This window comes from Haemorhous mexicanus, chromosome 6 (assembly GCF_027477595.1).
Source record: "Haemorhous mexicanus isolate bHaeMex1 chromosome 6, bHaeMex1.pri, whole genome shotgun sequence".
In the NCBI taxonomy this organism is placed as follows: domain Eukaryota; kingdom Metazoa; phylum Chordata; class Aves; order Passeriformes; family Fringillidae; genus Haemorhous; species Haemorhous mexicanus.
In genome coordinates this window covers 49,454,101-49,690,389 of record NC_082346.1, presented here as the reverse complement: position 1 = coordinate 49,690,389, position 236,289 = coordinate 49,454,101, and the positions used below count along the sequence as shown (strand labels likewise).

Sequence of the window (236,289 nt, the reverse complement as noted above, 5' to 3'; positions counted from 1 at the left end):
TCAGCAACTTTCTGCACATGTTCTCCAACCAACATGTGAAATGCTACAAAGGTTAGTTTTTGACAGATATCTTCAAAGCATGGTGTTTCTTGGCTGCCCACACATAATGCAAACCCAATTCAAAAATTCAGGACCAGAGTCCCCCAGTCTTCATGAGAAATTCCTGGTTTTCAGAAACATTTTGGTCAGTAAACTTGCTTTGTAGATTATGTGAAATGCAAACAAAAAGGAAGAAGACCTGCCAAGATGACACAGATTTGTTATTAAAATCAATATTCCCCAAGAATACTGGAATATAATTCATCATTTAAAAATATTCCTTTGGACCCTGACATCTGATGCCATTCAAGCAGAGCAGGGGGACAGAAAAACTGACTGCTTCCAAATCAACAGCAGCTGCTCAACAGAGATTCCTGGGCTCCTACAGTGACCAGAAACACTTGCTGGCCCAAGTCTACATACCAGGTCAGTGAGGAACAAACAAAGCTCATAGAGACATAGAGCTGAAGGAGAGGTAATTTCACTGACTTCTGAATGATATCAAGTGCAGATTTACATCATAATGTCTATAAAATTTCTCACTGCATTTATACGTCTGTATAAATGCAAAAATTAAAATTACCAAAATTAAAAGGACCAAGCTGTTACCTACCACACACATAATACAGGCAGGAAGCTTTAATGTATCCCTCTGCCTTTCCTCAGGGTTGCGCTCGCTTGGAATTACCCAGCCTGATTTGGTGCAAGTTAACAGTGGTGTAAGTGACAGCATTTGGTTCACAGCAGTGTAGTCATACCCATGGATACAAGAGAATTACAGAGGGATACAATTACAATTGAACCAGAAAGTTAATAAAAAAGAGCTTGCTGATTAGTTAACCTTCAGTGCTTTGGTTATGATGTCACTGACATGGACAAAAAATATTCAACCAGAAACACAAAATATTAAAAAGGAGATTATCTCCTTAGAAACATAAGTACCCGTGCAGCCAGTAAATAGCTCTGAAATTAAGACATCCCAGACAACATCTGTAAAAGGAAGAATTCACTCCTTGACCTTGTCTCCCACAGCAGGACTAAGCATAGCTGATCCATATCAGGATACAGACACAATGGCTGTTTGATGGTGGAGCCAAGAATGAGGCAGGCATGACCAGAGGCAAGGGGGAGCCACACTAAGGTAATGTAAAAGCCCCAAAGAATGCTCTTGGTGTGCAGGATCTCTGAGACAGATCTCTCTTGCTGTATGAAGCATTTTGGGAAATACAAACAATCACTTCAATAAAAAGGGGTGGCAGGGCATGGGGGAGGATTGACAGCATTCATGTGTTTGAATGCAGAATCAGTTGACAAAAAAAATGATGTCCTGGCCAATCTGCCACCTAATAAGATGCACTGGATACCAGAAACCTCTAAGTACAATTTTAGGTGTAGCACATTTAGTATCACCTTATTCCAAGAGTTTATCCTGCAGCCAACAGAGATGGAAGGAGAAGGACTCACTGCCCAGCTCAAAGGATGCTCCTTAGTGTTGCTGCTAAAACAGTCTTTTCCCTAACTCTTACTGCAGCCTGTCTGGATTAATAAACATGTTATATTCTGAAGTCTTCTTTTATTTTTTTTAAGAATAATTTTGTACTGTAATTTTAAAAGGATAGTTTCAATGTCCCTCATCCTGTCCCTTTAGCCTAAAACCATTACTTCACTTCTAGCAGAAAATGAGCTTTTAAGGCTTGTATTGTTCTACACTCATGAGCAATTTGCATTGAATACAACAGTAGGGACTATTTTAAAGTTTTTTTTAAAAATAAATACGTTGTTAACAAAAATTATAATTGAATTCTAGTTTATTTTGATCATTAACTGGTTTAGTGGTGTTAATACAAGATCTCTGCAAGTATGCATGACAGAATTAAGTAGCCTGTTTGGAAAGCAAGGTGAATGAGGATCAGTGATACTCGCACACCTACTGGTCATAAACACTAGTAACATATGGGCAATAGCAGAGAAAACTTCAAAGAAAAATACAATTAATTTTCCAGAGGCTAATTTTCTTTCACAGTTTTTATGTTGTACAGTTGTCCATAATTGGAGGTACCTGTGTGTATTTCACCTTCATTTCCTGGTGGGTTTATGTGTGATAAGGCTCAAATTAACATTTTGTGTAATGCTACTTTATCTGTACTAGGAGCTTGACGTATCCGAGGCATTTCTTCCCCCTGCAATTTCACTGAAGGATGGAGAAGGTCGCTGCTTCTGAGGGTGGGGATGGCTCCCTTGCCCAGTTCCCCCTCAAGCACCAGCTATGCGTTATCCACCATGTTTGGAGGGTGTACAGGATGCATGCCTTGGAAGTATTCCCAGAGAATCCCAGGAGATGAGCTCTCCTCCCAGCCTGACATGGTGCCATACCCCTCTCCCAGTTGTTCTGGGTCTTTGGAGCCATTGAAGGCAGAGTTTTGTGAAGCTATGGCCAGAATTTGGCTTTCAATTGGCAGAACAAACTTGTCTCCATAACAAGTAGTGTTAATATAAGATAATTTAGACTGAACTGGTTTCCTCATATATAAATCATTAACCAGTGGCTAGTTCTTACTCCTGCCTGCTCTACGTTTCTTATGACTTCAGTACAACAAAGGCTTTTCCACCCACATGATACTCAACGACCCATGCCTAATGAGGTTTGAGTTTGTTGCCTGGGTTTGTGTTTTGCAGGTGGAATGTTCTTATTTCAGCAATTTGCAGGGACGGCCAAAACTGGCTCTGGTTTGCTTTGTGGAAAGTGAAGGAGCTTAGGTCAAACCGTTGCTCTCTCACATTCTCATCACTCAAATAACTCACTGCAAAGTGAGGTAGGTCATTGACTGGGCTTGTGATGATTTACAAGGCACTCTGCAAGCTGATCTGCACTCAAAGAGAGCACCGCCACTCATTTCCAGCATCACCAGAACGCGTCATTTCCCTTCACTACACTGCAAACACATTAATTCTGAATCACATGCTCCAGAGAAATTACACTGAAATGAGCACACATGCAAACTGAAAGAGGAGAGGCCCAGTGCAGGAATGCTGAACTACAAAATTTCTCTTCAAAAGAAGAAAACAACTCTCTAGAACCACTCAAAGAAAATGAGAAAGTAGGTGTGACCCTGGATCAAAGACTTACGGTTCTACAGTCCACTCTGGCTGAAGTGGCCTGATGAGTGAAGGTAACAAGGGGCTGGTTTTCCACTGAATGTGGTAGAGAATGGACACTTCACAAAACACAGCTGCTCTGACTTTGCTGTTGACATACAGCTTTTCAGGGGTGGAAAACAATAAAGGTTTTCCACCCCTGAGTCACTTTAGCTAGTTGTTTAGAATTTGCTTTTCAGGTTGTAATTACACATGCTACCATGTTTGTCTGACATGGGGTTGCACAGGGACTGAATAGTGTGATCCCCTCCCCTCTGTTGCATTTTCACCGTGCAAGACCAATCTGTTCTGTGTCCTCTCAGCTAGGGAGGTAGAGCTCTGTGGATAAGGAAATTGTCTCTCCAAAGCTGACTCACGAATGTGGACAAACCTGAAATAGGTTGTAATTAATCTTCTGTCAGCGTTATCCAGCCAGCTGGTAAAGGACACTGCACTGCTGGAGAGATGGGGTTTTGCTGGGCTATAAAACTGACACCCTGCAGGGCTTTAACCTCCTGCTGCACTTCCTTAAGGGTAAACTCTGAATTGTATTTCCTTGAGAAGTCCCATGGGCTGTATTCTGTGTACCAGAACTCCTGCTATCTCCTCCCTCTCTGTTTTTGGTGGCACCAGTTCCTCCTCAGGCCTGCAAGTGCTGCTGAATGTTGTTAACCTGTCCTTGGTGTCAGCCTGCACATAACCAAATCAGTGATGGAAAAAATGAGCTTACGTGCTTTTTTCCAGGAAGTCAGAGAGCAGCTCCCTGTCTCATACAGGTGAACACTTTCTCACGCCAGTTATTCATTAGGACAGCAAGTGTGATCTCAGCTCTTTCACAATGATGTTTATAGGCTCTGCCACTGTTTGTAAGGACTGTTCTGAATGGCAGCTGGCTGCTGATCTTTAACAGCACTTCTGCACTCCCATTTTTACTCTTTCTAGCCTGTTTTATTCCTCCTTTCTTGGGCTCTGTCAAGGTTCAGTCACCATACCCTCCCAAAATCATCATCAAGGCCTCCTAAAATCCAGTACTGAAACACGTCCTCCATCTGCCTGCGAATAAAAATCCTTGTCACTCGTGGGACCACCATGTCAGTTTAAGCAAAGGAACAGCCACAGCTTTGGCTGAGAAGTGTTAGGTCAGGTTTTCTAAGATCTTGAAGAACTAATTTAATAAATCCTTGCTTGCTTGTATGACTGCACCTTCCATGTTCTCCACGGAAAAAAAGCTCCACGCTTTTCATTCTGTCACTTGGATACAAATGCACATGGTTTTAATGTGAAGTTAAATAAATCCTTGAGCTGCAGTGAAATAATTAACCCTTCACCCTTGAATTCCTTGCTTCCATACAATCTAGTTTTTATAGAGCTAAGAGTTAAAGCAATAGTGACAACTGAAAATACTTGAGGCAAGTGGGTATTTGGTCACCATGGAAAGCCAGCCTTAGTCATATATATATAAACTTTTGGGCTTGGGGAGTACAGGTAAATAGCATAGCAAAGATACTGTATCCCACAAACAAATATTTGTACCCATAGTTATTGGTGCTGACTCAGGATTCTTGGAAATAATCTCTGAAGAAAATACTGCCAAGAATAAATAACCTGCAGTTTTCAGCTGTTAAACTTCCTGGTAAAACACTGGTTTGTGACACCTGCAGCCATCCCCTCAGATGCATCATTGAGTGGTACCAAGATGTAACCCATTTTAGTGTCTCTCAAGGGCTCTATGTTCTCTCCTCTCTGAATATTTTTGTGTGTAACCAAACAGGTCAAAAATGCAAATCCTCACCTTTGCAGTGACAGTTCATCCTCACTCCTGCCCTACAGCCCCCAGTAATATCAGCAAGGGCTGTGGCACATTTACCTCCCAGTGATTCTGGGTTCAAGGCTGAGGAGCAGCCAGTGCTGCAGCACAGGCAAGGCTGGGAACCTGGGCAGCAGGTTGGTTTTTATCTCCTGTACCTTAAGAGTACTGCATTCTGGTGTGTTTGCCTGGGAAAGGAGAAGAACAACCTGCAGCTGGGTTAAAGTGTTAAAATTAGAGTAGAGTGGGCTGGTAACTTCTGTTTCTAGTTATGTCATTTCTTTCATGGTTTTAAGTACCTTGCCTTTCCCAGAGGGATGTGCCCAAAGCTCCAGTTTGGAGGTCAGTGTGTGGTCTTCTTTTGAACCAAGCAATTTTTGATGGAAGAACAGCATTGCAGCTTCTGTGAGCAACCAGTCACTGGCCTCCATGGATCTTCTGAGCTCCCTCACTTCAATGGGGCCAGGAGGCATTAAATTGCAGTAATTTCTGTAATGGCTCTTTGTCATCACCCCCTCTCAGCAAGGCAGATGAGGTTTGCTTTCACCTGAAAATAGAAGACCAAAAAAAAGTTTTTTACAACTGGAAACAGTAAATTATTTTTGTGCTTTGGGGCCTTTTTCTTGACTCAGTCCCTTTCAGAAAAGATCTTTTGTGTGCTGCCCTTGTGTGCGCGGGTGACACCTGGCTGGCCTCTTCTTCCTGGGGATGGGAACATCTGCTCCTCCTCGGGCAGCCCTGGGGCTGCTTTTGGGAGACAGGCCAGCCCTGAGGTTCTCAGCAGGCTCTAGAGAGATGGTGGTGTGAAAATACAGGGCAGGGCAGCAGCACCTGGCCCCGAGGTCCCAAAAAGAGAGAGAGGTGAGGGCCCAGGCAGGTGTTTGCCCTTTGCTTGGACAGGCAGGGACCCCGGCCCTGAGCAGGCTGGGACAGGGCAAGCGCCTCCTATCCCCTCTTCCACACTGAAAGAGACTTTTCTGGGCAGCATCACAAGCAAGTGGGACTGTAACAGTGATTGGGAAGACATCCCAGAAGTACCCCACGAGGCGGCATGACCCCAGCCTAGTGGGAGAGCAGATTCTTGGGATTCACAAACAGCCCAGGGAGCAGTCCCCGGGCAGGGAAAGGGCTGTGCCTGGGAGATTCTCACAGGCATGGCTAAGACAGGGGGAAGAGGATAAAGTGTAGCAGTGACAGTCTCCAGCTCCCCAGAGCCCTGATGTGCCCCCAGCCCAAGGAAGGCATTGGATGCCTTGGGCTGGGGATGCTGCCCAGCTCACTGCCTGGGCTGCACAGGGGTGGCCTGGCTTCCCACTCAGCCCTCAGCTTCCCAGCCACTGAGGCTCTCTGCCAATCCCCTCCCCACTCCCTTCACAGAGCAGGGTGTAAGAAAACACAATCGTTTAAGCCATTGACTTCTCCCTTCAGTCCATTTCTAACTGCAGCATTTAAGCCCCACAGATTTCACTGCTAACTGGTCACAGCTATCATCCCTTGATGTGCTTTTACATCAGATATAACTGAAATAGTTCTGTAAGATCTCTTATGTCTCTGGCTTGTAAAATACAGTAATTTCTTACTAGGCTACACTAATATTTCGTAATTCATTCTTAATATTATTCTTCAATAAAGCTCTGCACAAACAATCCATCCCACAGGAGGAACTTCTGCCAGATCCCAGATGTCAAACACATTTTCTTCAAATACAGGAGTTCGTGACCTTTTATGTTTGTTAATGTGACGCCATGGAAATTATTTATAATAAATAAGCATATTTCAGAGTCAGGTGTTCCATGGGCCCTTTCTCAGTGATACAACAGCCTTTCCTGAAACAGGTCTTTCCTGTTTTGTTGTAGGGGTTTTTTTCCCATAACAACGAAGGTTTGGGAACAGCCTGAAACCCTGTTATTGAACCAAGTCCAACTACTGCACTGAAAGGTAGACAGGCACTTTTAAGATAATTCAAATTTCATATCTTTCCTGAAATCAGCAGCAGACAAGGTTCTAACTTTCTCTTTTATCCTGAACCCTGAAAAATCTAATTTTTAAACTGCAGACTATATAAATATATTGTCTTACAGCATTAAATCAAAGAGGAAACTACTAGAATTGTTTGGATCTAAATGATACATTTGATTTGCCAACTGATTTTTGATGTAGTAAGCTCATTTTAGAGCTGGGCTAGAACAACCTATCCACAATCTTCCAGGTATAAGACCTATAAAAAATATCTGAAGGTGTCAATACACTGATAACATTTAGTCTTATCTTTTTTCAGTAGATGTGACAATGTCCTCCCAAACCTGTGCCAGATTAAGAGCATCTGGCTCTTAATGAAGTCAGGCAAGAAAAGGATAAGATTAGAAAACACTGCAAAGAGCTTGCTTTGGCTCTGTTACATCCTTTTCTGAACTACACATAAAGGTTTATAATGCCTCCTGAGTTTATTGGATTCATCATCTTGGATCCCTAGACACTGGCAGCAGCAACAAATGTCTCCTGAGGAGGAAACAGAACCATTTGCTCCTGCATCCACAGTTACTCCTTTTCATCACTCTGGGCTGAAAACGATGGCCTGTCCAGAGCAGCACCCTTGTGCTTCAGTGATTATCCACCCTGGAGCCTCCCCTCACCTTTGGACAGTTTGGGGCTGGCAGCCACTGACACTGTTAAAGGCCACTGTGGAGCACAGAACACCTGCTGCAGCTCACACAGGTGTGGGACTGGCTGTGGAGAGACAGGACCAAAGTGTTCTGGTGCACAAAGGATGAGCCCTCCTTGGATTTATTATCAGAATGTGTTAACGATGTGTGCATGCAAAGAAAATCTGCCTTACAGCATAAGGCAAAACATAACAAGTCAGAAAATCTATTTTCAAATTCACAGTACAGCAAATCTGAATGAGATCAAGAGAGTGTCTAAGTTGAACAGCAGAGTATCTCTATGTAATTGCTTGTCTAGGCACTGTAGCAACGTTTTCAAATGGTACTGGACATTGTGCAATAAAGCTGTCCTTCTGCAGCTCTGTGGGAGAGGGCAAGTGGCTGCAGTCTCAGATGGTGGGCAGAATTACAACAGGTAATGTCAAGAAAATATGATGTTAAACATGCATTTGATAAAAGGAGAAAATAAAAAATAATAGTCACGGACTGAATTATAGCAGTTTTCTCTAATGAAGTGTGTGGACCACACCCAGCATCTGTGGCAGAGGAGGGAAGGTGTCAGCTAAACCCAAAGGTTATGATGGAAATGGAAAGAAACCAGGCTCCAGCTGAGAGCAGGACAAGGAGGATGAGGAAACAGTTTCATGTTGCTCCCAAAAAACCCTCAGGGGACAAAGATTACTGCTGCAAAAACTTTAATGGTAGTAAAATCCTCTGGCTGCAGAAGTTGTTTGTAAAAAAGGTGTATTTACTTCTTTGAGACTTCAGCTGAAAACCACTCTGCTATTTCACTGAAATCTAAGTTGCGAAATCCTTTTTTCCTCTCAAAAAGTCTCTGCCTCAGAAAACCCAATTTAGTGGTGACACAGGGGGTTTGGCTATTGGATGGTGTGGGCTGTGTGCTGGACTCGTCCTGATAACGCCCTGCTTTCAGGTCCTGACGGCTGAGCTCATCACTTGGCTACTGCAACACACACTGGAATTTAGCTCTGATCATAAGTACATCACTTGATGTTAGTTTCTGCAACTAAAATATTTCATAAGTAGTGGTGTTAAATGCTTGCTTGCTCTGAAGGATTCTCAGCTGGGAGAGAGCTGGGAAAACTATTTGGAATCACCAGCTGCCTAATTTCATGTAATTCTTCATAAACTAGGCAAGAACTTCTAAGCAATTATGTCTTCCACTTTTGTGCTTAAAAGATTTCAGTGTGCTCTGTGCAAACATTGATTCAACCTCTGAACTCCTTGATTTCCATAACATGGAAGTTGGCACGTCAGTAAGTGTGCACAGGTGGTGGGATCAGGTTTCTGATGCAAAGGATCACGTGGGAGAATTCAGTCTGAATTTATTCAAAGCTGCAGCCTCCATCAGCATTCCTGCTGAAAACTTTGTTCACTGGAGCATTTGCAGAGAGTGAAGAAAAAGGGTCTTAATCTGTTTGAAAGTGTTTGCAGATGTAAATAATTACTCAAACTTTGTGTCAGTATTTATACATGGGGTTTTTATTATTTCAGGTCCAGTTCCTAAAGGTTTGAGGCCCAGAGATGATAATATAGACTCCTGCTTGTAGCTACTTTCTATAGTCTTCTGGCTACTTCTCTTTCAACAACAAAAACACTGGGAAGTTGTAATCCAATAGCATAAACAGGCTCAGCAGCAAGTGAAAAAGTCTGTGGTGCAGAGGTTCAAAACAGATGAGACAGGCCTCACTGGGGAATATGAGAGGTGAAGCATAGCCCAGACTAATAAATTCTCTTCTTTTGGCCCTGCATGGGTCTGCTCAAGTATTTCAGCCCTGCATTTCTGGAGCTGAGAGCGCTGTGGTTTGGCAGAGCCAGCCAAAAGCAGCCCAGTTTATTAGCCTGCTCTCAGTACAGGGGGTGCCTGGAGCCGAGGCAGCATAAGGAGCAGGAGCAGCTGCAGAGAACCAGGAATGAGTGAGGATGGGTGGCTGCAATGACAGCCTGGAATGGTCACCAGAGGAGAGGGGAGCCAACAGCAGGAGCCAGTGAGGCAGGGGAACATCACCAGCTCTGTGAGGCAAGGTTTAGCTACAGAAAGATACAGCAGAGCATGGAGCACTCTGGGTGCTGCTAGGAGGCTGGCAGGGAAGCAAGATCATATTTGCAGCTGACAAGAAAACAGGTAAATTGGTTTCACTGCTGATCTTCAGACTAGGTTTGTTTGCAACAAAAACCTTTCAAGGAAGGAGGGAGGTTTGTCTCCCATCCCAGCTATAAAAACCACGGGACAGGAATGCTCTCCCCATGCACACAATATCAGGTTGTCCACATCCCTTACCATGCACAGCTGAATTTTGTGCTTATTGAAACAAACTTCCCAACTTTCAAGCAGCTGAAAAGACTGAAAGGTGTCCCAAACCATCAGAAGAGCCACAGAGATGTGTTAATAGGCTCTCTCAAATTACAGAGCACAGTCTTGCCTGGATGAAGAAGGAGGGTCATATTGCAAACTGTTTTTTTTCCTCTAACTGCCTTGTCAAAAATACTGGTTTTAAGGTCTTTTCCTTCATTAGAGAGGCAACCGGCAGTCCCAATGGATGGCTGCTGCTGCCCTGCAACTCCAGCAGCCAGAGAGCCGTTCAGGCAGGACTGGAAGTAGTTGAGAGCCCAAAAAGCCCTGGAGCACGACAATACTGAGGTAACTTGATAGCAGCAAGCTGCATACAGGGGCCTTATCAGTAGTTTAACACCACACTTCTGTGAACAGTGAAAATAAAGCTGTTTGGTCGTGCAAATTAATCCAGTGGGATGCCTTAAAATGCGTGATTAATGCGCACCTCAGGGGGACTCAGATAATTCTGGAAGCATACCAGGTTACTGGTACTTCTTCAAAACAGCGACCATGCATAACCTCACGAGTTCCATTAGCAGGAGGCAGAGCCTCTCTGCTATGTGATACCAGAGCTTGCAACTGGCTCTGAGCAGAGATGAACAGAGATGCTTTGTCAGCTCAAAATTTATAAGTCTGTGCTTTTGGCAGAGGGTCTCTCTCCCCTTACAGTGGCTCTGGAGCTTGAAGTAGCTGTGTTACACTGCATGATGACAGGCATGAAATTTTTAGTTAGCAGCAGATCTGTGGTGTTATTAAATTTAAAATGAAAAATATTGTAACAAGAAACAATACAGTCTCGGTGAATGGGGAAGCCACTAAAGACTGCAAATCAAGACCTATTAGGACAACTGTGCAACACTTCAATGACTGGAAATTTAAATGCTCTCAGAGTGTAAACAACATTTCTTTGGGGAAATATACACCTTGCCCTACTAATCCAGCCCCACCTTTTCCTCATATTTGCCTCTTGGGGTATTGTTCCAGTTACCAAAACTAGAATCAAGGAGAAACCACCTTGACACTTACAGAACTTTTTCTTCCTGCAAAGAAATTTCCAACCCAGAACTTCCTGCTGAAAATTCTAAACCAATCAGCTGTGTGCGATCCCTAAATTACCCTCCGAACTGTGCACTCTAGTGGCAGGGGCTTTCTCACGTGTCTTCGTGAAGCCTAACACGGATCCACATTCCGACTGGACGTGCCGTTTTCTAAGAACATTGTAAAACATGAAAAAATCGCTTTTTGTCCCTAAAACAGAAGCCTGGTTGTGCTTCTAGCAAAGCGAGGGGCAGCTCTGGACTGACTTTGCAGGTGTCGCGGTCCAGCAAGAGCCAAAGAAGCGCCACTGGCAGCCATTTGGAGGCAAGCTTGCCCCAGCGAGTAGCTCAGGTGAGGCGGGAGAGTCCCGAGGCGCCGGGGAAACTCCCCTCGGCGATAGCGATCGGTGAGTAAGCGCTGCGGGAGCGCACCGGGCCGGCCGGGCGGCACTGCCCGCCTGAGGGGCGCGGGCGGGGGCCGGGCGGCGCGGGGAGCGGCGGACCCAGCGCGGGGGGAGCGGCTCCGGCTCCGGATTCGGATTCGGCTCCGTCCCCGTCGTGCGGCAGCTCCGGCGGGCAGAGGGGCCGGCAGCGCCATCGCAGCAGGTACCGGGCCGGGCAGCGGGGCCAGGGCAGGATCCCCGTCCGGGGGCCGCCGGCAGGGCAGGGCACGGAGGTGCGGGGAGCCCGAGCTGCCCGGCGGAGGCGGCCAAGTGTCTGCGATTCCCATCGACTTTGGGAGATGTAGGCAGGTAGGAAAGTGGTAATTATTTTGAAGTACGGGGGAATTGAATCTTCATTCAAATTAGGTCCGAGGTTCAATTGTACTTAGAGCAGTTTCGACGTGCTATTGCTGGATGAAAATGGCCTTCTAAAATTCAAATGTTCTGTGTGAATTAGCAGCTAAGTGTTGTCACAGGCCAGCAGTAGCTAATTAGATCATCTTCATCATAGCTAATTAGATCATCTTCATCTACGCTTCAAGTAATTAGAGATGTGGTTTAGCCGCAACTCCAGAGGAAGTTGTGAATATAGCTAGACAGGTTCCCTCTTCGTGGGATGAAGTTAGCATCAGAAAACACATATTTACTGATGCTATGTCCTGCTGTATCCAAGAGCACTGCTAAAGCAGCAGGTATAATTGTAAGCTCTTTTAAGTTGTCCTGTTCACAGTTGATGAATCCATATCATGAAGCTGGATTCCTGGGTGTTTTGGATCACCCTGGTTGTTAAACAGCAATCTGAAATAAATACCATCATTAATTAAGCTGGTCTTGTAACTCTCCTTTGATGTGGATTTGATTTCTGTAGATAAGAACGAGAAGGTTGGTATTGTGACTGTTCCTACAATGCACACTTCCAGTCAGCCTGCTGTAATTGTGCAGGAAAATAACAAGGTCTCGGGATGTCCACGGGGCCACAGCTGTCCAGTGCCTTCCCATCTAAAAGATCCTGTGAGCGCCCATACCTTGGAGCTGGACCCTTGCAGTCCCAGCCCTCAGTCTCTCATCTGTGCAGGCTTGGTGATACTTGCTGAATGCATTGAGGTTTGCTGCTTTATGTGCCTTTAGTTTTTACAGTGGTGATTAGCTGGGTGTCCAAGCTGTCCAGGCATTCAGAAGCATTGATAAGTTCTTCTTGGAGAGTCCAAGTCCAAATCAGGGAATCAGGACTACTTAAAAACCACGCAAAGGAATACATTGCCATGCATTTTTCCCCCCCTTCCTGCTCTTTCTAGGTTGTTTCTATAGCTGTTAGACACATGTGAAGAATCAAGTTCTGATTTTGCATCTTTCATCTCTCAAGAGAGTGCTAGACCCATAAACCTTTGTGCTGTTCTGGGCTGGTGGTCTCTGGCTTCTTACTTATTAAACTGTTTCACCTTGCTTTCAGTACACAAATATTCATTAGGTGAGCTGTGATCTTACAACTCAGTGGCTAGGGCATAAATCCAGGCGTGGGGAAGTTTAATTTTTCATCCTTTTCCAACTGTATGCTAAATATTAAAATATATTTTTTCAGAAGACATGTGGTTAAGCAATGCTTAATTTCAAGAGAATACATTTATTACTGAAGTGTCCCTTGATTCTTGCCAATACTTATAAAAATGACACCTACTAAAAACGTTGCACCCAGAGGGTATGTTGGACTTCACAGATGTCACATGAATTCCAGTGCCCTCCCCTGCATTTAATTTAGATGATGGATCCCCAGGTGATTAATTCCTCTTTCTTCTTATGCTGTGGAAAGAATGAATGTGGGCGGGATTGTTCAGTCATGTGTGTGCAGGCTATTAATTTACAATGTTGGAAAAAAAGTTTAGGCACTGGTCTCTTTTTCTTTGTCCTAAACCTCAGGCTTAGTTGTTTTCCTTGTTTGTTCTGTCACTTGTTTAGTATCTGCTGGTTTGCTTTTCACTCATCCTGCTGGTGGGTGGTTCAGTTTCAGTTGTAAGTTACTCTAAGTGCACTCCCAGGGCTGTGGCTTGGCTGTGAAATGGGCAGTCCTGCTTTGGCCCCCCATTTTCCCCACTGCATTCTGACCCCACCTTGTGCAGTCATCCACGGGGAGAGTTGAAAAACTACTTATTTTTTAAAAGAATAATAAAAAAAAAGTTGTTTATTTTGGTCATTTGCTTTTGTATCTAATCAGTGAGCTGGGCCAGCTCACTGTGCAGCTGCATGTTTACTGGGTCCTGCAGGAGTGGCTGCTGGCAAGGCAGAGCTGAACAGCCCCCCAGTAGCAGCCAGCCCTTTCAGCAAGTCTGGGACAGGCAGATGCAGCCCCCATGTGTGGTGGGCAGAGCCAGGGGACCTGCCATGCCAGGACAGCCTCAACTAAGAGCCAGACTTTGGCTAGCTTAGGCCTCCTGTCTTCGTGTCTCTCCTGTCTGCTGTGGCTTATACCAGCAGCACACTTTGACTTTGGTGAAACATTTATTGAACTTTTTTCTTGATTAAGGTGCTATTTACTTCATTTAGTGAATTTTATGTGATGCATATCCTGATGTATTTCTCCTCTCTTTGGACTCTTGTTTAATTTTATAGAAGAATGGCTTTGTTTACTCTGAATTGCTATCTCCCCTGATACCTTAAATGTGGTAAATATTCTCTCTAATCTAAGTAGGACAACACCCAATGTCTGTCAGCAGAGAGCTTGAGATCTCATCTCTTTAAAGTGAAGGGCAGAGCAAGCTCTGAGTTGAAGTAGAACAGTCTGTGTTTGAGTTAAGCCATGTTGCTGTTCTAGTTAGTAATGCTGCTCAGGCTCCATCAGGAGGATTGCTTGTGCAGAGGGAAGTTAGGCTGGTGGCCTTTTGCAGCCAGGATGGATCTTCACATCTAAACTGAGAAGCCTCATGTGGGAAGAGGTTCAGAATCTGGGTTTGCTTGAGCTTCTTTGTGTTCCATTATATTTTTTTATGATCTTAATACAGCAAACCCTGCAGAATTGGTGAGGATACTTGTCTTAAGCTTAGTATGAGTATTTGTTTTGTGGGTCACTGCAGCTGAAGTTTGCACTAATTCAGTGCCAAAAATAAATTACGTCGTCAATCCGGTGCTTATCTTTCCTGTAAATTGTACCCTGGTGATTTTGTTTTGAATCTTTGTTTTTCAGTGATCTAATAGCAAGACTTAAACTGAAGAGAACAGATAATGAGGTCCCAAATGAAGGGTGTTGATGTTTGGGGGATCCTTGTGGTCACTGCCATGGCCTGAAGAGTGAGTTCTGGAGATACTCCTTTGGCAGCTAAACCGGCTTTGAAAAAAGCAGTCTAGAAGGGCCATGTCCCAATGACTTTGAAACCTCCATGGCACTCCACTAATTTAGCCCACAGAGTTCTCATGCCTCTGGGCAGAGGGAGCTGGAGGTGGCTTTGCCCACCCTGCTTGTTGAAGCTGGGTCAGGTGGTTCATGGGGGCAGAGATGGCCCAGGACTTGCCAGGGGCTGGAGAGGGCAGAGAAATGCAAGGCTGTGGTAGAATTCTCTTTATAAAGGTCAGGCCTGCAGTCAGTCCACTGTGTTTGTACATCTTCCAATAAGGAAGGCACCTGCTGTGCAGAGAGGAGGGTTGGTCAGGCTAAGGTTTAAAAGTCACTTGAGCAGTGCCTTTGTGGTCAGTGGTGAATTGATACAAAAGCAAGTTGTATCCTCTTTCTGAGAGAAATTCTGTTGTTTAGTGCTCCTAAGTGACAACAAAACATTCTCAAGACCAGTTTAATTTTGCAGTAGGGGGAAATCCTAAAACTTTTAATTCTGTGTTGGTTTTGTTGTGTTTTCTTTCTTCATGATTTACTTTTGCAAAAGGGAGTTGTTGGGCTCTAGATTGGGAACTTTCTCTGACTTTCCCATTCAGGTTCTCCATCTTCTCAGCAGTGACCAGAGTTGCAAAAAAATTTCTTCCATGAAACCTTAATAAAACACAGAACATCTACCTAAATTACTCTGGCTTACATTCTGTTCAGTGCTATATGTTCTTCCAGATCTAGTTTGACCAGGGTGTGAAATCATGGGTCCAAAATCTCTTAGGAAGTGTGTTGATTTAAACTCAATAGGATTTTTTTTTTAAACCCGTAGGATTTTTTTTTTAAAAATTTATGGGGTAGCAGTGGTTCACTCTGTTGTTCAACAGTTCTGTCCTAAGGGAAAACAGGGAATGGCAGCTTCATGCTGCCTACTTCTGCTCTCAGGCCTCTGTCTCCTCAGAGGGGAGCAGAGCCCCATCACCATGTTCCAGAGTTGTAGCAGCATTTGGCCAATATTGATTGGGATCTTTGATACTGCCATTAAATTGAGACAGTTTTGATTTCTGCTGTTTCTCCCCGTGTCTGTGCAAAGTCCTTGAAAAATGCCTCTGTTACACAATGCCTGGTTACCACTCATCTGGCTGGGCAGCTGCCAACAACTCCAGCCAGTACAGCTCTCTCAGAGGCATTGCTGGGGCTCTTATAGTGGTTCTGCGTTCCTGGTCTGGGTGGATTTCATGCAAAAAGTAACAAATATTGTACTTTATAAGGACAGTATCCTTCTGGACTTTTATTTCAGTGTGTGTTTAGGCAGCTTCCTGAGCTCAGTACACATGCCCTGCAGAGCCATACTCCCAGTCTGGTTTGGATTTGAATTATTTAAGATCAGTTCCCATTTCCTGTTCTTGATTCATTCATTTAACCTGTTTTCATATATGAAATGTACTTGAGTCACCTTTCCTTTCTTAATCTCAGACATAGTCTTTCAGCTTTCATCTCTACAGCCTACATGTTTGCTTCCTCTCAGCCCTGTGTAACTGGTTCTGCAATGACAGTATGGGACAGAAGTGCTGAACTGGGAATCCTCACCTGTTGGAAACTCCATCATTGACAGATTTTTTGTCTTCATCATGAAACGGGATAACAATTATGTGTAAAATAACTACTAAAAAACTGCTCCACCTAAAGCAAAGCAGTAGATGTGTGTGCCCACGTACATGTAAAGAAATTGTCCATCTTCGTTCTTGTTTTAGCGATAATGAAACTATTTTTCCATGCAAAACTGCTTGGGTTTCCTTCTTTCTTTTCTTTTATTTTTTTCCCCCAAATATACATAAGAGCTGTTTGCATTAGCTGTCTGGATGGTATATGTGTATCCATGTGTTTTCTGTATGGCACTGTGGTCATGGCAGCAGCTGAGGAATCCCAAATGCCATTGAGTTGGTTTCCAAGGGCCATCTTTTCAAAACTAGACACATTTAGCCATGTTAGGGAACTCCACAGGCAGATGCTCTTGCCTAAAATACCTTCTTCTTGGCTGTCTTGTTGAAAAATGAATCCAGATGTTTCCAGTTTTGTTTGGTATCAGAGCTATAGAAGGACTGCTGACAGTTCTATTTTCATGGCTTCTTGGCATTAATGGCAGAAAGAGAAAAAATTGGATTAAAACCTAACACAGAATACATAAAGAAAGTCTTAAGTTTTAAGTTAGATTATAAAGTAACAATTGGTGATTGTTGTGATTTGTTCCTAATCTGCTTAGAGCAAAGGACTTATCTTATGTTGAATTCTTTCCATGTTCTCATCAAAAGCCAAGTTCTTTTTTTATAGATATTTTAGTCTCTTCAGCTTTCTTTTCTGGTGTCCTGACTTCAACTCTTGCTTTGCCATTTTCCATCTGAATCCAGAAAGGTCTGCAGTCCAACATAATGGATTTATTCTTTTGTTTACTGCCCCAGTACATACAATATTGTACATTCTTGTCCAAGTCAGTGAATTTATCTTCGGTTCACAGAAACAGTGTTGTCAGATCAGTAATTGGATGAATTGGTTGCTTGCCTAATGCAACATTAGGAAGAAACATTATATCAATTTTTACAGCCCAGAGCAGAGGGGATTCAGCATATTAAAATCCGAAGTTTTAAGCTTTGTCATGGGATAGATTTATAATGTTTCCTTCTTAATTCAAATATAAATTTCACACAAGAAAAACTGGTTCAGATTTACGGAAATTTTTCTTTTGGCACTTGTAAATTATATTATTAATGTTTTGCATACTGGGGTAGGATTGGATTAAGTCTACATTTGAGGGCTGCAGGTGCAAGGCTGTAGTGCTAAACCAGAGGCAGGGTGTCCCTGGGGTCCCTGTCAGAAGGACAACTTTGGATCCTGTACTCCTGCCAGGGTTTGTTCCCTTTCTCCAAGGGGTGCCTGAAAAGCAGAAGCAGTTGTTCCTGTAGCACAATAGCTCAAGCACACACACCTGCTCAGCTTTATTTTTCTTAGGGGAAGTAGGCAGGAGCAGTTAGTTCTTCTTTGTGATGTACTCTGGTGCTCTGTGCCTGGGCTGTGTGTGCAGATGTGCTGAAAGCCATTTGGCCTCCTCCAGGCTGGAGCCCTGGGAAGAAGCAGCTGCTGAGCTGAATTGAGACCACAGCTAGATTGCACAAGTGATCTTTAGGGTTCAGCTCAGGGCCTGCATGGAGAGACACATACATTAGATCATCTTTGTCTGGGCAGAGAAGCTGGAAAGAGAAGGCAAAGCTGGAATGGGACATGGTATGTTCCCTCAAAAGTGCATTTGGGAAGATGTGGCTGCTCCAAGAGAAGTTTCTGCCCTGGCACAGTTAGAGCTAGACCTCCTTGGCAGGAGAAGATGCAGAGCAGCTCGTGGGCTCACAGTGAGCTCTGCTTTCACTGCTATGACAACGCCTAAGCCAAGAACTGATATCTGAGGTGGTTTTCTTTCCCTTGAGAGAAGCTTGCTGAAGTTAAATAATATTTCTGTACAGTTGTCACATCCTGGGTGATAGCAGTAACATATTAAGCACTCCTGCTGATTACAAGAGATTTAAATGTTGCCTGCAACTGTTACCTGTAGGAGAACCCAGCAAACAATATCTTACCTGAATGGCAGTCACCAAAGGGAGTGTGGAGATGCTGTCTGCAGGTTCCCACCTTCCGCATCTTTTTCACTTGCTCAAAGTACAGTCAGAAGGATGCAGAGCCAGTAGTGGACTGGTGGTTTGGAATGTCAGTACAGTGCTGTGAGAGCGAGAGCAGGCTTGTCTTTACAAGCGTTATTAAATGAAATATTTTCTCACCTTAGATTATCTTGTGATATTGTTGAGGCTGAGGTGGATAGCTGCTGGAGATAGTTAAAATATTAGTTGTGAAGGAAATTAATTATTGTAATATTTTCTGAAATAAAAAACATGTCTTTCTGCTGAAGTTGCTGAGTGTAGTGCAGGCATAACTTGTTGAAATCCACAGGTGTCAGAAGCTGAGGGGAGTGGGACATGGGCTTATAATGGGCCTTCTGGTCTTCAAAAGCAAAATTCTGTTTTAGCAAACTGTAAGTGAATGAGAGGAGGTTGCAGCACAGGACTGTGACAGCTCATACACATGATCTGTTCTGTTCAGTTTCCTGTTTTTGTGATCAGTGAGAGGAACATGTAAAACTTCCCCTGATGTGCAGCTTTGTCATCATTTACCAGTGTGGGAAGATGCTTCCTGAGCCTGGGCAGTTGGTGGTTTGTTTGCATCATGGAGTGTGACTTTACCATCTATTTCTGTTACCTGATTCAAATGCATAACTGCTCAAACAGTGGGAGCCTCTTTGCCCAAGGCAGGCTGTGCCTTTTATGTCTGTCATAAAATCTCCATCAGCTAAACTAGCTTGATGATGCATGTTCTTCTCTTCAGTTTTAAATATGCAATTACACTGTTTTATTCAATTGCTGGACTGGGAGAGTTTTGCATCTCTTCATTATGTTTCTGTTGAACTGTTTGTAACATGTCTCTCACAAGAAAGTCTTTCTGGTTGTGTCCTCATAACTTCTCTTTTTCTGTTGTGTTATTTCACCATCTTCTTTGTGATCTGCTGCTTTCAGGGTGAAATCCCTTTTTTTCCAGTCCCCAAAAAAAAAAGAAAGCCTTCCATTATCTTAATTTCCTTGGAAGGCAGAAGAAGTGGAATAATCACTGCATTCAAATTTCCAGAGCTTTCATGCTCTTGCAAGAGCTGTGGCTACAAGCAGAGAAGGGGGTGTATGTATGCACACACCCACCCACTGGTTACTGCATATATCACTGCAGTGGGCTTCTTCCAGAAATAGGTGTAGAAAGGAGCTTCTTAGCATGCACCTGGTAGGTGTGTGTTGGCATGACATTTTTGGTTTCCTTTTTTTGTAGTTCCTGCAGACATCCTGCTACTCCTGAAGTTTATAATGAATAGGAATGAAAGCTGTGTCCTCTCTTTTCACATGCTCAGGCCCATTTGAAGTACCTGTCTCTCCTATGTGGGCAGTACAAGTCAGACCTGCCTACAGTCCCCAAAAAACCCAGTATTTTTACTTTTTTTTTTTTTAAACTGTGGGCTCTATATTTTTGGTAGGTGTGTGTGGGTACATGTGCTGTCCTTGCTGCTGTGGTAGCAAAGTATCTGGAGGCAAATGTCTCAAAACCATTTAGGCTGTTTTACTAGGCTTGGCTGGTTTTGAGTCGTGGTGGCCATCAGCCACCCCTCCTCAGCTGAAGAGCTGTGCTGAGAGGGGTGCACAGCTCCCAGGCGCTCTCCCCCAGAAGCAAAACCACAAAACAGCTGGCTGTGCTAGTTAAGCCTTGAGCAGCATCTGCACCATCAAAAGATAATCCATCTGACCTACATCAGAAGCAGCTTTTGCTGTGCTGTGCTTCTGTAAAACATCTGGAGACCTGAGCTGGTGCTGTTATGCTCTCTGAAGGATTTATATGACTGGGACTGACTGCATCTTCTGGATCCAAAAGGCAGAAAGTCATAGAGCAGCATAAACAGGTGGCAGGAGAGGTATCAGAAACGAGGTGTTTGGCTGAGGTGTAACCTAGCAAGCTTGAGCTCACTTTCCCCAGAGGGCAGATCCTCCTATGTTGCCAAGTGTCCTGGCTCCTCTGGGGCTCCTGGAGCTGTAGACGATTTTGTCATTCAGAGATCTGTCCCAAATGCTTTATAAGAGCTGATAATCCCTTTTTTCTGGGTATTTTGTTTTACATATCCTGCTGTGTGAGAACTTACTGCTACTAGAATTTTGCTGTGGTATGTTTCTAAAATGCAGATCTGAGAATGCATTATATACATTTATGAGTGGCAATAAATCTCAAAATGTTTGAAACCACTGACTTAGCCAGCTTTCCCCGTTCAAGAGCAGCTGTTTCACCTTTGTTTCTATTGCGCAGTTATAAATGTGTTACCTGTTCAACTCCTATGGAGCAGAGCTGTGACTAAATGCAGTAAAATTCATTGGCAACCTGCAGTCTTGTTGCAAAACACCCTTTCCTCATAAGGCAGTAAAGACCTGACATTTCTTTTCAGACTGCTTTCAGCTTTTAATATTTAATATTGCTATCATCCGTTTTCTATCATGTTCTTTTTATTTAATGAGTTGTTGAAAATATTTACTTTCTTCTCCAAACATCTCTGTCTTGTAATCGTTCTGGAGGCATTTGGAACTAAAGTCTTTGATACTCTGTTTATCTGATTTTAGCTCAGTCAAAATTTCTATCAGAGGAATCTGGAAATCATTAAGATAATTTATGTTTTCCATCTAAACCCATTAAAATAATAGTTATTATAATTCTCTAGGCTCAGTGTATGTGTGTGGTTAGGTTTTAAACTGCTGTTTCCAGGATGCTCTAATAAGGTTGGCTCTGTTTTTGCCTTACTGTGGAAGTACTCTTGCTGAGTTTCATTTGCTTATCTGACTTTGGCTTGACACTGAGAAGAGAGACATAAAATGGCTTACTGAATTTGGTGAAAAACACCAAGAAAGAGAAAATTTGACACACGAGTGACAAGATGTGTGTTCAGTTCCCTCCTATGCAAACTGATTTCTCTGTGTTTATTTGTCTGAAATGAGGGCAAATTCTCTTTTCCCCCATCCTTTTGTCAGTCTAGAATCTCAAAAATTAGGGATGTCCTTGTTATGTGCATATTGCCAAACAAAAACTGACCCCAAAAAGTAGAGTAGAAAGTCAAGCAGTCTTCTTGTAAAAATGCTGGGAAGTCAGTAATTCTTTGGGATTTGGTGGTGCACCTAATGAATGTCTCTACTGTTTTGGTTTATTTCATAAATATATTCCCAGATAAATTCGTGCAAGTACAACCTTTTAACAACTGTTAAATTATATACTGAGGATTTTTGGGTAGTAAACACCAGCAAAAGGATCTGGCATATGGGATAAGTTTAACCTTTGATAGATATGTCAACTTCTGTCAAGATCATTAAATACTTGCTTAGTCTTCTCAGTGGTTTTGTTTATTTTCAGTTAATAAAATATACAACAGAACCTGCTAAATTTCTTTCCCACGTGGTTAAGAGAAAACTTTTGCATGCAGTGAAAGTTGTATAAATAACTGTAGGCATAACTTGGAAAATACAGATACAAGAAAATATATTAGGTGGGAGCCAAGCCATCTAATTTACTGCCAGGATTGCTCAGACAAAAAAAAAAAAAACCAACAATTTTATCATGGTGGTTTAATTAAGTGAATTAAAACTTTTTAAAGTAATTGAGACCATCCATGTTATTGATTCCTTAAAGTGCTCTATGCAGAATGAGGGAGTGCTGTGTCTAAATGGAATGTCCCTTAGCAAATGCAGTCTTTTTTTGGTTGTAATGTGGCTGTGGAGAGACCCAAGTGCAAGGTTTGTCACTGAAACCATTACATTTGTTAGCTTAAAGAAGTGTAAACAGTGTTCTAGTCTCTTAGTCACGGAACTTTCTTCTCTAACTCCTATAATTCAGCTAAAACTGAAATGGACCTTTAAGATGTGTGTCTATATACTTTGGCATTCACTTTTGATATTGCCTTGCCTGTTGCTAAAGAGCAATCTGTAATCCTAACTCTTCTTTACAGTAGGCAGTAATGAATTGCTTTATATTTGTCTTTAGATAGAAGAAAAATGTATGAACATTTGTATGTTGATAAATGGGGAGAAAATGTAATGGTTAAAGACTATCACAGCTGACTTGGCCTTACTGTGAAAAACATGGTCTTTTTTAATGATGGAAGAACAGGAGGTGTAGAAGTGCATTATGACTGTGAAATCCTCAATACCCATAGGAAGCCCTTTCTTTCTAGGTAAGGCACTCACCCCTGTGAAGGAAAGGCAGCTGCTTGTGACAGATGATTTCCATTTGTTTCTTTGCTCACATTAATTGGTCCAGCTAAACAATCCCCTACCATGAACTGAATTTTCTCTGATGCAGAAAAATGAATTTTTCTACTTTATGTAGCTAGAAAGTAGGGCAGTACTAACATTTTGGTTTCTTCACCAGCAGTAGCGAATAAATTCTATCTGGACGTTTTGAGATAAAAGTCTGTTTTGCCTCTGCAAACTGCCACTGAGGCTTAGATACCATTGTTGCAAAGCTTAGAGCAAACAGAGCAGCTGTTTCAGTCCAGTTTAAACATGGTGAACAAGAGTGAAGCATATTAACTCCAGCTGTACACTGATAACAGCTGGGAAGGAAAATCACTGCAAGGGAACCCAAAGTAAATTAGCGGCCTTGGCTATCATGAGTATGACTCCAAGGGAGGAGCAGCAGTGAAAGTCTGATCATTTGAACCATGGAGAATTTAATGAGAAATTCTCATGCTTCTCTAAAGATGCAGAGTAGGTTCTGGAGCTGGTGGCATTGCCTCTGAAGATTTTTGATGGAGATCTCTTGCTGTACTCACACTCACAGGCAATTTTAAGATGAAAGCAAGTACTGAGAGAGGGATTCTGTGCAAAGTAATGGTCTTTGATTTAGAGGAAGTGTCCTTAGCTTGCTGAGTCCACTTGACATCTACAGAATTTGAGGGGCTTTTAATGCAAGAAAAAATTGGGGGATATTAGAGTTATTTCCATAGACTTTGTGTGATTACAAAGAATATTATGGCACTGTTCAAGCTGCAGTGGGAATGATTTCTGTGTTGGTGCACAGATGCTTTTGAAATTTCTTGCAATGGAAATAACTGAGCAAACATGTCCATTTTTCATTTTTTGGTAAAACTGAATATTTTCTCCATGCTTTCCCCCTCTATCTTACTTGTTGTCTTCCTCATCCCTTCAACCTATGTTCATGTTCTGTTTAGTGTCTTCTAATCTTCATTGAGTTAGAATTGTGTCTTGGGTATGTTCTCCTAAGAACCTTTTGTACTTTAGGTGGATGTAAAAGGACTAGACTTAGACAGCTAAAGTTTTGGACATGAGGCAACACAGCTGTCTGTGTCTCTCTGAAAAGAGAACATAAGGATATGAATAAAGACATTTAAATGGAGCCAGTTAGCATTGTCATAAAGTTCTTATAATGTTAACCAGCTGTTAGAGACTTGTTCTCATTCTTTTGTAGATTACATGCCTCTTATTTTGCTGAAAATCAGTGTGCTTTATTTCTGTGTGCGCAGCAAACAATTATATAATACACCAGGTCTTCAGTTTCATGTGTATACAATTATGAGAAAGCAGTAGCTTCTCAAAGAAGGCAATTTTGGCATCAATCATGAAGCCTGTTTTCAAGTTAAAAGTATGGAGTATGTCGAGTGAAAAATGTAAACATGTATAGATGTATGTGAAAATAGTAGGGGAGTGAAAGAGGATAGGAGAAACATGAACAAGGGAAACAGAATTAAAAACACATCTTGCAAATGGCTTGACAATACTATGTCAAAACAGTTGTAAAGCTGAATAAACTCCAAAGCCCAGTGGCACACACAAATATGAGGAGAATTTTAGTGTTCCCAAAAGACTGGGACCTGTCTGGGTGGATCACTGAAAGTATTTGAATGCCGGATGTTAAAACTACCTCTTTCCTTGTGCTTTTATATAAAAGTGATTTTTCTCAGTGAGAGAAATCTGATGGCTCTGATCCTTTTATGACTGAAGTAACTTTCTGATTGATCCTGGGACTGTGTACAAAAAGCAGCTGCATATTGAATAGCTGATAATACTGCATTCTGATTTTCCTTACTCCCATCTACTATGGTTTGTTTTATTGTGTTTTTCAGGTCTGATACCCGCACTGGATCGCTGATTGAGGTCCCCTCTAAATTATAACACTGAAAACAATGGCCACAGAATGTATAAAAACCTGCTGTAAATTGTGTTTCTGCGTGGACAAGGAAAAAAATGATCGTGAGTTCTGGCTTAAGGAGGGTTTATTAAAAGTTTTGCTGCATTAGTGATGAGACTTCCCATTAATAGAATTACTGTGTTACGCCTGATAAACTTGATTTCTCTTACAACATCCAAAATTCTTTCCATACCTCCACTTGGAGGTATTTGGAGATTGAACCTATGCTTGTTAGTATTATGAATTGGAACTGAGAAATAACAGTTGTCTGAAGTCTGCTCTTTGCAGTCTAGAATACTGTCCAAAAAATCCAGCTTTTTTACCCAAGGCTGTGTTAAGGTCTTATATCTTTCAAACTCTGACAATTTGAATGCTTTTGTATTTTTTTAACTCTGGGTATTTTTAACTCTGTTAGGTTTTTGTTTGGTGTCTTACTTGTTTGAAGAACTCGTCTATGATACAAGTGTAGCTCTTGTGCAAATTCACTTAAGAAGAAGGTAGCTATAAATGTAGAAGCTTGGGCAACAAAGAGTTTGGATCAGTACAGGTGTCAGGAGGATGAATATCTTTTCCTGGTGCTAGTCCTGAATGCTGTAAAACTGAATACTCGCAGCTGTTAAGTAAAGTATCAGGCAGAGATACTATTAAATAAAAGAGCTCTGTTCATAGTATTGTTCAAAAATTAATGCACATGTGTACTGTCTGTCTTGCTCTTTATTTTTAGCAGTTTCCATGGTGCAGGAATCTGAAGCAGTAGCTGCAAGCAAGCCAACTATTGTAGAGCAGCCTCCATTGTCTTCTGTGTCAGTGAAGCGTCAAGTTGGCTGTTCTGAGGATTATTTGCTTTCTAAACTGCCCCTGGATGGTCACGAGGTACCATTTGTGGTCCCTCCATTCAGAATGGCTTATGTACAGCCAAAGAACCTTCCTAGTATCTCACATGCTGGAGGGATTAAAGGTAAAATACAGACAGTACTGCTGAAATTGTTGTTTAGCTTCTGCTGCACCTTGAATGTTAAGTATTCCTCCTGAAAACATGTTGGCAGAACTTTACCTGGTCTTGTTTCAAAGAATCATAGATTATGCTGAGTTGGAAGGGTCACACAAGGATCATCAAGTCCAACTCCAGGCCCTGCACAGGACACCCCATGAGTCACGCCTGGTGCCTGAGAGCATTGTCCAAACACTTGAGCTCTGTCAGGCTGCTGCTGTGACCACGTCCCTGGGGAGAATGGGGAGCTTGTTTCTTTTCTCTCTGGACACCCAGAGAGGTTTTGGGAAGTATGTCATCCAACTACGAATCTCTGTGATGTTGCATGAATAAAACTGAATGGGATGATTGCACATTAGTGTTCATATTCAAAAGTAATGGAAGATGCTTAAAAGAAATGGAGTCTTTAGAAAGAATTTATTGAATTTAGTGGAGACAAGGAAAGGCCTAACATATCCCCAGTATCCATATCTCTCAAGTAAAAGGAGGAGGGTGTTCTGGCTTTCATGGTTAATATTCTGGTATGTTTTAACATACTAACACATCTTCCTTTTCAAATTTTGCCAATAGATGGCAGGTGCTATTATCTGGCAGAATTTTTTGTCCCTATTATTTCCTGCTCCTTTTGCTGGTTTTGGGAGACCAGGGGGCACAGATCTCCTGTTATGAGGTTTCATATGATGATATTTCTTTTCTGCTTCACAGCAATCTTGTACTTCATCCTCTGTTACTCCCATACTCAAACTGCCAAAATGAGGTACATGCAATTTAGACACAGTGGCATTTAAAAAGAATAGGATTCTGTCCCACTAATGTGAGTTACAGAGCATATGCTACTGTTAGGCTTTTAGTCCTGCCAGGAGATGCACAGAATTAGGTAAGGGAAAATTTGGCACAGAGACATACCTGAACAGTTGTTTTCTCTAGGATTGTTTTGCCTCAAGGACATGATAAGCTGGTAGTGTGTTCTTAGTCCCATGTGACTTTATTTCCTTTCTGAAGGTGAAAATCCTAATAACTGAAAGAAGGCAATCATATGTTGCATAACAACTAATGCAGTACTACCTAACTATTTTGTGTTTGTGGGGTTTTATTCCCACCCTTCCCTCTTCTTCTCCCTAGGTCCCTGCTGTTGCTTCTTTCCTGCTCCTGCAGAGCTATTACCAAACTTCTTCCCCACCCACTGCTGCATGTACCACTGGCACCACAGCCAAGCTAAGCAGCCTAGCAGAGCTGTTCAGTACAGACTGGCCACTCTGTGCCCCACCTTCTAGTGGGCTTCATTTGGCATGTCAGCAGCCATTAACAGGCAGCTGAAGAGTTGGAGGTAGAACATGTGAGGCCCCCTTGTCTCTGAGCCTGATCTCCCCAGTTGCCTGCCATTTCAGTAGCTAGTTCTTGTAAGTCTGTGGTTGGATATGCTATGGAAAAGCAGGACATGCTCCTGATTATCCCCTTTCTTACTGGGTCTAGGTTTAGGCTCTGCCTTGCTTAGTCTAATCTCATCCTCAAAATACAGTACAGTGAAGGTCATCAAGGATTCTGAGGCATGTATGTTCTCCAGAGAGAAGGAAGATGTGTCTAACAGCCTTTAGATCAATGTTTTCCTTGTTCATGCTGTTCTTACACAATCTTAACTGTCATTGACTTGTCTATATTGAGAATTCTGCTTCCTGATAATTTCTGAGTGAACTGTACAGAGTGTCCTTTAGGCTACAAGCTGTTAGATCTTTCTGGCAGGATGACCTGACTCTTTATAATTGAGTCTTGAGCTAATATTTTAAATTTTTGAACAAATATTTGAAAAGTGACTCTTATGTCAAGTAGGCAACTTTCATTTCTCTTTCCAAATATAAATACTATTTTTTTTTAAAGTACAGCTTTAAGCTGCATAAAGCTGTGCTTAAAAATGCAGTGTTTACTTTTAAGGGAGATTTACTAAATAGAGTGAAGTGTGCTGTCATTCTTTTTTCACATTAGCCAAAGCACCAGCATACTCAAAAAATCTATTCAGAGTACTTTTTTCTTAGACCATTGTTAAATATCTGTAGAAGTCCAAGTGCTGCTCTCAGTTCCTCACCATTTTCTGTGCATGTCTGGCCATTTTCCTTTAGTGAAACAGAACATGCTCAGTGTTAGCTCTTGGCAACCCTTCTGAAAGCAATTGAGTTCTGGCAGCGTTTCTCTTCAGTGCTCACTGCAGTGTGTCTCATGCTCTCACAGAAGTAAGCTCACAGGAAGAAGTGCTCCTGGTCTGGAACACTGGATTTTCCATCATCTGCTGTGTAGCAGTTCTTTGTGGCCTGACTGTTAGTGTTCATCCTGATTTACCTCATGCCCAAGCCCATTTTGCTTGAGTTCTTGCTTTATCACTGCCCACGTTCCATCTCAGTGTTTAAGCTTTTTACTTTACTAACACATGCACGAGAGGACTCTTGAGCAGTGGTAGTTTGCCTCTTATGGAGCAAGACACCTGCAGAACTGGAGGCACTTTATTGTGGGGTAAAGAATTTTTTAAGAGATAGGTTGAAGCCCAGGGAGGTGAAATGAAGGAAACAAATATCAGAGTTTGGCAGAATCCAAGTCATCCCATTCTCTAATGTGCTGTTACATATGGCTTCTTTTCAGCCCAGACAGTAAAGAACACTACAGCAGTGTTCTTCACGGTTTTGCTGACCGAGACATGCATGTTTTTTCTGAAATTATGAGCTGAGTAAAGGGGTGGGATTCAAGCAGTCTCAGATATGTCTACTTATGCCTCAGCCCACAATTCAAGTAATTTTGGACCAGTGATTTTATCATGGACAGACTTGCATGGAAAGTAGATAAGGAGACTGCAGTCACAAGCTGCGTTATCTTTCTGTACAAGATCTTCCTGAAGGTCTGGGGGTCCATTAGTTCAGTAAGAATATGCTGGGGGTAGGTAACTAAATAATTTGGAGGTTTTCTATGCACAGAGTGCTACTTCTCCTGTTAACTTCTGTCTTGCTCTCTGTCTTTGGAACCCTCTGTATTTAACTACTTAGGTATTTACTACAAAACCCCAAGAGAAGGTATGCATAGTTTTTTATGGCCAATTTAATTCCAGTGTTTGCTCACACACTGTGGAAACCTGACATAATGTGAATGTGGGTTTTCTTTTTCTTTTTTTCTTCCCCTTTACCCAGAGTAGATAATACTGAAATATTTTGTCCTTTGCCCTGAAGGCACTCTGCCTGCCTTATGAAGCTGGGCAGCATGTGTTATGTCTGGAACTCTTGCATATGATGTTTGCTTGTGCTGCACAGAGTCAGCCAGAGCCTCGTTTGGCGAGCGGAAGGCAGAGCTGCACGGCGCGCACCAGTGGCCCGGCTGTGACGTGTACAACCCCTTCTACCTGGAGCATCGCGTCTCCCCGGATCTCATCAGGCGCTGCCAGGCAAAAGCAGATAGCAGGAAATTGTATGGATCAGGTGAGAAGGACCACACCCTTGCTTCTCTGGCTTCCTCCCCTTTTCAGGGTTTGTAGGTAAGAGGAATAAAAGCCATTAGTCTACAGAAGAACTGTTTGGTTATAGCAGTTCTCAAGCTGGTTGGTGTGCTACAGACACTCCTTGGTTGGTGAATCAATCTGCAGAGCCAGCCCTGCTTAGTTTTCAGCTGCACTTTTACTTTTTGTCTTTTAGGGGCTTAACAAGGCTTGTATGCATCACACGAAGGTAGAGAAATTGGCAAAGTGATATACTGTAGCTGCCTCTGATCTAGACCAGGGTGCAGTACCCGAGATTTCAGCTACCAGTAAGAGGAGTGAGAGAGATGGAGAAAGGAAGCCAGGCAGTATGTTGAGTAGGAGGAGTGCCTGAGGAGTACCTATATGGGGAGAGGAGCAAGCACCAAAAAGCATTCAGGAGCAGATGTGATAAGAACAGGTGCAAAATGGGGCATGATGCTATATGCTGACTTTCTGTCGTTTGCTTGTGAAGCTACAGCAATGTCCCCACTTCTCAGTGTGTAAGAATGAGGGAGGGCTGCGAGATAGTAAAAGTTTAGATAGAAAGTGTTTGACTGCCTAGGTAAAAATTGTCTTCTGTGCTGTTCATTGGTGTATGTGTCCTATAGTGAATGCTGTTCAGACTGAAGTAAATGGCTGTTGCTTGTGATTGCTAAGGCAAATGCATTCAGAAAACTCCAACACCCCAGGAGAGGTACACACTCTCCATGAAATCGGAAGCCAGCAACAGCTCACATTTTTAAAGATGTTTTATTTAGAATGGTATAGCATTCTTATTTTCAGCTGGGGGAAAATGTCTCAGTCTGTGTTCTGTTTTAAAAGAATTCTGAATCACCATAGAGACTACATGAAAAGACTATTCCATATATTTTTTTAAGAGAACAGAGCACATGTAGAATTTTAGCAGCCTTTAACACATATGGTTTTACCAGGCTTTGTGAGCACCTGTGGTGGGAGCCAAATGGATTTTATTAAACTGTCTTGAACATCTTCCCTTCAGTCCATCATCTCTTTTTCCATTTTTCCTCAAGCAAAGAGAACACTTTACTAGTTTTGTCTTAGTAAGTTTTAACACAAGAAAGGTTTTTCTAGAGTACAGTTCTAAAATTTTTCCTCCAGAGTTTTTTGACAGCTGTTTCAGAACTTAGTTCTTCATAAATCTATAAACTATTAAAACAAAACTCTAAACCTAGTCTGTCACAGCGAGTGCTGAGATGTTTTTCATGTGTGTGGGTTTAGAACTACAGAATGTATTTATTTGGAAGGTACAAAATTAAATTCTTGAATTTTAATGTGAAGCCCCTTCTCTTCATCTTAAAAAAAAAAAACTCCATACAAACAAACTGAAAAGTAAACTCATTAATGATTTTCTGAAATTCTACCTATTATTGGTAAACAACATATTTTTATTATTAAAATCTTTCAGCTTTTTTATATTTTACAGGCAGCTTTCTGTATAAAAATTGACATTTTCTTCATTAAAAATTTAATTTTTTGAAAAAGACACCATCTCTTCACCCCTGCCCCATCCCCATGTTCCTGAAAAACATTACTAGATAACAGCAGATCATACTGCAGTTTGTGAAAGTTATTCTTAGTGAGGTTTTTTTCCTAGAAATGGTGCTAACGTGATTTTTATTGTTCTTTTGTCTTATTAGTTAGTGATTTAAGACCCAGTGCTTTGCCTGGATCCCTCGATGTGAGCCGTTCCATGTTTGATCTCAGGAGCCCACCTCACCGCTTCATCAAGGTGAGCTCCCCTGGGAGCCAAGGTTACCCTGCAAACTCAGCTTCCTCAGGGTGTCTGTCCCCACTGCATTGTTTCCAAAGTACACACTGGAGGCATTGCACTGTACACTGGGACAACTGGGGGGGAAATTTCAACATCTTGACCAACTTCAAGAGGCTTTTTCCTGATATCTCTGACATTTGCTGTTCTGGCCCAGAGGGGCTGTTGAGAAACCCAAGTAGGCAGTTAGGACAGACAGCTTGTCATGGTTCATAATCTTGTGGTTTCTCCCATCAGTTGAACAATGGAACAGTGGAAGTTTCCACTGACACAAAACACTGTGTGTATTTTTTTCTTCTATAATAATCAAGTCTTACTTAGCAATGGAGTTGTGTATATATTCATGAGCAAAAAAAATGTCTGCTGGTCAAATGGGTCCTCAGTTAGCTGATTGCATCAAAATAGTAATTGCATGCTGCTGGATCAAGAAACTAGTAGGGAGTGAGGCAAATATTTGAAATGGAGTGTTTAGTTTTCATCATATCTTGTCTGATGGTATAATCTCTGGGTTTTGCATCTGTTGCTCTGAATTGATTCCTTTTTTTCTGTCCCCAGAGATATGATTCAGTCTCCAGTGTACCTAGCAGTTCTTCTTCCAGGAAGGATTCACAAGGCAGCAACAGGAGTCTGGGTAATGGTTTGTTTACCCTGTAATGAAATATTTCCCTTTGCATTTGAAACATTAAACTGTTTCTACTTTGTTGATGTTTTTGTTTGGATTGGGGTTTTTTTGAGATGAATCTGACTAGGAGATCAGCTGGAGATGACTTGGCAATTTGAAATTAAGAGTTTTGGACTTGCACGGTCCTGTTGTTTGGAGATTGAGCAGATGAGACTTTGAAAAATTCTCATGCTTTTGGGAAATTTATTCTTGGATTTACTACCCAAGTGAGCAATAAAATCACAGACACCTTGTTAGGATGGAATGCAGCATCAGGTCCCAGATCTAGTCCTTTTTCATGGATCAGTATTTTTCTGTGTGAGATGCCTGAAATTCAATATCCATATTACACTGGTAATTAGACAAGAATATTGTGTGCAAACCCAGTATCCTTATTCATGAAAGAATGTTTAAGAAGTGGAGATGCAGCAAAATAAACCCTGAAAAATTAATTAGGTCCTCACAAAAGTCACCCTGCTATAAGTCAAAGTTTGACCCAGTCTCCTTCTAAAAGAAGACTGAGGCAATGACCTGGTTCCAGTCATGACAGAGAAATGCTGGATATTAAATGACTCTTCTGACTTGGAGACAGCATAACAGTAAAATGTTTACTAGACTGGAATTGAAATTTGAGAAAGAAGAGACCAATTTACAAACTTAACAGTGAAAGAGATTAAGGGAAATGATAGGATATAAATGTGTTCTGGGTGTCTCAGGAACTTGCTTTTTTTTTCTTTCTTAAAGTTGTTTGAGTATAACACAAGTTATTAAACTCAGTAGAGATAACCCAGGCACATGGTGTGATTCTTGGTGTGGTCTCCTGTGCAGGGCCAAGAAGTTGGACTTCTGTGATCCTTAAAGGTCCCTTCCAACTCAGGATATTCTATGATTACATTATTCTGTTCCATGAAATGTGAAGGCCTTTAGCCATGCAGAAGGTCAGGTTACTGGGCTTGGTGGATATTTTGTCCTTGGAATGTAGGTGTTAAAATATTTCACACTTACTTTGAGAGAAGTTTGCAAAGATAAGCAGTTCACTGACTAATGAGTTCCCTTATTTCTGGAGTGAACTTTTAAGACACTGCATTACTTATAAAAATATTAATTGGCTTTCTTCCATAGATACTATTACATTATCAGGTGATGAACGAGACTTTGGAAGACTGAATGTGAAGTTGTGTTATGTTTCTTCTGTAGAACAGATTTGGATCACAGTTTTACATGTAAGCAAATATTAATAAGTCAGTTATTTATTCAAATAATGACTATTCAATAACCAGTGACTATTCTACTATACTTAGTGGTAATTGTCATAAAGTTTGTCTCTATGTTACTTCAATAAATACTTTTAGAAAAAAATTAAATTATTTATAAGTGTTAATATCAACAAAGTTCAGTCAAATGTAATACTAGGCTTCAAAGCATCTTCCTCCCCTTTAATTTTTTTTTCTGTTGCAATCTCTGTTCTGCTGCAGTCAATAAGAAGAAATAGTATCTATCTCCTTATGTTACTACACATATGTTAACATATGTTCAAATTGTGAAGTGAGGAACTACTCAGCACATATTAGAAAGCTGAGCTGGTCATAGGCTAGTCCTGCTATGGACATTTTCCTGTGAAAATTTGAAGGCAGTAAATGGGAGCAGCTGTGGAGGCACCATTTAAGTGACTTCTGTGATTCTATGACTTTAAATCTAACAGTTCCTTCAGGGCAGAACCCTAACAGAACTTTGAGGATACGTAGCTTCTTGAGGCTTTTTTGTCAGTAAATGTGATACTGTTATGGTGGTTGTGAATAACTGAACTGTGAATAATTTTCAGGCAAGGGAACTTTGAGTAGACAGAAACCCAAATGGTAAGTCTTGCATTGTCTCAACTGACTTTTTTCAATGTTGCAGTGCAAAGACCTGAGCTGGCCTTCTAGCTGTGGGGAAAATCCTCGTATCTGTGTCAAGGGAATTCTCACACTGCCCAAGCCAGTGCATTTCAAATCTTCTGCCAAGGAGGGCTCCAATGTAAGTAGAGGCACGCAAAATACTGAGAAATATTTTTCCCCACAAAAAATAAATGTGACAGATAAATAGATTTTTTAACATAGAGCAAACATCCACTCCTGTGCCGTGTTTGCTGTGGTAACTGCCCAGGTGTGTTTTACTTCTCCCAACTTCTCAAAATCCTATTAAAAGCCATTTTGCACTTCCTCCCCCTATATCCTGCCTTGCATTTTACTCTTGCCCTCTTCTCTCACAAGCTGGCAGGACAGATATGCTCATAGGGCACTGAGCCATGAGCTGCTGGCCATGGCCCCTCTGTGGTGGGGGACCAGAGGAAGACTGGGCATACCTGTAGGTGCACACTCATCCCAGGGAAAGTAGCTGAGGTACTGCCTCTCATTTGGCAGGAGACAATTTTCAGACTTTCTACAGAAAATAGTAAAAATTGGTCACGTGGGACAAGATTCCTGATAGTGGCAGTAAAGAAATATTAAGGGCGTGGAAAGTAAAGCAACATAAATCTCACATAATGTGAGCCAAAGGTGAAAGAAAATAAAATTAGCTGGAGAGACTGTAGCAAAAGGTTAGAGCATCTGTTATCACAATGCGTGTGTGCTGTTGTAAAGCTCCAGAAGAGATGGCCACAACTTGTTATGGTAGTGAAAAATAATCCAAAACTTCAGCCTGCCAGGGTGTGAAAACACAGGGGTGAGTGTGTGTGGACTTGGCACTCTAAAAGCACACTTTTCCATGGCAACCTAAAGTGGCAGTCCGGAGCAGGGGCTATAGAGCCAGGATGCCTTGGTTTCTAGGTTTTGGGCTCAGTGGGATTCTCTCAAAATGATAATGTTACTCATCTGTTTTTCTTTCTAGGACATTGAATTTATGGAAACTTTTGTTTTTGCCATTAAACTGCAAAGCCTGCAGGCTGTCAAATTGGTATTTAAAATCCAGACACAGACTCCCAGGAAAAAAACGATTGGAGAATGTTCCTTGGCACTGCGGGAGCTGAGCTCGCAGGAGTCCAGTCATTGGCTGGATATATCTCCTCCTTCCAAAGCACCTGTAAGTGCCAATACTGTGAAAGTATGTCCTTATCTCTTCTAGAAGGGGTTGTTGGATATGAAAGAAAAATAATTCAGTAGTAAAAACTAGAGGGGTTCTTTTTTTTTTCCCTTTACTCTACTTCCTTGGAGAAAGGCATTTTGATGTGGAAAAAATGCAGACTTTTGAACTCTGCACATAGCTTTTCTGGTCATAAACTGCAGATGTTTCTAGGAAAAGAGCTAGAGCAAGCTCTTCCACACCATGGCTCACAGCTTGAGGGAGGGACATTCTGGGGAAGTTTTCAGCAAAGAACACCGGGTAATTGTCTTTTCTGACCAAAAAAGCATCAGAAGATCTTTAGGACTCACAGCAAGAGCTCAGAGCAAATGGAATCTGCTTTTGTTATGGAAGAAAAGTGCTAAGACCTTCAGCGGCCTGAAACTGCAGAGACAGCCATATATTTAATGTTCAGATTGCATGCTGTGAAGTAATAATTCAGACAGTTCATTTCCATTAGTGTAATAAGAAGCAGGTGGTTTTCGCAGTGGGATTTCCTTTCCCCCTACCCCCACTTTGTTTGTTTCTTTTATAGATTGTGTCTAGACATTTGTATTTTCAACAAATTAAACTTGAATTAGCAATTCAAAAGCAAACTTTAAGTATGTCTGAGTAATATGAATGATACTCCTGATTTCTAACATAAGTTACACTTGACATTTTTAGTTCTAATGTGAATAACCACATTGCTTCAAAAGCAGTAAGATAAAGTGACAGAGGAAGCTGGTATCCAAGAGCCCTCCAGACACTCTGGGATTCATCCCTGTAGTAGCCTGTGAGGCAGCAAACCCTAACCTCTCTGCCAATAGAAAGCCAAAGCTCAGAGTCGACGAATAGGCTTTCTCACAGGGTTACACAGAAATTTTGTAGCTGAGCTACAAAGAGAATTTGTCTCTTTGATGAACTAGAGCTTGACTTTTCTTTATCTAACCTTTTGCTCTCTTGCTTAGTGCATTTTGGTTCATTGAAGTCCATTAAAACTTGAAGGCAACAAGGACTAGCAGAGTCCATTTAAATGAAGGCTGGGTCTCCATTGGCCTTTTCCTGCTGCTCTTACAGTGTTCTGAGGACATTACAGTGTGATAGGAGAGCAAAGAGGATGACTCAATGCAACTTTGCCACTGGCACAAATTCTAAAAAACCCCCCAAGAATCAGACTGGAGATCTTGATGCATACACTGTGTTTGGCAGTGGTGTATGTGTGTGGGTATGTAAAACACAAGTACTTCCACAGCACAGGAAACTACACAGTATGCAGTCACCCTAAGCACTCGTGACATTAAGTGACAGGGCCTTGGATCAATGGAAACCGTTGCTTATATAAAATTCAGAAGTGTGGAGGGCAACTCTGAAGGTTTTTGTGTCACTGGAGCTTTCGTACTCTCTCACTTCCACACCCAGATTTAGTGAAGTTCCAAAGGCATGTCTGGTTTCCCCTGTATGTGTCTGCTCTTACCACTGCAGAATCTGTACCAGGTAAAAACTGAGGACTCGGTGATTTGGCCAGTATCCCTGGCTGCAGCCCACGAGGGTCGTATGTGCACCACACATAAGCAGCTCATCAGTGGAGCACATGTACTGCAGCTATGACAAGTGCAAGATCCACTTACTGTGCATCTGCAGGTTCTGTATACAACACATGCTTATATTTCTGTCCAGGAAATCCCAGCTAGAAATGTGGGAGCCCAACATATGACAAAATTCCTGTGTTTCCTGAGTTTATAAGCAACTTAATCCAGATGTTATGGCAACATTCTTCTGCTTGTAGGTGTGCCGTGCAGAACTTCAAATAGGAACTTGTTTTCAAGCAATAAACAGGAGGATACAGTTACAGATTCTTGAAGCACAAAACCTTCCTGTTTCATCTACGCCACTGTCTTCAAGTAAGTTACATCAGCTGTTTCATGCCTCCTCTCTGAAAGCATTTGTAACAGGTAAATTGCTGCTCAAATGGGTTGGCAATTCATAACATTCTTTAAGAACCTCAGACTAACACATGGTGTGGTAGATTTCCATTGCCAAGGCTTGTTTCCCCAAATGTTTTACTTGATTACATTTTGTTTGGTTTGAAGATGTGTGTTTATGTATTTTGGACGATTTTTATCCCAGTATTAATCCTGACATACAAGAGCATTAGCTTGCACTTGCTGTTTGGATAATGTGTTAATCAGTCCAATATTACTGAACACATTCTGTTTATGTGACTGGTCAGGAAAGCTATTGTAGAGTTCTTTTGGCCAGACTTTTGAGAAATTGATGCAATTTGAAGCATACATATTGATCTTGTTGGCTCCTTTTTAGGTGTGTTGTGAGTAACCCTTTGTGTGCTATGCCTTTTTCCTTCCCTTTGTCCTAGATTTCTTTGTGAAAGTTGGAATGTTTAGTACAGAAGGGATCATCTATAAAAAGAAGACTCGCCTTCTGAAATCCACTAATGGCCAAGTGAAGTGGGGAGAAATGATGGTTTTTCCAGTTAGCCAAGCAGAACAAGGAATTAGCTTTCTCATCAAGCTCTACAGCAAAAGCTCAGTGAGAAGAAAACACTTCCTAGGACAGGTTGGTTTCTGCTGGACAGCCCGATACCCTTCACTTAAAATCCAGTTCCACAGGTTTCTTGGTATGAATTTTAAAATACTTTAAATGAGGTGACATAAAACAAAATAGTAAATTCTACTAAACTCTTCTGTACCTAATCCAAGCAAAAACGGTCTGGGCTCTTAAACTTGCACTTGCATGAGAATGGGAGTTAACACTTGATTTTTCTTTCAAAAAGAAATCCTAAAGTCAGTTTCGTGTGGAGTATTACTGTGTGACAGATTCCTTCCAAGAGATAGAGGATCTCCTGGTTGCCTTTAGCTTTCTAAAGAAAAACATATCACTCACAGGAGCTCCATAAGCTACAAGGTCCTGTACAGCAAGGGGGTGTTGGCTTATTGTACCAATACTCTCACACCAGGGGTCTGTAAAAGGAGCTATCAACAGCTACAATGAGACTCCTTTCCTGGGTAGAACAATGCTGAAATCAGTACACTAGTCTATGGATGATCAAGTAATAGTATAAGTGTCCAAGCCCAAAATATTTTTAGCTTGTTTTTTAGTTAACAGACATGATTTCAGTAGTATCTCCTTGAAAGCATTTTTGTGATCATATTTATTTAACCACCATAAAACTTAGCAGTCTGTTCTTATTATTCTCTCAATCCTCTTCCCCTGCTTGTTCTAATTTACCATCATCCTGTACTTTCTATCTCTCTCCTTCTTGACATAGTGAGCCATAGCTGTTCTTAACACTCTGTGCTTTTCTTGACCCAGTTAAATGCAGTAGCAGAATTTTAATAAATGCATAAATTAATAATGTGGACTTGATTTTGAGACCCCAACTGTAAAATCCCATGCCAGATGGAGGACTGTGCTGTTCTTAGGTACAAAAAATAGTACTGTCCTATTCTGGTGATATTTTTTGTGCCTGCTGAAGACATGCAGCTACAGGAGATGCTCATGTGCTATAAGATATAGAAATGATGTGCCAGCAAGAGTTATGTGAATTTCTTCCATTTTTTGTAGCCTCAGGTTGCACGTGTCCCATCTTCCTATTGGTGGAATTAGATTTGAAATAGGAAAAGAAAAAAATAGTTCTTCTTAGCTGTACTGCCTTGGGGTGGGGGGGAATAACTGAGTATGATTTTGCAGTCATCTAGCAATATGTGAGGTAATCTCAATCTGATGAGTTACATTTCATTGTGGATCTCATTTTTAGGAGGAGGAAAACTTGTGCTCTTCAGAGGTTTTTTGGAAAAGGTTGTTTCAGCTCATGAAGGCAGACATTGCCACATAACACATGAAGATGTAAAATATGGCTCAGGGAAAAATGTACTTTGAGCAATTGGCTGGGTAGCTGGAAAAAAATGAATATAGCTGGATCTATTCACTCTGTTCTTCAGAGAATGGTGTTTAATTGGATGCTGTTCTAAGCAGACAATACATAGATTAGGCTGCTTTCACAGGCATGTCTTTAATCACGAGCATGATGTACATTGAATCTCTGTGGATGAAACATCAGCTGTCTATGGTATTCTGGAAGACATTATTCTCACTTCTTGAGGACCCATGCCCCAGCAGTATAGGCTAAATGTACTTCATGGTCAAGGTTTCTCAGAAGTCTTAAAAGGACTCATTCTTGGAAGACTTGAGGAAATAGAGTCCTGTAAATAACGTTACCTACTTACATAAGCAGCATTCTTTTGGCAATGGAGACTGGTGATAATGTTAAGGGAGAAATTTTCCTACTTGTACTTCATTTCCTCATTTAATGGCCACTATCCACTAACTGAATACTGAGAAGAAAGGGACTCTTACTACGTGACTATGTGTGGTATGGGCATGTTAGTAACCTCTGTGGAATGCAGGTTTGGCCCTGGCTGTGGGAGTGTGCAGTTTGAAATGCTCATGAAAGTGCTGGACAGCTCGTGCCGGATGCTGCGTGGCCTGGAGCCAGCTGTGTCCGACACACAGAGCCGCCCCCAGCCTGGGGAGCCCCTGACCCCAGCATGTGCATTTGAATACAGCAAGGAATGCTGCACTTATAACATCTTATTAAGTACTGAAACATTATTATGTGCTGGGTTCTCTAAACTATGTTAGAGGCTAAATTTAAACACAGACTCCAGCTGAAAGCCAGACTGTTAGTACTAGCAGAACTGTATTTGTTGCTGTTATCCTTTGGTCACAGTCTCTACACTGTATCTTGTCCTACACTTCCATGGTATTTATTTGAAACTAGTAAATGCTAGTTTTGTTATATCAGGTAAACTAATTTTTTTTTTTTTTCCTTTAATGCAGATCTGGTTAAGTTCGGATAGCAGCAACAGTGAAGCAGTAGAGCAGTGGAAAGATACCATTGCAAATCCTGAAAAAGTTGTTGTTAAATGGTACAGCTTTGGCCCATCTTGAAGACTGGAGATGAAATTCAGAACTGATTTTTCTACAGAAATTCACAGGCTATCTAAAATAGTATAAATTCAAAATAAAGATATTGTCTATGCAAGTTCTTCAGAAGTTCTCCTCTGCATCATGCCTCTGTGGAAATGGAAAATTCAGTTTCACCAAGAGAAATACTGGCTAAATACTACTAAAAAGAAGACTTGGGAACTGGAAAAAGTGGTTATTTGATTTCACAAAATCCATCTTGAAAAAAAGATATTTGCCCCTTTTGGATTTCCTGAAAGCACAGAAATTCAATTTTGGAGAAAAGCAACTTAAATCAGCTCTGTTTCTAGCCACTGACATCATGCTCATCTGCATTGTTGTCTTGGGCAGACTCCAAAGTCCAGGGAATGGGTTGTGTCAGTGGCTTGATTTTGGGTACCTGTGAGCATCTGGGCTTGTTGGCACCATTTGATCAGGATAACATGTACCTGAGCAAGTGGGGAAGCTGTGGCAGCAGGAGAAGGCATAAAGGGAAGTACACATTAAGGCGGTACCCATAGGCTTTTCTGATCTCCATTTTGGATGAAGAGTTGCTCAGAAGGCTGTAGCTTGAGCTTGCCCCCTATCCTTTTCTCAAAACAGAGAGATGGAAAGATAAAAGTTCCTCTGCCTTAGTGATCTTTACAAGAGGGGCCCTCCAGACTTGCTGTGTTTGGGTAAATTCTGGCTGGAATCAATGGAATAGTACAAAGAGGCAATGACCCTGCCTAGGATCAGAGCCAGTATTTGTAGATTGCTTTCTTATATAGAATACTTATATGTAAACCACTTCCTATCTAGTCAACCCACTCTAGCATTTGCTTACATTGCCAAATGTAATGCCTACTGACTTAGGTGCTTTTTGATATTAATTAAAATACAGCACTGTAAGGGATTCAGACTTTTTTAAAGGATGGGCTGCTACTACAGAAGTATTTGTTACATGTCCAGGATGCTAAAAAATTATGTGTGGGAGTATATTTTTATTACTTGTTTCAGTGAGAAGAAATGAACATTTTTTATTGCAAATTGTATTTTTCCAACAAAATCCTAAGATTATATTTTTTATTAGTTGTCATATTTTCAGGTGTTTAGTCATAGTTATTTTTAAGGGGGGAAAATACCAAGTATGTAATTGATAATGCATAAATCTAAAAGCACAGACCTCTTAGCACTACTTCAACTAGCTGATTAAAAAATACATATTTAATTGACTCCACTGCTTACATATGTACTGTTGGCTGTCTTGTCTGTACAAATATGTATGTTGGTATAGATGTTGAATAAACCTACCTTTCTTCATAACTTGGATCTAATTCCACCATGTGACAGGAGTTAGAGTTGGCAGTGAGAGCAACTCACTGCTGGGAGGCAAAGGAACATGGGGAGCAGAGAAAATGCTGTAACAGGAAAGCACATCCTCTTCAAGCATACGGCTCAGAGCATCTTTACTTCAAGTTTTTTGTCTTTGAGTGTCAGGAAAAAATGGAATCACAATTTTTTTTTTCATCAGTTGATAATTGCAACGTTGGAAACTTCAACTATCCACTTTGCTGTTGTTGAAATTTAATATTTTCAAAACAGAAGGATTTTTACAGACTTGTACATAGTCTGCTTTTCAACCAGTCAGTATAAAAGAACTGAAAAAAGGTTTTGCATGTTACTTATAGAACAAACATTGGTTCTAGCTCTTACTCTTTGCAAAGCTCCTAGTGGGCCCAGAGGATCTTGACTGACACTGATAATTTCCAGTTAAAACAGCCGGGAGGAGCCTGGCCTGCAGGGAAAAATGAAAAAAGGAAGTGGGCTGAACTGATATTTTTGGAGTATCTCTACTTGAATACAGGGATCTTTTTTTTATTCATTGTGGCTGAACATTTTATTCATTGTGGCAATAAACAAAAGTGCAAACTAACGGTTTCCTGATGCAGAATGCTGTTCTGTTTAAAAGAGAGAACAGGGAATATCCCAGTGTTTTGTAGACTTCAATTATCACAGCAGTAGTTCTACAGAGTTTGCCAACTCAGTGCATGCTGTATAAAATGGCTTTCTGGGACTGTTTTAGGAGACAGCCTTCTAAAGGCCTAACTAGTCTTTTTTTTTTTTTTTTTTTGCTGTGCTAATATTTAATCTATATGTTTATAATAAAACCTATGAACATCAAATATTCCTTTTCCCCCAATTGTTTATACTAATGTTTAGCAGCATCTCGAAGTGAAGTTCAATTCCTACTTTTTTCTCTGAGAAAATGCCAGCTAACAAACACTGTTCTGTGTAGAGCTGTGTGTAGGAGAGTTAACTGCTGACACACAGAGGAGATCCATAAAGCTTCTCCATGCAAGATGCACCCTGCTACTGCAGCCCTCTGAAGAGCTGCTCTGAGGCACTGCCTCAACCTGTGCTCATTCCCAGGCTTTGGCATGTTCTGCATTTGAGTGCATTCACCTAAGGATTCAATGAGTTAACAGCTGACAAGCAAGAAGAAGGAAAAAGAGGTGTCCTGGGACACTCTTCTATTGGTCACAGCTGTATGTTGTCCCTCTAAAGCATCCTCAGCCAGTATTTTGATTGTTACATCCAAGTTTACTGTCATTGAAGATACTGTTAAAGCTATTTTGCCAGTTCACTTTATTTGTAGATAAAAGGCCCACATGGTTTATAGCTGGATTTGCTCTTGCTTCTAGTCAGTGACTCACCCAGTTTCCTAACCTAAAGCAATTCTAATTAAAGCAGCAGAAGTTCAGAGATGCAACAGTTTTATTTTGGTCAGCTCCCAAATGGATGTGGATGAACTGGAAGAACAATTATGATCTTATATTAAATATTACTCATAAAAGGATCTGTGCCTGCATAGTTAGAAACCAACCATAGACTAAACTTGATCAGATTTTCCAAAAAGTGTGTGTATAATTTCATTGGTTAGTCAAACAATCCTGTTTTATTTATTTATAAATAATAGCATTCTGTATGTAAACAAGGTTAACCAATTTATTTTTCAAGTTTTTATGGGTCAGTGACACACCATGGCATCCTTTTTAAGGAAAAATACGTGAGATTCTACCACAGAAGATGAGTGGGTGTAAAAGTTTGTAAACCACATTATCATACAACATTATGAGGAAAAAAAATTTGAGTATCTGATCTTATGTGATCACAACCTAAATACAGCCATGTTGTTAAATCTGTTTGGCATCTCTGGTTTTTCCTTTTGTTGGCAGAACATCTGTATAAAACAAAAGGTGATTTTGTAAGCATTCAGTTAAGTACATCTGCTGTTTGACTCCAAAATTGTTTGCCTGATGAAAGTTCCCTTTAGAGTTATAAGTTGATTTTCCAGCCAAAACATAAGCTTGTCTAGAAGTTTGGGGCAGAGTTGTCCCACATCTTATTTTCATCTTGCCAACATATATATGACATGGCTGCATAGCTGTGGAATATACCCTCCTTGTTTTTCCAGCTTCTGCTGCAAAATTACATCACCATGTAAATACAGCCCTGTACATGATCTCATGCTTGGTGCATGGAAAAAGCCACCACTAAAATCAGCACCATGTTTCATAAACACTGCTCCAGCACATGTACATTCTTTTCTCCAGCTTGCTCTGAGGAACAGGCCGTTGGCTCTCAGTCCATGGCAGAACTCCCAATGTGCTCAGCAGAAGCAACCAGTCTTCAAAGCTGGTTTACTGATGGTATGATTTATCTAACAAAAGGTTACACGCAGCTATTTTTTACATCTCTTTTTAAAATTGATGAAAATTTCTTCACACTGATGTTTCTGTAGAAAATTAATTTCATGAAAGCAGAGCTGTATCTCTTAATGAACAGCAATTCTTCCCATACATTTCAGAGTCTTTAAAATAAATCCTCTGTTCTTACTCTTCCCCCATATTTGAGTGTGCAGTTTTTTACTTCCTTTGATTGGACTGTAGGCTGCTCTTCTCCATCAGCATAAACAAGTCTGTAAACAAGTCTGCTTTTTGCAATTAACTTTCTACATTTCTAGTAATGTTTCCCCCTTCTTTACCTAGTACTGGGACCAACATTATACATGTGTAATTTGCTGTTTCAAGAACTAGCTATAAGCAGAAGGCTTTCATTCTAAGGCTTGGCTTCTGTCTGATGCTCTTCATATCTGAGCTACCTTTGTTCACAGCTTCAGTGTTACAGTTATTTTGGTGCTCCCCAGATTTCTGTGTTGTCTGCCTCCATTGAATACAACAATGGGACAAATTAGTTGTCATTTTTCATGTGTACCTGGATATCTTCATTTACCTTTTTCCTCCTCCAAAAATTACCCTAGGAAATAATTTTGTGTGATGGGAAGGAGTAAACTGTTTGTGCTTCTGACCTTTGAGGACAGTAGTGTTCTTTGACTGCGACTGCAGTGCTTTGAGACAGAGGAAGGCTCAAGGAAAGAGTCATAAAAACCTGCACCTCCAGGTGGAGGGAACACCCTTCATGCATGATCTGGGAAACCCTCTTTAGCCTGGGGACTGGGATCCCTTGTCAGATGCATATTGTATATTTTATCCTTGTCTTGCAAAATTTTCTGGAGCTATGTAAAACTTGCAAAACTTTCTGGAGCTATGGAATGGCTAAATAGAGACATTTTCCATAGGAGGAATGATAAGGTTTACATATTTCTGTGAAGCAGAAAACTGACTAAAAGATCTTGGAGGTCTTTTAAAAAAACACTCATAGGAATGTACTTAGTTTGAATATAGCCAAGCTTTGTCACTTGTCGTAGGAGAGGAGTGGATTCTTGCTTTGTGGAACACAGCAGAAGAAAAGGGCATGTACACCCCAAAACAGGGCTGGCTTTCCTCTGCATTGGTATCATCAGTCCTTTCAACACAGAGGTGGAACTGTAAGTGCTTAGCTGGCTTTTCCTGCAGTAAGAGCAAGTTGGGTTGGGAATTGTTGAAAGAGAGGTAGTGAAGGAGGTAAAATAAAAGCAGAGCTTTTGTTTTGAAAAACATTGATTTTCAAAGCAATGTAACATGCCTGTAACTATTGACAAAGCTTTTATTTGACATAGCTAAAGGTAGATGCTTACGCATTTAGGTATTTGCTTAGGTTCTACCAACACTTCCTGGCATGAGACTGGATTCATCCTCTCTATTTATATAAGGCTTCATTCTGCTGTTCATTGACCTTTGAGCTCTACACCTAATTATGCCTGATTTCCTATGAATTCATCCCTCGTGGCTGATTGACTTTGGTGTGCAAAAAGGGGTAGACTTCTGCCCTTTTTTTGCAGCACATCACATAATTACAGAGTTTCTGTCTCAGATGGATTCTCTTATTTCTAATAAGAGGTGAGCCTAAGGCAGTTATTCTTTCACCTGGGAAACTGGGAACTGGCTCTCCCTTTTCTACCTGAATGTTCTTGGGTTTTCTTAAATCCTTTGAAGACAGAATTATCTGTGACATCCCTGCTATCAGTCAAATTTGGCTGTAATAAATAATAGGCTCAAAAATTATTGTGGACCTTGGAAGAGAAATGAGTGAAAGCAAGCTCTGCTGCTTCAGGACCCTGGGGCTTAGCTGTGTTTTCCTCTGTTCTGCCACGGCCAGAGAAGCTTTTCAGATCAGTGCTGATCATGATTCCAGCAATACTAGTTCTCAAGGCAGCTCAAGCAGTCTCTCTAAAGATACAGTTCTTAAAGCATGGACATTTTCTTGAAACATGTCCCTCTGTATCAACAGATCAAAGCACCATTACGAGCACACGAGCCATGCCAACTGCATCAACACTCCAGCTGGAGTTTTGGCAGTACAAGCCATGAATCCAGTATTCAGATGTAATCCTCAGGTGGTGCAAGGTAAACTGGACTGTGCATTGGTAGATCTGAGCTAGCTCATCTTGTCTGGGGATCTGGACATGCAAGCCTCAGAAACTACAATCTTCCGTTGAAAAAGTAAGAAGATTGTGACTGTTCTGTTCATCTCTTCAGTAGGGTGGATCAAGGTTTCAGAAGTGTTCAGGGCTCGAAATACATTTTCAGCAGCTCACATGAAAATGGGAAAAAAGAACCCTCACCTATAGTCTGGACTGATGAAGAGTTACTCTAGAGAGTAATTGATTTACATTCTCAGTTTTAGTGCTTCCTGATTGAAATACAGCTTCATGATCAACAAGCCTTGTTCATTTGTATCTGTCTTACTAAACAGAATTTCTTGATATGGCAGGAAAGAAAAAGGTGGAGAACTCCTATAAGCTGCTTGAATATTTCTTTGGACTAGTTTTCTGAGCTGCAAGTGGGAAGCCACTTTAACAGAAAATATTAAGATACTGAACAAATAACCCCCTACAAAAACAACAAATTAATACTTTGGCACCAAATCTGTTTCTTCATGTGATGCAACAAAGACAATTCTTTCTTGCCTTACGGAAGAGACCTACATCAATAATTACAAAAAATGAAGTGCTTATTAATTAAAATATAGTAACATTAAATATCTTGCTTATTCATTAAAATATAGTATTATATATTAATATCTATATTACTAAATAACTCAGAGTTAAACCAGCAATGATTTTTTCAGACGTTTGCTTTTTCTTCATTTGAACTCCTGCATTTCTGACTTTGAGCAATGCAAATAAATTGGCTGTATTACCTCTAAGTGAGGCTGAACTTCTCTCATGCAGTACTCATTCAATAACTGTCTATCCGTAGAGAATATTTAATAATTTGTTTTAATGAATTGGATCTAAAATCTGAATTTTGGTTTAATTTTTACATTACATTACCTGTTTATCAGTATGCAGTATGTGAAATAAAAATTTTGTAAGCTGTTGGAAACAAGGATGGCAAAGCATCTACAGGAGGGGTAGGTCATGAGGGATGCAGAGCTGACTACTAACTTATAATTCCAACAAGTACAAATAAGACTCTAGCTGATTATCCCTGGAAGTAGTGTTTGAGGCTGTTCAACAGTCTGCAAAATAACGCAGTGCTTTCACTCCAAGGATATCTCCTCTCAGAAAGTGTCTGCAGCTGTTACAAAACAACAGGGAAGACCAGAAATGTTCCAGTGAAGTGCTTGTGCACAGATTTCTCATTTCTGTCACTCAGACTTTTACAGGGGAGCCAACACACATACTTGAGAATGCATCTGCTAAACCATTAGCCCAGCAGTCCTCACCCTAGGGTCTGAGTTCACAGTGCTCAGTCTTATAGGTAACTAATGTCTTACAGGCTATACCCAAGCAGAACTATGCAACAAATCTTAGTTCTAAGGATAAAATTAGAGAATTGTGGACATTAAAAAAAATTTCACTAACAAGAATCTGAAATGTTCTGAATCTGCAACACATAAAATCTCAGTAATTTCAAAGCATGCCTAGAGAAATAGGAAAGGGGGAAGCTTGGCATTTGAGTCTGGTCTCCTGACAATGTGGTGGTGAGGCTTTTATCATTTCTCAACAGACATCTATTTTCTAGTTAGTGAGATTAACTTAGACTATGTATGAAAGTGTCATAGAAATACACGGACTACATGACATGAAAACAGGAAAATTACTAAAACCACATTTTTAGAAAGACAGAGTGAAGTATGTTATAATCTTTGAATTTGGAGAAGTTCATTGAGGCCCCAGGAGGAGACCAGAACCCACCTGGAAACAGATAAAAGACTGCGACACTGGAAACCATAAAATAAACTTGTGATAATACCACTGGACTGTGCAAAGCAGCAACATTCAGCTCCTATAGGTTTACTATGGCTATGATTACACAGGCAAACCTAAGTAATAGAAGAACGTTAAAGAACAAAGGCAGAACAAAGGCAGGTAACACTAATGAAGAGGTCATAGGAGAAAATCCCACACTGCTTCTCCATGCTGCAGCAAATGGCACAACCTAAGACAATGTTCAGCATTTTGATAAAGATGCACAACCTGCAGTAGACTGGACAGCCACTCAGGAGATTGCTCATGCCAGTAACCTGGGCAGAGGTGAAACAGTGACACTGCTACACCAAAGGAGTTCTTTGTGGTGGAAGGATCTGTGTTGTGACAGGTAAAGCACACAGTTCTCATGAAAGCACACAAGCTACTGACTGCTATTAGACAGGGTCACAGAGTGAAAGCTAAGAAATTAATGGGACTGTGTTTATGTTGGAAACTGGCATCCAACTGCCTTGGTGTCAGTTAGAGCCAGAGATGACAAAGGAAAAAATCCTGATATTCTGGAGTTCTGGAACCTGTCAACACACACACACACACACATATGCATACACCCCCACACATATGCAGACACCCATAGACTGGGGGAAAAATGGTTTAGGCAGCAGCCTCCCAGGAGGTGGTCCTGCTGTTGAGTGAGTTTGTTACTCTGAATAGAAGTAAACCAGCCAAAAAAATAAATCCAACTTTCTTCAAATGCCACACCGCCAAAGAGCACATTTCGCTTAGGGAAAGAGAATTTCTATGATCCCCCCCAGGAAAGTTTGCATCTTTCTCTACAGTTATCAACCAGGCAGTCATTTAATCCCAGACATATAGTCCTCACCTGCCTATGCTGAGTATGTCCACAGGAAAAGGCTGTTTAGCACTTCAACAGCAGGCCTTTTTGGTAAGTGTAGGCAGAAGGTGCAAAACAATCTGAAGTGCAAAGGGAGCACAGTATTGCATTTGTATGCAGACACTACAGATTCAGCCAACTATCACACAGAAAGAAAGGCACATGTTGGTACCACACAGCCATTGGGGTATGATATGATCACACTGATTCTTTGTAGTCCATTCAATTTTGAGTGTGCAATCATGTCAGGGATAATATTCCAGTGTGCAGAGGTTAATTGCTTAATTTGTGTTTATCCAAGGTGATTGCAGACCTCCCAAATCACATACAACCTTAAAATATTGAAACATCTCCTGACAGCTGTAATAAATTAGCCTGCTGTTGTAATTTACAGGGAGGAGACAGTAAGGACAAAACTATGGCACAGTAATTTCTGGAGGTTGACACTGAAAGCACAAATGGGCACAGCACACACTTTCAGAGGGTGAAACTGGTACTTTGTGCTTCAGAATGAAGATTCTTGAACTGGCAATATAATATTAATGTTCATAAAAAAAAATTAAGTACCATCCTGAGACCACAGTTAAGAGTTTTGCACAGATGACACAGTTATGCATTGCTTCACTTTCTACTGGGAAAGCTCCTGATGCAGAACAGTGTTGAGCTGTAGTCATCATCTTTCAAGACAGATACAGAACAAAACAGAGCGAGTTTAAAGGAAATTATGATATCAAGAACAAGAAAACCTGACCTGTGAGTAAGGAGTAAGGTACTGAGTGGTTGAAGATGGAAAAGAGAAAGCATTGAGATAAAATTCTAATATTCTAATATGCACATGTTTGTGGAAAAGGAAGACAGAAGATTGACTGTTCTCCATGTCACTAGGGGTGAACTGAATACTCATGTCATCACAGATTACAAGGAAGTTTCAGCTAGAAAATATCTGCTTTGATTTTTTAAATGGCCCAGCAATATTTCAGCATCTCTGTAAAATACTGAAGCAATAAGAATGTTCTCAGTTACAACATGAGGATCTTAAAAGTTTGATTATTACTGAACATATGCGAAGGTGGTTTTCTTTACTTCTTTGTCTGCTGTCCTGCAGAAGAGTCTTTAAAAAACAGTTCTTTCCAGCAGCTCAAAAATTATATATGGGAAGTTTTAGTGGCATCAAAATTACATCTCTTTTTGGCTGGCTTTTTAATCCTTTTATGTCAGCTTGGCAGTATTCAGAAATAAGACCGACCAAAAGTTAATTTTGCAAAAGGAGTGTGGTGCATTCATGTCACCACTGATGAGGAAATAACCTTATGCAATTCACCCACTGGGTAGATATTTAGTTCTGATAGAGTAATGGTCCACATGGTAAATATAATGGTAGTATTACCATAAAGCACAACTTTCAGCAAACACAGCTTCTCCACTTTTGTTTAACCCACTAATTCCCTACTGTCTGTTCTGTCTCACAAATATTGCTCTGTAAAAGCTTTCCATTACATCAGGTATGAACAAAAAGCTAAAACAAATGTTCATTGACCTCCTCAGTCAGGGGCCTCAACACACCTTCCTTGAGCACCTTTCTTTGCAAGGGGTGTGTCAAGTACACACAGGGTTCCTTGTTGGGCCATCAGCCAGAAATATGAGTTTATAAAGTACTATTGAAAAAGTGTAGTAAGTGTTGTTTCCTGATCTCATTTTGGAAGCTCTTCTCATGATTTTCACTGCCCAAGTCCACTTTCATCATTGTAGTTATTAACAGTGACTTTAAATGAAACAAGATGAAGATGACTGCAATAAAATCATGGTGGTATATGACCAGCGTGGAATTTGTTCCAGTTACCTCTCCTGAAACAAATGGGACCATGCTGAACTCAGTAAAAATGCTTTAAATTTGAGGGTTTTTTTCTTTTTAAGTGTCATCCCCTGGTACCATCAGTTTCTTTTTCACTTAGAATCTGGAATCTGATATTTCTGTCTATGGGGATGGCAAGGATTTCATCAGAGAGAGCAGCTGTGCTAATAATTTGGAACAGAACACAGGCAGCAAGAAAATATAGTCTGTTCTTTGTTCTAAGCTGAATGTGCCTTAACTTGGTGAACTGTTGGCTGCATTGAACTTGAGTATATTTTGACTTGTTAACAAGTAAGAGGTAATTTAAAAACTCCCACATTCTGTATTAACGAGACACGTGCATAGGGAAAAGTTTAAGAAGGGAACTTTTGCTTACGTATTTGTACTGCATAGTTGGAAACCCCAGCAGCACCACCAGAGACTTTTACAATTAATTTATTTGCATTTCAGTCCCAACCTATCCACATTTATAGTATAGTCTGTATCATAATCCAGATTAAATTGAATAAACACATCCTGAATTTCAAAGCCCTTCTGTATCCAGTCATATTTGTTAAGAGTTTGACGCACAAGCAGCTTTGCTGATTCCTGAACAAGTTCAGGTATAACAGGACTGGGCCTACCATGTCTCATGTTGATTTTCTGATTATGATATTTTATTACACTTCATTTATGCATTGAAACCATTTCTTTTTTTTTCTACAGAGCTTCCTGTTGGCAACATGCCGCTATGTGAATGGCATATAGTCTTGACTCCTTTTGTAGTATTTTGTGGTCTAATGCCAACTTTTTGTTTAAAAAGGGTGTGCAAGGACTTGGTCTATGAGAAAATGATGCTAAGCATTAGCTGTGACATCATTTGAGTACCTGCCTCACACACAACCCCAGATACTCTCAGAGACACAAAGTAGAATAGAAATTTTTAAAAATCAATTTCAGCAAGAATTCTGCTATAAAATCCTTTCTGTCCTTAGTTTATAGCTTAAGTAAAAGTTTTGTTCTTGTTCATAAACAAATTTTAGCTGATACCAAATACCTAACTACTATAAATGTAAGCTCTGGACAAAGGCCAACTGTGATAACCGTACGTGGCCTTAGTAAGTGTCAAATTAATTTCCAAAGCTGTTTAATGTGGTTATCAATTTCACATTTCCATTTGTTATGCAGCATTGCTAGGTGCTCTTATAACACCTGTGATACAACCTCTGCTCAGCTGATTTTGTGAATTTTCCTCTGGGCACAGAAAGCTTTTAAAATGCATAGGTTGTATTACAGCAATAAAAACATCACAACAGAAATCATTATTAGATATTTTTACAGATGAAAATGAATATGCAGATGATCTAGCTTATTTTCTAATTACTTAGACTTTCTTTCTTGGAATGAGTATTAATTTAAATTAAAAAAACAAATGGCCATAAATGGTTCCAAGACTTCTATGCAAAGCTCTGCGTGAAAAATGGAACAGAATTAGGTGACTTAATCGAGTACTTATTGTCATGTTCTCTTCATAAGATGTTTTCTTGTGGAACAGACCAAACAAAATATTTAGCTCCACTGCTAATTTTTTGTAAAAAGTTTAGGTCTCAAGGTAAGGTCGTAGTCCCTTAGAAACCAATGGAGTTACTTTTGAAAAGTAATTTCTAATGCTGTTCTTTTCCTAAGGAGAATAGGTCTGTTAATAAGAAATGGCAGAATCATCATTAATTTTATTTATTTTCTTGATAGACTATTCATTGCCTCAGGTATATTCCACCAAGACAGAATAAGAAAGAAGCAGAAGACTTAAGAAGAAGCCATGCCCAAATGACTAAGGGGTAGTAGAAAAATGATGTGGGTTTCTCTGTGTGAGTTCATGCATCTGGTTTGTGTGTATCTACAGAGGAACCTGCAGAAGGAACTGTAGGAGAAACTGGAGGAAGGACTACAAGATAGTTGTGTGTAGATGAAGGCCCCCAGAAGAACAGCGAAGCCCAAAAGGTAGCAGGCAGCTGACACACAAGCAATAGAGCTGAGCTTGGCTAGACAGTTGTGCTACTCTGGCAATACCAACTATTTCTGAAGACTATTTAATTATTCAGTGTTCTCTGGCTGCTTTAAAATGCTCCAGAGTAAATCAAACCAAATAAGCCATTTTTTCATAGCCATCAAGTTAAAGCATGAGAAAGCAGAGATTGAAGTGATTTTCATGGTCTAATGCTTTATTTTTTGTATCTTTAATGTGCTACTTTTTCATTAACCTTAATTACAAGTTTTCTTGGTTTATCATTTTTAGTTTAGGAGTAATAACAACAACACTCTAAAGTCATCTGGAAAAAATTGTCTGGATTTTACTCTACATTATGAAATCCATTTTCAAGTAGTTTTGTCAGTGACTAATTCCAAGCATTGGTTGAAACAGCTTTTGCGGAAAATTAGATACACATTTTTAAACAAAAAGACTGATTTCTGGGGAAAATCTTGTTTTCTTTTAAATTAACTAATTAAATACTCAGAAATAGTCTCTTAGCCAAAAACAGAAAAGCCTCACTTTGGAAATACTCCCATATCTTCCTATGGGAGCTGTAGCTCAAATGATTCATTGCCCTCTGTTAGGAGCTGCTCTCTGTAAGAAGACTACAGCTCCAAGGAAGAACTGCAGGCAGTCAACATGACAGGAGACTGACAGACACAGTCACAAGCCAAACCTGAAACCTCGGGTACAGCTCCAAAGAACCAGCAGGGTGATGTTTTCTAGACTCTAGCTTTTGGAACTCTTAGGGAATAAATAGCTGGAAATGTGGCTTCCTCTTGCATTCCAAGATTCTACATCTTCTCCTGAAACATAAAATTTCCAAGAGCAATGGAATAAAAATTACTATCAACTTGTCTTTCTCCTTGCTCCTTTAAAACTGGCATTATTCACACACTGCAACATGGGAACAACACAAGGTTTTGATATTGTGGGAGTTTGGCACCAGTAGTACTGGTCCCACTATCTTCCAGAAGTGTCATCTGACAGCTAACTTAAAACATGTTATACCTGGTGTCTGCACATTTGTTTGCATATATCAATTAGAATTTTTATAACCCTAAACTATATTGTAAAGAAAGTACATCCATCAGCACAGCCTAATCTTACCTAACAGTCTTATCTTACCTTAGGCTTCCACTCTTTTCCATTCAACATATGGCTTCACTTTGAAAGAGCAGACTTACAACAAATGGTTTCATCAGTAGGCTGATAAATGCTGTAATTTGTAACACAGCCTCTGTTTGAGGAAGATTCCCATGCCTAGTCAATGATTAATTGCTTTCTAAAATAATAACTTTTGCTATATGTTGGGCACTGAGTAATGTATATAGGAAAAGAAATTATGGTTCTTGCCCATCTCTCCAACAATTTTAGTTTTTCATTTATTTTACATGTACATGCTGGTGTTTGGATACTTAACAGAGATGCTAACCTCAAGATCCTTTGTATTTAAGAGACAAATGGAATCTTTACCTCAATGGCCTAGGGTTTGCTGCTCTTGTAATGTGGCACATCAAAAGTTCTGAATAGTGGAATTTACATTTCACAGCACAAATGTAGTGGAATCACCAGGTCCTACACTGGGAGCTGCAAGGTGCCTGAAAACCTACTGGCCCAGGTGGAGACTTGGGCCTGCCTGTATGAAACATTTTGCTTGGAGGTCAGATGAGGTGCAGAGGTGACAGAGATCCTTGAGTTTTCTGAGGTTCCTTGTGATTTTCTTCTTTTTGTGACATCACCAGAATACATGCAGTTTCCACTTGAACCATCAGTGCCTTTTGCCTTGGCAGTGAAATAGGTCACTGCAGTGAGACTATTTCTCTGTGGTAATGATGGATGTATCTACACAGCTCCCAAAAGAGACAAAAACCACATATCTTCAAAATAAAAAGCCTAGAGCAAGTCTGTGCTCAGTTCTTTTTCTTACAGACATGAGTCTGCAAAGGAATGCTCCCAGGAAAGTGCTCAGGTAAGTAATATATAGAGTGGTATGAAGACTGAGCACATCACAGAGCTTGGAGTCTGCCTGGTGATGTACTGCCATGACCTGTAAACATGGAAAAGGATTAAGGTTCTATCAACACACTGACGTGGGAGGTTTATGACTAAGCCAATCATCCTGTTTAAAATGCAAACTTGCACTCATCAGAAAAACATACAAAGAGGCCACCAGTAGTGCCTGGAGCCAGAAATTTCCAGGTTCTGCTCACACAGAGCAGCTGGCAAAGGCAGATTCTGAAGATGAAACAGAGGCAAGGCAGGAGATTATGAGAAAAGCAGGCATCCCTTCCCCAGGTGGTACAGGGTTCTAAGTCTAGCAGAAATCATCAGCCCACCTCTGGTGTTGGATGCAAACCTATGTCTCAGGATAACAAGTCCTGGATCATTTGACAAATGAAAGAGCCAAACCCTAACCAAGCTTTTCATCAATCTTATCACTTTATTAAATATAATAAAACTAAGATAATATAATAAAATAAATATATACTAAATAGAATAAATATACTATAATAAATATAGTAAATATAATAACTATAAGATAATATAGTATAAAATGATACAATATATAATAAATACATAATTATTATAATAACACTAAGATACATTTTGTAACACCCTCAGGTGAATGAGGTCACAATGCCAATGCTGATTCTGAAGGGATATGCCAAAAAATTACATTTGGGGATGTCCAGCCTCTTGGGAAAGAAACAATTCCTCATGTATTTGTCATTCTTACACATTTTTTGGCATGGGACCATAAGAGCACTGAAAGGCTTTTTCTTCTGTGTCCCCAAATCAAAGTTTTACCAGCTAATACTGGAGACATTTGGACATGGTATGACGGAATGAACAGTTTCTCCTTCAACTTCTTTACAACAGTATACCAAGCGGGTATCACGCTTTAGGCTGACAAACTGCCACATAAACTTGGGAAGGCAGGGTACCTAGAAAAATCTAGATTCACTTCAAATTCTACACTTCAAATTCACTACAAATTCTTCAAAATCAGCCTGTAACTGAATAGACAAGTGGAAATTGGATACAGACTGATGTGTGGCATTAAGTGTTTCTCTGCTTTTCCCTTTGCAGTGCACAATGAAAACCAGTCTCAAAAGACTACCAATTTAAGAGGCCTATGTATAAAGATCACATGAATGAACAGCTCATTGTGAATTCAGTAAATTTGAATCACTTTAGGTTTTTTCCCTTATTCTAGGATCTTCTGTTTGTTCCATTTGGCCATTTCTGACATGGATTTTGCTTCCTCATTCCATGTACACTTCAATTTTAGCCAGGGTGTCCAAGAAGTAGGATCAGTCCTGTCATAGTAACTTCTTGCAGCAACAGTGTCTTCAATAGATCATCACTAAACTTTCTCACAGTCCTTTCCTGTTTAGTTGCAAACCTGTTTAGCCTGTGCAAAGGGTAAAGGTGTTGCTTGTAGAAGTGAGGGACTTAAGAGTCTTATGCACGCCAGCTCCATCAAAGTTTTTAGGAAACAGCCTCACTGAGAGGAATGCCCACGTTCATGGATGTACATTCTGCATGTTTTATAAAAGCCAGGCTATCTGCAAATTGCCTTTCAGAACTAATATAACAGATCTGGTAGTTCTCTGCCAGGAGAAATGGGAGACAAACATTTTGGCCACTGAAATGTTGCACTGGTTTGCAACACATAGTGCCTCTCCAAACAAGGTACAAGGCACAGATCCATTACAGAATTCCAAAACATTTCCCAGACAAGCAATTAAGGCATGAATAATTGTATTTGAATTCCTTAATTTTTTAATTTCCATGGGTTTAAATAAAAAACCAATTGCCTAAAATTTTGATCGCGTTTCTTGAAACTTTTGCAAATCCATATGGGTATTTTTGTGCTTTTGCTTTTTTGTAGTCTTGGATTTCAACATCAATTGTTCCCATGGTAATGTTCAACATCATTGTCTAAACACAGTCTGGTATCGCCTCAAGTGTGTTTTGGCACAATGACTTCTTTTAAGTGATGTAGGTTTGGGTTGTTTTGGTATGGTTTTCTCTTCAAGTATGTCAATACTTAAGCAAATGGCTGAGACTGTAGCTTATTACACACACTACGTCATAAACAATCATATTTCTCCTTTATTTTGTATTACCCAACTCTGTGTTTACATCTGTTGTCTGCAAGCACACTGAGCCGAAGTCATCTTTCCTCTATATGTGTGTCATTAATTCAAAGGGAGGCACTGACTCACTCCTGAAGCTTTTAGTATCTAATTCAAAATTAACATGAAAAAAGAAAGCATTTTTTACTTAACGCCTGGCCAGAACATATATATTGTGACTATAATACCTTTTAGCATTAATCTTAAATACTGAAGTGCAGCTATTTAAAACCCAGTCTGTCCTTCAGATGTCTTTCCTGCTGTTGTGTGGGGATAATGACATCCTAGCTTCTCACTTCAGTGGCCAAACTAAACAAATGGAAAATAGTTCTGGTTTGAGTAGAACGGAAAACATTTTAGTCAACCCAAAACAAAAGAGTTTATTTTTATTTCTTTTTATGCATCACCTGAAAAATCAACTTTTAAATGGAAATATTGCTTCACAACTGTAGTTTTGTCCCAGTTTTGCAGCAACAACATGCACAGTCCTTTTCCATATTGTTTTCAGGTATCCAGAAAGCATTTCTTATTAAGTGGCTCATAACTTTGTTAATAATTACTATGTACTGTGAGCATATTTTTAAGGAAATCTATTCTTTGCTACGAATACAGCTCCCAGTCTGCTGGGTTTTAAGGGGAAAGCCATTTAATTTTTCTCCCTGCGCCAAAGAGGAACTCCCTGGAGTTTTATTTATTATCTTCTGATGAGGGAATTAATTTTATATTCAGCCGTCCGGCGCATCCCGGCAGCTCCTGCTCAGTACCAGCTTCGCCCGGGCCCGCAGCCACGTCCAGCAGCCGCCACGGCGGAGCAGCCCCGGGCACGACTCTGCTCTGTGAGGAGCGGGCAGCGATGCCGGGGTCACCGCCCTGGGCAGTGCCAGCCTCTGCCTCTGCCCGTCCCCTACGAGCTGCCTGCTCCCGGGTCCTTTCGCCCGCTAGTGTTAACTAGCAGCAGCCAGCGGCAGACCCGGGCCCCGGGCCGTGCCTCTCTCCCCGCCGGTGCCGCTGCCCGGCCCGCGGGTCCCCACACGCCGCCCGCGGGGAGACAAGATGGCGCCCGTCCCACGCCGGCGGCCGCGCTCTGCGCTCCTGCCGGGCCGCCGCCACAGAATATAAACCATCCTCTTGATCTCTCCTGCCACGCAGTGGCTGCTGTGGAGAACTGTCGGGAAACCGTGTGTCAGGCCTCGGATAAATCGGAAGGTTTGAGGGCAGATTTAGTTCCCCCGCCCTGTTGTGGTTAGTTCGAAGTACAAACCCACCCCTCACCCCCCGCCACTTTCTCAGCTCCGGCTCCATCCAGGCTCGCACATCGACACAGTGCGGAGCTAGCTCACAGGTTGTTCCCAAGCTCCTCGGTTGTTCTTTTCTTTTAGGGGGGAAATAAGCACTAAGAGTGATGAGTTTGATTTATTCCAACACCGTTATTATCTGTTACAAACTGAGCATGGGGGCCAGGGCCGCTTTGGAAGCCAGGAGCGGCTGGTGCTGCTCTGAGGCGGCAGGAGCAGAGTGGCCCACAGAGCACTGCACGGCCAGGGCTGCCACGGCCATCTCCGCTCCGTCAAGGGCCGTGCGCCCCCGTGGCAGCGGTGCCGAGCAGCACGGGGCTCTGCGGCCTTAGTAAGTGCTTGTGAGCTCCAGTCTTAAATGGGGAATTGGTCTTGCATGGCACTGACACCACTCTAGGGACTGCCACAGTTCAAAGCAGAAACAACGGCTATCAGGGAGTCATCGACTAAGAAAAGCAATTCCTATAGGTAAGTAAATAGCCCTATATCCTCTTATAGATGATTCAAAGACAATTAGGCCTTCTCAAATTGGTTTGGCAATTTCAGCTTATGTTGCTGTCAGTCAGGTGAGAGAACCTGCTGCTTCCCTTGTTGCAGAGGGTCTGAATAAGGAGTCTCTTTTGATTTGTAATTCACAGAACTGGACTTATGGTGTCCACAGAGTCATCACGGTAAGGAGCCATCTGATGCATTTGTCTGATGAGCTGGAAACACCCAGACTTAATCACTATTTTGACCTACCTCAGAACACGCATCGATTGGGAAATAGTTCTCTTTACCAGCCCACCTTCTCTTACCTAAAGAAGATAAACAGAGAGACTACATTAAGCTAGTTCAAATTTACCCCATTGTCCAGGAAGGCTTTTAAGCCAGTGTCTTGCCTTCTATCCCATTTCTAATACTACTTGGCAGAATGAATTCCTGCTCTTCCTTGAAAAGGAATTCTCTCCATTTAAGGTCACAAAATGTACAGTCAGGATGGTATTAATTTTAATTTATATGTCTGAGAAAAGTACAGTTTAAAAATATGGCTTAGTAATGCCATTTCATTTGCTGAAAAAAAAGAGTTTCCATGCTACTTGAAAAGGAAGACTGATGGCCCTGTGCTTCCAACAATTCAAGTACACATGTGCAAAACAGATGGTTTCTGGGTTGACTTCTCTGTCTTTCTAGCATCCAGATTGACAAAAGAAACACTTTCAATCATTTTTATCCTTGAAATAAACTCTTAGAACCTGTTGAGATCCTGTTTCCAGGTATTACTCCCTAAGGACCATATTCTATATTACTGAGGAGTCTGATTTATTGCCCATTGAAGCCAATGGCAAATTTTCCCTTGACTGACCCAGTGGTCACAGATGAGGGCCAGGCAGGGAGCATCCTCTGTTCTGCCAATTTCAGCTAAAGACACACAATAAAGAGGCAATACCTCTCCCAGAGAACTGAGAATCTAAGATAAGAGGTAATAGTAATCTGCCGTTTCCTAATGTTACCAACAAACAGTTTGAGGGTTCATAAATTTCAAAGACTTCACTGCAAAAAAAATTTCTTCCATTTTAACATAGAATTATAGAATGGTTGGAACATTACTGGGCTGATGAAGTTCACCTAGGACATTCTCTCCCCTGTTTAGTGATGATTCCAGCATTAGCTGAGAAACACTTAGTAGCACTAGAATGAACTTTAAAAATACTCCTTTTTAAATGGATGCACTAAGCCAAGCACTTCCCGTGTTGCCTTTGCTAATTCTGGAGCTAAGTGTATTTGAAAAGAAATGTATCTCCTTAACCTTTGTTTTCTCATTTGGCTGAGCCTTACAGTGATCCTGTGTTCCATGTTTGCAAAATGAGCTTTGCTGCTAGTGTTTTACTGCAGGGTCAAGTATGATGCAAAAGTATGTAGAGAGAAAGCCAAATCCTTCTTAAAACACAGATGTCTTAAATTTTCTAGGTGTCATCCATGTTTAGCTGAATATGGATGCTGATGGATTGACCATGAGTGATCAGCCTTTCACTGTTAGACCAATGGCCCTAAAGAAGCACAGAACAGTGAGAATTACCAATTACAGGTTTGTATTTGATTCTATGAAATATGCTTGCTGGCCATGACCCATTTCACAGTGAACAAATCTGCACTTCTTAAAAAACTGCAGTAATGTAAGAACTCATTATCACAAATATCAACTTATGCAAACCCTTTTTTCTTTCAGCATCAGATCCTTTAGATTAGGTTTGGAAGAGAAGCATGTATTGCTCTGAAGCTGCACTTCTACTGCTGCTAAGCAGTTCAGGCCTCAGGAATGCAAAAAGAGCACCCAGTAATGGCAAGAAATTTAGAAAATAAGAAGTTAGCCAGAATTATTTTATGGAAACTTATGGAGATTACCTTTAGATTGTCCTTTAGATTTCTGTAATAGGGAAGGAGTGTGCTATTTACAGTAAGTATTTGGAAAGCTCTCTCAGCTTTGTTGAGACTGAGAAATTAATTGGTTTGGCAATATGGACTGCACTATGACCTTCTATATACTTTCCAGTGACTGCTGGGGTTTTTTCATTATTAACTTCCTGGTGAGCACTAAACTTAGAAGATTACTCTTATAATAATTAGTGATTTCTTTAATTTGAGTTAGAATTCTCTTTAATATAAAAGTTTCCTTCATTTCTGTTTTTCCTCTTCAAATATTCTTTTCTGCTGTTTTAAGCAGCAATTTTCCTTACTAAGTACAACTTTCCACTGCTTTTATTTGTCATGTTTTACTGGCTTATAATTGCTTTTGCAACACTATGTTTGGCAAGCATTGTTCTCCTCACTGATAGTATACCGGTATCATAATGACAACATGATCTTATTTTTGAAAGAGTGAGCCAACAGGCTCTGTAGTATATAAAAACCTTTTTACACACTACCATTGTGCTTTGCATCAGTGTTTGATATCAGAAATTGAAATTCTGAGATCAAAAGTCTTTTCCTGGCTATGTCAGAGACATTTTTGGTGAATTAGGGACAATAGTTTTCACTACATTATCTTATTTTCACCATCACACTGAGCCTGTCTGGTTCTCAGGCATGCTGGAAATCAGCTTATTGACATTTTTTAAATACTTTAACATATTTGCAAGTGTTACTTGCAATTACTATTAACTCTATGAGCTGAGCATTGTAATGTGAGAGATGTCAAGGTGTTCTAATGTATATGTTGTGAGAACTGTAGAAGACTTACTGCTGTTGTGACTTTGACAGTTCTGTTGACTTAAGAGGCTGTTCTGATGGTTTATAAACGTCTATTTTTTATGTATGTATACAAATACATTCATATGTACAGGGCATATATTGGCTATGCAGAGCAGTAATGTCACTACTGGTTTTACTCCTTCAGTTTCTGCTTCCACCTGTTGAAATTCCTCATTTTGTCCTTTGTTCCAGGATATTTGTCACAGATGACCAATTATTTCCTGGTTTTATTACCCTGTATTTGAAGCTCTTTCCTTTGCAAACCTGTGAATAAGGCTTTCCTGCGGGTTTGTGTTTGGCCAGCTGGTAGAACTGCAGTCGTGTCAGCAGTGTATTGCTGCACAGCTGCTTATGGTACAGGCACCTGCTTGTCCACATTTGGCTCCCTGTTCTGTAAGAAGGAGAAAATGCTAAGCATTCAGAGCTGACTGATGCTGTCATCTTTACTCACTGTCTACAGATATGGATACTTCTAAAAAAAAAAGCATCTTTAAAAAATAAGGGTGTTAGTTATTTTCTTTAGATTTTATTCTTTTCTACATCTGGCCTGGAATATACAAAACCTGCCATAAGTCCTTCAGAGGGAATAACCTCATACCAATTAACAGTATGAGCAGATGATTGCAAGCAGATGTGTGAGGGCTGCTTCAGATGCTGCTGACCCCTCCATTCAGCTGGCTGTGAGCACACATATTATTGTTTCCAAGGTGAAATGAGATGTGTTAACTCTCCAGGAGGAGAGATTGGCAGCAGGCAGCTCTGGTTGTCAACATTTTTAAACTGCTGCTGGTCTTCACAGGGTCAGAAGTGAAATGCAGGTGAATTTCAGCTCTGAAGTGATTGAAGCCATTGGGGCAAGACTGTTAGTCCAAGGGGTGACAGGAAACAGAGTCTATAGCCTTTACTCTCAGGGGGATCTAGGTATCAGGAAGGCATTACCAGTAGCTAATTTAAAGTGTAATGTATTTTTTTTCTGTGCTACTTAACCTTAATGTCCAGTAATGCACATTTGAGAGGAAGACTACTGTTTTGATTTTGGTGATGACCACATGTCATTTAAAAAGTAGCTTTTCTTAGGCATAGAATAATGGATTTTCTTTCATATGCTCATTCTTCACTGAAGTATTGTTAAATATCTGTTTAGTCTGTTGAGAGAAGTTATCACACAAACCAGTTTGTGGTATGTGATTTACAAAATTTTTGAACTGAAGCATGCAATTCAGTGAACTGAATGGAATTACTTAATTAAATGTGACTGGTAGTGAATGATCTGAAAATTTATGTTCACTCATATACTTGTCATAGTTTTTCTATGAAAAATATAACTGGAAACATTGCTGTTGGACTTGGCATCCCAGCATGGTCCTGGGCAATAAACTCAAGGTGGTCCTGCTTGGACAGAGGTGTTGGACCAAATGCCCTTCAGCAGTCTGTTCCAACTCCAGCCATTCTGTGATTCTGTTGTCAGAAGTCTTTGTGTGTATTTTGAGTGCAAATTCAGCCTGCCATGGCACTGACTACATCACAGTTTCTTTTCTGTACCAGCAGCAAGCTCAGCAGCTATCAGTCCTGCATTCTGATTTTGGTTATGAAACTTAAATTTCCACCTTGAAAATACATATTTGTCACCTTTGATTAAATGCAACCTATCTATGACTTTCAGTTTGGTCCTCAATATTCTCTACTCATAAATTTGTCTTTTTGCATTAAACACATAACTTGCATATGTTAACTTTAGACTGAAAGTAATGATGTATATGAGGTGGTTTTCAGTAAGATCATGGCCTCTCTGATCCCAGAATTGCTACAGCACGTCTGCTTTCAAGGAGAAGAAAAGGTATGTACCAAGAATTAAACCAATTCAATCAGTTACTCATCTATGAAGTCTGTGAAGTATTTGACCAGTTTAATTGCAAAGAAAGAATAGCAGAAGACATCTCACGGTAAAACGTTTTTTTTCCTAAGAAAACTAGCTATTATTTATATAGCAAAAATGAGGAGAATACTATGGAAATGAGAAAGAAGCTTTTACTGATGTTTAACTCTGGAGGGCTTGTTCCCAACAAAGAGATCGGGAGGAACAGCCCTTCTTGCATCTTCCATTTTAAAATGAAACAGGACAGGTGATGCCCAGTTTTTCCCAGTGCATGTGTGATTTGCATGAGTTAGGAATTAGCTTTAATGACAGTGCTGACACACTTGTTTCACTAATTCTTTGTGTTACCACAGGTCTTGTGGGACTATTTAGATACCCTACCTATCATTTATTCTTTGTCTGGTCTGCTAGGCCTCTTTGCAAGTCTCTCAAAATTAGAAACCATTACAAGAGAAATTACATATTTAAATATGCTTCATTCACTGTCATTCCTTCATTCTTGATACAGTATTTTGAAGTTCGGTGCTAAGAAACTTGATGAAACCTAATTGAAGGTGAGGTGAATAGTGGCAGGTGGCAGCTGTTTATTTCAAAGAGGTGAGTTGCAGAATAGAAAAAGTATGGAGTGGGAAGCTAAAAGCTGAAATTTCCAGACAAATGGATGTACTGAACATGAGTGGCCCAGAAAAGAATGAGTGCACATTTCAGGGTAGGCCAAACAACTTTGAATTGTAATCCTGGAGTTTAGTTGCAGCTCCTTGAATTTGACTGGGATGTTACCAGTGAATATTCTAAGAATGCAAAGGGATGTTTTTAAACAGAGTGAACAAAGCTTTGATCTTCTGTATAATCAGAATAATTAGATCTCCAGTGGGGGGTGGTGCTACTGCTGCTGTTTGTTTATGTTCAGACATTTCAGTTTCCTGACTAGGAGAATAATTCATGTGCTATTCCCTTGGAGGTCTTTCAGAATGCTGACTGGATTCCATCTTTTTTGCCTTTTTTAGTGATGTAGCTATACCCAAATACAATTAATTATTCGTTTTTCCTGTTATTTTATTTTCCTGAAAGTTAACTTGCATGATTTATAGATTTGTTTTTATGTCAAAGAGATTCAATCACTACTGATGCCTTTTTATTTTTCAGAGAATGATCGTTTGGCTGTGCAGCACCGCCTAGTGCGCAGAGCTGGCTGCTGCATCCAGGGACAGCTGCGACACTGGGCATGGCCGGGAGGGATGAGGAGCCTTTCCCGGGTAGCTCAAACAACGCAGATCTTGAGGAAAAGGAGCTTTTTTATTTCCAGCTTTCCTTCTCCAACACACGTGTAATATTTGCCTTTTCCTGACTTCAAATTCATTCCAAGCTTAAGTATAGTCTACTCTTACTTTCTTGGTAGTCTGTGTAATAACTACGGGGCCATTATACTACTACCTATTAATGCTTAATGTGGGGGTTTTTTTCAGCACAAATCCTTGTTGCTGTTTGCAATATAGGAGGCCACAAACTGGAAACCCACATTTCCAAGGTTTGTATTTCCAAACACCAGATTTTTTCCACATGGAATGCTTTTTCACATAATAATTTCCCTCTGCTTATGGAAATGAAGTATGTATACAAAGAAAGTAACTTTAAGTGTAACATAACCTTTTCTTTTTTTTGTCCCCCTTAAGTAGTAAAGATGCAAGTGGTCCAAATCTGCTGTTATAACTGTTTTGGTGAAGTTTCAGAGGAACTTACAGAGGAACCAAGCTCAAAATTATTAATTTCATGCATTTTCACTGTTTTGCAGGGTTTGTACTATTTCTATCAGTGGTCTCATTTAAATTGTGAAACTTTCTAAAATAATAGTTATTTATCATCAGTACCATCAGTGGAAATTAATCTTTAGTGTGGAAATCCTTCATTTTAGGTTTTTGTAGAGACTCCTGAAGAAGCTGTCTGTAAATCAGTTTTTATTACAAAGAAATATCAACAGGGAGAAGTTTCTTTATAAATGAGGTTCTGTGTTCAGGCAGTTTAGTTTATACACATTAGATTACAGACAATTATGAAAATAAATGGCACTTTTACACTTCATGAAGTAGACAGGTACTCTTTTCAGAAAATATTAATTAACTAAAAAGCAGTCTCTGCAGTGGCTCTGCCTCTAAATATATGTAATAATTCAGAGTTCTATTTATTTAATAGGTGTGGCTATCTAGTGATAGAGGCGATTGTTTTCAATTATTAAATCTTGAAGATGAAAAAATTGTAAAAGCAAATATGTGTGTACAGTCACCTTCATGAGCTGTAAGGGAAGCCTTTTTTTCCCTAAGGCAGGTGCAGAATTTAAACCTACTTTTGTCATGAAGTGTGGCATGACAGCTACACAAAAAAGCTCCTGCATTAGCCAGTCTTTACACATATTTTGTCAATACTGTTTTACCATAAACATGTTCTCTACATTAATTCTTCCTGTTAGTAAGTTCTGAGTGAAGTTCCAGGTTAGACTACTTGATAAAGAGATAAGATTTGTAGAAAGCAGTCGTAATGTTCTTAATTAGTTGTGTAGAATCAAGTGTTGGAAGAATCAAGCACAATCCTTCACCTAGTTGAAGAGCAGCAGGCTCCAGACAAAGTGTTACAGTGATATGATACCAACACACAAACAAGGAAAGTGTAGTCTGTGACTGTGCTAAGCACGAGCAGTCATGCTTCATTACTTGTTTTTGTTGAGGGGTCAACAAAAACATAGCAAGCTCATCAGTCATATACCATATATTCCTTGTTCATCTGCCACAGAATGCAGATGGCTGTAATTAAATAACTCGCATATTATCACTGTATGAATTGAATCTTGACAGAGTGACTGTCCTTTTTCCCCTTCCATTTGTTGTAGTCTGCTAAGTATAACATGTTAGCATAACATTGGCTTATATAGATGATATCAGGAAAGTATACATTTCATTTGGCTGCATTTTTAGTTAATCTATTCACTTGACAAAAAATAGCCTGTGTAAGACTTTAGAAGTCACTTTCTGTGACAGCACAGTGATTCAGCATTCCAAGAGCTGATTTTAATTCACTGTTTTGGTACTATATTTTGCCATGAAGGAGAATAAAATGTGTCATTATTTTGTGTGGTGAAAGTTCTGCAAGAATCAAAATCCATTTGGCTCACTGCTCCTCTGCTATACAAAGAAACCTATCAAGTTCAATGTACATACATAAATTTCACTGAGGGAGGTGTGTACTGATGCTTTAGGAAGACGGAAATTGTGTATAAAAGATTATTGAAATCAATGGGAATTTCATCATTATTTTTGCCATGCTTTGAGTTGAGCTCTGTGTTTTCCAACTTATAGATAGATAGGACATACAGATTTGTATACAGATACAAAGCCCTTAATTCTTGTAGAACCTTCTTGCATTTATTACATGTAAGTATCCACTCCAATGACCACTGCATGATAATGTACACGGTATCTTTTCAAGTATGTTAGGAAAAAAAATTCTATTTTCTTAACTTCTCTATTTGCTCTGAAAAGATTCTTTTCTTCCCCTTGCCAATTTGCTCTGAAAGTGTTTCTTTAGGTGTATGCCAAAGCAAGAGATGTGATTGAAGTACTGAACCTCAGTTCTACTGTCTAGTATCTTAAGCAGAACAACTTTTGCTTCTCTTCATATGATTGTTTATTTCTAATTTATTACTTGTATTTCAGTTTTATATGTTTGGAAATACTTCCCAGATCTGAGACTAACAGCAAATGTTGTCAATTTGTACTGTGATCATTTGGGAGCTTTCCATCTATTTTAAGTAAGAATCTGATAGGCTGGACATAAAGAAGCCAAATGTTTTAAAATTAGTGGAGGTCAGCTGTTAAAAAAATTCAAATAAATGTTGTAAAATAGCCTTTAAATCTGCAAGGAACAGTTTGCTTGTCATTGTACACAACTTCAAGAAGATTTGATTTCTTCAAGGAATTGATTCAAAAATATCCTTATTTTATGAAGAAATGCTGGGCCATTGCATATATACAGCAATGTGTGTACATTTTAAATGTATAAGCTGGGGTGTGTGACAACAGTAATGCAATCAGTAAAATTCAGGGAAGAGATTACTATGAATCCTTTAGTACCAGTCCCCATTCTACCACAAAGAGAATGATTTGACCTCTGTATTTAGAGCCCCTCTTCAGTCCCCTCCAAACCAAGTGTGCTTGAAAAGGCTTTTTCATCCAGCCTGTGTGGCCAGGTTACCCTCACCCTTGGAACACAGCTTGCTGTTGCTGCATAGGCAGACAGTACTGTATATGAAAAATTACATTTGGTATAGTTGGCATTACATGGCAGTTCAATTTAGCAGAGTGATACAGAAATCAGTTGAAATCACAGCACAAGCATAATATAGCAGTTGTGATACTCAGCTGTAGTTAAATCTCTGTTGTAGTGTGATTGTCCTTACCGGTCCCTCTATGCTCACTGTCATTACATTGGGCATCCCCAGGGACCTGGAAAGAATAACTGGATGAAAGCCAGCTTAAGCCTGTTGCTCTCTTCAAAATGTATAATTTGTCCAATTTTTATGCTTTATGTTGTGCCAAGCTACCTATGCACTACCACACCACCCCCATCCCCCAGTGTGGGTCTGGCTGGCTCACAAAGGCATTGCTCTTTATTATTAGTTTTAGAACCTGATGATTCACTGATGCAACTCTCTATAACTAAAAGCAAGGCTACCATACAGTTTGCCTGATACTGAAGTAAGTTCAGCTTCCATTATATTACATTATTCCCTGACCTCACTGGGGTTTGCCCTTCTTTGACCTCTCCTCCACTGTAGGCATGTCTGGGTTGGTTGCGCAGCTGAACTGCCAGAACCCCTACTGAGTCCAGCAGCTGGTGCACATTGGTATCATGTACGGCTTTGCTTCCTTGAGCAACAGTAATAGACTTACAGAAGTCCTTGCTGAATCATGTCACCACACAGCGCAGGATGCTACCAGCAGCCTGATCTTGTTGTGATTAGCAAAGGATATCAGAAGCTATTGCCCTGGGAGCAGCAGCTCCTGCCTCACATTTCTGCTGAGCTTGCAACTTAAGCTTTTAGCCTGAAGCTTGTAACCTAAGCTTTTTAACAATTTCAATTTAAATGCATAAACATTTCCCATTTATTTCAAACATGCATATAAATGTGGTTATAGCTGTCTATAAACAAATAGGCCCTAAATTGTTTTTTTTCTTCTTATTTGTGATATGCTTTTAATACTGTCATATAATCATTTGAGAAATCACTGTAGTAATTCGTGGTCACTATAGAGGCATCTGGGTGATAAGGTTTAGTGGTTTAGGGAGTACAATGATAGTGCTGGGTTTACAATTGAACTTCATTATCTTAAAGGTTTCTTCCAACCTTGACAATTCTATGATTCTATAGTATATTAACATGTTGTCAACTACAAGGGGATTATTAGCACTTCAAAATCTTTTATGAGTTCAAGTCACTTCAATACCTCATTTTCCTTAGTGTTTATTCTCCTAATTCTTGGCTAATTGCTCCTTTTTCTCTGAGTTTTTGCTTATTCCTTTTACTTCACTTTCCGTGAGGCAATACTCCCTTTAAGCCAATTTCTACTCTTCAGGCATAGCTTGTACTCCACTTTTCCCCACAACTTTGTTTGAGGCAGAGGCCCCTCAGATTTTGTCTCTTTCAGAAAGAAGCTGACTCTTTTTAGATTGCTCTTACTGACAGGTGTTTTCCATACCTACCAATACTACAAGTCTAGTAAATTTGTAACATTCTTATCTTCTGTCAACTCACAGTCCTGATGATGTTTAAAAGAACCTTGTAAACAAACTTTTCCAGCAAAGCAACAGTTCCTATTCCGTGTGGACACAGTTACTGCCCCTCATTTACTTACACAACTTCTTAAATAGCTGGTGCTCAGCAGATCGCTGAATAGGTCAAATTAATGGAATGGAAGCAAAGTAAATGTAAGTAACAGAGAAAGATACATAAATAGAATCTTACTCTATAAAAAAGCATATATGACACCATATATTGATATTTATTGTGTGGAAAAAAAAGTGGATTTTGGTGGGGTATGTCTTATAAAGAAAGTTATTTCTATTGGTAAAAATTTGCACCATAAATTGCTTGGGAAGAGATTGTCTTAGCTACTAAGATAAACATCTCTCACTCAGACTAGAGAAGGGTAATTTTGCAGTAATTGGTTTTAACTAGTTAAAGTTGGAGTTTACCCTGACTGACCATTTTTAAAAGACAAGCACATGGTATTAGCAGTGTTCACATCACTAGGGAAACTAGTGTCTAGATACTAGAACTTAACAATCTAAATCAGGAGGAAAAAATACTTCAAAGACATATTTCCTAAAGATTACAGCATTATGAATGCAGGTCCCTTTAGGAAATTGGCAAAATTTATGCACTTAGATCCCAAAGAACACCTTTGAAAATCCCAGGTCTCAGAGGAGACAAAATCCTGTCCCATGCATCTGATGTGATATGAGCTACACTTAACCCATTGGGGGAGGCAGGGAGGAATTCAAGGTGTTCTTGACACAGCAGTCCTTTATCCTATGCTGAGCAAGCACGCTGCTGATGATCACAGTAACACCAGGATTTATAGCTGATCATGATGGGAGTAGGTGACCTAGCAAGATATTTATATAGCATGCATACCCTTCAAGAATGCTAAAATCTTGATAGTCAGTTTATTAGTTTCAGGCTCAGTTATTAGCTTCAGTAATACCTGTCTGACCTTTCTGCTTCTTAAAGGAAAAACAAGCAACTGTGCTGCTGCCACTGATGCTTGTCTACTCCACAAATATACTGTTAGTCTTGCTTTGTTTGCTATGGCTGGAATTCTGGCTGAAATTGTTCCCTCCCATCGATAGAGGATGAGTCCATCCTCTATGCATGAGCCCTTCATTCTGGATTCTCACTCACTGCACAATGACTTTGCAGCCTAATCATTGAACTCTGGTCTTGAGACTATTATTATTAGGCACTGGAGTAGAAAATCAAAACCAGTTCCAGCCATCAGCCACGAACTTAGGACGCTTTTCCTGCTGCAGTGTTACAGGTTGAACCACCAAGCTTCCTCACACATGCTGTATTTCTGGCTTCATTTCCCTGTGTAAATGCCTATGAGGAAGTATTTTTGCACTAGGAGAAATGGAGACAGTAACATCCTCACTCAGCTTTATAAGCTAACAGTCATTAGGATTGTCTCTTGAGAAAAGGGTTTGGACTTAGTCTGTGAAGGAAGTTGAACACAGGCCTTGAATTCTCTGGATAAGTGCTCTGACTAGTAGAGTTGTGCTGCCAACAGCCAGCACACCCAGCAACAGCTGGTTTTGGAAAACTAAAATAGCTGCACACACATTTTAAAATGGAAGAGGGGCACCTAGGATTCTTTTTACCTAATTCGATGTGCCAACAGAACAGATCTCCTTAGGAAATTGATGTGCCACTCCACTTACATTAGGATCCTTATTCCTTGCACAGGCCACAGCAAGCTTGATAATGCTCAGACAAGGGTTGAAAAAACACAATGGCAAAGGCAATGGTCACAAAAGGAAGCACAGGAAATTCCATTTAAACGTTAGGAAAAACTACTTCACTGGGAGGATGCTTAAATACCACTTGGGGACTCTCCATCCTTGGAGATATTCAAAACCTAACTGGACAAGATCCAGAGCAGCCCTTTCTAGCAGATTCTATTTTGTGCAGGGAATTTAGACCAGGCAGTCTCCAAAAGTCCCTTCCAAATTCAATTATTCTGTGTTTCTGTGAACACAGAATTTGAAGGCCAAACAGAAAGGCAAACTCTGACCCCAGACTCAGATTTTTGTTCTTGAAACTCAGATAAATCCTATTTTTAGTACCCAAATCCTCACTGAGATCAAAGCAAAGAAAACCAGCTGTGAGAATTTCCTTTACACTTGCATGTATTTTCTTTCATGCATTAACATGGTTAAACTTAAAAAGAAATGTATGTGGTGTGGGGGTGTATGGGTGTGTGGGTAGATGGGTGTGGGTGTGTATGTGTGTGTTAAAAAAGAAACAACAAAAAGAGGGAGGGAGCTGCCTTGAAAGAAAGAATTAAACCCAAGGGCTGGAAAGCTCAGAGCAGTTCAAGTCAGAAAGGAAACTTTCAAATCTACACTTTGGACAGATTTTAAAGCGTGAAATAAGTGGAGATGGAAGGGCTATAGACGAAAAAAAAATGTTAAATATCCTTCCACAGTTACTTTCATTTCCTTGGCTACAGTACAATAAAGGACTAGTTAGCCAGTCAGCCAAACTGGCAAAGAAGCAATAACTGGTGTTGTGGAGGGAGAAGGCACAGTTATGATGAAGAAATTTTCCATATTCCATTCACATAGCTTTGAATAGAAGTGAGTTCTAAAGTTTGAATTCTTTTTTTTCCTTTCCTTGGGATTTGCTTAAACTACAGAGGACTAAATACATATCTTTGCTTTCTTGCTCAATTTCACAGCTTATTTAATGCTTCCTGTGTGTTTAAAAAACCTTGTTGTTGGCAATCAATCACCACTGGAAGTGAATACAAAAAAGGACTGGGATTAAATGGATAGCTACACACCAGAATTCTGTTTGCAGCAAAATCATTACATTTACAAAATGCATCCATTACAAGCCATTAAGGGAGAAAAAATTAATTCTGATCAATAGCTTTGATTTCACATTTTTTTATTCTGAATGGTTGTTCAAACACAAATTTTATTCTGAATAGTTTTGGGAAATGGGAGAGTTATGTTTAGACTGAGTCAAAAAAGTCATTATTTATTTTACATAGTGTAAAAGATAGTTATATAAAATTTTACTAAAATTCCCTCATCATCTTTTCTCAGTCCTTGGATAGTATATTAGTATATGTCAACAAAGCATTCTTCTGCATAATGAAAACTGTTCCAAAAATGTTATTCTTTATGAAACTTCAGGTAAAGGAAATGTCCCTCTTCTGGTTTTGGTTCAATCTTGTTAATTTATTAATATTTCTTATATTACTTCATATCATCCTCAAAATAGTCAGTTTCTTTCTGGTCTTTCTGTTTGATTCCTTAGAAATGTGCATTTAATTACAAATATCTCATGAGATAGTTCAGAAGAATTGAAGGAAATCAAACTGTAGGCATTGAGTGAGATCAATCTTTGTAAGAATATCTTTTGATGGAATGGAATGACTTTGATACAGAAGGGAAGTCTTAGATGGGTAGTAAGACATTTCAAGAACTGAAAAATAATCTGAGAACTCTCTGATTTGAACTCTCTGAGAACTCTCTCTCTCCTTATGCTGATTTGTCATAAGGAAAGGTTGTCAAATTAATCAGTTAAAGAAATAGTAATTACTGCCAGGGCATGGAAAGGTCATTCAAGAATTTTAAACATTAAATTCCTCACTTGAAAACTGTGGTGTTTAACCCAACATTTCAATCAACCAAGAGAACAGAAGATGACAGACATGTCACCAGTTTTTAAAAACTACTAATCTCAGGGGTTATCTGAGGAACAACAATACCCAAGTCTGACCTTCATGGGTGGCAAACTAATTGAAATTATTATAAAATAGAACAAGTAGAAATTTGAGTAAATTAAAATATGAAGGAATAATCAATATGGTGTTTGAGAATGGAATTTGCATAGCAAATGTTGTAATTATGAGGTTAAGCTGGTGATTTTTATGTATTTGGATTTGTAAAATGCTTCTTTGAGAAAGGCACCTCACTAAGAACTTTTAAAGAAATTAACTTCTCATGGAATGGGAGCAAAGATAATCCGTGGGCAAACAACTGCATGGGAGATCCAAAAAAATTATGATTTTCCTCAAATAACAAAGAAAATAGGGTTCCACTGGATCTATAGCTGTCCAGATCCTGCTGTACAACCTATTCACAAATGACAACATAAAGCTGAATACTGAAGCAGGGAAGATTGCAAAGATAACAAGTTGTCTCAAAGTCACAACTAAGGCAGACAGCAAGGAGTTGAAGAAAATTTTAACCAATACTGAGCAGCCAGACAGTAAAACCTCTCATACAATGTATGCTTATCAAATTCAAACACAGGCACTTGAAAGAAAAATACAAAACAAAGAGCTCTTAGGTGTAACTACTCATGAAAGGGATTTGGGAGTTATTTGAATAGGCAACACCATGCTCTGTGGCAAGACAAACTGAACATTACAATTATTTCCTTTTGAAAAAAATAGAGAACAAACCAGGAAAACATTATGGTGCTTTCGTACCAACCTTGATTCTCAAATATATGCACTTCTGGTTATTGATCTCCAAGACCAATGTAGTAACACTAGATAAGATACAGGTAAGTTAAGCAGTATGGATCAGAAATAATGAATAGGTTCTATTCAAGGGAAACCAAATAGCACATTTCTTCATGGAAAAGAGATGATTAAAGATGGAGGGAGCATAAAATCAGTCCTATAACTATGGTGATTCATTGTTTCTCCGAAGTACAAAAGCTGTAAAGTAATTTGAAACAAACAAAAGGAGACACTTTATTTTAAACATCACCTAGTTGTACAGAATGCTGAAACAGATGGACCTTTGATCTGACCAGTGTGGCAGGTCTTACAGTCCTGTGACTGACACTTCTTCCCTGTGTTCAGTGTCGTGTTGAGGCAACATCAGTTGAGCAATATGAGAAGCTCAGTATAAAAATAACATCCTTTTCAAAGTATTCTTTCCATTTGTATCTACCACCCCTCTCCACTGTGACAGGCATTGCCAATAGCTAAAAATATGCAAGCACATAAATAACATCAGCGCCTATCATGTGGCTGTGATCTGCTTGTACCATACTTGTCCACGTCATTTCTGTTACCACTTTTACCAATTCATAATTGGCAACTGCTCCTCCCAAGTACTCTGGTAAAAGCATGGCCTTGCCACATACACTGAAAACTAACAAAATCAGGCTTTTATTACATTAATTTTAGAACTATGAATTCTTCAAAGACAGAGGAATCAAATAAATGGTCTTGTGATCATTACTGTAAGAGTATTACAGAAGGAGAAAGCCAGTTGTGAAGTGAATGGTTCCAAGATAAATTCAAGCAAGTCTCTTTATACCTTTGCACTAGATTAATGGGCAGAGGAGCAAATTTTGCAATGCAGATGTATCTGTCAGTGCAAACATGGTATTTACTGCATTCTTTTAAATGGCTATCTTTGCTTTGGAAGTTACTAATTTATTTTAACAACACAGCTATCTATTGGGTAAATCTATAACAACTGTGATTATCCCAAAAACCTTGTGTATTTGGGATATGGTAGCCTATATTATAACACAGAAGAGTGGCAGCATATGTAGGAAGTCAATTGCATTGCAAATTCATTGCATTCCTGCAGTTCCACTAACTGCTGAACTGTGGCTACAGAAAGATACAAAAGATGAAAATGGTTTTCCTCTCCTCAAAGAAATGCTGTTAAGAAAGCTAAGACAGCATTAGGTGGTGCCTAGGGATTGATGTAGAAAGAGAAGAACTTCCTTGCACATTCATTTTTGCAAAAGAACCATAAGCCTGTCTATTATGCGCACGTTTATTCTGAAGAAATTGTCAACAACAGCCTACAAATTTCTTTAAGGAGAATGCACTGTGCAGAAATAAATCAACAACAAAATCAGACACTAGACTGAAAATGTGCATAAAATGACTCTAGTTTTAATATATGCTAAAATATGCCTTTTGCTGTTTAGGATGAATAAATTAAACTACTATTTTCCATGCAACCCTATGACCTCCTAGGGGGTTATTTTCAGTACAGTGTTTTGGAGGAAAAAAATCCCTCAGGATCTCTAAGTTCTTCTGCTATGAAAGATCTGAACTGAGATAGCTGGAGGCAAGAAACAGCACAGTTCTAATTCTGATATCATTCAGTGTACTACTATTAGAAAAGTGCCATTTAATTGCCATTCCAAAAACATCTCCTCTTTAAATGGCTGAAGTCTTGTTTTGCTAACAAGTTTTTGTTTCATTTTGTGAAATGTGTGGATTTGAGTTTAAACTTCTATAAAATTGTGTAATTTGTCCTGTGCTTAAAATGCAATTGATTAACAAAACTTGTATCTCTTATTAAACTCATTTTTCTGATTTTCCTCCATACTGCTACTTTTTCCCATGTCTGTGCCTTCATCATAGTTTGTGGCTACAGTGGATTCTCTATAAGTTATTTTGTAATATTGTCAGGGATCTTCTTTCCCCCTTGCCACTCTTCATGCCTATACTGAAATAAATGACAAGCTTGTGTGCTGGAATCACCAAAAAATCACTTCCTGGGAAAACTGAGAACAATATTTGCAATGTGAAGAAGAAAAGCATGGGATATGGGATAAACCAGAGGCCGATAGATGCCAATTGATAGGGGAAGGCTTTCAAGGCAAGTATATAAAACAGGAAAGAGAAGGATAGGAAAAAACCTCTGGAAACGTATTTGGTTTGAGGAAGAACCAAGTTGTGCAGGACCTTGCAAGCACAGAGAACATGTTCCTATAGCAGGGAACATGGTACAGCAGAGATTTCAAACAAGTGATAGCTATGAGCAGGATGGTAGCTGAGAACAGAAACTAAGCACAACTCATTTGGGTATGCTGAAAGGAATTGGGAGGAACATAGTGGGGATATAAAGAGGGCAGCTATATGAGTAAAGGAGGGAGATGAGCTTGACTGGATCCATGGTTTCCTCAGTGAGAAGGTCAGGGAAGGGATTTAGGGCTGGTCCATGTCATATATAAAAGGTAACAGGAAAGTATAAATCATAATCCCAATGATTTGGGATTATGAGAAGTGAGAAGCACAGAGGAAAGCAGGAAGAGATCAAGGTTTCAGCTTTACTGACTGGAATTAGTCTTGTTTTCCTTTATCTCTAGTTGCCCCAGAATACTCTCATGGCTGCAAAGCACTGTAAGATCTTCAGGTGATCAAGACTCTAGGGTGGCTGTTTCAGGGGACCTCAACAAATGCCTGCTGGCAATTCTGTTGTCCACATACAAGTACATTAAATTGAATGGCTATATTATACCACATATCTGAAATTATAGGGAATGTCTTGACATCAGGGAATGTCAAACACTATCTACCAGAGAATAGATGTTTACAAGATTTTTTTATGCAGCAGATTTCAGAAAATTTAAAGAATTCTCACCATATTCTTTTAGTCAGTATTAAACACAAATAAACACACAGAACTGTGATATATTCTTACAGATTATATGTTCTCTCATTATTATTTTCTCAGGTTCTATCACTAATGAAATCCATAAACATCACAAATAAATCCTGCATGTTAATTAGTTTAGACAATTGTTAGTGAATATTTAATATCTACAATTCTAATAATTTAACTAATTTCTATATGGTGACAAGCTGCAGTGATGATGGATGAAATGGTATGTGCCTACACTGTCTTTCATAGTAATGTCTAAGTGTGGTCCTAGTTGTATTTATTTAGGTAATTTATTTATGTATTTATGTATGTAATTTATTCATTCTCCCTGTGGATTTAGCCCCACTGTCTTGCACCAGCCAGTGCACAGCAGAGCCGTGTCACTGCCATCACCCCACACTTCAACAGCCTGGGGTGTAAAAGCTGCCAGACCCCCTTTGCACCTCAGCGCTCCAGCCCCTCCTGGCATACACATCATTCCCAACCTTCTTCCTCCAGCACATCCGCTGATAATCCCCACATGCCTCTAATGCCTTTGCCCATTAGTCACACAAGTGACTTGAGAGCTCTGCTTCGAAGCCACCCATGCTCTGCAAGAGACACTCCTAGGAAATTAGTACATTGAACTAATAAGTTTGACTTCAGCATGAATGTTTCCTTGCAGCAGAGCCTTCCATCACTTTCTTCAATGAGCTGGGAAGAAAGAGCAATTATTCTTGTTTTGACCATCCCACCTACTTGCTGGCCTTCTTGCTCCTCTGTTCTTGTATTGGAAGGGACATTAAAAAACTGACCCTTGTACTTTCTTCATGTTTTTCAAGATCCTACAGATAGCTGCCAAATCCTGTCTCAGGTGTGAGCCCAAATCCTATCTCTGGTGTCAACCAGAAGAGAGGTAACATATATGGGAAAAGAGGAGGCTAGGCCGACAAATGTAGAATCAGAGAAGTTTCTATGTTGCTACTGAGGCAAACCCATTCCATAACAATTTAGGTTGATTTTCTAGGTAACAATAATAACAAAACCTCTAGTTTTGCATTTGGTCTACTTAGCTTTGCTTTTAGCTAGAGCAGGGGTGTAAAGTGAGGACAGTGCACATTTCCCTCCCTAAATGCTTGGCCTCTGTTACTGCAGAGCTCATCCACAGAGCATGGTGTTAGGCTCTCCTCTCTGCTTTGTTGGCTTCATATGCAAAATGGAAGACACTAGAACCAGCTAAGGTAATTAGTAAAGTAATCTCTCAAGTAATTGGATGTGCTCCCAATCTATTTATATTACTTAGTTGCAACTTGCATCACAATCATTCCTGTTCTGTGCAAGTCTTCAATTATTTGCATCTCTAAGACTATCATTGTCACAAACACTGAAGTGACTCATATATTTTAAAATTGGAAAAACCAAACATATTTGAATTGCTGACAGTACAATGGCTGATTCTAAAATGCATTCTTAAAAAAACTTACCTGTCTCCTTTTTTTTTCAGGTTTCTGACATATTTTTAAATTTATTACACTTTATTACATACAGACATACTGTCACTTTCACAAGCTTTTGTCCAGGAACCTGGTCCTAAATTTACACAGGTCTAGTCCAATTGTCCCAGATGACTGTTCCAATTGAAGTACCAAGCTGCTGAGACTCTGTGTGTGTGTAAGGATGAGTGTCCACCTACCTGTGTCCATGTGCTGCTGTCTTGTTCTGGCTCTGACAATGTCCCTTCTCCATCCCTTTTGGCCTTTCTCCCTTTTTACTCTAAATCCACCAATGTAGTTCTTATTTACACAAACTAGAAACACCTTCAACAGTTCCCACACTTACCCCAGCATGTGCCTAAGATAACAAGGAATTTATTTGAATGAGAGTATTGCAGCAGATAGTAATATTTTAGGTGATTAGGTAGAGATATAATAGAAAAATTGAGGCAGTTTTTACTCGTATGGGTTTCTGATGGACTTTCAAAACTTCCTGGAAACAAAGTTATAATGTGGATCTCATACTTCCTGCCTCTCTGTCCATCGCTTACTCAAAACACCATCAAATGAATGGGTCTACGAGAAGCCTCTTGTAGTCTGAGCTATGGATGAAGTACTGGAAACCTTATTTAAAAAAAATACATGGGAACAAAAGTTAGGAAAATGAAGTCTACCATAGAAAGAGGAAAAAAGGACTCAATGACTAACTAAAACTTTACAAACACAGTCAACAGGCAAAACAATACATGTGAAAACATAAATATGTACTGCATAGGGACAGCCAGCACAATTCAGATGTCTTGGAGTTCCCCTCACAGAAGGAGGGGAATTTTCACTGCTGGATGAATAAACGATGCAGGCACGTTCTCTGCATCAGCAGTGCTTTGAAATTCTTCCATCTGCTGATAATGAGGCTACATATTTAGATAAAGAGTAGCATTTTCAGAGAGGCATACAGGAATTCAAAACAAATACAGACTTCGCATGACTGTGCAGTTGCAGAGAACTCTTGAAAGGAATCTGCTTGGAAGACAAGGGTCTGTTCAGTTCTGTGAAAATTAAGATGACAATAGGGGTTGAAAGAAAAGAGATGACATTTCTGTTGAGGGGATTCATATGCACATTATGTAGGAGGAAGAGTCACAAAATCTTAACTGCTGACCTTCAGAGGTTCATGTTTGTGGTTCAGGTACAAGAACAGAGCTACTGCTTCTCAGGGATCTGTGGCAGGATGTGAAAGTTGAGTGGCAGCATCTGAGACATGATTCAGAGGGTGTGGCTGCAAAAAAGTGCATGTTGCAGGAATCTGAGATTTTGGAGTGTGACAAATGGATCTGCAAAAAACATAAAGCTCTTCAGAGCAGTCCTCTCAGATCTATTTCAATTTCTTAAAATTTGCTAACCACGAGGTCACCAGAATTACAGAATGTGGCATTAAAGCTACTTTTATTCCTGATGTTACATTCTTCCACAGTGTGCTAGTTTACAATCTGTCCAGAAGTCATATTATTATAGGATCTTACAAACACAGAGCAGTATCAGAAGTTTGTATTGGGTTGCTTGTTTACTATGCAGCCTTGCTTCTTTCAGAGCTGCCTTACTATTTATTCCCACAGGCTGTATATTTGGCTGTATCTGAAGGGTCCTGTTAGGAGGTGTAGGTCAGAGCACAAGCAGGCCACAACCTGCCTGAGCTGCTCATCTATCAGGTCTTGAACAAACACTGTTTACAGTTCAAAATTTTAAGTGAAAGTGTCATTGCCTGCCTTATATTACTGGTAAGCACTAATGAGCTCACAGACATTTGTAAAGCTGGAATAAGCCAGAAGCAGCTGCCAGTAACCTTCTCAGCTGCCCCAGGCTAAGCCATTCTTTCTACATCAGCACCTTCGGGAAGTGAACCTTTTTTCCAGGCTCTCTGAGTCATACACAGCTTTTATGCACAGACATTTTACATTGACTTTCTAAACATTACAAGAAATCCTAAATAGCATCAATCCTACTCTTGATTTCTCACAATCATCTAGGATCATCTTCACAGATCAATAATTCCTTTTGAGCTATACCAGTCACCTCAAATCTGACCCATGCAATGTGACCTTTCTTCACAAAATAAATTTTAACTTTCCAGAAAAATACCTGAGAACTATCCATTATATCTGCACCATTACCCTATGAGTAACTTTGTAATTTAACAATAAATTAAACATTTTTCTTCCTAAAGCCACATCAGCTGCTACTGCTGTATGCCCATCTTGTAATTCTTTATTGCATTCTGTGGAAGCCTTTATTGTCTCTGACTGATGTCAGATAAATCAGTCTACTATTATCTGGGTTCTCACTTGTCAAATTTGAATACTTATAGTCAGTCTTCATGTCTTCCAGAATTTCTGCAATAATTTAAGCTTTATTAAAAGTTAATAAGGTTTCATGCTTCCTGAGATCGCACATACAAGCCTCTTTAGGACTCTCAATTTCAAATTTTTTTAGGACCTGCACACTTGAATATGTTTCTCTCTAAGAAAAATTTCATATCCTTCTAAACAATGACCAGGAAAAAAACTTAAGTCATCATCATATGATACAAATATATCACACATTTTTTCAAGTATAAAACAAATTTATTTATTAAACAATTCCTTTTTTCTTTTTTTTTTTTTGTATCAATATCAACATTTTTTAAAATTTTGATGTAATAGGCCTATAATAGTGTTAAGATTTAGGAAACATGAGCTGTTCCTAAAACTACCAACCATGCAAATTTCTTGACATCCTTATCCATTTTTTCTCTGCTTCATAACTTGTAATGATTGCTAGGTTTGCTTGTTGTCTACTGTATGTATTTATTTCAAACTGCTGTGTTTGCTTCCCCACTAAACTAGAAACATATTTTTTCTGAATGTCCCCTCTTCTCATTCACAATATTCTGACTCCTTTACAGACATCTTTATAGCCTCCCCCTATTATGATAATTTTTCTATTTAATTTTTTCTTTGCACTCAGTCATTCATTTTCCACAGGTTTTTGGTGCAGAAGTCAGAATACATGCCTTGGGAACAAGAAAACATAGAGAATGTCCATGTGTGTGTAGTATGGATTGAAACCTGGTTTGCACATACTGGGCATAGCCATATCTATATACTCAGTGAAGCACAGACTTTCTTTCTAGCAATAATCTTCACCACAATAAAGTAAGAAGTTGTCAGTTTCCCTAACTTTTTTTTTTTTTTTTTTTTTTTTTTTTTTGTTTAGAAAATAGTTAGCTAGGAGTTTCAGGAGCTCTAATAATGCCTTAGTACATAGGACCAAATTTATATGTGTGACCTGAAGTTCTTCACAATAACAATGCAATCTTCCTTGTTATTAGACACTGAAAGAAAAAGTTATCTTGTTCTTTAGTCTTGACTGCTGTGCAACAAAGTAGCTCTCTATGGTAAACCCAGTTTAGGGTTTATTCCTATTGCATTGATCTGTTTGTAGTTACTTTCCTAGGAATATGAAAGTTGGAAATTGTATCCAACACTCCATGTCTCAATTGCTCCATTACTCAATTCCTGGTGGGCAAAAGCTTCTGTCAGGGCTAGGTCATTTATTATTTACAGGAACTGAAGGGGCCTAAACCTTTTAACTCAGTTAATAACAGCCTCTCCTAATGCCTGAAGATTTTTCCTTCTGGACACAAACTTTCAAACCAGCAGAAATGGAGAGAAGGAATTGAGGTGTGACCTGACAGACTTGCTTTCTAACTCATTACTCCAAGAAAAATAAACAGAATGTTTCTTTGTTTCCCAACTACTTTCCAGCATGAGAAGTTGCTCTCAATGTCCGACCTTTTTTTTCTGGAATGACTGGGGTAGAAATGTTTGAAAAAATAAAACCCCCTTGCCAAACATAATGAGAATTGGGTTAAAACCTGACAAGTAGGCACTATTGTTGGACTGAGAATTGTTCAGACTGGTATCAAAATAACACAAGGCCCATGAAAAGAAGCTAAGCCCAAAATTTTCAATGCCCAAAAAAAAAAAAAAAAAAAGACCAAAAAAACACCAACAAAAACAATTAAAAACTGCAGTAAGCAGTGTGGTCTCTACTTAATCTGATGGCCACAAGAGGGTACAATTTGTAAATGGTACGTGAATATAACGGTTCTACAGAGTTTTCTCTAAGTGACATCAATCTTTTCTGAAGTCACAAAAATCCATCTCCAGGCTGGCCTGAGGGAAATTTTGGCAAGAGCACCTGCCCAGGAACAACTCCTCGAGAGCTGCCCAGGAACAGCGCCTCGAGAGCTGCTCAGGCCGCCAAGTGAAGGCAAGGAGCACCTTTCTGTGCAGGGCTGTGTGGTGGCTCCCCTTCAGCCAGGCCCACAAGCCACAGCCCCCAGACATCTGCATCTCTTCAAACGTGTCGCTGCTTTAGCCAAGAACATCGTGCTGAGAACAACAAGCACAACATGCCTTCAGCTATGGCACAGGAACCCAAGCAACACTACCAAGGCTCTTGTACTCTTAACCTGCCCTTGGGCATCAGAGCAAAGGCCAAATAGCTTTGTCTGGGCACATCAGGAAACACAGAATAGTCTGATTAGGAAGGCACTCATCAGGATCATGGAATCCAACTCCTGGCCCTGCCCAGAGCTCCCCAAGAGTCACAGCATGTGCCTGAGAGCGTTGTCCAAACACCTTTTGAGCTCTCTCAGGCTGCTGCTGTGGCCCTGGGAGCTTGTTCGGGAAGCTGCAAATCAATCCTGCAAGCACTGTCTTTCCACAGGGCAAACAAAATAGAAGATGGACAAAGGAAAACAGGGCTTGACTGGAGACTTTCTTGTGATACTAATTAATCCTGGTGAAAGCTGCTGCCTCAAACCACCCTCAATACAACTCTCTTTGATAAACGAGGATCAAGACTTGTTCAAAAGCATAAAATAACGGAGTACATATTGCAGTGAGCTCCCATGTACGCTGTGTATCTCGAATGTACTGTGAAATGGACACTCTTCTGCAGTAGTGCTGCTGGGGTAGCAAACGCACCAATGCTTTCCCATATTTTAAGGAAATCTGTCAAACATATGCTCAGATATTGGCAGCAGCGGCAGAAGCAGAGCCTCGACAGCTTCTGATGATACTGGTATTCTTTGATCCCATCTCTGACTGTGGAGATCCAATTCAACCAAAAGCTGTTTAATTTTGGGATCCCTCAGCAAGGTGTGATAGGAGAAGGGGAAAAAAAAGAAAAAAAAAAAGGACAAGAAAACCTCAAAGCCGGCGTCCGCCGGCGCCTGTCCCGGGCCCGCGGTAACGACGCGGCCACGGCCGCACGCGCCTTCCCCGCGCGAGGCCGCTGGCCCTTTAAATGCCGGCGGGCGGCCCGTGCAGCCGCTGGCTGGGAGACCCCGCGCCTCCAGTGAGAGGTGAAACCAAGATGGCGGCCGCGCAGTGACTGAGGCGGAGCCGGGGCCGGAGGGAGCCGGGCCGCACCAGCCGCTGCCGATCGCCCTCTCCCTCCGTAGGGCACAGCGTTTCTCTGCCGGTCGGGCTGCCGAACGCCTGGAAGCGTAGCCACGTCGCAAGGCGCGCTGGGGAGTCGGGACTGAGCCGCCGCAGCACCGGGAGGAGGAGGAGGAGGAGGAGGAAGAACATGGCGGCGGAGTCAGGCTGGGAGTGAAGCCGCCGCCTGCGACCGGAGCCCATGGGGAAGACGGGGCGCTGAGCTCGGCTGGCCGTTCACCCTGTCCCTGGACGGGCAGTGTCCGCAGGCCCCAGGCAGCCCGGGCGGGAAGGAGGGCGGCTCCTTGGAACCCCGCGCTGACGGACGGCGAGCGAGGGGCTTCGGGCCTGGGCAGCTGCTGCACAATAGAGCCGGGCTACAGGCCGGGGCGAGCGGCCCCTCTCCCGCCTGCCTCCCTTCTTCTGATTCCCTCCGGCCTCACCAGCTTCCCCCCTGTTTTCCTCGGCAGGGCTCTGGCTTCCAGGAACGCTTGCTCCTGTCACGCTGGGCCGGCTGCAGTCCGCCGCCGCTTCCACTACCGTGGATCCCCTTCTCCTCCGGGATCCCTTCTTCACCGCCTTTCCTGCCTGCCCTTCGCCCTGCAGAGAGCCTCTCTCCTCTCTGCGGCTAGGCTTACTCGCCTTTTGTGCAGCGTCTGACTGTACCTGAAGGAGCAGCTCCTTTTCACACCTTCACCTCTTGTTTCTCCCTCTTTCCCAATCCTCTGTTACCCTCGATAATGAGGATCCCGTTGGGGCACTGAAGAGGAGTAAGAAGAGCTTCCTTGGCGTGCCCGTGTGGGGCTGCTGCCTTCTTTCCCGCTCCCCTCCCCTGAGGGGGGCCTGGCCCCCGACCAACCTTCTGCTCCTCCAGCGATTGCCGGCCAGAGTGGTGGCTGCGGTGTGGCAGGCGGCAGGATGACGGACACCCGGCGGAGGGTGAAGGTTTACACGCTAAATGAGGACCGCCAGTGGGATGATCGAGGCACAGGGCATGTGTCCTCTTGCTACGTGGAGAGGCTCAAGGGCATGTCCCTGCTAGTCAGGGCAGAGAGTGATGGTAAGTGTGTACGGCTGAAGGCACGGTCTTTCCTCGTCCTACCCAGCAAAGGAACTGGGTGTTGCTTTGTGTCTGTTGCGTTAATGTTTTGCTGCATAATTCAAATAATTCCTAAAAGCAAGTAGGCACTAACCAGGGTTCATTCGTGCTAGGCCAAGTGAAAAAAGCAGGAGATTGCCATCAAGTGCAAGCATAGTAGGCACTTACTGGTTACACGGTGTTGCATGCAAAATGCGTTCGAGTCTCGTTGTAGATCTTGCATGGGTTTGGATATCTACTGGTCTGGTTTCAAAACTGATCACTGGATCTTTCTGGAAGCGATCCCCTCATGAAAGTTGTTCAAAACTTAGATGTTGGTTTTTTGTATTTGTTAGTAGAAGATCGTTGGATGGCTAACACCTTTCTGTTTCCACCTGCCCTTTTCTTTGGTAGCTTTTAGAATTATGTAAGACCTTCTAACAGCTATCAACGGTTTTCACAGTACAGTTATGGTAGTAAAGACAATACAATGGACAGAACAGCATTTTCGGAGATGCTTTTTTTTTTTTTTTTTTTTTTTTTTTTTTTAATGGAATGGGAGTACTCAGCCCTTCAGCAGTTCTAGATCTTCCTGAAAATAAATTTAAAATGATGGATTTTCAACTTCTTTCACAGTTCCTGGCAGCATACGTCAGTAGTATATGTTAAGTAGTAATATCTAGCCCTGTAGCTACATGTTTGGGCTAGTCTTGCTGTTGGTTAAGTGAGTTCATGACTGTTGTGATCAGAGATTTTCAAATGTGTACTTCACAATATTGGCCTTGTACCATTCTGCTTTTAAAATCTGTCAGTGCATGACTTACTACTTCATTCGATAAATAGCTACTGTATTTAGTGACTTGTAGATCTAGTTGTAGCTTTTGACTGTCAACGGACCTTGTAATTTTAATTTATTAAGCTTTTTTATCATAAGAAGTAGGATGAGAAGCAACTTGAGAATCATTAATCCTTACTTTTTGGGAAAGTTCTGATAAACTGTACAATATGTAATCCCTACAGCAGAGATCATAAACTGATATGGAAGAATCAGTCATCTAAGGAGGATTTTGGTAATTGAGCTTCTGATAAGCCCCCAGAGAGATCTTGTAGTTTTTTGATTATACTTTGAAAGGCTAAATTGACACCTGATATATTTTATTTATTTTACAGTGAGGAAGATGCATTTAAACCTTGAGCAGTTTCATATTGCAAGAGAAAAAGTTCCAAATAGAAATAGATTTAGTTTAATTTCAACATGAGGAGGGAATTAAAAAAATTATCTCTAAATTTTTTGGCTAATTTTTATAGTATGTTTTGTTGTAGATACTGTCCTGGCTGTTGGGGGCTGTTATGTCTCCTATATATTAAAAATTTTCTGGTTTATTTTTTTTATTTAATTCTTTTTAGATAAGAAATCAAAAGAACTGCAGTTCCTAACCTCCTTGTGAAAAAAAAAGTTCATTCAAACTAAAATCCATTTATTAACTTTCAGTGGGATATGTGTGCTTCAGACTGATCAGAGCCTGAGCTGGACTGTTGTTGCCAGCTCACTTGTAAATAAATGAACGTCTGTAAGATGGAAGATACAAATTGGTATTAAAAACTAAAATTAAGTCATTGCTTTATCTTGCATAGTAAGACACTAATCAAAGCAGGAATTGTCTCAAACTTACTAATTGCACCTAATACACAGATGTTTATTTGGTAGGATATACACTTTAGACCTCTCTCAAGCTGCATACTTTTTATTTCAAAGTATTGAATAGTACACAGTTAAAATTTGTAATATAGTAGGTAGTATCAGTCCTGTGTAAATGTGCACTCTCTTAATAGGCTAGTTTTTCTAACTTGCTTGTGTAGACACCTCATAAAATTTGATTTATATTTTGTTTACTCCCCGTGTCTGTTGTTTGTGGGCTAATTTTGAAGGCAAATAGTCATTTTTACATGTGAACAAATGATTTGGAAAAAGGTAATGCCATACCTGTGTTTTATATACTGTGCAATTTGTGTTTCCTTGCATGCTTTTTTAACTAAATGAAATAGTTGACTGTGATTTTTAACTTTTTCCCAGTTAACAAAGACATACAAATAGTATGAACTGAGTAGTGGAACTGACTGACACACCATTTGTCTCCATGTTTCCATTGCATTCTTGTATTGTCTTGCTTTGTCAGCTCCTCCTCTTTCCACAATGAAGCTTCTTCCTTCCTGCATTTCTAAACCAGCTTTTCCTAGCCTTTGAGCTGAGATTCATCCTGTGCACACTGGCATATTCTTACTGACTTACTCCAAGAAGCTGACAGAAAATCTCGGGATCTGCCTGAGGGTGAAGGCTCCATTTCCTGAGTAGGGGAGGTCCTGGGGAAATGAGCAGTAGCTCCTTATGTGTGTGGGAAATTCCCACTCCTGTTAAAGGGCCACTTTGGCTATGCACAGATCAACAGCAGAATTACCGGTGGTTTCATTGGCTGATCATGTGGGCTAGCACATAGTTCGGTCTTTGGATTTTGCAGCTATGACTTGGTGTAGTAGGCTGCTTTACAAGTGGTTGAGATTTTATTGCACAGTCAGGGTGTGCAGATAAGGGAAGTACAATCAGTATGCCACATCCAACGTAAGCTATCATTTGGAATTGGAGGAATAAGAACTGAGTAAGAGGGTTTTTTATCTGTAGGGGTAGTTTTTTAACTTGTGCTGGTGCTTAACACCATCGTAAAAGAAAATAATTTAGAGTAGCTGAGTGAGTTGTGTAGCTAGCTGCATGCCTAATGTTGCCAGGCACTAAACTGTTAAGAGTCATTGCAGACAATCTGGAATAATCAATCTTAGAACAGAAATACCATAAACTGCTTTCATATCAGGTACATTATGCTTTGAAGAATGAAATTGTAATTTTTTTACACTGTAATAGCTATTCATTTTATTTAAAACCCTGAAAAGTTTCTCTGTGTGATTCCTAGTTGTAATATAGTCTACTTGAATTGCAGCAGAGCAAGAGTGAAATATTTTCTTACAAATTATCACCTACCGTGTGAGTCTGTGTGTAATCAGAAGTCTGATTTCTTACCCATTTCTGACATGGTATTTTAGGCTACTGTGGCCTACCTTATTCTTAAAATGTCTTTGTGCTTCTTGGGGTTTACTGCATGGTTTCAGATAACCTTGTTTTCATTCTGAGCCCAGATGACTGAAGTGAACATTTCTGTTCAAGTACTTTGTGTTAATTTGAAAGCTTAAACCTTTAATTAAAACTTAGTGGTTCTGTATCTAAACTTTTTGACAAGTGAAAGTTAACCTCTCCATTGCAGGCTGTATTTGTGAGCTCTCTTTTAGGAACTCTGATCATTTTCTTTCAGCAGTTGTTTGCTGCTTCTGAAGTCTTTATGTTAATGACTTCTGCCACAGGGCAAGCCCCTATCCTTGCTGCTTCTGTCGTGCAGGTATCAGTAAACCTGTACGACTGGCAGGCTTAGACAAAACTTGGCTTAAGTCTTTTTTTATCTTGTTCAAACTCAAGGGACTGATTTTATTGGCTTGTTTTTAGGTAAGCAACACAGTATTTATCCTAGATCAAAATGAAAAAAGCATGGGGGAAGATGACATGGGGTTTTTTTTTGTTTCTTTTCTCCTGATTCTCCCCTTTCCATAATATTTGGGTTTGGCCCTCCAGAAGTGTCTTGAACTCAGGAATATTCTCTTGGAATTGTAGAACACTTTCTTGGGCCTCAGTTTGAGCTGTTTCTTGAGTTTCTGAGGGTTAGTTTCTCTGGTTTGCAGCAGAATTGGTTGCAGAACTTAAACCTCTCTGTGCGTCTTGCAAGAACCAGCTCTTGAGTTGAAACTTTCTTTTAAATGTAAACATGTTTATACTGATGAGGGGTAATGAGCAGCACTTTTTCTTCTGTTTTTGAGGAAGACTCCATGTAACAGTTTGGTGGGAGAGCAGCAATGTGCCAGATTAACTGGTCTCTTCCATATGTGTATTTGTAAACAAAGCTGCAAATTTGCTGTTTGAGACTGTTGAATTGGGATAGTTGATGTCTCTAAATATAATTGAAAATAGCATAGAATATCTGTATGTAATAATCTCTTTTGAGCAAGTCTTTCCGTATACACACATTCCTTCTGCAGCACAGAATGGTGTTTTCTACTAAGAAAACCCCCAGCTGTGCTGTATTGCATTACAGTGACAGGTAATAGAATTCTGCAAGTCAGTTTTCTTCTTTATAGGTGGTTTCATTTTTTGCCTCCCGTGTTTTGCACTTACTTTTATAAATTCATTCACAGCTGTAATTTAAAAAATAACTAGATCTGCATAATTTTGGAGCATTTACTAAAAACATAGCTTGCATTAAGGTGAGTTTTCAGCTCTTACCTAACTTTGAATAAAGTCTTTGGGTCAATGAAGATGAAATTTTGTGGATGTATTTTTATTTTTATGTTGGTATATTTAGACTGGATAGTCTTAACATATTCTAGGATAGTACAGATGGAAAAATACCTACATAGAAAGTAATGCTTGTGACAAAAGCATCTCAAACAAGTGATAATGACTTTGAATGGAAGTTTTTGTGGTATATTTCTGTAACCTTTTTCTAAAGAATATCTGTGTTTCAGACGTCTGTTACTCCTGCCTGCTTTCCACATGCAAGTAACAAAGACTTAACATTGCCTCATACCAGAAAGGGGCCTGATGCTGTAAAATTTAGTATATGAAATAAACTCACTGAACTAATCTAGTAGATTAGTCACTGATCTTTGACTTGTTGAACCCTTCTGGGGAACTTATTGCACAAATGGAGCATCATATTCTCCAGAAGGATAGATTTGGGGCAGTTATTAGTTATAGAGCACAATTTAACATTCAGTATGTTTCTATCACCAGATCAGTATTTTTCTAGTTATTGTCCAAAATGGTGAGGAATAAGTTGAATCATGTGGTAGTGAGAAGCAATTCAATCCTTAAAAAAACTTGATTTCCTGCAAGCATCAGGTTTAGTGGAGAAGAAGAAATGCTCTTTTTTGATAAGTCTAGTAAAGAAGTCATTCTCTTCTGGCTTAGAAAATGAAATGTCTGCATTCAATTGTTTTCAATTTTTTAAAATAGTGTTTTGTCAAACATGACATTTAAGTTATGTATGATATTCTTCTAACGTTGAGATTTACATGTCTCTTGGTCTGTGTTCAGCCATTAAAATATGATGTTGAAATTATCAATTACTTTTGATTCCTAGAAGATTCTAGGTTGTACTTGCTGGTATTAAATATTTCTAGACAGTAAAGACTTTCCAGAAGTTTGTCTGCCAATTTAATAGCACAAATAATATTCAAAGTCTTCATGTAGTAGAAGCTGGGACTTGGAAAGCACAACTGACTCTGTGTATCTGATGATTATAAAAAGGAAATGCTGGTTTTAGATGTTCTTTAGGCAAACCCTAAATTCAAATCTCAAGACTATGGCCAAAGTATGAGCAATTTATTGGATTCATCTGTAAACCTCACCTTAGATGTTTTTCTTTCTTCTCTGTCCTGCTCTATGGTTTGTGATTATTTTTTTCTTTAGTTATGCACTTACACTTAAGCAAATAAGCTGCTTTGGTAACAGAGCTGATGTGTGTCAGAAAACTGGAAAAACTCAAAAAACCCCTGAATAGTATATTTGGGCTTGAGGCAAGAGAGCTTTTCCTGTGTGTCTTGTTTTCCCTTGAGGGGTATTTGTTTCAATATTGTTGTTGAATTGTGTTGAGTTTGTAAACAGCTTTTACTCCAAGAGCAGTTGAGACGGGGTGATAGCTTCTCAAGCCAACTTCATTAGTGAAGACTGCCTCTTGTAGAACAGCAGACTTAGAAACTTGAAACAAGCAGCCCTCACAGGTACATTAATTTGAAAAAAATACTTAATTGTATCTGATGATCACATACATAGTAAGCTGGGTGGTATAAAAATCATTGGTAAAGCTAAATTCATCAAGTAGTAACCTTTCTTATCAGACAACAGAATGTTCTGATATTTCTGTAATTCTTTAATGATACACCACTCTTACAGCAAGTGAAGTTCTGTGATCTGGTTCTTCAGTCTCTTCCCTCACATCCCCCAGCCTAACATCTTCAGGAGTGTCAGACAGAGGGATGGAGTGCACCCTCAGCAGTTTTGCAGGTGGCACCAAGCTGCAGTGGTGTGGTTGACATGCCTAAGGGATAGGATACCATCCCCATGGACCTGCACTAGCCCAAGAAGTGGGCCCTTGTGAACCTCAGAAGATGCAAGGTGCTGCACCTGGATCAGGGCAGCTCCCTGGTGTCAGTCCAGGCTAGGGAATGAACAGCTGGAGAGCACCCATATTTTAGCAATTCATTTGCCTTAGAACTATAGTGATGAAACTGAGAAGTTAACACTTTCTTAAAGTTTGGACATTTCTTAAAGCCTGAATTTAACCAGGTAAGTAAATGGTGAAATGCCACTTTAAAGGGGTGCTTGTAGCCTTACATTTTAATTATATGATTGACAGTGAAGTTAATTTATCAGTATTTCTTCATGTAAGCTGAATTAAGCTCTGTAGATACTTGAATTTAAGTCATGCACTGGCATTGGTGCAGCTGAGTAGCAAGGTGGATGAGGCAAGTGATTGGTCCAAGAATAAAATCAGTTTTAAAAGTTTTTTTTTGCATAGATCAACACTTCAGATTGTTTAAATGTGACACAAGAATGCTAATGTGCAAAAGGAAGGGAAGGAAGACACAGACATGAGAGTGGAATTACTGTTCTGTGTCTTACATCAGTAAAACCTGCTGTGAAACCATTGTTCTGAGTTTGTGTAAAGTTTTCTGGTATGAGCAGTCACAGTGGTTACTGCTCTAAGCATTAGTTTCTAGATATGCTTCCCAGGAAAGTAAGTGTTTTAGCTAACCTTTAAGGAAAAAAACCCACACAATTAGAGTTTTCACACAAAACAGCAATAAGTAATCTCTGGAATGCAGTTGTGATGCTTTTGGTGTGCTGACTTGCAGACTTTATCATGTCTAAAAAATTTTCTGTAGAAAAGTAGTTACTCAGAATAAGACAGGTTTAAAATTTGGTCCTCAGAGTGTTATTCTGTGCCGTGTGAACAGTATCTCTTAGGGGTTAAGAGACTTATTGTTGCTCAAGGAAGGAGTGATCAGAAAATTTTTGTGGCGGGTAAAGTTTTAGTGCACATATAAATAAGTGGACCTTTTTTTTTCTAGGCTCTCTTCTTTTGGAGTCCAAAATTAATCCGAACACTGCGTACCAGAAACAACAGGTAAATGCTCTTTTCTTTTCCTCATGTTTAAAGGCAGGGTCTTTTAACATTATACAACCAACAGTGTAGCAATATATTAAATTTTTTTTTGCCTCACATTGCAAATTATATTTTATGTTCTTGTGCCAGAAATAGGCAAAGTAGTTTGCATCATTTTTGTGCATTACATGATCATGTGTTACTTCTCTGCGTTTTTTGGTGAAGTTACACAGATAAATTGCACTCTGTTTTGCACCAGAAATTGCTTTGGGAGAGACAGTCAAAACACAGTTGGGAAAATCACTAAGTAGCTGAGGTTCCTGAGTGTTATAGTATCTGAAACTTATTATCATCTTGCATTTTTCTTCTTTATATTTCAGATGCTTTAACTTTAAATGTATTTTTATTTAAGGAAATAGCTTTAAAGCTATTTACGTGTTAACCTTTGTTTGTCTATTACTTCGAAGGTGGGTATGGGTTCCTACTTCTCCAAAGCATTCTGGGTTCATAAAAGCTGCTTCTCATCTTTATTTTGCACATTGCTTCAATTATATAAATCATACATTGTGAGCCCCATAAAGAATGCTCCTGAGATGGGTGAGACGTGAACTGTGTAGACTTTGTACTTTTGTTTGCTGTGCTTGTTTCATGGATGCTGGGAATTGCCTTTACAGGTTTAAAAATGCTGAACTAGGTTGTATTTTGTTGCCTGCTTGGTCAGCTCAGACTTGTTAAAATCCTATCAGGTACAGTTAATGTATTAAAACACTCTTTAGTCTTTCACCTTTAACAGTTTATCACAGGCATGGACATACTGCTGTTTTGTTCACAGGCAGTCCCAGTAGTTGTGTCACTGCAGCTGTTTGTAGAATTCTATTTTGAACTGAATGGGGAGAACCAGTATGGGCTAAAAATACCCTTCCTTGAAAAATTTAACCTGTATCTGTCTCTAGATATATTCATAGTGCACTGTATAAGCAGCTGGTAGTGAGCAACTGATAAGGGCAGTGTGGGTCTGGAGGGTCAACTCCAGGGAATAAGGACAAGACCCACGAAAATGCTAAGCAGACTAAGTTTTAGCTGTAATCCTGACTAGCTTGAGGTCATGGTTCTATGATAAACTTGAGCTTTAAAACTCCTGAAGTGACACTGAATATTTCACAGCTCTATGGCATAAAGTGCTGATCTGCTGTAAGCTTGCTTTGCTGGCTTAAATCAGTTAAAAGAGCATGGAGGGGTGAGTTTTGTATCAATAGGCTTTGTGCCACATCAGACATGAAACCTACTTCAAGAAGGCATAAAATTGCAAGCTTGGTGCAAACCGCCTCAGGTGCCGGTCAGTGGAACAGCATTTCCTGCTCTGTATCACATTGTGATCTAGTGCTGCATAAATCGTACTGGTCATTGTGAAAACATGGTTAGAGAAATAAAAATTATTAACGTGAATCTGTCCCATTAGAGCAGCACTGTACATTCTCTGTGCTGGAGAAGGAAAAGTGCTGGTTTTAAAGCTTTCAAATGCTGCATAGACAGAAATTTATATTTGCAGATGGATTGTTCATATTCAACCAAACCAGTTTCTAATATAAATTGAATATGGGGCTCCACTCAGAGGTTTAGAAATACCAAGTGTTTCTTGGTGTATTAAATCTGCTCTGGAGCCTCTTTTCTTTCATGTGAGGCCTACTTATCCTTTCCCTTAGTAAAAGGCAAGTTCAGAGTTTAAACCTGATTCCATATGAGCTAAGCTTGGAGCTTAGCAGCTGAAAGAAAGAGTAGGTTTTTTTCCAGCCTTGCTCCTAGAATTCTGAACGGCTTAAACTTTCTAAACCACAAGAAAATCAGCTTGGTACTTCAAATCCTTTTTTGAAAACTGGTAACTGTGCTGGCAGAACTTTCAAAGCACCTTACACAAGATCCATTTGTGGAACTGAGATGGGAGAGTGAGTGAGATCTTTCTTTTTGACTGCAGAAGGTCAGTTAGGTCACCTCACTACTAGTTAAATTGCAGCCCAAAATAAAAGACTTGCTTTTGAGCTTGCCTGTTGTTAGTTGCACATAGAAAATGTCAAGAAAAATCTCCCAGAAATCTAAAACTTTAAACTTCAAAGTAGCTGTGTAGTGTTATGATCTTACCAGGCTTTTATCTCAGAATTTTGTTGTGAGGATGAACCTATTTTAAGGGGTGCATAGCGGCATCCATTTCTACTGTGACACAGCAGGCAGCTTGTGGACACTTTGAATATCTAACAGAATAAATGGATGGGTTCTGACTTTTGTCTGGGCTGACATGAGGTTTGTAAGAAGAAACAGTCTTATTGGACTGACTGAAACAATCTGTGGTTGGAAGCAAGGAGAGATAATGTGTACTAAGCTCTTGAGGAACCTTGCTATGCCCATTGGTTTGGGTCCTTCAACAAAAGAAGCCTGTAGATACCTTTGTGATAAACAGTGAAGTCCTTCCACTGGTGAAAGAGCCTTCTGCCTATGCTGATCTGTTAGTGCTAGTGTGAAGGAGATGGTCTTGTTAATTGTTGATATCACAAATTATGTAATCTCATGGTTTACATATGTGTGTTTTAATAACTGCATAGCTTAGATAATTATTTATCAAAATACTAGTGTGGAGACCTGAGGACAAGTTTGCCTTGCTGCCTCTGTTCCCTTGGAAACTAAAGCTAACAAAACCAACCAAGCCAACCACCAAAAAAACCCCCTAACAAAAACTATACCTGTGAAGCTGAGCTTGTTAGTATGATTTTGTCCCAGTTGTCTGCTTTATATTTCTTGGTGTTGAGTGTTGAAAGCGGTGATTGCCCTTTGTGGTGGTAAATACAACTTTCTGCCTTTGGAGAGAAAGATTACTTGGGAGATCATGAGTCCTGCCCAGGGACTCATTTTTCATACGTCAACCTGAGATACTTCAGTTTGCACAGTCTCCTTCTCAGTCTTCCCAGACTGACCTGCCATCTGGAGGTTTGAGATAATTTATTAAAGCATGAAATTCATAGACAGTCTTTTGACTACCTTTTCAGTAGTCAAATTAATTAGTCTGTCACAATGAAGAGCTGCTTTCTGCTATATTCAAAAAGAAAGATAGGTCCACGTATCTGATTATGCAACATAGCATTGCTACCAGTGGAAGTTCAACGATGCTTTGAACCATGCACTTCCTGGCACACTCATCACTGTTTAAACTAGAAGAAAGTAAGCCATATGAGGAAAAAAGCTAGAAAGAAAACAACTTGAGAAACTAATGTTCTGTGGCTCAAAAATAGTACTTTTAACTTCTTATGATAAAGTACTATTTGTAGGCAGAAACTTCTTCAGAAAAAGCAAAACTTGCACAGTACAGCCACATGACCACTTGATTTGTATTCTTGCTTACAGCTCTGTGTTAAGTTTTTTGACATTTTTATTTTAAAATGTTACAATAATGGTCCTATAACTTTGCCATGGAATATTACTGGATTTAATTACTGGGTAAGTAGTAGCATTTACCTTAAAAGCAAATTTTGTTTAGTAAGTGGAATTTAATTATACAAAGCATTGCTGGGTCACACATGGAATACTTAGTTTTTTCTTCTGTTGGTTGTTTTCATAATATACTAGTAAAGGTAGAAGATATTTAATTGTGGGTTGGGGGGTTTAAGGCATTGAAATTTCAGAATATTAATGACAGAGATGCTGTTCTTAAACAAGTGATCCTTATTCAGAAAATGAATAATTACACTAGTATATTAGTACAGCTCCTTTTCCTATAGCAGCCCTAAATGATTAAAAACCTCTCTATATACATAGCATTTACCTAGGGAGAAACATGATACGGGTGTGGATGAGGTAGAGCTTTTCAGTATACTTTGGCAATGCTTTAAAAATAGAACAGTAAAGACCTGTATCCTCAGCTTTTTTAGATGCATCCACATGCACCCTGTAACACAGTGATGAAGTATGCATCCCTTTCTGTGCCTAATACAAAGAAGACTTGAGTTATTTACAGCTTCCACCTACAGAGTCTTGCCTCTGCCCTAGAGGTGTCGTGTCCTTCACTTTTGCAGTCTCTTTTCCAGTTCCTCACAAGAATAAAAAGCTAAAATTCATCCGGAATACTGTCTACTAGCTTGTAACTTGAAGGTGACCATCCTTGAATAATGGAGAGCAGACTTACTAATAAAAAAGCCACGTTTTGAAACTATCCAAAAGGGCACTAACTGAATGCTCAGAGAAGATGAACTTCATACCCTTGCTGTCATGACAAGCAAGCCAACAGTGAAACTATTTCAATAAAATTTGTGCATATTGTAGCTAAGATAGTAAGGAAGAGTGTGTGGCTTTGTGAGGTGAGGGAATAAACAAGGGGAAGGTGGGTTGCTCTTGGGTGTGCGGTGGGATTCATCTATTTTAAATTAACATAGGTTTCTTTTCCTTCATTTCTGTTTTCCTGTGTATTCTGATTTTTCTGCTTTTGCTGAGTATCCTGGTTTAGGGACAAATTTGGGAAGAAACTTCCAAAGGGATCCCTCTAGAAAGCAGATTCAAGTGGCCGCTCCCCCAGCTGGTTTGGGAAAAGATTTCCTTGGTGAAAAGTGGGGGAAAAACCATTTATTTAAAAAGCAAAGTATTCACAAGCATAAAAAATTAATAATATTAAACAATAAAACATCTCGCTGTTCTGAAGAGATAGCAAATTCAGAAAGTCCTTGTGGTGGGGTGTAGCTCGGCTCGCTCAGTCTCTTAACTGTCCTTCCTGTGCGGGAAGAAGCTGTGGCCTGGGCCCTGTGGGCCACAGGTGTGAGCTCCCGGTGTTCTTCTGAGTTTTCAGTCCAGAGCAGGGCTGATCATTTCCAGGAAAAAGAAAAGCCACAGTCTGGGGAACATCTCTGCCTCAGCTAACTAAAAACTAAAGAGCAAAGGAGAGCTCTCTCCTACTTCTCTGTGCTGCAGACAACACAGTCCGTAGAGAGAAAAGCTGAAGCTCTTATCTCCGTGTTTTGAATACAACCGCCTCAGACATTCCACTGCTTCTCCTTCTTCCCCCCTTGACTCTCAGATCTAGTTTTAAGGGAGCAAAACTTATTTCTGGGTTAAACAGACAAATGAGGATACAGTTCAGCATCATAAAGTCACCCCAGGACACAAAGTATGGCCAGTAAGTGAAGCTTCTGCTACAGAACTAATAAACTGATTTTATTCCTTGTGTGATTCATGGAAATACAGCTATGAAATCACTAACTGAAAAGTTGTGTATGACTGTTGAGCTTTCACAGAAGCTAGTGGAATACAATCTGTATATGCCTTTGACATGTTAATCATTTTTTTGAGTAAATTGTTAGCATGTCCAGATAGCCAGCTTGTAGGTGGAAAAGTGCATGAAACCAAATGCAGAATTGAAACTTTATATTACATTACTTGGGTGGGTTTTTTTAGCTTGAAGATTCTGCCATGACCTACGATGCTAACTATATTTAACTTTAAAAATCTGAGTAGTGCAAATAGTTTATTTTGTAAAGCGAAACCTGAAATTTTGGAGCTGTACTTTTGATTGGAAGTATTTAAATAACAGGATGCTGAAAGGTGGGTTGGCATGTCCAGGGAAGTGTCTGTGACTGTAAACAATCTAAGGAATTAGATGAGGAACTAGCAATCAGGCAGTCCAAGAGGGAAGAAACAGCCTAGCTGTGCTGAACCTTGTGTGGGCCAGGAAAGTGTCATAAGCCTGAACCATGTGAAGGCTAATAGGAAGAGATTCATTTGCTTTTTAGGGCTAAAAGCAAGAATTTATAAAATACTTGCCAAATTTAGGGCATCCCTACTTCTTGAGTGTAGATTAAATCTCATAGAGCTGCCAAGAGAATGTTTTGGAGCTATGCAGAAAGCTTGTCCCTGGAGATGAACAGCAGTTAGAGTCCATTGTCAAACAGTAACAGTTTTGTTAATTTAATCATAGCAGAATCAAATCCTGAATACTAGTTGCTCTGAAATTCTTCATTATGAAATCCCAGAGCTTGCTTTGGATATTTGTGTGAGTGCTGTACAAGACACCTACTAATCAGCTTTCTAGTAGTTAAATAAAACTGATTTAATGTCTAGTAAAAGTTGACCTTTAGTGAGTGCTGTAGCAAGAACTTCAGACTGATAATTTGTATCAAGAACTTTTTACTCTTGAGGTAAGTGAGAAGCCTTTTGGCAGTAGTTTCAAAAAAATGAAAAGTCATAGGGTAGGTACTAAACCCCATCTTTCTTCAGTGCAATTGCCACTGTTTCCTGGGTAAATTATTGTAGTTTAGCTTCTGAGGCATGATGTCTCAGATAAAACTATAGCACACAGCAGTGCCTCTGGAGAACCTCTAGCTAACCAGAACTTGTGGGCTTGATGCAGCCAGCAGACAGAGAAGCAGCACAGGAATCACTGATTGTATTCTGAACTTTTGCCTCAGGCTATGCCCTTATAAGAACTAGAGTGTACAAAGCTATCCTCCACCCATAGAAATGATTGATACCTCCTTATGGGAGTGTTAAGTACATTGGTCTCCTAAAAGGAAGCCATATTCAGAAATTTTGGTTAATTTTTAATTTCTCGTTTTATATGCACTGTCATAATGAGCACTATTGTAACAGAAAACAAATTCATGTAAATGGTCCTAAGGAGACAGCAAATTTTGTATGGGCTAAGATAGTGATGATACCTCCAACTGGCACTACTGCCAAGATATTTTTTTTGTGAAGCAGAAAATGATTTTTCAATCTTTGAGTAAGATCATGAACTCTGCTTAAATAGCTGCTGATTATTACTCTATTTTAAAAAGATCTTGCCAAGAACTGCGATGCATCTTGAAAATATGAGGAGCTACAATGCTGAGGTTGTCACAGAGAACTCAGTATAAGATCCTTCAATAATAAAACCTTTATCCAGGTTTGTGACAGTTAACACAGTGTAGCTATGATTTAATAGTGCTGTTTCACATTTTAATTGTTTACAAAGAACAAAATAAGAGCAATTATCCCATCCAGTTCCTTGCGTGTAGATGCTAATATTTTTTATGAAATGCAACAACAAAGGACATGTCTTTGCTCCATCTGAGCCAGAACTGCTATTGTGAATCAAATGAAATTGAAGATTTTATGGTCACCAAGATGTAATGTGCAAGACATACCTCCTTACCTCTTTAACCAATAGCCACTATTACTAAACATATTTATCCTTACTCCTGTTTTCTCTTTGAATGGAGGAGGCAGTCTTAAGAAATTTCAGTTGCTTTCTGGAAGTTTCAAGAAGTAATATTTGACATTGGGAAGCAACAGAAACTCCAATTCCGTAGCTGAGAGATCCAGAGTAGTTAGTGGACTCAACTTACACTGAGGAAATGTCAGATCGAGCATTTACAAAGATTTCTTTCAATAAAATAATCAGAAAGTAGACTGTTATTGATGTGATTCTTCTATCTTTAACTCCATCTGGAATTTCCTTCAGTCATTTCTTTATGCATGTATAAGTCTTGTACTGTTCTTTTTGATGTTTATAAGCTTTGTAGGATTGAAATGAAATTATAGTCACAACTGTCTGCATTTAACAGTGAATTTAAAGTTAGACAAAACTGTATATTGTGCAACAGAGTGAAGTGCTCTTTGTTTCATGTTCTCTTTTTAAAAGGCCTTTCATTCAAGAAATGTTGTACAAACAAATACAGTTTACTAAAGATCCAGAGAGCAGCAGTTGGTAGATTTCTGTTGAGGAACCATAATATATGAAACCCTTCTGTGCTAAGACAATAGATAACTAATAATTTCAAATTTTAATATTGGCAATTGGAAACACTTTTCTAATACTGATAAAAAAAACTGGAAGATGATTGTTCTGCTGCTCGGATGATTTCTTTAAGCAATTTTTTGTTTTGTTTTTCAAAGAAGAACTAATTTAAAAAATTTAGACTGTGTGGAGGTGTGAGCTTCCATGTTTAGTAGTAGATGATCTTGTTAAAGAGAAAAATTGCTATGCTATGGCCAAATACACTTTTCTACATCTGTGACTGTAATTTTCAAAAGCATGTTTAAATTTCTGTCTTCTCTTTCATTTTTCTCTGCTTGCCTTCCTTTTTCTGTCTTTATCTGTTGCTGGATTTTACTCAGAGACTTAGAGCTTTTGTTTATTAAACTTAAGCAGTTAATGTAAATAGCACTGCCCTTAAGAGTGTTCTTTTAGTCATTTCCCCATTTGTTAGTTGTGCTCTTTATCAAGAAGAAAATACATTTTGGTCTTTTGGAAATTACTTACTTAGAAATCGAACTACTTTCACCTGGATGGAAATGTAATTAGATGGGAATATTGCAAGTTCTGCTAGGGTCTACTTAAAATTTGATGTTAGGGTTGCTTGGGTTTTTTAATTAAATAAGCACTACTCAGTGTGAAGCTAAGGAGAGAGTGGCCTTGTAAATTACTGCAGTAGAAATACAGTTGGAGAGATAAATGTATTAGAATTTGAATGTGATACCTACACTTAACATGCAGTAAGGTACTGTTTTTTTAAAGGGAAAAACTTTTTCTTTGAGATCTTCACTTTTCAGATTTTTGCAAACTAATTTTTTTTTGCTCTGTTGGAGTCAGCAGTACCATGTGCTGTCAATCTCTTATTACCAGAGAATTTGCTCCATGACCTGTCTTGTAGAGAATAAACTATTAATTATGATTTTTTTTTTCTTCCTTTTGTATTTTGGAGGTGGTCTTCCTAAATCCCTTTCTTCTGTGTACCACCTCTTCCTCAACCCTTTGGAAAAGGAAAAGGTAAACTATTTGCCATTTACAAGGTAAAGCCATTAGTGCCTCTGAAGCAGTATATCTGCTCTGGTAATGGCAAATTGATTATATTGTAATGCTTGACAATCCCATTGGAGCTGGCTGATTGTGCTGTTTAGATAACAGTTTAGTTTAAGGTGTTTTCTAGTAAGTGCATATCAAAATCTAAAGGTAAGGTTTCTTTTTATTGTCAGTAGTCATTTTAATATCACTCTAAGCAAAATCTGTACTTAATGAAGTAGAAACTCTGTATTTTATGTATAAGAAAAATTCTCATGTCTTGTCCTAGTGAGTGAATGCCTGATTTAGCACTTGGCTGAAATAATAGTTTCATGGAGCTGTGTGTATTTACTGTGGCTATATTTCAGCTGTTACAGGAAGACAAAAGACTAACAATAAAACTCGATTCAGTACATGAAAACAATGCTAATTTTATTTTCTTCTTTTATTAATTGAGTTTTATTTTCTATTTAGTTATTCTTAGAGTTATTTAGTAGACTCTCTGTAAACTACTTCATCAAATACTTTGTCAGTGTGTGTGACATTGCTGCTTGCAGCACAGCTTCCACTTTCATATATTGGTTTTGCATGCAATATGAGGGCTCAGATAAACTCATGAACTGTCCTAGTAAGTTGATGAGAGCTTCAGTGTCTAGAAAGTGAACATAGCTAAGCATAATTTCAAGTAGTTTCTAGTTTTTCTAGAAGTAGTTTCAAGTATTTTTCTAGGGCAAAACTTCCTTCCAGAGTTGTAGTTTGGAATAAGTAAAACTCTCATGAGTGGTTCAGTGTAGTTGGTGCCTGTAGTTCCAGGCAGTGAACTGTGGTGTTTCTCCTCTTTAAAGTTTGTAGCCATCTTGGGACTAGCTTTTAAACAGCTGTTCTGTGCATTAGCAGAGTGTCTTCTGGGGCCTACAAAAATGAAAAAAAATACTGTAACTTTCATCCTACAGTAAAAGTACAGTTTTATGTGGTCCAAATGAAACATTAAAGAAACCCCTAACATAAACCCTGCAAAACCTGTTGCTTTTGTTTCTGTATTTTATTAGAGAATACATTGAGGTAGAAGTGCATTTTTTAGGTCAAACTTTTCGAGATTTACAATATTATGGTCGCATAAAATAAGAACAAAGACTTTTGATATCTTTAGGGAACTTTTTCTGATTTATGCAGGAATGTTTTTAATCATATAAACATATAAGAAATTTATGAAGTGTGATGGTTACATTTGTATTGTAATACTGTCCTGTCATAATTAGGTGTCAGGCTGGTTTTATTTTAAAATTTTACTCTTTAAACACTGTTTAGATTAATGAAATCTGAATTATATTGCCTGAAAATACTCTTCCTCTCTTTAAAGGATACCTTGATTGTGTGGTCTGAAGCTGAAAATTATGATTTGGCACTTAGCTTTCAAGAAAAAGCAGGTTGTGATGAAATATGGGAAAAAATATGTCAGGTAAGTTTGATAAATGTAAGATTGAGACAACCTAATTCATCTAAATGTTTGTGTTCAAAACTTATAGGCTGTTCTGAGAGTTTGAACAATATAGATAGAAAGTAAAAAACTACCATTATAACCAACTCTCCCAAATTTTGAATTTTTCAATTTTAGAACTTTCTTCTTCCTCTAGAAATTTAATACAGACCTAATCTAAGTTTTGGGTACTTTTTTAGAGCATTTTCAGGTCATCCTGCTCAGCATAACTTTTTTGATTAGTCTGATAGTAGGAGATAGCTCTATCCCTGTATCATCAGCATAAAGATAATGTTTTAAGAACTCAAACAATGTATACGTAGCATGTATATATTTTAACATATGTTTTGCCACTACAGCCAGGTGACTGTATAGTCATTGAATCAGTGTTGTTTGTGAATAATATTTGTTCAGGTATTAACTATTGACACAGAAGAGTTTAATTAGTATATTCACTGGTGTTAGTTCACTTTCTCAGTTCTCGTTTGGGCTTTTCTTCCCTTCCAAGCATTACAACTTCTCTTAATTCTGTGCTACAGCATGTGGGATTTCTCTAAATTACTCAAAATCTCTTTCTGCACTCTCTTTCTGTTCTTAACAAACATCTGGCTCTTCCCACTCTGTCTTTTGAAGTTTGTTCTCAGTAATTTCAGAAACAAAGCAAAAGAAATCTGGTTTCACAATTACATGTGTATAGATTATTCCTTTTTTTTAAGAATGAGACTTTTCAGCAGTTTACCACTTGTGTAAATAAGTACGGAAACATTTCCAAGAACCCTAGCAGTCAATGGCCCAAAAGCTGGGGACAGAAACAAAGTAGGGAAAGGGGGTAGTTTTGTTCTCAGGAAACACCCAGATAAGAAGCCCAGTTTCCCCACCCTCATGTAAAGATCTAATATTTTTGTAGGAAACCAGTGTCTTTATATCCTGTTTTGAGGCCATGCTTTGTAATTGTGTGTAGTGTACTTTATAGATCTTAAGCTTCCTCAGTCATTAAAACTTCTAAAAGGAAAGCTTTGATTCCATTTATAGAGAAAGTGGTTGCTGCTCTATAAGCAGAACAATATGTGGGGTTTAGCACCATTCTGAGTATAGGCTTGCTGTTATAAATGAAGCATTATTTCTCCCAGGGTTTTTTTGCTGAATTTCAAGATTAAAAATAGCAGCACCTTCTACTGTTCTGCTCAGCAGCGCTTCTCTGAATTTGACATCAGATTCCAAGCAGATGCTAAAATTAAGATGTCATTAAAGCTGATACACTCTGGTGCCCAGGCATCTGTGCATTTTTTTACTAATTCATACTTTCCACAGTTTCCTCATATCTCTGGAGAGATTTTTGCAAGTCCTGTGCATTATTTTTCTGACAGTCGGTTTTCCTCTATTATTTTGTCAATGTTGGTTTGAGCTTTTTTGTTCTTTACAGAAGATTCTGTGTCTCTGTTGAGTATTTAGGAAGTGCACAGTAACAGATTTTGACTTGCAGCTCTCCAGAACTGAAAACAACAGATAAATTAGCAAGACTGGCCTCTCTCCTCTGTTTGAGGTAGTGGAAGCTTTGAAAAGCATCAAGAGCAGTTAATAGCCTATAGATAAATGTTTAAAGCTATCACTAGAATAATGTAATACTGATTAGCATTTGAAAATCTGTCTGCAGAGAATAAAGACTGGAAACAAACAGCTTAGTTCAGTAGTCTATTAAGAAGTTGCCGTCCATATTAATATTTGCAAATTTCTGGTTTTATTTGAAGTACTCAGAAAATGTAGGTTTTTTCTTATTCTTCCTCCCATTTTTTAAAAATAAATAAAGTTAAATGTCTGATGTAGAGACAGTTCTCTAAAGCTTTGTATTTGAAGAAGTCTTCTCATTATCTCTTTTATTTTCCAAACCAGCTATACTCAATGTCAGACTAGATTTGCATTTCTATTTTGCCCATACAAATTTAAAATATGTGGTACTTAAATGGTATTTTTTAAAAAGCATTCAAATAACAGTAAAATTAATCTCCACTTTTTGACACATCTTATTTTGCAGGTTCAAGGCAAAGACCCTTCTGTTGATATTACTCAGGACCTTGTTGATGAATCTGAGGAGGAGCGCTTTGATGATATGTCATCACCAGGTCTAGAATTGCCATCCTGTGAACTCAGCCGATTAGAAGAAATCGCAGAACTCGTGGCATCTTCCCTGCCTTCACCCTTACGCCGTGAAAAACTCGCGCTAGCATTGGAAAATGAGGGTTATATTAAGAAGCTCTTAGAAATTTTTCACGTGTGCGAAGACTTGGAGAACATTGAAGGACTACACCACTTATATGAAATTATTAAGGGAATTTTCCTTTTGAACAGAACTGCACTTTTTGAAGTCATGTTTTCCGAGGAATGTATAATGGATGTAATTGGATGCCTAGAATATGATCCGTCTTTATCACAGTCACGGAAACACAGGGAATTTCTGACTAAAACAGCAAAATTTAAAGAGGTGATACCTATATCTGATCCAGAGCTGAAGCAAAAAATACATCAGACATACAGAGTACAGTATATTCAAGATATGGTCCTACCCACTCCCTCAGTTTTTGAGGAAAATATGCTATCAACACTTCATTCTTTCATCTTTTTTAATAAAGTGGAAATAGTTGGCATGTTACAGGTAAGTTTCAAATATTCATAGTCTCTTACTTGTGCTTGGACAAAGAAAGTCAGGTGATTATTCCTGGAAAGATTGAGGTGCTTTGGTGGAACCTTCACTTCTGTGATTCTGTAAATGATTGTGGAGTGTGACAGAAAAGTTATGGATTTGAGTACTGAGTTGTCAGATACACATCCTTTAATTTCTGGATTTGGACTAGATGCTGTGTAAGTGATTTAAATGGAGCAAAACTATAGAATATTGAATGAGGTTCTTTGGAATGAACAATACTGTTTGCACCTTGAATATTTAATTTTAATAGGAGTTTTGAGGGTTGTTGTGTTTTTATTTTGGGACTTTTTAGTCACTAGACTTGGGGATATCTTTTGTCATGTTACCATGAAAAAATCACTTTGCCTGAATTTCACAATATAATCTCCTACCACGATGTAGCTGTTGCTAATTTTGAAGTAAATTAAATTAGCTGTTTGGAAAGTACAGATTCAGAACATGAGACCACTTCAGATGCTTGAATGTTTTCTTAGTTTGTCTTAATAGATCCCTAAATAATGGTGCTTGGAATCACCAGTTTTTCATGAAATATGTCTTACTGCAAATGTGAAGAGATTATTTGGTGCTTTACATAGCTTACCAATGCCTTAGGTGTTCTGCACCAACCCATGAACTTTCTGAATGGTGTTAGAAGTTGGTGGCACATCTCTGTAAGGGGAACTTTCAGCTAACTCAGCAAAGTGTTACAGCACATGTATTTTGGTTTGTTGAAGTTAGTTATCATTATCTTATTTCTCACAGAGTTTAATAAATTGTTAGTCAATGTTCTAGTAGGGGCTGTCTGATCTGGAGAAATGGACCAAGTGTTCAGTGTTATTGATTACTTTAATCATGTTTTCAGTTTGACTCTCAGGATGTACCCTGTATAATTTCATGGAAAATATATAGCAAAGCAGAGAAAATTCCTTTTGCAAGCTCATAGAGTTTGTCAAAACTAGGCCTCACAACTTTCCCTCCGTTGCACTCTGTTATCAGAATACTGATATTACTTAATCCACTCTCTTGGAGCTTTAATCTGTCAGGTGAAACACCTTGGGCATCTTCAGTAGTACCAGGCCCCAGCTTATGCCCAGGTGAACCAAACTGTTCATGTCTGGATGTGTGTCCTTGATAAACAAAGTCACGGTTGCTTATCTAAAACATTCAGAAGACCTTAAGCATTTTAGAGTTGCTCCTTTGACGAAGTTTACAAGTCTGACTTTGAGAGAATGTTGAAAAAGACTCAGTTAAGGAGTCTCAACTGGAGCATCCACTATGACTGTTGTCTCAAAAATGTCTTGCCCTCTTTGCAAGTGTTGCTAAAAGCAAATTTCTGATGATTATATATTTTGACTTGAGGAGGAGGAGGGGAAGAGTTTTTCAGGAGTCTTGGTGACAGTGGCTGATTCTGAGAGAGATCTTGGGCTTCAAAAAAGAAAACTGGGCAAGGAAAAAGAGGGTCTGATCCTGCAAAATCATTATGGGTGTGTTTGCCATACATCCTGAGATGACTTTATTGAGTACTAAAGACTGATGAGTTTCCTTTTTTCTGTCTCTTACGATTTGTGTTAGGTTAATAGCTGTTGGGTAGGTTCAAGTTACACTATCAAGGTTTTGTGTTCTTGCCAGACTTGTTAGTTGCAGTTTACAGTTGAAATAAAGGCTCAGATCTGATTTTGATTTGTTGTGTGACAGCAAATTTTTCAACATTATCCTCACTGCTGTTGTCTGTGGTTGAGAATAAAGTATACTTCATGTATGTTGGAGCCAGAAGAATTAACATTGCATTTCAAAGTTAGATAAACATTTGGAATTGTTGAAGTGCTTTCCACAGCTTTGAGGATCCCAGAATGAGAGCACACAAGAAAGATAATATATCCTGTGCTATTCTGCATTTTGTAGTACTTTCACAGTACAGCTCTCTAGCAAGGAGGGAGAACTCCCTAAGTTTGTAAGTAAGAATCTGTCAGAAATAATTTGACGTTGTTGATCAATTTTTGGGTTTGAGGGAATTAAAAAAGACTCACAAATTATGTGTCCATTGCATTTCTAAAAGTTTAAAAGGCTTGATTGATTGATTGATTTTTCAAGTTCTTGCAATGTAGCTCTAACCTAGTGCTTCAGCCTATTTGCCTGGCATTTATTTATTCATAAAGCAATAGGCCAGGTTGCACTTTTCTGTAATCTCTGCACTCTAGTTTCATTTCATCCCCCATTCCTACAGTCTGTGTATAAAACATATGATGCTATTTGTTCCTATTTCTTTACACAGAATAAATAATGCTCTAAGAACTGCATTAAAAGACTGATTTTGTTGATTTCACTTCTGTTACTAATTCCTAAGGGCTTTCTTCCATTTGTGTGTGGTTTAACATCGTGTTCCTGTAGTTGGTATTACAATACTTGTATGAGTGAGGGGGTGGTACTGCATGAAGGATATCTAGTTCTCTGTAGTTCCTGGCATTTGTTATTTTGGGTCTTCTGAGATCTTGGTGCTCACTAACCTTACATGTGTACTTAAGACGTGGTTTCTTTTAGAAGTCATTATTAATTGAAGAGACTCTGGGTTGCCTCATGGTAGTTTATTGGAAGCCATGGATGAGTCTCAAGTTCCTAGCAGATGAATAAAAAAGGCTTTTAATGCCTCTGCTGTTGACTTTAGGCTGTCTCTCTTGGACCGTTGAGGATGTGACAAAAGAGATGTCTTTTTGGGAAGTTTCAATTGGCAGGATAAAAGTAAGCTCCCTGAGTAGCTGATATCCCATGGCATCCTGCAACTCTTGTGTGTACAGCTGAGTTGTTGGGTATTCTGTTCTTTTCTCTCTCTCTCTCTCTCCAGCTGTGAAGGAACAGAAAAGAAAAACTCGTACCTACATCATGGAAAAGAAGTGAGCTGTAATGAGACCTTTCCATGACAGGCTGTATATTAACCAAAATGGCACCTTACAGTACTCTCATCTCAGTTAACTAAGCCAGACTCTAGTTTCAGAGAAGTGAACAGAAGTTTGTACAAAACCGTACAGATTGTGTCTTATGCTTCTTGGCAAGCTGAGTGACTTTACTCAAAACTACCACTGTGTTTTATTTAAGGCATTTACTGTCAAGATAGGCCATTTACGGTCATTAAAGGTCACTGGCATTTAAAGTCAGTTTTTCAGTTATAATTAATATTGAAGATGAGAATATGCTGATTCTTCAGAGTTCTTGCTTTATTAGAGAGACTTTGCATGTATTAAAAAAATTAATTCTGTAGTCATGGAAGATGCTTGCTTCAATCATTTTGCTTTCTTTGGTAGGTAAAATAACTGTTGCCCTTTTGTGCTAAAACCAAAACCAGAGAATAGGTAACCTGTGGCATTAGGGTTATAAACCATTTTCTTCCTTCCTTCTTCATGAAGGTAGCTTTCTCATAAGTTTTATAAAAGTATTCTTATATTAATGGGCTTTTCTGAGAACTGGAGGTAAGTTTGTTTGTGGTTTAGTTTTATAAGATAGGTTATTTTAAGTGAGCATGTTGTCATCTCACTAAACTAGATACCATTGTTGCATGATGAATAGTAAAGCCATAAAAACAGTATTCCCAGACTGCAGAATTGACTGCTGTGAAAATTACAGATTTTCTCATTCACAATATGTAAGATACATGTAAGATATGAATTGCATTTTTTTGCAATTTCAGCCCCTCCTAATATACTCTTACTGCTTGGGGTCCAGCCTGTTCTAGTCTTGAGATGTCATAGCCACCAAGAAACTTGCTGAAACATGGAGTTGGCCAAGTATTGAGAGTGGGGGTGGGACAGGTAAGTGGTGTTTCTTGCTTTATATGACGCTCTTTTGCAATTAAAAAAAAAATATACTAATGAGCACACTGGAGGCCACCAGTTCTTTCCCTTTGTGTTATTAACTAGTTCATTAAAAACAAAAAATCTTGCAAAACTGCGCCATAGAGTGAGCAAACACTATTTCCTTCTGTTCTCTCCCCCTGTTCTTATTGGTGTGTTATTTTTGCCAGCAAGATCATGCAATATCTTTATCTTCCAGGATAAAGAAAATTGTTAGGATTACTTTTGGCTATGTGCATTTAGACTTCAAGGTCTTTAATTTTCAGCAAAGTGGAGAGCAGAAGGGGAAAACTGGACATATGTTGAAATAGTTTTTGTGCCTGGTAGAGCAGTGATCACATGGTATTATTGTACTGGTAAATCGGAATTTTTAAATACAGAAGTCATTTTACTGATAGTCCCTATATCCCTTTTCAAGAGCTAAAAAATTGCAGGTATTTAGGTATATCTGTATATTTTACTGTATTAATATGTAATGATAGGCAGGTTTTAATTTTGAAAGTGGTTTAAGATAGTTGCTTATTCTTAAGAGTCCTGAGGATGCAAACATAATTATCTGTAGTTGTTTTGGAGGAAGAGTTGTGTAAGTGCATACTGGTAGTTTTGCCCAAATCCAGTCTGCTTTCTTATAGTAGTTCGCTCAGGAATAATTGGAGATTTACTTTCAGCAAAATTCACCTTGCAATCAAATGTAAAAGGATACCACACTCTGGGGAAAATTACTTGGTGGAAGACATTTGCAAGTGGTGCATGCTTGTGATTTTTGGGATTAGCTTCTTCATTGTAGAAAATTATTTTTCATGTGTTCAGAAACTACAAAAGTCATTTGGTGGATCTCGTTACTTTTCCAGCATGTTGATTCAAGTGAAAGTAGTGCATGATGAAGGCATGTGTGGAAAGGCAGTCTGATACAAAGGGGATTTTAAACTAAGAAATCTTTTGTGTGGTAGCAGGAAGGAATGTGTGTTTGAAGTGATAATTATCTGTTTGCTAGTAATATTTTATGAAAATTTCACTTTATGGGCTAAAACATTGTTTCCGCCCAAAATTAATATGGAGGTGGAATATAGGATGGAATGTCTGCTCACTTTCTGGTTTGGGTGGTGTTGAGTTTCTGGGGGTTTTTTTTGGGGGTTTTTTTTTGTTGTTGTTGTTGTTTTTTGTTTTTTGTTTTTTTTTGAGAAAAGTATGTTTTATGTCATTTATCTGTAATCACAGTCACAAAAATACCTGATAACTAAATGTTAATTATATTTAAGAGAGACCTGGTTTTGAAGAATCCTTTTTTCAAGTGCCTTTCAGGAGGAGGAGGGCTGTTTTGGAAGTTGAATCACAAATGTAAATAGTGTCCTTTTTTGAGACCCTAGCTTCTCTGTGGGTTTTCTGGTTTTTAAAGTCATAAATAATTGAGTGAGTAGTTGGCCTGGCTTGTTTTTATCTTCATGAGCTTTGAAATGTATTAAATGTAGAAGCATCTACTTAGATCTTGCAAAGCATAAATGAATATTCTTAGTGTCTGGTATACACATAGTTTAAGTATTGCACTTCTGCTAATTTCTGTGTCTGGGGAAAGTACCTAGAATCCACAAATACATCATAAAACATTGTTTGCAGTTTGGTTTTCTTGGAAAACAGTTGTGACCTTTACAGCTTCTAAGGTAGAGCTAAATGTGTTTTGATTCTTGTCTGTGTGAAAAGACCACAATACTGCAGAGAATTATGCATTTGCACTGTGTTCACAGATACATTGAGGGATTTTTGCGAGTTGAAAAATAAAAAAAGAAAACATTCAAATTTGTGTAATTCTATCATTCTGTGTTGGTGCTTTGTGACTTCTAAAATATGTAAACTCTGCTCTCAGACTGTGCATTTCCACGGGTCTTGGCAGTATTGGTCAGGAGTGTTTCTTTAGATATATTGCCCTTGTCTGTAATTTTACAGCTTGAGAGAGAGAATCGTATACTTACAATGTTCTTTGCAATGACACTTCTTCTGTATATGTGAGAGAATTGGGTCTTTTCTCATGAACAGCAATCTGTCTGCCTTTCATTAAGCATCTGGATTGAGATAAATGCTGAATGCTCTTCAGGGCTAGGCCCAAAGGGTGAAGCTAGTAGTAAGTTGTTTTTATTTTCTTGGAGTAAGTGCCGTTTACTGCATATTATCCCTGCAAGGGTGGGATGTTTCAATCACTCAGATCCATTTTAATTTGTCTGATTTTAAATAGGTCATGGTTGTTCTGGAGCCTAGAGATTTCAGGTAGTCTCGTTAATTTAAAAGTGCAAGGTATTTAATGGAGGTTGGGAGAGGACATGACATGGAGATATGTTTCAGTATTATATTTAATGCAAAATTGTAAAATACTGTATTGTAGTCTATATTTGGAATGTTGGAAAATAGTTATGTACTGGACTTCTGCAAATTTGTCCTACAACATTAAGTGCCAGCATTGAAGTCTTTATCACTTTCCAGTTTTAGGTTCCTTCTACAAGTCCCATATGTTTGCAAGCCCAGTCCCAGGCTGAGTGAGTTGCCCTCTGCTGCAGACAGCCACATGTTGGACAAGTCAGGGATGTGGCAGGATCTGGTCAGAGCTGAGCTGGGGTCCTGCCCAGCCAGTTCCTGCCTGCGCTGCTCCGGCACGTAGATCCAGATGTGCAACTTCTCCAGCTGACTCTGTCTCTGGGACACTGAAGAGACCCATAAATGAGACCCACAAAGCACTCACAGTACAGGGTCTCTCCTCCTTCCATAATATAAAACCCCCAGTTTGATACTTTGAGTAATATTGTATACCTTTTTTTTTTCCAGAGGTACACTGGTACTCTTACATATGTAAGAGCCGAGATTGTCTGCTGCTGAAGTGAAGTTTCCATTATTTTTTCACAGTGATCACTCTAAGATAGTTGACTTGCACTTACTCTCAGATATCATGGAAGAGGTGAAAAGTTGCTATCACAGTGAGAATGGAAATAGGGGTTATGCTTTCCACCTGGGGATAAGCATGTATTTTCTCAGTAGTTTTCATAGATAAGATTAGTTCTACATCTTGATCAAAATAGCGAAAAGAGAAATTAAATCAAACTACGTGGCCTTCTTTTAAATGCACTGCTAATAATGGAAAAGAACCTGCATATATTCTTCAAAAGAACTGGAGGTTCTTTTTATGGGGTTTTGTTTGTTTGTATGTTTGTTTGTTTTAATTTCAGTGACTAAATATGTCAGTATGTCTACTGGGGTTACTTAGGTTACCTGTGATGTCTAATGAGTGAAATACTAGAACAGAAAACTTACAAAGCCATATAACAGCTGGATAGCAGGTAGTCAAACACCCTTACATTCTCCCATCAAAGCTTAAAGTATATTTCTTGAAATCAAATACCTTAATAGTTGTTTTGAACATATTTCACTGTTGATATCTGGAAGTCAAAATTTACATCTGTGCTTGATCCTCCAGAGTGAATTTTGGCATACTTCAAGTGAGGCCTCTCTTATCTCATTTTGTTTAGATTTTGCAGTCACTGAAACAGCACCTGAACTTGTGTACAGAAATCACTCTTTTTCATTGTCTGTTGGGTCAGGTTAGGAGCAGAGCTCAGCATCCGACAAGAGAAAAGGTGGCATATTCTAAATATAATGTTTACCTTATCGTGCAGTGAGATACAGTAGCTCATGCCAACCTGTTGTGCATTTTATCTATGTTGTGCAGTGCCATGTAGAGATGCTGGTTGTGTTGTGGCAGTGTTGTAGCAGCCTTAGCATGGTGTGCTCTCAGAACTGAGGTACACTTCCTCAGCAGGGCTCCATGGTGAGCCTGAATGAGGTACTGAGGTAATTCACAACACAAGAAATTTTTTGTGTGTGTATCTGAAGTACTTTGGGTTTGCTTTATGCAGTGTAAACATGGGCAAAGCAGCTTGAGATTTCTGGCACTGTGGTTTTGGGATGGAGGGATGTTGCACACTGTGTGTTACTGACTTCACAAGAAATAACAGTGGCAGCTTTCTGAAAAAATGTATTAGTACCAGTTGTGCTGGAACCATTCTCAAGCAACTGCTGCCTTACTACTGCATAACATTGGGAAAAGGATGGGAGAAGGTTTATTTCTGTCATAATAATCTCCTAGTTGTTAGGACTTCAAAGGTTATGGAAAGATAAATATTGCTCCTTCTTTCAATCTAAATACACATTTGTAATGTGTTTGGAGCTGTTTGTAGTTTTGCTAGGGTACAGCTGTGTGAAAATAATGAAATGGGTTTTGATTGCTGTCAGCCAGAATATCCAATAAATTCTGTATGCGATAGGAACAGTTGTTTTCATTTGGTCTCTAAAATTCACTCTTTTCACAACATTCAGGAGGAAGGAAGCTCGCCTCATTCCTGCTGTTCAGCAGCTTTCCCTTCATTGTGTCCTTGCTTTTGTTCTGCTTCAGAGATCTAATAACATTCCAAAGATATGCATGTATGTGTGTGTCTGTGTAGGGCTGTGTGGGGGACGTTGTTTATAAATGTATGTAAACAGCTGACCAAGGGTAGTGTGGTTTAGGGGGACTGGCATGTGACAAGGGGGAAGGAAGTTGAAGAAGTCAAAGACAAAACAATGAGAGTTGCAGTAGAAAGTAGAAAAAGGGTAACTAGAAGGCAGTGCAACAAATGTCATAATTGAGAGTGAATTGTTCTGGGGGTAGAGGGATGCTGAACATGATTAAAGCTCAAAAACAAGATGCATATTAATTTACTTGAAAATTGAATTAGAAAGTTGATACTGGTGTGATTAATTACAGTGTACAAACATATGTTCCCTTCATTCCAGGAAGCATGGTCTAGAAGAATTTTTTATTATACTTGGATGCCTTTTGATATTGTCAAATAAACAAATGGTATTGTTTTGCTTTTGTAGGAAGATGAAAAATTTCTGACAGACTTGTTTGCACAACTAACAGATGAAGCCACAGATGAGGAGAAAAGACAGGAATTGGTAAGAAATCTGTAAAATATGTGACAGCTACCACAAAGTGACATGTGATTTTTTTTTTTCTTTAATTACTAAACTAGTGTATTCCTGGTTTTCAGGTAAATTTTCTGAAAGAGTTTTGTGCATTCTCACAAACACTGCAACCTCAAAACAGAGATGCATTTTTCAAAACTTTGTCAAATATGGGCATACTGCCTGCACTAGAAGTCATATTGGTAAGTCATTTTAATTCTATTTGTCATAACAATTTTATTTATCTTCAGAGAGGCTTTTTTAGAAAGGAACTTCAGCACAAACTTCAGCAAGTTTTCTTTTTGTTTGCTTCATTTGGCTTGTCCTAGCTTAAGATTCAGAATGTTCAAAATACTTTTGTAAAACTTTAAAAGCTTTTACATTATGACATTGGTAAGTACCCTGGCATTCTTCAGTTTTTGTTTTCCTATTGCTTTTCTAGCTTTGCTTGCTTTTTGGTATCCAGATAAGTTAGAAAATAGGGAAATAGATCAAAGGGCAGGGAAACCATTTAATTTATTTTGTCCAACTGTTGTCAAATTTACAGAGAAGTATGAGTTGACTTAGTTTTAGAGTATAGTTTTAGCAATAGTTAGGTGTGATTTGTGAGAAGGAATTAAAGCTTTATGTTTTCTGGTTCCATTTAGCCCTTTCAAGAAAACAAAATGATTTTTTTTGACTTTTCCAGGGTATGGATGATGCACAAGTACGAAGTGCAGCCACTGATATATTCTCATATTTGGTTGAATACAACCCATCCATGGTACGAGAATTTGTCATGCAGGAAGCACAGCAGAATGATGATGTAAGTAAAGAGTGCTCAGAAATGGGTGTATTGTTTTGGAAATTACTGGGGTTTGAAGTTACTGGTGTATATTTATGACTATGAATGACATGAGCCCTAGTTTCAAAGAAGTAATTTGGAATTTGGTAACGGGACACTGAACTGCTGTGTTTCAAAGAGTTCTATTAGCTGAGATAATTTCACCTGTTCACAGATTCTTGTTGCATTGTATAATTTCAGTTTTGGTGCAAGGTAGAAGCATTTGAATTGATTTTTTTTCCCCCCCTCTTAGGATATATTACTCATTAACCTCATTATAGAACACATGATTTGTGACACAGATCCAGAACTTGGAGGAGCAGTGCTACTCATGGGTTTGCTTCGTACTTTAGTTGATCCAGAAAATATGCTTGCCACTGCCAATGTAAGTAAATACCTTCAAATGAAATTACTTTGATTTTTTAGGGTATTTGATGATATATGTTGCATATATTTTTTTTCATTCCTTAGAAAACAGAAAAGACAGAGTTCTTGGGTTTCTTCTACAAACATTGTATGCATGTTCTGACAGCCCCTTTATTGGCCAATACTACAGAGGACAAGCCTAGCAAAGGTAATGACACTGGATTTTGGGCACATCAAGGCTGCTGAATGTCAATGTTTAGAATAATTGTCAAAGGACATTTTCCATCTAAATAATTTGAGTCTGAGATTTTGAAACATCGTTCAAAGTAAAATGCTGATTCAATATTTAGTCATTTGAATAATGCATAAGTACAAAACTCTGCAGAGAGACCTGATTTAAGAAGTTAACAACATTTGCTGCAAATTTGGCTTTAGCAAAAAATAAAATACTTGTACAGTTTTTAGGAACTCATGGGGCAGTTCATTGACATAGACTTCTAAGCATTTCTAAATGGTTTCTTAAGGTCAGGGATTACTAGAAATGTTGCAACATTTCCCCTGGGAAGGTGTGCTGAATTTGAGAGTTGTTTCTTCAGCAGACTAAGAAAGCAGAGATCAGTGATGAAGTAATTGTTCATGCTGGATACTAGCAGCAGTTCTTACAAGTGTTAAAAGACCCTGAGGTATTTCTTGCATAGTACTTTAGTTAAAAAGCATTATAGATCACATTTTTGGTGTAAACTTAGTCAAGACACTGCATATGGGGTGATAGTTTATGATCTAGGTTTGTGGACATCATAATGTGATTTGGCTAAACAAGCCTGACTACTCATGTTAGGGTTATGTTCTGTACTCTGAACCTTCAAACACCTATTTAAGAAAAATGTAATTGGTTCTGAATTTTAAGAGTTTCCTTCCATATCTGTATTCATAGAAAATATTCAATCCATAACAAATTTGTTCAATTTCTGTCTTAAAGACTAAATATGTTCTGCAGCATGTTCCATAAAATGTCTGTGGGAAAGTAAAAAAAACTTGTAAACAGTAAAAATGTTTACTGGAGTGCAGTTGTATATTTGAAGTTAGCTTCTGAAGGCAGTATTCCAGATACATTTAATTATTTTGGTTTTGTTTTATTACAGATGATTTTCAGACAGCCCAACTCTTGGCATTAATACTGGAATTGCTAACTTTCTGTGTAGAACATCATACCTATCACATAAAAAACTACATTATTAACAAAGATATCCTGCGAAGGGTACTCGTTCTCATGGCCTCAAAGCACGCTTTCTTGGCATTGTGTAAGTTTGAAAGCTAAGGAATAAACTAGAATTTTGTGGATGTGAACTGATACATATCTTCACTCTGCTGGAAAAAACTGTTCATGGATTGTGACAATTTTTTACTGAATACAGAAATTCTACCATTATAGTCTATGTTTCTTATACTAGATTATAGTTATATCAGCTACTATTAGTAAATAATTTTGCATTTATAGACGTTTTTTCCCTTAAAAAAGAGGGATTTTGCTTCATGTCAGTGGAGAGGGGAATTGAAGAGATGGTGTGTCAGTTTTGATGGCTTTTTAGTAGAAATTATCAGAGGTACTTAATTAGAGATATGACTACCTGAATGCATTAAACTGCACAGAAGTTCAGTATACTGCTCTTCAGGCTGGTAGTTTCTTGACCACACTCAGCTCAGTAGTGTCAAAGCAGACTTAATTCTAGAGGCAGGTAGGAGATTTTCTCTGTAATTCTGTTGTGCACATAGAGTTAAAAAAACAAAGCCTTAAGTTGCCAGAGCAGTACCATACAGTAAGTACCTTTTTACATTTTGTAGCCAAATAACCTGTACACATGGTTGCTAAGCAAAATGTGCTACCATGTGATATTGTACTTTCTCTTTATGCATGGACATTCTCTCACTTGGGCACACCTTGGAGTTTCAGAAAGGGCTTTAAAGTGGTTGTAAATCAAGCCTTTGCTTTACTATGTGTGTGAATAAAAAGTCATTTACCAATTTTAAAATGAGGTCATTTATATTCTAATCCGATAGAACTAATTAAATCTAACCAAATATTTTAATAGTAAGGATGATAAGCAAATTCTGAGCTCTTTTACTGAGAAAATGTTTTACCTTTACCATAAGTAACTAAAAAAATCGAAAATAGATTTTTATATTAGTAGTATTATAGTTGAACAATACTGTGTGAATTCTTCAGTGAACAGAGGTGTTTTCATTTGTACAGTTATGATGGAGGATTTCTTTATGATAAAACTGGTAAGTAATATTCAGCAGTGTAGTCAAGACTATTGAGAAGCAGAGAAGGACTGAATGTATCGCTGTATGTGAACTGAGGCTGTAAATTGCTGTAATAATGCTGAGTAATTTCTGCAATTTTGCTTTCAAATGTAAAAACTCTTCTGACAACGTGTGTGTTTCAGGTGCCCTTCGTTTCAAGAGAAAGATAATTGGGCTAAAGGATGAATTCTACAACCGTTACATAATGAAGAGTTTTTTGTTTGAACCCGTGGTCAAAGCATTTCTAAATAATGGTTCCCGTTACAATCTGATGAACTCTGCCATAATAGAGATGTTTGAATTTATCAGAGTGGTGAGTGCTATTATATGCTAAAGATAATTACTGCATTATTTAGTCTTGTAATTCAAGATTACTTTTCTTTTTGCTTTTGCCCTAAATTATGCTCTCATAATGGGACCATATGATATTGTATTTATATGAACCTTGTTTTACATCACAATTACAGATTTGTTACATGTTGTTTCTTACATTCAAACAGTACCATTACTTGAAGATTAAATTCACTTGATACTGTACTCACAGTACCCAGTTTTGCAAAGGCAGCACTAATCAAATTTCATCATGCAGATTGGATGGGCTTGTTATGACAGGAATGTAATTAGAAACTACTGCTGCAAACCCATCAAATTTAGCTGTGCTCTGTAATGTCAATGAAATGGAATATGGAATTATACAGAAGAGATACCAATCTCTTTTGATTATTTTAATGGAGTGCTACCAAGTTCCTTCCATGGGGAGTCTCTTAAATATTCATGCCAGTTTGGCTGTCTGCACAGTACTATGTTGTTGCTGTTGTTTGCATCCAGATTCTAACAAGATGCTGTACAGACTGTAAATGTGGTAAATGGGGCCAAGCTAGGGTGCAGACAGTTATCAAGGAGTAAGTCACCACATACTGTGTCACCTCTTGAAATCTGTAGTGTTGATCACCTCTTTCTTCTTTGAGTTGGGACTCAAGGTAATTCAAGAATAAGATGACCTGATCATCATGGAAGAGTTGATTGAAAACTGGTTTTGAAGCTATGGAAAAAGTTCATCTGTATAGGTGGTCGTGACTTGTACAGTGGTGTATTGGGTTTGCAGGGGCAGTGGTGGGCAGTGGCTAAAGGGGTGGTTTCTGTAGAAGCTGCTGGAGGCTTCCCCTGTGTTCAAGAGAGCCAGTGCCAGCTGGCTCCAGATGAATGTGCCACTGGCTGAGGTCAGAGCAGAGATTCCCCTGCAGCCCATGGTGATGTCCATGGTGAGGCAGCTGTCTCCCTGTAGCCCACTGTAGGGCTGTGGTGGAGCAGAAATCCTCCTGAAGCCTGTGGTGGACCTCAGGCCAGAGCAGGTGGAGGCCTGCAGAAGGAGGCTCTGACCCCTTGGGAAGCCTGTGCTGGAACAGGATCCTGGCAGGACCTGTGGCCCTATGCAGAGAGGAGCCCACAGGAGCTCCTCTCTGCATAGGGCCAGAGGTGGAGCAGGTTCACTGACAGGACTTGTGACCCACAGGGAACCCTTGCTGGAGCAGCCTGTTCCTGAAGGACTGCATACCATGCTCTATATCAGTGTAAAAATATCTCTCAGTTACAGTGGAAAGACATTTTAGGATTGGGTTTGGTACGGTTTTTATCAGACTATAGATCCTGTAATGTTTTGAAGTGTTTGAAGGAGATAACTGCTAGAAAATTTATGTTGTTTGCTAATCAAATACTTGAGGCCCTAGATTTTTAATTACACTTACATACTTATATACTTATTTTTGCATAAGTTAATTACTACAGTGCTTGCTATGGCATTCTCATTTCAGATACTTTTTATATTGTATTAAATAAATTAATTTGAATGAAAATAAGACACTTTATGTTTGTTCCTTCCTGTAGGAAGATATAAAATCGTTAACAGCTCATGTAATTGAAAATTACTGGAAGGCACTGGAAGATGTAGATTACGTGCAGACATTCAAAGGACTGAAACTACGATTTGAGCAACAAAGGGAAAGACAAGATAATCCAAAACTTGACAGGTAAAATACATTAAATGCTCTTAATAGCATATTGATGCTTTAATTCTCTTATCAGACTACTGGTGGGTTGTTCTATTGTTCTGGGAAATACAGATCATTTAGACTCCTGCTTGCATCTCAAGCCTTGCAGAATTTACTTGATTAAATGTGTTGCTATAGACTTTTCATCAACTTGCAGCAAACGTAAGTTGCTGGACCCCCAGTCATAATGCTAATTTATTGTATCTTGAACTTATCTGCAGTACTTTAATGAGGCTGGAAGCCTACCAAGTATCTCTACCAAGTTGATTTGTATAAATAACATATTTCCACTGCTAATTTGAAAGACTGTCAGTTGTGAATTACCATTCTGTGGATTTTTCCTTCAAAAATTTACACGTCAGATTTCCTTTCATTTTATTTGTGGGAGTAGATATTTAGATAAGCTTTATCAAAATGCCTTAGGAATAGAACGTAAAAAAAAATTTCAGAGAATGCTTTTTTGTCCCTGTTAGATCTGCTGATGGAGTAAAAAGCAATCTGATGCAAAGCTTGAATCGCTCTTTCTGTTTGCCAGAGCAAAAGTTCCCTTCCTTAGTACACAGTTGCTCAAGTTTAAAAGGTTGAGATTTATAAAAATAGGAATTTTAGGCCTTTTAGCTCCATTTATTTTTGCTTTATGTCAAGTTTCATTAAAACAAAATGACTGCTTGTGTGAACAGATGAGTTACTCTTAAGAATTGTTAACAAGATCTGTTCTTGTTTTGCTGTCTTGAATTAGTTTGAAAAGACATTAAAATTAATTCTGATAAGTCCTACTAGGATATCTTGACATTTCAGACTTTTATTTCCTGCCACAAGATTTCTTAATACTTAAATTTGAGAGTTGTACAATTAAAACGAGACTGTAAGTGTAGATTTATTTTAAAACATTGAAGCACTTTCAAGATCATGCACAGGATCTGCAGTTTTGAGTACTAAGGTGTTAAAAGTGAGATGTTATTATTTTGGTTTATGTCAGCTAAGCATATCACTCAAACAGCTGTGAAATCCAAGGCTGTGATTCTTGCTTACGTTAATTCATGTGTGGAAAAGAACACCCAGCTGATTCCTTCAGTAATTTCCATCCAGTATAGCAAGTAAAGGTGTAGGTTTTTTTTCTTGGCTTAAGTTGAGCTGAGTGGTTGTGCTGCCTGAGTTTATCCAACAGAAAATAGAGCTTCAGGAGGTCTGTAGCTTAGCCTTCTTCCTACATCTGTTGTTGTGGTTGCACAAGTCCTGTCACAGTGCATGTAATTTTTAAAGTGAAACCCCAGAAATAATAAAACGCACAAATAACAAGAATCTATTTACATATTTTAGCAAAGAATAGTTCAGTAGAGAAGGAGCCCAACATGTTGTTGACACAGGCCATGAAATTATTCATTAGAGTTCCACATAAGTCATAGTTTTGTGCTCTTAGCAGAACTTGAGTTTAAATAAAATGTAAAATGATGCAGTATGTATAGATGTATGATAATGCTGGCAAGCAACTTACTTACAACTAGGTTTATCATTAAAAGTGCATTTAGCATTTTTACTCAATAGCTTGTAATGTTTTAATTTTTCCCTTCTGGCTTTTTCCTGCACTCAGTAATGCAGATGTCTAGGTTGTATTATTAACATTTTGATCCCAGTAACCAAAACCACTGCAGACTTTTCTGAAAAACGTGAAATTCATCCAGTAAACTGTGAAGTGCTTCACAAGAGTTTCATGCTGCTGTTGGAAACTGACTGTTGAAATCAACATCTAGCAATGAAAATGTTTTCAATGTCTCTTCCACTTCTCCTCCCCATTTTTCAAGGGCCACGTCCCTGCCCCTCTGCTCTAAGACCATAATACTGCTTCTGTGAGAAAAGGGAAAAGGAAGGTGGAGCTGAGATAAACCAGCATTCATAGTAGATCAAACAGGGAGAGAGAGGTAGCAGTTCATATCCAAGTCTCTGAAAAATGGAAAATACTGATAAGTGACCAGAAGTTGTAACAGGTGGATGTGTCAGAGAGAGAGAGCTTTCTCTTCAATGTATTTGCTTAAAATTGGACTCATGTTTAAGTTAGATTTTTATTCCTTTTTTTTTAACTTGTTGGACCCTCAATACTAACAGGTTACAGTATTTTCAGCGAATACATCTGTGTTTCTAAGCTCTTTGTTTTACAACTTTTTATTTACCAGTGCAAGCTGGTAAACCAAGCCTGACTGCAACACTTCAGTGAGATTTATTAAAATTACTTTTAGTAGTGCTGTTTATATGCTACAGAATTTTGTACTGATCGAGTAGTCTGTATGTGCTGTTAGCGAAGTTATACTTTATTTGATTCTTTATACAGAGATGTTTTTAATGATATTTTATTGAAAATACAAAGGTTCACAGTAGGGAATGATTTGCTGGTGTTTTTGTTGCTCTGCAATGTATGGACCTATAAGGTATCACTGAGTGTCAAGTACAAGTTTTATTATTAATATAAGTTGATTTTTGAATCTAAGCTTTTAAAACTTCCTGTTCTGCAGCATGCGCTCCATTTTGAGAAACCACAGGTATAGAAGGGATGCAAGAACCCTGGAGGATGAGGAGGAAATGTGGTTTAATACTGATGAGGATGATATGGAAGATGGAGAGGCAGTGGTGCCCCCTTCTGACAAGCCTAAAAATGATGAGGATATTATGGACCCTATCAGCAAATTCATGGAAAGAAAAAAATGTAAGTGATGAGAAGATGAATGCCATAACTTGGCATTATTCAGTCCTGCTGCAATGAAGGATTTGCATGTATTTATTTTGAAATTGCAACATCAATTTGGTGGACCACATATTAAAAAAGTTTTGTTGTCTTTAGAGGCAGAATGATACAAAATGTGTTGTAGACTTCTTAAAGCATTTGAATTAAAATCTTATCTGATAGTCTAGCTTTTCAGTGTTTTATTTGAGTTATAATTAAATGTTATGTGTTAACTCAAAATTTTCTATATAAATGATCAGGTGATACCATTGGTAGAACAAAAAGTGTTCATTTCTGGCCAGTGACAACCACTGGTAGGTGGTACAGTAGTAAGGAAGAAGTCTGTGATGACTCACTTAACTGAGTTATACATAAAGTATTAAGCCTTTTCCCAAATAGTGATTTGGATTTAAATGTTTCACTCAATAATACTGCTTCTTTTTTTTGCCTTTTTTTTTTCTTTCCAGTGAAAGAGAGTGAAGAAAAAGAAGTTCTTCTGAAAACTAACCTTTCAGGTCGCCAGAGCCCGAGTTTCAAGCTTTCTTTTTCCAGTGGTACAAAATCTAACCTTACCAGCCAGTCATCTGCAAGTAATCTGCCTGGATCTCCTGGGTCCCCTGGGTCTCCAGGGTCCCCTGGCTCACCTGGATCAGTTTCTAAAAGCACATCTCAGATGGCAGCTATTACAACTAAGGTAATTTTGAGTGGTTGTAGGTTGGCTTTATTGTTACAGCGTAGGAGTTTGCTTTTGCATCTCTCTGAAGTTCCTGTGAGTCCCAACAAGTTAAGCAGTAATGGACTGTCTGGTTTGTGTGTACGTCTTGTCTGACCGTCATCATTTTTAATGAGATCTGCTGTATGTGAAAGAAATAAAAGCTCTTTTAACGCCCAGACTGGTCAAGTAGGAAGCATGCCATTAGTTGGTCTTAGCAGTGGTATTTACAGTCAAAAACAGACAACTCTGTACTCATATTAAATTGCACAGAGGTATTTGACAGATAAAATACATATTTTGGACATAGCCAAACAAACATAGCCATATGGCTTAAGAGTTCGCATTTGGATTGCATTCTCCTGAAAACACCTAGATCAGAAGTGTTTGGCTCATGGAAGAACCTAAGGACACTTCTGTGGAGGAAACTTTTTGCATAACCCAAGAGTTAATCAAATGCTTTTTAAAAGGGATGGAATTGGCTTGCAAATCCATTCAGTCTATTAGAGGTTTTTCTCTCCCAGACAGTGTAAGTCCTTGAGTTTGAAATGGAGTCTTAACATATGGATTATGTTGGATACAGTATTGACTCCACAAATTCAAGTACTGGTGACAAAAGAAAAATGGTCAGGTTACAAAAGGGAACATGCAGTGGACTGAAAAACACTCCTGGATTCAGGCAGAAGGTTATCTTATCTTTTTGCAGAGTAAAACATGCCAGTCACAAACTAGAAACAGTGTTGAAATTGGGTTTTTCATTAATTTCCTGATGTTATTGCTTTAGGTGTAGCGTAGTCAGTGTTACATGTATGTGACTGTACAGAATGTGTGTAATTGTTTTTCAAGTTGTATTTTGGAATACAGTTGACTGAAATGTTCTGGTTTGAGTGTCCATTATTAGGCACCTGAATAAATAATAAGACCTTTGAGTAAAGTATTTGATGCTTCAGAATTGCAACATAGTATACTTAGGGGAATTTTCAGAAGTTCATGCTGCTTCTTCAAGGGTCCAGAGCTGCCTAATCTTAAATTTGTGGGTATTTACAATACAAAAGAGTTTTTAGTGATATTAGAAACATTTTCATTTTCAGCTGATGAGTTACTTAAACTATGTAACCTGTACACATCATTCAATTATGTTATTCAAAACAATTCTTTGTCACTATACACTTCAACTTTTGCCAAGACAAACTGTGTTCTAAAAGTATCATAATTCAAAAATTTAAATTGAAGATATTCTGCATTTGTTTCTGAAGTGCTTACAGATTGCTCAGTACAGTCAGCTGTGCTCAGTTAAAATAAACTATGTCTTTACACATGGAGCTGCAGTGACACTTAGCAAAATCATGTCAGTTTTTGGCTTTACTTAAATTTCAGCTGGCAATATTTCCAGTTGGATAGGTAGAAGCCCATTTTGGAATTATTAATTTAAACATTTCTCAGATAATGTCATTTTCATTCATACTGAAGGATTTATTTTTGTTCTGCATTATTTTATTCAAAACCTTCTGAACCAGTGTACTTATGGCAATATTCTGTGCAAACATCATGTTACAATGCAGTTGTGAATGAATTATCAATGTACAAACATTCTCTTAATTATAATAATTCTGTCTGTCTTTGTAGGGAGGCCTCGTTGGGCTTGTAGATTATCCTGATGATGATGAAGAGGATGATGAAGATGAAGATAAAGAGGAAACTTTACCTTTGTCAAAGAAAGCAAAGCTTGAGTCATCATAATGGCAACTGCTGAAGAATAGTACCAGTTGGGGAAGGATTTTTTTCCAAAAACAAAACAAACCCACAGCAAAGCAGCAATCTTTTGTGAATTACTGTGTATGACACAGATCAACCTATACAAATGGATTTCTGCCAATCAAGTGCCAATTCAAAGGAGCAGAAGAAGGAGAAATACTTCATTTAGGGGAAAGACTTATGCCTTTGAGCTCTCCAGCTTGGACCACATGTTGCCCTTTTCTCAGGGAAGGAAATGGAAAACAAAAAAAACAAAAAAAAAAGGAAAAAAAAAGAAAAAGAAAAAAAGCCAACAGGGCAGGAGTTTTGTTAGTGGAACTCTGGATTGGCTGGTCAGTTGCTACAATCAGAATATGCTTTCTTGGACCATGTATGAGACTTCTGAAGAAAAGGCGGGTTTTGCCATAATTCTTCACTAGTTAAGAATGCCAGCAGTTTCTTTGTATAAAAGAGACCTGCCTTTGAAATCGTACATTCTGAACATTTTACTCGAGATACAACAGGTTTTAAAAACCTCTGCGGGGGAGGGCCGAATATAAAGTTTCCTCTTTTTTTTTAAATCTGTTCCCTTTGCCCTTTAAACTGCAGAAATTTTTTTTGAGGTGGGGGATTTGTTTGTCCCTTCTTGATTAAAGATTGAGTGGAATTCTAGATGTGGTCACTTTTGTGTCATAATTTTTTTTGCCCCCCTGAGTGTATGCTTAGTTGTTGAGTATATATTTGGGACCATTAAAATTTTTTGATGTAATATAATCTCACTGTTGTGCTGGTACCTGTTTCACACTGTGTAATTTTGTTCTGCATCACAGTTCTTAATATGTTGAGAATTTTATGGAAGATGGTAACATTTTTATCGGAGGAAAAAATCTTGCAACAATATGCATAAAAGCAATACTATTTTGTGACTAAATATTTTATATTAAAAGTTACAGCAGCACCCGTTGAGAGAAAAATCAGGATGAAATAAAAAAAATTAATCCTCTAGATAGGAAATTAGTATTCCAAAGAGACTGAAATTTCATAATGCAAAACAGTGATGGTAACTAACTCACCAAATGCAGGATGAATGAATTAGGAATGCCAATATGCTGACTCATTTGACTTAGAAAAATAAAAAAGAAATAACTAAAGCTGAAGGAAAACAGCATTAGTGGTATTTTTTAAAAATCTTTGATTCCCTTTGGAATTCCAGTTTTCATGAATAAAAGATGGTTGTAGAATAAACTTTTTACAAGGACACCATCTTTTGAAATTTATTCTAATACTCAATTGAAAAACAGCAATTAACTTGGTCTAAATCAATGACCACCTTCTTTGCCCTTTTCCCAAAAGTCTAAGTAATACTCATTTGAAATCAGTCATTATATCCTGCTTCCTTACAGAAGATGGCTTTGCACAGCAGTGCTTCCTATGAAGGGTTGTTTATTCAGTTCCTTTCTTACATCTGTTTTCAAGAGCTGATTTCCTTTTGGGCATTCCAAGCACCAGGTTGCAACAATCATGATGTTTAATACATAAATGTATCAATACAAAGAAATAAGAAAATAGAGAAATAAGAGAAATGAGAATCTGAGGCAGGATCACAGGTGATCACACCCAAGGGTAGATGAGCACTTTGTTTCTGAACGGTGTAGATGGCATGGCAGGTTCTGTGCCAACCACAAAAGGTAAAGCTTCAGTGGTTGGGCTTTGTGAGTACATACCAGCCAGTTTGGATTTAAATAAAAGTGTGCATTAAGGAGAATTTATTAGCCATCTTTTCCTCAGAGTTCATTTGTGATCACTTTCTAAGGTTGTGTTTTTACAGTGTATTTGAAATGTCTGTGACAGGGCAATTCTCAGCAGTTTTACAGAGGTCAGGAGTTATGCACATGGTCACAACAGGATTAGACACAATCTGCTGCAGGCTGAGCCCCCACGCTGTTACAACAAACTGTCTGAAACTTGATTTTTGCAACTTTGGTGTCAGAGCAGAAATTGAGACAAGGAAATCTGCAATTTTGCAGGTTTTCTTAATTAGAACCTAAATCCAGCTCAAGCTGTCAAACTTTTCTTGCGCATAAAGCTCTCAAAATTCATCCGTACATTCATCTGCAAGTCTCCAGGCTCTGTCTCAGGAAACCACTCTTCTGAGTTGGTCAAAGGAACACTTTTGTTAAAGATTTTTTTCTGTTCCTTTAGCAATTGAGTGCTTGAATCTTGTGATGTTTGATGCTGCAGTCTTCCAGACTTTCAGATACTTTCATAATACTTGTAGGAATCTTGAATTTTGAAACATTACATTTAAGAGAAGAAGTATTAAGCTGTAGTTACTGGGCTTGGCCAAAATAATAATGAAATGAGGAAATATTGGAAATTTTTATATTTCTATGAAGCTTTAAAAGGCTGGTAAAACATTAGGCTGCACATCTTTTAATGCTGTCTGATTTGTGGTTGGATGGTTAGTTGTCTTCCCAGTTATCTAATGCTCATAGCCTGACAGGGCATGTCTGCACTGATAGAAAATATTCATGGAACTTGGAAGTAGATGAATGGTGGTATACTCTTGCTCAGTGATGTTCACTTTTGTATTTCTGGAAATCTTGAAATGTATTTTAGGGGGAAAAAAATACTGGGATTGCAAGAAGTGATGGATAAGTTGTTGCTTAAGAGTGGGTTTGAGTTTATTGGTGGAAGAAGTTATGTTAGGAAACAGTATCTGTTCTAGATCTTTCTTTGGGCTGATTTTTAAAACCATTTGTCCTCCTCCTCAGAGACCTGCATGTGTATTGTACTAAGCATGGCTCAGTCATCTTAATTGCATTTTAACTGTGCCCTGATGTATGGTTTACAGGGCAAACCCTTCAGTATTTGCAGACAAGAGCCAGGGTGTTTGAATCATCCATACAGGCCTCTCTGTTCCTACAGTGACTGAAAGACTTGATGCTGATTCCTTGGATGAACTTCCAAGCTTTGAGCCTAGACTTACTGGGAATACCAGTTAGAATGTATATGTACTACCTGGTCCCTCAAGGAACCTACACACTAATGAAAGAAATTCCAGGTGATCTGGAATATTTCCGGATTTTCTTCTAATGTGTGCAGAGTGTGGCTGCATTCAGATTAACAGTGCACATCAGCACAAAAGAGATCTCCTGTATCACGAAGGTCAAAGGATCTAAAACCTGGTGTATCTAAACAGTGAGTTGTCTCTAGAATGTGCTGTCTGTAATGTGCCTGCTTAGCAACAAAGATCAGGCTATTCATTCATCCATCCCTCATAGCCCACCCAGGTGAGGCATCATGTTCTCATGGAATTAAATGCCAGGTAGGCCCAGTCCTTTTAATGTGCTAAGGATGGAACTGTTCAGATTGGGTTTGCCTGTGTTTTTGCATCCCTGCAGAGATGTTTAATTGGAGCAGTGATGGGGCTCTGTTCTCATGTTGCTGCTATGGTGCTGTTAGGCAGGCAGCTGCCTTTTCAGCCCAGCACAGTGAAGTTGGTTGCCTTGCTAAATGATGTTTCCTGACATCTGTAGAGTGGCCACCGAAGTTGAGCCTTAACCCTCTCAGCTGTTCTACAACTGCAGAGGCATCCTGGAGCAGTGCTGTGGATGCCAGAGCAGTGCTGCAGTTTCCCTGCCAGAGCAGCTCTGCAGTTTCCCTGCCTTGAGAACATCAACTCCCATTCCAGGTAAGTTGTGAAAGCAGGAGAAGAGATGGGTCACCCACAGCCTACATGTAAAACCGAGCAAGCATTCAAAATAGAGAAGTTTTCCATGAGCATGTTCTCCACCACTTTTTCTTTTTGGAGTCCAAAAGAAATGAAGGAATATACAGCTCATAGTTCAGTTCAGAACGGAGCATGTGGGCATGCTGCAGATAAAGGAAAACCCCCTGTGGGAGAGCCTGTAATGCCCATCTTCAGTCAGAGCCATAATTTAATGTCTTAATTCATGTGTGGGAGACATAACTTCATGTATTTTAGGTTTGTCTTGTACAGAGCCAGGAGCTGGATTCAACTCTTGTGGATCCCTTCCAACCTGTGATATTCTGTGGTTCTGTCCTATGGTTCTCTCATGATTTTCATCAGTGCCTGGCTACCTGATGAGCTTGTAGATTTGATTTGATAATGCTCTAGTTGCAACCACATTCACTGGAGTATGAATCTTGTGAGGATTTAATATAAATTAATAGAACAATTGAAAGCTGAAATGAACCCCTGTGGACTGCTGGGAAAAAAAAGGCAATTAAAAACGGGAGGGGGAAGATGCCATTTTCTGTATGCCAATTGTATTTATGAACAATGTAAAAATAATATATAAACCAGTAGGTAATGTTACAAAAGCAGAATGCTACTGGCAAATGTTTGAAATAGCCACTGATTTACAGTGACCTCAGATCTATACTCCTGGCCTTGCTGTGCACTCTAGAATGTCCCAGGGATGTGCAGTATCTGTCTCAGGACTCTGAAATGGCTCCATGGGAACAACATTAGTGTTAGTGGTTTAGGTTGAGATCTGGAAATTCTCTGGCACAGGGTGGAACTATGCTCATGAAATCTGTAATACAGAATGGGGATAATTTGGGCTGATTAGCACTGATCTTCTCAGCAAGTGTAAATTATGTGCATAAAGATACTGTAGGTGGGCTGTCCACCTGAGAGGGCTCAGCAGCATTCCCTGGCCACATGTACCAGTGTGGGTTAGCATTCCTTCTGGAAGTACACACATCCTAGAGCCCATACATCATGCTCCCAAGCTTTTAGACATGGCTAATCTTTTCTCTTGTGTCTGGCAGCTTGCAGCATCCTACTGGCCTTTGTAAAATATATAGCAGAGTATGGCATGGGGCTGATGTAGGTCAGGAAGAGAGGCTGTACCAGTACAACGTGTCCAACTGTCTCTGCTTTTTGGGTACCCCAGCTGCTATACATCAAATAGTGATAGAACTGAGTTATCCTAATTGGTAATCTGCCTACAGGTCTTGCTTTAGAGCATAAAGACAGGTAGGAGATGCGAATAGCCAAGTTAAAAAATGAAGTTGAACAGTATTGTCACCACAGAAGACTCCTTGTGTGCTGTGCAGTGAGTCTGCTGTCACTCCACCATCTGTGAAATACCAGTGTTATAATGCAAATAACAATTCTCTAAAGCATCTGTAATTTAAAAAGTCTCACCTCTAAGGGAATAAGTCAAGTTCATGTGATTTAAAGTCAGTTTCTGTCCACACTGACCTTCTCTAAATAACATTAATTTTTTATATAATTCAGCTAGAATTAAAGGCACCTTCTGTGTTTCTGCACATTAAGTCAGTGCACATGATACATAAAATACTGACCACCAATTTGTCTTTTCAAACAACTCTATCTAACACTACCACTGGACAACCTTAGTTTTGTGCCTTCTGTCACAACCCCTCAAAACTGGAGTCCTTCATTAGTTCCTTGAATTCTTCTTTCCACATCTGTGACTCTTGCACACAGAAATGAATTTGGGATGCTATCTGAGCAGGTAGCAGGGTCCCAAATTTCCTCACTGCCATATTGTTCACTATTCCAAGAAATGGCTCTGCCCTTAGTAGATATCAGAGGTGGTGGTCCCAGCTCTGCTGCCATCTACCTCCCTGCTGAGGCTTTGTAAACTTCTCTCTGGAGGGTTTTCCTTCCTTTGAATTTACACTTTCCTTCAACGCTAGCCAGCCTAAGTATTTCCCAAAGCTGCTTATAAAACTTTCAGCTGTGCTTGCCTATTATTTTTACCTCACTCCCAGTGTCATCAATACAGATATTGATACACTCTTGGAAACTAAAGTGGCAAAACAGCAGCCTGAAAACCTAAAATTCCCAGAAGTGGAATCAAACCTTCAAAATCACATTCTGTTTTTATAAGGATATTTGCTAGTTATGATTGATAGGAATTGATACTTATTATTTCAAATATTTTTTATATTATTAAAACATAAGCAAAATATGTTTAATACATTTTAGTTTGCTCTGTGTTTTCTATGCTTCCCTATTTTTCTTTTAAAGCAGTCAATATCAGTTCCTAGTGTGGTCTACTGGTTCTTTTTTTTGTCTCATGATTCCCAGTTAGTGCTGCTGATATAGTTCTTTTCTTCAAAGCAAAAGAAACTGAGAAACACACATGGCAGTCTTCTGCCTGGGGTATGTTCCCTGCCCTGATGAGAACACAAGGTTTTGGGTAAGGTGCCCATGCATTTACACCATTATTCTCTTCAGTAATCACCTTCTCAACAGACCAGGACCTATTGTGCCTTTAAAGCCTGCAAGACACCTTGCCCTTGCTGCTGCTGCTGCTGCTTCTGAGGACATTTTTCTTGGTTTGCTGGACATGAAGTTTCCACCCTGCTGTATCTCCTGAGCTCACTGCATTAGATTGCCGGGATCAGCCTTTGCTTCTAGCACCTCTTTAGGTGGTGAATCCAACTAAAATTAATTTCTTCTCTCTTCTTGCAGGCCCATGGGCATTCCTCCACTGCTGTGACACTCATTGCCTCTCTGAAGCGTTCAAGTCAAGGAGGTTATGTCACCATTTTGTGTTTGCCTGGGATGTTGAGTACTCCTACCTTGCTTTCAGGTTCATGCAAAGAGCCATAAACTCCTGGTGCCCCTTCATCTCCTCCCCATATCTTTTGCTTGTATTAACTTTATTGTTTGCCTTGTGTATTTGACTCTCTGTTTATTTTCTATGGACTCAGAGGTTTATGAGATATTTATTCTGCCCAAACTCTCTCTCTCTTTGTATTTTAGATTCTGTATTATGTTAGCCTCTTCAGGAGCCTAAGCAGCTGGCTTATATTTCAGCTCTGAACAAACATGTGCTGAAGGTTAATTCTAGGGGTTTTTTTTCTGGGAGTTTCTCTCTGAATGCTTCAGATACCACCCATAGACTGTAAATCACTGGAATCCCAGCCCCCTCCCCCTGGCCCCCACATTCAGATTGATCCAAGGCACATTAGCAAATACTTTCTAACACTTTTTGTGTTTTGGTAGCACGTACAGATTTGTGTCTTTTTACTCTCATTCGAATTTCTTTACCACTTTTGTCTAAACAAAACAAACAATATTGAAAACAGCATTTCAGAATCTAATATTGCAAGGACCAAAGCTATCTTCCAACCACCTTCTTTTTCTCCTGGCACACATTGTTTACAGCTCCAGAGTCTACTTAAAGCAAACTTGCTCCATAGCTGAGAAGTTGGTTGATGAACAGTCAAGTCATATTTACAAGAAAGCTGCTTAACGACAGTCCCAAGCAAAGGAGGAGAAAAATCTCTTTCCTGATTACCATGAGTTTAACTCTTGTATTGTAACCTCATGAATTCTGTTATTCCCATCCCTCAGCAACTTACACTTCAGACAGCAGATGAATGGTGGAGCTTTGTTGATGGTTGTACTCGTTGCTAGGGGACAGTCTGAGGGGGGTGAATCATGCCATTTACAGTCAGCCTAAAGGAACATTTGGAAATGCTTGAGCTTAGAAAGTTCCCTCTGTAGTCTGTCGTTGGAAATCGAGTGCTTTGTCGCTGTGAAAACTGCTTTAGAAATAGACATGATGGTAATGAAAGCATTAAACACACTGGTGTCTTTAGTAGCTTGTACCTATGTAGGTGTCTTAAATCACAGTTCTGGTGCTTTTTAATTGTTTGATAATTATGTTCTTAGTTAAAAGCTGACCATGTGAAATGGTATCAAATCAAAATTATTGCAAGTCCCATTAAACTTAAATACTACAAATTTTCATCATTGCTCTGCTGTAAGAAGCAGGATTTCTAAACGCAATCGCTCGTACATATCTGGATCTGAAGTTTCTTGGATGTTTCATTGGTATTTGTTTTATTTTATCTGCTCTGGGAAGGCGGCAGCTTCAGGTACCATCAGAAAGGAGAACTTGACCTGTGGTAGGTAGGTGATGTTTTACAAGATACATCTTCGGTGGAACACAGGTGGGTGAATAAAAGCGCTCCCACTATAAATGCTAAGGCACAGTTTGGAGAGGACGTGGAGGAAGCACACACCCAGCTGGGGCTGACAGGTATGACACAGAATTATCGAGGGGAAACCCCTCCGCACGCATTCTGGGGCTCGTAGCCAGGGTATGTGTTTTGCCAAGGAGGGCAGCCTGCCCTCCGCAACGCCGCGTCCAGGGCTGCTCTCGGCGGAGCTCCGGGCAAGCCTGGGCTTGTCCGTGCCCGGGGCAGCCGCGCTCCGCCGTCCGCGCCGTGCGGCTCGGGGGGCGGAGGAGACTTGCAGCTACTCAGCATTTCCCAGCGTGCGTCCCCGCGGCCTGCAGCCCTTCGCAACAGCGCATCCCCTTGCCCCCTGCGTGTTGAAGCAGTTCATCAGTATTTTTCGGACTACATCAGTCTCCCAGCGCATTTCAAAGCAAGCCAAGCGTTCCTGCCCGCTGCTGCTTTGCTGTCGGCATCCGACCAGGGCGCGCAACCGCTCCCCGCGCCGCCGGCAGAGGGCGCGCGGCCCCCGCCCGCCGTGGCCGAGCCGGCGGCATCCGCGTTCCCGAGCCCGTTCCCGAACCCATCCCCGTCCTGGTGCTGCGGCTGCACCTCCAGCACCCGCCTCCATACTGCCCGAGGCCAAATGTTTCCTGTAACACAGGCAGTCTCCTTGAATAACGCCCGAGCATTTGGCAGCTAACAACATCCCCAGGAACGTTTCCTGGATAAGAAATTCAGTTTTTATAACCGTGCTCTATGATGCGCCCTCCCTTTCAGTTGTGTTACTACTGGCGACACCTGGATCGGACTATGCAGCTGTTGCTTCTTTTCAGGAGTCTGTCCTACAAATGAGTTGCATCCAAGTTGTGAAAAGCATTCTTGCATCTGTCTTCTGTGAATAGCTCTATACAGTTTTCAAATACTGAGGTGCTTTGCTTTTGATTCTATTGATTAACACTCACATCTATTGTAAGCATTGCAGTAAATGCTTTGAAAAATTATTTAATGAAATCTTTCCACAAGACAGGAAATGAAAAGGCTTCAAGAAATCAAACTATGGCAGTCCATCTCTCTGAAGTGTTGAGAAAGTATTAACTGATCTTTTTCTCTCCATAGCTGTTACACTCCAAAGCATACTTATTTCTCCATCCAACTACAACAGATGATTTACTTGCAAAACTTCCTTCTTTTCAGGTCCCAAAACAACTGGACTACATGACTCACATAGTAAAGGGTTAATTTAACCACTTGTGCCCTCCTGGTACATCCTCTCAAGAAACTGAAACAAGTTTTAATTAATATGAGTGACAGTTTTCAGTCCTTGTCTACAGGACTGCCTAAAATGAGGATCTGCATGAAGCAGACCATTAAACCCGATCTTTAGTGGGAGAAACAGGCCTCTACAATGAACACCAGTGTCTATCATTTAGAAATAGTTTGCTTGCAAGCTTCTCTGGTCCCTCAGGCACAACAACAGATGTCTCTCCCTCAGCCGATGCACAAACACACATGTACCCAACCCCTTACCAAAAATACAATATCGAAGGCAGGTGGTAATAATAACCAGAATTTCAGATGTCTCATCTGACTGTGCAAGATCCAAAATTTCTTTTGTGAGTTCAGTATGATCGAACAAGAAACAGGCAGAATGCACTAAGAAGTGGCTGATGCACAGACTGATAAATACCAGAGATAAAGGATTATATCTGTGAAAAGCAGAGCAAATTGTCAAACAGAAACCCTGACACAACCAAGCCTTGCTGGGTGACACCATGCATTACACTGCTCAGCTTCATGGCTAAACTATTTCTCTTCAAGTTCTGAGCCTGCGATAAATAAAGCAGCAATCATCCAGATTACCTGGCATTGTTTATTTTCCTAACTAAAGACGGGATAAATTCTGCCCCGCAGGAGAACAGCTGGCAGCCGCTGGACGCTGTGGCCGAGGGACGGACGGGGCTGTCGGCCGGGCTCGCCCGGCCCCGCGGGCCCAGTCCCGGCGCGGGAGGGAGCGCCACGGGCACCTGCTCCCGGTTCCTTCTGAGCGGGAGCGCAACGGGCTGTGCCGCTCGCCTTGCTCCGAGTTTTCCCTCTTACTTCTTCGAGCTTCACTAAGGGCTTTACGCAGCACGTCTGGAAGCGCCCCTGAGAAGTATTTTGGGGGGAAATTCGTGGGTTTTAAACCGTAAACTTCGGACCCGCGCGTTCCCGCTCGGCGCTGGCGCCGTTCCCAGCGGACGAGGGCGCGGCGCCGGGCGGCTCCCGGCAGGTACAGCCGCCCCCGGCGCGCCCCCGCGGGCCAGTTTGCTCGCGAGGCCGCGCATCACCTCGGTTACAGCAGGAATGAGGCGCAGCCGCGGCCGCCCCCGCCGGGCGGGCAGAGGCCGCGGCCGCTCTCGCTGCCGCGTGCGGGCGATGCCCCGACCCCACACCGCGGCCCGCCCCCGGGGGCCGCCCGGAGCCGCTGCCCATTGGCCGGCGCCGGGCCCCTCCGCCCCTCCCATTGGCCGCAGCCGCTGCCCGTCACGCCGCCGCCGCCGCCCGGGTCTAATTGCCGGGGCTCGGGCGCGCCCCACCACAGGTACCGGGGCGGCCCGAGTGGAGCGGCTGCCGGGCTACGTGAAGCTGTCCCGGCAGAGCTCCGCGCCTTTGCTCCCGGGCATTCGCCGTGGCGGCTCAGATCTCTCTTCTCCCGGCGTGGCTCGCTCTTGCTTGAGGAACCTCTTCTGCAGCCGCGGAGCGAACTCGGCGGGGAAGACCGGCCTGTTGCCGTCGGGAGGAGGGACCGCGGCGAGCGGCCCCGCGCGTGCCCCCGGCGCGGGGCGGGGGAGCGATGAGCCGCGCATTGTTTGCCCTGTAGGCAGCGCCCGGCGGGCAGCGGGGCGGCGGGCCATGGGCTCCGCGCCTTTGTCTCCCGAGTGAGCCAGCCCCGCGCCCGTAGCCTCCCGCCGCCGCCCGAGCCTCGGCGACATGGACGTGACCGTCTCCGAGCTCCTGGAGCTCTTCCTGCAGAGCCCCTTAGTGACATGGGTGAGCAGAGCGGGGCGACGGGGAGAGAGGGGGCAGCCCTGTCCTGCCGGGGGTGGCTGGGTCCGGCCGCCGTCCCCCAACCCTGCTGTCCTTCCTCCGGCAGGTGAAAACCTTCGGGGACCTGGGGAGCGGGGACCAGGACAACCTCGGCGTCTACATGGACCTGGTGGATGGCGTCGTCTTGAACAAAATCATGTTGCAAATGTGAGTGGGGTCGGGGGGCAGCAGACGTGAGGGAGCAGCGCCCTGCCCCTCCCGCGGGTGCCGGGGCTCCGGCCCGGAGCTTTCCTCAGGCGCGGGGGCGGCCTGGGGCCGGGGCGATTCTCATTGTGGTTGTTCTTTGAAATTAACAGAAAACAGTAGGGGGGGAAAAAAGCTCCGAACTAATGCAGGTCCAGTGTTCTTTAACTTGTTTTTCTAATCTTTTTTTGCGTCGTATGTGTGTGGTTTTCATATTCTTTTCCTTTTTATCCTCCCAGTTATCTTAGTCAGTGTTAGAGTGGAAGGTGTGTGGCAGTACAAAGAAGGAAATGAAAGTACAGTATCAAATAAAGCTTTGCTAGGAGGGTTTCATCTGAACTTTGTCTGCTCTTGTGTAAACTTCGATACTAAATACATAATTTGGAAAAACCTTTTAGAGCTACCTCTTTCCGGCGGCACTGTAAGGCCATGTGTTGAGGGAGCTTAGAAATTGGTTAAAAGATGGAGTGCTGAAAATACCCTAACACCGAATTGAATTGTCGTTAGGTTTTTAACCACATCCTTTCCTGTTGCTGATCTGCTGTGCTGCATGCAGAGCCTGTTTTCTCTTTTCTCTGTATTTTATTTTAAATATTCTGAAATATTTCTGAGAGAGAGTTTGTAGGGACAAGTGTCTGGCTTTCAGGGGAGGAGAGTTTGGAAGTCACTTAGTTTTGGCAGTGTGCTCCCTTAAGTGACTGAAATCAATTGAAGCTCGGCCAGTGGTTTGCAGTGCTAGTTCAAGCATTTAAATGAAGAATTCTTGTTAGAATCATTTGAAATCTTGTGAAATAACATTAAATCTGTCAATTAATGCCTCACCCACTCAGATTGTGAAATTTTATTATCTTCTAGTACCTGGCTGCTCCACGTGAGAAGGTAATAAAATTTTCTTTTTGATTTGATGTTACCAGGAGTGAAAATTGTGAACTGAAGCTTAAACAGTGAAGCTGGTGAAAATCCAGATTCAGAACAGAGCCCAGATCAGCCAGTACATGGAGATAACAAACTAGTGGTGTAAACTAGCAGGGATAGAAGCCTCTTGTAAAGAGAAGGCATCATTTCCAGAATTTTTAAAGGAATAATTACACTTTAAAAATATTATTTTCTGCAAATTAGAGCCTCAAATATGAACATCTAGGTCCAGGCTTGCAGCTTTCCAAGAGGTGAGAAGTTAAATTTTGATTCCTGACCCATTGTGTTTGGCACAATGATGACCAACCTAACTATCAAACTAGCAGGTGAGTTGGCTGCAGGTTTAACTAAACAGCACTGTTATCTAATACGTTTATGTACTTATATGTGCAATAGTTATCTTATTTCAAAACAAGAAAAAATAACCAAGTCATTGTTAACGATGAGTTTATGAAGTGATGTGGCTTTTGAATGACTGTGGAATTGTTAGGAGAGTTTTATTAGGTGGTGTGTGCAAACTTAGTTCAATGGCCAATTGCATATATTTATGTCTAAGAAGTTAAGAGTTGGTAAACTTTTGTTTGTTTAACTCGAGGGAGCAACTGAACAGTGGTCTGGGGACAAGGAGACAATTCTAAGATCTCATGGAAAAAAGGAAGATAAGTATACAGGCTGGCTGAGTGCAGTGACACTAGTTGGCATTTTGTCTGATCTCCTGCAATTGTGAGAGGTGCCCTGGCATGTTTACAAGTGTTAAGCTGTCAGGTGAATAAGCTGGTGTGGCTTTGGTTTTTCTTTCTTTGAATTTTTCCCCAACAAACATCTCTGGCAGTGGCATCTCAGAAAGTGAAGTGTTGGAGTCTTTTAGGCAGCTTTAGCAGTGCTTCTAACGGTGACTAGAGAGCTTGAAACCAAAAGCTTTGTACTGAGACCCCAAGATTGTTTAATATAGGAAGGATTGTAGTTTTGTTTAGGTCAGTGTATCCTGACCTAGCAAGGCACTCAGGAAGGTGCTGACTGACCTTTATTTTCCTTGATTTTAACTTTTGAAATTGCAATGCAACTACTGCTTACATGTAAGTCAGGCAAGTCTTGCAAGGCATGTTTCTGCCCCACAAATCTTTCAGAATGAAAAAAAGTGTTTTTAAAAACTCTTGGCTCATCAGTTTTTTTAAGTCCTGGTTCCTGAAGATGGATTTCAGTGCTTGGCTGGAGATTTCTTCCTGCTAAAAGCCTTTTAATGAGGGCCTTTGATAAATCTGGAATTGGATTTGCCATGCCATGATAGTGTTGATTGCTTGAAAGCACAGATGCAGGCATGCCTACACGTGTAGAGAGTAGGGGGTGGCAGGGTGAAAGAGCTGGGCTCCTCTTGTGTGTTGTTTCATTTTGAATTTTTTTTATCCTGCTTGCCTGATTATGGGAACAGAAATAACAGGGGCATGTGATCGTGCATCGAAACACCAGGTGTGATGCAGTGCTTTGCTGCAAGTCAAGCTGTTTCTTTCAGTGACAATTTTGAAAGCCACATTCTTGGGAAATTCATTACTAAAAATACAACATTTCTGCCCTGCAGCAAAGCAGATTTTAATTCATGGCAAAAAAAAGGCAGGTGGATCTGTGAAAAAATCCGGATACACCTGTTGAGTGGAGGTTGCTGAGTGAAAGTAAGGCTTTAGCTGCTTGAGTCATGGTGGGGCTGTAGGGGTTCAGTCAGCCCCTAATTTCTGCTGTAATACTTCAGGTTTTTCCAAAATGCTGTCTGGCAGCTTTGGGTGGAGAGGATCCCAGCTGCTTTGTGTTGCAGTGTCAACGTTTTTTAGGTGTTGGGTTCATCTCAGCAAGGCAGCTGTGTCATCAGAGAGGTACGTGACAGCTATCTACTGCTTTTGTAGCCTGCCAGGTCCCTGCTGGCTTTGTGACAGGAGGTGAAAATAGGCCTGTGCCTTAACTTCATCCTCTTCAGAAATGAACTGCCCCTGGGAATGCCAGTCCAGAATAAAATGTGGTCTGCTCAGGCTTGCCAAATGTAGCCATGGCACAAGGGCAGAGGAGGGGAACCTGGCCTGGGCTTAGGCAGACTGTAGTCTCTAGGACACCAGCTGTTGGGCTTTGCTGGTGATCCCTTTGCTTACTAGTGATCTCTAAAACAAGCAAGACTGTTTCTAAGAAAGCTGAGCATTGTTTGATTCCCAGTAGGGGCACCTCACTGTTAAATGAGTAAATTTAGTTGCAAGAGTCAGACAGCAGTGTTTGGTTTCCCCGAATTTATTAGATTTTAAAACAAGATAAATGGTTTTTCAAATAAATCTGTTGTAAATGAATGGTTTCCTTTGCCTGTGTCCTGCTCAAGTGTATATCCCACCCTGACTGTGCATGAAGGGCAACGCTGATTTTTGCAGACTTGCAGTACTGGCTGAATGCTCTGCATACAAAAATGTTAATCTTCAAAGTGGAAATGCTGTGTTTCAGGCTTGTGTTGCTGATGGATTTATGTGTACCAGGTTAATGATATTCTCTGCAGACATACTTTAAAGAACTTTTTTCAGATGGCTGTGTCTCACTTCCTGGTATGAAATTAGCACGTGGTGGCACTGCAGTGACTGCCTTCAGTGTTACAGTTGCAGATGTGGCATGATATCTACAAGCATAAGCAAATATTTGCCTCATTTAACTTCTCAAATAAAACTTCCTGTAAGAAATTATGTGGAGGTTTATGCAGGCACATAAGTGTTTTCACGTTGGCTTGTTCCAATTATTCTAATTGAAAATGGACTGCTCTCCTGTCAAAACATTTAGCAAACAGGAATGTGTGTTAGGAATACTGCTGATAATGCTATTTGTGTTAAAATCCTGTTATAACAATGCACAATAATAGGTTTCTCCATTTCAATTGCTGTCATGATTTGTGTTACCGTTCATCTGTTGTCTTTAATTTAGACCATGTGACAGGAACAGCCACATTGTGAGTACCTGCTCCTCGTGGTTTGTAGCAAATGGCACAAATAGCAGAAGGTGTGTTAGAGATGTGCATCTGCTTAATTTAAAATTTAAGAATGCTGTTTAGAAGTGCATTCTTCCACCATTTTCTAGGCAATTTAGGAATCTGCTAGCCTCAGTAGCATCATCTTGTTTGATAGAGGAAGGAGTTAGACTAGCCCCAGTGTGGTGTATTTTTGGTTAGTGCCTTGCCTGCAGAGCCAAGTGCTGTAGGATGCTGGGCCAGTCAGGTCCTTCTGGCATCTCATAACCCTTGGGCCTGGCTTGAGGGCTTTTTCCCCTTGCTGCTCAAAATGGCTTGTCAGAAATTGTAAGAATGGGATTGTCATTTTGGATTTTAAAATTTAATTTTTTTTTTATGGTTAGTTTTATGACTTAAGGGATTGCATGATCATGTGCTTGTGTTGGTGGCCCCACGCCTGCTGAACTTGTCATTTGATCTGTGCGTCCTGGCCCTTCCTTTCCTCTCTGTTCCTAGAAGACTTGAGCATGTATGAACCAGAAAACTTATTTAAAATGTTTGGGTATATAGTGAGGTTTGAGACTTTTTTCCTGTTTATTTGGCTTGGGTGGGTTTTTACTGGTTTGTGGAGTACTTCCCTAAGTCACACCTCAATCATGCTGTCTCAGTCTTACGTAGGTAGCTTTTTTGATCTTGAGAAGTAGGTGGTTTAAAAAAAAAAAGAAATGTAGTTTTCATTGTATTTGTGTGTAAGGGAAAGACCAAGCATCAAAGGACTGAAAAGGCATCTGAGGTGTTCAGGGATTTCTTTCAGATAAATCCAGACATGAATTTGTTTGGGTTACCTGATTAGTATTGCCAAAGAAAACCCCAAAACCAAAAAAAATCCTCTCTTTAATTTTCAGTGTGATCCTTAGAGTTTCTTCCTATAAAATTCTTGATTAACAAATTTCACCATACAGTCAAGGTCTATAATGTTGGTACTATAGTGTAGTACCAACAGCCCTGTCTTCTTTAGGGTAGAATTGTCTTTAAGCACAGAAAGAAGAAATAGGATCTTGCTTGTTGAGGAGGCATTGTTCCATTTTCCTGTGAAGACAATAAGCTCTGTGGCAGTTAGAAGTGTAGGCTGTGCTGGACTTCCACATCTTGTTCAGAGGGTCCTCTGAAGTAAGCTGGGGTGCTTTGTGAAGCTGGTTACACAATGTGTTCAGAAAACATGTTTTTGAGCTACATTCTATTTGCAGAAAGGCTTTTCATTTTTTTGTGATGGAGAAGTGGCAGGAGTGCCAGAGCTATGCTGTGCTGCAGCTTGGCTGGAGGTTAAGAGGACCCTGAGGTCAGTGGCATTAAGGGCTCTTGGAGCAATCAATTATCCTTAATGAAGATGATAGGATAAAAGCTCTGGAATTGCTCCTGAGGGCCTGGTCCTGCTAGTGCTTATGTTCTTGTAACAGTCTCCACTGTGCAAGAATGAGCAGATCTTGTCTAGGAAGTAGTTGTTCTGTGTCTTATGTGCCTTAGAAAACATCCAAGTCCTGCAGTTCCACTGCTGCAGCTGTTGAAGAAATAGCCTCTGCTTTCCTGTGGCTGATGTCCTGTGTTTTGTGGATTGTTGCTCCATTTTGTGCAGTTTTTGGAAGGATTGTGGAGTAGTGACTGCTGGCCAGTCAAGGATATCAATTCCTGGGCACAAACCTGGGAACACTGCCAGACCAGTGATGTGGTGTGGCACCACTAGTGACCAGTGGTGTGGCACTGTGCTGTCTGCATGAGCTTTCACATGGAAGTGAGAACTGTAGGCTGACCCTTCTGTTTGGCCAGCTTCTCTTTACTGAATGTTTCTTCCCTTTTAGCTTCCCACTTTGCTGTCATGGCCTTGCCTAAAAAAGCTGTGTCCAGCTTCCTTTGAGGTACAGCGTCTGCTTGGAGTGTACTGAAGGCAGGGTATATGCCAGTATTGGACATCTGCTTAAATGCATGTACATAAATACCATGTCAGATGTTGCCTGCTTTCAAGGCAATTTTCTCTCCTCGCTGGAATATCTATGTATTTTTTCATACTTATTCACATAACATTGCTTTCACTCAAGAGGTGCTCTGGACTGGTTGTGCATTTTAAAAAAAGTAATCATATATATGTAAACTCTGACTTACTTATGTAAACGTTGGCAGATATATTTTAAAAATAAATATTGGATCAGTTCCTCTTTTATTTCCTTGTCAACGCCTGAGTTCGATAGTTGGCCCTGGAAGAGCTGTGAATGGCTTAATTAAGAGCCAGAGCAGAGCTCTGGGAGGCAGGTGTTTGGATTGTGTAGGAGTCTGCTGATAAGAGTCATTATTAGAGGACAAACACAAATCTTTGATCTGTGCTATTGGCAGATAAAGATTTTCAGGTTCCTTTTTTTTTTTTTTCCAAAATCGTAGAGTGAGTGCATGGAGATGATCCGAAGGTGTACATTTGTATGAAATAGCTTGCAGCTTTTTTTGTCTTATGTTTTATTTTAGAAATAAAATTCCTTCAGGTACAATTTTGATTTGTTTTTAAAATCAAACAAAAACCATAGCATGTATATTAGAGATCTAGTAAGATGATATGGGGGGAATAAGTGCAGTATTTTTTTTTCCCTTCAGTTTAGGATACATCTGGTCTTTGAAGTTTTTACAGTGATCACCAATCAAGTATTTATACCCTTTTCTTGTCACAGAACTCCAAAGCTGAGGAAGGCATGATAGTGTTTCCTAGACTTACCTTTATTTGGATAAGGAAAACCCCATATTATGAGAGACTGCTTTGATCTAGCTTGCACAAACTAGATATGCTCTTTTTTCAGGGAAATATGGGTAAGAAGGGAAGCTGACCTGAAATACTGTGTGGGTTGCAGTGGGGTACTTTGTGACATGCAGGAAGTATTTCCAACTTACACATAGGTGCAGAGATAATATCTTATTCTATCATGAATTAAAGCTTATTTACACTGTATAATTCAGTGTATTTAATTCATAAACTTAAATGTGCTATTGAGGTGTTAAGTTTTAACACCAGTTTAGTAATAATTTATTTTCTTCCTTTTTAATAGAGATCCTCGACCAACAAACCAACGTGTCAACAAGCATGTAAATAATGACACCTATCTTCGGGTTCAAAACCTGACCATCTTGATCAGAAACATTAAGACTTACTATCAGGTGAGATTTCTGCTCTTTGCTCATTGATTTGTGGTGACTGCTGAACTGTTTTAGCTAGTGCAGGGGCTGGGGGCTTGAAGAAGCTTGCTACAGGAAATGGAGAGGAAATTGTGTTTGTGTAAAGTACTTTCAGCCATGCTTTTTCTTCTAAAAATGACAATACGGTTATCTTCATCTATTCCTCATGGCCAGAGGCTGCTTCCTTGCCTTCCTTTTTTTTTTTTTTTCTTTGAAGAAGTTGTTGTCCTCAAAGGCTGTCAGCATTCGGAAATGTATGTACTAAAAGGGCTGTTTTGTGGTAGAGTTGTGCATGTGAAGGGGTTTGCTGAAATGGAAGTAGTGTTTCTAGGTATAAGACTTTTTTAAAACAGGAAACCTTTTCTTAAAGTGGCTGCTAGAAAATAAAATATTGATGAAGAAATGTTTTTAACACTAGAATATAAATCTTTAATTGATAGGAAAAATAAGTCTGTGCTTAGCTTGAAGGTAGACTTCTTACACTCTGTACTTTGGTGTTCAAGTAGTTGTTTGTTCAGAACTCCTCTAAGAGAGCAAAGTGCAGGAATGACTGCAGAGTCTCACACCACACTTGTTGGGTGTTATTCTTGAGCTGTCAGTGTTCCTCTATTGTAACAGTGCTCCCCTAAAACCAGGGTGGTGACAGCTGAGCACTTTTGCTGAGTTACGAGCATGTTGGCTGCTGCTGGAGAGCCATAACATGAAGTCTGTTACTCTAAACAGAATTTCTGTATGCTCACTGTTGTGTATATTTGGACTTATTATTGAGGAGGTAACTGTTCTACTGTTTCCTTCTACACGTCTTTTGCCAGATTTGAATGCGGTGCAGTATATAAACCAGGCTAAAACCACTTAGGATTGTTAAAATGCTTCTGTGTGTCTTAATCATATAATGAACAAGCCAGCTTATCTGTAGGGGTTGATGCCACTGTGTTTACCCTGGACACTTCATCATTTCTTTGTTTATAGAAGAGACTGTATATTGGTTTTGTCTTCAAAATACAGAAGATATGTAGAGTGGTGCCTTTTCATGCCATTCTCTTCCAAAGTTTGCCTACTGCTCTTCTGTGTGAGTGCCACAACTCTGCTCCTGGACTTGCTTCGGGAAGTCAAAGAGAGGCACTGAGAGATATGAAAAATGACTAAGTCAGATGTGGTGTGTGACTAATCTGTGCAAGTTCCAGTAGCCTGCTAGGAAAACAAAGTAACTCAGGTTTGATATGGTGTAGGGGAGGATGTAATGTATTTCTCAAGATAACTGATCTGTGTCTCTTGTTGAGATCTGAAGATGCTGATGCAATGCGATGTCATTCCTGAGACCTGTGATTTCTAAGGGGAAATTCCATTTGGTCATAACTAGAGGCTGAAGTTTGGGGTTTAGTGGGATGGTTTTTTGTTTTGTCTTGCTGTTGTTTGTTTCTGTTATTCAGTGGCTAGTTTAAGTGTATATGGAGTCTACAAGAAAGACTAGTCCTAACCTTCTTTCTCCTTCCCCCCACAAGATTTGCTGTCTGAGAGTCTGGTGCTTCAGATGTTGAAACTTTCACTCATGAGCTTTTCTTCTTTTTTTCTTTTTTCTTCCTTCTTTCTTGAAGCTGATACTCTGATCTCTTTTAAAGGTACCTGGAGCAAGGTACCTGGAGCAAGATTAGAGTCAGGAAAAAAGAAAAGTGATTCAGTCATGTGTTAGGTTGCTTGTTGACCTAGCTGTTGAGCTAATCCAATAAAGCTAGTAACAAGTAAAATAGGTTAAGACACTGAATTTTCAATGAGAAAAAGTAGTTGAGGCTTGTAGTAGCAGCTGTAACAATGATGTTCCTATTGTAGTCCAGAAATTAAATACTGTGAATCTTGCTGCCTGAGGACTATATATGCAGTATGTAAACAAAGCAGTCGTGAGAGAGAGAGAGCTCATCAGTCATTGTATTTGGTCCTGAAAAGGTAATTACAACAAAGTTTAAAATAAATAACTTTTTTGGTGGCAATAAGATTATATAAGAAACTTATTTTCCCTTGACACGATCATATCTTCAGGACAAATCCAAGGTCTTGATGCTAATCTGAGATTCCCTTTCATGTGGTGTGTGCAGCTTTCAACTCTCCATCGTCTGGGGGTAGCTGAGGCCATCTATGCTGTAATTGACCTCTGTGTGAGATTGATGTGGAGTATAATGTTGCATCTGAACCTCCAAACATCTAACAGACATGAGTATTCTTGTTGTTTAGTATATGAGTTAAGTAGGTTTTTCTAGGGTATTTTTTTACATGCAACTACATAGGTGCTTTGGGATATTAAATGTTCTTAATAATTAAATGTTGTTATGCTACTTCTCTCCTGAATAGTAGAGATTTTTTAAATAGGCTGAAGTTGTGGGCATTGTTTAATGAAGCAGTATAAATACATTAGCCTAAGTTAAAGCAAGGCTAGTGTCTCACTGACTGAAAACATGTTTGCAGACTGTGAGGGAGAAGTTTCTGACAAACAATAGGAACACAAATTTTCTGCTTGCTCAAGAGAAACAAAAACTCCTAAAAACATGATATTGGCCTTGACATTTTACATTCCTCTCCACTTAATGGACAAAGTCAAGTTTATGGCATAATTGCTGAATTTGGAAGACCAGATCATCTAGAATGAAGTGGCATTTCCCTCCTCATTTTTTGAAGGACATTGGTAGGTATGAAAAACTTGCCCTTCTCTGTACTGGGCAGGAGCAACCAAGAGTGACATAAATTCATGGTACTGTAAACAGTATCTGAGGAAGGTGACATAAGTGCCTACTAAAATTAATGCTGATATTCAGAAGGTAGTTGACATTTCAGATCATGTAATTGTCTAGTCTGTCTGTGTCTACTATCAGATTTCTCTGTATAGCTGTATCACTGAGCTCTTCATTAAAGCAAAATTCTCATTAATACAGATAATGCTACTTCAGAAAGCAAGGATATGTCTGTTCTGGAAGCACAATTCCAAGTATTACAGTGTTGGTACTTTCCTGATCTCATAAGCTGAGGGTTTCTGCTGGAGATAGATACATATGAGCAAGCCACCTTGTTGGTGAAATTTGGTTTGATTTAAGCTTTAAAGGCACATCATCCCCTGTATGTGCTTCACCAGACACAACTTGGGAGAGGTTAGTGCAACAGAGAGGCATTTTTCCTGTTTGAATAACCTCTCTGTTTTAGAAATTTGCTAACTGAATTTGTCCATTTGCAATTTTCTGAAAAGTTGCCATCTTGCAACTTTCAGCTGCATGAGACTTTATTGCTGGTGGCTACTAAGAAAAAATGTCAGGACTCTTAATGCATGGTCTGTGTTTCAGTGTCCTTAAAACAAAGGACAACACTGGTTGTTGCTGGCTTTGGTGATTTTTAAATTTATTTGCTGGCTATGTAATAAGTGTTATCAGTGGTACCATGCAACATCTTTGCATTGCCAACTTTCTCAACAGTTGTACCTTCACAGGTTTTATTGACTTGAGAGGGCCCCTCTTTTGAAACCAAGCATATGACTCATTTTGCTGTGGGATTTTATGAGTGTTCAAGATAATGTCATTAATTGCATTTAATAACAGTTACACTACTGGCTCACTAGAGAAATGGCTGATCATAAAACTTCTGGAATTGGTGCCATATCTTGAAAAAGGCTGAACACAGCAGAAAGTTTGCTCACAGTGTGAAGTTTATGTGACTCTTTTTACTCTGAATTATAATGCTTGTCTGTCTTTAAACTGAGAGAAGATGGAAGAATGCTAGAAAATCAGAAGGGTGTTAGCCTCTCCCTTTGCTGTGTTGTAGAGAATATTTAAATCCTGTAGGTGCTGCTACTTGAAGATTCCATGTAAGAGCAGCACCTGTATCTGCAATGCTTGGATAATATGCTCACACCTGTAGAGTTTTGAAAGAAGCCTAAGGCAGGCTGGCAGGGGAAGCTTGAACTGGCTTTATTGAACTTCCTCTGCTTGTGTATCAATCTTTCGATTTAGTGTTTTTTCTAAGGAACAAAAAATCACTTTGATACCAGTAAATAAAAAAAGTTCTGTGAAAGGGTCTGTTTTGAAAACAGCTAGTTTCCTAACCTTCAAAAATATCAGTAATCACTCCAACAGTATATAATGCACTCTCAAACAAAAATTCCTTGCATTTACAAGAAAAACTTGAAGCTGACAAAGAAAATAATGTGATCATTCCTTGGCTGTGCCTGGATGGGTATTATGGTCACATTTGGAGTATGTGGATGAGAAGTGCTGTTGGAAGAAATGCTGCAGTGTGGTCATGGTTGTATTTTTGTTGCCTCTATCCCCTGCAGTTGTGGCTATTAAATACCTAGTGGATTACCTCGTGTTTCTAAAAGGTTAGAAATATCTCTTAATTAAATAAGTTGTACTGCAGCACAATTCTGGCAAGAGTTGTGGCTGTGTGGCATGTGCAACTTCAGTAAGAAACTCATAATAACCCTTAATTCTCATTAAGGTAAGGGGGATGGGTAAAGGGAAGCAATTCACTGACTTTTTAGAGACTCTATTACCACAAATCCTACTGTCCCCTACTGTCACTTAGCTGGGCCCAGAGATCATGGAGAGCAAGGATGCCTTACTTTTAAGGCATATTTCTTCAGACATGTGTCCTCCTTTTGCTTCCCTGCTCTGTATTTGTGTAAAACAAGTGCAAGCAGCAGAGTTTTTATCTGGTATGTTAAAGGATGTTAGCTGCCTATGAGCTGCTGAGGCTGTTTCTAACCTTTGGAATAGATACGAGTTTTTTAGGATGAGGCAAATGCTGTTTTTCCCTGTGGATCAGTGAAGGTCTTGCAATACCAATAGCTTCCAGATCAGTGAACAACTCCCATTTCTGTAGTTGAAGCACTGAGTCAGGTTTAGAGCTCTTAACTGAACTGCAAAGAGAAATTCCAACTTGGAGCTCCAGACCTGGGCACAGCTTAGGGACTGGCAACTGTACTCAAGCTATAAATAAAGTGCTGGAAGTAGTAGTGTCCTCTTTTCTGAACTGGAATCTTTCTGTACTAGGCAGGCTACTTCAGTGGGCTAGTAATCTAGTCCTTGGCAAAGTAAACAGCAAAATGCTAGAAATGCACACACCCTGACGTCAAAAAAGTATTTTTCTGTTCTTAGGGGAAAGTTTGTACCTGCAGTGGCCTGCTAAAATAAGATAAAACTGAATTTCTTTTTGCTTTGTCAGTTTGATGGGTTAAGCTATACTGTGCCTGAGTGACTGCTTTCCTTTGACTCCTATTCCCTAGGGAACAGCTTTGGCTCAGGGCCAACCTTTCTTAATCTTGGGCTTTAAATTCCAAAATTATTAACTGAGTGTCAACTTTCTCATGAACAAAGATATCCATACAAAGGTATCCAAGGCTTCAACAGAAACTTCTTAATTCAAATGCTTTGCTGATGTCATGTACTCCTAAGTGCAGTTCTCTCCCTTTTCTGTACAGTTGAGTGGGCTGAGTCTCCAAAATTTTATGCATTGGCAATTTTGCTGTTGCACCTGCCAGAGGTAGTGTGCATGTTCTTGTGGGCTGAAGTTACAGCTGCACAGAGCAACAACAGGGAGCAGCCATGAAGCCTCTGTTTTTCACAAGTCTACAATAAATAAACCAACTCCTGTGACAAATAATTATTTATAAGGTACTGTTGTAGGGATGGTCTGTTCCAGTGAGGCAGTGGGCCTTTCAGGACTTGAGATTCTGCCACTGGCACGACCTGGAGTAGAACCTTATTAGCTGTGTGTTTGCTTCTGCTTCTGTTCTTCATTTGGCTTCTAGCTAGTTTAAACTTGCTACAGGCACAGACTGTCTACATGTATTTATGCAGTACTTAGCTTAATGAAGCTTTCTTGGTTCTGCAGTGACAAAAATATTTCGAGTTAGGCTTTTTCTTCTGCAGGAGCGTGATCATGAGACATGAAGCTTGCCTGTACGGCTGGTATTGTCCACAGTGAATAGTGAAGACATTCACTTACTGTAGTGCTGTGTGCAGGGCAAGGGAGTGACTGACCTTGGTGCTGCCATTCTGGGAAATGCTGAACCAGTGATTTTAGCCTTTGATTTAGCTCTTCAGCTAAAATGGGTACCACTCTTCTGCAATGGAAGAAACACAAGAATCACAAAAATCATGATCATGTTGTGTAGGTCCTGTTATCAGGTATTTCAGTGGGAAAGAGACAAGTGACTCATCACTAGCAGCCAGACTGTCTGATGCTTTGTTAGTGAAAATGGTCTTGATCATTTCCAGAAGAACTAAACAAACATGTCTGCTTCAGAGTTGAAATAAGTTTCTGCAGAGGTCAGTTTTAAAAGTGTTCCCAGGCTGGTGAGAGGTACCCCATTTCAAGTGGCTTAGTAGCATGCTGTTGGACACCTGACTGAGATTACTGGCTTTGATTCCAGGATGCATTTTGGCTGATAGATTGAGCTCTATCTGGAAGTTCAAGGGAGGACTGATTTTAGAGACCTGTTTTTTTTTCCTTGAGGCTCCATGTGCATTTTAATGCAGAATGAAATAGTGACCTCAAACAGATGGAAGAGAATTGTTTGACTTTTAAACTACTTTCTCCTGGAGCTAGAGTATGGGAAAGGGCAGAATAGTCTGACATATGTCTGCAGTCTTGTCTTTGTTTTGCTTAATAGGCTAGAGGGGTATGAATGTATTGTGCAGACAAATGAAGAAACTGAGCTAAGAGAGGAGCAGTGTCCTAACATACAGTGGCAGATGGAGGAGACCTGTAAAATTTTACAGTATGGAATAGCTGTTTGGTTCCCACACAGCAGCATTTAGTTAACCTCTGACATGTTAATTGAGAGCAATTCTTGGGATGTCTGAACTGCTAACGCACCCACCATGTTCTTTATATGGCTTAAAAGAGAGTAATGTGAGAGTGTGTGTGACTCTCCTAAAGGAAAGCCAAGGCCTGATGTTAATCTCGTTGACTGTTGCTGTTATTACCAATGCTAAAGCCGCAGAGTATTTCAGTCCTCTGCTACTTGAGTAGCTTTGGATATTAGGTTTGAGAGCTAAGTTGCTGTTCAGACATCCATGTTCACTCCTGCTTCAATTTTGGGCAAGTGTTCTATTTTTGTTAGCTGAAATTTTGCAAAGGGGTGAATTAAGTTTTGTAGAGCCTACCAATTTTGGGTAAGCTAGAAAACAGCCTGCATGCTACTTACAGCTGAAAATAGCTTTGAGGTTAATTTTTTTTGCTGAAAGATAATAAAAAATGAAAGCTAAAGATTACTTTATTGCCTGTTTCTGTAACGAGTTCCATGTCATTTAGTACTTTTCATTAAAAAGTCTTTAAAGAGAGAAGATGAATTCCACAAATGTATAAAGTATGATTACCAAACAGTCCCCTAATTGCATACCAGTTCCCAAAGCAAATAACTTCTGCTTTTTAATGGCAGGTAGTAAAGGAAAGTGATTTATATACAAGTTTTATTGGCATGTTCTGCCTGTAAAAGTGGTATTTAATCCAGTGTCGCTTTCATTGAGGTTATTGGCACATTCTGTATTGTGATACACAGGGTTCAGTCCACAGCTTTGATTTCATGGAGCTCTGATTCCAGATTAAGATTTGGTGTCCAGGCTTGTTCCAGGCAGTGATCTGTGGAGCAAGCAAAGGTGTCTCTGTGCCTGAAACTCAGCTGGCCTTGGCTGTTCCACTCAACAGCATCCTAGTTCAGCTGTTGATACAAAGCTCTGTAATGAACTTCCACCTTTTTGTACACTGCTCTTTTTAATGGCTTATTAGACCTGTAAGCAATTCTTCCACAGTTCATTTTCATCTCAGACAGGTATTTGAGATGTCTTTTAAAGCAAAGCTTTGCTGTCCTTTTGAAGGAGTATCAAGTTTCAGAACTGTATGGGAGATCATGGATGTAATGCAGAGTTTTATTTACTTCTGAAAGCTTTTGTGGTTTGTGTTGTTGAGATCTGCTTGAGTTTATGTTGACTTCCAGTATTTTGGCAAATGTGAGTGCTCTTGGGCCAAGAAATGGGTGTGAAGGTTGTGGAGACACCTATCCTGGTTTAGAATGATGGGATTTATCCTGCTGAGCAGGTCTCTGGACCAGAGAAAGTCACAAACCTGGGGACAGGAGGGAGTTTTTGTGTGCTGATTTCTTTGCTGAAGATAGCTCATAGGACAGGGTATATTTCCTACTTTACACGGTGTATGGACTTTACACCAACGCAAGAAAGGCACCTGCTCATGAACGCATAGAAATTGAAATGCTGTCACTTCCTCATGCATGCATCTCCCATTTGCACATGTTGGTTTTTGAAGAAAAGGATTTATAAAATGAGCAAATTCGAAGGAGCAAACAAAGCACAAAATTAAAGTGTGTGCCCATTGTACTTTGAGTAAGCAGAATGACTTATTGAAATAGCTGTTTAAATGGGCTGTTTGAATGTAAGTGGTGTGAGCTTGTGCCTCTCTGTTTTCCATTGTGATTAAGAGATGGACTTGAAGGAGAAGTTAAGTGTTTAAATTCCGCTGGGTCCTCATATGGCCAGTAAAAGTGCCTAAATAAAAATCTGCTCAGCAGACTGAAATGGCCCCTGTGGAGTTGCCACTGTTTGTTCTTTCATAATTAGCATTATTAAAAGTCACTAGATGTTTATTTAATTTGTTTTTTAGACTTAAAATGACATCATTTGTGTGTGTTAGGTGATCAAGATAACTGTGATAGACATCTGCTCCTTTGGGAGCTGGTAGGAAAGACTTGTCTTGGCACAAAGGAAAAGTACTGTATTTGTATCCATTTTCACAGGGCAGGAAGATATTTAGTGAGTTATTAATACTTTTAAACTACAGTAGATGATGATCTTTAGAGAAAGATCTTGCTTTTATTTACCTTGCCTAAACAAACTGACTTCAAAAATGTCTAAGTTGTTTGCTGTATGTTGAAGAAGCGAAAGAAGGATAGGTTCCCTTTGGAACCTTAGAGTTCTTGGGGGTGTCTTGGTTTGTTGTTGGGTTTTTTTGGGTTTTTTTTGGTTTTTTTTTTTGGTTTTGTTTTTTTTTTTTAATGGTGCTCCTATTGTAATGTATCCACTGGAACAGTATTTGCAAGGGAGTGGAGCATCAAAATTATGTCTCAGTAAGACCTGTTAGGTGTGCAGTGTATGTTTATAGGGTGAGGGGAGTTGGTGCTGAGTTTAATGCCTGGTTCATTCTGGAGCAGCTGTGTTACAGTAAAGCTAAATGACTGGGGTCCTAAGGAAGGCACGAGCATTTATTGGTATAAACTGGAAGGGGGTGAATTTCTTCTAGAATTTTTTGATTCTATGGGCAGAGCTACTAAGTCTGTTAAAATGGTCATTTGTCAGGATGAAGTTTCTGAAGAAACAGTGTCAGTCCCAAGAAGCAGTTACTCTAAAAGTAAAATACACTTCACTTAAAAAAAACCAAAACCAACCAGGCATTAAAAAAAAATTAAATATTATGAAGAACCCCAAGCAAAACCAACCAACCAAAAACCAACAACAACAACAAAAACAAAAAACTACATCAAAAACTGCAGTCACCAAAAAACTCCTACAGTTAAAGTAAAGCTCTTCTAGTTTGACTAGTAATCTGAGTTACTTGGAGTCTCTCAAGACTGTGTAGTTACTTCAAAGCAAAACAATTCATCTACAAGGAGCTGCCCCTTTAAGGTAATAAGTGTCTTACAGCCAGTTCTTCAATGTTGATATTTAAAAAAGTGAAAGAAACCCCCAACAACCAAACCAGAAAAGCCTCGCTCTGTGTGTTTGTTCTGTGTTTTCCTGAATATTCAAAAGCTGTGTCAGTATTGAAAGCTTTCTCTTTGTTTTCAGAGTTTGTGGCAAATGCTTATCTGAACAGCATGTGGATGTATTTTTACAGTTTTACATGCAGAAGGAATGATTCTGTAGTAGAGGACCACAAAAGCTGCCGTTATTAGAAGCCTTGCTTACACTTCAGTGCTCTGGCACTTAAGCTAGCTCCCAGCTTCCAGTCATGCAGAAGGAACTAAACCAGAGTGCTCTAATTCTCAAACTTGCTAGAGCTGTCTCACATTTCTTCCAGTATGCATTTCCTTTGTAGCCTGAGCCAAACTCTTGATTCAAGAGGTGATTTTCATCCCCCTTTTTTCACTTAGCCCATTCTCTTTAGGAATTGCTAGGTCCAAATTCTGTGCAATTGAGGGATTCAGATTTCAAATAACTTATTTTTGCTTGAAGATTTGTCTTCCCTTATACGCAGTTGCAGTTTGGCCTTTTGTTTCTAAAAGCATTTCAGTTAACTTGCAATTGTCCTTTCTTTGTATGGCATAGGACCTGATTTTAAGTGACACTGACTTGATGGACTAGAGGTGCAGAGCATCTTGCGTAGCAGGGTCTTCAGACAGTTTTGCTTTGAAACCCTTGGATATTGTGAGACCAGAGCTGTCTGCCAGATCATGATTTGTTTTGGTTCTTCTTGACATATTGCTAGCATATTGCAGCTTTTACCAGTGTCGAGGTGCATATCACACTTGATCAGCACTTAGAGGTTTTGCAGTGTTTATGGCAGCTGCTTGAATATCTAAAGATACACTGGCTTGCTTTCCCAATCTTGAGCTTAGCAGGGCACCTAATTTTGGAGGCTTTTAGTGCTCTGCCAAACCTTCTGTAAGAGAGACAGACTGAGATGGGAGAGCTGAGTTGGCATGAGAGAGTAAAAAGCAGTTGTTTTTATAACCCAGTAAATTGCTGTGCTCTTCTAGCACACATAATCTGCAGTCAGGCTTGTACTGTCACCCATTTATAAAGGGGAACTCATTTAAAGCTTCTTTTCAGTAGGCTTTTAAACAAGTAGAAAATATAACTAAGTAGATATAGAGTTATTGGTAATAACTCTTGAGACTGTAAAGGAATAATCTTAAATACCAAATACATAAAAAACTTCAACAACAAAGAAAACCCAAACCCACAAGCCACTTTGATCTTACTGATACTCATGCAAGTCTCTCCCTTCAGGGTGCATTAATCTTAATTCCCCTAAGTGTTTTGTAAGGTAAGAAAGTTAATGGTGAAGAGTGATTTATTTTTAGTTGGTTAAATGCCTCTGAATGGTGCTTAAACACAAACAAGTTCTTGAACAGCTGCTTTTTCTGTCATAGGTAGCATATAATTCCCAGCTCAAAACTTCAGCAGTAACTCAAGTAAAATACTTCAGTTGCTTCCACCGACTATATTTAATATGCAAAGGAGGTGAGAAGCAGATTGACCTTCAGCACATTTGTTTTAAATAAGCTTTTCTATGTGTGTTAATTTTGAATCAGTGAATCTGGGATTTTAAAGCAGCTGTCTGACTAGTGTGCCAAAGGAGGTTATCAGGTCAACACTAGATTTAAGTCGTTACAGTTGTGGGGGTTTTCTGTTCTGTGTGTGGGGTTTTTGTTTTTGTTCTGTGTGGGGTGTTTGTCTGTTTTGTTTTTAATATATAGTGTTGCAGTTTGAGTAGTTTGTATAACTGGTAAAGAGGTGCTGAAAGATACATCTGCTTAAGCAGAGGCTGGGAAATACTCAGTCCTTGTTTTTCATCCCCAAAACAAAGCCATATTGAAAATAATATCTCACATACACATAAATTTACAACAAAGACTAGCTTTCTGGACTGTGGGTTTCATTGCATTTGTGTGTGTAGTTTTTGGGGTAGTTGATTTTTTTCTTCTTAAAGAGTAAATGCATGCTGCTGGTATGTGCTGTGACCTTGCAGTTGGTTCCCTGTTTATCCTCTTTGGTGCCTGTGGTGGGGAGTGTTTGACTGCCACAGAATTCCTTTGTTGGGATCTGTGCAACCTTTGTCTTTGCTTTGCTGAGATGATAAGGAATGAGTCCTGCCTAACCCAGTACCAACAAATTGTGAAAGGGACAAATGTACAGGTCTGAAGATACATACCTGGAACTCCTTCCACTCCAGAATTGGAATTTTCTGGTTCTGTCAAATTAGTCAGAGAGCTACAAGGAAGGGTGCTTGACTGTAAAGAAAGGGAGATTAAACTGCAGAAATGTACTGGTCAGTTTAGATGTGTTTGAGGTGTTAAGTGTAACACTTGTTTAGTGTTTCAAACATCTCTTTGATTCTACAGAACAAAAATAATGTATGAGTACATAGGATGGATTTTAAAACTATTTTCATGCAGTGTAATTTGTTTTCATCGTTGTCTAACTCCACTTTCAACTAGGACTAGGGTTCTGGTTTTTTTAAATAAACCTTTCCTACTTTCTTAGCCATCAGATGAAAGTTTAACTTGCCCCAAATGAAAGATTTCAGGCCACTTGTAAGAAAAGAGGTAGTTTCACAAAATGAGAAAGTGGTATTAAAGTACATCTGTGTGACTCAGGTGAGATAAGTTAAGAACGTGAAATAAAATAAATGGAGCAGTGGTCAGAGGAAAAGACCCCAGAATATCTGCACTCTAGATGTTGATAGATTTACCTGGGAGAAGGGTCATGTCTGAGATACAGTGCCATTTGCTGGATTTGAACTTTGAAATCTTTGCTTTATTGCCAGGTAGATGTGCTAGTGTTCATGGTGACTTTGACTTCCTTAAAGCATGAATCTGTACAAATTGAAAGGTACAGCTTCCCAAATTCTGAGACTTTGCAGCACAAGTCTTCTGTCAGATAAATGCCATGTTCTAAGGACAGGTTTTCTGTCTGTTGGGTGTGTTGTGACTGTGGTAGGCAGAAAGCCTTTCCAGCTGGGCTCGTGTGGGGTAGGGCACAAGACCTCAGGCATAGGGACCATGCCTGGAAGCAGAGACCCCAGTGAGATACAGGGAGCTTGTGTGTGTTGCCTTGAAGTGCTGACACCCACCTACCTCTATAAACTGCAGCTTTGCCATCTTGCAATACAAAAGGAAGTTCTCACTGAGTAGATTTTGTTCCTTTAAGTACAGTGGTTGAGAATTGCAGCCACGGACAGCTGTTTCAACAAGGCATCTCCTCCCCACAAACACTCATAAGCCTCAGTTTATTTATCTCAGAATAATCTGTCCCTTTGGTATCTAGCTGGCTGGCATAAGGCATGTCATTTAATTACTCCCTGTCTATGTGAAGCAGCATTCAAATGTCATTATGGAAGTGCAGTGCTTTTTGCTTGGTGTTCCAAGGAGTCTCCTAGAAGGATATTCTAGACTCCTTCAGCTAGTCTTAAATTAGGAAAGGATTTTAAAATTTTTGTAAGCTGTGGTGCGGATCTTAAGGCCTTAGGAAAGCTGTGTTCATAAAAAGTTAGAAATTGGCTCTTTGTGTTAACTGAAATCAGCTCACTGCTATTATTGGGGGGCAGAGGAAGGTTTTGCACTATTAGTCAGTTTAAGCACTTCCAGTTTGTTTAATCATCTCTCTCTCTCTGTGATACAGGCCCTTTTGAGTTCCACATATTTGGCACACACTGCTGCTGTATCAGAGAAATTATGAATGAAGTGAACTGGTTTCCTGGCACTTGGGAAGCCATCAAAGTTTGTGCTTAACAGAGCAACCATACTGAGTAATGTAATACAATATTAAATATACAGGCACCTAAAATAATTTCTGTTTGCAGAGTGGGGGCAAGCCTTTTTTGTTTGTTTTTTTAGCATATCATCAAAACAACTATTAAGAGGGGAGAATAATAATTTTTAAAAATTATTGTCTTTCCAAGGAACCAGCTAGAAGACGGTAGAGTTTAACTACTACCTCTCACCTTTTTAATGACAAGTCATTAATTTTTCTTTGATATTCAGAGCAAGTCTGTTCCAGTTCCCAAAACATAGGCTGTATGCCCTTGAGGAGTAAAGCAATTAAGAATTACAAGGAGTATTATGCATTGCAGATTTAAGCAACCTGCTGAAATAGTAACCTGCCATGTGCTCCTAAGTCTCTCTGTATGAATCAGGGCTTTAAAGTGGTGACTGATGCATGAGGAATATGTCATCTTTGAGATTAACAAGACAGCTGCACTTGAGAGGAAGAACACATTTGTTTTCGTGTTCTGTGACACTGACCTTCCTTCATGCAGGAAGATTCAGGCTTGAGTAACCACTTAAACTGCTGCCACAATCCTTGAGATAATACTGCTCTTCTGGTGAGACAAAGCAGGCTACAGATTTAGCTGAACATACTTCATTACCCTGTAGCTGTAACACCACAAACTCTCATTTCTGGCTGAAAACTTTCAAACTCTCATGAACTGCCTGGCATTCTTTCTGAGACTTCCTCCATTGCAGAAATAGGCCATTTAAACTAGTCTTGCTTTCTTGGATAACTGGTCTCTGTAATGATTTCTCTAGCTTTCTCTCAGTTGGATATAAGTAACCCTGGTTCTTAAGATGTTTTAATACCCTATGGTATAGCAGTACCTCCTGGTATGGAGTAGTGTCTCATTCTTGGCCACTGGATTTTATGCAGACTGGTTTGGGAAGAGTTTGGGAGTGCAATAATTCACTTTGAAGAACTGTGGTGGATCTGTGTTCCATGTCTGTCTGGACTCAGGAATTCAAACACTGTTTCTGTATTAAACACTGGACTGCTGTCTTCTTCAATTACATACATGTGAAGAGCAGAACTTGATGAGGCAGATGCACTGGAAACACATCAAAGTTTATTAAAACACAAATCAACATTTAATAAAAAAAATTGCCTAGTGAAAAATGTTAGTGTTAATTAAAGAATTTGTGCGTATTAAGAGTTCAGAATTTAAAGTTCTTGTTGCTTGGCTGTCAAATCTCACAAAAATAAATTCTATGAAATGTCCAAAGAATAAGAGTTTATACATCTGGCTCTATATAACTGAGGTATTTTTAATCCATAATGAGGAGTGGTGTGTTACAAAACAATGGAAAGCACTTTGCATTGTGTGCATTCATAAAGAGGTGCTCATTAAAAATGCACTTTTAGTCACCACCTGTTATTTGTTTAATTTGGTGCTTTACTGCAACGCTGTATTTTTGTCATCCTTCTTTTCTGAAGTACATTATTCATCACTTTGAACCATATGGCCAGAAATATATTCTGAACATCTGATTTCTATACTGGCCACTCCCTAAGGAAAAACCCTCATGTCCATATTTCTGACCAACCAGCCAAGCCTTTCCTGTCATCTTTTCATGAACATTTCTTACCTTTCGCATACTAAAGATGCAATTAGGAGATTCACAGCTGTGATACTACAAGGCAGCAAGGGGGTTGCACTTGATTAGACTGAAAAGGCCTCTTTGCTCAAGTTCATAAATAAAAAACCAAGTATTATAGGAACAAGGGAGAGCTTTCTACAGATCCTGTGTCCTCCTCTTCCCTTGCTGTTTCCTCATGGCACCAGGCACATGCTGGGAGGGGTGGGATGGGGTGTGTGCAGCGAGGTGTGCAGTGACCTGGCTGCTGCTTGCTACATAGCCTTTGCTCTTTCCTTGCCTGGGCTGATACCCAAGGGTCTCTCCCCTAGCAAAATTTCACAGAAACCTGTAAAAGTTTGATTCCTCTGGATTGGTGTAATAAAAACCAATATGAAAGATGCCTGTAGAATTGTTATAGCTTGTTTTCCTTGTCTACTCCAAATGTTCTGTAATGTACAAGCATAACTGGGGATAAAGAACCCCATTAAATGTGCTGCAGCCCTGCATTTCAGCACTCTGGCTTTATTGATTGTGCATATCTCCTCTGTTTGGAGATAAGATGTTGGAAGGTGCTGTCTCCCACTTATCTTTTGTGATAGCAGTGTGCCCAGTAATGCATTCATGAGTTATGCACTCTGAACACAGCATGTGTACAGTGTACTACAGTGAATTTTCCTTTTAATGGAGGGCAAGGGAATGAATAGGTGGCAAAGTGTCCTTTTCTTTCAGTCTGGTGTGAAATCTTGTATTTAATGTGACCACTGGGCAGGTTTCATTCTTATTCTTATTCTTCAGTCGTGAGCACATACCAAAAACCTGCCATACAACCTGGTGTAATCAGCAGTCTGCTCACAGGAGGCCCTAAGTTTGAAACAGCAGGAGTTGTGCAGCTTGGAGCTGAATGGTGTTGGCAGAGCTTTTTGAAGAAGTTTGCTTAGTTCCTGCCTGCATTGTGCTGAGCCAGTTTCAAAGGGCCTGTTGCCTCTACCTCGTGAGAATGACTTCCAGTCAAAATTCACAAGGAATCATGTATCTACTAGTCTGAAATGCAGCAAGTACTGTTTTTAGTTTCAGTTGTGCCTGTTTTTGTATTGCTGCTTAGAAAGTAACATCAGTGAATACAAATTTACTTTGGGGGAAATTCTGGTCTTTACTACTGTGTGTTCAACTTTGCAGATCATCTGCATATTTCCGCTGTCAAAAGAAACTGGTTCTGTTTGGAGGTTCAAACTAAAATGCCTGATTTTAGCACTCTGTATTTACTGTGTATCTTAATGTTGTGAAAATACAACTGCATTTTCTGATATTTAGAGGAGCAGTGGATTTGGGTACTGCAACTGAGGAGCCAGAGTACCTAGACTTGTGTTAAGGTGCTGTATTATAACTGCTGGATTTCTCTAATTGCTTCCTCCAGATAGTAAGCATCTACTTATCCCTTTATAATTTGTGGGAGCTGCATGTTTTCTGAGCAATGTGAAGTAAGACCATTAGTTTGGATTCCTAGATTCAAAATGCAGACTGTTACTATAGGTTTGAAGAGCACAACTTGTTTTACTGTAACATTCTTTTGGTGAGTGACTGCGCCAGTTCTCATAGGGCTCCAGTTTCTGATCAGCCATTCATCACTGAACTAATTCATGGCACTCTGAGACTAACAGGTTTGTCAGAGTAATTCGATGCCTCCACCGAAGTATGTTTAAACAATGATGCAGAGCCATTTTAATAAGTTTTGTGAAAAGCTGCTACTAAACCAGAATAAGGTAATCCTTATTCCAGCATTTATCATCATTGTCATTCCAGAGTTTGCAGTGGAGCTCGCATGGCTCCTTTTTATGTTTTATAGTGGAACTCCTTGCCAAGGTTTTGTACTTTACTGAGGTGAAGGGTGTAAACACTGTAGATAAAATACTGCTTGTGCTACATTTTTCTGATTGTAGTGTCCCTTAAAATTTCATTGGAAGCTACTTCTAGGAATCAGATTTCTTCCAGACTACCAAGGAGGGTTCAGCATGCTTTGAGTGCTGCTAGGCTTATATCTGGTACTCAGTAGATGCAACAACAATATAAACATTTTTATAACCCATATCTTCTGAAATACTAATAATCTTTATTTCTACAGAGCAGTGCAGCCCAGATGTGCTGGATGGGAGGTGTTGCTGTTCCTTGCAGCCTGAGGCCTGAATTTCTCTTGCCTGGAGCAATTTTTTGGGGGGGTTACTGTCCCCTCCTCTGCTTCCAGCTCATAAGGTTGCACTGCTGTTGTTTTGTGATCTGGTTGATAGGGAGCTCCAAGTCACTTGATACTTCATATTGGGTTTCCCTCCATTATGTTGCTTAAATAATAAACCTGAGCTCTGCTGGTGGAGGTAAGGGATATGAGACACATGTGAGGCAGCTTGGAAATTGCTGAGAACCATACATGCCTGCCACCTTTGTGTGCCCTTCGAAGACACTGAAAATTAAGTAATATGATTAAAAAATTATGCTAGTAGTAAAGAAGGGGGTTGGTAGTATGCATAGTTCTGCTTTTTCTACCTATAGCTAAGGCTCCTTGTGTTTGGGGGCCCTTGCTAACTTTTGAGTCTTTTGTGACCATTTTTTAAAGTTTTTCTTTTGTAAATACAAGGTCTTGAAAGTTGCTTTTTCTTTTTCTTTTTCTTACATATGTTTGTATGTATCCTCTCTCAGGAAAATGCTAAACATCCCAGCTTAGAAGGAAACTGTGTTTTGTTGATACAGAAAAAAACAGTGGTATGTAAAAAATTAACTTCTAACACTGCTATGCCAGTAAAAACTGGCATAGCAGTGTTAGAAGTTAATTTCTCCGAAATGTTAGTAATGACACAGTGACACAGCTTATGTCTCTTTCTCTCACAGATAGGATTTTCTAGGATGCAGCAGTACCTTCATACTTTTTCTCTTATCTTGGATATTTCCGGGGTGTTGTATGCTTTGAGTGTGAGCTGTGACTACTGATCAGTAATGAAGAAGAGTATAAAATGTAGGGGAAAGACTTCTCTTAAAACCGTGTCATTCCTTAACTCTTAAAACTGTAACATTACCTACAGTTTTCTTTATCAGAAGCTCACCGTTGCTGCTTAACTGTGGAAGCTGTCTGCTAGGGCTGTCGTGAAAGAACGCCTAAATTGAGCTCTGTGGTATGAGGCTGGGGGGGAGCAAGAAGGGTAAAGCTCTGCTGAGTTAATTAATGTTAACAGTTATGAGTTATCTGCAAGATTCACAGTAGATTACACAGATTGTATTAAGCAGGGTTAATCAGTCCTTTCAGATACTTAAAGGAGCACTGTTAAGTGCTGGCAAGACTGAAAGTTCTTCTTGAGAGAGTGTTTGCATGAGCAAGTATGCATATGTGTGTGAATGCATAGCTTGGATTACCATTGATAAGTAAATGTTACCTAACAGCTACCATACAGGGATATTGGCTATTTCCTGTTCTGTGTATGGGCAAAATGGTGGCTGCTGTTGGAAGGGACTCTTTTGTCTCTTTTTGCTCATAACTCTGTTTTTGTGAAATATTTCCCCTGCTGTGTAGTAAGGAGATCTTTGTTATCCTGTGATGTTAACTCCTCTTTGAATTGTGGACTCAGTGTGGCTTCATGGCTTTTCAGCATGAATTTCTAATGGCTTTCTCTTGCAAATCTTTGAAATAGAATGTGGAAGGTCGGTGGGGTTTGTAAGTGTGTAGAGGGTGAATTCATCAAAAAGAAGAATTTGATAATTGCAGATATAAAGTCTTGATGTACCCCAGCACCTTGTGCTATGATTTTCCATATTTGTTCAAAGTGTTTGTGTCTTCACTTTTTTAAAGCCAGTGTCACAGTAACTATTTTTTGGTGTAAATTCTCAGACTTCAGGTAAGTTGGATAACTTGACCTGACCATGAAAGACTAACGTTAAATTTTATCGAGTATACATGTGTCACAGGGTTTTGTGGTTTTTTATGCCTTTTAGCAGCCTTTAGCGGCCTTTTCAGTGTTGTGTGTTTAGGAAGCCACCTTGTCGCTGTGTGGTGTGGGATAAGACTCCTGATGCTCTTGCTGTTGAGCTGTGGGGACTCCAAATGATTGAATGCGGAGGGGACAGTCTTGCATATAGCAAATCAGATGGGGCTTCCAGAAGGACGTTGCCTGTTACAAGTTTGAGCAGTTAAAATAATCCCGGAGTAGTAGGCGGGAGAAATAGCAGAAACAGACACAAAACTCACTCTGTGTACTTGTATCCAGAAACATATATGTATATCCATTTCTTGTTAGAGGACAGTATTTCTTTTACTGTGGGATGCCCAGAAGGCAGCGGCAGCAAGTGAACTTATGTGAGATGGGGATGGCACAGGAGAGGGCAAGTCCCCCCAGTGTCCTGGGATGGAGGATGTCCTGGGGCTGCCCAGGTCCCCTCCTGGACCCGCTTGCTTCGGGTGGATGCTGAGCACTCAGCATTGTGAAACACCACCGCTTTTTGTCCTGGCAGCTCCAGGCTGGCAGTTGACAAAGGGATCAGATGCCAGTGAGGGGTCTCCGTGGGGTGGGACTGAGGACGAGCTCCCCTGTCACCTCCCCCCTGGCTGCAAGTTGGGCCGATCAGGGAGGCTGTGCTTGGCAGCTTGACCCGGTAATTGCCTGTGGTTTGCGCCTGACCTGGCTTTGCCGAGGTGCAAATTGCTGGCAATAAACTCTGTGAATAGCCCAGTGTCAACTGCAAATAACTGTGTTTCCGTAGGTACCCGTACCCCCCTCCGAGGGGGACCCAGTAACTTTCCAGATGGAAAGGTCTGCCTTTCAAAACAACTGAACATAGAAAATCTAGAAAGGGAACGAATAGCCCAGAGGCTGTTTTGAGGACACGACTTTCTTTTCCTTCCCTCTCATTTTATTCACTGCTAGATTCCGTGGTCATCTTTCTTTTTCTCTTTTTTTTTTTTTTTTTCCCTTCTATTGTAACTGCAATTCAGTGCTAGTGGTAAAACTGATGATTATCACAGTAAACGCTGGGAGAGTTTTCCTTCCAAAGGGTGCTTGGGTTACCTTGAGAAAGTCTCGTGAAATTTATTGCAGCTTCTCCACCTGTACAGTGCAAGAAGTGTTGACGGTCTTGAAGATTCCCTGCGTGTTCCCTGCCTGGCGCAATCTGCTAGCTCTAAAGAGAAACACCACTGTACGTTTGTGCATGAGAGACCCATCTGATCTGCCTTGAAGCTTCACCCTTTTCTTAACTTTAGAAAAAAATTGAGACGGTTACTGCAGTGGCAAAGCACCTGGCAAGGGATGTGTGGGTATTTGTTGAACTTGTTAATATTGGGTAAATTAGATGATAGTGATAATGCAGTGATACATTGAAGTAATGATGTGTTGGATATAAACTCTGCTTCAGAGTAGTTGGAAGCTTATAACATTAACCTGCAATAAATACTCCTAAAAAACCTCTAACAGGTATTGAGAAGGGCATGTCTGAATTGCAAGGACTCTCTCTGCATTAATGGTACTTAAGTTTTTAGTGCCCTTGGTAACTGGTTGGTAAAGGGAGTTTGCCTACCAGAGACCATCAGGTGGCTGTAGCAGAAAGCACCTAACATAATCAAATGTTTAGCAAGTATGGACTCTCAAGTATGTTTCAACTTGCAGACCTTCCCAAAAAAACTTCCCCAGTCACCTCATTTGTCCCATAGCACCATACTGTTGGATCAGGCATCCTTGTAGGGTAGAACAGCTTGTTCCTCTTCAGACCAGCTGGAAACTTCCCTCTTCTGTAAATCCAACATGGGTTTTTGCGTGGTCATCTGCAAATGCCTCAAGGACCTCTCTTGCCCAGGCTGCATTCTTTGTTGCAGTTAGATAATAAGCTGATGGCATAGTGACTGTGTGCATGCATCCTGAAACATTAATTTGTTGTCCCATACTAGGTTGCATGTAAGCTGCCCAAACACAAGTTTCAAGCATGTGTGGAAACTCATGGTTAAAAATCTTTAAATTAGCTTCTGAAAATTAGTCGGTTTAATTTAAACTTAATTGATTTTGTTTTTCCCCTTCATATTTATAAACATGCTAGGTGGAAAAAGTAGGACAAGTGCTGATGCACCAGTTGCTCAGTTCTCTAACAGGTATTCTTCAAGCACTGTCACAACTGTTCTCTTCACTGGAGGAAAAAAAAAGTTCTGGAAACACTGTTTTTCCTGAGTTAGAGACAAAGATTTTCATGCATTTCAAAGTGATCTTAACAATAACCTAAATGTTTATCCCATAAAATTCCTGTTGGTCATCACTTCTTGAATACTGTCCATGTATTTACAGTTTCTTAGTTTCTAGGTGTCATTTTCTGTGTTTCTCCAGTGCTACCCATTCAGGTCTCTGAAAATGGTTTACCAGTGTAACGTTAATTAAATCTTGTTTGTTCAGGGAGTATTATCCTGGAAAGACCAAGCATGTTTGTGCTTGCTTCTGAGCTTTTAACTGTCTTATATTTGAGCAGCTCTGAGGATGTTTGGATGTAGCGAAGGCAAAGCATGGAGCCTTTTGCTAACAAGAAATATTTTTCTGTGGGAGCTCTGATCCCATGGCAGTCGAGATGGCTGAGACAGTAGGATGTTACTCAGCATTAGTAAGAGTGGCAGGGTAAAGCAGCTTGTTTTGTTTGATGACTGAGGTAGATCAAAGATTTTTCATGAGTTCCTGCTTCAAACAGGACATGAGAGTATCAGATTGGTAACAGTCAACTTTGATGTTTGTTTTACTTCTATTACCCTTAGTAGCTGATGAAATTTGACTCATACATTCACATTAAAATTGTTTGCATCTATTAGGCCTTCTGTTTGCTACTAAAATATTTTTCATAATACTAGAAATAATGAAATTATCCTATTTTTGTCCCCTCTCTGCTTTATTAATTTTTTCTAGCTTGACAGATATGTTTTCATATTTAAACTTCAGCTTTGATTTGGCTTTTCAATATTTGTACTAGAGAAACCTCAAAATTATTCCTGTTAAACATGCCCCTGTGCCCTCACAGGAGTAATGGTTTGTTTTAGAGTTTTCTCCAAGAAAACACATTATTTTTCAAGCAATATTTGTACTAATAAATTACAAAAGTATATGTTTGTGCTACCTGGCTCCTGCTCATTATTCAGCTTTGGAAAGGTAGTATTGCTATAATGTGTAGCTGGCATTCCATCTTTGACCCCTTTTCTCCTCTACTTTTGGCTGCTGCTTTTTCAGAAATTGTGTCTTAATTGTCAGTCTGGTGGTCACCTGCTTTTTTAGAGTCTTGGCACATTTTCAGAGCCTAGACCTCCACTGCAGTGTTGAAGTTGCAATACAGATCTTTGTTCTGAACCTCTCTAAGTAAGCCTCTCAACTTGCCATATACTTGCCTTGGGTTAATTAAGTGTGGTCTTCTTCATGGCAGTATAGCAACTGTGTTAAGAAATGCAGTGTATTTTATGTGAACTGGTATCATGTGCCCAGTTAGGTGTTTGCTGTGTATGTTTCATATAAACACATAAGCCCCCCAAGTTTTAGAAATGCTTGTAATAGGAGAAAAGGCAAAAAACAGATCTTATTCAAGTCTTCCTTAGAGAAGCTTTTATTGTGTTGGTGTTTGTTGCTTGATAACAAGCTTTATTTTAATATAATTGTTTTCACTCCAGCGATCAAGGGCAGTGGAGCAGAATTTGTAACTCGGAGCTCTGCATGGCTAATGTGTTTTGGTAACAGGCTTCAGTGTTAAGCTTAATATAGTTGCTCAGTTTTAGAGTTTGATGTAAAATTTTTTGATTATCCCAATAAAATATGCCCAGTGTATAGGAAAAACTGACTTCCTTGTGAAACAAGCGAGTGTGCTTGGTGCTGAGTTTCAGGAAATTCAATGGTGCTTTAAGTCTATTCTGATGGCCTGTGGTGTTTTTTTTACTGTGTTAAGGTGAATTCGGTCCTTAGAGACCACTTTTGATTAGCTGGAAGTGTGTTCAACAGATGGGTTGCATTTTAGCTGGTTAGATTTGTAATGTCAAGTGACAAGCCTTTAACACAGAACATTGCATACTCCCTGCTACTGCATAAACCACCGCAGGACAAATCTAAGATGAAATAAAATACAAGTCAAGAGTAATTTGTCAGGACACTGTTACAAACATGCCTAGTCACTTGCACATGATTTGAAAAGAGAAGTTGAGGATAAATCAAATAGGCTGTTTATTTGCAGCAAAAGTAGATAAATTAGCCAAAGGTGCTGCTGGCAATAAAAGCAGGAAAACACAGCGCTCCACAATTGGATTTTCTCCTCTCTGGGTCAAATCAATATTGCCACTAGCCACAACCATAGAGCTGTATGTTTTATTAACACTGATGATTCAACCTGGAGTTAGTGAAACTAGGATAAAAAAATCCGCTGCTATACATTTCATTGGTCAGAAGTAAATGTACACTTTTGTATTTAGATTGATTAAAAAATAAAATGTGTGACTGTGTCAGCTTCTCCATTATATATTCCACTAAACTAGAAGTAAAACTAATTGTCCTAAAATGCTTTCTGCATATATGAAAGTACCTTTATTTAAATACACAGATTTTTTTTTTTTTTTGTGATGTAAACAAAGTGCATTGTGAACAATTTCGTCTTAAAGCAAAATGTGTATATCAGGGCTTGTTTTGCTTCCCATGCCCTCTGATAATTGGAGAGATGTAGTTCTCTCCAGCCTGGATGAGTTGACTTAACCAGTTCATGAAGCAGTGAGAATGTACACGATGGATCATATTATAGCCACAGAATCTTATTTTCATTTCCTTCCTCCATTGCTTGTTACTCCCTTCCCCCCTCCATTACTAGTTTACTGTTACTTGGGTATATATAACAAGTTCTTTGTTCCAGGAATGTCTCACTGTTTGTACAGCTCCAGTGGATGAGATTTTGCTCCTGGATGGGACCTCTGCACTACTTCAATACAAATAACAACCTGAGCAATAGCAGTGAATTGGGTGGATGGTTATGCCTGGGTCATTCTAGGTATTTTGAGAGGTTTTATATGATAGTCTGTTATATGCCATCCAAATCTCATATGTGTAATTTTTTGAAATTAAATCTGTTTTACATGGTGTACTTACACACTGATTACAGTTTTGTCATTTATTTGGTTGTCTACACCCTGCACAGACTGAGCACAATTAAGACTAGGTATGATTCCTTCACATCCCCTCCCACTGAGATTCCAGTCTGCAGTTGTCAGAATGGATTATTTTCAGCAGATGAGGCCACAGTTATTTTAGTGGCTTTTGGGTTTCCACTTGAAGGGTCTTTAGAAATGTGCTTTGTAATTTGCTGGTTTTCAGAAAAAAAAAAATCCATTTAAAGCCAGCTAATCCTCTAGTCCATCACATAACGAGTACAATCGTTGCAGAGATGAGCAAAGTTCTTAATCAAATTTTGTCATGTATATGTGTTGGCAGGGAAACAGTACTGACTCATATACATGGTGTCATCAGGCGTGCTTGCATGGTAAGATGTACATGAAAAACATGTCAATAAACCATTTGTGTTTCACTTCCTTGTAATTTCTGGCAACAACTTGTTTCATCTTGTCTAATCTTCTGTAAGACCCTGCCATACAGCTCACAGAGTCTTGCTATGATTTCTCTGACACCATTAATAACTCCTCAGATGATTACAGCAGCCCCCCCAACCTTTATGAAGTTTTTATCTATTGGAAGACAAATATATTTTTTGTCTAAAATATGACCTCTTTGTAGGCTGAAAAATAGCTTTTCATTACTATTTTAATACAAAACTGGGAACGTTGGAAAAAAAAAACTTTAAAAAACAACCCTTGTGTCACAAATTGCTGTTTAAAATGTGTTTTATTTTAAAGCTTGTTCATTAGCATGTTTGCTCTTCCTTAGAATTCTGATTCCAGAAAAATTTTGGTTTGATTGTCCCTTGGAGTGCACTTTGCCTGGGAAATGCAGCTCCCAGCCTGTCTTTGTGGCAGCATCCAAAGGGCCCTTAAAATGTGTAGGGGCAAAGCTGCTGCCCCATCTTGCTGCTAGGAGGCATTGGGCTGGTGCAGATGGCCACTGACTCCTGCTCAGACCTTCTCTAAGGATTCAGTGTTTCACCAAATGTTTCCCACTCCAAGGATGTTTGTGAGATCAGATCCATACTGAGGTTATCAGAGTAAGGTGCTGCCTGTGCTGCACAGATAGGACTCTTCTTTCCTCCTCTGTTGCATGAGTTGCAGATAGATAAAACGTAAGCCAAATTCCCTGGCTAGGTACTGTTTGCTTTTGCTGGTATAAATAAAGCTGATGATGGTTTTTCCTCATGGGTATTTTAAGTAGGAAAGCACCATTTGGCTTCCAGTCAGCTGGGCAATTAGCATTTTATAGCTAAGCAATATACTTAGATGGAATTGCTTGGCTTGAGCATTGAATTACAATGACTGTTAGACTGCCTCTCTCCTTACATAATTTATTTAGTACTGCTTCTTGTTTAGGATTCAGGCAGAGGTTAATTTAATTCTGCATGAGAAACTAGTAGTTACTATATATTAATGCTGTGCTGTATGGTAATGCAGGGGAAGGTTTTTGTGTAAAGCTTGTTTGCTGGGTCTCTCAGCCATGGAAAGAACAATTTTACCTACTCTTTTTCTAGCAATCTATTCATTGCAAGAGCTGTTGGCACACTTATATGGGGACTAAAAAAGTGCATCCAAGAATAATACCATAAGACCATTTTATTCCATGCTGTTGTTGCATGTGTATTTTTAAGAAGCAAATATGTATTGTGATATAGACCAAGGAGACTTTGTTCATACAAAATTACAAGAGGCCCACTTACCCTGTTCCAGGTAAATAGAATGTTTATATGTGACCATGGAGACTTGAGAGGGAGAGCTTCCGCTGCTTCTCTGATGAGGATCTAAGGCAAAGAGCAAACATCCGGTGTGTGTGATCTTGGAGGGATAAAAAGAGGATGTAGAATATGCCTCAGCACTCCAGGAATGATTAGAAACTTTCGGATGGAGGGAATGAATGTGTTTATTCATGCATTTAGTAAGCCTAAATGCTTAATTTGGTGCTTAGAATTTTATCCTTAATCTTGTATGTGTCTTGATTTTTCCTAAGGCTCTTGACTGTTAGAATCAATGTGGAGGAATTTTGGCTTTATTTTGTCTTAAGCTTCTTTTTAAAAAAGTGATTGCAAAGAGCTTGCAAATGTCAAGCAAGTTCATAGCAGGGCCTTAGATACCAGAAGGCTGCTGAGAGAAACAGAGCATTTATATTTATGTTTACCTTAGGATTTCTAGGTAATTCACTGATGTTTCTTGGTGTACCAGTCCTAGGTACTTTCAGCAAAGCTTGCCTCTGGCTTAGGCAGTGTATCCCTCTTGTTGCTGGGGCACCACACTTATCCCAGCCAGATTGAGGCTCCATGTTTGTGTGAGCAAGCACAGCAGTCAAGGTCTGAACACCCAGTGTGATGTTCACTTGAAAAGCCTTCCCTGTCAATACAGGGTCATGTAACTGCTTGCTCAAACCTTTGTGGGCTTTATGTACTGGCTTTGGGTGCCTGGCTCAAGGAGTCTAAGACTTGGCTGCTGATCCTTATATTTTGTGATCATGGTGTTGGATGTACCACTCAGAAGTATCCGTTCTTGTAACCGTTGCTGCTGTCAAAAGACATCGGACAAATCTCCTCAAGCTTAAAGTATCCTGATCTTTGGGTGAGGAGCATTTCAGAAACCTACAGGCACTGCACTGAGCACTGACAGGGCTTTGTTTTGATTCCTTAAATAACACTTCTGATACCAACATTATTTTTTCACAAACTGTAATCTGAGGGAGGTGATTGCTGACTTGCAGTAGCTGGCTTCTAAGTTGGTTAAGCTGTAAATCTGGCAACTCAGTTTCTAATGGTTTTAATAGTCTGGGAAATTTTTTATCATGTGTTGTTGTTGTAACCTTTACTGTTTTAACCGAGCTTTAGTTGTGCTGTAAAAATGATTAAAAGGCTTCTCACTGGAGGAATTAGACTTTTTGCTTGTACAGTTGCTCTCCAGGGTACTTTGGGTTGCTGTGGGCTATTTGAAATGTTTGAAAACCCTGCTTCCCTCTCCCCTGGATATGTTGCCTCTAGCTGGTTGCCTGAGGCAGAAGGACATGCACACACCACCGCCTCTGCTGCTGAATCTTACAGGTGTGTTGATTTCAAGCATAACATTTATATGTAATACAATAATATAGCTTGCTGCCCCTGTGGGGAAATAGGTCATTTTATCTACTATTTCTTTTTTTGTCCAGGTTAACCCAATGCCCAGAGTAGCTGTACCTGGGGAGATGGTTGGGTCCACGGGGCCCTTTGATTCTCAGTGCCAATTCACAGGCTGGAAACAGCCCAGCTCCCTCCCTGAAGCCGAAATTTGGCTTCATGGGGTCTTCAAGGAAGAATGATAAGATCTGAGGGGAGCTGAGAGGCCAGGCTGAGGCACAGCATTTTACTTGTGTAAAATGTTTTTATTGTGTAATAATCTGTTATTGCTGCTTCAGAGAAGGAAAACAAGAAAACAGTAATAAATTATAAAGCTGAAGAATTCCTGATTTGCTCTTAGGTGAGGGGGATGTTAGTTCTATTTCCAGACGTGGGATTTTGGGCAATCAGTCTGGCACATGGTCACATTATCCCTGTCAGTCACTGAGTGTCAGCTGAGCTTCACTAACTTTCTGGGGTTTCAGTCTGGACAAAATCTGAGCTAAATTCATCAGTGTAAGGGCTTTCCTTTGACACCTTTTATCTTGTGCTTGTGGTTGTGTGAGTGGATGGTTCACAGATGATAGTTTAAACTAAAGTAACTCTATTTCTCTGACTTGCTTTCCTGAGTTTGAAAATGGAGAGCAGTGTCATTACCTTCCTTTATAAAGTGTTGAGCTCTGCTGGTGAGCTGCACTGTAAGTCAGGTCTTATCATCACAAGCACTAATCTGAAGGCAAAAGCTTTTAGAATAATAGAGATAATTATCTGTTTAAATATTTTACTTTAAAAATAAACGGGTCAGAGTATCACCTCTTGGAACAATTGGAATCTTTCAATCTGAATTAACAAATCACTCTTCCAGGCTTGGGGCCATTTCAGCTTGGGATCATTTCAGCTATTCAGTGACTGTCAGATTCTTGCCAGAAGATGCTGAGCTCAGACAATTATGAGGGAGTTCAGTCATGGTTGTGTTGGGTGGTATACTCAAATAATTTTGCAGGAGGAGCTCATGGGAATGTTAACAGCATAAAGGTTAGCAGTAATGTCTTTTGTGTCTGCCAGTTAAAAAGCTAGCGATCTGATGGTTACACAAAGACAACACAAATTCCTTATGCATTCCTGTCTCAGTGCTGCTCCACGTGCTGGGTGACTGGAAGGAGAATTCTTCCTCCTCTTTTTTGCCATGGAAATTGCTGGTTAAAGCTCAATACTTCAGTATATGCAAAGTCTGATTTTTTTTTTTTTGTTTAAAGCCTCAGTGCCATGCTGTGTTCTCATAGCACATGTTGCAGTCCAGCCATGTGCTCTTACATCCAATAGTTTTTGCACCTGTTACAGTAAACAGACTTTGTTTAATGTGTCTCAAATGCCCAAAATAGAAAATGCATTTGGCTAATGAGTCAGTGAATGTTTGATCTGTGTTAGCCAAGCTTCACATTGCATAAAGGACTATAGAATCTTTTTCTTGAACAGCTCCAGAAATCCTATTAGCTGTGACACAGATATTTCTGCTTTATCTAACAAGGAGTGTGTTTTGGTATGGATCAGAAGAAAAAAAATGAAATGTGTTCTGTCCAAACCAATTTTTTAAAATATGCACTCTGATTGCTTATCAAAGGCTGCAGGCTCTCTGAATTATTTCCTCCTTTAATCAGGCTTAATTTTCCTCCTGTGGTATAACTTTAAAAGCAGAGAAATAACAATGGGTAGTTGGGAGGGGAAGTGTCTGGGTGAATGGGTGATTGTTTCAGGAAGTGTGTTACTTTGCTGCTCTGTGGTGCTTTTTCCCCTGGTCTGAATGCTTTGCGACTATCAATGCATGTGCCCTTCCAGTGGCCTGGGGGTAGTCTGGGAAGTGGAGACAAGTCGGAAAAAGGCACCTGCCAAACATTTGGTTGAGTTGTATCTCTGAACTTTTGTTTCCTGAATCTCAGCCCAGCGTTTCAGTCATACAACCGTTTTCCTCCCTGGCTTTTTATGTGAAATAAAAACCTGCCTGCAAAATGTTTTATCCAGATCATCACAAGTGGGAGTGCTGGTAACTGCAAGTCAAAGCTAACAACTGTACTGCTCTGCTCTTTGTTTCTGGGGTGCATGGCTGATTGTATTACTGAACAGAATCCCCTTTGCAATGTATTTATTTGAACAACTTCAAGCATTTTGCCTGCCCTGGAGCTTCTAGCCTTTCTTCTCCCTTAAACCATTCTGTGATTTCAGAGCAGCTTCAAACAGATGGTCATTCAGATGTTGAGCCTGATGTACATCTCCCTTCTGTCATCTCCCCCAAAATAAAATGACCCTTAAGTATGTAATGAACATAATTTAATTGTTTTACTCCTGATTAAAAACAATGCAAATAAATCTCGAACTTTATATCCAGCTTCTCTGGGCAGTGCCAGATGCCTGGCCAAGTGCTTTTCCCCACACCCACTTCCCCAGTCCATCCTTAAAATTTTCAGACCCATGAAATAATTTGACCAATTATTTGAGTTACTCAGACTTCCCAGAGTGGCTTAGGTATGTTTGAACCAGCTGCATTTATATGCCCTGAACCATGGCAGCAGCTGTATGTTGCACATCAGATGAATACAGGTCATGCCTGGGGTAAAGGCGTGAATGATTGGTGTGCCTGGCATGGTGATGCATTTATCCTGATTAGTGCCATGGGACCCTTTAAGTTCCATATTAGGCATTGTTAAAAGAGGTGATTAGTGTATGTTAGCTATGCAACCTGATGCTATCTTCAAATAGTGATATCTCTCTCAAGTGGGGCTTCCTTTTGCGACCTCTAACCTACCAGTATGTTAAAAGCTTTGTAACTGATGGAGCTTTGTATTCTTTGTGGTGGGACTGATTTGGATTCCTTCACACTGAAGTTTGTCTGTTGTTCTCTCTTGTTTAGGAGGTCCTTCAGCAGCTGATTGTAATGAATTTACCAAATGTTTTAATGATTGGCAAAGATCCTCTTTCTGGTGAGTAGTTCATTGGGTTCTTCATCTGTCTCCTCTGTAATACTAAATAAAGTCTGTATTTTTCTTAATCGTTTTCTTAATCGTTTTCTTAAACGATTTTGTAATTCCATTCTAATTTAGGTTGGAAAACACTTTAGAGAGTCCAGCCCTTAACACTTAACTGTGTCCCTAAGCACCACATCTGTCTTTCAAATACTTCCAGCGATGGTGACTAAACCACTTCCCCAGGCATCCTGTTCCAATCCTTGCTCACTGTTTCAGCTAGGAATTTTTACTAGTATCCATGAGTATTCTTAAACCTCCCCTGGTGCAACTTGAGGCCATTTCCTCTTGACCTATTGCTTTTTATTTGGGAGAAGAAACCAACCCCCACCTTGCTACAACATCCTTTCAGGTAGTTGTAGAGAGCAATAAAGTCCCCCAGAGCTTCCTTTTCTCCAGGCTAAATACCCCCAGCTCCCTCAGCAGCTCCTTGTCAGACTTATGCTCCAGACTCTTCCCCAGCTCCATTGCCCTTCTCTGGACATGGCTTCAACACCTCAGTGTATTTCTTGTGTGAGTGGCCCAGAACTGAACACAGGATTTGAGGTGTGACCTAAACAGGGCCAAGGAGATGTATAAGTACAGGGGGACAATCCCTGCCCTGGTCCTGCTGGCCACACTGTTGCTGACACAGGCCAGGTGCCATTGGCCTTCTTGACCACCTGGGCACTGCTGGCTCATGTTCAGCTGCTGTCAGATGGCACCCCCAGGTCCTTTTGCACTTTGTAACCACTCTGTCCCCAGCCTGTAGTGATGCCTAGGATTTTTGTTGGTCCAAGGGCAGGACCTTTACTCCTTGGAACCTCATACCACTGCCCTCAGCCCATCTATCCAGCCTGTCCAGATCCCTCTGTATAGTCTTCCTGCCCTCCAGGAGATCAACACTGTATCATCCTCAAACTGACTGATGGTGCCCTTGATCCCCTTGTCCAGGTCATTGATAAAGACATCAATCAGGGCTGGCCTCAGTACTGGGCACTGGGGAACCCCTCTTGTGACTGGCCACCAGCTGAATTTAAGTGTTTGGACTGAGAGTTGCTCCTAAGGGACTCTGGCAACCAGTCTCCTGAACAGGCCATAATATAAACATGATTTTTAGTAAACTCTTGTGTATTAGTAGGCAAACTACAAGTATTTGAGCATCTCTGAATCTCACAGCTTTATGTATCTAGAATGTAACACTGAGGTATTTATATACCTGTACATATAAATATACATGTGTATTTGCATGTGATGCATATGTATGTATGATGAGCGAGTTCTTGCCAAAGCCAGAAGAGCAGCTGTTTGTTTGTTTCAAAGTTGTCTCTTCACCCCTTACTGCAAGTGATCGAGGATGTAGTCTGCCCTAGGACAAAGATGTGCTGTCCTCCAGGCGTTGTGTGCCTGTATAATGAGTTTAGTTCTTGCTATATGTACACACCAGAGTCTTGCAGAATTGCCATAAGGTGTGAAGGAACTGTTGCAAATGAAGTGTGAGAAGAAATGTAAACGAGAATGGAGAGAAAAATACATATATGAAAAAATGGGAAAAAGTGAGGAAGAGAATGGACAAAAAGAAAAACATTTGTCTGACTATGTTGTTTAGACAGGGATATCTGTTGCATGGAGTATCACATCAGAAGTAAGGTGGAAGCCAGTAAGCTCATGTCTAGAGTCCAGTGCTTTTGGTGAGACAAAAGAAAGCAGTTTAACCTGAAAATTGAGTTAACTTCTTTGGAACACATATCTGAAATGGAAAGTTTTGTTGCTGTGTTTCTTACTTTTTTTTTCTTTTTGCATGCCCATTCTATCTCTCCCTAAGCCCAGTGCTAGTGCCAAGGACATTGTATTTTTTTTACCAAAGAAGGTAAACTGAATGTACCCTGTCAGCAGTGATGGGCAATGACATGCTAATCAGCATCTCCAGAATAAACAAATGGCAGAAACCTTGGCAGAAGATTCTGTTTTGCTGCTCTTAGGAGCTGTAGAGTGCATATGTACAAAAAAACATTTGTCGGAAAAGAATATTATGTTGAATTACTGGATCTCATAGTTTGGCACTTCTGTGTAAAAATGGAACTGAGAGTAAGAAATCCACTTCTTCAGCAAGCAGAATAAAGTCTGCAAGTCTTAATTGGGCTGTCCAGGCTACTGTTATGGACAAAGAAGTCAAAAGACAAGAGCTGTTGTTCTTGTTGGTAATACTGGGCTCCTTAGCATCAGGAGTGCTTCTGAATAGAAGTGTCTGGGCCAGCAAAGCAGTATCTCTGCTGGCTAAGCATCAATGGAAAAGGCTGGCTGGTTTCTTGTCACAGCCATTCCTGAGCGACAGCTGGCAGGAGACTCATAATGTGGTAAATACAGTTTTGGTTCCTGGGAAAATGCACATTTGAAATCTGTCCTGTATTCAGCTATAATTTGCTATAGTTGGCCTGCTGGCTTTTGTCAGTACCTCAGATCTCCCTTTGAGGAAAGTACCTGTGTCTCTTGTAGGAAAGACACTTGGTCATACGTCTGTTGCTGTCTTCTAGATCCTTTAATTACAACCAAAAAACTTTCTTCTCTTTCTGAGATCTTTTAAAAAGTGGTGGTTTGGGACTTTTGGTTTGGTTTTTGAGGTTTGTTTTTTTTTTTTTTTTAATATATGATCTTTTAAAATTTATTTTCCCCATTGCTGACTTATCACTGGCATTATTTGGACAGAACATGAGAAGAAAGGATAAAAAATGCAGAAATGTAATTCTGGATTGTAATGTCTAAAACTGGTGGGGTATGTGTACAAAAAAAACCCAAATTTCTCATTTAGCCATATTATATAACGATTGTGGAGAACCAGTCCCAGCTTAGACACAACAGACTAGGTGGTGAGCAAAGGAAGACTCCAGATGTATTTGCTTTAAAGAATGTACTTAAAGAGGAGAGTGTCTGAAAAGCTCATCTTAATCTTACTGTTGGGTAGGCATTCACTGGTGCAGGGGAAATGGTTAGAGAAGTGGAGAACTGGAACTTCCCTCAGGAAGAAGAACCTGGCTGAGTGCTAATGGGAAGCTCCGAAAGAGGGAAGAGGAATGAGATGGCTGAGGCAAAGGTAGAAAAGCCAATGCAAAAAGCTGAATGAAGGAATAGGCCATGATGAGCAGTGTGAGTGATGACCAGGTGATGATGTCTTTGTTACTGTCTGCGCAGAGAGGAGTCAGTGGAAGGCAGGAACACTTGGGAGGGGAAAAACAAGCAAAACAAAGATATTCTCTCTCTTAGTGAGGCAGTGATGAAACCCCAGTTTTGCCTTCCCCATCCTGTAGCTAAGTTATCTCACTGAAAGGTCCCTCTTGATCAGAGGAAGAAGAACCAATCCCATGGTCACATTCCTGGAACAAATCCAGCATCGCTTTGTACTGTTTGAGCTGGGAAGGCTCTTAATGACTGTATTGTCTCCACAGGTCTGAGACCAGAGAGCCATTAGATGTGATGCACTGTGTACAATTTCAGTGACTTATTTCTTGTAACAAGCCCATGAGATGTTTTGCTATGCACACTTTTCAGGAATTTTACTTTTGCCTTCTAAGACACAGCCAAAACGATGTTACAGGCATTAAATGATAAACTGAACAGCGCTGAGGCTGTGAATGCTGTTCTTGCTATTTAGCTTCTGTTTGGCACTCACCAGTTGGGACTGCTGAGGGCTTCTGCTGCTCTGCTTTGAACATGAGATTATTGGAAAAACAGAACTGCCATCACAAAAAATAAAGTAGCACTTGGGCTTTTGCATAGGAAAAGGTACATGTCTGCTGGGTTTATGAGCTTTATTTACTTGCTTTCATGTCCTCTCAACAGTTTGGTTCCAGGTCATGGCAAATTTGCCTACTTTATTTGTCTAAAGGCAAAAAAATAGCAGAAATATTTGTTAGAAGATAAAGGCTTGACTCTTTTCCAGAATATAGGGAGCTAAAAATAAACTTGAAAGTTTAATTAAAGGATTTAAAAAAAATTCCCAGGAATTTGACTTGCAGAGTGATGCAGCTGATGTCAGAGGATTTATTCTCTTCACTGCACTGTGTGGTAGACAGCTTCTACCATTAAATTTCCTCTTAATTTCTGTCTCTTCTCAATTCTTTTTCTTGCTGAACAGCTTTTTCAATTCATTACTGCACCGCAAATCCCCCTGTGTTCAATAAGAGAATCATCAGCCTACTTATCATCTATGACATTGCTGCAAGCACTTCTTCATATTTTGTCTGGTTTTAGCATGCCTTATAAATGGCCACTCATTCATGTGGCCACACGGGGAATATCAGTAATGGTTGTGAACCTCCATTTAGATGCATTTTAACATTTCTCTATTTCTAGACATTCTTAGTTTTACACAGCTAATGAGTGTACTTGGAAATGTATGGCAGTTAATCTTCTGGAACAGTCATAATCGTGAGGGGGGGAGAGATTTTAGCTTGTTTAGGATCAAGGAAGGAAATGAGGTTTTACTTGCCTAAAATAGGCTCATTTCTTTCCCTTCAAAAAACTTATTTACATATGCTTTTCAAATCACATGTTAAGTTTGTGAATGAGAGGACCCCAAAGTCCCTGCCAACAAGTGCCTATAGGAATCTAGTTTTCATTAAAATTGTAAAAGTCTACTCTCACTTGGGTATGTTTCATGTATGGTTTCCTTCCTCATTTTGTTTCCCAGTCCTCCAGAGGCACAATGGTTCATAAAATACCAAGTTTATAGCAAAACACTGCCTCAATAGTGTAAATTTAGAATTCAAACTTTTCTCACTGAGGATCTTGCTGGAGTTGGGAAAAACAGCACTTGCGTGTTTCACCCTCCCCACATTCTCTGCACACCCTCCAGCTGCCACGTGTGCCACTCTCAGCACTCCCTCTCCTGCGCTGGATAGAGTAACATCAGAGTAGAAGTATGGAGAAACAGGCAGCGCATGCCCAAAATTGCACTTGCTTGGACCCTGTTGTTCCTATTTCCTCTGATATCTTCCCATCCCCCCCCTCATTTTTATCATTGTTTGTGTTCTCTCTGTACCTTGATCCTCCTTTTTTTGTTGTTGCATCTCCTAATCCCTGTGCCCGCCTTCTCCCTGAGTCCTGCCATCTGTTTCCCAGTCTCCAGCCCCATGAGAGCAGAGGGATCTGGCTCTGGCACAGGGAGGCTCCCAGGCTGCACAAGTGGTGTCTGGACTTTCCCTTCCTTTATTTTCCAGGAAACCTGCTGGCCCTCTCTCACGGCTGGGAGCAGATGGGCTTTCTGCAAATGCTCCAGGTGGCTGGCTGGCTCCCTTGCAGCACAAACATGGGGCCTGAGAGCAACTGCCCTGGAATTTTAAGAAAAGGAATAAAAGAAAAGTGTTTATTTCTTAATTAGCATGTTTCTGTTTAAGAGATAGTTTGACTCTTGTTCATTTTTCTTGTGGGTACCTCTCTGTAAGGAGCTACCCTAGACCGAAATGTTTGTGTCCTGGGTCGAAGGAGGACAGTGTCTTGGTAGGATCAGCTGATAAGCATGAGTAGACTCAGCAGACTTTCTTCCCAGCTGTCTGGGAAGGATTTGTGTCACCCCAGCGAGCCAGCACATTCCTGCTTATGAGGTTGCACAAGGAACTTTACCATGTTATAAATGGGCACAAATCAAGCTTTTTGAAAAACACAGGAACTGTTTAGAAGGCATGATTGAATCGGGGATGAAGGTCACTTGCTTTTCTTTAGCATTCATTGCAGGACAGAGGCACTGTCTGGAATGTAGAACTTCACTCAAGCACTCTGTAATACTCCTAGAAGTGCTTCTGACTCACTTTGTCAACCTGGGCATTCCACTGAAGTGTGTGGTAGCTCAGCTCTCCTGTGGGTGAGATGAAAGGGCAGAGGGGTAATTAATCCCTTCCTGGCTTGTTTTGAAGTTTAATTGAAAACTCTCTCTAAAGCACTTTAGGTTGGTAGAGAGGTTTTTCATACTCGTACCCTATTTTTGCTAAGAATCTTCTGTAAATAGTGTTATACTACAAGGCTTTAAAATGTTATTCAAACCTAGCTTGAGAATGAGTGATCTGGGAGTGCCTTTATGTCAACAAACTGTCTCCTCCTCATGGGAAACAACTTCTGAATGAAAGCCCAAGGAATGGAACTTTCAATCACATTGATCTTCTGAAACACTTGTGTGGCTGGTATATCTGCTCAGTGGACCTTTAAGCCTTAGAAGTGCTTCTAGTGGGTAGTACAGGCTCATTTTTATTATGTGATGTAGCTTGTCTGCAAGCATAGAAAAAGTCATTGAAAAGGAAACCTTGAATAATCCTGACAGCTGAATTTTCACTGCAAGCTGCTAGGGGAGAGAGCAGAGTGCCAAATGCTATTTTTAAAGCATTAAGAAACTAGTAATTCATGATTATGTCAAGTCTTAATTTCTCAGTCTTTTCTATAAAAGAGCTTGTCCAAGCTTTCCAGATTGTCCATCCCTGCCGTGCATTGCCATGTCTGCCTCCACTTCACTTCCTCACAGGAGGACTGGAGTGGGATAAGGTCTCGCTCGAAGGGCTATTTCCAGGCAAGGTCAGTCCCTGTTGGGAGACCAGGGTTGACCTTGGTAAGTTACTTTGCTGTAATAGCCAAAGGTGTTTCACCTCACAGGGTCATGCAGCAACATCAATACCCATCTGTTACCTCACTGAGAAAATAGCAGAGCCTTGGTGCAGAGAGGTAGGGTGGTTTGAATGGCTTTAAGTAGCTCACATGTCTTTAGGATGGTTTAGGTGCTGTCACAGTTGGGAAGTTGCCCTGGTGTTTCCTAAAATGAGTGATGTCATGTCACTGTGTTCGCCCCAAGGAGAATTAGGATGCTGTGGTGCACAGATTGGAATTTATGGTTGACAGATGAAGGTGCCCAGAGTGCACAAGGGTTAGATCTTGTGTCTGGCATGATCCAGAGCAAGCAGTCTTACTCCTTCCATCTCTCCATGGAGATGTTCTGCCTGAGTAAGTTTAGGTCAGTGAGAGACATGCTCACATCACTTGGTCTCCATAACTTAATGACCTGATTTTTGTGCCCTACAGGCATGCTCTGCATTTAGTACCTGGTCTGTATTGCTTCAGAGCTGATGTAGAATGTGCTGAAACTACTGAGAACTCAGTTTCTTAAAAAAATACCTTCTGACCAAACTAATAGTGTCCCAATAGGACCCTCAAAGGAACTGTTCATGAAGTAACTGATTTCTTTTTCTTTTTTTTTTCTTTTGCTGTTGGTGAAGGATTCTGTGTCATTGTCTATGCTTAAGATTGTTCTGTAGAATTCTCAGTAACACAATCAGACTTTCACAGACTGAAATGGAATTCGTATATTAAATTGTAGCTTTCCAGGAAAGAGGAAGCTTCATGTGCTTCTTCATACAGGGAGAAGAGTAAGAATGATTGTATGTCTTTCAAAACCAGTTTTCAAATATTCTGCAGGGGTATAAGCTCATATTTACAGGGTGAAGTGTGAGCCAGCATGTCTTAAAGTTGACTGATTCTGTCAAAGAGAAGAATTTCTGTTTGCAAAATCTTAATGGTTACTAATGCAGGACCTGGATATTGAGAATTGTAGTGCTCATTCATACAGTCTACTGATGATTTTTGTAGGGCATTCTTGAGTCATTATAAAGATGAACTTACCTAAAAGTTGTTGAAAATTTTGTAATATGTTTAAGGAGTGGTTTAGGACGTTTGTGTGCCCGGAAATCAGGAAACAAGTTACTTCCTAAGCTGCCTGCACGTGGCTGTGCTGGCTTGCAAGGTTGTGGGAATGGCAGGAGCCCCTGTGATAATTTAGGTCAGTGCCTTTGTGCAGCTGTGGGGCTGTGGCAGTTTAATTGATGAGTCAGATCAACTCCCCTTCCCTGGCCTTGGGTCCTGCACATACCTCTGACTTTCTGCCAGGGCAGCCTCACAAGGGCATGGTGTTGGTGGAGGAGCGCAGTTGCACTCAGAAATTAGTATCTATTTAGTGATAGGAGCAATTGAGCAATTAAATCAGGGTATAAAAATGACAGTGTTAGTCCCACAATTACACACTCAGGAAGAATGCAAATGTGTAGGGATGAGAGAAATATGCATGTGGCCTGTTTTGTTTCTTTGTTTCTCTTTCCTCATCTTCCCCCAGTGTGGATGAGGACAGGCTTTTCTTAAACCTAGCTCTGTAAAGATGTTTTATTTTCTCATTGAAACTCTTTGCCTTCCTTTTGCCCTCTTTGTCTTGCCCTTTGTCTAACCTTGACATACATAATTTTCTTCACCATCCAACAATCCACATAAATTTTGTTGAAACAAGCTGGTTCTAAGCTGCACCAGTTCCCCTTGAGGAACCTGAGGCTTTCCCTCTCCTAACAGTGGGAAATGGCAGGCAGAGCTGCTGGTCACAGCAGGATTCCCTACAGCAGCAGGGCTGTGTCTCCTCTCCCCAGGCCTCCCAGCATATGGTCAGCCATCCCTCATTCTCTGCCCTCTTACCACATGGGGTTTAGCTTCAAAGTGTGAACAGGCTTTGATGCAGAATGGGCAGAACTTATTTGCTGCAACATCTATCTCTCAGAGAGAATTTATATGCACAGGATGGTATTCAGCTTTGGGAAGTCTGAGTGGCAACTGTTTTACAGAAGAATTTAGGGCAAGTTCTTTGTGAGTAACTTCCTTTGCCTCACCCATGGTGTTTTTGTTTTATTTTGATGGGTTTTTTTGGAGGGGGGAGAGCTGTTGGTAGTTTGTTGGGGTTTTTTGCACCCTTGTTAATCACAACACAAGAGACAAGCACTGGTCACATGTGTTGAACTATTTAAAGTTTTTTTTTTGTGTGTGATATATTGATCAGAAAAGCCTTAGAAAATTATAGGGGAGGATAGCACATCAAGTGAAAAATGTCTTGCTGGGTTTAGGATTTTAAACTAATCCATAAGAGCTGTACTGCTGCATAGAAAATATGGTAACTATAACAGGCATATATATATTTTTCAGGCACTTGTTCAAACATTTTTTTGTTTTAGGCACATATTTTGGAGAGGATCACTTGCAAGTACTTATCTGTTATATGTATGTACTGATGACTTTTTTTCCTCTCCAGGTAAAAGTATGGATGAAATCAAGAAGCTGTTGTTGTTGGTTCTGGGATGTGCTGTGCAGGTGATAATTCGTGGAAATTAAGATTTTTTTTAAATCTGTTTTTTTTTCCTGGAATGAGAAAATCTACCCAAAGATCAGTGCTGTATGAACAGATCTTGAGCTCAATACAGCTCGTGAGCTAAATTGTGAGAAACACAGCATGTGAAGGAAAGAAATGCAGGGGAGAGGAAGCACATTGTGTGATAGCAGCAGCCTCAATTTGTTGCCAGTGCTTAATCAGACACAGGATGTGTACTTTTTAACTTCTATAACACAGTGGGACGAGATAAGTTTTGAACAGTGTTCTTGGTATCAAGATTGTTGTTGGTTTATTTTCTTACTGTTTTAAAATATAAAGTGGAATAGTACATGTTGATGCCAAACAAATAGTTTAACAAGTCTAAACATTTGTTTAGCGAATCATGATTTTATTTGCACAATATTTTGATTTAATATTATGTGTCCAAAATACCAGATTAGTAGAGACTTTGCATATTAGTGTGGGGATCTTGATGTGACATTTCTTTAAATAAATAGAGAGAGAATGTATATGGGAAACTCTGGAGAAATGCACAGCAGTTACCAGATAAAGAAATCAGTGTTCTGCCCACCAAACCTCCGAGGCAATAAACAATGGCTGCATTGCAGGAAGGCCTTTGCTGATCATTGACCTTGTTTGTAGGTCTGCCTTGTGTTTTTGCCATGCCTTGGGACACTTACCCTGCTCAGCTATGTCAGCTCAATTATGTCAGGGTAAAGCTGTCTATGTATTGCTGCTCTGAACTGTGTTAGTGTTGCCTTGCAGCACAAAGGATTGTTTTGGCTGCTGAGCATCCTCAGTCCTCATTTGCTGGTCTGAGGTTCTTCCCAAGAAAGTAAATGGTTGAGTCTCAGAACCAGGCCCCAGAAGGGCACTGTAAATGAGTTCAAAAACACCCTTTTAAATACTGCTTAAGTTCTTCACAGTGCTGTGTTGTTACAAGAAGGCAATAACGTTCTTAGTGCATTATCACAGATATAGAGATAGCAGATGTCTGCCTCTTCTAAAGCCTTAAGTAAAAGATTTACTAAAATCTGTTTGTCTGAAATGTCACTCATTTTTATCCAGAATGTTTCCTGTTTTTTATCTAAAGCATATGTTGATTTATTTCAACAAACAACATTGGGTGTTGATGTAAATTGTATCTAAAGTGATGCATCTCTTTTCATTGCCAAAACCAAATAAAATGAAACAGCAAGGCAGGCAGGTTAAATAATACAGTGTAAATGAAGGTTTACATTTGTGCAGCTCCATTAATGAAGCTGTGATGATTTCTTTTGGCTGTTTCCCCACCTCTTGATAACATTGCATGTTGAACTTGTTTTAAAGAGCAAAATCAGCCATTTAACTTAGCCTTAGTTTAAATAATTTAATGCATAATTTGGTTCATGTTCCATATGGAGCAGTGAAGTGTTTTACCTTCTAGTGTGACAAAGTGTAGATCTTGAACAGTTTTTTATTAGCAATGTAGGTTGTTTGAGTATGGTGGTTTTTTTAATTTAAATGAAAAATGAAGCAGTAAGTTTTAGGGTATGTAGCACTGTTTCAGGGTGTGCTTTCTTTTAACAGTGTGAAAGAAAAGAAGAGTTTATTGACAGAATAAAACAACTGGATATTGAAACCCAAGCTGCCATTGTGTCACACATTCAAGAGGTAGGATTCTTAGTATTGTCTATTTTGGTGTCGTGTCTCTCCCTTCCTTGACTTAACAGGATTTTTTTGCTATAAAATGTTAATGCTTGGACTTTCATAATGGATATATAAACTTCACAAAAAAGAAAATGAAATATGCCGCTGCACTCAAACTGTAAGATGAAAATGATTAGTGTTGGGGTCATTACTTGGCTCAGTGGTCTTTTAAAGAGATGACGTGGTAAATGCCTTGCTTGCTACTTACAGGTCTGCAGAAGGAGTTGTTGTAAGGATCCATGTGGAATAGTGACAAAATGTATGTGTGCCTTAGAAGCTGCACATTCCCCAAGCCCTGTGGGAGGTGGCACTGTCTGCCCAGTGACTTGCTTCAGACAGTGACCTCTGAGCTAGATGATCTTGAATAGCTGAAATTGGACATATGCTCTGTTTAAAAAGGTGTTTGATCCAATGACAAACATTCTTGGATTTCTAAGGCTTCAGAAGAAGGAATGACTTACCAAAGAATTCAGAAAGTCTCTTACTTTGGTGAGCCAAGTGGGAATGTGACTATGCCCAGGTGTCAGTGCATGCAGGTGTAGAAAGCCTGGTACACTCAAATTTGAGGAACCAATAGGGAAAGTCTTAAGACAGGAACTTTTTTCCTTGACATTTAAAAAATAGTTCATTTTTTAGGAAAGAAAAAGAATTGTGATGAGATAAGCACATGGTTGTAACAAAAGCTGGAACAGTCATTAACTGAGCTTGAGAGACGTGCCTGATGTTTCTGCTAAATGATTCAGAGTAAATCAATTTAGGTAGGGTAACAGTTGAAAGATACACTGCTGGCAGCAACCAGAGGTATTTCTGCAGCTGATACAGCTCCTCCCAGCTGTACCAGCTGCAAACTGCAAATTCACTGATATTAGGGATTCTTCTCAGTAATGTTCAGTGTGGAATAAGTCCCTTTTGTGTGGAAATCACTTCTGGGTCAGTAGGACAGCTGCACACTTCTAATATGTGAGTGCACATACTATTGATCATAATATTTATCTGATCACTTTTAAAAATCAGATGTAATAATTATAGAAAATGCAAATACCAACAATTTCTGGATAGTGTTACAGTTGAAGTAGTTGCATTTATTATTTCCAGGCTGGATTTGGTAAAATGGATATGTTTTTTAATTTATGGGTAGAAAAAATGGGGGGATGCTGCATATACAGTGAACAAATTTTCAGCTCAGCCAGTGAAAAGACATACTTTTTTGTTCCTCTTCCTAGGTGACTCACAATCAGGAGAATGTCTTTGACTTGCAGTGGCTGGAGCTCCCAGATATGGCCCCAGAAGAACTAGAGTCTCTCTCCAGGAATATGGTTTTCCACCTCAGGAGGCTCATCGATGAGAGAGATGAATGCACAGAAGTATGAGGACATATCTCTCCCATATAGAGCTCATGAGAATCAGCAGATGTGGCCTCCATTCCTTCTCTTGTTGTCATGTTTGTGCACTAGGTTTCTATTTCTTCTGGACCTTTCTACTACACCTCTGAAAGTCTGTAGAAAGATTTTGACTTTTCCATTGATTCTTGCGTAAGCACTAAGATGTGGTGAAATGTGGTAAAGAGCAGTTGAGCAGTGTCTCCATGAAGGGGAGACCAAATGTCTCTCATGTCTGTCCAGTCATTCAGGCAGTGCTTGTTAGTCTCTCTGTTGGCATGTAGCCATTGGGCTCCATTGTCTTCCCTAGTTTTTTTGATTCATCAGTTCCTTTCCCTTCACATCTCTGGAAAAGCCTTCTCCTCTTCTTTAGCCTGGTAATCTTCTGTCATGCTTTTGTCTGTGATTGTGTTAGTTAAAACTGTTAGTTGTTACAGGCTTTTATGAATTCTTCAAGGGAAACAGACTATTTATTTTGAGCTTTGGAAGGGGAATGTTTTATTGGTTGGAGCATAGTGGAGATTCCTTTCCTTTTCTGTGAAACCTTCACTCCTGGCTGTCACTTGAATTCTCTATCATGCCAGATGAGTAATTTCCCAAATCTAAAAATAATTTTTAGGTATTTTTAAAACAATGTATAAATACACTATTTATCTCTCGGAACTACATAGTCTTCTGTATTTCCAGGTCATTGTAGATCTCACTCAAGAAAGAGATTATCTGCAGTCTCAGCAACCACCAAGCCCTCTGAAAGTACCAAGTCCAGATTCTTCACCAGGCCCTGCAAACCCTCTTTCTAATGAAGAAAAGCAGCACCTTGCAGTTGAGCTGGCAGACACAAAGGCTAAATTGAGAAGAATCCGTCAGGAGCTGTAAGTCACCATTATTTTGTGCTTCTAGAGAGACTTGCATATTAAATCTTGTACATCCTGAAAGTGCAGGAGCTCCAACACACTGGCTTCCATAGGTACTCTCAGAATCACACCTTTCAAATCAGAGCAGTAGGAAGCTAGTAGTGTGTCCCATCTTTTCTTCTTTCATAATTGGCCTTTAGATGTAGAGTGAAGGCTACTTCCATTCTTCTTTTTGTGTCTCATCTCTCTCTTCCCCCATTCAAAATACCAGCTGCTAGCTCTGCTTTTTCACTTGAAGTAGAAGCTATCTATGACAGCCAGTGCATCAATGAGATTTGAACAGAGGATCTTAGTATAAAAACAGGGTTGCAAATTCGGATCCATGATATGTGTATATGCCACGAGAAAATGATGAAGCTGTCATAACAAAGAAAATGCTGGGAGATTTTTCTCTTCCTTTACAGATTCCTGGCAGTATCCATATAATCAATATTGTTTTAGGAAAGAAGAAAAATTACTAAGATTTTTCTAATCCTTTTCAGGGAAGAGAAGTCTGAGCAGCTTGCAGATTCTAAGAATGAAGTTGAGCAGCTCACCCTAGAGCTGCAAAAAATAAAGCAAGAGGTGAGATGGGCTTGTTTTACTGTGACAATTTTCCCTATTAAAAAAAAAAAAATCCTGTTTCAGTGTGAGGCTAAAATTACTACTATGTCTGTTTTATAATGAGGAAATCAACTTAGTCCAGCAAGCTGTTTAAAGATTATGGTTGTGGCATAGCAGTGCTATGCTTCCCACTTAACTGTTGAGAGCAGTCTCATCTGTTTCAGCTTGCAAATAGCCTAGTAGTGCCTGAAGCTTGTGTAGCATGAGGCATTAGTAATGTCAGAGGTCCAAGAGGCTGAAGAACCTCTCTGTCTTGTAAAGAATTTACTGGCTACTAGGAGAATTCTTACTCCTTAACCAGAGTAAAGCTATTTTTGTAAGTAAGTACAAAAAACCAAAGTTTAAAGCACACACTTAAAAGTATTAAGTTAGGTTTTTCTCCCTGCTTATCCCTCGCAGAACATGCACCTTGCCTCAGATGCTCGCTCTGCCCGAGCCTACAGAGATGAGCTGGATTCTCTGAGAGAGAGGGCAAACCGCGTGGAGAGACTCGAGATGGAGCTGGTTCGGTGCAAAGAGAAACTTCACGATGTGGAGTTCTACAAAGCTCGCATGGAGGCAAGTGAAAATTAGGAGAAAGATTTGCTGAGTCATCTTTAATGTTTGGCTTTTGTTGTGTTACTGGTTCATGTGTCATTTGTCATTGAGCTGACTGTAGCAGAACATCAGAGCAAGTAGAAGTTTCATAACATGCATCATAGATATTGACTGAGCATTATTAAAACTTCTTTCAGTAGAGGAAGTACTTGGTGCACACAAAATAAATGGCCATTAGTTTTAAAGAACTCTGCTTAGTTCAGCATTATGTGGCTAAACAGGACAGACCTTTTCTGGATGCTTTTGCTAGAGTCCAGATCTTTAGTTTAGCTTTAGGTAAATTCCCTCTGTTCCAAAGTTGTTCCTTGGACAAACATTTTAAATAGCATTTATACATTAGTTAAGTGAATTTCTGGGTGTTTTTCGTTAGGGTTTTGGAGCAGATGCAACTGTTAAAATTTTTAAGGCTGACCTCAGATGACAAATTCTAGGAACCCCTTTTTGCGAATGTTACTTGTAGAAGAAAGGAGAAAAAATTTGGATCCTCCCTAGTGTCATGAGTGGGGTATGTCAATGAGAAGTGTGTGGCTTTGTTGCAGTAATGTCCGTTGCTTAGTCACCTGCAGCTATGCCCATCCTGGAATTATTAATTGAATTAGGTTGCAAAAGACCTTAGAGATCATCTGGCCAAACTCATTGGCTCAGCATGGCTGATGTTAAATTTAGGTAGGACTTCTCTTTCTGTTCTTTCAGTTCTTTGAGGAATTCACACCAAAAGTCTCAGTAATCCATATACATAACACTTCAGCCAAGGTCAAATAAATATCCAGACTGTTGAACCAAATGGAGGTTCAGTAATTGACGGTCTCACTATAATTAGATAAAATTCCATGTCTGAGGTAGAAGAGTGATGTTGCCAGACCTCTGGCTGAGAGCACAGACCTTATTTTTCTGCTCTATAAACTCTACGTTGTAGGTTATTTTTTTTTGTCCTTCTTTAACCTAAGGGGGCAGCTAGCTGTTGTTTCTTATGAATAGGTTCACTAAAATGGATGGTTATTAAATGTAGTAATAGACTATAAAGGCCTGTCTTGCCTCTCGGTAATTCCCAGTTTGCATTAGGAAGAATGAAGCTCTGCCTCTCTCTGTTTTCCTCCCTCAAGCTGGCAAATCAGTCATGCTCTGCCCTGGCACACTGGCTCTCAGTGAGCCATCCTGATGTTTCCCCTTCTGGCTGTGCAGTAGGGGTGCTTAGCTTTACCTGCTGCTCAGATAATTTACCTGGAGCTCGCAGAGGAGTTTTTGTGTCCCCTTCATTTGAGATCAAGGGAGTAGCTTTCTTGATCGTTCCAGAGCCAGCAGTTTCCTGGACTGCTGTCTGCATGTCCTGCACTGCTAATCTTGCTTAACATAGCATTCAGTTAAGAGACCTTCATATTAGTGTTGAATTTCTTCTGACTCTCCTTGCTCTCTCTTCCATCCTGTCAGTTTTTGGTGGAACTGCAGAATGTCAGAGATTAGTGCTGGCTCTCCAGGGATACCTCCCTGCAATACTGTCATGGTTTAACCCCAGCCAGCAGCCAAGCCCCTCACAGCCACTCACTCACTCCCCACCAGTGAGATTAGAGAGTGAATTGGAAGGGTAAATGCTGGAAAACTCACGGATTTAGATAAAGATGTTTTAGTAGGGAAAGCAAAAGCCACACTCACAAGCAAAGCACTCCAAGGAATAAATTCACTGCTTCCCATGAGCAGGCATCTCCAGGAGACCAGAGCCCCATCACATGTAGTGTTGACTTGGAAAGTGAAACACAGTCATTCCAAATGTCCTCCCCTTCCTTCCTCTTCCTCCCACTTGATATACTAAGCATGATACCATATGGGCTGGAATATCCCTTCGGTCAGTTGGAGTCACCTGTCCTGGCTGTGTCTCCTCCCAGTTTCCCATGCACCCCCATCTTCCTTGCCATCCTGGCAGCACAGAAAGCAAAAAAGGCCTTTGCTCTGTGTGAGCTCTACTCAGCAATAACAAAAACGTCTCTCTATTAACACCGTGTTCAGCCAAATGTAAAACACAGCCCCGTACTAGCCATTTGGCCTACCCCAGCCAAAACCAGCACAGATACAGTAGTGGGACCAGGAGTATTTTCCCATTGATCTGGTGCATGTCTAATTTGGAGCCATAGTGTGGCCTTTAGGAAAAGTCACTTTTGTAGCAGCTGAGCTTCTCTAACAGGCAGCAGGATTGAACAGCTGTGTGCAGTGTGCTGTGTGGTTTAGAATAGACAGCGAGTTTCACATTCTCACCACTCCCTCTTGCATCATTGATCAGGTTTTGAATCCAGCCATGGACTGACAGCATTGAGCAGCAGGCAAACTCCACTGGTGTCAGGCTGGTGCATTCAGAGGATTCCACAGGGCCCTGTTCTGTGTTTTTATGGTCATAGAGTAGCATAAAGATTGTGCATACTAGCCAATATCCAGCTTTCCATGGGGCCTCAGTTTTCTGTCAAATCTGACTCAAGTCCTCTGCCCCTCTGAAAGAAGAATTAATGTCTGGGGTCAGTATAGTCTCTGCTTAGATTTGTTCAGGGATATAACATGGTAAAGATTTTTACCTCTAGACAGTACAGTGATTATTCATTTCATGGCATTTACTGGTTGCCAATGGCTTGCTAAGCTCTAACCCTCAAGACCTGAGCAAATCATCCAGAGCATGCAGTGAAAATGTAGATGTGTTCAGCATCAGCTGCTTTTCTGTGGTAATGTGATACCTTAGGGCTCATAGGGTCTTGACAGGGTTGTCAAGATTGGTAGGTGAGAAGAAAAAGAGGATTTAATGTTGTGCATCAATGCAGAAAGCTATTAAATGAGCCCTTAAAATCTTTTCCTTCCTGGTATTGCAGGAGGAGTGCAAAAGGTTGGAATCTGTATGTCAGTGTAACATTTTTAAGGCTTGTGTGGTGTTTCCCTTCTCTCTGTGTCTTGGCAAATTGTTCAGGAGTGACATTTTAATTAAACCATCATTCAAGGAGCATTAATGTCCTCTGGAGCCTTCCTGCTGGGGTTGCTTAACGAGGTCACAAGTGTGAATGTGAAGGAGCAGCTCAGTGCAGGACCATGGAGGTGCTTCTCTGCAGTGCTAAGCTCCCTTCCAGGGTCATCTCCACTGAACCTTTTGTTGTTCCTTGAGATGACATTATTTTCTAAGGCCAAGCAGTATGCCTTGCCCAGTTTTTCTCCTTCTCATCATAATCTAATTTCTATGCAGGATGATGGGAGGAGTCTCTTGTCAATTAAAAGAAATAAAAGCAAAAGCATGTCTTGTATGTTGTCATATGAGTGTTCAGTGTTCGAGTGTCACAAAATGTTAACTGTGTTATAGCTCAGTAGCAACAGCTTCTGAACTGACTGATGGTAAGGGTTTGAATTGGGCCAGATGCATGTGAAAATTCTTTTTTTTTTTCAGATTTAAACAATCTCATTGCTACTTTAGTTTCTTAAAATGTTTCCCAATAACAACCCACCCTGATTGTGCAACCACTTATCCCCAGAGTTAATTGTAACCATCTGAATACACAGTGCACATTGTTAAAGCTATTTCAAGTTACAGTTGATAGGACATGAAACCACAAAATGTAATTCATTTTAAAAAGGGCAAAAGCAGAGTTATACCCTGTGTATTAAACAAAAAAAAAAAATCCACAGCCAGCTGTTTTTGTTGCTGATTTTAAAATAACCTTATAGTTATAAAATAATGTGGGTTGTTTTTTATATTTGAATTATATATTTGGTTATTTTTATATTTGAATTTGTTAATTTGATGAAAAATGAACTTTAATTCCAGTGGAAGCAGCACCACCCCATGACCACCACCTGCTGACTGTCTAACAAGTGTGATTTGTAGCCAGTTAGATTTTTAGGTCAGCTGTGTTATTCCAGCAACTTCTGGGAGATGTTAGTGCTGACATGTGTTAGTTAGGACAGCTTTTCTTCCCATGGAAAGCTCCCATGGACTAATTATTTAAATTATATGAACTTTTCAGTATTAAGACAACCCCAGATCTGAGAGTGAGCAATGTCTGCCTCATCATAGCAGGCATTTCCACCTGGTTATTAATTTAATATTTCATCAGAACTACTTTGAACTGGCATGACTGCCCATCCTGGGTGCTCAATGGAAAGTGCTTCAGTTTTCCATATAGTGCAGCTCCTACTGGTTTGTAGTTTGTACCAGAGCCTGCATATGTGTATGTACTTGGCACATAGTTTGGCTCCTGATGAGACACTAAAATAACTAGTTCTTGCTTGGTAGGCAGTTTTAAGGATAGTTATGAGGTCATGTCTTTGAGGTCAGACACCACTTCAGTTCTTAGGGCTGTGGTCCAGATTGAGTGTGGTGATCTAGCAAAGTAAACTCTTGGCACATTGCTGTTTCATTACAGAGATTCTGGCAGCTTCCATAACACCCAGCAGTTTTTGTGCCATGTACTTTTTCTGGTCTGTCATCTGTTCAGTGTCAGACTTTTAAGTTTGCCCACCCTGAAGTGACCCTGTTAGATCAGACTTGGCCCAAAATGCAGGTTCTGTAACCTTAGTGTTCCAGTATTGTTATTTTAGTTACTTACATACTCAGACATTTTAATTGAAGATGAACCTCTTCACAAGCACTGACATACTTGTCCTTTTAATGCTACTATAGTAGGGAAATTTTTTCTCTTGTGATTTGCAAGTTGGTAGCTGACCCACTGAGAGATCAAGGGCAGTATGATACTGCATAAGGTAGACTTTCCATATTATGCCATATTCAGTCAAGCTGCAACAAACTATGATTAGGGAAGGCTTTTAAATTATGGCCCCCTGTAGAACCAAAAGGCAGGGGGGAGTGGCTGTCATCAGACACGCTTAACTCATTCTTTACATCTTTCTTTTTTTTTTCTTCTTTTCTGTTTGCTTTTTAAATGAATGAGCTTATATAAGGCTGCTTAAGGCTGATTACACCCCAAAAAATGAGAAGATAGTTACTGATTAAGTTGTGAAAGTGATTTGCTCATGCCTGGTGATCTTTCAGGAATTTACTTGGTTTGGATATTTGTGGTCTCAGAGACCAGACATGAACACTGTGTCAGCAGAGACATCACATTTGAAGTCAGTTATCCAGGAATAAACTTGTCTAGCAGTTTGTCCTGTTTGCACATTTTCTGGTTTTGTATATTTCATTGGAACAGCAGAGTGGATGGGGAGAGAATGATGAAGTTTCTGTAGAGAATCAATCTACTTCTTGCCCAGTTGTAACTCATCTGGGGAAAATTCCCTACTGTATCCATTTAATCTTGAATTGCTGATGAATTCCTGCCATAGAACATATGTCTTGGGCTCGAGACTTATCTGAGGCTCAACTAAAGTAAAAGCTGGCAGTGAGGTATTATAGCTTAAAATGAGACATTTTTGATAAATGTGTTTAAAACATGACCAACATTTCATGGCCAGATTTCATGCTTTGTATATTTCATGTTTCCAGAATAAGATACTTGATTGAATAGAGTTCCATTTGATTTGTCATTTGCAAGGAACAGTTGCAGTGCAGTATAATTCACCTGTTTCTAATGGCTACAACAAAGGAATAAATTAAACTTCTACTCACTAAAACCAGATCCCAAAGCTCTAATGAATAAGTGACATGGCTTGTGCAGTTCACACTCATGTGTTTAGTGGGGAAGTGGCATGGAGTGTTAAGTAATAAAGTGTTAAGTGTAAAACAACTTCTGCTGTTAAAGTGAATTAAAATTCTGTTCATGAGAGAGAGAGAGAGAAACTTCATTAAACAGACATTTGCACATGAGTGTACTGAAACAGGAATGTGTATCTTGAATGTATTGATGGATACTGTTCCCCATCCCTTGAAAGTAAATAATCTATTTTGAAGCTGGGAAAACAAGGAACTGATGAATTGGCAAAGGAATTACAACAGTGGAATTGAACAGTTGCTCTTTTGTGTGCACTTCTTGATCTAGCCTCATATAAAGCAAAATAAACTCTGTTAATCTTTTAAAAGTCAGGAAAAAAACCCTAAGAAATATAGATTTACTTGCATAGTGACTGAAAGGTAATAAAAAATACTATCATCTCTCATTAAAATATTAAGTAAAAGTCTTGCTATGAAGTAAACATGTCAGATTTTCTTCTTGTTTTTTTCCAATGTCACTTTCTTAAAATCCCTTGGTCTATGAAAAGTCAGTAAGAAATTAATAATGTTACTTTTTTCCTAGGAATTAAGAGAAGACAATATTGTGTTAATTGAAACAAAAGCCATGCTAGAAGAACAGCTGAACATAGCAAGAGCTCGTGGTGATAAGCTGCATGAATTAGAGAAGGAAAATTTGCAGTTGAAATCCAAACTTCATGATGTAGAGCTGGTATGCACTTTCTTTTTTCATTATGCTAATTTTTTAAACTTCCATTTTTATCTTTACATTACAAAATCAAGTCACAGAAACTGGTAGAGACAGGCAAATAAATCAATAGTGCTTTTGAAGAGGTTTTTAGATTGAACTTTCTGTGCATGATTTCTTGAAATAGTGTAATGTTAACAGTGTAGTTATTGCCAATGTTACATTGTATGAGACTGAGGGGTTTTTATGCAGAAGGTACATCACAATTTTATAATACAATCTGCTTTCATGCGTTTTGTCAATCGAGATACTAAAATCTGTTTAAGTAGAAATCTCTTAGATTAGGAAATTAAATCTACTCTAGTAAATAGTCTTTCTTGTTGGGAACAAAATCCCCAGCCATTGCAGAGTCTTTAAGAATCCATTACCACTGTAAGGGACACAAAATTCTAGAATTTCATTATGTTTAAATCAGAGATATTTTATTTTAAGAGTTTTATTGCTTCATAAATAAGGAAAGTTAATAAGTGGGAGACTATTGTCTACAAACAAAAAGCAACGCTGGACATCATAAACCCACTAGAAATAATAAATACTCTTTTATCTCTTGTGTTTTACTTCACAGTCTCCTCCTCGTATCTCACCATGATTTGAATTCTTGTGGTTTATCTATAGAGGATTTTCAACAGGTTCTGTTGGAACTGAAAATGTGGAGGGTGCTGTATGGGATTACTGAATCTCAGTGTACATCAGTGACAAGGGGTGTCCCTCAGGGATCCATATTGGGACCAGTGTTACTTAATGTCTTCATTTATGATATTGTCAAAGGGTTCTAGTGTACTGTCAGTGGATTTGCAGATGGCACCAAGCTCCTGGAGGGAGCGTAAAAGAAAGATGGTGGAAGACATTTTACAAGGGCATGTGGTGATAGGACAGAGGGAATGGCTTCAAACTAAAAGAGAGTAGGTTTAGATTAGATAGTAGGAAGAAGAAATTCTTTTCTGTGAGGGTGTTGAGGCACTGAAAGAGGTTTCCCAGAGAAGTTGTGGATGCCTCATCCCTAGAAGTGTTAAAGGCCAGGTTGGACAGAGCTTTGAGCAATGTGGTCTAGTTGGAATGTCACTTCCCTTGGCAAGAACTGCATCATCTTTAGTGTCCCTGTCATCCCAAGCCATTTTACAATTCTATGATTCAGGATATTATAAAGGTCATGTCATGCTCAGCTTCTCCCAAGTTGCTGGAGATTTTGCATGCTTTTCTGGTGACTTGATGAATTTTTGAGTTTTGGTTTCTGAAAAGCTGAGAACCACTGAGGCAGCATTTCGGTTAGCACAAAAGCAAATGGCCCATATAGTCACAAGAAGCAGCAATAGATTCATTCTCCAGGTCTGTTTTCAGGAGATAGAATTCAAATTATGAGACAGGTGTTACTTGCTGATCCATACAACTGTGTCCAAGTTTGATGTGATTAGTTGAAGCTCTGCAGAGTTCAAGGTTCTATCTGAAGAACTTCCAGTGTGTCAGAGCATGATGCTGCATGTTTTTGAAGAGCTTAGCTCTGGAGACATCTTGAATCCAGTCTGCCATACTAGTCCTGGCTTGTGGTGGCCCTGTCATCACCCAGTGAGTTCTTGCTGCCATTCCCCTCTCTCCAAGTGTATCATGGACCAGAGCTGGTGCTGAACCGGGCCAGTTGGGCTTTGCTTTCTGGGGCTCATACAGGTAGCCCACAGCAGACATTTAATCCTGAAGATATATTTCATTATAAAACCCCAGTGTTTAAGGAGATTCTTCTACCCTCAACATACACTGTGCTTGTAGCAGCTCAGCCTGCAGTCTTAGAGGTGAGCTGAACACTCTTCATTCACGTGTGTCTTGCACAGGACCGGGACACAGACAAGAAGAGGATTGAAGAGCTGCTGGAGGAGAACATGGTCTTGGAGATTGCACAGAAACAGAGCATGAATGAGTCTGCACACCTAGGCTGGGAACTAGAACAACTGTCTAAAAGCACTGATCTTGCAGATAGTGAGTACCACCTGGGGTAGCTATGGTGTTTGTGGTCTGTTTCAGAATAAACAGATTGGTTGACTGAGATGGGAACAGAAGTTGAATCCAAGATTGGAAAGCTTCTCTCATTCAGCCACTTGACTTTGACTTTCATTTTTTTGAGCTTCTAAAATGTATTCCTCTTCCTTTAACTCTCTTTTGAAAGCATCAGAATGTTTTCCTTGTGTTATGTTCATCACTGAGAGAATGAATTTTAAGTATTACACTTTAATAAAAATTAAAAAACAAAGCTTTGTAAATGACACAGCAGAAATGTCACATTAATATTTCTAACTGAATGGTTGGGTGGAGTCTGTGATCTTTAGTGTTCTTTAGTACAGTTAATACAGACAGTTATGTGGTCTTTAAGTCCCAGGAAGTAATGTATGCTGAAGTCATTTATTTTTACAAGATAATGAAAAATGTGTGCAGTTAAAATAACTGGCTGATTTTTTTTCTTTGAGTGGTTGATTTGATTTCCGTAGCTATCACAAACATAGCTTATTCTTTCTTCACTGGACAGGTTTTAGCATTGGTTCCTGTGTTTAACATTTCTTCTATTACACCAGCCTAAATAATGATTCTAAGTGGAACTTGGGAAATACAAGCTATTTCCTCTAATTCAACATGCAGCTTTGAGTTTTGAGTATTCACCCTATTTTGCTAAGACTTGCATGTTTGGCTTTGTGAGCCAGGAACAGTTGAACTTGAAGACAATGGAATAAATTAGAGTAAGCAGATGTTAAGTTTTCAGTGAAACTGTCTAGAATAGCTTTGTTTTGTAAAACAGCTGTGTGTGTGGCTGGCACCAGTTCTGCAATCTTCTTGCTGTCCAGGATCCGAGTTCTCTTCACTAAGATTAATGGCTAGTTAATTGTTACTTCTAAATAATAGTCTTGCAGAGCAGGTTATGTTAGCCTGAGAAATGAATGTCACTCTATTACTCCTTCTGTGTAATCAACAATATTGCTCATTGTGTTAGTGGGGGGAAAACACAGTTGTCTCAAAACTTAAAAATTTTGATCAAGAGTAGTTCAGGAAAACGTAAAAATACCTAAATTTTATGGCCTGTTTAAAACACCAAGTTTTGTTCCCTTCCTGGTTTGCTTTCACTGTTGATGTAATAGAGGGAAGAATGCTAGTTACCTCTTATTTACTGATTTCTATCAAACATAACTTTAAAAATTTGCTTGAGTGACTTAGCACTGCACTGATGTGTAGCATTTTAGCACTGGAGCTTCAGAAGCTCTCTGATTAACCAAAGAAGAAGAATGAGGACCTGAGAGCATCCATAAATTTGTATTCAGTAGGAAAATAAAATGGTGAAGGAAGCGGATTTTTTTTTTTAAAGAACATTTAACTTTGGACTTAATAATTTTAAAAATAAGCATGGAAAAAAGTAATTTAGGTGGACTTCACTTCAGAACAGAACTCAACTGGAGTATTTAGTTAGTATATGTTAAGTATTTGAGTCTTTACTTGACCAAAGTTTTCCAGGTGATGCTCTGCAAAAGAGACAAACAGAATTTTACCAATCTCAGAAAGTTGCCAACTTAAAGTACTCAGTGTGCTGTAGTGCTTATTTAGAAGGAGTTACTAATTTTCTTCAGTTTAAAGACAGTGTTAAAGTCAATTTCATATGAAATGTGGTTTTGAGGTGATGGGTAGCAATTATTTCATGTGTACAAGAAGGTTGCTCTTGTAATTATTCAAATGCTAGGCAGAGAAATTACCAGAGCAGTGAGGCTCAGGTGATGGATTTGAGGCTGAGAAGTAGTGAGGCTTTTGATCTACAAGCATTGAGTAAAACATCTCTGTTGTAAGACTTGAATAAATTTAGTTCTGAGATGTCAACTTCAGACACTTCTCAGATCAGACACTTCTCAGATCAGTATTATAATAATTTACTAGTAGTAAATTATTCTCTGTGCTTCAGCATACTCTTGATGAAGAAGCTATAAAGATAAGCACTGGAATTCTCTTTTGTAAGAATTTTTTCCATGACTGAATGTGATTGAATACCTGAGTTTTCACTAGCTCTTGGAAGTGCACCACCTTGCTGTTTTAGCAAAAACTTAGCAGGGGTTTACTTTATGCCACAGTTTATTTCTGTGATGAAAGTCTGAGATGGTATCACACTATATTTTGTTACTAACATTAGACATGCTCCCAACGTGACTAAAGCAAATTTAAGGCGAGTTAAGAAGAATAAGCAACTTTTTAGATGGCTGGCTGTTAAGATATTTATTGAAGGTATTAGTGGTCATCTGTGAAAATGGGTTCTGGTTTTAACCAAGTATTTGCTTAGCAGTCAAGCTGAAACTGTAAGACTGACAGCAATAATCTTCATACAAGTGGATCTTGTGCACCTCAGAAGGAGACATTGGTGAATTGATTGATGCCACCTTCTGCTTCTCCTGTTTCAACAGCCAGAAAGTCCTTTGTGTTTGAGTTGAATGAATGTGCTTCAAGTCGAATACTGAAGCTAGAGAAGGATAATCAGAGCTTGCAGAACACAATCCAAGAGCTGAGAGATGCCTCCTTGACCTCCAGAGAGAGCAGCCTAAAGTTTGTGGAACTGGAAAAGGAAAATCAGCAGCTTAGCAAAAAGGTAATTTGTTCACAGGGGCAAATGGAGCTCTTAGTTTTTTTAAACACGGTGCACAAAGGGCTGTGCAGCATTCCTGAATCATGAGAGTTTTCAGGGAGTTCACTTGTGATCCCCATAAGATTGACCATGATTTTGGTTCTGTCTATTTAATTGCATTCTAGTGCAATTGAATTCTAATAATTTTATTTAATGCCTTCTACTTCACTGCCTGCTTACGTGCATCACAGTAAGAAAAAGTGACTGTTCCTGTTAAATTAAAGCTGGTTTTCAGTGCCTCTCTGCCCCTGTCAGATTGTACTGTTGATTGTGTCCCTCTCTGTTGTCTCACAGAAAGGAAGCCATGGTCACATTGAACTATTTTTGGTTTTTGAAAGTTAAATAATTTTTACATGTAAGTCAAATAAATTACACAGGTGAATTCAGGTTAGTATATTCTAAATGTCTTTCTTGCTGTCCAGAGTCCTGGACCTGCTTTTTCTTTTTCTTGTCCTCTTAGATGTTATAAATTCTCTGGTGTTTCTCTCTCTATAAAGACCTTAGGTCTTTCCATCTTTGTAACAAACATGTAGGTCTTTACTTCGTAAATTTACTTCCATGTACATGTGTTGCACTCTGTTATTAACTTTGATCACATTTAGCTCAAATGCCAGCTCAGTCCATGTCCTTTTGAAATGCACTGCTCAGTTCACCTCCAACTACCAGCCTTATTTTTGTCTGACTAGTTACTTGATTCCTCAGTTCTGATGAATTGAGCCAAATGCTGCTGGGAAAAAAGGATGCTTCCTACTCTAAAGTATAAAATATTTTCATGTTGGATTTTTCCACATTCCTACTGTTCATAAATTATCCAGAATATAAGGCTCATTTCTCCTTTTCCCATTACTTACACCTGTGTGTGTGAGCAATTGATGCCAGGATTTCAGTTCTGTTTGGCTTGCCTGTGAGCTAGCTGAATCCCTTAAAGGACAAGGGGAGAGAGCACCTACATATGAAATACTGCTTGTGGATTCCTAGATTGTAACAAGCCCATTTCTCTGCTAGGGAGAGCAGTGTCCAGCACTGGATCATTCCATCTTCTGCAGAGATTCATTTGCTAAGTTGAGATCAGTTCTGCTTTTTTTTCTTTCTTTTGTGAAAAAGGAAAACTGCAAAGATTCAGTTTACTCTAATTTTCCTTCCACACTTCCATTTATGACCTGTTGTGTATAAGTAATTCAATCCAGCTCTAATTTACATGCCTAAAACTGGAGGTGGAGGCATAGAAGGCACTCAGCAGATACCTGTGGTGTACTGCAATTTAAGTCACTTGAACAACTGTGATCAACCTCTGGCTTTGCCCCAGGCAGATTCCTGTGGGCACCTCCTGTTATGGCACTGTATTGGTGCCAGCAGTTGTGATTCCCCTCAATTAGAGTGCAGTAAGGTGTGCCAGGGGAAATAATAGGCAAAGTCTCTGATTTGTTACAAAATGTTTGCTACAGTGGGCAGGGGAGAGTGCAAGAGCTCTGGAGGAGTGTTAAAGTCAAGCATGTGTAAGTCAGAGGACAAGAGATAAAGAAGTATTTTTCTCAAATGTTCTGTGTCTTTGGGGTTCTTTTGGTAACTTTCCTGAGATAACTACAGTAAAACCCTGTCTCCCTGAAATTTTTTAACTGAGCTGAGACTTCATCCACTGTCTGAGACTTTCAAAAATTGTTGTTGGAATATTCTTGTTTATCTGCTGATCTAGTGGTTGGTGGGATCATGTAGCTAAAACAGGATTATTCTGGTAGTACCAGAGGAGATGCTATAAAGAAGTTATGTACATTTTTTTTTTCCTTTTTACAAGGTTTTCACAGAAGCTGGTAGTAGAAAACCCTCCTTTCAGGCACCCTCAAGTAGTAGCAGTCCAAGTACCTCTCTGTTTTCTGTGCCTTTCTGACTTAGTGAAAAGAGCTGTAAATAGTAATGTCTTACTTGCCTCCAGTTTTCTGGGAAGTGCAGATGAAGATCAGCTATTGCTGAGCTACTGAGTTTGTTGCAGCTTTCCCTGAACAGCTCCTTTGAGACCAATGAACCTCCACATGGTTACATTTCTGGCTGCTGAGCCCTCCTTATCTCCAATCTGGGCAGCCCCTGCTTGTTTAAACACTTCCTGTAATGAGGGCATGTTGACATAGGCAGAGCCCAGCCTCCAGCTATTTCCCACTTGTAAGAATTAGGTTTAATACCCATTTCATTGACATTTTCACTGTTGGCAGAGTTGATAATACCAAAAGAAAAATGAGCTGATACTTGTGCAGAGCTGTAGGTGCTCATAGTACTTTGCAAGTTTAAAAAGGAGTTATTTCCTGACTTGGGAAGTACAGTTCCCAGAACCTCTTGTTCTAAGTACTGAAGAGCTACTGCTTCTCTGCTTCTCATGCATTACAAGTACAACTTTCAAAATTAATAATAAGAAAACTTTGTAGGACTGGAGCCTAATTCACAAATCTTTCCACTGCAGTATCTTCACCTGCTAGGGAAAAGAGAACACAGAACAGAACACAGGGAGTGAGAGCATGAAATTGATCACTCCAGTGCTTCAGTGTTTTTCCTCTGTTCCTGTTTTAGGTTGTTGTTTTGGTCTTTTAGTGCTGTTGCTCACTGAAGTGTCTTAATAACTGCCTGCATTAACTGGTAGAGTAAGACCATAAGGGATGGAGAGGTTAGGAGGAGGCAAGTTCCTCAGGAAGGGGAGCACCAGAAACTTAATCCCTGTTGGCAGGAGCTCAACAGGGCATTCTGCAGGCAGGTGAACTAAGCATTTCTTACTGCTGTGCCTTATATGCTCTGATCTTAAAAGGCATGAAGAAGATTCTTAGCACTGTGAGAAAAACAAGACAGTCCATTTCCTCCTCTGAGACTGGTAACTGCAGGAGAGAGGGATTTAATCTTTTAGCCATAGTCCCCATCTCATTTCTCTCTGGTCTTCAAAATGACCTAAAGTGCAGACAGTCCTTGTGTCCAGCTGTGGTTGATGTGTTTTGGTGTGTTCTCTTCACACAGATTGAGAAGTTGCAAAATCAAATTGAAAAAGAGAAGCAAAGCAATCAAGATTTGGAAACCTTGAGTGAGGAGCTGATAAAAGATAAAGAGCAGCTACAAGTTGTCATGGAGACTCTAAAAGCCGACAAAGACAGACAGGTGTGAACTTCTCAAATGTAATATAGCAACACGTGCTCAGTGATGGTAATTCAGTGATGCCATTTACAGCATCTGGTTCTCTCAGGGAGATAAGGCAATTTGTGCTATTAAGTGCAGGTTGAGCTTGTTCAAATCTAGGTGAAAATCTTCAAGTGTAAAAGCCCAGCATGTTTTGCTGATTCCTGCTCTTGTTACCGTAAGGGGATCTTCAGGCTATTATATGAACAGACATTCCCCCTTGAGGGAAAAAAGCCCTTGGATCATACTAAATGGAATACCAACTGGTTTTAGGATGTGCAAATAAATCCCCATTTTGTTGCTGAAGGTTGGTCTTCCACCACCTGCATGGCATGATTGGTTTGGTTGAGGGTCTTTAGCCACCCAGCCTTTTTGCTCTATTTAAAAGAGATGCTGAGAAAGTACTTAATGTCTTCTGGATTAATATTTTAATTGCCCTTCAGCTTTTACCACTGTGCTGCAGTTCATGTGCAATGCCTAAAAACTCTTCTATAACAGGTTTGTGCAAGTATCATCTGTACTGATTTGACAAATGTAAAAAATACAGACACAGATCATTAGAGACTGGTCTGAATAGTCTCAACCTGTATTAAAATCTACTCTTAAGTTTTTGTGAGGTGAAAATTAAATAGCAAAATGTCTAATTTGTGTAGTTCTTTTCATCTTGAAGAATTTTTACCCAGACTTCTCCCTGGGAAGCTGCACTTTACCAACAAAGTCTTATATTTTAGTTAGAACTAATACAGGCTCTTTGTGGCAGGAATTAATAGATGGTTTGAAGGTAGGGCAGGAAGTAAAACCAGAATTATTCCCAGTTGTTAAAAAAAAAAGCAGTTTGTGGCTTTTTTCAAGTCTAGGCCCTTTTGATTTGTGTGGATGTTGTCTAGTATAAGAACCAAATGCAAATTGCAGTCTAAATTACAATTGCATCAGCTGAAATTTTACCAGTGGTGTAAGTGTACTGTCCTTACAGGAAGTGTGTCTTTAATGGCATCTGTAACTGCTCTACATTTTCAAGTATTCTGAGGTTCCCGGCACCTTTCCAGCGATAGTTTTAGTCTTCAGGTCCCCAAGATGAAGGTAAACCTAGATTGAAAGATACCCTCTATTAAAATGATTTGTAACAAAGCATCTTCTCCAAGGCGTTCTCTGAAGGTCCACTGTCTGCTTTCTCCTTTTGCCCCAGCCTTCTTGGATGGTAGCAGGAATGTAGCAGTTTTAAATTTATTAAAATCAATTTTTTTATAGTTTGGGTTCTTGGTTACCAAGTCAATAATTTACTGAGAAATTTTTCTTGGATTAAATGGATATGATTTTGTTAACGGTTATCTCTCTGCTCTAGGACTAATTTGTACCACACTTGTAAGTAGATGAATAACATTTGCACAACTGTTTCTGTAGATAAAAGACCTTAAACAAGAAAATGATCACCTTAATCAAGTTGTCTTATCCCTGAGAGAAAGATCACAAGTGAGCAGCGAGGCAAGAGTGAAAGATATTGAAAAAGAGAACAAAATCCTTCATGAAACAGTAACTGAGACAAGTAGCAAACTGAGCAAGCTGGAATTTGAGAAGAAACAATTGCAAAAGGATTTTGACCAGGTTAGAGAAAAAGTGGAAAGAGTGGAAGAAATGGAAAAAGAGCTCCACCGGCTGGAGAGGGAGAATGAACAGCTCACAAAAAAGGCAGCAGTGATGAAAATAGTGACAGAAAAAGTGGAAGTTCTTGAGCAAGAGAATGGTGATCTGGAAGTGGAAAATAGGAAATTAAGAAAATCCTTGGACACATTACAAAATATTTCTATCCGTCTTGGTGACCTGGAAAGGGACAACAAGCAATTGGATGAAGAAAATCTGGAACTTAGAAGAGTGGTAGAGACCATGAGATTTACTAGCGCAAAAATGGCACAAATAGAAGCAGAAAATAAAGATTTGGAGAGAGAGAAAGAGGACTTAAGAAAGAATGTGGAAATGTTAAAAGCAATGAACAAGAAATCAGAGAGGCTGGAGCTAAGCTATCAGAGTATCAGTTCTGAAAACCAGAGACTTCAGCAAATTGTGGAGAACAGCAGTAAAAAGATCCAGGAATTAGAAAAAGAAGTTCAAGGAATGGAGAGTGAAAATCAGGTCCTCCAGAGGAACCTTGAAGAGCTAAAGGTTTCTGCCAAACGGCTAGAGAGCTTAGAAAAGGAAAACAAAGCCCTAGAACAAGGAATGTCTCAGCTGGAAAAAGACAAAAAAATGCTAGAGAAAGAAACGAAACGGCTTTGGCAGCAAGTGGAGCTGAAAGATGCTATTTTGGACGACAGTACAGTAAAGCTAGCAGTCGCTGAGAAGGAAAACAAGACACTAGAAAAGGAAATTGCTCGATTCAGAGAGTCATCTTGTAAACTGAAAGAGTTTGAAAAGGACAATAAAGACCTCCTAAAGCAAGTTACAATTGATAAGAGAACACTAGCTACACTGAGAGAGGTAAGCAAGTTAATTCTACTGGGTTCAATGCTGCTATTTTTTTTTTTCAGCTCAGTGAAGTACTAAAGGGATATATCTGTCCCACAGGAGATCTTCACAGCCTTAACAGTCTCTCGAAAGTGTTGACTTGGAAAGTGGAGCATGCCAAGAACTGCACTTGGTGCAGTTGGGCAGTGTCCACAATACAGTCTCTAAATTACATCTTTTTTTCATGCAGAATAAGAGTTTACAGCAGCTCTTATGTGGAGCTTATTAACCAAACACTTTGATGCTTTCTCTAATCATGACTACAAAATTGTTTGCTAACTTGAGAGTTCCAGCAGGGGAGATGGACTCTCAGGTCTAGAAATTTCTAGCACTTGCTGAGGACACGTAGACATCCCTGTTCTGAAAGAGACAAACCATCCCAAATGACCAACCTAAACCAGCTCTGCACCAAGATTTTGCTTTACAGCTACCTTACAGCATCTTTCCCCAAATGCTTCCCTGCTGGATGAGAGCATGCTAAGCAGTAGTAATCTCTGCCTGTGCCAAGCATTAGGACATTGGCAATCTGAGGATGTGTGTGCTAGAGCATGACACTCTTATAAGTGGCCTATGAGCAGATTCAGATTATTGCAGTTTGCTCTCATTGCCTGTCCTGGCTGCTGTTGTCCTGCCAGCACCAGATTTCCTGTGAAGGACTGTTAAAATGAAAAAGGGTTGTGCTGCAGTAGCTCAGTGAAATAGATGAGTTTAGCAAGATTAATTACAGTAAGCAACTGCTTACCTCAAGGTTTAGTTTTATTTCAATTTTTGAAGCATTAGTATAATTTTGAGGAGGAGAAATAAAAGTCTGTCAGAAACACTTGACACGGTCCCAAGTTATGTTTCTATCTGACTTTCCTTAAAAATTATTAAAACAATATAATTTCTGAGAAGGCTCCTCTATAATCTTTCCGTTCTCAGAATTTTGCAGATTTCCAGTGGAGCACACCCATACAGTAGCCCATCTTCTCTTCTTTAGTTGCTTTCTATGGATCCTGCAGAAAGAGTTCATGGATGTTGATGATCTGTGTACAGATCACTGGACTGGCACTGACCTTAACTATATTTTTTACCTTGCCGTGTGAATGAATTCATGGCTAAATTTTTGATGTCGGAGGACTGTTGAATACCTACAGATTGACAAAGTATTTTTATAAAATTTTATTTTTGATTCTGTTGGATATTCAGGATAATATTTTTTATTTAAAGTTCTTCAGTAGCTTTTTTGTACTTAATGTGTTTAAGAAAACTTTTAGCAGAAACACAAGCAATGTAGATCTCTATGATGCATTTGTATTTCAGAGAATTTTGAATGGTAGGGATCTTCACACTTAGCTATGCACCAAAAATAATCTGTCCTTTTTAGAAATGCAGGTGGCACTATGTCTCTCCGGGCCATTTCCACACAGACCACTTTACTGGCAGGACAGCAAAGCATTGTCCCAGTAAACCTTCTGGTACAGCACCACCAGGTCTTCTCCTTGTATGACTTCCTTGCTGGGGTCTGCTTTAGTTTCTTCCCAAAGAAACATAAATGAAACCAGGCTGCATCAGTAGATACTAGAATGAGTGACCAAGCTCTCATGTCCAGAGCTGCCCTGTCTCTTACTCTACAGTGTAGTTACACTTCTGAAATTTTGGGCAGTAATTTACCATATGTAAGAAACTCAGTGCATTATTCACTGCTGACCCTGTTACCAAGTTCCTTGGTAATAACATCATAGCCACAATACCTCAGGAGACTTCCATACTGAAGTCCTGTGTGTGTTGCAGCAGTGCTGGCAGGGCTTTTTGTCCTAGCTGAGAGGTGGAAACTCCCCCTTGCTGGTGTCCCCTGCCCTGCACACATCCTTGTGTGGCACAGAGATGGGGTGGTGTCTCCTGGCCTGCACATTCACTCCTTCAGCAGGCAGGCACAAAGCCAGTGTTGGCAGAAGTAGCTCAGTACAGTGAGTGAAACAAAGGCCAAAAGAAGCATTCTGCAGATTTATTTCAAGTGACCTATAAATAAAACCAATCAGTTTAATTCTGCACTCAGCTGTCACTGATGAAGAATTTTAGCTGACCTACTTGAAACTAGGATTTTATCCAATGAATTTTTCAGTACTCTTAAAAAAATGTATAGTGCTGGATAATTACCACCACCCTTTGCATAGCAGCTAATTGTGTTAATGCTGTTTCAGGATTTGGTCCTGGAGAAGCTGAAGAGTCAAAAGTTGTCTAGTGAGCTGGACAAACTGAGCCAGGAACTGGAGAAGATGGGCTTGAACAAAGAGCTGCTGCTGGAGGATGATAATGGCAATGATGACACGTAAGGAAACTGAGCTCTTCTAGTCATTCTTTCGACTCAGCCTAACTGAAGCCCTTTGCCTTTCTTTTTGGTTCTCATCTGCCTCCTTGCCATACCCTTAACAGTTTTGGACATAAACATTTTTCTGAGGCAAGCTTGGCAGCATACTGCAAGTTTTGCAAAACGTTTTCTTGAGTGGAAGGAAGAAATGCCACTTTCTGTCTCCATACTATACCGGTGTTACTACAGTTCCTCTGTACTCCCCAGCAGAGTAGCTGGGTAGCTATTGCAGTGTGTATTTCCCTTCATGTAGAATGGTGTCTATTAAACAGTGTCTGTCATTACTTCATCTAATTGGTGGTCTAGATACCTGTTAATATAAACATAGATGTTGCCTAAAAAATATCTGATGGCAAGGAATTCCTTTGTAAGTTCTATAGTAATGAAGAGAAAATCCCAACAACCTGTGTGTATATTGGCTTCTTGGTAAGACCTACTTAGAGAAACTTCCCTATCTTGTAGGAATCTTTAAACTGTGGCTCTTCCTCCTTGTTAAGAATCTACAAAAGAGCCATACAAAGAGTTTTCTGTGATTATGGGAATGTAATTTATGGGACTATAAGTGTAATTATGGGGAAAAGAGAGAAACTTATTTTCTTTCAAGCTATGTAACTCTTTGATATTTCTGTAGAACCATGCTGGTGTTAATCTCTAATAAAATTGATTGGATTTTCCATTAGTGAATTCCCCAGCTATAATACATCAGTAGCAATCTGCAGCAGTAGAGGGAATAATTTTCCTGAAGAGGCAGGCATGTATAATTTAACATGCAGTGAAATTGGGAATGGGTGAAGGTGAAGTCTGCTGTTTAGATGGTGGCTCACATCCTAGTGGCAGACATCAGAAAGCTGTTATCATATTTTTCAGAAAATACAAGGTTCTGGAAAGCAAAACTGAATCAGCACTAAAATCAACTCTAGCTGTGAAAGAGGAGAAGATTGCAATGCTGGAAGCTCAAGTGAAAGACTTTCTGAACTTGAACCAGCAGTTACAGAATGATCTAAATATGGTAAGAGCTTAAGTGAATTTTAATTTTTCACATTGCAGTTCTGCACATTCACATGTTTGGGGATTTTTTGGTTTGAGGTTTGATTTTTTTTTTTTTTTTTTTAATTGAAGAACAGGTTTGTTCTTCTCGTTACCCTTCCCTACACACATCCTTCCTAAGAGCCTTTTTTTGTCCCTTTCTATGTAATGACACAAAATTCATAAAAAAATTTTGGGCTAGGGGGCACATCAGGAGGGATTTTCTTGGATAACTGCTCTTTGTAGCTCTGTTTTCCCATGGTTTTTTTTTTTTTTTTTCATTGGCATGGCTGTGTTTTTCTGCCTTGTTATTGGAAACATGGGCTGAGAAAGACTGCAGTTGAAACATCTCCCTTAAGAACAGCCTGTTTGTTAGGTGACAGTGAGCTTGAGTCTAAAGACACCTGACTGGAGGCCAAGAGACATGGATTCTTCCACCTGTGTCTCAGCTTCCTTCTCTGTGAAGTGGGGTAATGGTTGTTGAATCTCTGAAAGTCTGTACAGTGCAAGAGAGGAGTGACATATCCCATCATGATTAATGCATTATTCCAGTTCCCTCAGTGTTCAAGGTTGTTGCTTGTTGATTGTGTAGGTAAAGAAGAACTTTGATGCACTCAGGCAGACTCAGCAGGATGGGCAGTATGCTCAGAAGTCACTGAGGAATTCAGCAGAGAAGCTCATTGCCAACCAGCAAATGAATGAGAAAATGGAAACAGGGCACCAAGAGGCCACTACAGAGCTGCTGAAACTGAAGGACAGGGCCATTGAACTGGAAAGGAATGTAAGCCTTCTCCTGTTTCCTCTTAGCTCATAGACTTCTCTTGTGCTCTTGAGTGGGTTGGTGGAAACTGCATTTTTGAGCTTAAAGGAGTCTGGAGCACCCAAGTCTACCATATTCCTTGGGTGTCTCTTAGAACTGCATGGGACTTAAGTGCTTCATGTGTCTTGTGTCCATGTTGTTCCATCTTTGCAAGGAGTAATCCTGTGTGTTAACATCTGTCCTACCTTGGTTTAATGCTGCAGAGAGGTTTTTTTATGCCTTTGTTGCAGAATGATCATCATTAATTGGGTCTCATCTGTGATAGGACTCCAGATAATCAGGACAGCTCTTTCTTTTCTTCCTGTCACCCCTTCAATGCCATCTCTCTTTCAGAATGCAGCCCTGCATACTGAGAAGCAGCTGCTTAAGGAACAGCTAAAGCATTTGGAATCACAGAATGTCTCCTTCAACAATCAGATTCTGACACTACAGAAGCAAAATGTCTTCCTTCAAGAGCATAACACTGCCCTGCAGACACAGACAGCCAAACTCCAGGTTAGATGATCCTTGTGCCTCTGTGCCAGGAGGTTGGATTTGATTACAGTAGTGTGGAGGAGATGACAGCCAATAATGAAATGTTTGTGTTGGTAGGCTGATGGAAAGATGAAGGCCAGGAGGTGGAGCTTCATTTGAGGTCTGAATTTCTCCAAGCTAGAAGGAAAATTGGGTCTGTAGCTAATGGCTGGTAGCTATGTTCAGCAAGACGGTGGTTATTTAGAGAGACTAAATTAAAATTAATACAGAAAAATCCAGATGTGTTATTCCAGAAGCTACACTTCTGAAATAAAAAAAAAAAAGCTTTTCTTTTTTGTGTAATGCTATGCCTGTGAAAGAACTCAGCAGAAATGGAAAGAGGACACAAGTCAGCTCCCCTTAGGCTTTGTAGCAATGAGCTCCAGTCACAGTTTTCAGACTTTCAGACAAAATGTCAAAGTTGCCGTTGGAAAAGATACTCTTAAAAATTACCTGACTTAATTAAAAAACCTTACTTTGAGAAGAAGATTAGTTTCAAAGGACAACGTTGGATTAACTCTGTTTCTCTTGCATGACTTTCACTTTTCAAGGTTTTCCTCTTGCATGTTCAGAGATGGAGAGATGGGGGTTTTTTGTTCTCATTAATTGTTTCCCATCTGTAATTGACTTATATAAAATCAGTGCACCATCTCTCTACAGAAACCAGACTTGTTAGGAGTACTGCTCACATACACAGTGGTGCAGTTAATGTTTCTGAATTTGGGTGAACTTGAGTTTCATTACTTGTACACAAATACAGGGTAACTTGACTCTGATCATGATTGTCAGAGATGCAGTTGAGTTGTGAGTATTCCAGATCATCTTGGTCTTTGGGCTCAAGAGCTTCTGGTAAAACAGTGTGTTTTCAGTTTAGAAGTTATTGTGATAATTTTCATACTACTGACAGTATAACTTTATGTGGTGCATACTGCCAGCAGTAATCCCAAAATGATGCCAAACTGTACATCGATGTCTTAAGTCGGCAAGGCAGTGCAGGCATTCTTGACTAACTCTATATGGATGTAAGCTGCTAGAAAATGTTTGTTGTATGTACCAGTAGATGTGAATAATTAATACTTTGTGCTTGTAAAACTTTAGGTAGAAAATTCAGCTCTCAGCTCCCAGAGTGCTTCACTGACAGCCCAGAATACTTTACTGCAAAATCAGCAGACAGCCAAGGAGAATGAGAATGAAAATCTACTGAAACAAAAGGAGCAGGTGAAAGCTGAGTATGAATCATTGCTTCAGGACCATGAACACCTTGCTTCACTGCATGAACGGCAGTCTGCAGAGTATGAAAAGCTAATAAATCAGCACAGCTGCCTGAAAACATTACACAAAACCCTGGATCTGGAGCACAAAGGTCTGCGTGAGAGGTACGCTCGCTGCTCAGGGGTATAGTGTAGCGAGAATGTGCCTATGTTACAATTTCAGCCTTAAATGTTGTCTCCAATTACAAACAGAAATTACAAAGTTGTTGCCCTGAAAAAGTGCCTAGTCATTCCTATTGTCATTGGGATATTAGATGAAAATATTTGCAAAGCTCTAGATTTTAGATCTCTAAAGGTGGCAGAACAGAAGTGACTCTGGTGATATTCATCAAACATGGGCTTAGATCTTGGATGCTTTGTCAGAAGTAACTTAAATGCTTCTACTACATTTAAGGATTTGTGGTATAATGACATACAGCCTTGAAAACATTCTCCAGTTCTACTGTGTGGAGTCTCTCTCCTAACTATAAAGTCTGCAGGTCACCTATATGTGATTAGTGTGTATCTTGAGAAATTTCAATCATTGAACCTCGCGACATCCATGTCATGTCAAAGGAGGCTCTCTGAAGGAAGCTATATTGACCTGTGAGATAATGATGTATTATTAATTTTCTTGTAGTTCTCATAATCTATAGCTTTTGCTTCACGCCCTTCAGTTGAATTAGGAAATCAGTAAGCTGTTAATTGTTTAGTCTCTAGTCACTGTCATTTTCTGACAATTGTGCATGGATTGAACAATATACATAACGTACTACTATAAAAATGCTGCCCTGCCTACCTCTCAGACGTCTCTTATATTTTTCAGTGATTTTCCTCAAAACACTTTTCTTTAGATTTAATTTCTGTGCAAGATCATGAATTGGGTTCAGAGCAGCTGAGTGGCAATCCTTGATGGTGGACTGAAAACTGGTGCTAAACTTGTCTTCCTGAAAGACTAAGGAGCTGGCAAATACAATGTGTGGTAGATTTTTATAAAGTACAGAAGTAAACTATTGTGATTAAAATATCCACTGCGGCTCTGTGACAGGACAGCTGCTTGGCTGTCAACTAAATGAGCTGTAAGTGATTACACAGACACTGTTCCTGCTTTCCAAGTCTTTCTCAGACTGATTAATGGTTCTCATTGATTCAGGCTTTGCTTGAGATTACTACACTGCAGTGTGTTAAGGCAATTTGCTGTGTTCTTTCTTTGCTTGATGAGTACCGAACACTAAGCAGCTCTAGCCTAAGGAAAAAGTGTTTTTCAAAAGAATAGGTTATCTATAGAGGTAGGTGCCTGGGTCGCCACTGTAATCATTAACAGTTTGGACTCTCTTTCTGAGATGTGACTCCTAGTGAGAGGTGTTGCAGGGGAGCAGATGGTGGCCTTCTCTATATTCAAAACAAGTTGAGTTTGGCAGTACTAAGTGTGCAGTATCCTCCTCAGCAGATCAGTCTTAAAAGATGCTTATCAAGGTGATTTGTCCAAGGACTCCATTTGGCTGTCAGGAAAAAAGCCACAAGCTACTTTTTTAGTGCTTATTTTGTTCTCCCTCCATCATGTGCTACTGAGGGAGCAGCGGGGAGAAAGAGTGACATAAGAAAAGTTTTCTTACACCTCTTCTTTTTAACTAAAGTATTTGACTGCTAAGATGGAATATTTCACTTTCAAGTTCAGCTAGAATGCATCACCTGCTAAATTTTCCCCAGAGCAGCTCAGTGCGACCAAGAAGTTTTGTTGTGTGGTGCTTAGGAGATGGGTTTTGCATGTCACAACTCCAAGGTGATTGGTTTTCCTCAGCTGGTGACAGCATTGTAATCAGAGTTCTCTTGCTTAAGGCAGGATTTCACTTCCACACAAACCTATGACTCCAGCTTGTCTAGGAAGATCCACAGCAACTTCAGTTAGTTTGTGCACATCCAATAACATGTACAGCCAAGGTCCCAAAGGTTTGTGTAGTTCATTCTGCTGCATTCTAACCACAGAATATTTTCTGCACCTGAGCAAACTTCATTAAACCTCTTTTGGTTCTGTCTGCACATATTAACACTGCAGTGGGCATTTAATAATGGGTTGTTTGTAACTGCAGTGAAATGGTCTGTCATAGCCCAGCAAACCACAGATGTGTGGGTTTGGCTCAGCAAGAAGAGGAGAGTTAGTATGTTAGGGTCATTTGCCATTAATAGCAGTTTTTTGACTTTGAGGTGTCTGTCTGGCGGTCTCAGTGAACACAGAAATGCTGGCTTATTCTGCATTTTTGAAACTGCTTTACATATTGCATGTTACTAAGGGAAGATAATAATTTTGTAGCTACAGATCTCTGAGCATTTCTTTGTGGCTTAGTCTGGAGAAGTCTAATCCTGCAAACACACTGGGAAAAGAATCCCTGCTTTGTAGGGTTACATATTGCAGGCAGTTGTATTATTATGCTACCAGTGCTGCCTGGTGGTTATTTTTCTGGGTTCCTTTTGTCACACTTTTTATGATAGCTGAGCATTTTCAAAGTTGTCTCAGTCACAAATACCTATCCATAGTATTTCTCCACAAAAAGCAGGAGAAATAATAAAAGCTAAAAGGAGTAAAGAGGACTACATTTCCTCAGTCCTAGGAATGGATTGTGTCAGAGCCAAAATGAATTCTATATGCATGTATAAGAAAATCTTTTTGAAACTCTTCTGTCTAAAAGCCTGATGCTTTAAAAAGTGAAATGAACATGAGTGCTGAATAATCTACAGGAAAGGTAACCTGGTCCCTGGTGGTAGAGCTTGTCGGGTTGCACAGATTGTGCTCAAATTGTAGACTTCAGGCTGAATCTCTACTACAAGAACATTTTGCCTGAGGATTTCATTAGAGCACAATCATTTCATCGGACGTGAGCAGTCATTTCCATTTTTGCAGACAGTCTCTCTCCTCTTTCCTGCCTTTCACTTAAGAGCTAGGGGAGCAGCTGTGGTCTACCTCAGGCTCAATGTGGCAGCCTGTGGTGCTGGGCCTGACTGGTAACGCTGGACCAGTATCCTGCTTCTCTCTAAGGAGCCCTCTTTAAAACATAGAGGGCTTGGATAAAAATGAACAGAGTAGCCCTATCATACAGAGACAGAAAAAGAATTTACAGTGCAATTTCTGCAGAGACAGCGATGGTAATCTCTGCCAAAGGACTGACTGGAGTTTGTCTTCTCAGACTCTGCATTGGCACACAGTTTGTCTAAAATGCTTCTTGGCGCTGGATGTGAAACCTTCCTCTGCTTTCAGGTTCTTCCATTTCTTGTATGGGCATTGAACTTGAAATGTCCCAGAGCTGAATGGAGCGAGAAAACAAATAAATAAAGTTAATTAAACTCTACTGCTGTTACTGGGAATGAGTAGCATAAAGCAGCTTTTGTCTGGGAGACAGGTACTGTCCTGTGTGGCCCTTCAATGGACTGGAATTTGGGACAGGCTGTAATTTGACCCTGGGATGAATGGAATGGTAGCCTGAAAGAAAAAGAAGTTGGCAGGAATAAGTGTATTTGGTGCTGTCTGCTGGTTTTGGTTTTGTTTTGAAGTTTTCATGACTGCAGAGTAACTGCTCTGCATTCGTTTCTGCTGGCATGAGAGTCACAGAAAGATGCTTGTTCTCTTTGGCTTTTTAAGCAATGCTGCATTTTCGGCCTAGATTGTCTTTTAAAAGTGCTTGGAAGAGTATTTCTCCATTTTTGATACAGATGTACGTGATAGTTGGGGCATTACCCTTTCATTACAGTGACCAAAATTGTGCTGATGACTTTTGACATTGACTGAACCAATGGCCCCAGTGGCCTCTGCTGGTGTGTGTGGGCACAGATTCTGACAGAAGCCACCAGAGGGAAAAAGGATCTGGGAACAGCTTGCTGCCTCGTGATTTCAGTCCACCCCATTCTTCTCAGTTTTCTGGATGCAGGTGGTGTAGCACTTCAGGGAGGCTGAGCCTGCCTAATCCATGTCTGTGCTAAATATCAGGGACGTTGTTCCGCACCTCAGTTACTTTAGCATTCCAGAGATCAAAATTAAAATCAAAATTAAACCAAATAATAATGGAAGCCTGGATGTGAACACTGGTTTTGCTCTTGTTTTTTTCACTAATGAGCAAATAGAGCAACTCAAGCAGGTGAGTCAGCCTCTGCTTAAAGGTGTTTTGCTGTCAATTCACTGATACCTCATCATCTGTCTGAAATATGCAGGAGATTAGTAGATGTGCAGGATGCTATTACCTGTGCATATAACCTAATATGGATTAGGTGGCTACCTAACAAGCCCTTGCTCATTGCACTGTTTTCCTGTTGCTTTTTGGGAGCTACTTTCTAGTCAGGTTTTTGACTCTTGCCACTGTCAGTTATTTGTGACTGGGATTCTTGTTAGTGGTGTAGTTTTCACTTATTTTGCAGAATTTCGTGCTTTTTCTGAACGACCAGAATTAGAAATTGAAGTAAGGTTCTGACAATTGTTTCAGTTTAGTGAAAATTTCCTTTTCTTTTTCTTTCCTAAAGTCTTCTCTGCTGACTTGTATACTAAGTTGAATTTTCATGCATAATGTTGAATTCTTCAGCTTTGGTAGAAGTTCAACCACATAAATGTGGATGAAATAAATACAGCCAGAAAAAAAGATACTTTCTAATCATTGTGATATTACCTATTCAAAATATTAACCCAGAGTAAGAAAAATGTTTAAATGAAAGCTGAGTGTATGCTCTTCTTCCTTTTGCAGATACAACAGTTTAACAAAACACAAAGCAGAACTGGAAGAGTTGGAATTAGCTTTAAAAACTGAAAGAGAGGTTCTGCAACAAGAGAGAAGATCAAATGCAATAACCACTGGGGAAAATCAGAAGCTGAGGGAGGAACTGGATAGGTATGGTTCCTTTGCTAAATTGTTATATATATCAATTAAAAGTCAATTATGCAAAACATGGATGTGTTGAATTAGCTCTGAAATACCTCCATATAACGTGTCTGTTCTTTTTTCTCTATTTTGATATTGTTGATTTGGTAATTTTTACTTGTTAAAGATTGTCAGCTTCATGAATAATGTCAACTAATACTGTTAATTGGTGCTTCAGACCTGGGACCTTTGCTCATACAAAATAAACTTCCACATGTGGTTGATTCAGTTCAAAAGCATTTTCTGCAGTGAATTGTTTCCAAGCACTTGCCATTAGGCAGAACTACAAATGCCCAAGCCCCCCAAATTATACTGGCTTTTTTCCCCTTGAGGAGCACTGGTTTGTGGTTTTTACACAATATGATTTTAGCTCTAGGAGTTACCATTGTTTATTTTCTGCTGCCCAGAGAAAATTGCCATTCCTGTTATTAAAAGCAGTCTTACAGACTCTTGATCAGTGGGTAGCTGTTAACTTAGGGCAGAGCCCCTTTTGACAGCCACACCCAAAGTCCTCCCTGTAGCCTTGTTCATACTACAAAGATGTTCTGAGACTCTCTTTGGTCCAAATAAGGAGCCAATGTTAGGTTGAATCATTTAAAAATCACATTTTAAGTTGAGCTACAATTGTTCAAGTGTACTTGAGAACAGTACAGGGCTCTCGAGATGTTTTCTCAAGTTTGCTGTTCCTAATTTATTTTCTTAGGGACAAAGATGTTGCATAATGTTGATTGCAGGGCTGGCAGAGAGCCAGGCTTATCTGTCAGCAGATACAGAATTTAATCTGTTCATTTAGTTATTTAATGTTATGCCTTCATGATTTGTAGACATTTTTAGATTTACCTAAAAGTGTAAAAGAATGCCACAGTATCTTCTTAGAACACCACAGTGTTTGACACTTCAGGACACTTAAATGCTCATATTTCATGCATCAGGATAAAAAAATAACATGTGAGTTTTGTTTATTTGTGCCAAATACAGCTGTCTTTATATCCCAATGCTCTTAAATACATTGTGCCTCAGAAATTTGTGGTATGTTTGTTACATATTGAAGAAATAGCAGTTTTATTTTTCTTGTATTTTCCTTTCAGTTATTTTGTAAATTTGAATTTTTTTGTAATGTTACCACTACTTCTTCAAATTTTATTAAATGCTTAGAATAAAAATGTCCTTAGGAGTTACTCTTTGGAACTATGTTTGATTTAGTGAGAGCTGCAAACTGATGGTGTGGTCTTTGAATGTGAGGTCATTTCTGTGAAGTGTCCTTCATAGGCTGTCTTCTTTTTGTTTAGGGTGAATTTCTTGCACAGCCAACTAAAGGCAGAGTATGAAGGGCTCCATTCACACACTAAAGAGCTGAAAACTTCCTTGAACAACTCTCAGCTGGAGTTGAATCGCTGGCAAGCTCGCTATGATGAGCTGAAAGAACAGCACCAATCCATGGATATCTCTCTGACCAAGCTGGATAACCACTGTGAGGTGAGTAGCTGTGAATACCCAGCTACTGCTGCTTTTGGGTTAGAGAGCTGCCATACATGGTGTGAAGCTTTGGACATGCTGTACATCAAAGGTCAAACTGTGTAACAGCACCCCCATATAGTTTGAAGTGCATAGTTTTTATTTTAGGTTGCCATGCTATTGTGTTATCTTGACTATGGTGCACTCCAGGGAAGCCAGATGAAGAGGAAAGATTAATTTGTCTTTTTTAATAGCTCCTGTCCCGTCTAAAGGGAAATCTGGAAGAAGAAAACCATCATCTCCTGAGTCAGATTCAGATGCTGAGCCAGCAGAATCAGATGTTATTGGAGCAGAACATGGAGAGCAAGGAGCAGTATCATGAAGAGCAGAAACAGTACATGTAAGAAAAAAGAGATTTGAATTGTGAAACCTTAAGTAATCTAGACAAATACAGAATACAAATAATCTATCAGGACTAGTAGAGCAGGCAGTGGAATGATTGGTCTTCTTGATATCTATTGGGAAAGGGGATGTTTGGTAGGAGATAAGTATAATGGAAGAGAGCACAAAATGTTTCCACATTGCCTTACTGCAAAGGGTTGCTCACAAAACACCTGGGCAAACACAGCTCTTTTCAAATAATACAGATGAACCCATGTGGAAAATACAGCTAGAAAAGATGGAAAGCTAAACCCAGTGGTACTTCTCAAAGAAGAGGAGGCTGGGAAAGAGTTTTAAGGTTTTGGAAAACAGCCAAGTTGCAACAAAAATATAGTCTTATGAGAGTTATTTTGTATTTAGGTTCCTGAAGAATAGCAAATATTCTTGCTTTTTTCATTTGCATTTCAAGAAATACCTGCTTTGATGTTTTTAAGGATACAGACATCAACATACATTGCTGTGTCCTTCATGCCCAGGTTGACACGTTGAAGTGAGATATCCTATTTAAAGATGATACTGTGTGTTTACAAAGAATCCTGTTTTCACTGCAGTGAATTTCACTTATAGGTGTGAAAGAAGGAAGAAAAATGTTCTTAATCCCAGGAATTTTAGTTTAAGCGCATCGGGATGATGTGGGAGTTACTGAGTTGAGTTTTATAGCAGTACTGGCTTATATGGTTGAAGTGTTAGAAATTGTTTGCTGAAATAGGTTGAATATAGTTCAGATGTTCTCTGTTCTGTTTATCCTGGTGTCTTACTGGTCTGTGGTGGAGATATATTTACCTTACTACTTGAATGAAAATAAGATTTGCCAACTTGCCTGTGTAGGTTAACAAAATAATCAGTAAGAACCACAGTTAAACACCCACCAAACAAAATCTGAGATATTAGTTAGCAATCTTGCACCACCATCTACTGTTGTTTTTTCACCTTTCATGCTTTATTGCACAAAAATCACCCATCAGCATGGTTGGTAGGCTTTTGTGCTTGCCCTTTCCAAAAAGACTGTGAATCCTGAAGGTTCAGGATAGGAAGATATTTCAGTCTCTTTCTTCTCTTGGTGGCTTTTGGTCTTCAGTTTTTTTGATTATGCTTAATTTCATACAGATGACTCAGAATATGCTTTCCCTCCTCACAGTGATAAATTGAATGCCTTAAGAAGACATAAGGAAAAACTTGAAGAGAAGATAATGGACCAGTACAAGTTCTATGATCCTGCTCCAAAAAAGTAAGTTCCTCATGGATTCAGTTCTGCTGTACAGATCAGTGAGGGCAAGAAAGGGCTTTCCATAACTGGGGATAACAGAAACTTCATCTGAAGTAAGGGTGGTGTCATCTCCACTTGTCTTTTCCCTCTTACTCTGCAAAATATTCCCTGAAGCAGCAGGTTGTGCTAATGTAGAGTACAGGGCCTCATGTGGGGTCCTCTGTATTAATACAAGAATCTGAACCTCCCAAAATAATTGGGAAAGAACCACTTTGCTCCCAGTAAGGTGACTAAGCAGCACTAGGAGCTTTCAGAGCTGCTTTTTCAAAGCAAATGATAACGAGTCTCTTGGAGAGAAGGACTTAAAAATTATACTAAAAACAACAAAAAAGAGCCAAATTAATTCCACTGTACGTAGTTCTGACTGATAACCTTAGCAAAGAGGCTTCAAAGCAGCTTTCATTTTTCTTCCTCAGTCTGTTCCTGTAGTGGAGTTTGTCACGCTGTAAGAATGTCTTGCGTGGCCCATATGTGTAATTTAGATTTCTAGCAGAGGGAACAGTTGTCTTTCTCACATTTCTCATGCTGAAGAAATATTTTTGTAAAAGCAAATTTGACTTCACTAGGGAAATGGATCTCAAGTGCTGTGAAATTCATGGTGCATTTTTTGAACCAATTCATGACAGTAAACAAAAAATGTAGGATGGCTTGATGTCTTTAGCACAGCTGTAAACTTCTTTGGGGAGTGTTTCTTGTAGCATTTTCTGAATTCCATTCACAAAACCTGCTTTATCAGGAAAAACCCCTGGATTGGAGCCAGAGCCTTAGTCAAATTTATCAAGCCAAAGAAGGAGACCCCAAGGGAGCGGTTGAAACCAGCAGCAGAAAGCTCCACATGGCATTCTGAATCCCCAGAGATGGTAAACTCCCCATCTGCCTCCCAAAAATTGAAACATCAACACGAGGCTCAGGATAATACCTCTCAAGGGTCAAACCCTGTGGAAGAGAGAGAGAGCCCTGGGTGTTCTTCAAACAGAGGTAAGGAATCCCCAACCTAAATTCAAGACCTGAAATTTTTTTAGAAGATTTAATATATAGGATATATTAATGCCCAATCACATTATATTTTATGTCCTTTTTTGTTTGTTTTAGGGTTTTTTAGTGTTTTTTTGTTTGGTTGGTTTTGGGTTTGTTTGGTTGGATTTTTTTTTTAGTACAATAGAAGTTTTAGTATGCATAAAACCCCAAGCTAGAAATTTGAGTAAACTCTAGAAGATAATAGGTTTGTTTTTGTTTTAGTTTGCTTTCTTCCTTTTATCTACTACTTCTCCCTTCAGCCTCTGTTTGCCCAGATGTATTGCATAATGCATTGTTACTGAATAAATTGGTTCTAATACTTCATTTACTGGGGTTTTGCAGCAAAGCATTTAAAGCTGGATTATGGAATAGTGTGTGGTTCAGGCTCTTTGAGGGGTATGAGCTGGCTGACAGCCACTGCCAGCAGGTGGTGCACGTGCAGAACAAATAAGCCATTTATTGTAAATAACCAATTTATCATAATGTGGTGATTATGGAGACAATACCATGTTTTTATTTAGAATAAACTAGGAAATATTTTCATGTATAAAATGATGAAATTATTTTTTTAACACTAAGGAATATGTAAGGAAGATGGAATGATTTTCTGTTAAGTTAGTTTATACATTAAATCAGGTGTTCCTAATTATGGGAAATTTAAAAGTTTCTCAAAATAAATACTCGTCATCCTTATTAAAGGTAATGTATTACGTCCCAGGCTCTGTTTATTCCATTGAGATAATTTCTGTCAGCTTCTATATGTAGATTGTTATACTCTAGGAATACTTTCCAAGAAGCGATTTTGAAATTGATATTTGAATAATAATTTCTGTTTTCCAACTCTGGGGGGTGGGAAACAGAAGGGGAGTAGCTGAGAAAAGAACTCTTATTATAAACTCCTACAAGTACCTGTCTGTCCGAAGGTTTTGTTTTGATTGGGTAAAACCCTTTCTCTGCTCTAATTCTTTGAGGTCATTTATTCACTTAAAGTAAAAAGAGATGTTTTATGGAATAAGATCATCCATATGATTCCAGGTGTTTAACATGCATCCCAAGTTCAGCATGGGAAGTTGGGCTTGGGTTGCCACAGAACAAGGCCCTTATAGAGTGCCAGAGACAACAGAAGGTCTTTGGGGCTTCATTCATTTTGATGTTACATGAACCACACTTGAGTGGAGATGAGGCTCACCAGTACTAAAGCCTAGGAGACATCTAGGAAATTTGAGTGTGTTATCACTGAGTAACATTAATTTTATATTATAAAGCAAAAACATTTTGAATGATCTAACAGTAATTTCTTAGTGGACTTGCTTAAACATTGTGTGTATGTGTTAATCTATGCCTTAATCTGAGTCAGATTAGATATGTTTAGCTATGCATTCATCAGTCCTCCATTATAGGTGTTGGTCATTGTTTTACCCTTTTCTGTTTTTACTGGTTGTGTAGTCTTTAATCTAAGACATTTTAAGTTTTATTTATAAGGCTTTTTTTTTTTACTTTTTTTTTCTTCTTCTTTTTGGGATACCTGGGTGATAACAATTTAGCTGCACAGCGCAAAAAGATTGCCTTTTTGAGAAGCAAAAGCAAGGATAAAGAAAAGTCTCCTAAGTCTCCATCGAATCATCAGTCTTTCTCTAATCGGCTCCGGTTCTGGGCTTCTTCCGACATCCCATCCTCTCCTAATGAAATTCTTTCTTTCCCGGAACTGGGAGTTTTCTAACACCTTCTCTGTAACATTTATCTTTATTTATTTCTGACAAATATTAAAAAAAAAATTTAAAAAAAAAACCCCACATGCCATAAAAGAACACGCACATTGATAGAGACACTCAGCATGTCTATACAATACTCTAAATGCAAGCAAAGATTAGTGAACGTGGACTTAATTTTTCCTGTAGAAGATGAATCACTATTGCACACTGTGGATCATTTCTTCAATGCAGCACACTTTAGGGGACCTCATGGCATACAGTTTGCGTATGTATATTGGCTGTGGTGCATGTTGTCAGTAAGTGAAGTTGCTATTTGCTTCAGTATTTCCTTGCAGTCATGTACTTGCATTGTGTCCAGTTAAAGTGTTGAACTGATTTGCTGTTGCTATGCTTTCTACAGTGTGGTAGTCCTACTAAAATAAAAATACAGTCTCAAGATCCAGAGATTTTTTCCAATAGTCTGTGCTACTAAATGATTTCAAAAAGGAAGGTTTTATAACACCTTTTTCTGCTTTTAAGTAGTCTAGCTTTGAATGGAAGATACTGGAAAAATTATTCTCAGCCAAGTGTCTTGATGCTCACATTCAGACTTGATATTTAGCAAGATTTTGTACTTCTAATTAAGAAAGTTCATCTTGAATTGAGCTGACGTTTCAGTTTCTTCTACTTCAGTTTCAACAGATTTTTTGGAAGAAGAATGTAGATTTGTTCTCTTAAGGCTGGGAATAACCTTCGTTAATCCATTGCCCAGAATTCTTGTTGCCTAATATTCATAACCTGGTGGCTTCTGAAATGAATGTGCAGGTCCAGTCCCCCCCTGTTAGAGAACTGGATGCAGCACGGGCAGTGTGCTAATGGGGGCTCAGCAGAGGCCAGAAGATCTTGTTTCTCTTCTCACTCTGAGAACTGTCCCCAGTGGCACAATCAGGGACTCTGGCAGAACAGCCTGGTTTTTGTTGCCATCTGGGGATTTGTGGAGAGTGTTAGTCTCCAGGGCAGTTTACATTTTTTGACATCCATGGAAGGTGTTCAGTGTATCTACGAAGTCAATTAGAAATACAGCTTTGTGTGTGAAGCTTTAGCCAGTAGTTGCCCCTGCAGGCGTGGCATATGTTTCAATTCTGAGTGCAAGTGCTGGCCCAGTCTGTAGAGCCCATGCAGACCTAGGGAGGAAATACTGTTCCTGAATAAAGTCAGCTTCCAGGGGCCACCTAAGATGACAGCAGATTGGTCCATTTCTCTAATACAGCTTCACAGCTGCTCTGTGCTTTGAACTGTCTGTCCCTTGTCTCTGCAAGTTGTTTATTTTGACTGCTGCACTCTGCTGCATTTTCAACATTTAGTTTCTGTTACTTAATCAAGTGTTCTGTAGAAATATATAAAATTTAGAATCCTGCATCTCATTAGGTGTGTTTTCTGCAGAAAATTGTTTAAATTTTGTTCTATGTGTGCCTTAAAGCATAGCATTGACGTTACAAGAAATTAATTAACATGCTTCATCAGTAGAAAATAATTTTTCAGATTCTTAATCTAAATAATATTCTAGCAGACAGTGTTTGTTATTCTCCTGCTAAGATCCCAGGAGCTCCACTTAAAAATCATTGCACCAGGACATCGTAAGAGCAGAGTTTCAGCCTTGTAAAGACTGAGCTCTTATCCACAGCAAAGATATAAACCTGAAAGCAGTTAGCTTAGTGCATGGATCATGATAGATAATTTTCAAATCAGCATTATTTTTCTTTGAGTAAGAGCATGACTACTGTCACTCTTTCCCTATTCTATTTTATTACTGAAGTAAGTTCTTATAAAATGCACCTACGAGGAATAATGTTATGGGAATTTCACACCTCACTTATCTTTTCTGGATTCATGTCTTTGCTCCTTTTCTTCCTCCTTTCACAGTAATTGTTGCATGTATAATATCAACCCTCCCACTGGCACTAAGCAGCCCTTGTCACTCCCACACTTTACAGAGAGCACACATGATTGACAAGCTGGTGGCAGAAATTTCCTATCCACTATTGCACTGTTTATGGAAAAGCTTGCCAAATTAGCGCCTCTGTTGTGCAGTTTCTTTGTGCCTGTTTGTCATGTTTGTATGGGCAGATAAATACAAATCCCCTAATGCTATTTTTCATTGAGTCTTATTCATTTACTTCTCTCCCCACCAGTGCTAATGGACCTAAAGCAAAAAAGGAATTCCCATCACGGAGGCAGCAATGATAATGCTGAAATCTCAGCAGACTCTGCAACAAAAGCCAGCTGTGTGGAAATGGGTCCCAGGACTTACTCAACCTCAGCCATTCACGTGCACACTTCCACCCCCATCTCCCGGCTCCAGAGCAGGCCAAAAGGTGTGTGTGCATTTGGTACAGCAGCTGGTAATGCCAGGCAGGCTGCTTCACAGTTCCTGCAAGGCTGCTAGTGCCATTTGAGTGCAAGAGCAGGGCACTGATATTTTTACTCCTACTTTATCTGCTGAATGGTTTAATTGATGAGATGTGGGGCTTACTCACTCATGTAGTGTCATCAACTTGGCAGAGCGTATTTGAGTGTCAGTTCTTCAGTGGTTCCCTGCCCCATGCTTAGAAGATGGGCCTATAAAACCCTATGGATCACCTCAGTCTTCTACACTGCTAGAATGTGTTGGAGACAGACCTGAAGGATTAACCTTTCTGTGTTCAATTGGCCTTTTAAGTTCTATGTTCTTTTCCAGGCTATAATTCAGAAGATAATCTGTGTGAACAGTCCCCAGAGGTGGAGTTTGCAAGCACCAGACGGCACGGTAAGCCCCTAGCATGTGTGAGTTCTCTAAACATCTGCATTAAGACTTGTTTCATTGCATCCACATGAGCTGTCCCGGAGTGGTTTAGTTGCATTTACATTACAGAAGGAGGTGTAGTAATTCAGCACCATTTTGGGAATGGGATTCTAACTGCTTCTGGTTTTCTGTTGAAGCTTTTAATGCATATTTTGCCAAAATGAATTTTCAGAACAATGCTGGCATTGAGGCAAGTTGCTTTCCACCACCAACAGACCTTTTAATGCATGTCCTACAGATTAGTCGTTGATTTTTCTGGAGAATGTTTAATTCCTTCCTTAAGGGAGCGAATCAGCAGTAAGAGAAATTTGATGTGGGGCTTGTGGATGCACAGTGGGAATGCTGTTGAAGCAGCAGCAGTGCCTGTTTAGAGACTGCAGAAAACTGAATTTGCAAGCTGGCCACCAGCTCCTTCCAAAGAAAACTGAAAAAGAGACAGCAACTTACTGTTGAACTTTTTCAGAATCTGTATTACTTTATAGTTACTGTAAAAACCCAAAAATTATTTCTTTGTGCAAAAAATGAGATAAACAAGATGGATCCTTAACAACTTGAAAAATGAAAATGTTTTCTACTCTGTCCAGATTTTGGCATCCTGTGCGAATTATGTTGTTAATGTTTTCTAACTGATTTAGTTGCACAGGTCCTATTTTCAGAAGGGAGACTGTAGCCAAGTCTTTTAGAGAATCAGAGGAACTTAAGATTTGTTTGTTCAATGCTTGATTTGTGTTTTTCAGTGTCCAGGCCAAACAGTTTAGAGAGCAGTAGGAACGCTTCCAGCAGTAGTTCACCTCTCAATTTGAAAGGTAAAGCTTTTACAGCTGAGTTGTCACAAACAGGAAGTGAAATTCCATGAAACTGTGTGTAAAATGCCATTTTCCTTCCAATTAATTTTAAAGACTTGTTTTGAAATGGTAGTGATTATGCAATCTGGACATGGCTGTCTTGGGAATCAAAACTGCTGGCAAGAAGTGCTTTACTGAGATTGATTCTGGCAAGGGGTGGCTTTTAAGGCAGACAGTCGAGTTTTGCTTCAGTCTGACTGGCATCGTATTGTGGGAAATATCAGGCCACTCTTAGACTCTCTACAACAAGAGATCTCTGTGGTTCTTACTCTGCCCACAGCTTGTGTATGGAATCAGTGTGCTCTGAAGATTTGCTTTTGCAAATTGTGCATCCTTGAAGGATGCCAAGAGACCTGATACTGTGGAACAAGCTGCTTTCTACTTTTCCACTGTCAGGTTCTAACTCTCAGATCACACAGCCAAGACTGAGAGATTGTTCAATGACACACAGGTTGTAAAGAGGCACCCCAATATTATCTTACTAAAATAAGGCTTATTAGCCCCCAGTGCTATTTTTATTCTTTGGTGAAGTAATTGTGCTTGTTTAAGGTGCTATAAGATATTTAGTAGTCCTGATTTTTCAAAGCTCTGATTTGAGCTCTGTAGGAGAAAAAAATGAAGATAAAAAATGCCACCCAGTCTGTGTGGAAACAGCCCTGGATGATAAGTTCCCACCTGAGTGTGAAATCTACTAAAATTATGTCAGAGCAGTGTCATTAATGGTATTTATGCTTCTCCTCAGGTTCCTTAGACCATATCCATGGTAGGACTGAGAGCCTCAGCAGTGAAGATATGGTGCCAAGCAGAGAGGCACCAGTCTTGCTCCGAGATATGTATTCCCTTCACTCTGCTGCTCCTTTCTTAAGCCCTGGCAGCAGGCATGAGTCCTCCTCCCACAGGAATGGTTTGATGTCCTGTGATATACCTCAGAGGAGCAATCCATCCCAGTCTCACACAGGCAGGCAGCGTTCTGCCTCGCCTGGCAGTGAGATGGTAACTTTGGAAGAGTTCTTGGAAGAGAGCAACAGGCTGTCTCTACCAAGTGTAAGTAAATAGAGCTAGATAGCCCATTTCAGATGTCAAAAAGCTGTTCAAAGCTGATTTAGGAGGATGAGGGCATAGGGAAACAGAGAGAGACAAGATGATCCTTGTTCATATACTCAAGTACTATCAAATCTTGCAAAACAAATGAGAGAGTTTCAATAACTAAGGTAAAATTAGCTTTCATATAGCACTCTGCTAATTTATTTTTGTTTATCAGCTTTGGCAAGTCAGATAATTCACTGCAAGTACTGTGTATTGGAGTGCTGGGGCTTTTTGCTAGCAAATAATTGTGGTCAAGGTTTCGTATCATCAGCTCCAGGTATCTTTATTTATAAACTGGTAAGTTTTCTGTGTAATTTTCAGCTGGTAAATCTATAATTAGGAATGAAACCTAAAATAATTTTCAGCTAAAGTGCAAAATATGCAGTTGTTAAAACCATCTCATAATCTGAAAATATCATTGTGTTTGAGAAAGGCTCCTCTTGCAGAAGAAAATTTTTGATACTTTCACCATGTTTGTGTGTTGACTGACACTGCCCTGTTGGTTCAATGACTGCAAGAATATGTCACTCATTGAAGTGCTTTTTTCAGGAACTAAATGTTTGTTTTCAAGATGGCATTTGTCTTTCACTGCTCAGACATGCTGTACAATAGTGAGGCAGTGCACTATTGAACAGGTTAATATCTTAAAAGTAGTGTAAGTAAATGGAGATTTCTGTTTTATGGATGCCTTGGTAAAAGTATTGAAATCAGCAGAGCTGTGCCATTTTTGGGCATCAGTAAATTCTGGTCCTTGAATTTTTACAGTAATGCTGAAGTATACCTCCTACTCCCTCATTACCCTAAGTACAATTCTTAGCTTTTAGAGATGTTTAAAATTATTACTTTTTGTGTGTCTGTTACTACCTGACCATGTCCATTCTCATTCTTTCTGTCATCCTGTTCCTTTTCAGCATCGGCGCAGTTTAAATGAGAGTGAAATGATTTCATTACACCAATTTCTGTTAGAAGCTGATGCACTGTATCCCTCTTGCTACTCCCTATGTCCTTCCATTCATCAGGAACATTCGCAGTCACTCGAATCGGTCCTCAGTGTTTCATATCCCAGCAGCATGAGGCACAGAACAGGCAGGGGAAATAGGAGATCTGCTTCATTCTATATCCCCAGGGTATCCATTGTTCTTATTATGAAGGCAACAGCTCCTGACTTACCACAGCTTTTGCTAGCATATTAATACCTATAGAAGCATACTGTAACTGCTAGTTGTTACTTTAAAGGCTGCCAGATCACTTGCATTAATTGCTCATAAAGTATTTGCAGTGTTTGTTCGTACACGTGCGTGTTTTCGGAGGACTAGTCATTCTGTAATGCTAATGTCCATAACAGCTGTTTAAATAAAGTTAAAAATAACCTTAACACTTTAACACTTAGTTGAGCTTAGAAATTTTCACACTCCACTATTGCCATTGATGGTGTTTGCTTATGGAAAATGAGTTTTTTGACTGGAAGAAATATTTGGAACACTAGTGAAATGAGCGTATTAAGCTTTAAACATGCTCGCTAAAGAAAAGAAGTAAATTTCATGAACCTGTTTAGCATTGTTCTTTGTAATGACAGCATGTCCCTTAACTGTTCTGAGCATGTCTTTTACTAATAGTACAATGGCAGCTGATCAAACATCACCATTTTTGGATTGCATGGACCATCCCCATGAAATACTCACTGTATATTTTCTTTTAGTGCCAGGTTAATTGTCCAACTTGAAATTTCGAAGTTCATTGTAGGCAAACAATTTTTGTAATGATTTTTGTACATTTCATTGTATTGTACATGCAGCTCTTAACATACATAGTATATTGAATGGGAGAGGTGAAGGGAATCAATGAAGAAGGAATGAAATTTTTTGTAATGCTAGCACATCTCCCCAAGGTATTGACTTCTGTTACATTCCTGAAGTTACAGTAGAGAGTTATCCAGATGAACTGTATTCTGGATTATGAGAGATATAATCGATATCATTGATACAAATGTCTGATGTCATCAATATGATATTGATGTTAAAGTGACAGTGGCTGATGTGAAAGGAAGCAAAAGAGCTGCTGTCCAGGTTGCAACCAAAATTATTTTAAAATTATGACAATTAACCTGGCAAGCAAGGTTGTCACAATCTAATTACAATAAGCACATTATTCCTTGAGTTGGATTTATACCCATTTCCAACATTCATCTCTTCTGTTTCCACTATGTAAAATCTGTTATTGTGTTTGGTTTAAATTAAGTGAGAAGGAAGATTCTGTGAATACAGAGTTCTGCATGATTCTTTAAACAAAATGTGTTGTCTTTATTGTGACGTGCATATTTTCTCGCACCAGGACACCTCCACAAACAGAGATGACTTGCTTGGCGATTATTTTAGGAAAGCAAATGAGCCTTCAGCTACTGGAAACTTGCTGGTTCAGCCATCCAGAAAGGAGGCTGCTAAGATGCCCACTAGTCTTGTTGCTCCAACTGTGAAGATGGCCGTGCCTGGTGAAGAAGGAAGAACGGCTAAGCCTGACAATTACATGAAGCCAAACCTCAGACAAGTTGAACCTGATGCTCTGGCAAACCCCCAAGGGTCCCTTAAGCTCCCTCACACGGCACAGCACCAGTCTGCCAGCGGGGTGCGGCAGATGGCACAGCCTCAGCAGCCTGGAACCGTGAGCAGGAGGAGTACATCACTGAGCAGGGCATTCAGTTTGGCCTCTGCAGACCTCCTCAGGGCTGCTGGCCCAGAGGCCTACAGGCAGGAGAGCCCTCAGAAGTCAGGAGCAGAGCTGCATGGGGGCAAGGACACTGTCTGCCAGAGCACCAGGGCTTCTGTGCCAACGAGCTCCCAGGCACCCTTAAGAGAGAGGCCGCAGTCCGCAAAGGTGGCAGGTTCTGTGCAAGGTGCCGATTCCCGCAGTCGGCAGCTCGAAGCGAGGCGCCTTTCCCTGGTCCCACCAAAAGATGAGAGGCCGCTCTCCTTCCATCAGTTCTCTGCCTCACCCACTGCATCCACCAGCAGTCTGAATGTCCAGCAGCAAGAGCGTGTGAACGCTGGGCAGCACTACTCCTCTACATCCCATACTCCCTCAAAAGTCAAACCCAAGTCAGCACCTCGTACTGAGGAGGCCCCTGCCAGAGCTGTTTGCAGCAGCACTGAGGCAAATACTTCCCCAGGACAAGGCCAGGGTGATGCCCTACTTACCAAGTGCCAGGGTAAGCTGTTGGAAAGCAGCTCTGGGTCTGTAGAGGAGCCTTTGAGAGGAAACAGCTCCAACAGCACTCCTGGGTCTCCTGACCCCCAGGGGGATCAGCAGACAGTATGGTATGAGTATGGCTGTGTGTAAGCCACAGGTGTAGCTGTAATATGTGTGTTTGGTATGGCTGATGTCCAGGTACCATTTATCTAGACACTGTCAGGTCTTAAAAGGCATCACCTGTAGGTTGCTCTGAGTTTTCTCAGGGTACTGTTTCCTAGTTGGACAAAGTGTGATAAAGAAAATCAAGTAGCAAAACCCCAGTCCTTCTGACACTGTTGTGCCTAAAACAAAGTGGAAGCCTGACCAAATCTCACAGCAAACTTGGCGCCTGATTCTCACAGGTTCTGAGCATTCCCCAGTCCAGCAGAAGCTTAGCAGGGTCCCCTGTCATTGCTGCACTGTACACCCATTCTGCATGCATTAAAGAAATGTTTCACAGGTCCTGTGTGTGCTAAACTCAGCCCAACCATTGGCAAATAACCATACTGAAAAGGTCATATGAAAGCCAAACTTCTCCCACAAAGACAGAAGCAAATGCTTGACTTAAGTAGCATAGAGATGAAGAGCAAAAGCGTGTGGCTTTAGCCGTGGATCTGGTAAAATCTATTTTTCTAGCCACAGACTCATCTTGTAGAAGGTATTGTATAGACTTCAGGGGTCGTATCTCAACCTTTCCCACTTGGGCTGTGTAAACACAGAAGCCAGCATAATTACCCCACTGCCTTCACTATAGCTGCAGGTCAGTGGATCCCTGACTGCAGAGTGGTGCTGCCTTTTGAAACTTGTTTTATCTTTTATACAAACACTGGAACTAATGCAGCCTTTCAGGGGAGGTGCCATTTCAATTGCAAAGGTGGCATCTCATGTACAAAAGTGTCTTGTAAGTATGTATATAAGAAGCTCAAGTACTGTATAAGAATGCTGTGTAAATTGTATTATTACATTCTTGTGTGCATGACAGCCCACATCCTGTGTGGGCTTTTGTCTCTTAGAAATCCTTGTTTGTCTCCAAGAACTTTTCTCAGTATAGAAAGCAAAATAATTTTGTACACATGTGAAAGAAATATACTTTTAAAAAATCTATTTATGTGCAAAGAAGTTCTTTGTATGTTTCTGTCCAGAGTGTCATCAGCTGCTTATGTATATATGATCAAATATGTATCTTTAATTCCATGTTTGTAAAGCTGTTCTTCTTGCAATAGACTAAATCCTTAAACAAAATACTTGTTTTGCTGGTTCTGATTTAATTTAGTAAAAGATAAAACTGATTCATTTGATGTTTTTGTTATCTAATATGTAGCAATCCCATTCTGAAAACTACAAAATTGTTTATAATAAAGATTAAAGTAAAATAGATTGATGTTCTGCTTTTTATCCTTGGAAAAAATAAAAACCCCCAAAAATGTGATTCACAGTGCTGGAGATCTGTCTGCAACAGCTCTTCACAAGCCTTAGTATTGATTTTCATGTCTATGTGGTGAGGTTGTATTTGTTTTTGTAAAATAAAAGGTGTACCAGAAGTCTGTTTAATTGAAACCTTACTGGAGACTACAGAATGGTTGAACATGCAAAAAATAAGTGACTTACAATTCACTCTATAATTGGTCTGTTTCATTTTTGTTTCTCCAACCACTTCAGACAAGGGCAAACATGTTCTCATTTTTGACCAAGCTTGCATCTTATATAGTCTGTTTTGTACTTAACTCTTAGGATGCCTTATGAAAGTGAGAAATTATTCATCTTTCAACATGGAGAGAATGGCAAAAAACCCTTTCTGCCTTCTCTTGCTTTAATTGCAAATGATAGTTTAAAATTAATGTGTGCTATATGGCAATTTTAGAACATAGTGAGTGTTCTTAGTAAACTGACATTCTTCCATAAATTTTATATCAAAATGGATTCTTGGTCAGACCACTAAAGGCTTGAGACTGGTGTTTCCCCCTTGTTTCAGCTCCTTTTGGGAGGACACCTGGAGGCTGGGCTGCTGAGGAAGTGATCTGTGATTTGTTAGTTACTGTAGATCTGCTTTTGCTAGGAATACCTGCCCAGTGGCGCACCTTAGTTGACAGTGTCTGAGTTATTTACAATTATTTATCTTCTCAGTTCTAGTGAGCTTGAATTAAAAAGTACCAACACATTTGCAGTGCCATTCAGACGTGGGGTAATTGTAAATACAGAGGTTCTACCATGGAACAGCTGTGGAAGCACACAGTGCTGTCTGTGGCCCTCGGGCCTCTCTGGGGATGTTAAGGGAGGTTTTGGTAGAGGTGCCTGCGCTGCCGTGGCAGGTGCGGCTATTTTGCCAACTGCTCGGTTCGTCGGTGCTCAGCTGCTCCGGGTCGTGCCCCACCCGGGTCGGCGTGGGCCGGGCGGGAAGGGAAGGAAGGGCCGGCCCTCAGCTCCGGGGCTGCTGCGCCGCGGCCTCCTCAGGCGCCCGGAGCCCGCGGTGGCTTAAAACGCGCTTTGTGCCTGAGGGGGGGAAAGCGATTGTGTTTAGAGAGACACAGATCGGCAAATCCTCCCGGGTTTGTGCAGGTGGAGGTGCCGCGAGGTGGCGGGAACTGTGGGGAGAGGTTCCTGGGAGGGTGAGGGATGGCGCGGAGCTGCCCGACCCTTGCTCGATGCCTTCCGAGAAGCGCGGGTGAAATCGCAGCGCTTTCGATCTGCAGCTGGTGCGGCCGGGCCCGGCTGCGGGAGGGGCACAGCGAGCTGGCTGCGGCCTCTGGGACACTGGGGAAAAGGGATCTCCCGGCGCCACAGCCTTCGGCACACTGGCTTGGATGATATTTCCTGACAGGAGGGAAGGGTGTGCACTCTGAAGGTTGCTAATTGTGTGCTAAGTGCGGCTGAGAGTGGTTCTGGATTCAGCGCTTCAAGCGTTCGGTGGCTCGCTAATTCTCGAGATGGAGTTTTCATTAAAGGAGGGGTTTCGAGGGGATCCATGCCGAGGAGGCAGCTGAGCTGGCAGCAGTTTTCCAAGAAAGCCGAAGGGCTGTGATTGTGGGCTCAGACTCTGAAGTCAGTGAAGCTGTTTGACTCAAGGAAACAAATGATGGTGTGCGTTTGGATTTAAATAAATGGCTGCTGTGGGAAGAGGTGCCAGGGCTGTGTGCTCTGCAGTGACAGAGAATGTCCTTTGCCAGGAATCTGAGGTCACTTACAGTGGTAGCGTGCCACCGAAACCTTTTTCCCCTTAGATATTCTTCCGCTGTTCTCGGACTTGGGACCTGATTGTGAAGTGAGCAGACCTTTCCTGATTTCAGTTAATTGAGTTAATAAGTTAAAACCACCAGAAGAAGAATTTGAAAAGATAGAATTTAATTTTTTCTTTCTATAATGAAGAAAGTTCTAAGTGTTAAGGATACTGTAAAAATAACTAGTGCTTAGCTTAGGAAAACTGCATATCAGCATGTGATCAGAAATTATTTCTGATTGTCCAGACATTTGGGGACATACTAGCTCAGCTACAGGTAAATGACTTTTAAGACAGAACATGGAAGACATTTACACAGAAATTGTTAGTTCATGTGAAAGGATTACAGCCTAGATATTAAATTTATGTACAAAGAACAACAAATTTAATTTCTTTTTCTGGTTGAACATGAACCCAACTCTCCAGAGAGCATTTGATTACGGTTTTGCATTTTTAGGTGAAGGGGGAAATGGAGTGTGGAATCAGTTGTAGATTTCACAAAAAAAGTTTGTGCTAAAATTTGCTTCCCTGCCTGTGATGATCATGGAATATCAGATCCCAACAGCACTGGAAATGTTCAAGACAAAGTGGAAAATTTGGGAATATTTTTACAAATCACCAGTACCTGGCCGAATTAACCTGATGTAACAGTGCGGAGTGAGATAATTCAGTTACTGGAAATAACAAATGAAGTTATTGTTTTGAAGGGCTGCTAGACTGGAGAATTAGACTGGGCTGCGAAGGTCTTTCTTGAAGACTGGTGCTAGAGGCTGCCATATGAACTAGGAGAGAATGGCATCAGGTGGAAAAGGGTGAAAAAAATTATGATTTAATAGAGTACTGACAGGAGTTTAAAGTTACTGGGAGAAGCTATGGCAAGTTTTGCAAAACTAAATGGTCTTTTTCCAGCTACAAGGATTTTTATTGGAAGTATGAAGAGAACAGTAGGAAATAAAGGGCTGCTGTTCAATAGCTACTCAAATAGGAAAGTCCTTAAAAGGCTAACCTGTGTCCTAAAGACAGAAATGTGAGTTGGTGAAGTGTGGCAGAAAGCTGAGGTTAGTTCAGATTTGAAGGACTGTGAAGAATCCCATTAGAGTAACATGGATGAGTAAGGGGCCCCAGTGGAAGAGTACTTGTGCCTCTCTCAGCTGAAACATGGAAGAGACAATTTATTTATTGACTCTTGTGGGGGGTTAGGATGTCATGGTAGGGAAGCAAAACTGGTTTTCTCCTGGGAACAGGACTATGAAAATGTGGTTATTCCACAGAAACTAGGAATGTAAAACATGTCCAAAACATAACACAGGATGCCATGGAAACTGTCAGCTCATCATTCCCAGATGTTCTAATCAGTTCTAGTTAAAATACTTGAACATTTTTATCCAAAGATTATCATAACTGAGGATTATGTGGCTCTGGTGGTGAGACCGTGCCAAAGTGTGTGATGTGTGTGTTGCATACCAGAATGAAAAGAGCAGCAGATCTGAGCATTGACACCAGCCTGTGGAAAGCTGAATGCATGAGGGAAACCAAAAGCAGCCCATCTCCCTCTGCAGTGAGTGACACCCTATGGTTGATCTGAAACTCTGCTAAAGGAGAGAGTGCATAGGAAAGGGAAAATGAAGCTGCTGGTGAGATTTATTGCACCAGGCTCTAATGAAATGAAATAGATTAATAGAATATCATAGTGTTATAATGATTTTGATTTATCATATGAGAGCTTAACAGCCTCTGCTTTAAGAAAACATCATCAGATAAAAGTATAAAATTTTCCTGCTTCCTCTCCAACATCATGTGTTGACTGCCTTTGGATTCCACACTTGGAACAGAAGGCACCCTCTCCATGTAAAAACCCCTGAAATTTACAAGTCAAAGATCACCTCATTTTTGCAGTTGTTGAGTGGTCTGGAAGTGCAAGATGCACTAATGGCAAAAAAAGCACCGTTTTTGTTTGGGAACATGCTGCTAAGGAGGAACATGAGAGTTTGAGAAAGGTATTCCAGATGGAGAAGCACAACTTGCCAGTGAACTGCTGAGGCATCTCTAGAGATTTGCATTGGAGGGAAGAGGGAGTTTTCTGCAAGTGGAAAAGTATCTCTGAAGAACTGAGGTGAGTGTTTCACATGGCTGCTGCTGTGATTGCTTTATAGCAGTTTTACATTTGGCAGGGTATTTTGGAGGTTATATGATTTGGAAACCTAGTCCTCTTATCTCTAACCAAAATGATCCCATTCTTGTTAAACCCATGAAATATTTCTTCCTTGCACCTTTGCAAGATAATTTTTTTCTCTAATTATGCAAAACTTGGACTTGCATTTGTGTGCACTGTGAGCCCACAAAATACCTAATCTACAGATAAGTGTGTTTTAGAGCTGCTGGGGATGTTCAGCTGCAGTATTTCAGCCTTCTACAGGATGGAAAACTCCCAATCAGTTTGAGTGGGCCCCTGCAGGACCAGTATAGCTATTTATAAGTGAAAGTAAAAGAAATCATGCAAATCAGGAAAATTTATGTGAAGGAAAAATCTTGTGACCTTTTTTTACACCTGCAATCCTCTGAACAAGGACTGCTTTCTCACTGGATTGTAAAAGCCTGTCAGAGTTCAAGGAGCATCTGGATGATACTCATGTGACTGAGTGTTAGATAGTCCTGCAAGGAGCAGGGAATTGGACTCAATTCCTTATGAGTCTCTTCCAATCCAGTATATTCTGTGATTCTGTGAAAAGGCAGATGGAGAAAACAGACACAAACTGTACAGGATAGACCTTGTGTCAGTTTAGTTGGGATTTAACTAAAATTAAGCTGAAGTTGTTAACCTTAAATTATCTCAGTCTCTTGAGCTTGCTCACAGCACTTTTGGTCCTTCAGTAAATGATGTAAAGGTAGAATGTTTAGGAAGTGTATTAAGAGCATCGTGTAAGCAGGACTGTGCAGTTAATGTACTCTGTTTCCATCATGCCTCCCAGCTTTCTGAGACAGTTGGTCCTTCTCCATGCAGAGTAGCTTTAGATCAGTTAGAGGACAAAAGGTTTAAAGCAGCATCCAGTGAGGGAACCATTGTGTGCTCTCCAGAACACAGTTTTGGTACCTTCAGTGGCAGGAGGATCCCTCTGCTATTGCTGTTTTGTCTTGTGTTTCCACACAGTGGCATCTTGCTCCTGGATAGCTGAGGCTTAGATGAGGTGGGGTTATGTATGTTTGATGGGGAGCAGTATATTTTTAGTGTTTTGGTTTGCTCTTAAAACTACTTCTTCCAACAGCAACCACATGGTGTGCTAGTAGAAAATTCTTTGCATGAAGTGTTTGAAGGAACCTTCTTGCTAGGTCCTGTCCTAGAGTTCAGATAGTGCAACCAGTTACAGTCTGGCCAAGCCCAGCAAATTTCCTTTCTTTGTGACTTTTTGCCAGCACTAGACATCTTTCTGTTCTTCACCCCAGAGTATTATCTTTATTCTCTGTGGGAAATAGCTAACACTTCAAACCACTCATAGAATGATACATTTAAGACGATCCATGTCACTGTTTGCATATTGAGGCAATATTGTTTCTATTTAGTCTTCAGTATTTTCAACAGTACAAGTTTCCACATCATTTTCATTGTTTCAGAATTTCCTTCCTTGCTTATTTTGGCTTCTTTGATTGAAAAAAACTTGGAATTCCTGAAGCCCAGTTCTATTACCTACACTTAGCTCCCGTGAACACAGATCCTTTTCCTTGTTTATTTAATCAGCCATATCAATGGTAACAGAGTCCCATTTGGCAGATCCTGAATTCCCACCCTGCTCTATATGAACATGTGCTTGTTCTCTCCTTATGTAATCAGGCAAATCAATGAAAACAGATACCAACAAGGCTTTATTGTATCAAATTTCATCCACGTTAATTTTTATAAGTAAAATTGGAAGAAATGTTCCCTTCACATGTTAAACTCTCAGGTTATATCTGTTTCACAGGGTTTATCTGGAAAAGGACAATATGCTTAGAAGGGAATCTAAAACTGAATCTGAGAAGGAAAGCAAAAAGTGAACAATGACTCCTGTCTATTGTTTTTAGCACAATGTCTGTAGCAGTGTTTTATGGCAAACACCATAATCTGAGGAACTGTGAACATTCATACCTTGATAGAAGATTGGGGACTATTTTGTCCTTGAAGTACTGGTTGAAGGGCATTTAGGCCCCACTTCCTCACTGCATTGGGGCACTGGTGTATGGACTACCTTATGACTACAATTCATCTCAAGCTAAAATTCCCACATCCATGTTAATAGGGGGAAGAGGAGCAGCACAGGAGATGAAGTCCACATGGCTGTCCCTCTTGATGAGCTCCACTTACCTGTGACCAGCCTTCTTTTCCACAGTTGAATGGAAGTTCATGCATACATTTATAGTGTATCAACACATCCAAAATCATCCAGGGGTCCTTGCCTCCAAAGCCTGTGTCTCTAGGGGCACCATAACTGGGGAAGAATTAATTCAGTCTTCTGTAGATAACAAGAGCAGAGGTATTTTAGTCTGGGTTCTGGAGTAGCTGTAATGCCTACCAATAATTTCACTGTCCTTGACGCTGAGATGTTGAAAAAACTTTTTTATTCATTCTGATAATCTTGGCATAGAAATTTCTACATTCTCCACTTCCTTTGTGTCTGCATCTGTGCTGTTGAGTGCTGCCAACAGAAATAGGCAGAGCTCCTGGATAGCTGTGTGATGCTCATCCCACCTCACTCTTCCCTCCTCTGTAAGAATGAGGCATTTCTGCCTTTGTAGGCAAAGGGAAGAACTGGGTGCTTGCAGCTGTACCACAGAGCACTCTAGGACAGGCCAGCTGATCCTCTACAGGTCCTTAATCCTCTGCAGATGATGACTGGTAATCCACATGTAGCCACCATACTTGGTATTACTTGGTTGCCAAGTTCACCCTTATGAGCCCATTTCTAGTGTGCAAAATGAAGTCTCTGTCTCTCTGTGTCTTTGCAGTCTAGGTGCAAAATATTGTTAAATTGCATTTTCAGTGTAAATGGAACATGCAGAGAGGCATATGTTACCTGGCAAAAAACCCCAACCCTGTGGGGATGGCTTGCTGTCCCTAT

The 236,289-nt window shown here is 39.9% G+C and overlaps 3 protein-coding genes and 2 long non-coding RNA genes across 14 annotated transcripts; 4 read left to right on the top strand and 1 right to left on the bottom strand.

Annotated features, from left to right (window-relative positions):
* The first annotated feature begins 11,248 nt into the window (after window positions 1-11,248).
* Window positions 11,249-40,900, top strand: TC2N (tandem C2 domains, nuclear). 9 transcript variants are annotated; one of them, XM_059850172.1, is made up of 12 exons: window positions 11,249-11,389; window positions 24,536-24,662; window positions 25,328-25,558; window positions 28,879-29,043; window positions 30,740-30,831; window positions 31,426-31,501; window positions 32,654-32,754; window positions 33,431-33,547; window positions 34,400-34,591; window positions 36,399-36,513; window positions 36,987-37,186; window positions 39,470-40,900. In XM_059850172.1, exons 2-12 carry the CDS (start codon window positions 24,596-24,598, stop codon window positions 39,578-39,580), a joined length of 1,467 nt encoding a protein of 488 aa, XP_059706155.1. In that variant the 5' UTR covers window positions 11,249-11,389; window positions 24,536-24,595; the 3' UTR covers window positions 39,581-40,900. The 9 variants fall into 9 exon arrangements, with proteins under 9 accessions (XP_059706155.1, XP_059706151.1, XP_059706160.1 ...); XM_059850168.1 differs by having other exon boundaries at window positions 25,325-25,558; XM_059850177.1 differs by having other exon boundaries at window positions 25,325-25,558; window positions 36,987-37,247.
* Window positions 40,901-52,158: 11,258 nt separating this feature from the next.
* On the bottom strand, window positions 52,159-54,036 carry LOC132329278 (uncharacterized). The gene is made up of 2 exons (XR_009487011.1): window positions 53,466-54,036; window positions 52,159-52,795 (listed from the first exon to the last, which is right to left on the bottom strand). It is a non-coding gene; the product is annotated as an uncharacterized LOC132329278 (long non-coding RNA).
* Window positions 54,037-82,656: 28,620 nt separating this feature from the next.
* On the top strand, window positions 82,657-124,299 carry PPP4R3A (protein phosphatase 4 regulatory subunit 3A). The gene is made up of 15 exons (XM_059850164.1): window positions 82,657-83,766; window positions 91,012-91,067; window positions 101,198-101,296; window positions 103,347-103,964; window positions 112,736-112,813; window positions 112,909-113,025; window positions 113,511-113,627; window positions 113,899-114,030; window positions 114,117-114,219; window positions 115,154-115,312; window positions 116,459-116,628; window positions 118,200-118,342; window positions 120,871-121,061; window positions 121,547-121,773; window positions 123,418-124,299. The coding sequence occupies exons 1-15, from the start codon at window positions 83,625-83,627 to the stop codon at window positions 123,529-123,531; spliced, it is 2,466 nt and encodes an 821-aa protein (XP_059706147.1). The 5' UTR covers window positions 82,657-83,624; the 3' UTR covers window positions 123,532-124,299.
* A 2,125-nt stretch (window positions 124,300-126,424) lies between these two features.
* On the top strand, window positions 126,425-133,358 carry LOC132329272 (uncharacterized). Its single transcript, XR_009487010.1, has 2 exons — window positions 126,425-127,219; window positions 130,004-133,358. It is a non-coding gene; the product is annotated as an uncharacterized LOC132329272 (long non-coding RNA).
* A 1,036-nt stretch (window positions 133,359-134,394) lies between these two features.
* On the top strand, window positions 134,395-229,526 carry CCDC88C (coiled-coil domain containing 88C). 2 transcript variants are annotated; one of them, XM_059850162.1, is made up of 31 exons: window positions 134,395-134,532; window positions 134,636-134,736; window positions 141,733-141,841; window positions 172,138-172,207; window positions 181,326-181,384; window positions 182,973-183,056; window positions 184,316-184,456; window positions 185,159-185,343; window positions 185,868-185,949; window positions 186,388-186,546; window positions 192,795-192,941; window positions 194,801-194,945; window positions 197,396-197,577; window positions 200,605-200,742; window positions 202,162-203,232; window positions 205,443-205,570; window positions 206,477-206,618; window positions 207,228-207,416; window positions 207,789-207,950; window positions 209,067-209,344; window positions 213,943-214,086; window positions 215,406-215,592; window positions 215,826-215,971; window positions 217,151-217,240; window positions 218,016-218,257; window positions 222,180-222,362; window positions 222,725-222,793; window positions 223,567-223,635; window positions 224,417-224,718; window positions 225,672-225,887; window positions 227,092-229,526. In XM_059850162.1, the coding sequence occupies exons 1-31, from the start codon at window positions 134,473-134,475 to the stop codon at window positions 228,091-228,093; spliced, it is 6,282 nt and encodes a 2,093-aa protein (XP_059706145.1). In that variant the 5' UTR covers window positions 134,395-134,472; the 3' UTR covers window positions 228,094-229,526. The 2 variants fall into 2 exon arrangements, with proteins under 2 accessions (XP_059706145.1, XP_059706146.1); XM_059850163.1 differs by lacking the exon at window positions 225,672-225,887.
* The last annotated feature ends 6,763 nt before the right edge of the window (window positions 229,527-236,289 follow it).

Excerpts from the sequence above, each read along its gene's own strand:
- CCDC88C (XM_059850162.1), top strand. The coding sequence starts at position 134,473 with ATGGACGTGACCGTCTCCGAGCTCCTGGAGCTCTTCCTGCAGAGCCCC. Across the intron at positions 205,571-206,476 it reads GATAATGGCAATGATGACAC|AAAATACAAGGTTCTGGAAA; the intron begins GTAAGGAAACTG and ends CATATTTTTCAG. Across the intron at positions 224,719-225,671 it reads ACAGGCTGTCTCTACCAAGT|CATCGGCGCAGTTTAAATGA; the intron begins GTAAGTAAATAG and ends GTTCCTTTTCAG.
- PPP4R3A (XM_059850164.1), top strand. The coding sequence starts at position 83,625 with ATGACGGACACCCGGCGGAGGGTGAAGGTTTACACGCTAAATGAGGAC. Across the intron at positions 112,814-112,908 it reads AGGAGAAAAGACAGGAATTG|GTAAATTTTCTGAAAGAGTT; the intron begins GTAAGAAATCTG and ends CCTGGTTTTCAG. Across the intron at positions 116,629-118,199 it reads TGTTTGAATTTATCAGAGTG|GAAGATATAAAATCGTTAAC; the intron begins GTGAGTGCTATT and ends TCCTTCCTGTAG.
- TC2N (XM_059850168.1), top strand. The coding sequence starts at position 24,596 with ATGGCCACAGAATGTATAAAAACCTGCTGTAAATTGTGTTTCTGCGTG. Across the intron at positions 25,559-28,878 it reads ACATGCTGGAGGGATTAAAG|AGTCAGCCAGAGCCTCGTTT; the intron begins GTAAAATACAGA and ends TGTGCTGCACAG. Across the intron at positions 36,514-36,986 it reads ATCTACGCCACTGTCTTCAA|ATTTCTTTGTGAAAGTTGGA; the intron begins GTAAGTTACATC and ends CCTTTGTCCTAG.